The sequence below is a fragment of the Plectropomus leopardus genome, chromosome 14 (genome assembly GCF_008729295.1).
Source record: "Plectropomus leopardus isolate mb chromosome 14, YSFRI_Pleo_2.0, whole genome shotgun sequence".
In the NCBI taxonomy this organism is placed as follows: domain Eukaryota; kingdom Metazoa; phylum Chordata; class Actinopteri; order Perciformes; family Serranidae; genus Plectropomus; species Plectropomus leopardus.
In genome coordinates, this window is record NC_056476.1 from 7790059 (window position 1) to 8078416 (window position 288358).

A 288358-nucleotide genomic window follows, 5' to 3' on the forward strand; every position below is an offset into this window, starting at 1 on the left:
CAGTGGATTATCTTGAGTAACCAGGTCATGATTTTTGAAAAGAGACACTGCTGTTGAGTTTTTCAAATGTATTTTTTCGGCACTTTGAGCACCACAATCTGAGTGCCATCGGATTCCATTATTTTGGAGAGAAGGCAGACGTCAATATGGCTGATATCTCCAAAACTCTGCAATTCACACCAAAACTATCTAAAAAAAATAAATAGCACTACAGGTCAGAGGAAAAATATATAATTTTGATTTGGGGGTGAACTGCCCCTTTAAAAAGGCCTTATATCTGCTTTTTACTACATTATTATAGCGTGTCATATATCATATATTTATCTTTTATACACTATACATAAAATAAAGTGTAAACATAGAGAAGTGGATGTAAAAAAATGGAAACAATAAAGCACTTCAAAGCTGCACTCAAGTACAGAACTTGAGCAAATGCACTTTACACCTCTACAAACATATTTGTAAAAATTTGAATATTTTTTTACTTTTCACTCACTTCACCTCAGTCTGTAAATCCTTTCTCAGTGGCCCTGCGAATACATCTCACTTTATCACTCCACCCCCTCCTCCTCGTTTCACGACACCATCCCTGCCCCCGCCTTCAGCCGACTGCACCTGTCACCTGGGGGCCTCTTCCTACATTCAGGATCAATTTACATAACCTCATTTAGCAGTTCACAAATCAGAGCCATTAAGAGCTACTAACAGGAACCAAGGGTTCTAATTTAGCTTGCCTTTCACAGTGGGAAAATTGTTCAGTTCAGGCCTACAAATAAAGATTCAGGTCTTGGCTTTGATTGTTGATTGTGATGGTAAATGTACAGATGATTAGAACAGATTTTCCTCCCCTGTATTGATTTCCTGCCAAAACACAGCAGGCACTGGTCCTGCTCTGGGAAACCACTGGAGGAGGTGAGCACAAATGGAGTTTTTTGCTGATGTTGATATGTACATATGTATGTATATATATATATGTACATATGTTAAGGTATTTATCCAAATCACAAAAGTGGCAAGGTGCTGCAAAATATAAGACATTAAGGTGATCTATTTATCATTAATCATTGGCCATTGTTATTAAATATGCAGAAAATAAATGTTATCAAAACATTAAATTCTGCTGACTTAATAAATACTGAGGAATCGATAAAATATTTCAGAATTAATTCAATATAACAATTTATTTACAGTAAATTAACCCTGTGATCTTTGACTTCTCATTGCACATTAGTCTCCCTATGACAGCTATACAACCATTTGAAGTATTTTCTCGAGGCCTTTATTTACATTTGTGTGGCAATGTGACAGTAGCAAAACCAATTCAGGGAGCCGTGAATAGCTGAAGTCAAGAGCTGAAAAATTATTTTCAATCTGCATTCAATTTGGCAAAGATGGGGCTCATAGAATAAAGAGGCTGATTCAAATTTCCACTTGTTCGCCACTAAACTTGGTGGTACGGCATTGTGAACGTGTGCTTTTAGGGAGCATTTTTGGGGGAGCAATGTTTAATTAATCAACAAATCAGCGCTCTTCTCGCTGCCATTCCAGACGCATATGTTTGCACTTCAGCCTGTAGGATAAGGAGGACGCTCTGCATGAGATGCATCCAGCCGCCTACAGATTTTGTCTACTGCTGTTTCAAAAAAAAAAATGTGATTGCATAACATCAGTCATCAGCAGGCAGATAAGAGCTGCAATAACAGTAGGCCCATAGAGATGGCAAGGTTTAGAGGATATGCGCTGAAAGACCCAGACGCATGCATTCACTATATAAAAGCTTTGGGGGTCAAGTCACACAAAAATGAAAATGTTTATGAGGTGTGATTCAGTAAAGTGGCCCTGTCCAGCTCTGGTCCAGCTCGTTTTTAGTCGTTTCACTTGAGGATAATTTATTACAAGTGCGCAGAGCAGGTCCATGTGGGGGTTGGGATTTATCAGAATGGTGCTTGAAAATGCTATAGCAACCAACAAGAGGTTGTGGGCCTTTGGTAAAAGCAACTGTGATTGTGTAAAAAGGAGATAAGATAGCATACTGATCATGATGGTGGAACATGACATTTTAACACAACACTCAGTTAAACAACAGAGTGCAGGTTTTTTTATACGCAAGTAGGCAGTCTATAACAAATGAGTGTGGATACAAGTTGTATAAATTGCTTTATAATGATAAAAAAAGGACATCATGGAGTTTGTTTAAAATTGATTCAAATGTGACTTTAAGGTTATTTTGAGATAGATACAGACAGCTTAACAGATAAGCTCCAACTCCTCTTTACAGCAGCCCTGAAGGTCAAAACACTTCACTGTTTTACAAAATAATACAACATTTCACAAAACACTACTGCTTTATACAAAATACTACACAATTATATGAAATTTTATGAAGTGTTGTGTTTTGTGAAATGTTGTTACTTCCTAAAATGGCATGTTTTCTGAAAGATCATGTTTTGTGAAATGCCATTGTTTTGAGAAATATCATGTTTTCTAAAATGTTGTGTTTTGTGACATGTTGTGTGTTGTGAAATCTCGTGTCTTTTGAAATTATATCAGGTTTTGTGAAATCTTAGGGTCTCAGAAATGTTGTGTTTTGTGAAATGTCATGTTTTATGAAATGACATTGTCTTTTGTGAAGTGTCAGTTTTGTGAAATGTTATTGTGAAATGTGTTTTCTGAAATGTCATATTTTGTCAAATGTGTTTTCTGAAATGTTGCATTTTCTGAAATGTTACTGTGTTTTTTTTTCATAAAATGTTGTATTTTGTAAAATTTGCTTTCTGAAATGTTGCTGTGCTTTTTGAAATGTCACCGTGTTTTGTGACATGTCATGTCTTGTGAAATCCCGTGTTTTGTGAAATGTTATCAGGTCTGTAAAATGTTACGTTTTCAGAAATGTTGTGTTTTGTGACACGTCATGTATTGTGAAATGTTGTGTTTTGCGACATGTTGTCTTTTCTTAAATGTTAGTGGGGGGGTTTAAGAGTCGCTGTTTTGTAAAATGCTGTATTTGTAAAATGTTGTGCTTTCTGATATGTCTTTTCAAATGAAGCTGTGATTTGTGAAATGTCATGTTTTGTACAATGTAATTATGTATTGTCAAAATACCTTGTTTTGTGAAATATCAATGTGTTATGTGAAATGTTTTACTTTAGGAAATGTTGTTTTTTGACCCTCAGGGCCACCATACATCTTTCTCCAAAAAAGTCCCACACAGACTGAGATTAAATGCTAAAAAAAAGGGAGCTGGACCACAGCCAGTGTCTTGTCCATCACTTCTTAAAAAAGGACAAGGGGGGAGACAACTGTTGTTGTTGTGTAGCCTATACGAATTACTTTTAATGAACATGTAATTAATGGAAATAGACTCAACGGTTTCAAAGCAAACAACGATTCTAATTGATTTGCATTTCCCTTTTTTTGGGCCGCCCCGATTCCCCTTTGTCCAGCGTCTCTATTGATTACCCGCCTATGTGTATCGCCCCGCATGTGTTTTCCTTCATTAAGAGATAACGGGTTCCTGACTACTCCCATCCCCTGGGTTTAATGTTGCTTAATGTCTACTTTGTTCCCGTGTCATGTCGGAGGGCAGCGAGAATAATGAGAGAGTGGGTGGGCCGTGATTGGCCTGCAGTAAGGCAATAGTGTTTAGGACGCCGGCTGCAAGGGGATCAGTGGAGAGGTTAGAAAAGCAGAACCTTTTGGGGCTGGCTGAGACGCAGCATGTGGCCTCTGAGTCCGATTCACTCTCACTTATACGCTGCTGTTTTCTGTTAAACTGTCATTTTACTATCAACACCTGACACCCCTTCATTGAGCTGCCTGTCAGCCTCCCCTGAGATGCGTGTTACAGCTTTTTAATGGCGAGTGTTTAACATAAATGTGCCTTTATGCAGCACATATAGCTGCTCTTTGGGGATTAGGATATAAACCCTTATTCTGTCGATTTCCGTTCATTTAGCCTGTAAATTGACCAAGTAAGAAATCACATAGCCTATATCCTACTGAGCAATTCAGCATCCGGAATAAAATACAGTGACAATTGGCCTAAAAAGAGAACTACCGCGTTGTGAACAGAATTGCATGTTAGCTAATTGTTAATTTAAGCGGCTCGCAGTGGCTAATTATGTCGGCACAGCCAAGCCATTTGCATGATGGACCAGCCACCTGCCTGAAGGCGCTGCCAGGGCAAACTATGTAATTACTGAACAGCAGTGGGGCAATTTTTGACTGTCGCCCCTTTTGTGTCACATGAATTCCTCGTAATGACATATTTCATTACGGGGGCAAATATCACCCCTCCTCCTGGTTTCTGAACAAAACGTGGAAGTCTCAACAGGTCCTAATATACAGGACCCATTTACATCCACCTCCACCCTGTGTTTTTATTAACCTGTAGTTATGTGCGCCTTTACTGTGAGTTAAATGTGTCTTTTCTCAGCTCGGCTCATATATGTGTTGCTCGGGTTAAAATAGGCCTGGCCTTTTCTTAAAGTGATTGCAGCCTGAACTCATTAAGCTGTCAAATGTCTAGCCTTTGGGATCTTGATTGCTTATTGTGTAGCAACATTCAAGGAATTTTTTTTTTTTTTTTGGTTTGCAAAGAGACATACCCCTCTATTCAGTCTGACTGAGAATGGTCTGACTGGGGAGCCATTTAGGATGGTTTGCACAAGTTTCCCCACTTTACTGAGAGCATGTGTAAAGTTTTATTATTCACTTATTTCAGCAATAACTCAAATAAAAAATGATTTGGAATAATTTCATGTTCATCATGTAGCCTGTTATGCTCAGTGACGCCAACAAATAAAGAGAAGTAGCAATATGTAATTGATTTTTTCTATCGATGTTATAGTATCTTTTGGTACGGTTCACCAAAGCATGGTTCACAACAATATCAGTAGTGTTTTTATAATATTCTCTTAATCTTTATCCCGTAGTTGAATTCATTTCTACAAAGTGGTCACTTTTCTTCCTTGGTTCCATCAAGAATATAACAACAACAACAACAACAAAAAATAAGCAGCATCAATATAGCAAGAAAAAACAAAAAAAAAAGCCAAATATAAGAATCAGAAGTAAAACTACTTAACATACAAAAACACAGACAATATTAAAATAAAAACACACAAAACTGTCACCAATAAATAGCAGAATCAATAGGCAAATCAATTAAAATGTCATAAAAGAGCAATAACTAAAGTGACACATGCAAGATTCAACTTTTGTTTCTGTGACTTTTTTTTGTTTAATACCCTTTAATTTTATTTTAGTAACCTGCATGATTGACATGCCATACAGACAAACTGAGTGCAGCAGCAATAGCAACAACATTGCTAACACAAAAAACAACAGATTTAGCTTTGAAAATGTTCAGCACCAACTTGTTCAGTCTCGCTCTTTTAGAAATAATGTGTTAAACATGTAAATTCTTCCTCAACTCCACTGATGCTGGTGAGGCACAGACCAAAGTTGAAAGGTCCACATACATATCCTCATCTGCATTTCGTGTGCAGTTAATAATTCATATATTTTAAAGAAATATGAAAAACAGATGGGAACCCAAGAAACTACCCTGCGGAACACCATATGATGTTTTGTTGCTGTCAGAAAAACTGCCATGGTAAAACATTCATTGTTCCACCAGAGAGGTAACTCTTCATCTATGCAAGAGTTGACAGAGGAAATTCTACAACATTTAAGCTTGGAAATAAGAGGGTCAATGACAATAAAAGCTATAGCTGAGTCCAGTCACCCATACAGTATGCTTTCAGGCTCAGAAACGCCAAACCAACATTAAAGAATCAGTGGCGATGACTGTTGGGTCGCCTCACGCCGCCTGTGTCTCAGCCAAAAAGTTGCACCTGAACACAACGCAAAGCTACAGCTGGCATATAATCTGCACCTGTTTGAGAGGAACTAACTCTCCACACTATTAGGTGGTGGTCTGTATTCATCTTTCAAAAAGGGACACTTAAACATAAACAAGGTGGATTCAAGATGCTAGTTAGAATATTAGCGACAAAACCCAACGTTGAAAGAATAAATAATATTCACTGTACATTGCTAAAGATGATATTTATATTCAATAAGTAGGGCAACAGATGCTCACCAATGGCATGACATTGACTGACGACCGACTGTCGTTGAATGAGATAATGTTTAAGAAATCACACAATTGTCAACAGTACTTTTGATCTAGTAGTTAATCTGAACACAGTTACTGCCTACACTGAGTAAGAGCATTTTTAATTAAATGTTAAATTATTTAAGTAGAAATGGACACCATAAAAACAGAATCCTCACTGACCAGGGTGCTTGCTCCTGCCTTTTTAAATTTTTATTTAAATATTTTTTATCAGTGACAAAATGTAAAAGACTGAAGTAAAAGTAGTCATACAGAACAAATACACTTTGAGTATCATGTAAGATAATGTAAGTACTTTATTGTTGTAGTTGGTTAAGGTGGAGATCATTTTGACTACTTCATATAGTTTTTGGGTAGTTTAACCTGTAGTAATCCAATAAGGTTTATGTGTAAAATCTTACTGACTCCAATTGCCAAATATATGCTGCTCAAACGGTACATTTCCTTATGCAATGTAGTGAAGTAGAAGTATAAAGTAGTCAAAAATGGAAATACTTTGTGCATAAGTACTTGAGTAAATGTACTTGCTATTTTCCGCCACTGCTTTTAATATATTGCCTAACATACTTTTAGTGTTAAACTTTTCAAGGCCTATCACTCTAAAAAATATATATATTAAGTGCATATCTTAAGTGCCCTTGTGTTCATGAAATGCAAATTAATTCAAATTAACTTTAGGTCTTGCCATTTGAAAGGGATAGCCTTGAACTATTCACACCTCCATTAAATGGAGAAGTCATTGCTGCGGGCCTATAGAGCGAGCAGCGGGTACCCAGGTCGGTCTGGAGGGTTTGGTGTTAACGGGGTTAGTGATGGCTCGTTGGTTTCTAAAGGACTCCCGCTGGTACTGTACACAGACATGACAACTCAGCTTTAGTCTGGTCTCCTTTAATTGGCATGTTTAATGGGAGCATGCACACACACACACACACAGACACGTGCACAATCAGGCATACACACATTTTCTTGAATTTCTATCTTTGTGAGGACCGTCCATATAGTCCCATATTCAGGTTAAAAAAATTCAAGGTAGTCTGTAGTTATTCCTCTTACACAAAACTGCATCTACGCTAAGTATGCTCAGGTTTGTATTTCTTTTCTAGGATTAAATATGCTTTTGGAAGAATTTAGAACAGATGAATAAGGCTGTTTTTTGCAGATACAAAAGTTTGCACCCATTTAGGCCATTAAGGGGGAACATGAGATGGAAGCCCAGCTGTGTTTTTAGGTTGACAAAGATACATGAAAGCAGGCTTGCTGAAGGAAATTACCATTTTTTGTTGGATAAAGAAACAAATGGATCTTCGCTACTAATCTACTTTAGACTGTGCTTAAAAGGAGATTTTTGGGTATAACACCATATGAGGCAACTAATGTTGTTAAATAAATATTGGGTTTTTTATATTTGGACCTAAACCAAAACCCTTTTTTCTTCTTCTTCTTTTTTCTTCTTTTTTTAAAAACATTGACTCACTGACTATCATAAAATTACTTTTGATACTCAAGTATAGTAAAAATCAGATACTTTAAGACTTTTACTCAAGTAATATTCCAATAGTTGACATCTGCAAAAGTAATTTTCTGACAAGAAATCTGTACTTTTACTCAAGTCTGACTTTCAGGTCTTGTCTTGTAGTTAAACCCATGATTTGTAGCTGAGACTCCAATTTAAGACTTGGTTTGAGTCAGAATATCATCAAAGGTACACACGAGCTCTGTCAATCCATGTGTAAATCTGCACTAATATTTTTTCTGCCTGCCACATGATTTTAACACATGGATGTCAAAAATGAAAGTAAGGAGGTGGTTACTCTGTGTTAATTGGAAGAGTATTTTGTGCTATAGATGTTTGTTTTTCTTTCTTTTTAATGTTTTTACCAAGTGATCCTAAGACAATTCATCTTGAAAATAACTCCAACCAAATCTGTTTCACTCAGAAATACATCATGTTACCAAAGTTTAAGACACAAACTTTTCTTTCACTGTAACTTCAAATACTATGCAGACGATACTCTCCTTAAAACCTGATTGTCTTGACAAATTCATGACAACAAATCTAAAGGTCCCAAAGCAGATTGAACAACATGGTGGTATGTCAGCTGCAGAAAGAGTAATAAAACATAATTCTGTTACTTTGAAGTGATAAATACCAGTACATAAAAATCAGAGTAACATTCCTCAAAAGAATGACAGAGGCATTTTTGCCATTTTAGGCTGTCCGATTAAAATCATCAGGAGAAGTTAGGAAGTTAGGAACAGTTCAGTTTTATCAGATGTGTGAGCTGATTGCGTATGTAAACAGAATTTATGATGTCACATTGTGCAGTGGTGATTTTAAATGCTTAATATCTTCAAGGAACATTAACACAAAACACTTAAAGATCCATTTAAACAATTTAAAAATTAGTTCAGGGCTAGTGTATCCAAGTATTTGCTATAATATCTGATTTGGGTTTTTATTCTCCATAGCTTATTCTGTTCTTCTCCAGTTTTGTTTCACATTTGTAAATATCTTTTAAGTGTTGGTAGAAGACAAAATCTTTACAGATTTGCTTTTCTTTATTTATATATCAGTGAGTCTTGTGTGCTGCCACACAATTTTTAACATTTTTGTCTTTAGATCTTCATTAAATGAATGTCTCTTAAAATTTTGTGTTTTTTGTTTTTAACTTTTTTGTGTGTGCATAATTTGATGTTTTGCTTTTGTTTGCTCCAACAGTTTGTGATTTTAAAGCATGGATCAGAAATGATTAAGCAGGTATAGATAAATCACTTCAGCAGTTGTAACAGTTGAGGTAAAATTGAAGTTTTGGTGGATTTTCCACTTTTTTTAAACACTATTGTGAGTTTTGACTAAAGAAACCACTCAAAATCCAGACTGAGAAATGCAGGTTCAACCCCAGCAGTCTTCCTGAAGTGTCCCTGAGCAAGCCACTGAAATCCTGAAATCATTTAGTGAAGGACCTGTCATGTCAAACTGCTAAACACCTCTATTTACAAGTTTTCTGGCTTTTTAGGAGGGCTAAGCACGAAGTCCATTGTTAAGTGTTGAATTGAGAAATCTTGTGATTTGTGCCGTTTTTTTTCGCCCAAGCAGTATTATTGAAATGAAGATAAATTGCAGCCAGTCCCAGAGAAATTTTCCTCAAAAGAAACAAAGCCAAATGAACACCGAAGATGTATAAAATGCGCTTTGTTCATCAGAGGGAGGGAGACAGAAAGGACTCCACTCAGCCAGCTCTGAATGCTGCATTTCATGCCTGCAACAATTATGCTGAAAGGTCAAGTATTACAGCATCTTGTGCTCCGCTTTGCATGCAAAGTATTTCAGCTCACAAATGACCCTCGTTTGCGCTCTTTTAACAATGCCTTGAAGAACCAGATAAACGTGGGACAATTAAAGATTTTTGCTGCTAGCTGACAATAACATTTACCAAAGGGGGTGATTGCGGTTGCTGAGTAATTGTCCTATTTGTGATGCACATGAATGCCTTGGCCTGCTGCAATGAAATGTTTAGGAACTTAAGAAAGGGGAAGGAGAGTGGTTGTCATTTAAAAGAAGAAAATGCATTATTTTTATATTCTCTAAACAACGTTATTATGGAACTGCCTTAGGAGCAAAGCTCCATATGGGTATCTGATTATCAATAAAATATGTGACATGCTCGATAGATAAAATCAAGAAAAATCATGGTAAAACTAAAACACTGTATGTACATATTTTAGATAACATTGCTCGTCTTTTTGCTGTTTTTCTATTTACATCTATTTCAGCACCGTGGACAGCACCAAAGTCCGCCTAATATAGCTTAAACAGAAAAAAACAACACAAACACACAAAAAATTAAATTATTTAAAACTGTAAGAATTTCGCTGCAATCTGTTATTGGGGCGACTACTGAATGATAGCGCAGTGTTAATGCCACATACGTCTGCGTTATATGGTCAAATATTAATCAATAGTAACATATGTCAGAAAATAAAAATTGCTCATTTACTTAAAACCAATCAAAGAAATCAACGAAGACGCCTATGATTTTACCTATGTCTTATTCTTAATATTTAACTTTTGCTATTTTAACATTTTTTCAAGTTAGATTATGGATATATTCTTATTTTCAAGTGCAGCCTAAACTTTTATTCAGTCTTAAAAATTTAAGTTTATGTAGCCTGTAATAAAATCTTAATGGGAAAAAAAAGAGAGTTTCAGATCTGTGATCAATTATTGGGTCTGCAAAACGCCTAACACTGCAAAACTATTCACCCTCGAGTGATTTTATAATATAAAGTGTGTAATATCTTGTGCAGGGGGCATTAATTAATCTATACAATAACTCCCTAAAAGTGTACTATGGATATTGACAGCAAATTGGAGAATATTTGCATTAAAAACGCACAGAAAACAAATCTACAATTTTTAATTTTTGTTAAAATGAAATAAAAACAGAACTTAAATATTGGTTAAGACGGACATTTTTAAGAGTGTAGATTGCAAAATTCGTCAATTAAAAAATCTACTGTCATTCTTTAAAACAAAATAAGTTTGCTTTTTTGCATTTACTCTTTTTCACCATTTTACGATTTAAAATAATTTTCGTGAGACTTATTGCAGCCTCAACTTTAAGATGCACGCACGTTCGATATCCTCTTAAACTTTAAATTCAGTCTCAACACGCCACTGATACACGGAACAGCATTTCTGGATGCAACACATGCACCCAAAAGTGATACTGAAGCTAAACAGGCGAATAAAATTCAACAGCTAGTCACTAACTCAAATATGATTACCTTGAGATTAGGCACTAATTGCTTGGGGTTCATGGAGACCAGCCCACCATAAAGCCAGGAGGACTTGGGGAGTTGCACTGTGGGTTTCTACAAAAGAGAGCGATGAGAGCACACACGCTTCCAACAAGTCATTCTCAACAGCTACAAGCTGCACACAAAGACCACACACCGCGCCAAAGACATGTTAATGTAATCCCAAAGTTCTCACTTTTCTCCCGAACAAAACCAGCTCTGCAAAATACCTAATAGAAGATAGTTTCTGATGCTGCGAAGATTTCACTTAAAACTCTCCAAAAGGGTTTTTGGGGCTGCTGCCTGGTGGCCTAAAACTGGGTCTGCTGCCTTAAAGTGATACACGCAGAAGTTTGGTTTCCTATTTTAATGAAAATCACGGTTTCTTGATCATTTTTTGTGCAAAAATACTCTTTTTGGTCCAAAGTTGCATGCCAAACGATAAAGGTAAGTGTCGCCTGAAAAGATTCACTAAAAACAAAAATCACCTCAAATGCCTATCCTAGACTTAAAATATAGGAGCCTTATAAATAAATATGCTGCTGAGTCCCAGTCAAAGCATTTTAACACCAAGGTTTTTAAGGATTCCTTCAAAACATCAACACATATTTAAAGGTTGCATTACCATCAGTGTGAGGATAACCAGATAGGTCATATATTTTACAATATAATATTTCATAATTATGGATGAAAAGGCCAGAAAAGAGACGGGGTAATGGGCAAGAAATCCTTCAGTGATCCCATGTAAAAGTCATGCATTAGATGCGGAAACAGTAGTCAGGTGCACATTAGGCCTCGAGGGCTGATGCAGCTGCACGTGAGCGATTATCGACAGTACTTTTGGACAACATACGCTGGCATTATTTTATGATTTTTTGGGCAATAATTGGCTATAGGGCCAAATATGAGTGTTTTCGTTTTAATTCTAAGCCAGAATTTAGGCTACAATAACTCATAAAAAATACGTTATGGAGAAATCTGACATAAAGAAGGTGCAGGGTCACAAAGGCCACCTTGCTTACGAATAGCTCAGGCGTTTACAAAATTAGACTATACAGATATTATCATTTAGCTAAAAACAACAGATAATTAGCCAGATTTTTTTGTATTGAAAATATAGGCTTTAAATCTTTGTTAAACTATAAGCATTTGTTGTAACCAAAGACAAGATATTTATTTTAAAAAAATAAATAAAAATTGTAATCAATAAATAAAAAAGATATACTGCATCTTAGTCAGACCCAAACAATATGAATTATAGCTATTTATGAGGTGTCTTTTCATCCCTTTATATTTTTTCTATTTTACTACATTTTGAGTGATATTATAGGTACAGTAAAAGAATAAAATGGTGATATGTTAACATAAACAAACATTTACTTGTTTTGCTTTCACAAATAAAAAATAGTTGGAGAAAAAAACAATTTTAGCAATAGGAGCGATGACAACACTGGAGAGGAAACTACTCGTTTTCAGCCGTAAACGAAAATCACCTGTCGTTTCTCCGTCGCTTAGCAACCGCGCCGTTTACTGTTAATACCTATAACGCTATTAGGTGGAGGGAAAATAGTGTCTAATGATTATTATAGCTATTATTTACAGAGCCTACAATTTGGGAAAAATAAATGACCGGTTGTGTGTGTTCGTCATTGCCGCCGTTTAGAGAAAAAGCAGATCAAGCATAAAACGCTTCTTAATCTTTCAAGAAATGTTTGTTCTGGTTTCTTATTGACGCCGACCACAAACAGCATTTCTCCGTTTCTTTTCAATTCGCCCCCTGATTGATTATTGATAACGCAGGTGATACAGCCTCGCGCCCACAGTTCGGCTTCGCGAGTTATTTGAGGAGAACGCCGCGCTGTTTGGTCAGGGATTTCTCATCGATAAGCTTGTTCTTTGCGCAGCGTTTTGTGTTTGATGTTGTGAGCCGAAAGACCTCACCTTTCTGACTCACGCGGACAAACACACACAGAAAGCGAGAAGAAAAGCGCTCATGAAGGCGCCGTTTACTCTGCAGGGCACTACATGTGTGAGCTGCAGCCTTTCACGATAAGCCTGATCGCTGTGGGATTTGTTAGAGAATAAAACAGAAAAATAGGCTCCAGTATTTAATTGTCATGTCAGAATAAGAGCCTGAGTGTTGATTTAGTGTTTAGACTGGTTAGTTTGCCAAACATGTGGCTATTTGATGACATGGATGTCTGGTTCTTGATATTTCTACACACACTAAAACCTTAAATCAACATTTAAAAATCCATTAAAAATATAATGTAAGCCGTAGATCTAGTTCTTTTAAATATTTAAATTAGTAATAATAATAACAATGCACTGTTTATAATTGTTGCTCTATTGTTTGTTTTTTCAGAGTATTTGCGCCATTTTATACCGCATATGTTGACATATTTCACAAAAAAACCTTAACTGTCTTGTTTCCATAATTTATTAATAGGACTGTTTTGTAGTAAGTCAAATATCTATATAAGTTACAAAGAAATAAAACGTACAAATACCAATGAAACGACAACAAACCGGCAATAGCGTCAAAAACTTTGTACAACAGATAGCTAAAATTCAAACCTTTTACAGAAATATACAAGCTAGATCTACGGCTTACATTAAATTCTATTATAAATCAGTGTGTGTTTGTGGAGTCTCCGTGTTCAGGTTTTCCCAACTAATGCGGCCTATATGACTGCTGATTCTTCTTTTGTCTCGATATAATTTACATAAATAAATCCAAAGTCTTCCGCAGTTTCTGGTCAAGTTTTGAAGTTTTCCCCCCTTCCTTATGTTAGTCACATTTCCTTCCAAAAGGTGAAAATTCAAGAGGAGCTGTACCGATTTCACTTTGTTCAGATGCGCACATTTACAGTGAAACTTGTCGAGTCTTGAAAGAAAAAAAGGTATTTTTTTCTTTAAATATATAAGAGTTGGTTTTAAATAATAGCCGGCGCCTCTTGTCACCACGTCCTGCCGTATAACAGGGCCGAGCACTGCAGGGCCGAGCCGTACTCCGCGCCGGGGGAGTTGAGGTGAGACAGGCCGGCCACTTGGCTCTGCAGGGACGGCGGACTGGAGGAGTGCGGCGCCAAATCTGGAGAGTGACCTGTGCTTCCCACCTGCTGGCTCTGATGCTGCCCGAGGCCGGACGTGTTGTTGGACATGATCATGACGTTGCCTCCTTGCTGGTGGAGGCTCTGCGCGGAGGACGTGGGCGTGTGGCCGCTGCCTTGGCACGGCTTCCCGTCCTTCACCAGCACCGGCACGGCCACCCTCCGCGGGGACTGCTGCTGCTGCTGCTGGCACGAGCCGCTGTCCTGCTGCAGCTGCTGCTGGGACACTTTGTCTTTCGCCTGTCTCTTCATCTTATATCGGTGATTCTGAAACCAGATTTTCACCTGGGTCGGGGTGAGGTGGATCATGCTCGCCAGGTGTTCCCTCTCCGGCGCAGACAGGTATTTCTGCTGCTTGAAGCGTCGCTCCAGCTCGTAGACCTGCGCTTGGGAGAACAGCACGCGTCTCTTTCTCCTCGGGGTGCTGGACAGGGAGCCCATGCCTTTACCCACGTCTGCCAGGGAGCTTAGGCTGCCCATGCTGCCCATGTTCATGCCCGACGACGAGCCCATGAAGCGAGAAACTGTGAAAAACCCACAAAATTAATACAAAGAAATGCCTGATTTTATATGCAACAAGTGTTTAACTGTCTCTATAAATCCCTAGAAAAATAACTTTTAGGCCGATGATTATTTTTTACCCATGAAACTATGGCATACAGGGACAAGAGTTGAAAATTAGCAATAACTCTTTATGCATTTAATTATTGGAACTATTAAACTGCATAGTCCCCAGCAAATAAAATTCAAAATTGCAATTGCAGCCCTGATCGTTATTCCCATGAATTACCATACTCTGCATTTGACAAGCAGCTGCGTAAAAAGTAGTCCTAAAAAGCTTCCTAAACAGGTGCCCTTATCCATACAAGCAAACTTGAATTCGCGTAAAACTCTAGGCTATTTCATGCATTACCAGCTAAATCTCTGAGCACAAATCGCAGCAATAGTTTACGATTTACAGCATATTAGTATCCTATTAATGTGATACCCAACATTAAATTATCTTTAAAAACGCACAAAGCTTGGAGGACAGTTCGGGCACCCCTATATGGATACTTTCCCAGTATATATTTCGCATGGATTGAATGAAAGATTGTGTTTTATTTTTGTTCTCCCTCGTGATAACATTAAAAGCTAGCGGCTGAAATATAATCTGGAGAGGGTATGGAGAGTGCTTATGGCACACAGGAAGCTCCAAAAATACTCAAAGCATGCACATAAAACGACATTTTCACCCTTAACACAACTCAAAGCTGAAGTGAAAGTACAGGTGCAGTACTCACTGGTGGAGAAGCGCGGGTCCGGGTTGGCTCCGTACCAGCCGGTGGCCGTGGTGCTGCCCCTCATGCCGTCCTGGTACGACGGCAGGTCGCCCATGTTGCCCAGGTTGCCGTTACAGTAGCCCCCCATGGCCGTGTGTGACAGCTGAGAAACACCTGCCGCAGTCATGTGGTACGCCGCAGACACAGTCCCATTATGGCCCATGTGGTGCTGCTGCATCGCCGCCTGAGAGACCTGCGGCTGCCGGTAAGAAGTGAGAGGTGCCCCCAAGTTGTTATTCTCCATACTTACTTTCTTATAGCTCTCCTCAAGAGGACTCAAGATATCGGAAACAGAAAAAGGAGTCGTATGCTTAGGGCTCATCGACATTGTTCTGGGGCTGGAGAGGGAGAAATTAGAAGGCAAGGCAATCTCTCCTTCTCTCTCTTTTTTTTTTTTTTTTTTTTTTTTTTTTTGGCCAAAGCCCCTCTGGTTCCTGTTGTCTCAACGTCGATCCTGGTAGATGAACACGTAGGAGAGCGCCTCAAGTCCGCCTTAATTGGATTGAGTGGGAGCTCGGTGCTGGCTTTGGTTTGTTTTAGCTGGGTGCCAGGTTTAAGGCTACCATCAGAGGCGGGGCATCCGCAACAATACAAAAACAGCGCTAGCCTCCTTTCGCCCCGAGCGTAATTTCACTTACAAGACATGTGCTCCCCTCCCACTAACAATAACATAAGCGCTGTACATGATCATAAACGTGGGTCCCGGCGGCGGCGGCGCGCGCTGTCCGGGGCTCTGCTGCCGCTGTTTGGAGTTTGTGACTTGTTGCTGCCGCTGATAAACACGCCGCTGCACCTTGGGACTGCACTGACCACAATACACTTTATTAACTGTAGTGATGTTTACGAGGGCCTCTTGATGAAAGGAGGCCTATATGGACTTGAGAGTTGGAGAACCACTCCTCAGTTGAACTACTGACTTTTAATGGCCATGAGAGGCCTCCAGTGATTGCAGGATTGTTTGTGTTATGCCTTATCGTACTCAGACATGCAAAAGTGCACTTGCGGGGAGGGAAATTGACTGATACTGATAAGTAAATAAATACACATCCGCGTGTTAAGTGGCTGCGTAAATGATTAACCCCCCTCGTTTTATTTTTCTTTTGATATCATTGGACGCAAGCAGCGTGTTACCTACATTCAGATGCACACACTCGTCCTAAAAGACCCAGTAAAAAAAGAAGTAAAAAACGCACACACACACACACACACACACACAAAAAAAAACACAAAATAGAGTCTGGAGTAGGAGAGGCTCTCATGTGAAGTTAACGGCGTTCAAGTACTCTCCTGCAGCACAACGCCAGGTAGCCCTCAGTAGCATCTTGCCTTAATGCTCAAGGAGCCATAACAGTTTAACTCAATCATGTCTAATTTCTAAAATTTTACACATGAAGCATAAGAACAGATTTTGGCTGCACCCAACAGCTTTGAAGTCCAAAAAATAGGATTCTCTGCCCCATGCTTCTCAGCCAAAGTCCATGCGCTTTTACGCAAAGATTTTAGGACACTCTATCCAACCTGAAACAAGACTCATTTTTCACAAAAAATGTGCAAATTATTGTACTAATAAAGTCAGTATTATTATTATTATTACTACTACTACTCCTATTATTATCATTATTATTATCCAATATTTTTGTTTGAATTGGAATGCAACATATTTGTTTCTCTACCTTTTAAACACGTGCATACATCTATTTTAATGGGCCAGAATAGCATATTATTTTACATATTTGTCAATATTTTAATATAAAACAACAGCCTTAAGTACAAATCATAATTCGGCTACATATTTTTCCTGTTTGCTGCTTTTAAAATACGAAATTATTGACATACAACATTAAAAAATAACAGTGCAGCATTAAAATTAATAACTTCTAACTTACACAATCTGTGGATGTCAGGATCATACCGGAGCTGAAACTGTGGCTGTAAAAAATAATAAAGAATGCATTTTTTTTTTTTTTAATTAATAGCTAGATTTAAGTTTTTGTAAAGGTCTTGCCGTGAGGTCTAACGCCAGTCTTGCAGCAGCAGCAGCAGCAGATGCCACCAGCAGCTCTTAACAGATGAAGTCTGCGCCTGCAGGTTGAGCCGGTATGAGTATACAGGAATTAAAGAAACACAGCGTCTTCTGGTGGCAGACACAATCATGTGTAATATGTGATCAGTTATATTCCACTATGACTCTAAATCTGTGTTTCTCGTTCATTTTGTAACATAAAAGTTTTAGAATTATTTATTTATTTTTTAATTATTCAACTCAAATTTATGTTGATGCAACAAGCTGTTAGGCTGCAGGAGAGTAAAGTCCCATCACTGCAGTGACATGCAGATCACTGACAGTTTGTCATGCGCATCATCTGGCACACTTCTGTGTTTTAAAGGCTTCTGGCTCCACATTTTACGGTTGCCTGCATGTTACAGCATCATCATGTGTGCAATGTATTTGCAGCGCTGCACAAAGCTGCACAGCAATTTAAGCACATCATAACAATCCACATCCTCCCATCGCCTTATAATTATCTTTAATGAAGCAATATGATCATATAGTCCGAGGCTAAATATTACAGTTGCAATAAATTGTCTGAATGATAGCCGAGCTGCACGCGCAGGCCATATAATCGCAGGCAATTAAAATTACAGCATGTTTCTGCATCCAAGGTAAATCTTGCTTATGCCTGGCTTAATTACGGAATTTCGCAAGACATTCTTAATCATCTAAATCAGTACCTTTCCCCCTGTTCTGGCACACGGCTATTATGGCCAATTAGGGCTAATTAGTCCAAATGTTCCGGCTAATTCCTCAGAATAATGAGGACACTTTGAAGTGGCGGGTATGAGGCGACCGAGCCTTTGTTATCGAGGCTTCACGTTGTTATTTATGAACTGATTGGCGCGTGATATAATCCAGAGAGCAACTTCAGTAGAGACGGAAATAAGTTTGTGCAATGAAAACTTAAAAGGACGATACTTATTATTATTATTTCACATAAAACAATATTTTTTTGTAAAGGTGCAAAATTCATTGCAAATATTTATGCTGTATGAATATTTCACATGAAAAAGCTACAGCGACACATTGTGCGAAAATCATAACATGCATCTCAATGAGAAACAAAGTCTATCCATCAAGTGCACAAAAATGCAACCTTATACCCCCTAGAAACTGATCTCCAAAAAGTGTATGGAAAATATCCTTACGCATATCTATATTTTAAAGGCATATAAAATAATAAACTATAGGTGTAACTATGACAATTTGGGCTATTTTACATTAAAAACGTATAATATTTAGAATTTAATATTATATAAATATGTAAAATGACATCAGTTGTGTTGTGCAATAATATCAGGTCTGTATGATCCTAAAAGAGGGAACATTATATACTTAAAAACTTTTTTTCTGACTTTTCCCTAATTTTTCACACGTGGCAACTCTTACAACTCCAATTCTACCAGGAAATAAGCTGCAGAAAACAAAGAAGAGGACAGAAAATAAAGAAAAAAAAGCTTCACCATCATATGAGCCTTATTTCTTTCTATCTTTAAACTAACACTAATCCATCAGTTATCCCATCAGCTCATATTTCAAAGGGATGACAAAGTGAAGATTTATGGTGCAGACATTTTTAAATAAATATTAATCTGTTTCCTTGATCCTCCATCACAGCAAACTGTAGCTACACCACAAAGAGGGAGAAAGAGCCGCACTCATTAGAGGGCAAATACTTGAGCAAACACTGCATGACGTCACGCCAAGCAGCCGCATACGTCACTACGGCCATTTCTCTGCACCCAATCAGCAGCGGCGTAGTAAAGCGTGGCTTCAGAGAGTGTTCAGTGTGCTGGGGTTTTCTTTAGCGGAGCGCGCCCCCTGGTGGACCACAGGCTGCACTCAACCGGAGAAAAGGTGAGGAATGATACTGTGTGTTAGTGCGCCATCTAGTGGAGAGTTTGGGTCATAGACAAAGATCAGGTCACATTCAAGTATCACTAGAAGTAGGTTTTCAGGTTTCAAGTTTGCCTTTGTGTTGACATATTAAGAGGAAATGAAAATAAAGGCAAATAAGTCCAAAACATAAATGTAGTATAGAAAAAATACATTGAAACACAAAACACATAATGTAAAAAAAAATACTTTAGTAAATATGTGCTATATAACTTTTAGGAAAAGAGCTGTATGTTGGTTTTTTTGGGGGCAAAAACATTGATCAGGTAAATGCAAAAGTTCACAGTTGGCGGTACAGAATATGTGCAATGTACTTATTGCCCAAAGATAAGAAACATATCAGTATGTTAATGAAAATAACAGCTTGAATATCATATAGGTTAGACAAAGGGTTTACTAGAAATTATTAAAGAAATAATTTTATATATTAGATATTAGATATTACAAGATTTTATATTGTATGTAACAGGTATGTCATACAGTATACCTTATAACTACATTTCATCTTATACTACACATTTTATCTCATACAATATTGTACTATATTATGTTACAATGTTATATTGTTTAATTGACAAATGCTAATTATTAATGAACAATAATAATAATGATAACCTATTCTGATGCACGTCATGCTAACTTTGCTGCTACTAATCAGATCACTGTCACTTTACCTTATATTATAGTCTTTGTTGTTATTTCTGTTCTTATTTTAGTTTTATATAACTCTTATTGTTTATTTATTTGACCTCTCTTGATTTATTTGTGCTCGTTTCTGTCACTGTGCTGTTGCAACAATCAGATCTCCCCTTTGGTGACTATGAGATCTAAATGTTGTGGCATCATATAATGTTTTTGTTTGGTTTTGTAATGTAGACTCTTGTGTTTTGGTGCCATTAAAGCCACTTATGGGTTTTCAAAATGCAGCATTATAAGCTCCACTTGGTCTGACCTTTGACCTTTGCAAACACACACAAAAACTCTCAAAGTCTGTAACTTTTTAAAAATCACAAAGGTGTGTTTTCCAGAACACTGCCAGAAAAAGATACTGAATTAGGTCGTTGACTGTAAATAGCAGATCACACTTCATAGGTTTCGGATTTTATAATTTCTTGTGGACTTTTAAGATATTTCCACTAGGTGACTGAACCTTTTTGTAGAAATGAAGAAGTAAATGTTATCAAAGTATTTTTAAATGTATTAAAATGTTTGTTTGTGCAGTTTTCATGTTTAGTCTGAGATGTTACAAAACAGGGCGTTTAAAGTTTGAGATAAACAACCGTCAGTTTTCTTATTGACGCTGATAATGTTTATTTCTACCAGATTCACTTACTGTAGGTAAGAATTGCAAATGTCTAACTTTATTTAACTACTGCCTGCAGTGCGTAGGGCCTGATGAACATCATTAAAAGTTGTCGTTCTTCTAACATGATCCTCAATTATCTCTTTCAGCAGAGCTGCCCAACCCCGGAGCGTGACACCTGAAGGGACCAGATGGTAAATACGAGGCGTGTGTTGATATTTTCTCATTTTTGTTCAAAGTTTGAGATACCAGATACTTTTACCTCTTCTCTGCTTTAAAAGGTTTCAAATTAAATGCAAAAGAAAATTTTAAAAAATCACTGTTTGGTTAAGGTACACTCATTAAAATACATGTAAAATGTGACTACAAGGTGCAAGCAGAAAACTGCTCACAATGCAAAAATATTGGGAAAAAAGCTCACGGTAAAATCATATTCATAGACTTTTTCAAAGCTTGGGACATCAGCAACACAATTTAATAAAAAAAGAAAAATCAGGATAAATATCAGAAAAGAGGGAAACATCAGTGAGTATCATAAGAGACTTGCTTTTCAAGTTTTGTTCCATTTATCAAACAAAAGAGTTGCATTGAAATGCTGCAAAAACTGTTGCTTAAAAGTTGAGGAATGTGGATGTTTCTCTTAGCTGATTAATTCTGATTGTAGCATTAATCAGTAGTCCATCAGCGACTTCATCCAAACACATTTTGCAACCAAAACTGCTGTATTCTGTCTATAAAGTCAATCCTGTCCTTTCATTCAGCTCCAGCATCACACAGAGCTCCAAATCAAACCCTAAAGTTTCGCTTCATATAGCACAGGGCTCACTCACACTGGCTTACACAAGAAATACCACTAAATATCAAGAAGTTGTTATGCAACATAAAATTGCATAAGGACTTAAAATACCAAATGATTGCAGGCAAAGTAACTACAAGTATACATATTTGCTCTCTTGAAGCATCTTTTTGTAACTAATTCCAGTTTTGTGTTTGTAAAAAAGCCCGCAGGACAAAAATGTTGAGCGGTCTATTTTTAAATATATACTGTTATATTTGAACTCTGTATGCAACTGCAAGTTTTTGGAAAGCCATACTGATTCCAAGTGAGAAACTACAACAAACAAAGATCTCAAAGGCAAAACTTTGGGGAAACTGTTTAATATAACAGCAAAAAAAAAACAATAAATGACCTGTGCTAAAGTTTGAAAATACAATCTGCTTCTGTAACTCTGAGAGCCATTAAGACCTGATATGCATTTGCAGCAAGTTAACAAAACTCCTCCTGTGGCCTCGTTTATGTGGACCTTATAACTTTCCTAAAAGGGGCCCCGGCGCAGGCCAGTGAGTAAAACTATAGGATGGGCCGGCTAATACCAGCCCATCCTTTTCAGACAATTCCTCTGACCAACTTAAAAAACCAATGGCAACCTCTAAAAGCCTGTCTTTGTCACCCTTAAACCCCAAGATGCTCTAAAACACCATTGTGCAGTTAAACCTCATAAATTTGTCGCAGGGACTGATTAAACATCACGGGAATTGAAACACTAAAGATTTTGTCTCGGTCTCTTTTGGGCAAGGGACAATGGTCCATTCACGGGGAGACACGCAGACAAAAAGAGTGTTTAAGGGGAGATGCAGCAAGCTGAGGGTTTCGGCCAGTCCCCTCCATATGTGATACAAGGTGGCCCCAGCGAGGGGGACAAAGGACCAGGTGACAGGGACGATGGGCTGCAGGGTCACAGGACGAGCAAACAACATTATAGGGGGCGTGAAAGCAGAAGACCCCCCTCGTCACTGATGAAATACTGACATGATTTTAAACACTGAGGCATATTTTTCATCACGAAACACTGAAATGAGAGCAAAGATGGACCAGTCTGAAAGTATTTCTAACGTTGAGTGTGTGATGACCAACATTAGAGACAGATTTTCTTTACATTCGTGCTCACAGAAGGTGATTACACTGTTTTCAACAACTTAAATAACTGTCAATAAAATAATCACTCAATAACTTGGTAAAATCTGCTGCTTCTTGTACAAAACAGCCAAAAACAGCCACAAAAATGCCTATTTTCCTTGCATTTTCTGTGCTAAACATGCATCTTGCTCCTCAGCTGCAACTGTTCAAATATTATGGATTAGAGCTTGAAAAAAAGTTGATCATCTACCCCTATTCAAAGCCTGTTGCACTTAAAAAATAACCATATCCTCTTTAAACTTCCAGTAGCCTGAGTGTAACAGCCGTATTTATCCCACTTGCCTCAGAATAACAAAAGTTAATTGTGTAAAAGTGAGAAGCGGCCCAGACGACAACAGGGTGCTGCAGTGAAAGAGGCTGTAATGTTTACTGGGTATTCTTATGCTTATTAAAATCCAGTCCTTTTTTTAGAAGTGATGTTTGCTCAGCTTTTGGGTGCATAATTAGGTTCTTTTTTTAAACATTGTAAAAGCCTCCAGGCCCCTGTCATGACCTGCATTTTTCACATTCTGCAAATTAAATACATTTTAGACAAAATATCATTTGAAAAATTTTAGAGCCTTAATTGAATATATCTGGAGAGGATGAGAATGTAAACTTACTACATTTTCATTGATAAATATATAAGTAATATAAATATATAAGAATATATTAGTAATGTTTGTGCATCTGTAAACAGGTGCAGATTATACACTTTTTTAGGAGACTGATCTTGCAAAAGAAAGCACATTAAACAAGAAAATGTATCATACAAAATATGAGAAACTTTATTAATAAATTCGTTCACAAAAAGAAACAGTTTAAACAGTTAAAACCTTTAAAGAAAGTCTCCTTAAAGACAACAAATAACATTATTTTTTCCTTCAAACATTCAGGCTAATGGTGGCTTTATTGCCACTTCTATCACTGCCTAAAGCCTATCTTTCTTCAACAAAAGTTATTTATACAAATATTAACAGCTTCACATAATACATTATCTCACTGGATAATTAAAAATCTACAGGCTACACCAGTAAGCCCGTGTATGACAAAATATTTTAAAAATAGTAAAATATCAAAATAAAAATGTGCAAAATATTCCTTCAGTCTATAGTGAAAATCTAAATGTTTAAGTTGCTCGAAAATTTGCAAAACATTCAGAAAACATTTGATGCAATTCTAAATGAGTTTGTGCATTAAAATGAGGCTTTCACTTGAAAGAGTTAAAGTGGACCGAGTCGCTCCAAAAGTCTCTCCAGGCGAACCTGGAGGCCGCCGCGGAGGGAAAGTGCTGCTGGTACCGCGGAGGGAGAGTGATGGGGACCGGATGCTGCAGAGCCGGGTACGGTAAGGGAAAGGGGACCGTTTGATGAGGAGGTAAACAGGCTGCTTTCTCTGTGTCGATTAAACAGGTGTGAAAAGGTTTCCCGTCCCGGACCAGGATCGGAACGACGACCCGGCGCAGCACCGGAGGCTGCGGGATCTCCTCCTGCAGCGCGCCCTCCGCCCGGCCCCTCTTCATCTTGTAGCGGTGGTTCTGGAACCAGATCTTGACCTGGGTCGGGGTCAGGCTGAGCAGCCGGGCGAGCTGCTCCCTCTCCGGGCCGGACAGGTAGCGCTGCTGCCGGAAGCGCCTCTCCAGCTCCAGAGTCTGCGCTTTGGAGAACAACACTCGCCGCTTCTTGCTCTTCTTCGTCTTGTCGGGCTCAGAGTCCGGGGATGAGTCATCGGGTTTGGTGGAGTCCGGGGAGGCCTCGAGGCTGCCTTCGTCAGAAGCTGAGGGGATAAATAATGCAGATTAGACAAAATGCATACAGAAAAAAACATGATTTTAAGCATTTCCCCATGCTAACAGAAATTATGTGATTGTATATGCAATAGAAATAATGTGATTTTACGCATTTGAACTATTTCTATCTATCTATCTGATTCTGTTCTATCAAATTCTATTCTGCTGTTCTATCCATCTATCAAAATAAATATATTAAAATTTTAAAAAACAAAAAAACAAATCTAACTATGCAGATAAATGTTCCTCATGATTTCTAAATAAAGCTGTTAAAATAAATAAAAATAGCAATATTTCTTGGGTTGGTGGATAGATTAGAGGTATTTAGATAAACTGCATCCAACAAATTCAGCATCATCAACCTGCCACAGTTATAAAAGTGCACTCACACATGCAGGGACTCCGGTCGTCCATCCAGGAGCTGTACGGAGAGCTGGAGGAGCAGGAGGAGTAAAGTGGGGAGGACCGCGGCGCTGCCTCCACATCCTGCTCGGGCAAATCCAGGATGCTCCTGACAGAAAAACTGAACTTGGTCGGGGCGGCCATCGCGTGCAATCCGGAGGGTTTGTTATGCGTAAAGTAAGTATCCAAAGAGGAAGGAATAAACGCTGCGGATCCACTTTACGCGCTGTCCAAACAGCAGCTCAGTGCGCGCTGAGCTCAGTGTTTACACAAACAGCACTCCAAAAGATGCAAACACAAGGGCTGCTCCGCTTATAAAGCCTCCTCCTGCCGCTGAGTACCTGAATGGCTGGAGTGCTGTCACCCAATGACGGTAGGTGCGGCGAGTAAAGAAAAAAATCAACAATGAGCGAAGGAAACACTCGTCATCATTACAGATTCGTCGCGTATCGTCAAACTGGGGGACAGATAATGGTGATTGTTGGAGCTGAATCACGTCTTGGGTGGCAACTGACAACAGAGTCCGTCCCATCATCAAACTCCCCCCTCCTCCTCCCCGCCTCCCCCCTGTTCTCGCCCAAACAAACGTGTCCAACATTTGCATACAAAGTGAGCAATTAGCGTGATGGCTGCAAGTTGGTTTAACTAATACGGCCATTAGAGGCGCATTAATTGCAAGCGTGAGAAGTTTTATGGATGGTGGAGGAAATTCCTCTGACATATTTGGGGAAGGGGAAATTCTTTCCTCTTGAGTTTTCTGGGTGATTTATGATGATATGACACATTCAAAATGGACAAACTTAAACGTTTTCTTTTTTACTTTGAAACTCACGTTTTTAACTTAGTTCTTTGTTTCTGCTTATTTTATTTTTTAAATCTAACTTTTACTCTGATTTTATTATTATTATGCGTGAGACCACAATTAAGAATTTCATAGTGTGTTCACTGTGTTTTTACTGTGCATATGAAAACTTCTTTAATCTACTAAGGGACTGTACTTTATTTATCAGAGTTGTGGGGTTGCTGGGGTTTGACTTTGATTGATTGATTGATTTCATATATCATGACCCTCCTAGGAGTTAAAAATATTTTTACTTGCTTCCCTCAGTGACAGGGGCATGATATTTCGCAGTTTCTATCTGTCATAAATGGTATGACTGCGGAGATTTTTCAAGAAAACATACATTTAAAACCTACTCACCGCTTTGGGATTTCCGAGGGTATTTAAAATAAATACAAAATACAACAATTTAGAGTTGAATGTCACTCTAAATAAAGCCAAATAAACATTTCCCTCCCCAGAGCTTCCCCCTTTTCGACCACGCCCTCCCTACTTTTAAGTAATAAACAGTCCCTAAATGGTTTCTAAAAAAAATCATGTTGTTTTAAGTGTATGTATAAGTATACTAATGTGTATTCTTAGTGTTAATTACTGCATCTGTCATCAGCTTTGACCCCTTTTGTGGGAACCCAGAAGTGAGGCTGGTGTATAAACGCAATAACTAAACAAATAAATAAATAAATACAGAAATAAATAACAGATATTATATGATATTACAAAAAATAAAGCTGTAAAACTACATAATAATAATTTCATTATTAATGCAGAATAACAACGTGGAAAATAAAAAAATACCTTCATAGGATACTTTGTGATTATATTTGTGCTATAAATATTCATTAAAGGTGTATAAATGTTACATAAGGGTGTTAAAGTGAAGTGTTATAAAAACAAAATAATACTTGCTGCAGAGGAAAAGTAAATGCGCAATAAATACTTTTTTATGTCTAAACAAAACCCCCAAACATACAGCCTCTGATAAATTGGAACACTGACTGATGACTTCTGACGAGATTTTATTAATTGATAATCAAGATAAATGATCGATGATCCATCATGCTTCACGCGCAAAACTAAGAGGAAAGACTTTGGCTTCTAATTCATTGTTTATTATTGATTTTATCGCTTTAATTTGATTTTCAAACGTGCCTACAAGCTGATATTTGACTCTTTTTGTCGCGTATAAAACGCATTAAATGCAAAGCGTGAATCCAGCCTTATGTGGGGGGGCTTTCCCCCCAGTATTTGATATTGATATCGGCCCTTAGCCACTTGAGCGCGGTGCATGAGGCCGGGGATGAGAGTGGTGGTGGAGGTGGTGGTGGACATGCCTCCCCTGTCGTCCTGGGTGGTCGGACGAGAGGGAACACAAATACATGCCAACCAGAGGAGGGGAACAAAAGGGGAAAATGTAGCCCCGCGTCCGAGACCCGTTGGAAGCATTTGTTCCAGTCAAGATTTTGCATTTGTTCAGTCCCGCAATAATGCCTGATTGACGCCCCGGCACAATGTCCTTTAACTTTGCAGGATAAATCCGAGCTTGTTCCGTGTTGTCATGGTTTTGAATGGAGCTGAATAGGATCTGGGACACTATCTACTGCTACGCGTCCACTGCCGCCTAGTCTATAGTCCGCAGCAATATTACATGTGTGATTCAGGACGTATTAAATTCCTTTTAGGGTTTCAGAGTTCAGCAAAGTCGGTGACCTGTATTATCAGCCCAAAACGCTGCGAAATCAACATTTATCTCCCGTTTTTACGCACATTACGCACACGTTTCCTAGCAAAACAAACACTATTAAACAACTTTTAAGATGACATTTGCACCGAAAAGTGAGAGAACTGACTTCCGCCTCCAACATCATGTGTTTGTGTACACAGCAGCCTCCCAGCGGTTGACAAACAGCAGCGGATTACAGTACCACAGGGTTTGCTGGAGTGGATAGTTTACAGAAGCCACTCGATTGGAGAGCAAAAACACGCAAAGGCAAAGAGAAGTCATGTCCAAAGAGTGGGAATTTCTGTGTCCACAATGACACAGCAGCCACTTAATCTATTTAACACCCGCGGGCTTCAGCCAGAGAGGGTCCTCTGCAGCTCCAAGAGCTCTCCACTGCCAAATATTTACTCTGTTGTTCAGCTCTCCATCCCCAATCCCTTCCTCAGACAAATGGAGATTTTTCTCTCAGGGTTCTGGATTAAGCAGCTGAACTGATAGTTTTAACATTTTAGACCTCAGTGGGCATTTTGCAGACTGATCAACTACAAAACTGTAATTTAAGAGATTTACTCCAAAATTAAAATTATATATACAATCTTAGTTATTTAAGCCTCTCATCTCTCCAAAAATGTGTTTCGCTTATTGTTGGATGTTTGAGCTTCAGTGTGCAGAATAATGTACTTGTGCAGAGTTTATATTTGAGGGTTTTTTACACATTCATCAATAACAAGGAAAAGTTTTTCTGTGCTCATTAAATCTGAGATTAAGACTTATGTGTAGTGTTATGACTTTGTGACATCACAACTTATTTGATAGCCAATTCTGGTAAAAACTAATACTCCTGAAAGGCATCTGAAAGAAAAGTGATGTCGCTCCAGGGTTCAAAGGGTTAAAATTAGCAGAAAAGAAAAATTCAAGGCTTTAAGTGGTTACGAGGCTGGACTCAAGAAGTGCCGTCCTGCATAATAATAAAAATGACCAGCAGCTACAGGTATTGCACTCAGTATTTCTTCCCTCTCTCTAACTGTATCCAAATTTGCCAAAATTTCTTAGTAACTTACACAAGTGTGATGAGGAGGCTTGAAAGCATCAGTAAACACTGAGAATGGGTTTTTAATAAAGTAGGACACAACATGTGTCTAGAAAGAAGTTCAACTTTTTGAATGAAAAAAAAGTTTGGATATTTATTTTTCAATGATGGAGAAGGAGATTTAATGTTTAGAGCTTGAAAAAATGTATTTAAACTTAAACCTGAACTAAATCAGGAACACAGTATTATTCAGAGTATTTTTACACTGCATGTCCTCAAACATTACTCTTTAGCAACCAGGCAAAGCACTGTGACTGACGTGTCCACACATTAACTGAATGTCTCAAAACTATCCGCATCTTCACTGTCCTAGACGTCCCAAAATTCTTAATAATTCAACTTTTACTAGATCATTCTTTTCAATTGAGATATATTTTCAAACTTCTCAAGATCCACTTAAATTACTTTGCTTTTATAGCAGATTTTTTTTTGCACTTTTATATTTATATATTTTTTCTTAGCCCATAAAGCAAAAAGCACAGCATTTTTTCCAATGCATGACAGCATAAAAGACAAATACAGACCACTATAAAAAGGTTACATAACCTCCATTCATGATGAAGTTAAAAAAAACAATCAAAAAGAGTACTATAAACACACATCAAATGTGGTTGTAACATGACAGAGTTGTTTTATACAAACAAAGCTATAAAAATGTGTTTCAAGACAGGATTTAGACTGTTCCAAAGCCAAAGTGGCAGTGCAGCAAAAGCTAGATAAAACCTTGATGTTAGAGGGATAGTTCAATCCCTAAATCAAACGTACACACTTTTCCTTTTACCTGTCATGCCATTTTTATTACTGTAGATTGTTTTGATGTGAGTTGCTGATGTTGGAGATATCAGACATAGAGATGTCTGCCATCTCTCCAATATAATGGGACTATATCGGCTTGTGGTCCTCAAAGCACCAAACAAATACATTTGGAAAAACTCAACAGCAATTCCAGAAATCACAACCCGCTTACTGAAGATAACACACAGACCTTGATGTGAGCAGTTTTATGTGGGAACTATTTTCTTTCTACCAAATTACTCCACCAACCATATCACTGCCCAGATAAACCTGGCGCCTACGTTACCCACAATGCATGTTGACTACCAAAAGATCCCTTGGCTGTGTTCTAGTAGCAGCTAATGTAGCCTTGAGCCACTGCCTCAGGCAAAGATGAGACACACACAACATTAGTCTAATAAGCACACGTCTTTCTGACTCAACACCCCTAAATTTCATTCATGTTTCAAACTTGTCATCTTTGGCCTCAAGTGACATCACTTGAGGCTCCCTCTGAAGCCACAAAGGTCTTTACACAACTCTTCCAAATATACAGTAAAAGTCACCAACACATCTAAACAGACCAGAGGTGAAATAAATTTTCAGGTCTTTTGCTTTAGTATAAGTAGCAACAGCACAGAGTCAAAATACTCAATCGGAGTACTCGAGTAAATGTACTTATTGGTTTTCCACCACTGAAACAGACTTAGATGTGTAAAATTGGTGAATTTTCCTTTAAGACGAGTAAACAAAGTGTTACACTAGCAGTGAAAAAGCAAATATCTTCTTCTGTTCTGTTTGCTTAACTGCTTTTATTGTGAAGTATTGACTCAACTGTTTGAGAAGTGCTATATAAATAAACCATTCCATAATTTACATACTTAAAATCCAATATCAATTTCCTTTAACCAAACATGCACAACGTCACCACTGTGTCCATACGTGACATTTGTTATCCCGTTCTGGACACTATTTGTTGGCTCAAACTGTGAGCTTGCAGTTTTTAGACCAACCAAACACAAAGCTAAAGCGCAGGATGTTTATCTGATCTCCGTCTGACTGATTATCTGTCACCTAAACACCCACAATGACCCCTCTGTTACTCCTCGCTGCAGTTATGGAGGCTCAGTGTAGCATGAGATGCTCCAGCAGCTGCACCTGCCGCTGGTGTCCTCTCCCTTCAACAGTTCTGTAAATACCATTAGCATTTTGGAGAGGGGCTGCGGGGGGATAATTAGTTGGCAGCCACATCAGCCTCTCTGCAGTAAACTGGGCTCTTGTGACGCTGCTTGATCATGTGGCAGCTGTGTGTGTGCTGCTCAGAGAAAGTGTGTCAGAAAACGTCAGGTTTGTTTATACGGTGCTTTAAGACACAAAACGTAGTGTGTACTAACGGGATTTTCATAAAATGAGCCACAAAGGAGGAGGAGTGGGACATCAAAAGGAAAAGTTCGGACACGATGGAAATTAAACATGTTTTAGAGCAAAGTACTAAAAACCACATGTCACACACTGGTTAAGGCCACATCAACATAACCATTATTTTGGGACTTTGACGTTCAAATAATTTAATATTCTGGAGAACTATTCATCTGTTTTAGTGAAGTCAAAAGCTCAATTGGGTTTTTCTGTAAGGCGTTTGTTACATTTCAAACCTTGATTCTGTATTTTGTGTAATTTCAGATCAGTTTATCAAAAAAAAAAGACATTTTGAATGTCTTAGTTTTGAATTTAAGAGAAAAACCAAGGAAAATAAACTGATGTGAAAGTCACAAGTTTCTGCACATAATGAATAATAAATCCATTATGTATGTGATATTTTATCTTGATTGCATATAATAAAGTTAGCATTGATCGGCCATTGCTGCAATTAGACAGATAAAGTGTGATGAAATATCGACATTTACTTAAGGTGGAAAAAAACTGACGCAAAAGGTAAAGAGAGGCTCTCAAAATGATAAAAAAACGTCTTACTTTTGACTTTTGACCTGCCACCGTCGCAGCCCATCGGTGTTGTCAGAGGTCCCAGTTAGCTGATGATATCAGACTGATGTTGTTACCTTTGAAAGTAAAAAAAATGTCTTTATTGTCACAGTGGGAGACTTGTCTTGTACATAAAATATCAATGAAAATTTTACAGCTAAACAAACATTCATCCATCAACTGCAAATGCCCCAAATCACAGCAAAACAGTATAAAATAAACAAAACAAATACATTCATCCATTATCTGCGCATGCCCTTTTACATAAGTACAAGTGCACATATACTTGTAGAAAATTATATAAAAGCAGCATACACATAATTCAGGGCGCTCACAGAGTCTGATTGTTGAATATGTAGTGGAATTATCTTTCTTGTGCTGCATTCAGATGCCTTTCACAAGTATTGAAACCTCTTCTTCTTTATGCTGTCATGTATCTCTTTTTATCTCTCCATGACACACTTTTAGCTGCATTTCATGTATGAAAGGTGCAATATGAAGAGCATATTATTATATTATTATTATATTTCACTAACAATAATAAGTATACCTGAACTGGACCCAAGACCTTAAAATTTGACATTGACCCAGAACACAACAATAACATTAACATAAAGGAAAACAGGAGATTTTATTTAATTATAGTAACAGTTACACCCCCTTATCAAAGCTATTTCTAACATTATTATCATTATTATTCATATTATTATTATTATTATTATTGTTATTGATGACAAGACCAAAAAATAGAGTTCCAGACTGTATTAGTGACGCACTACACCTATGGTTTCAGCCAAAAAGAAGTCTCACTGTTCTCACTACTGTCTTTAATTTCAACATAACGCACTGAGGTAAAGAAATGTGAGCACACTTACATGCATCTTCAGAAGATCTGCAGCTCCCGAACCTCAGATGATCATCAGCGTTGAATTTCTACAACAGAGGTTTCATTTACTCATCAATCAATACAGTTTTTACAGAAACAACACGAGCAAGAAGACAAAACAGCATAATTACCTGTTTTTCTATCTGCAAACATTTAATAAGTAAGAAAAAGTAGATTTTTTGTGTGTTCTAATGCAGCCTTTCTCAAACTTCTCCTACTGTACCACTAGTCCTGAATGTTTGAATCTCTCATTGCTGCAACAGCTGACTGAAATGATTAAATCATTATGAACTGCTGAAGCTGCCTGCTGACAGCTGATAGTTTAATTCAGCTGTGCTGCAGCAGGCAGAGATCTGAAACATGCAGGACTACTGGTACTGAAGAGGTTTAGGACACGTGGTTCTAAAGCACTGAGAAAGCGTAAATGGAGAATAAAGAAACTCTTTCACCAACATTTTTGCTTTTCATACATTGCAGACTTTGACATGAGGCTGTATGGAGATAGGATAGTTTCTGATCAAAAAATAGTTTCTGTTCTCACCTGTTTCAGTCCTTTTCCAATCTGAGATGCACTGTGGAAACACAGGATGCAGGTATCAGTCTCTGTGATCATCATGGTGCCAACAGTCGCTGCACAAATCTTTCCTGAAACACGAAATAAAAAACCTTGTTGTTTCTTTCTGTCTGAGCACAAAACCTTTACTTCTGAGCACAAACTCCAGCTTGTTGGACATGTGTGATACTTGGTTGCCCTCTGCAGGACACACATTCAAACTGACAGACAGGCACCTCATATCAGCCCTCCTTCAGCCCTCTCCAGCCAACCACAAACTGTGGGTGGAGTTCACATCATCTCTGGCAAACACGTGTGAAAACTCCCCACAAGTGTCTGTCTGATCACTTGCTCTTCATTCTCAGCAGCCTGTTGTGTAACTGAGGGAAGAGCGGGAGAATATATCCTGAGAGGGTGAAACAGGGTCATTTATGTCTGTAGTGCTCAGCGGTTGTGTTCAGCATGTTACTTAAGGGCACTATAGATGCTGAGAGAAGAGAAAATGACCATCCAGACCTGCACATGAACATATAAGGCTCAATCTACAGGCAGCTCAATGTCAAATCAATCATTAGTGTGATTATCAGTAGAATCTTTCATTTCCAGTTGCCTTACAAGTGATCAATGGTGAAAGAGTTTTGACATAATTCATTTAAGTAAAAGTACCACAGTGTGACAAGTCAGTAAAAAGTCCTGGATTTTTGTTGAGTCCCTTTTTGGGGGCCTTCCTTGCACGGTACAAATCCAGCTCTCCATAAAAATGGCCTGAAAATGTATTTTTCTGTCATTTTACAATCTGGAAAAGATTTGATTTACAAATGAAGCAACACTGTGTGTTAATAGAAACCTACCCTGAAATTTTTTAAAATATCCCTTAATTATATTTACTTGATTAGATCAAGGTGTGTATGGTGAATGTTAGGGCATGAATTGTGAATCTTCTTTTTATTATAAATTGAAAAAAGTGGGTAAGATCTGATGAGCATTCATTTAATCCTACTGTACTTTCGAACATCACTAAATGTCTCCAATGGGCATTCAGGAGTTTTCTTGCTTATATTTTATTTTGTTCTCCTATTTTATTTGGCATTAGAGGGTTAATGCTATATACATATATATTTATATATATTGACTCTTTTTTGCTATTCTTGTTTTATTAACATGGTTGAAATAAACATATCAGTCGATCAATCAATTCAAGTACATTTTTTTTTAGTAGCAGTAATTGTGGTTAAATGTTGAATGTAGGAGTTGTATTTTCTAACGGATTATTGTGCTTCTCCTAGCTCTGCTAATAAGTGAATAATCCTGGAAAAAAACAAACTAGTTTTTCAGTGAAGACGAGTTGATTTCTAAACGTCCGCCAGATGGCGCCACTGTATTTTGTAATAAACATGCAGTCTGGTCAGAGTTGGTCTTGGCACCGACTCTGCAGCATCAATGACCCTCTGCAGACAGTCTGACCATCAGGGACACACAAGAAGACTCCAGGAAAAAAAGATAATGTGTCCTCCTAGTTATCTGCCAGAAAACAACTGAACATGTCTGATTTCTGGAGCATCTGTTGCTCAACAAGTACTGAATGTTCCCCCTTGTTATTATCATTCTTGGAGTAAAATCAACTCACTGTACCTGATTCTTCTGGCATCATGTGTTGCTTCAGTTAACATGTTATTAGATTTTGCAATAAAAAGCATCAGCCTCACCTCATTTCCAGGCTGGGAGTGTCATCGTGTTTGAGGAGGCCTCTGTGCTGCTTTAATCCTGTGAAACTGTTCATGAAGGAGAAAGAGTTACATCACACGCAACTAAAAAAGATGAAGAGTTGTTCTAATTTCTTTCAGTTTTATCTCCAATTCGCGTGCTCTCCTGGTGCGGCTAATTAAATAACAAACAATATCTCTGTGACACACTTCTCATTGACATTAAACATCTGACTCTGTGTTTGTTTATGAGGATATTGAACACTCAGTGCACTCTGTAATCTAATAACATTGTGTAAAAACCTGACGCTCGTAAGCCCAAAACTGACTAATTGCAGGAATGTTTCTGCGCTTATGCGGGGATCTTAATGGATGAGGAAATTTAATATAACTCCAATCCAGGTATGACTCAACGATTCCTCGAGTTTAGGGCATAGCGCGGCGGTGTGGTCTGTATCAACACCCCATTTGCACTTTTCTGCACAAAGGAAACGCCGCGTAAAAGCGCACTCAATGTACAAGTCTCCATTTTTTTGTCCTTGGTGCGGGACAAAGAGCGCTCCAAATTGGGGCGGAATGAAATATCTAATACTAATGGATGCCAGGTGCCAGACGAACAGATGTCAAAGTGATGTATGCTTAAAAGTGTCGTAAATATTGTTTCTTTGTGTCCCTCTCTGCTGAAGCCCGCGCCTGGCCTCTGAAACACGACTACATAGGTCGTTAACCCGCGTTCGTCCTCATTAAGGCCGCACTTAAGTTACCGGGAGAAGTGCTAACCTGCAGAAGGACTTTAATGGTGTCACCGCCGTCTGAGGGCTGCAAAGGTTAGAGTCATCAGTGCGCGGTGCTTTAAAGGCGCGCGAGTGGTGGCATTCTCCCTAAAACGCGCGCGTAAAAGCTCCAATTTAGTCTTATCTTATTTGTATCACACAATTTCTCTGCGCCCTTTGATACCCCGGATTAGTGGCGCTCTTTGGGTGACAAACTGCTGGGCCTCCTCCTTGAAAGCAACACACGCACGCACGCACGCACGCACGTACACACACACACACACACACACACACACACACACACACACACACACACACACACACACACACACACACACACACACACGTACGCACGCTATAACTCTCCGCACGTGTTGTATCTTATTGCAGATGTCAGTCCGTTTGGGGACAGTTAGTATGAGATGACAGACCTCCAACCCCTCCGCGAGACTAGAAATCACTGCACGTCCCCATAATAACCTATTAGTGGTGACTTGGATTTCCCGCGGATCATACTGGGAACATTAAACCAGGAACTGGGAACATTTTTTTGCAACGCTTTGCAGCTTTTCTCCACGGAGAATCTGAGCTGCACCAGCGGCTTAAGAAAATATGTCCTGCACTATTTTAAAAAAAAATGTATTTAGTTATTTATTCATTTTGGAACACGAGGAAGAAATCAGTTGACCAATTACAGCCAATCACTTTCCGTTAGCCTTTTCTCTCCTCTCGATAGTGTTTTGAAGTTTAGGCCCACTGATACAAAGTCATGCATGATATCAGGCTGCAATAAACGTAACGCGGATGGATCTGATTATGACAAAAAAATCACTGCATCGAAAATAGCCACTGCACCGCGGTGATGACAGCAACAAAAAAACAAAAATATAATAATAAATAATAATAATAATAATAATAATAAATATTTTTTGTGTGGGGGGAGTTTCCTTGATGTTGATGTGATTATTGTGTTCTGGGTCTATGTCAAATTCTTGGGCCAAACGCAGGTATACTTACTGTCGCGAAGCCTAACCGGACAACTCATGACAAGTCATGGCAGACTTTATTTTCTATGTTTGCTAAAATTATTATAAAAATGTATCACATAGTAATAATAATTATTATTATTATTATAATTATTATTATTATTATTAATAATAATAATAATAATAATAATAATAATAATAAATACAAATTATAACAATAACAGCTCAAATTGTCAGGGGTTCTTATACTTATTCTGAGACTCGTTTTAATGTATTTTGTTTCAATGCCCTTTGAATATATGCTTTGATGTCTTGTTCTGAATTGCTGACTTCCCGTTTCCATAACAAATTTAACCCTGGCTACAAATAAAGAAACCTTGAACCTTGAATTACTGATATTATATTATTTAGCACTTGAGCTGAACGGTGGTTTTCGTGCATCAAAAATGTCATTTTTCACGAACTGACATCTGAGAAACGTTTGAAAGTCCAGCTTTGTGACTGAACTGAAAAGCCAACGAAGTCTCGTTTATTTTATTTTATTTATTTATTTTACTTTTGTACATCATGTCGTTTGGGCCAGCTGATTTTTTTTTTTTTTTATTATTTTTGACGTTTTTCCCCTTTATTTGGTTTCACTCAATAGCAACAGTCACACAGTCATGTTTAGTTAGGTACTTTTAGTAAGTGAACTTTTTTTTATATACAATAAGGCCAGCATATATTATAACCCCAGAAACTGTTTTATTATTTATGACCTTTTATGCACTTTGATTGCATGATGATGGGGTAAGAACTGCAGGACTTGCTGGATTTGCTGTCAAGTGTGTCAGTTTATTTCTTCATGTCAGCCTCCTGCAGACGTGGAAGATGAAGATGAGGATGAGGATGTAATCTGACTGACAAAGAGACTGAAGCGCGAAAAGAAATGTTTATTTAAAACAAACTAATGAAGGAATAATATGTGTGACCTGCTTCTAATTAATCGAATCGCACGCGCGTTAAACTGCTTGTAAAACATTAAGATGGCTGATGGATGCTGGAGGAAGCGGAGTCCACATCATCATCATCATCATCATCATCATCATCATCATCATCATGCTGAATATAAACGCGCATCATAACAACAAATCAAATAAATATCCTCACAGTTTAAAGTTGTGATTCTGACACGATTCTTTCGCGTGAAATTATTTCGTTTTTTACAAACAGATGAGGAAGATTGGGACGCCATTATTCATCATTTTGAATGGTTCATTAATCCAGTATCTGGTGGTGTAGAAATGATTCAAGTCTCAGGGTTGAATGAAGAATATACGTCGATTATGAGACAGATTTTGGTTGAGATAAATTAAATGAGGTAGAAAAAAAAACTTGACGCTATCGGAAAAGATACAAGCTACTGATTTTCGTCTGATTTTAAAATTATTTTTAATAATTAATCTTTTTTTTTTATTTACTACAACATCAAAGATCATACTTCTCTCCACAGTGGAGAAAAGATCATATGGATCCGTTAAATATTTAGATATATACAGACTGTTCTTTTACACTTTTTCGATTAGATTTAATCGAAATCCTGCAGCCTGTTTCTTATCTTACATGATGTGGAAAAAGTCCCAGCCTCAGAAAACACAACAGGTAATATTAACTTCTTTTTTTTTCCATATCTAGAGCTGCACTGAAACAGTCTCATTGGTGACAACAAAAAAAGTTCTTCAAGTCTTCACTTGTTGGAAAATTTGGAAATTAAAAACAAAAGGTGGTTAAGATATTTTGCTGACACATGAAGAAGATAGTTGAGGTGGGAGTGGCGGTTTCATCACAGTTTATAGCTGTTTATAACTGTATGTAGATGGAAACAGAGTCACTTGGATGTTTTTGGCACAGTAACTTTGATCTAATCTGCGCAGAAACACAAACAGCTATATGATTTATAATCCTGGATATTTAGCAATGTGGCAGGACCAGACTGTGTTTTTTTAATTCTTAATAAAAAAGTTGGTTAACTCTGACATAAAAGAAAAGGTTATGAAGACAAAGTGCAAGAAAAAAGATGCATGTTTTAACAAATTATTTACATTTTAAAGATGTGTAGCTTTCATATTTACCTGCAGCCAGTCTGAAGTAATGATGGCTTCATCCTGTTTGTGTGCATCTTCTCAATCTCTCTATTATTTGGGACCAACAGCGCCTCAATGATAGAAATCTACAAGAAAAAAAAGCAACAAGAAAAAAAAAAAGCATAAAGATGTAGCACAAAAATATCTCAGGCCTTCACGCTTCCTCCATCATCTTGAGTCAATAAGGACCCTCTCTGCCCGTGAAATCAATTATGAGCAAAGCAAACACTTTCACATGAAAGAAGGCTGTGATTTATAAACAGGTACAGGATCGGTCAGCACAGTGTAACTGCGCGATCCAGCTGGAAGCAGAGCTGTTTGCTGAACGGATTCCACTAAGGGTAAATAAAGGAATACATCTGTAAACAACAGAGACGAATAACAAAACGAACATTTTATAATCAACAAATATTTTGTCATTATTAAAATAATTATGTTTAACATGATACAAATAATTTGCTATTTTTGATTCATACATATCCTATATTCACGCTTTTCATACTAGCGCATGCACATTCACTCATATGATTTATTACTCTGCACTGCACTGAGTTTTGCACTTCTGGTTAAATGCTAAACTGCATTTGGTTGTGCATACTGTGCAATGACAAATAAAGCTTAATTATCTAAACTAATCCAAAACACCTCGCATCTTGACGACTTTAATTGCATAAAATAAGTTAACAATTTCTTGTAATGCAATTTTAAATATGTAGTTTGACGTGTTTGTGCGCATAAAATGTGACTTTTTCGAGAAGAGATAAATTAAAAAGTAAAACCCTGATGTAGAAACGCGTGTTAGAGGCTATAGGTCACTTTGTTGCAAACAAACTGGAGAAAGTACAACAAACTCACGTTTCAGGATATGATATTATTTACAAAATATCCCTCATGCATTAAATTAGAGATCATGAAGGCACAGTGGGATTGTGTGATGTAGATCTGCGTTGCTATTTTTTGCACATAAAGCACCGGAAACACAAGTTCTACTATTCATGTTTGTACTACAAATCCGAGATCCATCACAGCCTACATCCTGCAGGATTTTGCCAAAGACGTACTTTCAAAATAAAAGTACAAATGCGGATTTTAATCTCATAACTTCTGCAGCAAATATGATTAGTATTATTATTTAAAGGCCCACAGCAGAATATGCACAGGAGGTTAAAGCTGCTGCCAAATCCACAGAAACAGTGTGAGATGTCGGCCTGTACTGTCTCCTGCAGAGAGCTTCAGTCGAAGCTTTGAGTCCATCGTTACACAATTTGTCTGTCAAGTGATGCGTTGCCTTCACAGACGGTTTGAACAATTCAATTCGACACGGGCGAGTTTGGGCTCGTGAGCTGTGCAGGCATGCGATAGCCATGTAGAGTCTGGATATCATTATTAACAAAGCATGGCGACGCGTTTTAAATGCTAACGCATAATAATAATAATAATAATAATAATAATAATAATAATAATAATTCTAGTGAGTGTAATAATTACATAATTAGTCTGATTTTTTTTTTTTTTTTTACAAAATGCAATTATTTTCTCAACCATATAAAGTTCATATTTTTCATTTGTTGTGTGTTCTCATTAATAAACGCGCATGAATCCCGGTAATGTGGCTGCAGCGCAGTGCGTCATCAGGTGGACTATCATCTATTATATCACGGGGGAAAAAAGAGGAAGTTCAGGTGTCCGTTTAGTCTAAAAAAAAAACTGAAGCTGTTTGCGGAGACCTTTGATCCCTCACCACTGACCTTTTGTTATTTCAGCCACCAGAGGAACCTCAATGGAAACAAGTTGAGCACGTTTCCCAACGTAAACATTATCCTTGACGCATTAGTGGCCTGGGAGCCGAGCAGGGTGGGCAAGTGGGGGCATAGGCGGTGGTGAATTTAAAAAAAAAATAGGACAGTAAACTAAGACACCCAGTGCAAATAACGCGTCATATAAACAAAAATATCTCCAAAAAATGCATAAAAATACGCATCCTTAAAAACCCAATCTGCTGACTTGTATTAGTATTCAAGCCGCACGCTGTAATCTGGACAGTTTCAGAGATTTATGCCACCCTGAAAAGGTGAGAAAACTAAACAAAAAATGTAGGCATATACGTCCACCCTCCAGTATCCAGCCCACATATACTGAGGACTACTTTGTGTACATTTTGGCCCCTCACAGCCGCTCCGGTGTTTAATGTCAGCAGAGGTTTTCAACAATATTCCTAATTGCGCGGCTGTACAGGAGCACCGTTTGATGTTTACATGCACGTTGATCCTTTTAGGTTGTGCGGAGATGAAGGTCAGTCATGCGCCGTGGCTTTTTTAAAATATTACACGAGAAAACCCAAAGCATGTGTCAAAACGGGGAGAGAGAGAGAGAGTGAAGGCGCAAAATTATGGCGTGTGTTTGTTTCTTGTGTCGGGGGGCAACAAATCTTTCTTATTGCTTGCAAGTGGTTTCTGTGCAGCGTGAGCTTGTATGCACAGGTAGTAAAGTTAGAAATAATCCTTTCAGAAAGCATTGGTGCGCAGACTTTTAGCCTGAGAGGTAATTATGTAAAGGTTAGGACATAAAAGGCAATTTCTTTATCATATAGGAGCACTAATGCTTTGACGCTTGCAGTGCGTAATTGGCAAAAGGGCACCGTTTGGCCTGTCCTGAGCAAAGCTTTAATGCAGATCAAATGGACTCACAGTTTGAAAAGGAAAAGTGAAAATTATTGAGTTAAAACAACACTGTAAAGCGTAATCTTCGTTTCACGCACGACCAAATTAATCATAGAATATTTCATTTAAAATTGGCACAAGAGACAAATCTGGTATGTTTCCAAACTGCATGACCAGGCAGATTCTGTCCAAAGGTTAAACATGTTCGCCTTTTGATCGCCTAACTTTAAAAAACCCCCAAAAAAATCATCCCGTGAAGGAATTGTTTTTGGCGTGTTTTACAAAGTGTAGCAGTCAGCGCTTGATGCGTAAAGGAAAGCAAAAACATGGGCGACAAATGAGGGAAAAAGTGTGATAATCCCCAAGCGCACGGAGATACAATTTACAAATATCACCCAGCCAATTACATTACTCAGAACCAATCATTCATTTCCTCCCATTTCCTTAATGATGCCATTTAAAAGGTGGAGATGAAGGGTGGTGTCGTGGAGCTGAAAAGCTACACAAAGTCAGGATTTCCACTTTTCTTGTTTTCATAACAGACCATTTTTTTAAATTATTATTTTGAAAGATTTAATCTTCGTTATAAAAACAAAAATAAAGGATTAAATTTAGATACGTTGCACTATTTTATTAATTGTAGAAACCTGTGTGTTTTTTATGAAATAATAATAACAATAATAATAATAAATAATAATAATCCTTATTATTATTATTATTATTAATGTGAAGATTCCTTGTCACCCGCTGGAACTTTTTACGCATGTTTTAATTCAGCGCCACATTCAAAATCTTGATATCGCTTTCTGCTCATCATATCTGTCTCAATAACAAACGCATTCATGGTGGCATATCCCCAGCTATGCTTTCTGACGGGAGAGAGCAAGACGAGGAGGAGGACAAGAGGTGGAGGGGGATCTCTGTGGACCTGTCATGTCAAACTTTTCCACCAATCGCAGCGCGGCTCTGAGCAATCTCCAAACTCCATTGGAGAGCCGAGCCAATCAGCGCGGGAGCAGCGCTGGAAGTCCAGCCTCCTAATTTCTCCAGATTGAAATGTAAGCCTGTCTCCAGCGCCGTCAGGAAACAGATCGAGAATTTTGTCCCTCTTGTTCCTTTATCGCGCAACAAGACTTTCTTGGACGCGGTTTTGGACAGTGGACACGCTGGACGCGGAGCAGGACCCACGCAGAAGGCACAAAGCGGACACCGTGTTTTTCGTTTGCGGCTTTAACACGATGGGTGAGTTCAGTGTTGGATCGGGTTGTTTTTTTTTCTTGTCAGGGATGCAGCGAACGGTCCAACGGGGTAAGGTGTGAAAATGAAGCGAGATATCGTCTGTTTGGGGTGTTTAATGCGCCAGTTTAGCTGTTAATCCAGTGGGAAGACACCAGTAGAGTGATTTGTAGGATGTGTCTGTTACGCACGAGTTTTGACATTCATGTGAAGTTTAGCTCGCGTGCACTACAGCTATCAGTCAGCTGTTGGTTGGTACTTTTCATCCACACATTATACGCAAGTCAAAGTGATACATTTGTATTTTAGAGTGCAAACTTTTCTGTTGAAACGGTTAAAGCGTAAAAATTGTGCATGTGCATAATTTTAAACCAGCTATTAAGACGAATATAAGTGTTTTGGATACATAGTTCTCTTAAAAATGATTAAAACGTGTTAGAAGTGGATCAAAAACACGGTTTAATAGTTAAATGTTTAAATATTTCATTTTAAAGGCCTACCATTATGTGTTTGGTAATATCAGGCCTCTTTAAAGCCGTCTGCGGTGGGCCGCTGTTACCTAATCGCTGTCTCATTGTTCTGCCCGTTTGTGTGTTTGTTTTTGACACCATCAGAGCCAGCCTTCGGTGAGGTGAACCAGCTCGGCGGAGTCTTCGTGAACGGCAGGCCGCTCCCCAACGCCATCCGGCTCCGGATAGTGGAGCTGGCCCAGCTCGGGATTCGACCCTGTGACATCAGCAGGCAGCTGCGCGTCTCCCACGGCTGCGTCAGCAAGATCCTGGCCCGCTACAACGAGACTGGCTCCATCCTCCCAGGGGCCATCGGAGGCAGCAAGCCGCGCGTCACCACACCCACCGTGGTCAAGCACATACGGACATACAAGCAGCGAGACCCGGGGATTTTTGCCTGGGAGATCCGGGACAGGCTACTCGCCGACGGGGTTTGCGACAAGTTCAATCTGCCCTCCGTCAGCTCCATCAGTCGGATCCTGCGCAACAAGATCGGGAATCTGTCCCAGCAGAGCCAGTACGAGTCGGGCAAGCAGGCGCCTCACCCACCGCCACAACCGACGATACCCTACAACCACTTATACTCATACCCGACGTCCAAAGTGCCCACTCCCCCTGGCATGCCCACTCTACCCGGACACATGGCCATGCACAGGATATGGCCCTCCTCGCACTCTGTGACAGATATTCTGGGGATACGGTCTATTACAGAGCAACAAAGTAAGCTGCATGGAGGGCGGTTGCATTTGTTTATTGCACTACATTTAAACAACTTTTGAAGAGGGTTTCGCGCGCAGTGTGTGTTGGAGAGAGAAAGTGGAGTATTTGTTTTTGTAGGCCTCCAAAATTGGGATGTTATACACTCACAGGCCTCCACACTGTAAAATCTGACAAGTTGATTTTATTTTTCTAAAAAAAATATAGGAAACCGTTTGTATATAACTATTAGTCTCCGTTTTGTTTACTTCATATCTAACTGTTAAGTTCACTTAAAATGTAGTTATATTTACCTAATTTTGTGAAGTTGTTGCAACTTAAAAACAACAAGTTTAATTAAATCAACCTCTCTGCGTTTTAGCAAGTTTTCTGTGCTGTATATCTGTTTTGTGCTGGTTGCAAATTAGGCGATCATAATTGTATTTTCTTAAATAGACTATATCTTATTGGTACGTCTACTCAAAATTTAGCTTTATTTACTTAATTTTGTGACATTGTTGCAACTTAAAAATAACAGGTGGAATTAACTTGTTCTCCCTAAGTGTTTGCAACTTTATTAAACCAAGTTATTCTGACCTAACTTGATCTGAGGATTTTGCTGAAGATGAGGTCAGGAGATCTGCAAGTATGTTTTGTTAACAGACAAATATGCAACAAGCAGAATACAGATTTATAGCACAGTAAACAGAAAGAACAAGGTAATTCCACCTGTCATTTTAAAGTTGCAACAACTTCATAAAATTCAGTCAATGTAGCTAAATGTTGAGGAAACTCAACAATTAGATATAAACATATTTTAAGATTAATAGTATTATTTATGCTCCTTTTTCATTCGGTTTCCAAGACTTTTTTAAGCGGGATCAACTTGTCAGATTTCACAGAGTGGAGAGAGCTTAAATGCCATTTGACCTGCCGGCTGATATTGATTTGAAAGGGAGGCAGGTCAGTCCAGAAACAGATGGTCCGGCTTGCAGTAATAATTAAGAGGCGGATGTGGAATATTAGAGGGACAGCGGAGGGGAGGGCGGTGAGATGAAGTGCATCAAAATGAGGTGTGCTGAATGTCTGCCACGACTTGGAGCCAGACATTTTGTGCACTGTAGATTCAGGCCCAAAAAGCGCCAAACAGCTCACTTTAGTGCGGTTTTTGTGCTGTTTGTCGTATATGTGTCACATGCAGGTAGGCCCAGATAGCGCTGGCGCGCACTCAACAAGACCACAACTGTTTTGGAAACAGTGAAACAGGATCCGGCATAAATCAGTGTTAATGGTCGGCTCGGTGTTGTGAAAGGGATTTTTTTTCTGAGGGCTTGTTTTCCAGTGGCAGGAAGGGAAGTGCTGTCAGTCCATTGCGAGCAGTCCTGCTGTCAGGATTCATGGCTGCCATGCACACAAAACACGCCCCGGCCAAGCGAAAACCCCAAAACTCGGGCAATCTAAACAAGAAAAACGCAACGCAGGTATCCGAGAGAAATCACTCGAGAGGAATGTGTTTTGAGAAGCTGCCTTTATAAACAATTTGTGCATTTTGAAATTCTTTGCACATGTTAGCAGCAGGTTTTTCAGCGTTTCAGTTTTAGTTTGGAGAGGTGAGAGCTCCTTTGCACCAATTTAAAAACGGATAAGAAATTTACATGAAATATCAGCTAAAAATCTAAACACTATGTGCAGGATTATTATTCCTAAACTATTGATTTTACTTAGCTCAAAGCTCTTTAATTTGGCGCGCATGCGGGCACACACTGATTTAAACGCACAGGCTGCAGAGTAAACTGCTGAGAGTTAAACATCAAAAATACAAATAGGCCTATGTATTTTTTAAAATCCCTTTATCGAGTTTGGTGGACTCGCTCTCTCCAGTGTAAACTTTGGGGACTGTGTATAATATAATATCCATCACGCACCAAAGGAGGGAGACGGTGAAGGTAAATCTAATTTGTCCCCCGACAGGAAGACGCTTTGGTGGGCTGAAATGTCCCTGACCCACCAGAGAGTCAACTCACTTCTGTCCATCTTCAGCTTTCTAGGATCAATTTCACTCAGTTTAAACACGTTTATTTTAAGAAAAGTGGAAAAAATATGAAGGATATTTTCATTTTTTTTCTCAAAGTGTAATGTTTTAGCCAAAATCTTGCAGAAAATGTTGAGGCCTGGTCACGCTTATTGATTAATGCTTTAAAATGACTAAAGAGAAAATATGTCATATTTTAAGATTTTAAATCACTTACAGATCATTAGAAAATGTTTCAGATGCAAATTTCCTGTTAAATACAAAACTGATATTTTTGTTTAGCTCTTCGAGAATAGAAACGTTTACGTACACTGAAAGTCAATTGGATATATGCGCTATCTGTGCGCATAATGCCAAATACTCGTGCTTTACTGCAAAATGTCACAAAGTTTTTGTTCTTATGCAACCTGCGCCTGATGGTGCATGAGTAGCAGCGGCCTGTGCGGGTCTATTTTTCCCTTAATCTTAAAAATCTCCTTTCTGACTTTCCTTCTCCTCTCTTCTCTATGTCTCTTTTGCCCCCCAGTTAGTGACAGTCCATCCTTTCCCAGCGCCAAACTAGAGGAATGGAGCGCTATAAACAGGACTAATTTCCCACCAGCAAGCTCTCCACTAATCAATGGCGTGGATAAACCGCATTTAGAACCTGACGCAAAATACACACAGGTAAAAAGAAAATGGACATCTCATTTTTGTATAACCTAAAATGCAACTTTAGTGAAGAATATATCCAAATTTATGGCAAACTGGCTTAACTGAACTCTTGAGTATTTCACAATATTTCAATAATTACGTGGGTTGGAAATTCCACATCTTTAATGCGCTCCTTCTGTTGGCTAGTTGGTAATGGTGCTTTTAATAACATCTTATTATTTTTTAATATTTCTGTACTTCCTGAAGGTCCTGCTGCTGGTCAGTGCTATTACGAATCACATGATTTAACATTTAAAGAGTTTTGGACAGCCTCCTCTTGATATGTTAGGTTTTTAAAATTAATTGTAGCGTCTTTAACACCCATAAAATAAGAGTCAGCAAACTAATATAGTCTGTTTTCAGTTTCCTGGGAAATTATTCTAACATAGGCCTACAGTATTTTAATGGATTTGTGTCACAGCTGCGGTTTGAGACAAAACATTGAACTGCAAAAAAAATATTAATTTATCTTTTGTTCAGTTTTTTGCGATAAAATGCAGCAGCTAATATTTGTCTAAAACAACTGTCGCGCAGGCCTAACATTCAGGCACATTATTTATTATTATGCCAAATGTTAAAGTCGATAAATAGACGTGAAATATCCATACCCAAAATAAAGCACGTCGAATTTCACATACATTTATGATAATTGAAAATACGTGATTTTCCCCTAATTTTAAAGAACTCGTCCTGCGACTTATTTGTATTAATTTAATTTATTATTTTAATTTAGGTTTTTATAATTTTCTTTTTTAATAAAAGAATAATTTGAGTATTCTATGTACTTTTATTAATTTATTTATTTTTTCTAGATAAAGTAATAAATGAAGGGCCATGAAGACCATGTGTGCGCGCATGCGTCCTTGTTCTGTTTTAGTTTGGCAGAGAGAAAAACCCCCAAAACAATTTCATGCCGCATCATTTATTTTGCCACTTTCTAACAGGGGGGAGTTTTCATGCTCGTTACGCAGAGCACAGGGCCGATCTGTGAGATTAGCAGAAGACAGAGCACTGAAGTGGACACACTGACTGTCTGAGCGGTTAAAACCGACTGTACAAAAACAGAAGTGAGCCATTAAAGGCAGAAAATAACAACTCTATAAATTACAGAGTTTATTGCAAGAAAAACAAAGCATGGTGAAGTGAGCAGTGTTCCACCATGAGACTGAAGGATTTAGCGAGTCTTTGTGCAGGCAGCTGCTGCAGCTCTGATCTAATGTTAAAGAGATCTGCGTTTGTGTTTGTGAGAGAAACTCAGTAAAAGATGAGAGGTGTCATGCAAGGAGCTGAAAACGCTCTCAGATTGAAGTCCATTTGGTTCCTATTTTCAAAACAAGGGGTCACGTTTTCCACATTTTTCTGACAACTAAAGGCCTAACTCTTAAATTCTCCTTAAGGCTGAGTGCCAATGCAAAGTTAATTCAAATTGAGCGACATCATTTGGGCCTGAATCACACACACTGATTTCTGTTTTAGGCCAGAGGCTGCACTTTCTAACATGTGGCCTATAGGCGCACTTTGCAGGGCAGATGCACCCGTGGGACGCTCAGGTTTTTCTCTAGAAGAAGAGGAGCATCATTAAAGTAGATTTAAGGTTAAGTCACCAGCTCAGTGCGCGCGGCGGCTCGGAGCTGGTTGAGTTCATCTTTCGATTAAAACTTTCAGTAAAATCTATTTTTCTTAATAATAAATAATTAGATAGATAATATTTAATACAGTTCCACGCCAGATTAACGCGATTTTAAATAGTCTTAATGATTTATTCGAAATATAAACAATGGGATCAGAGCGTGACAAAGTGAATCCTTTGAGTTATAATTATTTGGATGAATGGCGCCAATGCCTTTAGTCACTATTTAATCTTACCTGTTTTAAACAATATGATTTCAAAAAGGCATGAAAACATCCACACATGCGTCATTATTAAGCTATTTTTATCAACAAAAGGGAAATCGTTTTTAAATTATTATTTTAAAATTATTTAGTATAATTTATTATTAGATTTATTATTATTATTTAAATTATGCATTTTTTGTTTTTGTTGGACTGATAAATGTTATCGATATACAAGTATCAAATAAAACACACAACTCTAAGATATACCTATACAGTTTTTGAGAATACACAAGTATATTCTCTTAAATTGTGGACAAAATAACACCCAAAAGATGCAATCTGATGCAGTAAGACATAAACACACCCTTTGTAAACCCTATAATTTTTGTTCAATTTGTAACAGACAGGTGTTGCTTCAACTTTGTGGCCTTAGGCGTAGATTGTTTTGGGGGGTAGCAGTGGATGTGCATTTGTCCCCCACAATGAATAATAAAAGTAGTAGTAGGACTTTTATTTTGACAAATTAAAGACATTTCTTTCATGAATTGATGTAAAAGAGGAAAAAATGAATGAAACAATTTTTACTAAAATGAAGAAAATTAGATGTTTGACACTCAAAATTAGCCGGGGGAGGATGTCCAAATGCCCACTTTCCGTATGTGTACCCCCCAAAATGTTGCAACAACAGCTACGCCCTTGTCTGTGGTCATATCTGAGGCTGCAGTGCTCTTGCAGTGGATGTATTATACTGAAAGGTGTTTCCTGTTATTTTGTGGGCCCTATATATTGTATAGGTACTGTAGCTGTTGATGTGTTTTTCATTAGGGGAAGATGTGATCTTAAGTCTTAGTTAAACATTTTTCCAATTAATTTAAATGGCAAAACATCATTTTAAACACAGTTTGAAGCCTGTGTGGCTCTTTGTGAAATAAACCTTAGTGTCGTTGAGCCAAGTGAAGACACACAAACACCCAGACAGGCACCCACAAACACCAACAGACACCCACAGCCACCCGACACAGACCCACAGACACCCACAGAACGAGCTTTCTCTCTATAGTTATGTTTTATAATCCCCACAAATGTCAGCTTAGAGTGTAATTTTTTATATCTATTTTTAAAGAAGACTCGGCGACTCTGCCAGTCAGTAAAAACAAGTCACAGAAACAGAACAAAAAAAAAAAAGATCCCATTTTTAGAAATAATTCTCAGTAGTTGCAGACCACCCAGGAACAGAAATTCGGCCTCCCTGCTGAAATGCTTTGGTGAATTCCTCAAGTTAAGTCCTGTCACCGTGCCAGAAAGGCAAAGCCCATTCATGCTCCGAACCCTCGCCTCATTCTCTATCATATTTCCCCTCTTCCTGCCCTTTCACTCTCAATCTCTCGTGACATCTGTTTTGTGGCGCCCCCTCCCAACCACCCTGTCTCCCATCGTCTGACGTGGTATATCAACGCCCGCCGGAGCAAACGTCCACTCTCTGGGTAGAAAACAAGTCCCGCAGACAGACGGGCAATCACGCATGTATGGTTTTTATCCATGTTTAATATGTTCCAGGGGCATGAGAGCGCATAATTGATCATTCATACTTTCATCAAAATTGGGAAAATGGGTTTTTTATGTGGTGGCTGTGAAGTTTGAATGTAAGTTTCTGCTGTTTATAATTCAATCATTTCTCCTTCAGCTTTTTTCCATTAGAGCTCAGATGCTTGTGTGTGCCTACCTGAGCTGGGGGGTCACCTAATATAGCCAAAAAAAAAAAAAAGCTTTTCTTGAGCAGCAAATAGTTTCTTTTTTTTAAAATTCTGGGGAAAACCACAGAGTGAAAATCACCAAATATGATTTCTACACAGAGGAGGGGCCACAAAACAGACATCTAACATTGATTTTTATGTCTCTTTCGTCCCCAGACGCCGAATGGATTGCCCACAGTGAACAGCTATGTCACAGCACCCAGCATCCCTCCCTACCACCCTCCCACCACCCAAGTGTCACCCTACATGGGGTACAGCGCCACCACGTCGGCTTATGTGACCGGAGCCACATGGCAGCCGGCCAGTGGCAGTGCTCTATCTCCCCACAACTGTGACATCGCCACCCCTCTGGCCTTCAAGAGCATGACAGCCAACCGGGATGCCATCCACCCGGTCACCGCCTCGGCGCTGTGAAGTCAGACTGATGAGGAGGGAGAGGAGAGGAGCAGGGGAGTGAGTGAGAGACGGCGAGGACAGGAGACACCAAGTCTGTCCCCTGTGGCTTCGTTTCATTCCCACTGCCTCCTTTCTATGAAGGACTCGGCCCCAGGAGCCATCCCTCCTCCTGCGCCTCCTCACAGTCAGACCAAAGACACACGAGGAATAAAGGCGACTTTTAGCACAAACTTGTTGTCTGAAAGAACTTGCAGGACAGACAGGTGTACTGAAGGACTGATGTATGACTGCTCCTCCATCCATCAACACAATTCCTCTCAGATTCTTTACTGCACACTTCTGCAAATGTCTTTGGGCAAAATGGGGTAACGTATAACTTCATAAGCAAAGAAGAGGGGGAAAACTTTGCATTAGTGTTTCAGGGTGCTTAATAATTGCTTTTTTTTTTATATGTTTGTATGCCTTTTTGTGTTTATGTTTTGATAAAAGTCTTAATGGAGCATTGTTTTCCCACTTCTCTAAAAGTGTAGCCCCTGCAGGAGCTCCACAGAGAAGTTTATTTATTAGATTAAGGTACGTTGAATGAAGTGCAATTAGCCTAACAGACAGCATGGGGGTCTCCACGCACGTTTAGACAAATTGGCATTGGTCTGATGTTGGAGTCTAGAGCATAACAATTGACAAATGTTGCACAATGAAATTGAATGTATCTTATTAAATTGTTTGGCTGTTATTGGAGTTTGCAGGTTGTTTTGGGGGAGCCTAGTTTTTAATATGGGGATAAATATTTCCTCTTGCCTTCTGTTCGTGTAGCTAACTTGAGGTAAATCCGGGGTGTTATCGCCTGCCAGCCTGTTTTACATGAGCAGGAAACTGCTTTTCATAAAATATATGTGCTCGCTCACACACAGGCCTGTATTTTCTATTACCAAGCGTCGCGGCTCACTAGGAAGGTTCATCAGAAGCGTTTTGAGCGCACACACCACATAAAGCAAATTCTTTTAAAATTGTTTTAGTCATCAAAATAACCTCACGTCACTTAATAAAGCCCTTTCCATTTTCATAAACATTTATGCCTGAATATTTGCTCCCTACTAAAAAAATATACAGTTTAAATAAATTAAATGATGGATTTTTACATATATCTCGTCCTACAAAATACATATATAAATAAAATTTATTTTGCACAATTTCCTCAAATAAATTTAGGATATAAAGAAAGGGTCTTCAATGTTTTTGACACCTGAAAGACAGATAGAGCAGTGACCTCCATACGTATAACATCGGGCTGCATAGTAAACTGGGCCCACATTATTGTGTAGGGCACTGATACTCAATTTACAGCCTGCAGGCCAAATTTGAGCCCCGATGGGTGCCAGGTGGGTTCACAATCATTTTCTAATTCAAAATAAAAATAAGTGATTTTGTACTTTTAATGTAAATAAGGTGTCCTGGTGCACAAAAGTATCAAATTAGAGCTTTCTTTTAATCAAAAAATGTGGCAAGGGAGAAAATTGAATGTCCTCAAATCCTAAAAACATCCCTGCATACACTATACTTATTATGGGCTGCTGTGATTGGCTCCCCTGGACTTCTGGCATTTTGCATTAAGTGGCCCTCAGGCAAAGCAAGTAGAGAATCCCTGGTATAGGGCCTAAAATGCAACGTATAAACATACGTTTATACCAAGAGTCTTCAACAGGGGGTCCGTGACCCATAGGGGATCCTTAGAGCTAAAGCAGGGTGGCCACCAAATTTTATTTTTTAAAGTTCACATCTAAAAATACACCTAAACACGAACCCAACAGATTATCAGCAACAAGGAATTGGCCTATTCAAAAAAGAAAAAGAAAAATTTAATTTACAGAACACAATCTTAATGTTACCTATAAATCTGAATCAAATGAAGCAATGATGTAAAAATATATAAATCAGTCAGTAATTATTGTTTTTAATATCTTAGCATTGTATGCACTATATATTACTGTAAAAGACTATTTGTTTTAACATAAAAAAGTGTCCAGACTGCCTTACAATTTTAAGTTGCCTGAATTTGAGAAGACAAGTTGAGGTAATTTTGCAATAATTCATGAAAAGTTTATTTTCTGCAGTGTATAAAAGTATGTTTTTACATGGCACTTTGGGCCCTACATATTAATGTAACCCCTGTTTATTTTGCAACTCAGTATTATCTGTGTAGTAGAGTCCTGCTCCCTCTCTATTTCAGTTTAGGGCTCTGCAACCTGAAAAACACTGAAGACTCCTTCTTTATATGGTGCATAAAATACCAAGCGATTAAATTAATAATTACTGATAGATTCATATATTTATACATCATGAATTCATGGATAACATTTGGCCTATTATCAGTTTTGTGTACTGTAAATTAAATATTTGTTTTCATGAATAGGTTGATTTATCTTTGCCAATAATATGTATATTTTCAGACGTAAACTTAAAAAAAAAATTATCAAACAAAAAAGTGGTGGTCCCCCTGCATTAACTCCAAGAACCCACCCGGGGTCACGGACCCCTTGTTGAAGACCCATGGTATAAAGCATAAATTTTAAGTTGAAAATTAAGTTTTAAAAATATAAAATATTGTGGTATTACAGACATACAGAGACCTATTTTCCAATCTCAATCTTAAAATAAAAACAAAAAACAAAGTTGCCTTCAGTAGATATCTCATAAGGGAGTGGTGTGATTTTGGGAATCTCTGCTGTTCTTTATAAATCAAAGCAAAGGTCTAATGTCATGCATTATAATTGTAAGCCATAAAGAATTTTTTCAGCTGGATTTAGGCGTGTGTAAAACACAGTAAATTAGAAAATCGCTGTTGCATTAAAATTCAAGATCTGTGAGCCGAAGACTCCCAGACTCCCGGGGTGAGGTGGAGTCCGTCCATGTGCATTTTGGGAGCCACAAATAGGCTCATTGGCCTGCGGTCTCCAAGGTCATCAGACATGTGACCCAAACACGAACCTTCGGCAGCCACAAAAAGGCCCTAACAGGGCTTGTCAGGGCCGACTCAACGTGTTCATTACAAAAGAAAACGCGCACAGCCCGGCTGACAAATGACATGTTTGCAAAATGATGCAAAAATACTTTCTGAAAGTTTGGAGGGGGCAAAGTGTGGTGTAATAAATTGCGGCAAGCCCTGTCTAGCCCTGCAGAGATTTAAACAAACTCTGGCGTGGACATGAAGTTGTAGATTAATAACTTGATAAAGTTGTTCACCTGTTTTTTTTTATATAGCATTACCTGCTGCTGAGGCCCTGTGTTTCCAGTCCTCCTGTGTTATAAACAGTCCCTCCATGCGACAGTGTCAACAGTCCTTCCCATGCAGGGGCTGATTTGACTTGGAAAGCACTCTTCCCCGCATCCAGTGGTCACGGACCGTTGCTCAGGGATCGTAGTGTTTCTTTGACCGTATGTGAACCACATCACAGGGACGTGATGATCATACACTCGCTGTACCAGCCAGCCCTCACGGCCACCCCCTTTACCATCCACCATCCATCACGTACAGTAAATGATGGTTAACTCTCTGAGTGACATGAAAAAGTCGTTACATGCTCTTCTTTTGTTGTTTTTTTTCCTTCTCTACCTCAGCCTGCACATAACAAGACCAAACAACTTTTCCTTTCAACTCAGCTACATGAACCGAGCACAGCCTTGTTAGCCTCTGACTCATGCAACAAAATTAAAATGTGGTCGTCTTAATTGACACCAGTATTTAAAAAATAGGAACAGTGTGTTTTCTAGACAGGAGAAAAAGCTTCTCGAAAGTCTAATCATCCCCACTCTTGTACTCTAATGTTGGTCAGCTTTAAGGAGGCGAGGGTCTCAAAAGGCGCAGTTTTAAAAATAAGGGGCAGACACGTGTTTATAATTAATGAGTCTGACTTCAGTGTCATATGGTTATCTTTACTTCTCCACATGCAATCAGACACAAGACAGCCATTTGCAGGGTAACACAGAGCAGAGTTCTGGGTGAATATGGCGCTTCATGCGTGCTCCTGCTCAATGCACATTTCTAAAAGAGGTTGACAACAGCCAGAATGTTTTCTTAATGCCTTAAAACAGCAACGTCGAGCACACAGGTGAGTAAAACCTCTTGAAAAGAAAAACTGGGCTCGGAAAATCACAACATGTCTGGTTCCGTGTCTTTGGTATGTGCGAACGCGGCTCCAGTGTCCAATCACACGGACATGAATCACTGCTTTTTACATTCTAATTTATATTAATCATTAAACACACTGGGACAGACAGGTACGGCCATGTCCAAATCGCAGGCTTGTCAACGTGGAGCCACTGAATTGAAATGTTACTGTTGAAGGTGAGGAGCGTACATGAAAAGGGTGTAAAGAAAATTTTGGAGAGGGGGGACTTTGCTGCAGAAGATTTATGATCAGCGTTGTGTGCAGGGAATTCAGGTGAAGGGTGGCTCTGTTGCTTAGCTACCCAGCAATACACATGTTGCAAGCTGTCAAGTCTGAAACAAACATACAGCGCCCCATTACAAAAAAAGGACACGTTAAGCGCTTACAATTCCATCAGTCTGCAAGCCGCAGTTGTTAGTCTATCACCACGGGGCCCCTGGGCAAAGAACCAGGAGCCGTTCCATTTTGGCAGAGAGAAACTCCCACATTAATGATGACTGTCAAATGCCAACGTGGCTCAGTATAAGCTACTACCAGATGAGGTTGAGATGAGTCTCTTACAGAGCAGCCATTGCCCTGAAGGCTGTGCAACAGGTGTGTGTGTGTTTGCATGTGTGCGTGCATATTTGTGTAAAAGATAGACTGGCAGAGGGAGAGAATGAGTGCGGTGTAACCCCCCCAATTCCTGAAGCCACATTTGCATTTCTTGAGCTTGTTGTTTTAGCTCGCACTAACGCTGTGTGCTCAGGCCGCCACCGAGAGAGCGAGAGAGAAAAGACTGACACTCGGTTGGCTAATACAGCTGACAGGTTCTTAAACAACACAGTGCTCTGACGAGGAGGAGGGTGAAGAAGTGGGAAAGTGAAGGAAGGTGATACGCTTATATCAACGCCAAGCTCCCCGTGAGAGACGAACAGGCAACAACAAAAACTTACAGGAGACAGAAGTGCTTTAACCCAATCCAAACACACACACACACATGCACACACAGTGAGGCACCCAGTGAGAAGTTTAGTTTGTTTTTCTTTTATTTGTTACCAAGACATTTGAGTAACTTTTCACAAATTCTACATTAAGATAAAAGTCAAATTAACAAAATTTCTTACTAATAAAGCTTTCTAATTTAAAGGCGATACACAAATAATATCAGTCATGCAAAAAGATATTTTAAAAAAAGTTCTGCAATAGGCTGTAAAAATATCAGAGTAAAAGAAATTCTTACACACTTTAATTCTGTTTTAAGAATTATTTGGCACTATAGCGGCAATTTGGTTTTAGATGTAAAGTAAGGCTCAGTACGATGGGTGTGACCACAGTATATATTTCACAGATGCATTGTTGTATATAAAGATGTGTCCATAAAAAACTGTATGTATGTCTGCTGAATTGTGTGCACTGTAGCTGACTTCAAAATCTGCTCCTTAATGAGCAGCTTACGTGAAGATAAGAGTGATGTTTGATAGAGGCAGATGAGCCACTGCGTCCAGCAGAGCTGTGTTCTGTGCTGTGCAGCTATATAATCCTGACATATACTTGCATGCTCTACAGTGCGTGTAAAGCAGACTTTTTGTATCTTGCAAGTCCTTTCGTAAACATGCCTTCACACCATTGTTGTTTTATTTCATTTGAAACTGAACATTAAAGCAGGGGTAGGCCTTTTTGAGTTTGTGCTTGTGTATTTAGACCATGATAACCCTCCAGCATATTGTAATTCAAGTGGTCTGAGAAAGAACTGGACTTCTGCACCTCCTCGTGGCCCTGTTTTCAGGATTTAGAATATCTAGCCTGTGTTAGTATAGTCAAACAAGTTTGCCACCAGTAGGAAACTTTGAAAGAATCCTTTTTTTGATGGAGAGAAACAAAATGGCACAAGTGGCTCCAGCTGATCCACTTTTCTATATTTTGACATGATAAATGACATATTAGTCATTAATCAGACTATACTTGGCTGCATGTAGATAAGAGTATTAGTGAAAAATTCATTTTCATTTGCCATTAGTAGAAATTAGGAATTTATCTTTTTCAGAATAAGGGTAAAAACCAGAATATTTTGTGCATGTAAATGTAGTCAGTGAGTCATGAAGAAAAGAAATTCTCATTGAATTGCTGTTTATAACAGCATCAGGATCGCAGGCACGTCCAGGATGACTGAAATGAGTGACTAATACCTGTACAGGTAAATTTATGAAGTGTGTGCTTGTCTGGTTGGAGGAACTGAGGACAGAAAGGGGAGAGCTGCAGGGGGAGGGCTGGATTTTCAAATTCTGGCATTTATTTTGATTGTCTTTTCCAGAAAACTGCCTACCCCAGCTTTAAAGCCCCTGAAAACTTTGTTTCCAACATTCAGCACTATAACAAAGTATTTGTGACTAAATAAGCTACTTCATGATGAAATATTCTTCACTATTATTCTTTGAGAGTTTAACTCTCAAAAACTCACATAATTTGCTTCATCAGGACTGTGCTGGTGTAGTTTGCTCAGATTTCACTGACAATTCGAGCAACATGAGCAAACAATCCCACAACATTTCCAACTGAGCATTGCCCACTTCAAACTCAGTGAGAGGAGCACAGAATAAAAGTACTAAATGCATAAATGTCCCATGTGAAATAGCAAAAAACTGTTATCAATTTGACAGAAAATACTGTGTTCATTTTGGACCTCATTATTCATACTGAGAAGCAGATTGAAACAATAGGTTTTCAGGGCCTTTAAAATCTACTGATCCACTGTGAAAAACATGCTTTCTATTAGAAAAGTATTCCATTTTCAAATATTCCAGCTGTTTTTAATTCCTGAGAAAGTAACTTTGATGAAGATGTGTTTTTTTTCTTAGAAAGTTGCATTCTAAGATTGTAATACTAATTTGATATTCGTAGAGCAATATTGTGTTTTCAAGGTAAAAAAATAATCAAAAAACACTAATTTGGCTTGATGTCAGTGGAGTCAGCTAACAATAATGACATTGAGGTATGATCCATAAGGCACTCTCGTGGGTATTATTTCTGTGGTTTGTTTTGTTTTGTTACCAGTTCCTCTGCAGCCATCCTGACACATATTCATAGACCAGAAGCATCACCGCTCCACCTGTAACCCAACAGAAGAGAGAAAGAGATGCAGCAAAAAAATAAAAAACTCAGCTAGTTAATAAGCAGTGTGAGCTACCTAACCAATAGGAACCAAGAATATACTTTATCATAGATGGACATTACATGGATGGTGAATAGAGTGCTGCAGGGATGACGTTTATTTTTGGGACAGCCTGGAAGTTAGCATTGCCCTGGTTTCCACGACAGTAATTTAATGGGATTTTCCCATTGATTTGTGTATTATTACACAAATACTTACATGCATGGATGGATTACTGAACGGGCCTACCTTCAACTACAAAATGTCTCTCAAAGAGACATTTATATTAGATCATGAAGACATGCAAAATGACCATAAAGAAAAATTAAACAACAAAAAATCACAGGGAGATGTGTAATGACTACACAGAGATGCAAAACAATAACTAAAAGAGGCTAAATAGGTATAAAATCAGTTTCTTGTTCCTATGTAGGAGAGGTGGTGGGGCCCTTCTACAAGTCTGTGCCCAGGGGCTTGCTGTCTCATAATCCGCCCATGCTTACACAACATGTTCTGTAGCATAACCTTCACGAATGAACACCTCTTTTAAGATTTTTTTAGTGCAAATTCAATCATCAGAAGTAAAACATTAACATTAGGCTATAAAAAAACTACATCATGGTCGCATGACAGAACTTTATCACCACAACAAGGCCATAAAGCCGTGTTGAGCTTGATGACACTCTGCAGTCTCATTTAGCAACTTGTTCGCAACAGCCTTTTTTAAGACACTTAAAAGCGTCAAAATTCATGAATGGTGTATTTACCGACATATTTTATGCTGTAGAACAAAACATAGACATCTCTTAAGCTTGTGTTGACCACAAACTTTATTTGAGGTATCTAACCGAAAACCCATTCAAAAAAACGACTGACTTCAAGACCAAGGAACTAAAGGTGCTAAAATGTGAACTCATTTTTTGGTTTTGGGACTCATTCCTGCAGCACTGTATTAGGACAGAATACTTGGATAAGCAGTAAATGTAGCTCATTATATTACCATTAAAACATTGCATAGATATTAGAAATAACAACGTAAAATGATTTGATTCGGGTTATTGACAATGAGGCACAAAACAGTAAGAATTAATAAATCTAAGAGGGAAGTAGAGCTTGTTCACACATCATTTCACTAAAAACACTCATGCAAAGTTGAATTTAACACTAACATGATTTGGGAAGCACTGTCTAGATCAATAATATGAGAGTTCCTGAACATAAAAGAAAAATCAACATTGTTTTCTCAAAATGATTTAAAGATGATTTAAATGTGATATTAGACAATTTTAATATCGGTATGAAGAACTGTATATTGTTACCTGGTCCAAGCCTCATTATCTTGGGCACCAACCCCTTGTATAGTGCCAAGTACCTATGGAGAAAATTGAGATGTTAATAATGTGCAATTACAAATACCAAACATAAAACTCAATATATGTTCATTTCTTTTGATTTCTTCATGTGACTCAAGAACGTCATCACATGGTATGGAGCACAATCATGACACACATTAATAAAATATTGTTACTTAAATAAAGGAAGGACATTCCTCAAAAAAGCTCCTCGCTGACAAATACATTTTGGCTTATCTGATTATAACAACATTAAAGATGGGCAGTCTGAATAATACTTATTACATTTACATTCAAACAAAATATCTCACAAAGAAATTAATAATTATAATCCAATCAAAGAACTATTACTATTTTTTATCTATGTATGCCTTAAGTACAGTGATATTCAACTTACAGCCCGAGGTGCCCCCCCCCAGACTATTTTGTAATTCACTATAAAAATTAAGTGATTCACACTGAGAATTGTTTTTGTACTTTTAGTATAATTTAAGTCCCAGAGTGCATAAAACAGCATCAAAATCCTAAAATCCTAGAAACATGTAACGAGCTGCTGTGACTGGGTCCTGGCCTCCTGTCATTTTGCAAAAGTGGCCCCAAAGCAAAGCAAGTTGAGTATCCCTGCTTCAGTGTGTGTGTGTGTGTGTGTGTGTGTGTGTGTGAGTGTGGTGGTGAGTCCTTGCCTGTCTCTCTGTCTGCTTGGCTGCCTGTCTCTCTCACTCTCACCCCGTCAGGTACATAGTTGAGCTCTAACGGCCAGCGGTGGCGAGTACCTGCCTCTTAATGCATTCAAGGTGATCGGTGGCTGCCTGCCTCCGCCTCGTGCTCCCTGTCCCGCTCCCTGCCCCCGCCACTGATGGCGTTAATAAGGCTCGACCCACTTCCTCCCTGGCCCTCTGTCTGATTAGATTGACCCGTGGAGCGCCGTGCGGCTCGTTAGGGTCTGCTTAACGACGTCTCCCATAGGGACCACTAATTAGCTGGGACTGTGTTGTGTTAGAGCAGGGGACTGGATGTGGCGGAGGGGGCACCCTGCGTGCACCCCTGCGACGACAACGTTTCAGTGCCGTTCCTGCAGTCGCCCCCGAGGCTCCTGCGTCCACTAACTACAAACATCTCGCTCGGCCCTTGTCTTAGTGGAGCTGCATGGGGGAAAGTGGAAAGCCTGGGGCAATTGCTAACATAACATACATCTTTTCCTTGAAGCTTCCATTTAGAGCTGCCATTCTCCGAGGCTCGAAAATATGTTAACATTTACTGTACGTCTGACAGACTGCAGAGATGTATGATCACACACGTGGGGAATACGGCCCAGAATGTAACGTCACTATTTGGTTTCCATTCATCGGATCACAGCTTTGCATCAAGCTGTTCATGCACTTCCTCTGTAGTTAGAGCAGGAAACTCACACCGCACAATCAAACCCTGCTAACTCGTAGCTGCAGCTGCTACATTTGTCTTTCCTGACAGCCAGGTTGGCAGATAACCAACTGTCAACGGCTAACAAAGCAGACAAAGTGCCTCATTAATTCTTGGATTCATCGGTGCCAGTGTTTCAATTTTTAAAAAAAATTTGATCCCCAGTTAACCCCCCGTTGTTCATACCCCTCCTCCCGGTACACCAGTGCCATGGACTGGAAGCAGGTGCGATACTTGATCTCTCCAGGAACGGGCTGGGGGCCTTGGATGCGGCTCTTGGCTACGTCAAAGGGAATGTTCACGCAGGAGGAGATTGTCCCGGACACCAGGCCGATAGCAAACTTCCTCAAAAACTCCAGCATGGGGTCCTGGTAAAGAAGAGGTGACACAGGTTTTTTAAAAAGTGTGCAGGACTCTGTATGCATCACATATAATAACCTGCCCTCGAATAGGAAAATTTTCTTTTACTCTTTAAACATCCCATGACCACATACTTATTATATTTTTTTTCTGTGTTCTGTTGCTTATCTGTTTTTGTTTTTCTACTTCTTGTTCCTATAATGTAAAAAAAAGTTCATAAATAAAAAGCAATAAAATAAAGAAAAGAAAGGATTGCCGGACTGCCCGGGGCAAGTAAATTTTACAACTTACCAGCCTGATTGGAGAAAAGTTACAAAAATTAATTAAACACATTGTTTTGTTGGAGACATGATGATAGATTTAGCTACGGAGTGAGCCGTCTCGCTTCCTTCTCATCTCTGTTGAGAGTAACACGTGCAGGACTGATCAGGCACTCACGAGAAAATGGCAGCGAGTAACGACAAAGTTTATGAGCTGAAGCACAAGCAAATATTTCAATTATCTTGTAAGAGGAAGTTAGTTGGGTGGAGTTGGAGGATGTGGGCCAACGTTTGAAAGACGGTGGAATAAAAAGGTGGATAAAACAACAATTAAAGAACTATTTCACGCTGGGAAGATGGCCTTTTAATAAAACTTGGCCGTCAGTGCAGTATAACAATGCAAATACATTTGAAATTGCTTTATGACCAGAGAAAACAAGAGAAAGAGGACAACAATGCATTGCGCCACATCAGACAATAAATGCTCCTGCTGGTGAATGTGAATTCATCTGTTTGAAACAATAGTGGCCGGCAGGCAAGAAATGATCTCATATTACAGTTAAACTGTAAGCTAAGACATGTTTTCGAAAAGTTTAAAAGTTTTGAGGCTAAAAATCATGCGAATCAGCCACAGAAACTTGGTTTACATTTATATATCATAAGTGTATCAATGTCTGTGAAGTTTTCAAATAAATGGCAAACCGAAGACAAATTTCCACATAAGTGGACAATAACGATATCTATTCTTTTAGCGCTGCTTAGTTTTACCGTTGGATTTTTTCAACCTCCATTTTCACTGTGGAGGAAGCAGTATGGCGCCCACTTCCTGTTCACAAACTCTCGCTATGACAGCTAAACAGGACACTGAAATGTGTTTCTGAAAACATTTTAGGTGCAAGATAGGCAGTGGAGTAACACAATCTTTGTATTTCACTGGCACTGCCTGGTTTTACAGTTTGATTGGATTTCAGTCTAAGTTTGAGAGAGAGTGCGAGAGGGAGAGAGAGAGATGGGTGGGTTACTCTCTTCATCTGCTTCTATGCTTTTTGTGGCCACGGCGGCAGCGTGGGTGGCGGGCATACAAAAATGCAAAAGTACAGCCTTAAATTTGAGTACAGCCGCTAGAGCTAGCCAGACTACACAGAATGACGCCTTTTTGCATCAATTTAGGTCATCCTCTGAGTTTTGGGAGGGTACCTAGGCGCTGGTTAGATGGAGGGAGGTTTACCGCAGTTCATTACACATACTACTCACATTGTAAAGTATTCCTTTATCTTTAGCCTTTGTATTTTATTTTGTTGTTTGTGCAATGCTGCAATGTGCATATTGATTACTTTCTCCTGGTATGGCTGCTTTTATATGTTCATTTCCTATGTTTTTATTTAATCATGACTTTTATTTTATCTCCATCTAAAGCACTTTGGTCGACATTTGTTTTTTTTAAATGTGCTCTATAAATAAAATGTGACCTAACTTATTTGATAACTGCCAAAAGATAAAACACTTTGTTTCAGAGCAAGTAAAAACTGACTTCGGGCACGTAGCTATCTGACCCACTTGCCCAGTCTTGCCAGTTAGGCAAGTGAAAAAAAAAACCCTATAAACTTTGAACCCTGGTACGCATGTTCAACAAGCACCATTTTACTGGAAACATTTCAAAAGTGGGCACCAGGTGTTAAATATCATCCCACAAAACATTAGTAGTGAATATAACTTCAGCGAGAGAAAGTAGTGCCATGGAGTTGACTAAATAAATGGACAGACATTATGTATATGTGAGAGTGGGGGGAGAGCATGAGGAGGCTTGTGCATATGATTGCAAAGCTGGCATGAAAGCCCTGATCATTTTATGGTAGCGGGGGGCAGATTAGTGCTTCCTGACTGCGGTGCGGCGCTCTGATTGGCTGAGCAGAAGCACATGTTCTTTGGGGGAGCCAAGACGGAGGATTTATAAACAGGGTGCATGCAGGCAGACTGGGGAGGCATATGGGGACAATTTGGGTAATTGGGCTGTGACTCGGCACAGGGGTATTACTGTACCAAAGAAGCCCAGACTCAGAGAGCTCTGACAGCTAATTGGCCGGGATATTTTTACAAATGACAGCAGCCTCTCTGGTCCGGGCCTTTCTCAAGCGGCTGGACACCCTGAGAGCCGAGGTAAATCAACAGCTAATCCCACTTCTTCTGTTTTTTTCAAGTGGGATGTGGGGAAGGGGGCAACATACCCACGGCCTAAGTACACCCATCAACCCACTTCCTAACAGCCTTAAGCAAACATCTCCTCACACATTCGCTCGTGAATGATGGCAGTGTGCTATCTGCCTCCTCTGTACTATTAAAATAGAGACATGAGAGAAGCCCGAGCTCGGCCAGCTTCATTTGACTATGGACATGTTTGAGTTGCAAGCTCATTGCTCATGTTGCTGACAAAAGGGCTTTGGAGGAACGCCACTATCAGCTCAGCCTGTGAGCTGTCGGTGGCCGCAGTATTTATTCTTTTCTGCCTCAACAATAGCTGTCGTTAGCCTCCCACAAACAGGATCATTCCATCATCGCACATACCGATGGATCATTCCCAAAAGCGACGGCCACAATCTAAGAAGAGAGCTATTTGGGTCATCCAGCCACATAATTATCATTCAGAGGATGACCACTTGCTTCTCTGTACGCCATGCGTCACTGGAAAAATGTTGAAAATATAGCAGCGCTCGGGCTCCCACTGTAACCTTGAAAATAGTGCCGTTGTCTGCTTCCAATTAGTTCATCGGGGTTAATCTAATGCTCTGGTTTGTACATGTGGAGCTGGCGTATGGTAACGTTTCCATTAAACAAAATTAACTTTTGTTTGGGCCATCAGGCGCTGCCGGATGTGTAATCTGAGACTTTGAGGATGTTATGACGAGCAAACAGCGGAGGTATTAGCGGGGCTGATCTTACAAGCTCCTCTCTGATTTCTGCTTCCTCTCTGCCATGGCAGTCAGGATCACTAATCATACTGTCAAACACTTGCAATTCCCCACTGGCGAGGTGGCTGGGACATGTGCATATCATATAGCCTGAAGTAAGTAAAAAATTAGGTGTAGTCAAGGTTACAAACACCAAAGCAAAGCTGAAGTTGTGTGCGTCTGTCACTTGGCTCCAGTTGCATTTGTCCCGAAAACCAGAACAGCACTGGAGGTCGGAGTGTGATCATAGATTTTGATTGGCATATTACCGGGCTGGTGGGAATAGCATCCTTGACGTTGAAGTAGAAGCCAAAGTAGATCATGTTGAAAACTCCGTGGCGTCCCAGTGTCGATGTGAGTCCTTTATTCAGGCCTCTTAGCCCAAATCCGTCTGTCTTAATTATGCGCCTTGCTTGAGCGAATGAAGAGGGTTGCTGTATTGGAGAGAGTGAATATGAAGGAAATGTCACATGCTGACAAAAAAACACACTGGGCATCTAAAGAAAAGTGCACATTACAGGATTTTATTTCTATCAACCTCTTTGAAGGAGTCGCGGTTGGCCTGCAAACTGACTTTCACCACTTCGAACGGATTGACGACAACCGCTTCAGTCAAGCCTGCGCCGAGGCCTGCTACAGACAGCGCCTGCAGGGCAGATGGACATGATTTAGGAGTGAGAATGTGCAGATAATATTTGGGTATAAACAAAGCAGAACAGACAAACAGATGTAAACAATATGTTATTTAAATAGATCCCAAAAAAAATCACTAATAGTAAAAATAATAGCCCGATCAGAAGAATAAAGACGCCTCATTTAGGCACCTAAATTGGGAGACTGGTGTGATCTGGCCCGATCAGAAGGACCTTTCAATCTGGTTGAGGGGGATGTGTAAAGCGGCCTGCCACAATCAAAACATCTGCAGCCTGAATCCACATTTTTAGAGTTTGACGGTTTATTAGATGGGCTATTAAATATATATACAGTTCGATTATACATTCATTGCACATTTTCGGAACACAGAGTGTAATATGGGCACAGATGGAGGAGAACACCAGGTGCAGTGAAAGAAAAACCTGATCGTTAATTGTATCTAGTCTAAAGGTTTGCATTCACTTCCACTGCAGCAGCTGCTCCTCTCATCAGCTTTGACCAGATAAACCGATCAATTATCCGCCCTGCAACTCAAGCTTTAGAAACTGCTGCAGAGGAAAAAAGAATCCACATTCATGGACCCAATAAATTGTTTAAATTTGGAGAAGGGACATCCATTGTCAACCACCGGCACACATAGATCGCAATAGTAGCCTTATGTCATGTTGTTGCTACAGGAGCAGAGTTGCTGGACATAATAATCATGTATTGCCACCAGCAGCAGTCACCTGCATATGAAACATTTAGGGAACATTGGTAAATTGTAGCATCTACCAAAAGCCTGCATGTGAAGTGTTTTGGAGACATCTGTTATTTGTAGCTACAAATAATCTAGGTTACACTTCAGTTACTCACTATGAAATTTAATTAACAGGCAACACCACTTCTTCACGCTGAACATTCTCAATAAAGTTGGGGAGAAAAAAAAATCTTCTGTTATATTTCCAGCAGATTAGACGCTTCACAGTGCGCAAGTATAAAAAAAGTTATATTCTGATTAAATGCTTTGCATGTAAAGTTTACATTTTTTAGTTTATTTATCGTCTACGCAAACACACATTTTATTTATCATCCATGTCAACAGTTTAGTTGGAATCTCTAATCAGAGAGATTTCAATGAAGAAATATTGTCCTCGTAACTGCAGCTAATGAGGAAGACTGTCAACATGTCCGAGCTGCAGGAGCGTAATGCTCAATCCCAGTTTCGCTTTCAGAAACTTGTTCCACGGGTCCTTTTGTCTTGTTCAAGAAGGACATTTGTGTCTGTCATGTCTGTCATTGTTGTCATTTGACAAATGCTTGAAGACACACAAGACACCTGTGTGTGTTATCATTTGACAAAATGTTAGATGACAAAGGGGAGGGAGAGGAAGGTGAATGAGAGGAGAGAACTAGAAACGTGATTAAAGTAGCAAGATCCATCGATAAAAAGGTGGAAAATTTAGCTAAAAGAAGTAAATAAAACAGTTAATTATTTCCTAATGAGCAAAGCACTTTATTTTGTGCCGCTGGATGCAATATAAGAGGCAACAAGTCCACTATCTATTTATAAATGTATCACCCTGACATGTAATAAAGAGGGGATTTCTGCAAAACTGCGTGTATTTGCATGGGGCTGTATAAGTGTGTATGTGTGTGCATGTGTGCGTGCATGCTTGCTTGCAGAGAAGCGTAATGGGAACATGTCAAGAACGTGTCTATAGCTCATTACTCTTCCTGCCTCTTTATCCTGCTGTCAGGGCCCCAGGACCCATCCTCTCAGACATGCCTCACGATGTTTACACAGCCAGCCAGCCACGTTTTAATTCCTTATTTGTATTATTACTGTGTGTGTCCTCATTAATCAGAGTGAAGGCATTCAGCTGTACCATGCTGAATAGGAGAGAGAGAGAGAGAGAGCGCCATTCAGACCCAATGTGTAATTCACTCGCACTAATGATCTGATGTGATTACAGCACTTGATACGCGAGGGCCTCTGGGGGGAAATGGGGTTGGAGGCACTTGAAGAAGAGGAAGATGAAGAGATAGAGCAGGAGGTGGAGAGCATGATGGATGGGACAGGTAAGCATTTCTCCACCGATGGCTGTAAAAACAAGACGAGGATATGCGCCGTGCTGGGGCGGCCCCTGCGCTGAGTTACAGGTAAGCCATCCATCACGCCCGACACTTGGCTGCCACCTGAATAGGCGGAGTGTGGTGACCGCGCCCCTGCAACGCAGATCTGTCGAGCTTAAAACTCTGACTCAATGTAACAGAAACCAGACTGGTCAAAAAGGATGAAACCACTTGTAGATTCATGGCCTGAGGTGTAACCAGTCTGCAGAATTAATAACCGCCGAGTAAACACGCAGAAAAGGCTGTTTGTTGGGACAGAATAATGTATGTTATAATTTTGGCTTTACTCAGGCACACTGGATTTGAATGAAACAATGACTTTGAGGTTTAAGTGACGAACTTCAGCTTTAAGTGGTGTTTCGGTTGTTCTGTCCTAATTCATTTTGGATACTACTTATTTGTAAACGTACAATCCGTCAGATTAAAACTGGCTGACACTGTTAACCTCGACTAATTTTAGAAATGAGCCCACTACGCACCAAATCAGTTGCTGTTTGACTTGCAGTGTGAGAGAGAGTCACAACACCAAATTAACTCTCCTAAAGATCAGCGATCTGGCTGTCAGATGATCGGTTGGAAATCTGGCATGTCTGAAATTTTGGTTGGCTATCTTACAGTTTTAGCAGATCCACGGTCCAACATGGCTGTCGTCAAAGATGCGCTATAAACATAGACTAGAAAAGCTGCCGTGATGTCAATAATTGGTTTGTGGACTCCCGTTTTGAAACCATAAGTTTTGTATTTTGACCAATCTTGGAGTTTTTGGAGCCGAAAGTGACCATATTTGGAAGAGAGGCCGGAGCTGTGGAGGAGCGAGGTGTGGATCTGACTCACAGACAGCCTGTCAATCAAAGCAGTCCACTTAACAGGTGAGTTAGATAGAAATCCCCCGGGCTCAGTTTTCTTGAATGTTGAAATTAGCTATAGGGCATTTTTGTACCAGACTGTAAACATGTTTATTTCCGCTGTAAATCTGGGCATTTGACATAGGATCTACAGGGACTTAAAAGTTGCTTCTGGAGCCAGCTCTGGGAGTTGCAGCTTAGTTTTAAACTGTTGTCAGCATTTTTTTCTAATCTATCTGTAGTATTTTACATTTTGTAGCTAAAACTACATCTTGACTGAAACTGTGCTGTATGAATGCTGCAGGTTCTGGGAACACAGAAAAGCTGACTGAAATATTGTAACATGAACAAAATGTTCAAGATTAACAAAAACCCAGGATGTCTGCCCAGGTTTAAAGAAATACTTCACCCACAGTATGATCATTTGTGTATTAATTAATGTTGAATTTGTGAAGAAAACTTTGTTTTTCTTTCTTCCTCCTGCCTTCACGGTGAACGGAGAATCCAGAAAACTGAGAAAATTCTTCATGAATTTGACTAAACTGGGAAACAGGTTTAACAACAGCAAAACTGTTTGCAAACACACAAATTAGGCAATATGATCCAAGTTTCATTTATCTAGCTGTGTGCTCAAAACTTCACAAACACATGCATTTTCACCATAACCTTACCATTGAAATCATTTCCACATATTTCATTAAGCAGAGTTCAAATGCATGAGCTTGCCTAGGCACTATACTTATTTGTGCGTGAAGCTATTATGCAGAAGTGTTCTAAATACTAAGGTTTTAGCGAAAATGCATGTGTTTGGGAGGTACTGAGCATATGACTGTATAAATGAGACTTGGATTAATCTGCACAATTTCTGTGAGTTTGGCTGCTGTTAAATGCGGTTGCCTTTGACTTAACTTGATCAAGATGTTCAGCGTTTTATGATTCTTCGTTCACTGTGAAGGTGTGCAGGAATAAAGTTTGTCTTCACAAATTCAATATAACATGGTGACTAACTGATATACAAACGATCATTTTGCAGATTAAGTATTCTTTTGACACCTAACAGGAGTGTTATTATAGGCTCTTGCCACTTAATCCCCACTTCAGAGTTTTCATTCTGTCCAATGTGAGAAGACCTGTTCAGTCAGTAAGGCTGCCAGTATGTCAGTTTTGTATTTAACATTATAGTAAAGTCTCACAAAACCCTCTAACAAAAATGGAATGAACGTTTTTTTTAGGCCAGAAATAGTAGAAGCAGAAGACTTTTTTTAGAATGTAAAATGTGGAGTAAATTCTCCAAGCGTACTCATGCATCACTTGTATTTGTACTTGAAACATTATTGAAACTGCTTTTACAAATGTGCATTGATTTACATTAAGTTATTTAACCGGTAAAATTATTCTTGGCATTTGTCTTTGTTTTGCCAGCCTTTTGCAGGTGAGCTGAAAGGCCGATTTTTGACACTGGGTGTAACACTCTTCCTGGTCCTGTGAGTGTGTGTGTTTATTTTTCAGGTGAGAGTGTATTCAGGTGTTTCTGTTTGTAAAGACTCACCACACCAGGAGACAAAGGGGTCAAATTCAGCAACTTCTTGTACTGCTCAAAGGTGAAAAACTGCAGAGGGAAGATCAGGATGAACAAGCTGTCAGAAAGTCATGCTACATTCACAAAGTGACATCTCCATACACATACACACCTACATACACGCAAATTATTAAAAGCTGCAACCTTAAAAACACAGGAAAAGAACTTGGGTGCACATTATATCAACTCAACCAGCACATGAAAATTAAACTGTGCTATAAATCTTAAACCACAATCTGTGTGGGAAGAGAAAATTCTCCTGCACGCTCTGAAAAGGAGAAACATCCACTGATTTGTTTATCTGAGCAAAGGGCACAACGCCAGCAGAGGCGTTTTAATCGGACCTTTAATTTGCTTTAATCCTTCGCTCCAGACATTTCTCACCATCAGCCGGCTTTGTTCGCTCTAAGAGCGATTACCCCATCTTCTCAGTGTGAGCGCTTAGTTTTTACACAATTATGTCTCCAGTGTCTCATTATGGAGCAGCTCCATGCCAGGCATCAGGCCCTGTGCCCCTGTCACCCCCTAAAATGCTGTAAGCCTTCGTACAAACACATATCAAAAGACGGAGGCTCAGGGGAAGGCTTTAACTAAATGCTTGAAAGTCAATATTTTGTGGGCCAACAGTACAAATAGGAGTGGCTGAGGCGGCAGACATGGCACAGGGAAGTCGTGTGTTTAATCAAAATATGTGTGCCGTGTTGGAGTGACTGCGGCTGGAGTGTTTTCATACAGCAGTGGAGCACACAGTGAAACAGGAGCCCGAGCGCTGCATCAGTGCGGCTTTCTATGTGCCAACATGCACATCCTTTATCTCACCTTGACTGCTCTCTTTGGCGTCTCGGCCAGAATTGGAGGCAGGATTCCCTTATAGAAGCCAAAGACTCTGTAGAGACAAGAAAATAAAATGTTTATGCAGAGAGATGATGTAGGGCAGTGGTACCCAAAATAATGGAGAATAGTTGATTTTCACTAAAAAAGTGATCCTAATGTGAGCAAGAGTTATAAGAGTGACTGTTCTGATCATAGCATTAACTTCTTCCAGCTGTAGAAGAAAACTATACAATTCTGGTCTAAATCATAAACAACCAAAATCTTTTTAGACGGAGGTTCCTGAAGTGAAGTCTGGGGGTCTGTGACCTAAAGTGTATCGGTTTGGGGGTCTTTGTCAGAAAAAAAGATTGAAAACCACTGATACAGGATTCCTGCAGCAAAACATCTTTTATTCCATCCTCTGTCATCTTTCAAAACAAATGACATTTATTAGATATTCGTGACTGATGCTGTTTTTATGTCTCTTTAAATCTTGAATAAATTGTTAGTATTTTAGCTGTTATTTAAGAGACTTTTTTTAATTGTTATTGTTATGTATAATGATTTAGCACTTTCATTACAATTATTTGGCCCATTAGAATGCAATGTTAACATCTGCTTCAGCAGTGCATTAAAGGGTCAATTCAGTCAAAGTACAGCACACTACATATCATACTGTATGCATGCAGAGACATTTAGTTGTTTATTAGTTGTACTGTACGGATGAAGTCTAATACAACAGCCCTGAGCTGAATCTGAACTTCTTTAAAGTTATTATGCTCAAATCACTGACCATCCTAAACACAGACTGCCAGACTAATACAGAGCTCAGACACAGAGAGTATATTGCTGCTGTTTGGCAACATAACCACCGAGATATATTTTTAAGCCACAAACCCTGGCAAACAAGTTCTCCAGGAATCTGCGGAGGAAATGATTTAAGAGTTTATTTCAGACTTTGATATACTGGATGTTTCAAAAGACGGTAGCCGTATAATTTTAGTCAATTTGGTAGTTTGCCTTTACTCAATCATACGTCCAGCTGTGATTTAGAGAGTACTTTGAGGAAGGAAAAATAATAAAATGATACAGTGAGTTATGTATATAGAGATGGATGCCTACATTTTACACAGACTGTATTTTGTAAGCAATCCATTTTATGGAGTGTATTTACAGAGTAAATGGTCAGTCTGGTTACACTGTTAGTTTCATGTAAATTCCCTTTTTATACACTTGTTAGAGTGGACAGAAACGTGACCGGATGTTTCTGAAAAGCAAACAAATGTCTAAATGATCTTTAAATTATACAATGCACCTTAAACAAGGCTCTTTCTGGTATATTTCAGGCCACTGACCCCTTACCTGAAAGAGAGACAGAGCAGGGACCCCTTCTGCACAGACTGTATAAAACTGAGTCACACTAAAGAAAATTCTCTGAATATTTTTAGGTTTTCTCTCATTTGTAGCCTGTAGCTACAAAGTCAGCAACAGTTATAGTCTCAGTGCATCGGTCTTAACTTTACTTTTGCCGGTGGTTTCTGAGGTGAACAGTATGTCATAGTCTCTTGCTTGAAAAGTTACAAAACAATCCATCCCGGCTCACAAGAATGTCTGTACGCTCGAAATAAAAAATACAACTAACTGACCAATATGTTTATTTCACTTTCCTGTTGCGGATAGGTGCCGCACAGTGATTAAGAGTTAAATGACTGCACAAGGATTTATGGGAAACAACCTATCATTAATGTTGTGTTCTGTAAATTTGTTTTTTTGTTGATGTTGTTTTTTTAAACAAGCCAATTTATCTTTGCTAAAAAAAAAAAAATCATGTTTATGAGCATTTTGAGACTTAATTTTTTTGAAAAAACAAACACACAAACCAACCAACAAACAAACAAACCCACCCCCCAGGTGTCACAGGTCCCTTGTTGAAGACCCAGGATCTAAAAATAATGAATTAATCTAAAACTGAAATATTTTAAGCCTGCATTTTTTCCTATTTCAAAGTACTTTTATTCAGGTAGGAAAATCATGGTAATGTAATAACAGGAAGTCATTAATTGAACAACAGTAGTTGTTCACCTGAATGCCTGACCAGTCTTTGATGTGCACGTGTAAGAAGATAGTAGTATGCTTTCTGTTTTGCAAAGAGGGCATGAAGTGTGTTTGGTACACACTCAGAAGAGCAGACATGTGCATTTCTCTCGCTCCTCATTTTAGAGAAAACATGGGAGCGACAGTTCATCTGTTTGAGCTTGTGTGACGTTGACAGGGCCGGGCAGATGATGTCAGACAAGCTGTCAAATAAAAATTTACAGGCATTTTTTGATTGATTTTTCAAATATTTTATGTGCAAACTTTTTTTTTCAAATTTTTTTTTTAATCAAAGCCTTCTTTCTTAAATCTCAACTGTCTGACATTAATGAGCACCAATAAACTGTCTGTGTCTGAGGCCTCAGGTATGAAACACAGCACACCTGAAGCAGCAGATATCACTGAGTCATTAGCTGCTTTGTTGATAACAAACTGTCGCTGGCATCAGTGCACTACTTTTCTCATTCCTACATGTTGTTTTAAGGGGATTGCCTCAAAGTGAAACAGGTAAAACAGGTCTTAATCTTTAAACAAGAGTAAACACAACAGTATCTACATACATTTTGGAACTAATAAGAATATTCATGGCAATGAAAGGTTTAATTAAATAATTATCTTCACCCTTGAGTGTTTCGGTACATGATAAACCAAACAGGTGAGAATAGGTCAGCAGGGCTGTATAAAGAAAAGAACCACAACTACTACTGGGAGATAAATAATGCAGTGTGATAACATAAAATCATAATGTCAGTGTTAGTGTCACTTTGATTCAGGTCCAACTGTGAGTTCAGTCTGTAAACAACATGACAAAGAAGGTGTCAGTTTGTTTCTTGCAGAGCTTTGGGAGCAGGGAACCTAACCAGCGTGTTAACAACAAACAAACCTGCTGCCGTGCCAGATTTTTTTTTTTTTGTGCCGTCACCAGCTTTCAAAAGCGTTTCAGATTTCCACTTCCTTGTTTATATTCTTTTCACGGAATATACAAAACAAGTACGTTTTTAACAAGTTCACAGCCATTCAGAGCTGAGGTCAAACAAATAGTGTTCATTTTGTTTCATGGTGAAAATGAGGAAATGCTTTGAAGTCACGTTTCTCTTATATAATAAAGATAAGAACATAACCAGCCATGCCCTTGTTAAAGTCAGATTTAAGGATAGGGTCAGATAATCTTTTTTTTTCTTATCGTAAACAGCTCACATAAAAAAAACAACAAAAAAAAAACCCAATAAACTCATCAACTATCAAGTATTTTGATGAAGATTGGCACTGCAGCTCATTTTGAGTCGATTCAAAATAAATCATAACCACGCACTAAAGCAGCAAATGTGTATTAATTTGCAGCTAAAATAGTCCCCCCCAAAAACACCATTTACTCCTGTTTGAAGAATATTTGCTACAATCAGTGCCCAGGTGTTTTAGGAAATGTTTTAGCCTTTTTTAAAAAGCCACATCATGCATTTTTTTAACCTTAAAATAACAGCTTCAAAATAATTTTGATTGAATAGTGACGTGTGATAGAAAGAATTGTGCCTCATTCATTCCCACTCTGAAGCACTGAACACCTGCTCTTCCACTATGTAACTGTTGAGCGGGCAGGATCTCGCGGGAGAAGTGCGTAATGCATTATGGCATTGGCTAGCTCGCCTGTTTGGCACTGCTTTTTTAAATGCTTCATCAGTAAGTGTTTGATGTTTTCCTTTGATATTATGTATGGTGTTAGTTTGAAATAAAGACTTAAAATAAAAGCCAGCTTAGTACGTTCAGTTTGGACATTGTGATAGAAGTGAGAAGCCCAAAGGCAACCCTGTCTGAGGATTCAAATGAGTTAACTAACACACTAATGTAGGGTTGCAAACTGTTTATATTGTCCTGACATATGCTGTGGTGATCTGTCTCACAGCTAACGGGAAAACGACGATCTGACAGCAAAGTGTGCGTCACTGACAGCAGCTACGTTTACATGCACACACTTTTTCTAAATCTGATTGAAATCAATCGGATTATAGATTTCAGGTCAGTTGTTTAGATGAGATGTCTTCCAACATGATCAAGTGTTTACATGTGCCAACGCATGTAAACAGAGCAGCTGTGTGACATGAGCAAATATTATGCATATAGAAACTTGAGACGGCTGCCAAGTCTTGCAGTGATCATGAGACACGCTATTGAGACTTTTCACGCACTCTCACGCCACAAGTGCATTTTCTCAAAGTGAAAAATAAGAAAAGCATAACTTCTGACAGAAGGGCAGTGCTCTCTCCCTCTCTGCTCGGGCACCTGGGCAGGAGTGAGCGAGTTACTATGGTTACGGGGCTGCTCGAGCACTTGAGCGTCTTGTCTACAGCGTGATACCAACAGAAGTTGCCGTTTTCTGGAAGTGGAGAAACATACGTTGTCAGGTCCCCTTACGTAAGGACGCAGCCAGAGATGAATCAGCATAATCATTTACATAATACAAATGTCCTTTTAGTCGGTTTACAAAAAGGTTTATAATACCACTCTGCAACTGACTGAAATTTGAATTGGTTTTGGGCTGTTTAAGCATATTGAGGTGTTTCTATGGATCACATTTAACCTGTTTGGGCTTTTAAACTTATTCTAATCAGATTAGCGGGCTGCATGTTAACGTGCCTCGTGTCTATATTCCTGTAAAAACCTGTAATGGTAGTCCCCTCTGTCAGTCAACATGGTTCTCTGGCTTCTGATGTCATATTTGCAGGTTGCAAATCCTTTAGCTTGTCAGCAAAAGCACGTGTACAGCTTTCTATGAGACAGGGATGGCATCAGTGAGGTTATTATATAACACTGGCCGGGATAAACACTTTGCTGTTAGGAAACTGTATGGGCACCAAATGGCAAAAATGCCTGTTGTTGCATAATTCTGCTACTCTACCTGACTGTAAAATTACCCTTAATTCACCTAAAAAGCCCAAAGGTCATTGATTTAGATCGTCTGGACCTCTGCAAATGCACAAGGACAGTTTTTGTTGGAATATTACCAACCTGTGGATTATGATAAGGCCTAATAGGTGAGTTATGATTGTTTGTTTGCTGTTGTCTGACAGAAGTGTTTATTTTACCTGCTTTGATGGCTGTATCTTTAAATGGTCTGCATCAATCGAAGCACAAAGACTGTAGCTTCTAACAACATGTTATATGAGTAATCAACATTAACACAACAGGTGTTTACATATCATTATTACCTAATAACCCTTATGCTGGCCTGTAGGGCAAGAGGTTAAAATTCAAGTTTTTTTCATGACCTGTCTTTACTGTTTAATATTGCACACACTCATTGCTCTGCGCACAAAATGTGCTTTTCAAAATTAAGCTTTAAAAAATAATATACATTAATATTATTTTCTTCTTTTTTTAACTATTTTTTTCTATTTTTTTTAACCAGCATCAGTCCCAATCATAAATATCAAATCATCCTTAATTTTCTGAATTTTAACTCTCTGAATGCCAGGTTTTTGTCATGATGATGTCATTATGTTTTTAGATAAAAAAAAAAAGAATTATATTTAACATACGACATGCAAAGCAGATTTCTTTTATTATCACAGCCTGGGATATGTCACTAATTTGCAGCAACACTGACTGTGACAGTGCACCTGGTGGAATAGCATGTATTTTCTCCATATGTCAAATATGGTAAAAAAATGACATCATCAGGTGGAAAATAGTAAAAATTACAAATTCCAAGGCAAAATCCCAACTAACACCCAGAAATAATACAGTACATGTTTGTATGCTGTGGATCAAAAGTTGTAAATGAGTTTAATGGGTTTTCATGGTGCTTCTTTTGCACTTCACAGTATAAACGTGACAATTTTGTTTTAGACTTACTGTAGAAACTGACCTGGAAATTCCAAGATTTAACAAAAATACAAAATCTTGCCAAAATGTATGCCATATGCAGGAAACAAAGCCAAAATGATCAAAAAATGAAGAATGAAAAGCATGTAAAATGCACCAAACAGTCCCTACGGAAAGATGCACATCTTCACTGAGAATGAATGGGCTTGGGACTGAGAGCTACCGACAGTGTGTAGAAGCCAATATCATGTATACTGAATATGACCAGCCTTATCCTTTTTAAGTCATCAAACTAATTTAAAGCAGTGAACGTCAAGTGCAGAGTGGCAAAAAGCTGCTGGCAGGTCACAGGCAGAGAGAGAAAGTACAAGAAAGTTCATATTGATAGTGTACACAGCTCTGTGGACAAAGAGGACAACGTGGCGTGACCGACTGTATCTTGTGAACAAGAGGCACCAGTTCTGTTGTGGCAACATGAGCAACATCAGCAGAGATGATCCTGGTTGATTGGGTCCAAGTGTAAATATGTTTGCTGCCAGCTCACATTTCCACTGAATAGAACCTGAGAGGGAGGACAGGCTGTTACGGTGTGCACAGAGTCCACAGCAAGCGAGGCCGCCTCCCAAAAACAGCAGTGAACCACAACTAATTATCAAAACACTTGTGATCAGGTGACAGAGCCAACCAACACCTGAAGTTACACATGTGGCGCTGGCTGTGGGTAATCAAGCCATCATCATAATAATACCTGAGCGAGGGATTATGGATGAGACCTCGAAGCCAAAATGAATCCCTCGGATTGCTTGTGTAAACAAGTTATTTCAGTCGGACGGAAGACCTTCCTTTGCTCTTTTTGTCCATGCAAATGGTGGCCACAGATTCCCCGGGTGTGGTCAGTCTGTGGAGCCGCCAGGTGATGAAGAAGGAGTGAAATTTGTTACAGAGCAAATATGGCCTCTAGTGAGTAGCCATCATTTGAATCCTAATTTGACTTCCAATGTAAAATACACACTAAATCCCTTTTTGGCTTTCCTAAACAAATGGCCTCCTGATGGAGAGCAAGGAAAGATGCGGTGTGGATGGATACGTGTGCGTGTGTGTGTGTAAGTGTGTGTTTGTATGTGCTTGTGTGTATGATTTGTCTTTCATTTTCATAAACCTTTCCTTTTTTAACAGCCTCCATCCATCTAGAGATGAGCGTAGCACTGACAGGTCGGCACGGACACGAGCGATTAAATACACTGGCCGATAATAATCACAACACACAAATTCAGACTTTTTAACAGTTAAAATGTGTGAATGTATTAAGTAACAGATAATTTCCGTCAGCAGACTTGTCAATATTCACACCACTGCTCTGAGGAAATCCAACTCTGCGGGAAATATGAGCTGCCCCAGGGAACATTTTAACACATAAACAACCGGCATGCTTCATCTGCAAATATTTTCATTTTCCCAGCATCTAATGTAACCTTGACATTGCCAGAGTGACAGGAACAACACAGCAATTAGCAGTGAACAGGATTCACCACATAAAGGCTCAAAACTTCTTTGGTGTATCATGAACATCCTGAAGCAGAAATGATTTTTAATTCATATCCAAAGTGAGCACAGAAAAGTTAAAAAAAAAAAAAAAGTTTCACCCTTTGGGACTGTTTGGCACATTTTGTTCATGCATATGGCATAAATGTTGGCAAGATTGGGTCTTTTTGTTTTATCCTGGAATTTCCTGCGTAGTTCCTACAATAAGTCTAAAATACATTGTGTAAACTAAATTGTTATAATTATACTGCAATACAAGTATACTACATACAAATATGTAAGCGATTGTATGTAGTCTGTATGCATAAATATTACATACAATCACTTTGTTGTTGTCAGAAACTTTTGACTCCACTCTGTAGTGCCATCGATTGGCTGCATCTGCCTGAGAGACAACTGAACGCCCTAGACTGCCCATGTCAAATGCTCAATCTCAAAAATGTGGCAAAATTTAAACATATTAATGGGACATAATGTGGAATCTTTGGGTTCGTGACAATCCATGTTAAACCAAACTATCGGGACATTATTTTTCTTGCACCACTTGCCCATCGTTATACAAACATCAGATTCAAACTCTATTCGAACACAACACCAGCTAGCTGGTACACATGGCTGGAGAGATGGAAACCTGGGAAAAAAATGAATAAATGTACACGACAGTAAACAAATTGGAACGCACTGGTGTATATTAGAGCTAAGTCACGTCAACAGTTACAGCAAATAAATTTGCTGTAACAGTTTGTGGTAGGTTATCTAATGAAGATTACTGTAACATTTCATTACACATAATTCCATGATTTTTCCAAGAATATTTTTTCCAAGGACGGAGGCCAAAAATCAACATGCAATTCTTGGCAAACACCAATAAGTTTCCCAAAATGTTGAACTATTCCTTCAAATGATACACACATAACATGCCTGTTTAACTGTAGCAAAACATCTGCTATATAATCTGGTGGACACACTTATCTGCACTTCTTCACACTTTCATGTATGTATGTATGTATATTTTGGATGGGTGGTCCCAGCTGGAGCCGACCTCCCTGCCTTCAGCCCTGCACTGTTGGTTCCAGGCATTAGTCAGTGATCTACTGTACGCGTGCCAACGAGCTCTGCTGTAATGCGCGGACCTTTTTAATATTTCTGTGGCCGTGCTTTGGGTCCCGACCCAGTCTCTGGATACTACACTGGTAAAGAATGCTCGAGAATAGAGTCTTTTTGTTTCCCTCCAGACGGAAACACTTAACACATGCTCATGCCGCTGCACCCACATGCAACAGAAAAGGGAGTGTGGCCTGTAAGGCAATACACCGACCGAGTGTTAGTGAGCGTAGTTCACACTGTCACACACTTATGAGCAGGATTTCATGCTATATTTACTAGATTTAATGTATAATTTTGAGTTTTTAACAGAAATAATCCACACTACAACACGCATTTCCTGACTACAGGCACTCAAAATGTATCCTGCTGCTATAGAAAAAGTAAAAGTTGTGTCCAGGCTTCAGGCTGTCTTAGAGATGGTGTCATACATGAGCACATTTCCATGTCTTTCCTCAGTTTAATCACAGAGTTGGAGCCGCGAGCTCAAGTTTCCTCCCTCATCACCTCAGAGAGAGAGCGAGGCCTGGTGTTAGCCCAGTCCTGCCACCAGCTGACGGGAAATGTTTATTTTTAATAATAATTCTACAACAGTGAGGCCTAACACTATTTGTATAAATTATAACTAAGTGGTTTGGCCTGGAGGTAATCCGCGATGTGCTACTGGAGAGTGATTACAGCCTCTGCAAAAATATACTGTTAGTGATAATTGGTCGATGAGAAAGTGGATCTTCTGTCTGTGGGGACTCTCAGACACGTACGGCGGCTTTGTTGAGTGAGCTGACAGTCAAATAGCTGTCATAGTTGGTTGCTGTTGATGGCATGCAATTTGGCAACCATTTTATTGTGACAGAGAGTTATCTGGAAATTCATGTGGACCTACTCCCAGGGGACACACCCAAAAAGCATGCAGGCACAAAGGCATACAATTTCAGTGTGTGTGGGTGTGTGCATGTGTGTGTGTGGGTGTGTGGGGGGTGAAGAGGGCATAGCTACTGTACAAGGATAGCTGTGACTGTTGAACAACAGCCAACGTAGGATTTCCAACTGTCACTAGGCGGCCTCTCACCGTGCGCTCACTCACACCTCGCAGCAGATCAACTTTATATCCGCTGTAAAGCTGTCGACTCGCCGTAAACAGAGCGAGTGGCAACCACTTTCCCCTGCACCTGCACTGTCTCACAGTCCTGTCACAAGGCAGGCAGAGGAGGAGGGAGCGTGGCAGCACGACTGTCTTTAGTTAGTCAGCAAAGTTTTACATTTGTTTTATAACAGCTGCACTCTTCTCCAGTGTGAGGTGCAGTGTGTGATAAGACAGGTTCAGTGCTGCAGGATATTTCTGCAGGCTGCTGACAGACACAACGGCTGCTTTAAAAGCATCCAAACTTGTAACGCTTTCAGCTTTCCTGCCACCAGACCACCGTGCCAACAGACCAGTTTAAATAAACAGACATGACTCATATTGTTTCACTACAGATGCAGTTCACACCAGTGATGGGTGTAATCATATTACATTTGTCAGTCAAACATTTACCAGTATGTCGTTATTTATGTTACATATGTTCCTTAATTATCTGTAAAATGGGCAGATACAAAATGAGACGGACCGACAACATTAACGCCATCTAGCGCACCCGAGGAGAGGCTCTTCAGCCTGCGTAGTTCTGTGCCGACTGTCAGACAACTTGTTGCTCCAAAAATGATGTGAGGATCTCCTCCTCTTTAGATATACTAAGCACATCAGTTAGGCTGGACTAGTCTGCTAGAAAGCCATGGTTTGGTGAGCTAGTGACTAAAGTGTGTTAAATGCAGTTTTACGCCATTTAAACTTGTTTCTTTTTTCCTTTTAAGTATGTCATTATCTAATGGTGATTTTGTACTATGCAGTGTTAGAAAGGCCAACCTCTTTTATAGCCTACTTGTTTCTTCCTTTCCTTGTTTTGTGCTGATAGAAAGGCATATGTAAGGTAGTATGCTACATTATTGTTAACTGGCTACGATTTGTGATGATGTTGCAAAGTGACGTAAAAGTAATTTTTAAAAGTATCGAGTAATGTTCAATAAATAACTTTTTGAGAAACTAGCCTAACACTAGTTCCCACTTACATCTTTTCCTCAGCAGCTTTTTTGATGCCCTTAAGGGTTTAATATGCAGGATTGTCAGTTACTGTTGGTAAACATGCTTGTCAGTGATAGTGAAAGTAAAAGCCAACTGCAGTAATTTCGTTTGACATTTTACCACGCTACATTTGCATCTTTTTGGCACTGCATCTCTTTGAAGCCTGCTGCTTGGTACCTGGTCACTACATTTTCATAAAGCCCGACCTCACGTGAGTGCTGTGGCGGCGCATGCCTGCAAACATCCTGAACACAGAAAATAAGAATAAAATAAGAAAATAAAGGCAGAGGGCCAAGTCTCTCCAGAAAAATAAACTACCACACTCTTCTCGTGCATCATAGGTTATGACTGAGAGACATTACTTCTGTACGAGTTTATTCATTGTTCTTTAGGAAAATCCTACATGGTATTTCTGTAATGTACTGTCATATGGAAGCTACAAAAACAGCAAATACCAGTTAAATCAATTCAATGTAGTGCATAGTGCTGCATTTATAAATGCTCATGCACATTTTGACATGGTGGACCTTCGTGGTGTTGGACACTGTCAGCTGGTTATGGACTGGCGATTTGTGCATTTCAACTTTTTCTTTCCATCACCATATTTTGAGTTCTAAAATTATTCTTATATTTTTTAATTTAGTGGCATCTACCTGTAACATTGCAGAACAGTGCCACTTCCCGTGTGCCAAGCGTGTTGGAGAGCTATGGTGGCCCATGTGAATGACCCTGTCCCGACCCGGTGTCTGATTTGTCCATTCTTGGCTACTGTAGAAACATCCTGGCAGACTCTGTGGAAGAGTCTGCTCCTTGTGTAGATATAAATGGCTGATTCTAATATAGTGAAACACAATGATCCTTAATTTCAGGTGATTAGGAATTTAGGAAAACGTAGTTAAGAGTATAACGCACAATTTCTGCCAATAGATGCCCCTAAATCCGACACACTGGACCCTAATCACTCAGCTATCTGCCTCTGAGTGTAGACAGAGAAATGACTCTTTCCCTGCACTCAGCAAACAGGAAGTCTGACATCACTGGTGCTCTATAGAAAATGTATGACTAATTCAGGACCTTTTTCTTGTCCTGTAGTTGGAAGTGAATGTTATGGATAACCTACCCTTCATTGCGGAAGATGGTCCGGAAGCAATCACCCAGACTCTTGTAGCTGTTGGGGTCGCTGGTTCCCCTTTGGATCTGGAACCTGCAATGATGAAGTTCAGATTAAATGTAAATATCACAGCACCTAGTTACATGTTACTTTAATAATTCAGTTTTCTTTGTTTTTATTGTCCTTATTGCATGTGTAAATTACGTTGTGACACCTGTGTGTAAAAAAAACATTCAGAACCAAATTTGATGTTATCATAAATGAGCTCATTTCCCTCCTTATTTCCCTCCCTTCTCCCTTTCATCCGCTGTTTTTTTCTCCTCTGCTAAGATGAGAGGCTCCTGCCACCAGGTCCCCCCAGCGCAGGGGAGAACTCAAACATTTATTTAACCCAACCGATCCAATTAGCCACCCAACTCCCTGGGACCAGACCTTTTGCAGCGAGCTTTTCAGCTACTAACATGCTAGTAAGCCAATTGTAACAGCTTTTTAGTTACGTGTAAATTTTTAATATGATGGAGCCAGTCGCAGGACTTTTTGTTGTATAGCAAACACGCTGGTACCTCCCTAATAAAGGCTGGTGAGCTGTGTGTAAATCTTTTACACGAGAGACCAGTTGGGGGTGAGAGAATGAATATAAATGGTGCCTGTTACAGATGAAGAGATAAGAGGAGATCTCATTATATACTGCCACATGGCTTAGACGCCAAACTCACCAAAAATATTAAAAGAAATTAGATTACACAGCTATTTTAGACCCAATGATTAGAAAATTTAAGAAAACACAGCTTTGACTGGTGTCTTTGTCTCAAACATGTAAATATAACAAAAACAGCATTTATATGTTATACTGTAAATATGTAAGTTTATACTTACATATTTACAGTATATATATACACATACATACACAAATGCTTTTATCCTTAATTAACCAAGTAACGGAAAATACTGACCAACTGTTTTATCTTCTTTCGGTACATCTGATATAACAATGAACTAGAGCTTGGAAGAAAATGCGATAGATGATAACTGGATAACTTTAATAACTTTCCTACTAGTAAAGAACATCAGGGGCTCTGAGGGTACAAACAGGCAGAAGTGAAGAGGAGGAGGGAAGAGGACAAGAGAAAGATTCCCTCCTCATATGGCTTCAACTGCCAGGTCACAAGGTCAGCAGTAAGTCGTCCATGCGGGTGCCTGATGGGGCCATAAAGGGCCCCCAGGTTCCAGTGGTGGGGGGGTTTAGTGGGGTGAGCGGCCTTTCATATCGCTAACAGATTAACATCTTAGAGGGGTGTCCCTCAAATCCTATTTGGTTTTTCCCAAATAGCTTGTAACCCGGTCCTGAAAACCAGTTAAACCAGCATAATAAATAGATGTCTGACACCATATTAAAGAGAAGAAGAAAAAGAAGGACTGGAGGTATGAGGGGATGGTGGAATAAGGGGTACGGAAGAGGGGGCAAAGACCCGGAAGATTTAAGACTACTGGGGCTTGTAAACATATTCAAATCGGGCTTAATTAAAGGCACATGATGCCGGGGTCAAGGATGGAGGGGACCCTGTCCACAGTCGCCCCCCCATCTCCTCTGCTCTGGCAGCCTCGACCCGAACCGGCCCTGAGAGAGTGGGGTTGGCAGGGCCGTGGTCCGGTTCCAGCCCCCTGACTCCACTCGTGACCCCGGGGTCGCCTCATTTCCTTATGGCCCTCTCCTACCCTGCCATAAAAGCCAGGGACCAAACAGCAAGGCCAAGGGAGTGGGAGATAATGGGGAGGACCAGAAGACGTTGTGGCAGCAGGGGGACGGACAGGCCTCTGGCGAGGAAGCTGCTAATGTCGCTTTTCACAGCAACAAACACCAGAAAATAAGACTCGAAACTTCAGTCAGTATGTTTACATAATGTTAGAAAAAGTTAAATTATTGTGTTAGTCCGACTCAACCTGAACTTCTGAAACACATGTAAACATGTTAGTCCGATTGAAATTGCACTCAATCGGATTTCTCAAAGTCGGACAAACACACTGACATAATCAGTCGGGAATCGAGCTACTCTTTCAAGGATACACCTCAGTCTGACCTGAACTGGCCTAGGCATAATGCACGTTGCATTCAAAACATGTTCAAAGCTCAATATTGATTGTTTGAGCTACCTTTTGTTAAGACCGCAAGATTCCATTTTTCACACTAAATATTGACTTCAGTCTGAAGAAGCGATTGTGGTCTGACTTTTTTGGTGTTTTAAAGCATTATATATGTTCTCTGTATTCTTTCTTTGCATCTTAATAAAGAAACTGAGAAATAAATATATGTATATCCTCAGCACAACTTTGTTAAAACAATAAATCTATGATGGACTGAGACTTTCGCACAGTACTGTATGTACGTGATGTGCCGGTTGTCTACCCCAAAGTTATTGTAAATAAGCATTATGATTTATTCTGTAGCATTGACCATAAAATAATATAGGTCTATAGTAACCACCTGAAACAGGGCATATCGCCTCCTACTGAGTTGGACATACTTTTGTCAATAAATCGATTCTCCCCCAGTGCTTGTATACTGGGACAAGGACAGTGGTCCAATTAAAGTGGCCTAATCGAGCTCTAACTGTAGCTTGACTTCGCTGTGCATGTAAACGTACTGAGTGAGTCCTGGTTCTGCTTAAGCAGATTTGTACAGACAAAAAGCTCTACTTTCTGTTAATAAGGCCTTGGTGAGTAAGGAGATATACTTGTTGGCTGAAGAATAGCACAAGATATCCACCACAGCTCTGGCAGAGTCCCTCGGCCTTGGAGTCAGCCATGCGGATCGTAAACTTCGCAGACAGAGGACCCACAGAAAAACCCTGGGGCTTCTTTAAACACATCGCCCGGAGCATCTCCCGTCAATCATCAGCGTACGGTAGTGGAGGTACAGTACACTCAGAGGTGATGAGATCTGTGAGTTCATCAAGAGCAACCCCCCCTTTCCTTTCCTACTCTTTCTCCCCGTGTTTGTGCTTTACAGGCCCAGAGCTGCCCAGGTGAGGGTGAAGGCGAGGGCAGGTTGGCGCTCCTGTGAATGAGACAGGGGTAAATAATCCCGAGGACCTCGCCCACCTGACCTCCACCGCCTATAAAAGTGCAAATTCTAGGCATCCACAAAGAAGTCAAAAAGGTAAATGAGGGCGGAGCAGCACGCCAGAGCCCCATTCTTTGTATTTTTATGGTCAGGAGCGCGGCGTTTGAGGGTCTTACAAAGCCGTGTCCGCTCCCAGACCCCGGTGGTAATGGGCTCGAACCAGGGACCAACAAGACGGGCTGTCACCTCGCAGAGGACGAGATGTTGAGGTGAGGCTCATTAATGATGGTGTTAAAAAAACACGCCTATGGCAGAGGGGTAGGGGGGTTTGATCAAAAGGCAAAGGCTTGATGGGCGTACTTTTAAAGGGGCAGGCCGTGCTTTTTAGGAGATCTCTTAAAAGTACGCCCTATTAAATGAGGGCACTTCTCAATAACTTTCTCAGTTTAAAACTTTAAAATTTAGGATCTAATAATGGTGATATTAAATCACATTTATAGCTATTTAGATGGCTCGACATATACATTAACACCATATATAAAGAAGTAATGACCTAATCTACTGCAGGTAGTTATCTTATGTTATTACACTGTAATATTTCAAATTTCGCCCAGTATGAACTTTGTGATTTATGTGTGTTGCTGTGTATTTGAAACGGTTGCTACAGTGAGAGCCTCGATCTACTCATGCCTTCCCTCTAGGAATGCCAAGAGTTCTGACGAAAAAGAAAAAAAGGGGGGGGACACAAAATATATGATTGAAGAAAAAGAAGAAGTGAATCACCGAGGGGAAAGGATGAAAGTTCGGCTATTTCTCATGTTAGATCTGAAGTGCATAAGACAATCCAGAAGGCAACATAAAAAGGGGAAATCTATTTTTTACAGCCAGACAATTAATTTTAATGAGCGGGACCATAAAGATGGTAGAAGTCCATTGCATTGGTACATGAGGTTAAGAGCGCTTTTCCGACCTAAATGGTCCAACATGGCGAGTGCGGCCAAACGTGACTATAGCCATCCAATCTCTGCTTCGGAGTGAAACCAGAAATAAAAAGGGTTTCCTTTGGATCTGATAGCTGCTTGTCTGACACAGTGGTTGTCAGAGCTGAGTGACTCTCACCAAGTAAAAAGTGTGCTGGGCAAATAAAAAGAGTATAAAACAAGAAGTATGACACTTGATGTCTGAGTATTTCAACTGTAGCACTCAAAATGCTGTTGTTGTTTTATTAACCCTTTGAAACCCGGAATGACATTAGTTTTCTTGTGCTGCCCTCAGAAGCCTTTCACATGAACTTAATCATTTAAACCTTTGAAACCTGAAAAAAGGTTCGATTTCTTTTTGAAAACATGGCTAAAAAGGCAACTTGGCAAGAGATGTCCCAAAAATTGCAAGAAATGAATACATTAAAAATACCTGAAAAACCAAGCAAACAGAAAAAAATCTTGTTTTGGGGGGCTGATTTTTCCTTATTAGTTGTTCAAATGACATCAGACTATTTTTGAAAATCAGTCTTTCAATTTGATTACACCTTTGGTATCCCATTGCTGGAGGGCAGCATACAGGATCCAGCATACCTGGCAAAAATTCACAATTGTTTATTATTGGTGTAAATATGGAAGTTCATTTGAGCCTCCCTTCAAAACAGCGCATTGATTGCCATGTCTTCAGGGCACTGATTGTTATTTTGTTGGCACAATTACCTTTTACTTTCTTCAAATTCGTTAGAAATAGCACATGCTATAATCTACATCTTGATAATAATGTTTCAACATCCAGCCACACAGAGGAAGTGTCATTTTTTACCCTTTCAATATATAAACCTTAAAATAACCTGAAATTAGAAGACTATATTAATTAAATAGGGTAAAATGTCCATAAAACAATATTTACAATTATTATTACAATTCTTAAATATTTTATCTACATATTTATTTTTTAACCATTTTTTTGGCCTTATTTCATTTCCCATCTTGTTAAATTTCAGATAATTTTCTTGTAATTTGTAACTTCGGCTAAAAGGGAAAGGCCCAATTTTTGATGAGATCCAGCTCTTGCTCTGTATTTTGCACATATTGTATGATGTTTTGGAGAAAGCATCTGCCAAACAAATGTAATGTAATAATGCTGATTTCAGCTGAACTCCATCCTGCATAATAACATCAAATAAAACCAAATACTGATAGATTGATTTGATGACAAAACTGTTAAAGTGAAAAGTGTTTGAGCGTGGCAGGAGGAGGCTAATAAAGACAGAGCTTTGGAGAGCGGAATAGGAAAATAAAGTCCAGGGGAAGAAGATGCAACATGGGAGCAGAGGGGAAGTGATAAACCTTTGGCGCTCGTGACACTGCAGGCTGCCAGAGCTTGATCTGGACCAGGCCAGGTTGGGTTTCACCAGCACCATACTGGACCCTGGGACAACCCGGGTTACAAAGCAGGCTGCGGTGTGGTGTTGATAAGGGAGTAAAAGTTCCTCTGGCTGTAAAAAGTGCTACGACATCCCTCTGTCACTCTGGATTCTTTCTCTCTCCGATAAAACTGACTCCTCTGAATCCCTATGGTGTGTTGGGACCAGTTTGCCGGTCCAGATGTCTGCTCTTATACTGTGACCTCTGTGACCTGAGATCAGACTGTGTTAGCGTGGAGGAGGAGAAAAAGAGCTGCATAAAACAGCACGAAGACAGACTGAGACTCAGATGTTTTGAGCATTACAAACCTCTGCTTGACTGACAGGTCACCCTATATGTTAGAGAGTAAATTTAGAAAGCTGCTAATGAAGTGGGGCAGATAGCTGGAAAAAATGAGCAGTCTTGCTGACATTTCCAGTAAGTGGTTGCACAACAGAAGGGATTTCTTGGGTGTTTAAAATCCTGATTGATGGTAATATACCTCTATTAATTCAAATGTAAAATTTTACCCACTATAAAGCAATAATATACCTAATAATAGCCGAACAATCAGGCTTATTTACATAGCACTAAAATCAGGATAAATTAAGTAATTTGCGCTGTTGAGCTGACCTTAATCACTGCAAGAGAAATTCCTTCAATGCGACAGCCCTAATTTCAGTGTAAGAGAAAGATGCAAAACAGGGAAAAAAAAAAACGAAAAAAAAAAAATGACAGATGATGACAGGCCAGACAAGCTAGGTCAGGACTTCCTGGTGATAGTCTGGTCCAGGCCAGAGACAGTAACAGCCACTTTGATGTGCAGAGAGGCTGCAGGATTTTGGAGGCTCCCCTGACAGCAGGTAACCACTGGCTATAACACAGTGCGCTCCAGACAGAAGACAACTGCACTGCATGCTTCCAGAGAGAAACCCGAGGGTCACCAATAATACACTGCATCATCGTGTCTAAGACGCCTGTCACAAGAGGCCGAGACGCTGAATGCCGCTGTGGGCGCCACCAAGCATACAGACACTAAAAACATATGAGACTTTACAGAGGCCGTTATTGGGTGATTATGGGGGATTTCAGCTCCCTGTCATAATCTATGTAAACACTTGTAACTAGATGTGTTTAAGTGTTTGAAGACACTTATTTAGACTGGAGCTAGAGTTGGGGATTGCTCATTTTTATTAATATAGATACTAATTATCAAGACCCCTTAATGATTCAAGTCTTTATTATCACTATCGATGCTTTTCTTCATTATTTGGTGGAAAGACGAGGTGACACAGAACTGATTTTGCTTTTATTGCTTAACATGTGACTGTTTCTTTAATATTCCGGGGAAAACAAATTCCTCTCCCAAACAACGATATCATTCAAGTTTCTTGCCAAAACTTAAATTCTTTTTCTTGATGTTACATTTGAACACATCATGATGACGTTTTATTTACCTTTGCCTAATAGTCATTTTGCTTTGCTGACCTTGAACACACACAACGAAACCTTATGCAACTTCGTTTACTTGCTAACTAGCTCTTATCCTGCCGATTTCAACTCAAAAGCTCAAACATTATTGATTTCTGAGTTTTGAAAAAAGCGGAACCGGGTCCTCAATAGAATCTGGTTTGGATCCCCTTCCCTAACTGGATCAGTATGATATTCTGTAAAGCAGACTGATGAGCAGAACATAGAAAAAAAACACTGCCCAACTACTCGTGGATGAAAAGGGATCTCAGCGAAATGCTGCCACTAGTGTTATCTTTCTCTGTCTTCTTTCTCCATTTAGCTTCCCTTTCATCATTTATCTGACATACATCTTTCTCGGACAAAACTACCACTCTGTCCTCAACTGGTATTACAGAGTAAGAACTATGGATAAAGACTTCAAGGCCAGTTCAGACAGTAGCTACATTTACTGGACGCCAACCAGATCCTTTACCTTAGATACAGTCATTTTAAGTGCAGCATGAGTGACGTGAAATATTATGGATCCAGTCAGTAATGCAGCCCTTTGGAAGCTGAAACCATGCAAAGGTTTATAAACAAGCTTTAAGATGTACAAGAGTGGAGCTAGGACTCTGAGGCAAAGTTTGAGCATATATGGGAAAAGTATAGTGTTGGTCTTTGCAATTCTGCACATGCCAGCAAACCTCTGGCCTGCAAACCTGGCACACGCCTCTAAAAATGTGAATAGTCATGATCTGCAGCCACGCCGACTGTGTGAATCCTTGTAATGACTGGTTTGTTGGTCTGTGAAAACTCGGAGGCAATGACAATCTTTTCCTCTTTCTTTTAAAAAAAAAAAAACACACCGGCATCCAGACTGCCAAAGTATCTTTAAAGACACAAAGAATAAGGAATCAAGCAGACAGAAACAACAAACATGCTGAGCAATGGCCACGAGACCATTGTGAACATATGAACAAAAGAGATTTCACATACTGCAGTCTTCTTGTGTCTCTGCTGCAGGTTTGTCCACAGGGCCATGGCAATTTTCACAAGGACGAAAGCATGACATGTGTGAATATGTGACAAGCGGAAGGGGCTGAAAAATTAAGCCAATGCGAAGGTGCAAAAAACTGCAATTTCATGAATGGCCAATTGAGGCTGGCTTCAGAGGCGAATCTTTCCTCATAACCACTTCTTACACAGAGATTGCGCTATAGGGCTAATACAAAGTTTTTTACAAGGGCTGTCCCAAAAACCATTTCCTGGGCCCTGGAGCTTCAACATTAATAAACAATCGGAGCTTCAGTCGGTGGGAGCCGGGGTTGTTTAGGGAGGAGGGGAAACGCTTTTGTACGCTTCATGGCTTCACTGTCAGGTGGAGAGAGACCATGCGCCTAAGTGGTGAAAGGGGATGGAGGAGGTGAGGGAGAGATGAGATCCTGATCCCCAACAGTTTCAGCACATCAAATGAGAGAGAGAAACCATGCGCCACGGAGCTTCAGTGTTAGCTTATGTGTAAGCTTATGTCAGACACACAGTGAAATGTAACTAATTTAGAACACTGAACAAACTGTTCTCATTATGCAAGATATTTTCTGTCACCTGCTCTGTGCTGCAAGAAACAGCTCCATGTGGGCGGAGCTGCAGGGGTGCTCACCTCACGGGCAACTCCAGTGCTGCTCACACTGACATAGAGATGGTTACTACCTCCCGTGGCGGCTTAAAGACTAAACCACTCTTTCCCCCCATTCTGTGATTGTACCTTATATACAGAACAGTGAGGTGGCATAACGGTGCGATATTCCCGCCCTGAACAGGCAGTGTAAAAGGGGCTATAGACACCAAACTTTACAGCAGAGATAAACATGTTTACAGTCAGGTACAGGTAGTCAATTCCTCTGTTCATGACAACTGTTCGAGGTTTTAAACAACTCACCCATTTACATTTTATAAAGGCCCAAAGTTAAAAAATCATAGTTAAGGACGGAACCGCTTTGAGTGACAGGCTCTCTGGCTATACTGTCCTTGGGTTCTCAGTTACAGCTGTCCCCCCGCAATGGACTAAAGGTCAAACTCAAAGCTTGGGATTCAACAAAGCAGTGGATGACATTACGGTGGCTATGTCTATTATATATTTACAGTCTGTGATTTGTACACATTACTGTTTAGTGCAGGGACCACGCCGAGCCATTGCATGTCTGTTCAACACGTCAAGTACAGATTATTACAAACTGCATCAAAAAAGCAGAAGAAGATTGTGGCTGTGCTTCAGGCACAGTAGTTACAAAGCGAGCTCAGATGTTTAAAGTTTGAATTACTTAAAACCAGAGACGTGCCATCTGAAACTGCCAAGCAACTGTGATGCCTGCATCCACTGCAACTCAGCCATCTACCGTTCAAATACAAGTCCGACAGCAACAACAATTTTTGCCTTGTTTACAAGTGCCTTCCAGAGTGGGAAAAAAGCGGCTTACAATTGGCTGGAAAAGTGTTGATGTAGGCGGGACAAAGGACATACAGACATGCATGTGTGAATTCTGAAAGTCTAAAATAAAGAGAGAGATGGGGCAGCAGGGGGCCAGCGCTGTAGTTGCAGCACAGTCAGGGTCTAGTGAAATGAAAGCACATAATGTCTCCACTCTGTAATTAGTGTACTGGAATGTGAACCCCTTCACTGATAATGATTACAGGTGCTCCGGTACGACACACATACTGACATGCACATGTGCACTTTATGTGTACCTATCTATTTCTGAGAACCCTTATGTTGTCGTCCATTTGTGACTGATAGTTACATCATCTTGCAGCAACATCTGTCACAACATTAAAAGTAATGGGTAAGCCTTTAAAAGTTTATTTATCTGGCATTTTACTTTATTAGTTGACCGTAAAGGCTGAAAAAAAAATAAATAACGTAGCAATTGCATCATACGCATCATATACTGCTCAGACCACCAGGATGCTCCATTTTTAAATTCCAAATTTCACAATAGTCAAGAATTGCTAAATTATCAAGTGAATTTGAGCATGGGATGATTTTCTGTGATATTTGCAACCATTTCAAACCAATGATTTTATTTGTTTAATTAAAAACATTTTCAGCAGAAGAGAGAGGCAGGTAGATGTCTGGGATTTTTAGTAGTTTGTGATGGAAAGTTGTCATTGTTTGTTCATTTATTTTTATTTTTCTACTCTTTTGGGATGAGAACTGACATACCATAACTTCTGACATACCATAGATACATGCCATAATTTTTTACACCTATTTTCTGTTTTGTTTTTTCCACTTGATTTTGTGATTTTGCTTGCATTTAGTTACAAAAAATGAATGACAGTCAACAGTGTCATTCACTAATTGCAAATCTGTGCGATAAGATAAACTTACACCAGCATGATGATCTGTGTAATGGCAGCAACAGAAAGTTTACTGATCCAATGGGGAGTTTGCACAGGCTGAATCCGAGTTGCTGTTTGAGCTCTTGAAAGTCCATGTGCTTGGCCATTTTTCTCAATTTTGCTTTGGGTTTCTTGATATAGATATGTCATGTTAGACAACCACAAAAAATAGTGGCTGCTTTCCACCTCTGCATTTGAATTGTATTGATTCAAGCATTAAAAAAAAACATTAAAAAAAAAAAAAGCGATACTTATGTGAATCATTTTTTTCCCCAGCCCTTATCTCATCAGACAAATAATTTAGTTGAGCCACATATTTCACACAGATGACTGGTATGAATAGAATGCCAATGGGTCTTTTCTTAATCCTGCTAAATATGCTGTTCTACTGGGCTCTACTCAGGCTTTACCTTTTGCACTGGACTCACCCCTGCTCGCATCATGCACTGACACGATGCACAGACTGAGCTCGGTTCATCCTGCATGCACGCTGCATGTGTTTTTGGCTTTACACTGTGAGTAAAGTCCTGCCCTGAAGCCTCACAGCGCCGGAGGGATTAGGAGCCGGCTTGACGACCACTGACCTGCCTGCTCCTTTACAAGGCAAGATCAGCTATCAGGCTGCCGCTGCTTTGTGCCCTGCTGTTTGAGGGTTGTGTCAGGGATTCCTCCAGAAGTGCACTGGGGTTCACCGAGCAGTTGGGGGCAAACAGAGGTGGGAGGGAGTGAAGCCTCTGGGCCATCCTCGGCGCTGTCACACGCCCCCCCCCCCCCAAAAAAAGGACTGGACGTCATCTGTCAAAGCCCTCATCAAAGATCACTTTCAAGCCCCCCGAGTGGGGCACACTTTCATGCGTGCTGTGACCAAATGGAGGTAGTGTTGCCATGGATACTGCCGCGAGCGAGGGCCAGTACCAGGTTTTTCTAATCAGGCTTGAAACCAGGCTACTGGCAGGCTTAGTGGTTTGCAATGACTCTGACAGCCATGTCATACAATACAATTTACAGAATTGCATAATTCAATACAAATCTCCTAAAACACATGTACAACAGGGATTTAAAACAAAACATTACATAATCGCTCAACAAACTACAAACTCAGAGGGAATGATGGAAGTTTAAACAATGCATTCGACATGATGCTGTTATATAATATGGTTTATATTACCTAAAGTAGTGGCTGATTCAACAACACGCTAACTGAGACGGTTGCTGAAAAGCTAAAACCACAGAGGACAGAACAGTAGAAACAGTTCATTTTCAAGAGGAGGAGTTAAAAAAGTTGATATCCAAGATGGAGAGAAAAAATACAACGAGCAGGAGGAAAAGGAGGAATCACAATGTTTAAGGGAGAAAGAAAGCATTGGTGCAGAGGGAGAAAAGAGGCAAAGGAGGCGTGTCTCTTGCACAAATACATATTTGGGGCAAATGCATCAGATCATGTGCACGCTGTAGAAACTGCAAGAAGTTCACAATGACAGGAAAAGCTGCAAACACGAGGAAGGAGGAGTTTCACTCTCTGGGCGGAAGTATAAGGGGTGATGGGAAGCTGCTTTCAGAAGAGTATGTTGCATGTGTATAAGGGTGGAGCTCCATGTAACAGGATCTCGACATGAAGGGAAACGCAGACTCAGTGCAGCTCTCTAATGAGAGGGAGAACCTGATCAGAGTCAGATGGGGTGCCCCGAGCGCACAGCCCCCTGCAGAAAGTGCCGCCCGACACCCTTTGTTACCTCCAAGTGAGCTGAGACCAGCCCATGAACCATGTAACTAGGTGGTTTCCAGGTTAATGAAAAGCTGTAACTCCGGTCCCACTGTCTCTCTCTGCTAAACTGACGACTGCCCTCCCTCCCCGCACCGTATCGCACCCTCCGTCTGCACCCCCACATTCCTGCCCCTTACCATGGAGCAGGGAGAAGGGAGGGTCAGGGGCTATTAACGGTTTACTTTGTGTGAAGTATGCTACATTTACATTTTGGGCTGATTATTGTCCAGAGTGACTCACAATAGGAAAAATGTTTCATTTTCTGGATTAACTAGTTTTTGGAACGGGTGTATTAAAAGCAACAAAGAACAAGAAACAGAACTGTCACAGACATGAGATTACAGTAGCTGTCCTCAACTTTAAACAGTTCATAAAAACTAATCATGGTGAACAGTTTCTCTCCAACCTAACATGCTTTATTTCACAATTTTAGCTATTTTAACTTTATCTTAGGGCTGGGTGTATGGAGAAAAAAACAAATACCACAATATTTTTGACCAAATACAATACTGATAATGTTACGATACTGTAGGATTGACTATTGGTGCTTTCACAAAATATTTACACGACTACATTTTTGATGAATTATCATCAGTAATGTGGTTATAATGACAAAGATGGTAAAGGGAAATTATAGAAGAGCTAGAACTGTCTGATAAGTTCGGAAAATTACATCACTTTACTGTAATGCAGTCTTTAAAACCACGAAAAGAAAACACAACATCCAAAATCTAAGACAACATCTGGTCTAATATCCTGATATCAATATTATATCAGTATTATTGGTACTGCCCATATATCAGTATCGTCCAACCCTAATTCATCCTACCTGAAGTGTTCTTCGTTCGCTGTGAGTTTGGACTGCACTTGAGCCCTGCAGACCTGCTTTTTTAATATTCAGTTTCTGCTGGATTTCTGACTATTACAACTAACTCCTATATTGTGTGTTCTACTCCCATCCACTGACGCATTGTGTGTCTGCTGATAGGACAGCTAGCTGGACAGAAAAGGTGGGAAAGAGATGGGGGATGACATGAAGCACAGGCTTCAAGTCGGAATCGAAGATACAGTTATTTATTTAAAGACTTTCCCAATGATATCTGGCTAAAGTGATTAAATTCGCATAGTAAAACACTACTACAGCCACAACACTAACAACACAGAAGGCTACAGTGGAGCCAATGACATTAGCACAAGTTTACCTAACTTGGCTGGGCTTGGCCAGTGAGCCCGCGCACGAGAAGGCCGTCAAGAGATTTTTTTTCCAGCATACCTCAGTTTCTGTCTGGATGCTTCCTCCTGTAAGAGTTGTTGGGTCCCTACTGAATCCCAATCCTAAGTTTTCTGAACCTCAGTGTATGTGCAAAAAACCCTTATATAATCAAAACACTCCTCTCTTTTTAATAATTGCAAATAGAATACTTTTGGGTTCAAGTTTGTAATTTCGGGTAAAACAAGGACTTGAGATGGAAATAGTTCACTATTTCCTAAAATTGCTTGATTTATATGAAAATACTCAATAGTTGCAGTTTTACTGATGCTATCACTAGTCATTTCACCAGTAAAGCAAGACGCTGAACCTCTACCGGCTTGTTTGTTGCATTCATGTGCTTATTTCAAAATGTCCAATATAATTTTGTACAGCTCTTTCACAACGATGAAAGGGGTAGTAAGTCACACTGATGGAAGGTGGACTCTGCAGGAGTCCCTCAGATGTAAGATAGATGTACTTGTTAGCAAAGGTGAGTAACCGGGGTCATGGCTTGACTGGTCAGCGAGCACGCAACGGGGAGTAAATGTGCAACAACAAAGGCAAAAAGTGAGTCATCTGACAAGACTTTCACTTTTACGTCCCATATCTTAAGCAATGTCTAGACCAGTGTGATCCCCTTAAGTACTTTCTATCATTCCCCAAAGTGTTTACCAATCAGTATTATTAGTAGATAATCTGAGCTAATAATATCGTCATAATAGCCTATCTTTCCTTCTTGGCTTTAAAAGTACCTCATAAGAAGCCAGGTTTTTGTGTGATCAATCATGTTGGAAGTTAAATGTCGCTATTCATTTATCTTCCGAACAGTCATCTTGGAGGGGGAATCAGTATTTGTTTAAAGGAAAAAGCTGCCAAATGCTCCTGGCATTTGTTTGATTCATAACAGCACAGTATTTGGCCACTGGTGGAGTTCTTCTACACCGACTGCTGCAGCTAATCCTAAATCTCCTCCCCCCTCGGAGAAAGATAAAGCCTCATTTGGAAAATAGGTAAACATCGGCTCCCAGGCAGGTACACATTTAGTCCAGTTTACCTTGCAAAATAAGGGGGAGAATGAAAGGAGGAAAAAAAATCCCTTTGATTCTGAGTTGGTGGAAAAAAGTAAATTTACTCCAGTTGCCGTTCAATTTGGACCGGTGGACATTAAAGCAGGAGTCGGTGCCTAATAAGAGCCATGCCTGAGCGAGAGAGAGGGAGAGAGAGACCCAGTGGAGGTGTGTCTGTGTCTGACTCTCGGCTCCAAGGCTCCTGCTAATAGATTTCAGCTCCCTCAGTGTCCCAATTAGCTGGTATGTATGCTTGGTTTATGAATTCATGTGTGGATGCTAAGTGTGTGAACATGCATGTACAGTAAGCATAAGTACGTGTGTATGGGTTGTTATTGTGTGCCATTCAAAAGACTCAACAACCTCCTACTAAGCATCATCCAAAACTCACTTTTCGAAAAAAAAAAGCTTTTGCGTTTTTTTCATTTAGCAAAAAAAGCAAAAAAACAAACCCCGAGCCAAGACCAAAAGGAATCAATTTAGCCATTCTCAGCAACAGAACGCCTATCAACGCAAACACATGGCGACACAAACAGAAAACAAACAGATAAACCTGTCCAGTTTTAGAGCAGCTTTTACCACTTTTTAAGGAAGAGCATTACAAAGAAAATAGTGAGTGCACTTTTAACCCTGACCCCGCGTGAGGACGGACAGGCAGAGCTCAAGTCTTACCTGTAATAAACCCCCATAGCTTCTACACGTGACCGTAAATCACACTGTGTGCCTTCAAAGTATCAAATATCGACTAATACAACACCGCTCACCCCGGGCTTTTATCCCTGCGTTTCCTCCTCTGTGTTCTGGTGGTGGCACAGCCTTCAAAGTGCAACCATCTCACTTTTTTAAAAGGCACGCCGAGCAATTTATTTACCAAGAAACTGCTGCCGTAAATGACAGAAAAAGCAGCACAATTTACTGACAAGTAGTGAATAGGGGCAGGGGGGCTCGGAGCGAAGCCAGAGGTCTTGGCTGGGCCTGTGAAAGACTATAAAGCTTTAGTAGTAGCCCACGACCTGTTTATGGCCGGCTGAAACACTGTGGTGTGAGGCTCCTGATCACTCAACAGCTCGGGACTGCTGCCACTCTTGCGTAACACGCAAACAGGAGACAGAATCGAAAAAACAAGCTATTAGACACAGCGAGTGCATTTAGTGGTATTTGATTAATCCTGCAGGTCTCCGACTTTCTCAAGAACTGCAGGCCGCACAAAAAAAAGAGAAAAATCTGATTCTTTATACTTAAATTATGTAATAAGGTAAAAATGTGAGTGATTTGCAAACATCAAACGCTAACATTGTGTGTGGAATGAATGGGTAAATGACGCATTTCATTTTCCATAAAATGTCTCTTGGCATTGGTGGCTGCCTGTGTGGAGCATGAGCGCAGAGCTGGCCAGCTGGAGTTAAAAAAATAAAATAAAAAAAAAAAAGCTGGTATGCTTGGCACTTCACTACACAGACCCAAATACCAACCAAGAGGATTCAAGGCAGATGTGGACTAAAAATGGCTGTCTGGTAAGTGGCTCATATGTTAGCTAAAGTTACACAAAATATGAGTTCATGTATGAGTAATTTAGGTTGAATGAGGGGCTTACCTTGTCTTCACTACATCGAGGGGATGCATCAAACAGATCTCCACCAGACCTGAAAGGCAGAGACAGTCAGGATAAGTGACTTAAATAGACACAGACATTTAAGTGAATGCTGTTTTTTATGTTTCAGACCCATATATGACATAATGAAGTCATATATATATATATATATATATATATATATATATATATATATATATATATATATATATATATATATATGTTCTTGAAATTAATAAAATTATATTTAATATTTATTAAATATTTTGTATTGTCACCAAGAATACTGTTATTGCAAAAATACCCTAAAATATCTATAAATAAATAAATAAATAATAATAAATAATAAATACTATTTTGGAACCATATCGCCAATTGTCACAAATGGTTAAGAAAACTTATTTCTTAACCATTTGTGACAAAATAACTGAAAAAATAACTACAAATTACAAATTACTCAACAGTATATTGGGGGAAAAAAAAGCATTGCTGTTTATTAGACATTTCTTTTTTTCAGTTGTTAATTAACACTATTTCACATAAGCCATAGATCACGTTCATGTTACCACAGAAAAGACGTGTTTGAGAGATCGCGCTGAGTTTAGACATGTCTGTAATAACAGCAGGACAGAGGGGCCGAGCAGTGTAGAGGATTCAACTCAGGATCTGTGTTCTGAGATCTAAAAGATTTAAGATAGCAGAAAAAAACAAAGAAATACTTTAAAAGACAGCTTTAGTGAATTTTATGGATTTTTATGATGATGTACACCTAGTTTTTTCTTTTCTCACTACATAATATTTGCCCAAATTCCCATTCCCGGGGTTATGGTTAGTTTTTTAGTTAGGTGGTGAAAGAAATACTGAATGAGAGACTGGATCAAGTTAGAGAAGCTACTGATAAGAGACTGCAGTCTGTTGATTGGTCACACAATGGCAAACTGTAACTACAAAAATGAAAGGATGTTTTCTGCCTTTTCATCTTTGAGTTAACAGTTAGCAGCTATAGTGCAGTTTTATGAGGCCTCTTCTTGGATGCATGCTGCGTACAGTCTGGCAGCTGGTCACTACTTTTGAATCCCATCCTCACTTGTCTTCTTGCCTAGTAACATCCTGAACACAACAAAATAAAAGCAGAGTCTCGGCTGATGAAGACACCGCCAAACACTTCCAGTTGGTCCTTAGTTATGATTGAGAGGAACCTTTGTATAAGTTATTACATTGCTTACCTTTAAGTGAAAATCTTTGGATTTTGGACTGTTGGTCAATACAATGATGTGTCTTTTGACAATAAACAACATATTTTAAGTTTTATACAAACAATGAAAATTTGCTAGATCAATCAATGATGAAAATTATCATTTGCAGCTACAGCGGTCTCATTGGTCTGTTGTGTTAAAAAATGTCTGTTACATGGTTCTTTTTAAAATTTGCTGCACACCAGTCAAATTGCCCAAGTTGACCCCATGTGAACTTGTCATACTGAACTGTACATATCTGTTCAAGCCCCGCAGGATCAAATAGCAACATGAATCTGATATTTTATGTCAAGTGTGACAGTTAAACTTAATGAACTGATAAGAAAGGTTGCCTGACTGACGACTGGGGCAGATGTCAGTGGATTATTCATGTGATTTCTTTGCCTTCATTTTGAAGCAGGTTTTTTTTAAAGTAAAAGTGTTGTTTGTGCACTTACCATTGCTTGCTACTAAACAGTTTTGACAGACAACCAGCGCCAGCGCCCGCCAATGTTCAACCAAAACCTTATCATCACGCTGATTATCACTCTGCCTAATTTAAATGCCAACTACCTCAGTAAGTCTTGGTGTTTTGAGCCTTGTATCTCCAGCAAGAACATGGGTCTGAATGAGTGATCCAATGAGACGTCTTTCCAAAATTCCTGCGAGTGACTGTAATTCTCAGCATTTTGAAGGGCTAAAGCCACCAACCATATCATCCATGCAAACCATCAGCAATGTGCCAGCAGCTGGAGAATCAATGCAGCCGGGTTGATCAGCGAAGGACTCTGAGGTTTCACACACACGCTAACTATGTGCATCTGTGTTGAAAAGCCACTGCTTTGGCACGGAGGCCTTCTGACTCAATCAAGTTTTTTTAAACTCACAATTCTCACTGCATCCCTTTCCTGGTGCCGTGCAGATTCCTCTGTGTGTGTACACAGCTGCTGTGCAATATGGACTCTTTCTAATTTGCTCAATTAAACATATTGTCTATAAAATAGTGTGTCTTCTGGGGTTTTTCCAGGGAAGTAATTATCGGTAAAATACCAGAGAAAAAACTTACTATGTCTACAGTTGCATCGTAATGTACGAATGGGAAGAACTATTGAACCGAGCTACCGGCAGTCAAACAAAATTCCATCTGTCAAGGCTCAGTTGACCTGGCTGTGGTTGTTAATGATACTGCACTGAAAAGGTAAATACAGGACTGCTTTGGACACGACATGTTCTGGCCCTGCTATTAATAGGCCTGCAGTGAACATGAGGTGCATCAGATCTTTCAGCAGGTAATCAGATTACACGATGAAACCAAACCCCTTCCACCAGGCTGTGCAAACACAAAGATGCAGGGAAGTGACCGAACATGCTCCAACAGGTGATTCAGTGGTGGAAGAGCAATGTCTGGGAAAAAGGGAGAGCTTCTATAATCTTGTGCAAACAGAACACCTGGACGCCAAGTGGGAAGCAAAAACAAAGAGAAGACCCAAAAAACCCCTTCTAAAATTCTGCAGATCTCCAAGATGCTCCTGCAAACTTCAGCAGAAAAACAAGGATCTTGCGCTGCATGTCATGCTTTGCTGCGTACAGGATTTTTAGATGGAGTCTTTGGGAGCTAAGATTATTATTGACAAATAGCCAGTAGTGGAGGAAATGTTTGGGCCTTGATCTTTTACTAACATGAAAGGTGCAACAACTACTAAAAAAAATACTCGGTTGAGGTAAAAGTTCTGCAATCTAAATACATTTTAAAGTGTAGTTCTCCTAAACACTTGGCACTCCGGCGAGATTTTAGTTCTGCAACCGCTGAAAGACCTTAAATCTTATAAACTACACCTTTAAGTAAAAGTACAAAAACATCTGCAAAAAAAGTACTTAAGTATTCCCTAGGCAGTACCATGGTCCCTGTCATTGTAATAGTAATGTATGATATAATAAATTACCTGATTGTTATAACAATACCATTAAAAGTAATAATTTAGCCGATTGAGGTGAGGTTAATTTCAACTAACATAGGCCTTTTTAATACGTTAAAGTGTTTCAATACCGACAACAATATTAAACAACATATCACTTTAGAAACTCACTGTAGGTTTTCTGTGTAAACGTTTAACATTTAAAGTCACTCAATGTGTACTGAAGTGTACTAATTTCTTTGAGAAATGCAGTACTTGCTTAAAATGGAAATATTCAATTAAAGTACATTAAAATCTTATGTATGTCAATTTCATTACATGTAAGCACAGTACTTTCCACCACTGCAAATGGTGATTTGCAAAAACCTGATGTTACTGTTAATGTTAATGTTAGTATTCGTGATTCATTGTAGTAGAATTCATCTGTCTACATTTTCATCTTCAGCAAGTTATAAACTAAATTAAATATTATTTTCATTAATAACAAAAGGAGCACACTGCTAATGTTTACTTGTACCTGCAGGTGACCAGAGCAGCTGAGCACATCTGGATACTTCAGTTAAAATGATTCACACTAGATTTTGGGCCTCATCGTAAACCTCAGATTACAGGAACTCTTAAGGATACAGGTTACCAAATGCTTCATTAACTTAAGACGGTAACAGTAGTTAACACTTTTTGCTAATTAACAGTCCGGCCCCACTGTGCCGTTCAGATACAGTGATTAGTTCAGTGTGTTCAGTTCAGTTCTCAGGCCGTCAGTTTTTCGGTGTCTAAGTGCCCTATGGTCCAGTACCTTTAGATGTGAGGTTAACGTCAGTTACTAATGCATGTGGTATCCCCATGATGTCAGGTGCAGAGGGATGAAGCGATGACAAGCATGAATGCAAAATTAGGTTGTGTTTTTTTAAGTATCTGCCTAACGACCTTGCAGACGGGACACCTGAAGAACAAGGTGATGGCAGATGGGGTGACAGACTGTTGGTGTTCGAAGAAAAACTAAAAGGAGAGAAAGTGAGCGACTATAATCGTGAAGTGACCTTTGTATGACATGTAGTACAGCTCTTCTCTCACCCAAAAAAATATTGTTTATTTTTCTGTTGCCAAGCAGCAGGTTTGCCACATAAAGACTGACCATAGCTAAAAGATTTTGAAAATGAGAGAGACCCAACTCACAGGGACATGTAATGATTTGGAAAAAAGTCCTAACTCTCAAAGCAGGCGGTCTAAAAAAAAAGTCTTACAGCTCTTTTAGACTTCCCAAATATTACTGAACTGGATGGCTAAATCTATAAAGTGAAACGAGTTGTTTTGTGAGGATTTTGACTCTCGCAAAAAAATATTTACTTATTTACAGACATCTCTTTCCAGATATAGGTCAAAGGGGAAAAGTCTCTCTGGGCCAGTGGGCATCACGTGACTGATCTGGACAGTGTAATTCCACTTTTGGCCACTATGTAAAATTTGCATCAGAGCCTGCCGTTCTTCCTTGGGGCTTGGTTGATATACGATAATGGTTTTAGTTAGCTAGAGGCACATTGTTAGTGCTTCAGCCCTTGTTTGCATTTTTTGGCACCAATGGTTTCCCCCCGGTGGGCATGGCTGTCAGAGTTTGATGTGTTGTGTTCTGTCTCTATTAATGAGTTCCAGAAATGCTCTGAGAATAAATATCTACGATGTAGTCTGCTTCCTAACTGACTGCTGATACTAACCAAGGAAATCTAGCAACAGTGAAATTATTCTTAGATATTGTAATAAATGTGTCATTTTGTCATGAAGTATAATTTTTTATGCCCTGATTCTACTTAATTTAATGGTTTCCATTACCTCCAAGAACGTTTTCTGACAACTTCCATCACAAAGGCTCTCTGTGCTGTACATGCAGAGGTGACAAGAGCAACACTGAAAGTTTTTCCAGTCATGAAAAAATGAAAGCAAAAACAGAAGAAATGCTTTTGTGTACCTCGTCAATCAAACTAAAAAAAAAGCTGCAGAGGCAGGTGGACGACAGATCCACAAAAGATGCAACCTGACACTGCAATGCATTTTGATCTAGTGAGGCTATTCTTGGTGAAGCTGGTAATTACTGATATTTAAGGGGAGCTAATTTTTTTTTTTTTTACTCTCCAGCTCTGCAGGAAGTATTTGGACTGGTAGAAACACTTCACCGTCTCCGCATCAAGGCCTTAAGACACCAAATATGTAATTTCCTCGACACCACTGAGAGGCAGCTTCTCCCTCCACTGTGCCCCAGTGCATCATGCTCGTCTACTCCAGCTGTCAGCACATACTACTGTTTAATCATAGAGCGCGGCAGCAGTGAACCCACACACTCTCGGGAGCACTTCACACTCCTCTATAGCCTCTGATGCACAGTTGCAAAGCATGGTGAGGGCAAATGATGCTACTAAGTTGCTTAGCTCAGCCTTTCCTTCACTCCAGGCACCCACCTCTTCCAGCTGCAAGAGAGTGTGTAATATTACAGTGACCTGCCATCTGGTTGACGTTTATGGCTTTGCTACGCATCAGTGAGTGACATATTGGGAGATTCCATTATTTGAAGGTTTCCTTTGTTCCTGAACCACAATGGTAGTGACAGGGCTCGTCATCCAGCGCCTTGCAGACACACAGAAACACTCAGGCACAAGTGCTAATGGCAAAGGAGTGTCTGGAGCACTGCCATTAAGACACAGTCTTATATACACACTACACAGCTGCTATTTGCCACAAAAGCAATCTGCGCCAAGACTAAAGTCATGCAGTGGAAACAAAAGTGTTGCAGGGATACTGGGAGATTTTATACAGCAAGAACATATAGTTTTAATTCATCGCCTGGTTTTCTTATTGCACAGAGGTGATGTCACATGCAGCGCTTTAACAGCCGTGGAATTTGGCTTTTGTTTCGGGTATTTGATAAGAACACCATATGACAGAAACAATGGAACTCGGTGTTAAAAAGTGCTGCATCATCCCCTTTTCTGCTGTACGTCGGCCCAACAAGTAGCCCCACTGGTAGCACGAGTCCTGCCGCCACCACCACCGACATATTGGTAAGACATTCCAGCTCGCCCGATAACGTGTCTTCCAAAGAGAGAAGATCATACATCATGCAGATGAGATGATTATCTGAGTTGGTTTTGGCTCGGGAATGCACACAGTTTGCTCCCACGCAAAAGTGAGAAAGAAAAACAATAGTGCACCGGGGAGCGATTGCTCAACGGTTGCAGGTGTCATCCATCATGCTGAGACACACACTGAATGACTGTAATTCCCAGCAGCCACAGGGAGAAGGTCACTGCCACAGGAAGCGCAGCTCCCCCAGTTAAATGGACTAATACATGGGAGACATACTGGCCGCTCATTTCACACGCTTACTTGACCCGGTAAATGCTACAGTCTCTAATGATAGCTTACATGCTACTTTCTTAAATATGTTAATAAGTTAATAATAAGTAATAATAATAAGTTAATATATAATATATAACTATTTCTTAATGACTCCAATAAATAATTGGAGAATTTCCATTAAAACATGACATCAAGAGTTGGGAGAAATAGCATAATGATATGTACTTTTTGTCCTTTGACTGATAAAACCAACAATATAAAAACATAAATTAGATCACAAACAACTTGTTAAATTGATGCATTTTAGGAAAGAACATTGCTAATTGTTTTAAAAACATCTTCCGACATGATACATTTTTCGGTTCATTGAGAGCCAAAGCAGAAAATCACAGCTCGTCCTGCTGTTTCAAGGCGTGAGATGAGGCATAAGAGTGTCATGATGACAGAGCTTCACCTCACAGGCCCGCTCGCGTTTTGACAAGAGCTCCTGACTGAACCTGCAGGTGATATGTCATGCCTCCATGTCCTCCATTAATACTTTTCAAAACACATCAGACCTGGAATGCTAAACAAACCCTGTGAGCTGCTGCTCCCTGGCAATTTGTCATCTGTGGTAACAAAGCCAACGTGATATCCATCAGCGGCTGGGCCGGGCGCTGTGATATCGAAACTCTGATTAATCTCAAGCTCTTTTAAAGCTCAGGCACAAACAGAGGTGAAATAATGAAGAATGGCATGCCAATAAATGGAGCAATGAATCAAAAGAGTTACTATATAGCAGGGATACAGCTTACTTGGCTGGGGGGGCAAATTTACAAAATGACAGGAGGCGAGGGCCAGTCGCAGCAGCCCCATACGTGTTTCTGGGATTTTAGGACAATTCCTGAATTTCAGAACATTTTTCAGTATTTTAGGACATTTCAAGGATTTTAGATAATTTCTCAGATTTCAGGACGTTTCTAGGATTTTAGGACATTTCTAGGATTATAGGACAACTCTCGAGTTTCAGGACATTTTTTTTAAGGATTTTAGGGCATTTCTAGGATTTTAGGTATTCAGGACATTTCTCAGTTTTTAGGGTGTTTCTGGGATTTTAGGACATTTCTTGGATTTCAGGATGTTTCTAGGATTTTAGGACAATTCAAGCATTTTTGGTTATTTCTTGGGTTTTAGGATGTTTCTAGGATTTAGAAAACATCCCTAGGATTTTAGGGTATTGGGACCTTAGCTGGGACCTCTGTCGGGAGAGGATCCCCCATTGGCACTTTTTTTAAATAAAAAAGTTCTATTTTTGTTATATGAAACATAAAAGCACAAAAAACACTAAAAGCACAAAACAATTCTCATTAGGAATCACTTATTTGAATTGTGAATTAGAAAATGGTTGGGGGGGTCATCCAGTTTTTTATCAGAGGCCAGATTTGACCAACGACAGTAGGTTGAGAATCATTATCACAGAGACACCCAAACAGAGGACAACAATAAATAAATATGTTTTAGGTGACTGCAAAGATCATATTAACCCCTCCACACGTGTATCTCTTTTTTTATAAAGCTGAACTGCTACTACTCACACATTTAAGTAGGTTGTGTTTATTTTAGCCATGTTTATCTTTCTTAGCAAACAATTAAAGGCAGCTGACTACATTTTTATGGCATATTTGGGTGTTAGTTTATTCAAGTTAACCTATTGTGACGGATTCTAATAAATCCAAACTACATTTGTAAGAAAACACTTGCGGTTGGCACAAACAGGACAAATCAGGGAAGTGGGTGAAAAGAATGTCACATAAAAAGGTGCCCAAATAACATGAGACCTGTCTGCTAATAGGTGAGGCCAATAAACCATAGTTACTACCGTGTGAGGCAAGCTATAGTATTGAAATACGGTCTTGGAGCCAAACCTGTTTTTAAAGCAAACAGGCAGTGTAACACTTCCAAACTGATCACATTAAAACTGAAATGGAGTATAAACCATTTTGATATAATAATGGCACGAGTAATTCGTCATAAGAACATATAATCACCTCGTGGGGAGATGGAGGGGGGTTGTAGCAACAGAAATGCTTGTAAGGCTTGTATATTAAAAAGGCAGTTAAAGGTATACCGAGCAGGATTGTCTGTTACTGTTTGTAAACACGCTCATCAATAAAAATGAAACTAAAAGCCGACCTCAGATGCACTCAGTTGGCATTTCGCCTCACTATATTTGCATTTTCTTTAGCGCTGTATCTCTTGTGGTGGAATATAAGAAAGTACAGTGCTTACGTACAAATTTGAAGAACTCTTACATTACTTGAGTCTGTTCTTTTTATGACTTTCTGAACTTCTATTCCACTACATTTAAGAGAGAGATATTGTACTTTTACTTTACTGTAGGGGTGGGCGATAAATCGAATATACTTCATGTATCCACCATAAATTGTCTTGTTTTTTTCTCCACCGGCATGAGACTCACTTCAGCGTTTCATTTTGTCCTCTCTCTCCTACGGCTCTCTGCTTCTCATAGATACACACACAAAAAACAGGGCTTTTGCAGAGCTCCAGGCCGTGAATATTTAGTCACATTTTGCGACCATGGAGCACCACTATGACCTGAGAATACTACTAATACATGAACTGGAGAACTGTTAGTTTGTTTCTAGCTTACAAAGAATAAATCATCACATCTACCGGCGCCGCAGTAACAGTCTAACTTCGTGATTAGTAATGGCGGTAGTGTGAGCAGTTGAGGTTTTGTGTTTTTCTACTGCAGTGCTCAGATCGCGACTATTTAGTCACATTTTGCAACCACAGAGCACCAGTGAATCTTGGAAATCTTTGCAATATATGAACTGGAGAGCTGTTAGTTTGTTTCCAGCTTGCAATGGATGAATCCTCATACTTCGGTTACAGTTAAACTGTCTGCTCACGCTAACATCCAACTGTCAACCGGAAGCTTCAAGCCCACAGCAAAAACCTCAACACTTATGGCCGAGATGAGCCGGTTCATTCACAATAAAAGCACTATGAGTTCTGCCTTGATTTAATTGTTACAATATTTTGTTTCACTTTACTATAACAGTATTTTATCTAACTTTATACTTTACTTTAACATTATAACAGGATTTTATTATATATTATGTAACTACATTTTATAGCAGTAGGTACGTTATTTATGACTGTAAATTTTGTATTTTAGCAGTTTACTGTAGTTTAGAGGAGATTTCAAAATATCGAGATGCCTGGAAAAAAATGTCATCAATGCGGAAGCAGGCAACCATTACTGAAAGTAATTTATGCTTCCAATCTAACTCTGCTCTACACTCTGTTCTCAGCAAATTAGTGCAGAAAAAATAACAATATCTCCAAAACCAAACACTATGAGGAGGAACTAATTATGTAGGAATTTACATACTTAAAATAAATAAAAAAACACTGGCTCAAGCAAGACATCTGGGGTGAGAGAGGGAGGAGGGTGCAATTAATCACAGATATCACCAGTCATGCTTCCTGTCTCAGGAGCGCAAAAGTGTCCCGGGTAACTCCCCAAACAGTCCCTAATTCTGCACTTGAAAAAGCTCAAAGGGTGCTTAGAAAAACAAGCGAGGCCATCTCCAATGACGGCAGGGGATTTTTAAAAACTGAGGGCCCCTGATGTGAAGTGTAAGAATCCAGGCTTTCAGTGCCGGGTCTTGTCTGCTACTGCTGCTGCTGCTTCATCTGTTATCAGCTCCAAGAGTGCACAGTGTGGATATCCCCTCAATATAAGCAGTTAGAAGTTGAATCATTAAATCTCTAACTGAGTCTGGATTGTTTTCTTGATTTTTAATATGTTGAAACCCAAATTAAATGAGATATTTTATACATCTATTCAATGTTGTTTTTCTCTTTTTGAAAATGGAATTGTCTTTTTTAAATTTAACTCATATTTAAGCAGATAAGTCCAGCTGAGATCAACTATCTCTTTTTCAAGGGAGACTAACTTAACAGACCCTCACAACTCCTATTCCCACTAGAGCAAAAACATAATGCCGCTCATTTGGTATCCAACAAAAAGGATACTTTTATATGTCAAAGATTTGAGGTTTCCACTGCTGACCCACCACCTTGCCAAAACAATGAAAATAAATGGAATTTCGTTTGTGGTGCTTAGAAAAACTGCCACAACAAAGTGCTGCTCAATAATAAAAGTAGTCTTCTACTGTGGAAACTTGTTATTGGGACTCTGTTTCTATAAAGGAACGTTGTGTACTTTTAAAGTCTCTTAAAACAGTTGAATGAAGGTGGACACAAATGCAATTTCGCAATCATAGAAAGCTTTTTTGGCCCTCCTCTGCTGAACTGAACAACATCTCAACAATAAGGACACACTATATCCTGCAGAGCGTCCTGTTAACAAGTGAATGCACGTCAATGTACGAGTTAAGATGTAAAGAGGGAAACAAAAAGAGGAGGAGGAGAGGATCTATTGTTTTACTTCACTTCATACTTTTACCTTTTTTGCATAACAGTTGGCCAACACCCTCACATATCAAACATGTCCCTCATCTCAAATAACCTACATAAACAGAAGCTGTACTAAGTACATTCCACTTGTAAGCATCTATTGATTTTTCAGTTGAGCGTGCCATTTTCAGTTTAGATTTATCGCCATGCGTCATGGAGCATTTTGCCCACTGGCTAGCCGCAGAGACAGCTCGGGTATGTCCCTGACTGTCAAACTTGAGATGAACTCTGTGATATTGATGGAAGTGTAAAGGTGTGTGTGTGTGTGCTGTTGACTGGGTCAGGGCCCGAGCTGTCTGCTGACGGGCTAATGATAAGTTAGTGACAGCTTGACAGACAGACCGTGGCGGCAGTGCAGCGCTGTCAGTGTGGGAGCCTCCCTTCTTCCATTACTGTCACTGTTTTCTTGACACCTGTGGTCACATTATTTTTTCCACACACGACCATGTGATGCAAATACACGCGCCAGCAGCGGAAGCGGGTGACAGGGGGAGAAGAAAAGGGGACAAAATGGATGCAAAACCTGGTGTAACTGATGTTTGAGAGGAAGTGCTCCGTGTCACCTTGGCCTGATTGTTTCACGAGGATTGCTTTTTAAACAAATTGTCTCCAACTCCTGCAGGACACCTGTCACCAACTAAATAAACAATATAATCCTCTAACAAATAATATGAGCGCAACATGCAGCTAGAAACCCTTCAGGGTATTTTAATAGTAGTTGTTCACTATAAACCAGTGGTTCCTAAGCTGGCAGTCTGAGGCCTTCAATCTCTTCAAAATCTGATTCTGAACTTAAAAAGAAATTACCCAAAATAGCATTAGCAAAATGCTACAAGAAAATGATCTGAAAATTAGCAAAAAATAAATTTAAAAAATAAATATATGAAAACAACAAACTAAGAAGGAAATGTCCTTAAATTCAGCCAGTTTCTCTGGCACTTTTCCCTATTTTTAAAAAATAATTTCCAATATTTTTTTCTCTTTCTCTATTTCTATACAACTAATTTTCAGTTCACTTTCTTGCAATTTGTGAGACATCCCCTGCCAAGTTGCTTGTTGCCTTTACAGCCATTTTTTCAAAGGAAACATACCAATTTGCTCATGTTTCAAAAATGCTTGTGAAAGCCATCCAAATGTTGCACAAGATAACTGATGTCGATCCAGGTTTAAAAGGGTCATAACATGTATTTAAAAGCATCACACGATAATTACTTGGGTGTAAAAAACACCCTCACTAATCTTTGGTTCTTTCTTTTAACATACTGTGAGATTAGACCTCTAACATCGTTCAAATCAAATATTAACTCTTCAGCTGAACTGCTCAGAAATCACGTAATCAATGTGAGGTGATGCAAACTTTCTTCACATTTGGGGGACTATCGCAAAAGGCCAGAAACTTGTAACATTGTCAAAAGAATATGACATTTGACGACTGCCTCTACAAGCCCATCATAACATTTGCTTAATCAGCAGCTGAAAAACCATTCATCCTTTAATTCAAATGTAAAAATCAAAAAGACTGGCACAAAACGTTTTCACCTGACAACACTGCAGTGCTTAATTTTTTCACTCTCCTTGCCAGAGCAGTTTTGTGTACTTTCCCTAGGACTCACCTGTCTGCGTCATTTCATCAACCCTCTACACATGCCTACAGGTCAAATCAGGCCTGGAAACCACACAAGTGCTTCTTGGCTATTGGCACCAATGCTTTGATTACCAGGCTGTAATTACATGAATTTTACAAAAGAAAATAAATGGCCCTTTTGAATCATTATTAAACTGTGAATTAACTATGACAAAGATGTGTTTTTTTAAAAACTGGAACTACAACATAAATATCAGTCAGTGGAGAAGACAGTTTTCGCTTTAAATCTATTTCAGTGGAGTCCTTGATATAGAGATTACAGGTAACCAAAACAGGGAGGAAAACAGAAATAATCCATCCCCACACCAAACTCTTCTCTACTACCATGAATCAAAGCGCTCTGATAGACAGTACCTGAGAAACAGAGATGTTTACTTTCCCGCATCACAGTTTATGTTAACACTGAATTTCAACTGAAGAAACAGGTGTCAACACTGATGTGGAAAACACTCAAGGTGTTTCATGATTTCTCATCAGTCGTGTAATGTCATCTATTCATCAGAACTCAATTGTTGTTTTTCTTATGGGCTGATGTGTGTGTGTGCATGTGTACGTGCAACCAGGCCGGTTTGAATGCACATTATTAAGGTCATTATACATCATTTGTGGTTACTGTCTCATACTCTTCTAGTTTGCACATGTTTGACAATTACATAAGACAACTGTCCTCTACTGTTCCAGGAAGGAAAAACAAATAGGGAACACTACTACCAAGGTAATATTAGGCAAGCTGTATGGCACTGATTGCCAAACAGGAGGTACTTGTACATTTGCCAGGGGTTATGTGGAAAGAGTGTGGAGTATCCCGTTTAAAAAATAAAAAAGGTGTCAGGTTAACCTTTAGCAGATTACTGTCACAGCAATCAATTCACTACCAGCAACATTATGCCCACTACAAAGAACACACAACACCCTGAGTTAGTTTTAGCACCGAACTACCACCTACTGCTGTTAGAGCTGTTTGAGTAGGTGACAAATAAAAGCAATTGATTGAAAGCAAGTCTAAACACGTTGGTTAAAGGGCTAATAGCCAGGGCGCCCAGTGGCTCAGTAGGTAGAGCGGGTGCCCCATGTACAGAGGATATGTCCTTGTAGCAGCAGCCGGCAGTTCGATTCCAGCCAAGGCCCTTTGCTGCATGTCATCCCCCCTCGCTCTCCTCCTTTCACACTTAAGCTGTCCTGTCAGAGTAATGACAGGTAATGGCAAAAAAGTCCCCATCAAAAAAAAAAAAAAAAAAAAAAAAGGCAAATTGCTGTTTTGTCGCTGAACCAGGTGCCACTGGCCCTGGAAGGAATGTCCAATTGTCCTAAAAAATGTTCCTGTTGACAATGTTACTTGACACTTTGTGCTTCTGTGTTTTTAATGGGCATGAAACTTTGCTGGATAAATCAATAAATGTCTATTTCTTTGATTAAAAAAAAAGGTACAATCCTATAATAATTATAACTCCAAATGAACTAAGTCACATTTATCTACCATCTTTTTGTAACTAATCACACTGAGACAAGCCCTCGGTGGGCCTTTATTTTGTGCAGCTGCATGTTCCTTTAACATTTGTGTGTGTGTGTGTGTGTGTGTGTGTGTGTGTGTGTGTGTTCATACATATGTCTATGTGTTCATTTTATTTTACTGTGTTCCTTCTGCTAAGTACTCAATGCAGAAAAAAATAAAAAAAATCAATAATCAAAACAATCAACAGAATTTAAAGGGAAAGCAGCAAATCACCATATTTGAGAAGCTGTAACCATTAAATATTTGTGGATGAAAAATGACTGAAAAAGGATGAAAATGATTATCAAAATACCAATTTTGATACCGAAACCAATCATACTAAAAAACAAGAGATTAAACTTAAACACCAACACGTGAAGAATCAGTGTTTTGCAGAATATTCTAATATAAATTTTATATACTGTATTTAATAGTTAAATAACACTGCAGTTCTACTACCACTACTACTACTGCTGCGGCTGCAACTACTGCTACAACATCTAAACAATAAAAAAAGAAAGTTTCTATGTTCTATGATACTTTTTTTGGGCTTTCCCAGAGCGCATTGACCAGGCCATTATGGTGAGCCTTTATATGCTGCTGAGTGATGTGAAGCAGAATAGTAAATGGGTAGTAAGTGGACTTCCCACTGTAAGCACCACCATCATTAACTTCACCACCACGTCGCCACATCACTACAACATGACCACCGCTGCTGACACACCCACCCAGTCCATAACCTCCATAGTCTTCAGCCAATTCACCTTGTGTAAACAAAGATTACACCTTGTCTCATCCCCCAACCCCCAGAGGGGAGAGCTGTGTCGTTACTGTCACCTAGTGGACGGCGGGGAGACAGAGATTGATTAATACACAAAGAGGTGAGACCGAGAGGGAGAGAGATGGAAAGCACATGTGGGAACCACACAAAAAGACAGATCTCTGCCTGACGGAGAAGAAAAGCAGCTGCAGGAGCATATTCCATTTAATGTAACAAGTAAAATACATATGCAACTTATCAATCAGTGTGGTGACACTTTGGAAATGATAATCTGTCTTTATGTCAAAAATTCCACAGATTCTAGCCTCCGAGCTTCATGGCTTTTATTTAAAATTGTGTTATTTTAAAGAGGGATGGAGTTGACCACTCAGCCAAAACAAGCACAACTCTCTGCGGAAGCTCACCTGAGTCCATAAAAGCTGATAATAGAGCCAATAATTGGGAGGGAACAGCAATAATGGAGTTTTAGTGAGGCAGTAAATTCTTTAATTAGTTGTTAACACCCTGTGTCTATATGGACAGGTTGAAGCTTCCCCCATTGCAGACTGCTGTCTAGAGAAGTCTGGATGGACATTCAGGCAGAAGGCCAGGGACTCATCTTTTTAAAAGAGCATCACCTTCACTGTTAACAGGCCTCTGAGCACCTGTATGTCATAATTATAGTCTGCTGGGAGAGTTTAAAACTACAAAAAGCTGTCATGTCTGAGATAAGTTGTAACTTTGCAGCTCAGGAGCAGAACAGACAGGGTAAAGGATCTTCTGTGGGTGCGGGAAGAAAACCCGCATTGGCTGACATTTCGGGATGCATCACGGTAGGGACATTCTCCAAACATACAATCTTTGTGGGCAAAGAAAAAGGCTGCAAGGTAGATAAATGCAAATGATGCAGGGATTGAAAAACCAGCGGACATTCCTGAAGAGTGATACGATCTTTCAGTCCACAAACTATCCATGGCATGAGTGATACAGTAGAGGAGAGAGTGAATAATCTGACAGGGTGGTCCGTCCGTTTTGTAAAACGTTGGCTGGCGGGGGGAAAAGGAGAGGAGCTGCGAGGCTGCAGTAGAAGTAGCAGAGGCAGGACTCGCAGCAGTAGCAAAAGGGAAGTACCCGTATGGTTCACTCTTGTCCTAAGCCAGGAGAGTTAAAGGCAGGAAGCCATTACCAAAGTGTAAATGCACTCAGCCATCACTGCTTAAACACAGTCGAAATATGTTCCAGCACTAAAAAAAAGTAGGGTGTGGGAGGAGGTCTGTCCCCTTCACACACAACAAGGCTCTCTTGTCCCTGTTAAATAAAAGACTCTAGGACAGGTACACTTAACTTGCTTTGCTTGAGGGAAACTTGCAAAATGTCAGGAGCCAGGGCCCAGATGCAGTAGCCACATAAATGTTTCTGGGTTTTAGGACATTTCTCGGATTTTAGAAAATGTCAAGGATTTTTTAACATTTCTAGGATGTTAGGACATTTCTAGGACTGTAGGATGTTTCTAGGATGTCATGACATGTCTAAGATTTTCGGAAATTTCTCTGATTTAAGGATGTGTCCAAGACGTTTGTAGGACAATTTTGGGACATTTCTCTGATTTTAGGACATTTCTAGGCTTCTATGACCTTTTGAAGGACTTGGGGATGTTTCTAGGATTTATTTATTTATCTGATTTTTGGTAATTTCTCAGACATTTATAGTAGGACATTTCTAGGATTTTAGCTCATTTGTAGGATTTTTGGACATATCTAGGAGTTTAGGACATTTTTAGGATTTTAGGAAATTTCTACGATTTTAGGTTCTTTCTAGGATCTCAAGACATTAGGGGCTTAGTTAGGACCTCTGTCAGCGGGTGAAGGGAATCCTCCACTGGAAATTTTTTGTTTTACTAAACAAGCTCTATTTTGATGCTGTTTTAGGCACTTTGGCAACTTATGTATACTTAAAGTACAAAAACAATTTCCAATGTGAATCATTTTTTAAAAAACACCACTAAAAAAAAAAACACTTGGCACCCTACCGTGGGCCTAAGTTGAATATCACTAGGACAAGTTAAGGTCCTACACAAGCCCAACCGCCTCACACATATTGTTAGCAAGCCCGCTGCATCTTTTTTCCAAACATTGCATAACGCCGCCCCAGATGCACGTCGGTGGTTTGAGCCTGATGAGAGACCGTGATTATGTTACATACGCCGGTGGTTTGATGCAATAATTATGCAATCAGCAGCACAGCTTTGTGTTATGTCTATGATTTATCAACATTATTTGAATTGGGGTAATTAATTGTCGCAGGCGGGCAGGCAGGCTAGCGGGGCTTAATGTTTCACCATGTGACAGGGCATCTCTGACGGCTTTTGTTTTGGCAGATGGCCCTGTGCCACATCGCTCACCAAACACCAGGGAAATCATACTCAGGCTTAATCACAATACAGGCCTGTGCCTATCAGTGCTTTCTAAGTCATACACAAACAGACTAGAGATCTGCAGATAGGGGAACAGATGCAGAGAGGCCGAGAAAGAGACACAGAAACTGGTTTTTCATGTGCTGTTTGAGTAAAATACGGCAACGAAAAAAAGGTCAAACTCGGGAAATCCAACATAAACCAGAGCAAACATGGCATTATTCCTGCAATCTTAGACAGTTAAGTGCAGATTTGTATACATGATCGCATGTCACTCAAGCTGGAAATGAGAGGCGAGGCTCTCTAGTTGTTGTCATTAAAGAGACAAACGCTGGAGCTGCTCCATTGGCACTGAATGACAGACAGACTTTCTGGGCCGACTCGGTGTCCGAGGTGATGCGGAGAAAGGTCAAGCAAACATTCTTTGAGTCCATAAGTCTGCGATTCATTGTCAATGGAGCAGATCTGCGTTTTGTCCCGTGGAGGCATCAGATTATAGCCTCGGTTCTCTGGTTTCTGGCTTTGTGTGAGAGTTGTTGCAGAAGGTAGCGGAAGGAAGCAAAGATCACAGAGAGATGTACTCAGCTGCATTTAGAAGAAAATGTTTGGAAAATCTTTGTCAGACAAAAGGTTGCACATTTTAAGGCACTAAACAAGAGCTTCACTGAGCTCATTTCACATGTGTGGATGCAAAACTGTTAATGAAATTCAGCAACACGCAAAAGAAACAGCTCCATCATCCTGTAATTGAGGGGTCAAGATCTCCTCGTTGGACAAACTCCAAGTGAACCGTGCGCGGATGTGGTGGTCGCTTTTATCCTGCTCTGTGTCAGAAAAGCTGAAATAACTCTAAACTGTCAGCAGAGAATTATGAATGAGAACCAGTTTTTGGAAAGAAAAAAAAGGGAAAGAAAGTCACACAGTAACCAAACTAATAAAATCAGAAGGTGTCTGGGGATTCCAAAACATACAACATAACGCACATCATTTGAAAACATCTGATAAGTAAAAAGATTAGGAGAATTAAACTTCAACTTTATGGAGTGAGGTTTTAAGTTATTTCATTTAATAACAAGGTAGTAAATCTTCAAAAAATGAAATTAAACATGCTGATATATTGATTTATGAATTTCAGGGATCATTTTTATTTTGGCGTCAAATGGAAATACAGTATTTTCATTTGGATTTGGATATGTAAAGGTCCATAAAACTAACAGATGACACCTTGGCTCTGTCTGACTCACTGCTATGTGTGGGGGCTCTCACGCAGGAGCCAATCGGTTTCTGGGACAGATCCTAACACGTCCTAAAAGGATCCGTCAGTTTGCTTATGTTTAGCCATCTCTGAGGCCAGTTTGGCGACAGTAGTTGCGTGGCCTGTGTACATTTGAAGCAAGAGCGAGGCGCTGCGGTGTGAGAGCGGCAAATGCTTTTTGGGCGCTGCCTTTGCTATGACAGATGCTGACGATGAACTCTTGACACTGGCCCGACCGGTTTATGTTCAACATGTGTGTCTCCGTTACTGTCTCTGGTTTCCAGGAGGCTGCCCTGGCTGGTTCAGTGTGGACGTAGGTGTGTGTGTGTGTGTGTGTGTGTGTGTGTGTGTGTGTGAGGCCAGGCAGAGATGAGAGGAGCAGCAGGATCTGTAGCTATCTGGGAGGTTGAGCATAATGACACACCGGGGACAGATTAGGTTCCTGTCCATCAGGGTTCCATCAGGAAGACTCTGATTTACAGCCATGCTGACCAGCCAGCCTGCCCTCCACCCAAAGCAAACACACACGGAAAACACCACCGCCTCTGTGTGGTGGCAGCTGGTGGGCTCCAACACATGTTGCATTTGGCTACTTCGTACGCCAGTCAGTTTTTTGACTCCAACATCAGTGCAGAAGTTCGCGTGGCGGTGCTTTGAGAGCAAAAAGACAACCTTGAAATTACACTTAATTCAGTTTTGATATTAATTTCTTCAAGCGTGTGCATGCGCATACTGGAATACATAATGCTATACACGCTGCTTATTGCCTACCTCCCCAGAACAGTGAAAGAAGAGAGATGGACAGATCCATTAAACAAGATGTCACCCCCAAACACAACAATGATTAATCACATGCTGCAAATTATAAGCACCTGTATGAATGAACGGCGAAGCAAAAGCCCACTCCCACTGTCTGACTGCATGCTTTCACTCTCTCAGACAGCCGCCCCGCCGCCTCGGCCCCCACAACCCCCCTGGCCCCTTCTCTCCTCGCTGACCCTCTGCCCCCCCTTGCATGCACCAAGAGGAAGTCTGCCTGAAAAGAAATAACTCACCACGTACACAAAAGGCCATTTTGACTTAAACTCTGCATGAAATGATAGATTTTGAAGTTCTACACTGAGCCGACCTACAGGAGCTGTGAAGAAAAGCTACACGGAAAGCAAATACGTGACACCTGGATATGGCGTGATTTTATATCAAAGTTGTGGAAATCAATAAAGGCAGTTGATTATTTTTTTTTAGCTTTTTAGATTAAGTCTAAAAGAAACAGAACTGGAAAATTCAGTTTTTAACATACATGAAGTAGTGAAAACTTAAGTTCTTGATTTATTCATTGCCCAACATACTGAATTCACTTCCCCAAGACTGTGGCCCTCTGTGTGAAACCACCTGAATTCATTATGCTAACAAGCTAGCTCTGCTGATAGGCACACGGGCTGATGCGAGGAAATGTGAGTTTGATTAATGTGGGCAAAATTGAGCTGTGCAGACCGCTCCCCAGCCCCAGTTAAAGGAGTCGCCTGCACTCAGGCTCAAAAAGGCTGCAGCAGGGCTCTCCGGCCAGCACGGCTGCAGCAGACCTTCCTTCGCCTGCCACACAAAACAAAAGTGGCCCCGGCCTGGACCTGAATAAATCTAGCTGGCACACAGAACCCCGAAATGAAAACCATATTTGTGATAGCTTACACAACGAAGGAGATGTGCTTTGTGTTCATGTATATATCAAATGGACCTGGGCTGGCTTGTCTCTGTCTGTGATCCTCCAGTGCTCTTAAACTAGCCAGACCACAGCAGACTCTCTCTCGAGAGCCAGTCCCGGGAGACGAACCATCTCACGGAGCCTAGCCGACCAGCCGGCTCTATCCAAAAGCAGCAACCCTGGCAATCTGTGGCCCTTAGGGGAGCGTGGCCCACCACCAAGCATGAAGAAGGCATAGAGGTGGAGAGGTAGAGCTGGGGGAGAAGGGAATGGGGAGAGAGAAAGAGAGTGGGAGGGAGGAAGGGGGAGGCTGAGCAACTAACAGAGCCCCCAGGTACCTGCCTGTACAGTCGCCTCTCTCCAAATGTTTACTTTGGACCAGACTGGCGGCCAACTGGTTGCAATTGACCCTCTACCAGGACGAGTTAGAGAGTGAACATGAGACTTTTCCTTCTGGGAAAAAGATGGAGGAAAGCCACACACGTGCACAGCCTTTAAAGCACACACTCGCACACAAATGCATATCAACAGATGAAAAGCAAACACAAAAATCACTTTAGTAGTACAAAAATTACGGATGTCCGATCGGAAGGATCGATATCGGGCCCAAGCAATGCATTTTTAACTGACTGGGATCGGTTATTTTGAGGACGTGTCCTGCCTGATGCTTCGTTTACGTCAGCTGCCATACAGGTGTCATAAACAGAAAGCACGATGTTCGGCAGATATTCCGGTTTTATTTAAATGTTGCTTCTCCAATAAGTAGAAACTGTTTTTTTTTCATGTTTGATTTAAGCTGCCACACCACTTTAAATGGTGTGCTGTAATGAGCAGAATTGTGACCGAATTTTTATTTGTCGTGACTGGGAGTGTTTACGTTTAGCTATAACACTACTTAGAGGTGGAACTGGGATTATATTACTCATGTACCTTTATTACAATACTACTCTAAGTGGATTTGGGAGTGATTTCTGAAGACCCATTATAGTTTGTTTACTTTGTTTTTTTGTTGAAAAAACAAATGCTGCAGGAAATGGAATTTTGATTAGAGCTATCAACATAGTTTTAGTTTGTTTTAAACTGAAGTGCCCTAAGGAACTATTTGTGTGTGGATATTTTTTTCTTGTATTGCACTGCAGAGCTATTAAACTCTCTTTAGCTTTAAAGTACTTAAAAAGAGCATTGCAACCAACAGATGCATCAAGAGTAAAAAATGAGGACAAAAAATAATAAAACTAAGCTGAAATGAGGCCATAAGTCAACAGCAGACCCAAAACTTACATAAGTCCACCTGCCACAGGTGTTAAAGCTCAGGCCTGCTGACTCGCAGTCTGGTACAAAACAGAGTAGCTGTGCAAAGTCAGACTCTGTCACCACTAAAAACACTATTCAACAGACTCAAAGCCTCCTATGCCATCCCAGAACTGGCTGGTCATCCAGCACACAGCAGGGAGAGGCTTGGACGTGATGGAGGAGGGTTGCAGAGAGGACGCCCGCTGGCCTCATAGACTAAATAAAACCTCTTAATCCTCATAAACTGCTCCATATGAGTATTACATCCCTAACTCCGCACAGGACTTTCCAAGGGAATGGAATTCATTTCGTGGCTAAAACATTACCAGGATTCCTCCTGTTGCTGCCATAATAGGTTCCGTGTTCTGCTGAGGAGCCGCTCGGATGCGAACCCTCAGTTTCCCCCTGTAAATATCGATGACAGAACGCGCTTATGATGAAAAATGCCCCGGAAAATGTAAATGAGGGGCCTGGCTGAGATGAAATGATTGCTGCCTGTGAGTAAGCATGTGTGTTCGGACAGGAGAAGCATGTTGCACGACAAGGATACAAACTATGTGCTCAGGTCCTTTAGGGACTCGCTGCACCGCGAAGAGAAAAAAATAGCAAAGCCAACATGCCACCCAGTTGCTAAACGTGATCGTACAGGCCAGCCTGAGTTGATATGATTCATCAATAAAAATCACATTCAAAATAAACACAGCCATGTAATCATTTCCCTTGTCAGACGACCTATTCATGCTCAACACGCCAACCCTCTGAGCGCACACCTGAGCAGTGTAAGCGTGCAACGGCCCGGGCAGGAAACAAGCGGGGGAGGGGGCAGGTTGGCATTTCACTCCAGGCCAGTCATTTGTCACAATTGTCACAGAATGCACAAACACAAATTACTGAATTATAACTGCGGATGTGCGTGTCCTGCCTTGGCTAAATCAAGACAGCGCTGGGAGCTGTCATAACAGGGGGGTGGTGTCTAGGCCACCATGGGGGTGGAGGAGGTGGCCTAAGACAGTTTTTCGGACTCCCGTGTTAGCCTTGAGGTATATATTTGGGTAAATACAATGTGAATGCAAGACTGACTGACATGGGAGAGGAGAGGATGAATAGAACATAATCAAATAGAGAGGTAGAGAGATATAAAGTTGGAGAAGCAAGACAGAATTAAATGTATAGTGTTTTCTGTCAACATGGCTATATTTACATGGACAATAAAAATACTGCTGCATATTTAAAGTGCTACAATTACCATTCAAAAAGCAATACTTTATTGTCACTTTGTGATATATCACTCATTGACTATGTTTTCATTCACACAAATATTCAACTATTCTTCAGAATATGACAATATTTTGTATTTGATGCATGTCAAGTCAACAGCATATTCTGGTTGAAATTAGGCCTTTTTCCAAATGACACGTTTTGCAATAAAGACGTGTAGGATATATTGATTTCTGGCGTTTTAGTAACCCCAGAGTTAGTTCTTTGGACATGCATACAGCGCTTTCAGAATACTCGTCTCAGTGGGGGTTTTTACCACCGTTTGTGACACTGGGCCTGTTAATCGTCAGCTCTGTGCATTGTACACAAACCAACTAGCCAAGAGTTTGCAAGGCCAAGGGAGAGATGCATGCCAAAAATAAAAGCCCACATTCTGGCCAAAAAGACAAACACACCTACTTTTAAATGTTATGGAAGACTCGGACACCAACAGGTTTTTGAATATACGCAAATACTGTAATACCAACCTTTTCAAGAAGGTGTTTGAAAGAATGAAAGATGGAGAATCTGTTTGCACGGTCGAATAAGTCCACCACCAAGTATCATCGTCCATTTTATACCAGAGAATACGGTTTCATCCTATACTGCTGCAATCCTAGTAACTGTAATATATTAACGTAATTATTGTAAACAAATCAACTCATAATATATGAATGCTTGGAAGTTAGAAGACATGCACCCTCTTACTATTTTATACAAAAAAGGATCCCATAAAATTATTTTGGCATGCAAGATCAAGTGGAAAGGCTGCCCATCCTCCCAGCAATGTAACCACAACTACAAGCTACTATTTTTCAAAACAAAAGATTTTCTGCTGAAATGCTACAAAGCAATAAAACAACAATAACCAAATTCGTTCTGCACAGGACAAGATGTCTAATCTGTATCCATCCTGCACAAACTAAATCTTCAGTGTTACTAAAAGAGGTCCTGGAATGCGCCTGACTCACTCTGTTGTACAGCGAGTGTGTGTCGAGGTGAACCACACAGGTACGGTGGGCCAGACACAGGAAACGTATTAACATGGACCACCGTTTACTCTCCTAACCACACTGTGTCCCACAGGGACATGGATAAAAAGCTCAAGCCAAAGCCTCTTCTCACACACACACACACACACACACACACACACACACACACACACACGTATACAAACACATAAATTCAAATATACTAGACAGTCACACAGACAGATACACAATAATTTTTGCAAAAATTGAGACATACTCACACACATAAACGCAGATGCAGAAACAAATTAAGCCACTGAGTAATTCAAACATGAATTAAAATATCTAAACATACAAACATACACAGATTTATGCATGCACACACAAACACACAAACACACACACACACACACACACACACACACACACACACACACACACACACACACACACACAGACAGAGACAGCCATCGCTTTCTCCACCTCTCCATGTTAACACCTGTCCACACAGACATTCACACATGATCCATTAACACCTACATAAAACACCTACAGGCACCCGTATTCTATTAGAGGTCAGCGCCCAGCTCCTCAATTTCATGGCCCATGTATGAGGGCGACAGAGGTGAGTGTGATGACAGAGGGGCAGGCGAGCTGCACTGCTGCACACGGACTATCACTCACTAATATGCGCACTGAAAAGGCAACAAACTGCCTTGTGTACCAGAGGTGGGGGGAAAAACTGATATGGAATTGTATTGTGATATCATGGCGTGTCAATATTGTATCGCTACATGGACATGGACATGGATTAATAATATGAATTGGACATGGACATGGATTTATTATATAAATTATCAGAGGAACTTTCACTTTGTAAAACCTCAGGCAGAGGTTTTGGTTAAAAATGTATCAAAGGCATTTAAACAAAGTGTTTTGCTGGAGTTTGTTATACTCTAAACTCTAAATATTGACAGACATCGGTTCCAAATATGGATTATCGGTCTAACTAACTACTAGTAATCAGTATCGGTATGGGCCCTGAAAAACCAATATTGGTCGACACCAACATAAAACAAGATATCTATCAAATTGGCTCTGAAGCACGACAGAGACAGACAAAAACCTCAATGTGCAGAAAAAAAAAAAAAACTTATTTTGATGCTAAATGGTCTAAATGATTCATCAACCAGTTTTTATTCTTTAGATGCAATCTCTGCTTTCCATTTCCCTCTCTTTTTACTTACTCTGCTCTCTCTCAGAGGTATTGAGTTGTTCTCTTTGGCTATCTGACTCTATAAGCTCTCCTCTTCTCCCCCTCCCTCTCACTCAGGAACTACGTCTCTTCCATGGCTGGGAGGTTGTAATTTGTTACAGGCGGCTGGGCAGGCAGAGAGGTCTCCTTCTTATCTGGACAGGGGATCACCAGGAAAATCATATCAGAGGGAAGGCGTGTTTAAATATAGCCGTAATTGCAGCAATCATTTCTTGCTGTCTCTTCAACCCCCACCTCCCACTTTAAAAAAAAAAAGAAAGGCCCCACCCTCTGTTTCGCTAACTTTCTCCATCAGTCCTCCATCCACCCCCCCTGCGATTCCCCTGCGTTTTTTCCCTGGCTTTTCAGAACAACCTCCCTCTTCCCCAGTGTTTCCTCCTCTAGTATCCAGTTAATCCTGGCTCGTGGTGTGGGCTTGGGGGCTGACAGTTGCATGACAAGGAATGTTTCCCTTTGTAAGAGCCTACTTCCTCCTCGCGCAGTTTTAGCCTAATTGAAATGTTTCCTATTGAGCTCAATCAAGGGGGCAATTACCTAATTATTCGCTTATGCCTAACTCGACCCTGCAGAGAGAGACGGGGAGCTGGAGAGAGGGGAGACGGATGGAAAGAGGGGAGAAAGGAGGATGTGGAGGAGGATGTGGAGGAGGAATGACGCAGAAATATTAAGATATAGGCTGCAAAATTGTGAGAAGAAACACATAAATAAAGGAACAAAATCTAAGACTTATAGCATTTTTCTTTGACTCAAGGGGAGAGATTCTTAAACAGTACATAAACAGTTTTATCAGTAAGCGTATAACAAAAAAGGCTCAACTGTGGCACACTGTGAGAACTGTCCATTTTAACCAGCTATTTTATACACGTGAAATTGTAAAATTTTAGTTTGCTGAACACTAATTAGGAAAATGCAAAATTTCAGCAGAAAACCCAAATTACTCTACAAATTTATTTATTTAGAGTGATATTATTTTGGCATTAGTTGGAGTGATTTGCTTGCCTGATATAAGACAGAATTGTCAACTTGTTAAACTTTGTTTCTATCTTCCATCCAACACTGCCTCCAAACTGATTTCTTCTGGGGAGGGTATTCGATTTTTTCAAAGCCATCACTAGAGACCAATGTATCCACCTCTGTATAAAGGAATTTTAAAGGTCCCATATAGTTATACCCATCTTCAGGTTCATACTATTTTGGGTTTCTACTATAACATATTTACATGCTTTAATGTTTAAAAAACAAATTATTTTTACTCATACTGTCTGCCTGAATACACCTGTATTCACCCTCCGTCCGAAACACTCTGTTTTAGCGCCCGTCTCTCTAAGAACCTCTCCCAGAAAATCCCAGTCTTCTCTGATTGGTCAGCGTTTCTGTGTCTTCAAAATCTGCGCTCATGGCGCCTTTCCATCATTATTGCAACCACGGGAATGACTGTAACGGCTCTGTCTATCTTTAGCAATCATTTCTTTGGAATTGCATTGCCAGGCAACAACTGGAGCTTCCCGTTTTCTGTCCGCTGATGTCATTCACAAACACTGCAAAACCTTCCAACAGGAAATAGAGAGCAACCCATTTACAAAGGTTATGTTGTCAAGTCTTGAATGGTCTAAGTAGTTTAGTTGTAACAGCACAACTTCACAGAAGCTGTGATGGCTCATTTAAGGTAAAGTTTCTGGATACATACTGTGCGCATTTCTCTGTGGATTGAGCTTTCTGAAACTCTTGCAGTTTTTATGTAACACCTATAACTGGTATAAATTAAAAATAAAAAAAACTCATCTGGAAATCTTTTTACAATATAGGCCTTCTAAGTCAACACTGATGTCTATGCTGTGCTAGGGCTGCACAATATGAAAAACAATCAAACAATACACACACCAAGCAGGACTTTTGCAGAGCTTCAGACTGACTACTTAGTCACATTTTGTGACCACAAAGCACCAGTGCGACTTGCAAATATTAGTAATATATGAACTGGAGAGCTGTTTGTTTGTTGCCCACTCACAGTGAATGAATCCTCATGGTTAAAGACGCTGCAGTAACTTTAACTGTATGCTAACGCTAACATCCAACTGTTGACTGGACGCTTCAAGTCCACAGCAAAAACACTGACACTTCCGGTCTGAGACAAGCCAGGTCCTTTTGAATAGAAGCACCATGGGTCCTGCTCTGACTTATTTAATTACAATAACATATAATACATTAAGTTAAAGGGCATTTAAAAATATCAAGATATACCTTGAATTGTGATAGGACCATAAAATATTGCGATATTACTTTAAAGCCATATCGTCCGGGCGTATGTGACAACTTCTTTTTCGCTCTCTGTGATCTGGATATTGCACTTGGTTATATTGCAATTTCAATATTTTTTCAATTCATCGTGCAGCCCAAAACCATGCCAACATACTGGTGAAGCCTGGGAAGCCTAGAGGGAAGTGCAGTGAAGTTAAAACAAATTACAATTTCAGTCTCTATAGCACCTTCTATATAGTCTATAGTGGTCACAATTTTATTATTAATCCTCACTGGTTGTGGCGCACAGCTTGACAAGGACGTTGACAATGTTGTTAGTCCCATCTGTGGTACTGACTGGCTAATCGTTAGTCTCCCCGTGGCACTCATTGGATCAATATTTTTTCAACTGAGAAACCACTATTTAATTTCACGATGTCAAACAAATCAGTCCACCAGGTGGAGTGGGCAGATTCAAAGTTGGATCCAGGCAAAAAATTTGCTTCATTCCAAGATATTGCCACTTTTTCAAGTAAATCTCAGGTGAAATTTCTCTACAAACAACTGAAACTACTCCTTAAAATCCTTCGTTTTACTCTCTTCATTGAAAATTATAAATGACATTTTAACGCTACCTTAAGATGCACATTTTTTTTTAGAGTGCACACGGAGGAAAAAGGTGGTTCTCTGAGAAAGCGTCTGGTTTTATGGGCTCATAAGGAAAAGTATTATCAAAGAGAGGAGTGAGGGGGACGGGGGAGACGAGAGGGAGACATTAAAGGAGCTGGAATGTTTTGTCCCAGCTCAGCCGGCCTCCAACACATTTAATAATGAGACAGGTAATAAAACACACTGGCACACGCACCCTCATACACACACACATATAACACATATCCCAGCAAATGGGAGGACGTGTTTTCATACGTTTTCTTTCAGCCTTTCCTGACATTAAAATAGATTGCCTATGTCATGTTCTAAACCATAATAAACAAAATTTTATAGCTCATTTGAAAATGGAGTATGTTAAAAAGCAATCAGTACATCGTTAAAAGTATCCATCTTGTGCAAAGCAAAGCTTTACTTGTGAATAATTTACTTCAGCTCGGTGAATAATGTCCCTCGGCGGCGCGATGGATGGCGTAAATATCACTACCTGTGTGAGAGAGGCTGTGTATGCTCTGATCTGAATTCTGTCCTTCTTCTCTCTCATCTCTGTGAGCCCGCCTCTATCCACAGCTTCAACAAGTGTTGGCTGGGCGACTCTTAAATCAATCATTTAAATATATGGATAAATCAGCGAGCCGTCTGGGTTTAAGCACACATGCCGTAGCTTAATTCACCCGAGCAAACGAGCACAGCAGCCATATTTCAGCCAACATGTGCACCACTGTTGTCTAAACAAGCGCTGCGAGGCAGGCCGCAGAGGAGGGTCCTGGCTGGAGGTCATGGAAAGCAGTTATAATGCGCACACAAACACATACACACACACACACAAATATATATACACACACGCAGGCCGTGAAGGGAGTGAAGGCCCTGGCTTGAGGTCATGGAAATCAGTTATAATGCCGCCTTTCACCAGGGAAAATGAGAGGAGCAGGGGATCACAGACAGAAGTTACTTTCCTGTGACACATGTGAGCACACACACTTGTACATGTACATGCACACACACATGCACTGTAGCCTTAAAAACACACAAAATAGGCAGGCAAACATATGACAGTCTGATATGCTCATACACACACAGTCACACTGACCTCTACGGTCCGCAGAGAGAAGAAAAATGGAAGCCCACTCTCTCACAGGCTGGGTGGGCTGGTCAGCTGGACTTAGCGGGGCAGTGCAACTGGGAATTCTGCTAAAACGCTTTACACACGCACGCAAATACACACTTTGGCTTCACTATTTTCACAATTTTATAGAAACTTGGTAATGGTTGTTCCACTTCCTAAAAGTGCTGATCAAAAAAAATATATATGAAAAACACAAAAATCTACTTTTTCAACGTAAAGTTAAAACTCTAAGCTGTGGGAGCAGGGCAAAAGTACAAAAAGAGGAAAAATAAGGACAGAGTGGATCTGTGGATCGTCCAGGTGGTCCCTACCCCTGGAGCCTGCATGGGCACTACACTGACTTGAAGGGCAAAACCTGAAACCCATGCAAATGTGATCACCAGAGCTGGCCTTGATTGGGACGGCCGCATATGATTAAATATAATTGCAAAGAACCTTTTCCAAATGCTTTGGTGGTTTTGAAAAAGTAGGAAGGAAGGATTTAAAAACAATTCCCAGCTCCTTCAGAGAAATCAGAGAGAAAGGAGGTGTGTGTGAGAAAAAAAGTGGACTTTGCAAGACAGTGAGACCGAAAGACAGAGATAAAAATGCGATTTCTTCGTTCTTTCACTTCTTTCAAATCAGGGCTGGTTTTTACATGCACACACTGAGCAGGGAGGCTTTGCTGGCAGATAAAGTACTCTGGGGTTCAGGGGCAGAGCCGTCACACTCGGATGATTGATGGCTCAGTCTGAATGCTTAAGTCAACAAAGCGTGAGCACGTCTCAGCAGCTCGGCCTAGGCCCTCCACTCAGCACCTATTTAAGGGTCAGGTGCTTCAGAACACACTCACTGTGCAACTGCTCCCATTATCTTATCAAAGCACGCACTGAGAAGTAAAAAAAATTAAGCAATCCCCCCTTTAGGTCTAAAGACTGTGACATACATGACATTATTGCAAAGTAGCACATTTGACCTCTTGATGACAATAATAGAATTTGGTAATTTTTAATTAGGATTAAAGGGTTATTCACATATTTCCAAGTCCATCTTAAACAATAGTCACATGCCCATATGTACACTGTTAGTTGCTTTATTTTTTCCTCTAAGCAGATTAGATTTCCCCTTAAATCACTTTAAATATAAATGATGAACAACAAAATTCTTATATGTGTGCACAAATGTATTCCAAATGTATTCAGCAGTCTGAGTCTTGAAAAATCAAGTGGATATTTTCCAAAATTGGTGTTTTTAGTGCAGTATAGCATGACATTTTCCCTGCATATACTATATGGGCATGCGAATATTGTATGGAGACAGATGCTCTTCAGCGATCAGTTAGGGGTTGATAAATCATAATGCCACTTCTTAATCTAAATAAACACTTGAAAAATACAATAATAATAGTGCATTTCCTGAAATGTCAAACGATTCCTTTAACTTGTGAAAAATGTTTTAAATGGCGATGTCCTAACAGTCGCTGTGTTCGGCGTAGCATACTTTTTCAGTATGTACTGCTGCAATGAGTATGCATACAGTTGAGACATACTACTTTGTCATAACATTGCGTTGTGAAATTTGACCATCTTGCTGATTCAGCAATGCTATATCTGAAGGCAAGTTGGATTTAAACCTTGTCTTTCTAGTCTTTCTAAATGCCACTTGGAATTAAATTTATGACCAATTCTGAAATTTCCAAAAAGGAGGAAAAACGCATTGACCGAAATCAGTTATTTAGAAAGGGGCTTCTTTTGCCAAAATATCTACTGTAATACAAAACTTTTTTTTTTTGTCTTGTGGCAGAGGCGAGGGTAGAGCACAACTGGAAAATACCTGCTGTCGGTTTCGTGAGTTTTATTTGCGACTCTGTGTGCCTCATTCTGCATGCAGGATTACACTGCTTTGATTCCAGTGGTGACGCGTTTGAGCCTCATCTTCCTAACATTAAAGTAAGGCTTTTTTTTTTTTAAAATAATGTTACCAATTTTTGAGAATTTACAATGGATCATCAGAAAAAGATTTCAAAAAAACCCTACTTCCTTACCATTTTTAAGAGTTTTGAAAGACTAATTTAATGCATTTTAATACCAGTTAAGGATGATGAATGAATTAAATGCCTTCTAAGACTTTTTAAGGATCCGTGGGAACCCTGTCATATATCTGCCGCAGCGTCAGCTGTCTGCGGCTCAGTCGATGTGACATGTCTTCCACTGTGCAGATGATTGTGGGTCAGAATAGCCAGAAACGCCTGCTTGCTTGCATTCTACAAAATGTGACCGGATGTAGACCTGGTATTTTTGGCAGACTGCATTTGACATACTATGTATATGGACATACTACTTTTTTCTAGCAAACTACAGTGTGGTAGTATGGGAAGACCGAGGCACAATACGTCTAAGTTGGGCTGCAACTAACAAATATTTTCAAATTACATTAATATACAGATCATTTTTTAATTGATTCATTCTTTTGCCAATAAAATGTTCAAAAATAGATGTCTTCAAATAAATTATAATTGCCAAAGCTTTAAAATCCTCAAAAGTAAATTCTAAAATTTTAGAAGGTAAAACTAAGAATATTTGACATTTGTACTGTGGCTTTAATGATTAACTAATTATTTAATGTGTTTGTTTTTTTTGGTTGATCATCCAATAAGATTTTCCGCCTAAGTTTGCTGTTACATCGCAGTTGTATTATTTCAGACTTTGACATTGACACTGACTCGAAACCACACTTTTATGACGTGGAACACTGCATGAGTGTGTGCATTGATTAGAGCGTGAGTATTTGGGAAATCTGTGCAAGCGCAGTGAGAAAACATTTTGTACGAATGTGCATGCATGATCCTATGAATGTGCATGTGTGTGTATATATATATATATATAAAACCCTTCATTGTGTGAGGAAGGATTTAGACGGTTCTGGGTCACTTGTTGCAGGGGGCAGGTGTCCACTCTGCTGATCTGTGGGCTGTTCCACTTCAACACCTTGTCACCAAACCCCCCAAAGCCTCCTCCAAACTTTCCGCCCACTTCCCACTCCATCATGTCATGAAAGAATCCAGGTGAGAAATATGCCTCTTTTCGCTATGAATTTACAGTACTTCAACTCCCACGTCTCACTAGGTTGTAATTAGAAATGTGGATTTCCTCATGGACATCTGGGGGAGATGAATGTGTTTACAGTTCACCAGGAGGGCTCCCATTGTTTTAAGGAAAACCTGGGTCTTGTTTTTGGCCATCTTATGACAACATTTTGCTCACCAGACACAATTTACAACAGAGTGCATTAAGCAAAGTAACAGGAGTGGACAGACCAACAGATGATAATTTGGTTTGGATAATATAGTTAAACTGGGGATTTGTTTACAACCTGTCTGAACATCTGACCACTTGTGATCTTCGCCCTAATGGACTCCTTCTTTAAAGTATGTTTAGGTTGAATCTGAGACCCCCCAGACATGAAGAAAAAGAGTAGATTTATGTGGAATAACGAGAGGAATGATTGTCAAAAATATATAAATAAGACCCACGCTATAAACTTAAATATGAACTATTGAGGGGATTGAACCTGTCTTTTTCCAACTGCATCCCAATCCTTCAACTACCAGGCCACCCTGTCAGAATCATAATGTGCCAAATATTTAAACGGTAAAAGTTATTGAACATTTTGGAGATGACGAAAAGAGTTCTGGAAAGTTGCTGATAAATGCCTCAAAGTTGCATTATGATCGTTACCCCTCGAGTTTTCCACATGTCAAACCTACAAAAATCAAACACAGATGCACTACAAACACACTCATACATCTGAGTCTTCAGCGGGGTTTCGGTGCAGATTGGCGACATTGCCGAGGCAGCACTGAGAGTGTGTTTAAACAAAGTAAAATTCAATTGTGGAGATGTAGCTGGAGTTTGAAATTTGGTCCATGTGCTGTGCAAACATATGTTTAAAATGCTGCAGATATGTACATATACAATCTAGTGGGAATGCCTGTTTGCTACTTTTTTAACCCCCCAGAAAGAGAAAAGAAACAGAAAGAGAGACGGTGAAAGAAGCAGAAATAGAGGAGGTTAAGAGACAAATCCAGACAGAAAAGGTCCTGTGGTCTGAGTCATTTTCATCAGCGTGTTTGTCTTCCACTCTAAATGAATGGCAGATGCTACAAGGTGGGCTACTAACAACAGCAAGGCCGCTACAACAAATAGCACACACACACTCATCACCACACAGTTCAGATTTATCTGTGATAGAGTGCTGCTGCAATCTACGTCTGATTAGGAGCAGGCCATAGTCAGCTGCGAGGAGATAAGCTTTGAGGGGCGGAAGGACGAGGAAACTGAGACAGCTTTGACGTGCTGTAGGTCTTGGCTGGAGCGAAGCCCAATAAATCGCCTGGATTTCAGGCTCTGTCATGGTTCCACCCAGCCCTGTATGTACGCATGTGTGTGTGTGCATGTCTGGGCCTATTTGCAGATGTCTCCCCAATAGGCGTACAACTCTGACAGGACCTACACACCCCTGCATATGTGAGCGTACTGTATGTGTGCCCCAAAGTGTCTCTGTGTGTGTCTTCCTGTGGGGCCTGCAGCTGTGACAGGACCTACATCACAACACAAACATCAGGAAAATAGCTCAGAACACAATCACTGGATCACACAAGATCAGATTCAGTGACTCAGCAGGGGCCTGGGGAGCACTAACGAAACAATCACATGTAGACAAAACACACAGACGACGTGCACACACACACGCACGGCAGGAACCGCATTTAACCTTCACTCTGCAGGGGGAGTCTCATCTCTGATTTCCCCAATTTCCCCCCGTTGATTCGCTCCCTGTCGGAGCCAGATGAGGAGGAAGATGGCACAACAAAGGCTGGCGCTCTTGATCTTCCTTCTGGTCATCAGTGTCCACGTCGTCATCCCCGACCGATCCCCCCGCCTTTGCGCTCACCCACCCATTCACCCGCTGCCACCCCTCGCCCCCATGGGTTGGGTGCCTCCCAGCTGCAGCCTGGCTCGTCCTGATTGCGCCTGATTTGGGTTAAGTGATTATTACCCTGCTGCGGTTTGGGTAGGGACTCTCCCACAGGCTGGAAACAAGGAAGGAGGGAGACCTCTCCCTCCTGGCGCACACACACACACCCACACACACAACACACACACACACACACACACAGACACACACACACACACACACACACACACACACACACACACACACACATACACATACACATACACACCCCTGTCTGTTTAGGTGTGTATCTAAGAGAGGACAGAAACAGAGAGACTGCCTGAAGGGAAAAGATGAGTGTAAACACACATGACAAGAAGACAGACATCAGAGAAACGTGTGTGTGAGCGAGAGAGTAAGAGAGAGAGAGAGAGAGAAAGGGGGAGAAAGAGAGTCTATCAAAATTTAGTACAAATTTCAACCAAATTTCCAGAATATTTGCACAAGAAAAAGTAAATGAATGTGCATTTCCATTCACTACTATTATAAAATTATCAGGAGTTGGGGCATTTTTTTTTTAAGTGATCTTATTGCATTGTGAATATGTTGTGTATGGTACTTCTATGTGTCTTTTATATCTTTTGTATGTATTGTCTTGCTCTTATCTGGACCGTTGAGTCTGTAATTAAGTTTATTATTATGTTTATTATCATTGACACTGAGACAGTTGGTGGTGCTAATTCTTATTTGATGCTATTAAACCATTTCAGAATGGAAAACATGCAGTTATGGTATATTTCATGTTTTATTTGAGGGACGCAGCATTCTCCTCTTTGCTCCACACAGTTTTGATATTTTCATCTGCTGCTATTTTCCTTCTCTTTAATGAAGAGGAAGCTTGAGTGACAAATAGGGTTGGGTAACAACCTTGGTATTTTTAAGGGTACTGACCAAATTACGTAAGTACTACAAAGTGCCGATTTACATTAATATGCCGTATATATTGGTGGCAAATTTTGGTTCCCAAGAGCATGTGTGGATGAGAACGCAGGGTTTACACAAGAGGCAGAAGTGCAGTGAAGAGCCCCAAAGTCTGCAAGCCAGCAAAGAAGTTCTGTGCTGTGTTCAACTTCAGACAGGAGGCGGATGCGCCTCAAAGTCAGCTTCTCAGGCCGCTCTGTCAGCTTTTCAATAAGCCGAAACTATCACTGCTGCACAGATCTGCCGCGATAGTTTCAGCATCTGGTCTATTTTCCTTTCTATTGTATTTTAGTAATTGACAGTTTAAAAGTTGACACCATAAACATTCTAAATGGGTCCTTTTGTATTTCCTGTTGGAATGTTTTACAGTGTATGTAAATGCCATCAACTGACACAAACTAAACAGGGAACCAGTCGGTTGCCAATGCAATTCCAGTGAAACGGTCTATAGCCTAGTGACAGTGTTAGACAAGCAGACACAGAAATAACAATAAAAAAAAACAGAGGAGCAGAACTGCTTTTTAGTCTTCTCCATCACCCCTCAAAATGACATTTTTTGTTACTACAGAGAAATTAAATGTAAATGATAACGAGTGACGAATAACTTGTTTCATGCCAACTTGTTTTTTTTCAAGTATGTGTCCATTGAACTCTGCTGCACTCTAATTAAAGAAAAATAGATACAGCAACTTTTCCATCTCAGCCAAATGTAAACATTTTTTTGCAACATTTCTAGTTTTTTTATGCACATATTTTAAAACTGTTTAAAAGCAGGAAGATGAAAAAACACTTAGTGTGAGAAATAAAAAAAAACAAAAAAAATAGAGCCAGAGTTGTTGTCTGAGAGGGCAAATTCATCTTGGAACAGTGCTAGAAATCTGTTGCTTCACATAAAAATCATTGCAAATATACTAAAACTATATACTATTAAACATATTGACCAGAAAAGTTACAAATGTCTCGACAAACTATAGCTCCCGCCCCCCAACACACACACACACACACACACACACACACACACACTAAAGACTTCATATAGCAGAGTAACAGGGACGTTACAGGAGAAGCGTGGAGGGAGGGGAAAAAGTGAAAATGTTCCAAACACATATTTACGACCCGGAGTTAAACTGTCTCTCACTCTGTAATTCTCAGAGCTTTTTACTGCAGGCTGGGGGTGAACAAAGTGCACGTTCTGTTATTCTACCGTCCGTCTCGTCTTACATCCACCCATCAGATTTAGGGCTGAGGTTTCAGGGCCTCCGCTGCAGAGACTCAGGGCCTTCGCTGCATTAGGAACACCCTGAAAATTGGGTAGCGTTCAGGATGGGTTGCTATTCATATTCTCTTCCTTTCTGATTTGCTATTCCTGGAGAGACAGCACAGTTTCCATCGCCAAATTCTGTCTACGCTTTTGCTAAAATGTCATTTTCTGACAAATATTTGGTTGAATAATGAAACATTGTGACTGTTGGTTATTGTTCCCTCAAAGGGTGAAATGACCTTTCAGAAGTCAAAATGTTGAAGTACCCAAGGAAATCTATGAATATCATGAATACTTAAACTGAAATGTTTTTGTTTTCCAGGCCTGAAATAAAGCGAGCATACCGTATGGCTCATATTACACTTTGATATCGAATCACAATGAGCCAACAGGACAGTAGTTTTTATGCAACATTTTCAGGCAGCAGTAAGAATCTTTTCCTGTTTATCTGTGGTTTTTGTGCCGTGCCACTTGTAGAATCTCAAAACATTTCCCTATCTCCTTCTGCGAATCAGGAGCAGATTTCTTTGTCAATATACCCGTCCTATCAGATGTTCCTATCATTATGAATTCAAGGTGTCCTGAGTTCACATTGAAGATAATGAGTGAACAGCTGCAGTCCAGCTTTGGCTCCCTGAACGCAGCCTATTTCAGGCCGTACAGCTCCCAGCTAAGACACTCGGCCCAGCAGCACATGAAAAGAGAAACAGCAACGAGTTCAAAATGAATCCACACAGAACCTCAGAACGGCGGGGAGCCAAAAAACACACCATAATCTAAAACATACCAATTTAATCATGGTGGGAAAGATTCGACAAGGCATGCACACCTGCTCCACGGAGCATTTCCACACGGGAGGGATATTTCACAAGTCCAACTATGAATATTAATCATGTGGCTGCAGTGGACAGAATACAAAGTAACTGACAAAGCCAAAAATAGTTTCATCTATGGAAATATGTATGCATTACCGCAATGATCTTAAACACAGCTGAGTGGCATAACAGATGGTGTTATTACACTACAGATCTCTGGAAGAAACTGAATACAGAATGTTAGGCTTCACGCTACTATGTTACACTTCTGCTACTTCACAGTAACATAAAGCACACGGCTCAACTTTTTTTTTTTAAATCAATATTTCTTTTTGGTTAAACATTTTGAATGCAAACAAATTTTGACAGTTTAGGCCTGTACCAATCCAGAGAAACAAAAACTAAATTCAAAGTTTGAAAACACAAACAGTAGAGTGTAAATTTCAACACAAGTCAAACAAAATGAAGATGCACAACTCTTCAAAATACCATGTGCTATCCCCAAAACATATTAAACTACTTTGATGTTTTACCGCCAAATTTACACTTCTTGTAATGTATTTCCAAGATATACAAACTGCACAGGAGAAGAGTTGTGCAAATTATTTAATTTTTATGAAAAACAAAAACAAACTGTCATTTAGTATGTATGTGGTATTTTTTACACATTAATATGTATAGCTGCCGTGTTTTTACTGTCATGTCCTGATTTCACCACAAAGCAGTTCTTAAAGCTATTAAAAAAGACAGTATGTTGAAGATTATTTTGAAAATTTACTTTAAAAGTGTCTTCTTTCCTGCCTGTAGACAGGTGTGGTTAAAAAATGTTTTAAATAAATATGTATTGGAGAACAAAGTCAAAACTTTGGATGTAATTTTTCATTATTCATGTTAAATTATCTTTTACTTCCACAAATTATCTTTTACAATCCATAAACTGTGAGACTGCAGAACTATGTACTTGAACACCACAAGCCTGGGTAACAGTCAAATATCGCTTTTCTATTGTTTTTCTATTGTTTGGTCATATATTTTTGACCAAACACCTTAATATCAACATTGCAGCTGTTGTAGTGTTGACTATTGGTGCTTTCACAAAATATTTACAAAAAATATTAAAAAATATAATTTTTGATAAATAATCACCGGTGATGTGGATATAATGTCCAAGTGGGTAAAGGCAAATAATAGAGCAGCTAGAATAGACTGGTGTTTTTCGAAAAAGTGCATCACTTTATTGTAATGCAGCCTTTAAAAACAGGAAAAGACAACACTCTCATGATATTGTGATATCTAAAATATAAGCCATATTTAGTCCACCAGGATGCCTCTATCAGATAATTAGCCTATTCACATTAGCCTCATCCTCCTTCATCACTCCTACTTCAGCAGCTTAAACTTTCACATTCAAACAAACCTTCCTATCATCAGACCACAAAACTCAAAAAAATCACTTTTTACCTAGCATTAAATCTGTGGCATTTGCACTGACATTGTTCCTCATTACATAGAAATATTTTCACACATAGCAGCTAAAAAGTATGAGAAGATTAGCCTCACTGATACTTTAAGTGCAGTAGTGTAATGGAACAACATACCATAAGACGGTAATGAGTGGGATGGGGATGCATGAGATGACTCTCAGCCCTGTGGAGCCCGGGCACAGATCCTGAGGCCCAATTACACACACCAAAAACATGGTGTGAAGTTTTTTGGGAAGCAAATTGGTCTGCTTTTAATTATGTAGAGAAGCAGTTGGACATTAAGGCTGGAATGCAGGGTGTGAAGAGATTCTTCAGCAGCAACTAATCTCAGATGTTTACCACGCATGAGCTGTTTTAAAAGTTGAAAATGGTGCACCAAAGTGGAAAACATAACACTGAACATTATGGTTTTTTGGGGGAGATTAAGATGGATTATTATGTATTATATTTGACACTGATCGCAGGGCATATGGCTGTTATACACATACATATAGCCACTGTTCTGAAATACACTCTCTTTTTACGTGTGTTACTGTACCATCATCAGACAGCAGGACCAAAATCATGACAGGCTGCAGATGTACAGTATAAAAATATATATATTTATGTAGATGTTTAACTTGGATCATCTATATGGAAAGAAGTGTGTGCATTGCTAGATTAGTGTGTGTTTTTATGACTCACCCCACCGCTCTGGTGTATCTACAGAGACCTGTGACAGCATGAAATTAGGGTGAATTTACACCAGTGCATCGTGAATATACAGTAGTGTATTCTCTAGCAAAGCAAACTACGAGACCCGGCCACTGGGGAAATCGCACAACACGGCACGCTGTTGTCCAAACAAGGGCAGAGGAGAGAGAAAACATCAACTGAGAAGGGGGGAACCCAGACCACCAGGGTTATCCCCCCCTCCATATTTACTTAAACTTTCACGGTTTGGCTCTGGTCCTACAGGGCCATCTTTCACCCCACGTTTTCCCCTCCTTCACACCCAAAAACAGCAGGCAGCGCGAGAGGTTTCCTGTCACAGCTGTCTGACTAACATGTACATCCTAATCAGGCCAGCACATGCATGTGTGTACACACACACACACACACACAAACATACACACACACACAAGAATGGAGTTGAATAACCTGCCTTGGTCAGTCTGACCTGTTGGTAAGGTCAAGCAAATGGGAATGTTCACCTTCGAGGGCGTCATACACTGAAGCAGCTTGACCATCGCACCTTAGTGGATCTAAAAGGTCTGATGTTTGAAGTGGAGCTTACTAGCTTATGCTTATGTCAAGTTACTGTTGCCATGGAAACAAAACCCACGCACGGCATGCTAAGATAAGAGCGCTCTATGATGACGTGCTGGGATTAAGCGCTCCCCAGCGACCTGCCAAAGATTTTCCACCAAATAAAAACGCTTGATGGACACAAAAGCCTTGCTTTGTTGTCGGTCCATTTGTCTGTTGTTTACATCGCTAACAAGTTTTTTTAAATGGTGGTTGACAGTGCTGCAGTGGCTGTGTTTTACCAATTAATGTACACTTTAAGACATCTGGACCATCCACCATAGACTTTGAATTCATGGTTCCTCATGTGCTGGAAGAGAGCCTTCTCTGACACAGAAGCTAAAAAAGTCACTTAATGTGGCATTCTGCAAACGACGATCGCTCCTGGTCGTGCTTTGCAAACACAACAAAGGGCGGATATTACTGGTTAAAAATGTCTATTAATAACCACTTCATGCCTCCCTCTATGATGGAGTGTTGCTATTCTGACAGTTATAAACACTTTGTCCCTTAGATGTGGTTGAAGGACAATTCATAAAAAAATAGTTTATTTCCAGCGTAACTGCCTTTATCTTAAAATAAGCAAATAAAAGCACATTTTAATCAGGTTTTAAAGAAGACAACAGCAAAAAGCGTTTTGCATCTATATGCACAAGAAAAGGGCTTTTGGAGGGCAGGAAGATGGACAGCCTACCTGTCTAACTGGTGAGGCAGTTTACTGCTGGGGGAGGAATGCTGCGTGCTCCCCCCTCCCAGGGGACCTGAGACAGAAACGTTTGATTGTTGTTGTACAGTCCCCTGAGATTCCCCTCGCTTCCTATCACAGCACCAAAACCACTAAAATCAGTAAAATGTTTTCATGGCATCACGTCAGAAACCAGCAGTCTGTGTGTTTTCTTGTGGTGTGTGGAGGTGCTTTACAGTCTCAAGTAAGACCTCCTTGTCCGAGTGTGTGTCTACGTGTGCACATCTTCGCTCTTCTGAACGATGCAGACTTCCCACAGAGGTCTTGTGCTTTGACAGGGAAGGTGAACGGGGGGGGGAGTTTTTTTTCCAAGCTGTGGAAAATGGAGGCGAGTTTTATGACCCATGTTCCCTGTCCTCCTGTAAAAATCACACCAGTCGTTTTCCAGCGTTGCAGCATCATCGGCTGTGCAGCCAATGAAAACAATGGAGCGTGTGGAGAAGAAACAAGGCAAACAAAGAGGACAAAAAAGCCTCTTGGAAGGAAATACCTGCAGGTCTACTTTATACATATACATCATCCTTTTCCCTTCCCATCAGACGCTGAAGGTAGACCCCTTACCTACTCACACACATGTAGAAATCTTTAAGACTCGCAGCCCTCCATAAGTTCTCATGGGTTTTCAGTGGCAATCCAAACTGGCAATCTTCCAAAGCTCTCTGCAGGCACTTTGTTTTGCGGAGGGGGGTCTTTTGGGTCAAACCCAACAAAGATGCATCACTGCATGAGCCCACCACGTGTGGGTGGATAACTGGGCACAGTTTTGTAATTCCATATTACTGAAGGAAAGCTGCCAGGCTACTCTGCCTGCGCCCTAATTGTGATTGTCAAACTCTCTATTGAATTATGCGACGAGAGGGGGAATGCATGTCTCTACTAAGCCTTGAAGATGAGAGAGCAGGAAATGCCAAAGTGGCTGTCCTGTGAGGTCCTGTCTGTAGAGGTCGGATGAAGACATGCATTGTGTGTATGATTCATGTGCCACATTGTGTTAGCGTACAACAAGGGCTGAGACGAGGCAGATTGGCTTGGAACGCTAGAGGAGAGGGACAAGGCATTTGTACTCTCCTATGCTGGTAATACATGGTAACAAGGGTGATTTGCACAGCCAAATCAAAACCAAGTGATGGTGACATTGAAGTCCGATGCATGTTAAAATGATGAAGCTCCTCGGTGTGTTTCCCATCGAAGCCCACTGCAAGCCATTTGCTTCTCAGGAGACTCAGTCACTCGAGGTAACATGACGAGTTAGTTAACCTGTGAGAGCGTGCTTGAACCCTAATGCGCTGCAGATGTCGCCATCTTAGAAGTCACACGTTTTATGGAAAACTCGCCGCGCTGCTGCTGCGTTGCTTCTCTGTCCCCTTAAAGGAAATGTTTACAGAATGAGAATTGCATCTATTTATCTGGGGGATGTAAAGAATGAAGCTGCAAACACTTTGATCAAGACACACACGTTTTGCGTTAAGACGACATGGCTGTTTGGTTATTTAAGCGCATTTAAAGGGATATTTCACCAATTTTCAACCAGCTTTGTACAGGGTTGGGTATCACTTGGGATTTTTGCAATGCCAGTGCCAAAATGATACTTTTAAAACATTAATGGTGCCTTAAGGCTGCCTGAACCGACACTTTTTTTTCTTTCCAAAATAAAGCACTAATTACATTGTTGCACAATTACAACAGCAAATTTAAACTTGGAATTTAATGTATTACCTCTTTAAAGAACACATATATAAATATGGATTAATACAAAACATATCACCGAATTACACTACAGTCACATCGCCACCGCTACAAGGCTGTAAAGCTGTGTTTAGCACAGTTCAGTGTGATGATGTCCCGTAGTTTCATGTAGCCATTTGTTAGCAGCCGGCTTTTTTAAGACACATCAAAGCAAGCAAAACAAAAAGTGAAAGTCTCTTAAGCTTGTGTTAAGACCTTATATGATGCATCTGATCAAAAACCCTTTAAAAAACCCACTGACTTTGAGACGAGGGATCCGGAGGTGCTGAAATGCTCACAGATTTCCGGGTTTTAGGACTCATTCCTGGTTCTCTGTATCGGTGAAATACTTCTTTAAGAAAGAACAGGCCACTAAAGCTGCACTAATGCAGGATAGGTGCAAGATGGATGCATGATAGGGGACTTCTGTTACGGCTTCCAATGGACATGCCTGCCAGGCAGCCACATTACTCATGTAGTTGGAAGGTCTATTATAAAATTGGCTATGCATTACAGGGGCCTAATGTGGGCTCATGGCAGTCCTGTACACTGCCTGCGGTGAGGCTATCTAACACAGTCAGTGGGATTTATCTGCTGTTATGATCAGACCCACAGCAGACCTGCCTAAACACAGCTTATCTGTCCCCTGCATCCCAGATCGCATCCAGCCCACGGGAAAGCTTTGAAAGAACGCTCAAGATGTGCGAACAAGTCCCAATCAGATGATTCAACCAGAAATCACAAGAAAAAGCAAAATCTAGGTCTGACAAGCACCTCTAATTCTTCATTTCTTCATCAAACACCCCCCCCCCCCCAGGCGCCTCCTCCCCCCCCCCCCCCCTCGCTCAGACCCCCTACCCTCCCCTCCCTCGCTGGCTCCATTGCTCCAGGAGATCCTATCATTTCTCCCGCAGACTAGATTTCTTGGGTGACTTCAAAGCTTGTTCACTAAGTGTTTAGAAGAATGCAATGGAAACAGGAAAATAATGTTCTGATTTCTGTAAACTTTATAACATCTGCTTTTGCTTAGTGCTGGTGCAGTGTGAAGCAGGGGCTCCATACTGTGTTCAGTGTGGGACATTTTTTTCCCACAGTTTAAACGGCATCTTGCACACTGTGCACGATGGGAAGCATAAAACAAAAATCTTGCTTTAAAGAATGTATTCTTAATGGTAGCAAAAATGGCATTAATGAAGCTTTGGTAAGAGCAAGAGCTTGTTTTAATGGCAGGCGGTTTCATTTGTTCCCACTTTCAGTCATGTCACAGACCATTTGAAAAGCAGGTGAGGATGAATCCCACAAGAAAGGTAATAGTTTAACCCTCTAAGACCTAATTTCCATCACTGTTTGTATAACCTTCATCTTCTGAGAATTCAGAGGATGCAATGAGTATATTTCCACTGAGAGGGAAAGGAACCAGGCGAGGCTTTGCTTGTGTCCCAAAAGGCCTGTGAGTAATGTTGCTGGCACCGTGCAAGCATACACACAGACTAACGCTACCTCCTTGTGTATACACAAGATGACAAGCCGTTTTTAGGGCCAGGCCAGATAACTCCATCACAATCTCCCCATGCTAACAGGGCAGCATGACAAGAGCGCCGTGTATACACACACAGCATCCGACTGGCAGCCCCGGGGCTCCTGTCTCCTTTCCCCTAACTCAATCATGCTCGGGTTTCACTCTCGCCCATCCGAGGCTAACTCGCTTCCTCTCTCTATCCCCTCACACTACCCCCCATCCTTAAAATCCTTAACCCACATCCCACCCATACAGTATCAGCTCCGAGTCCAATATACATGCATGTTGGAAAAAGGCAAGGCTTATAGGAAATGCTTTTTCAGATAGTTCATGTGAGAAATAGCCAAATTTTTAAAATATAATTTAAATTATCTTAGGGATAGGGACGAGCCTATGTAGCTTTCAATACAGTGATACTCATCTTACAGACCCCAGGCCAAACCTGGCCTCCGAAAGGCTGCTGGGTGGCCTTCCTAACTATTTTCCAGTAAAAATAAAGTGATTCACACTGGGAACTGTTTTTGTACTTTTAGTATACATAAGGCGTAAGAGTGAACAAAACAGCATTAAAGTAGAGGTTGTTTATCAATAAAAATGACAGTGGAGGATCCCCAAAACCCCCTGACCTAATGTTCTCAAATCCTAGAATCACCCTGAAATCCTAGAAACCTCCTAAAAACCTTGAGACGTCCTAAATTCCCAGAAATGTCCTAAAAACGTAGAAATGTTCTAAAATCCTAGAAACATCCTTCAATCCTTGAAACCTCTGAAAATCCAAGAAACGTCCCAAAATCCTAAAAATGTCCTAAAATCCTAGAAACATCCTCAAATCAGAGTAATGTCCTGAAATCTTAGATACATCACTAAATCCTAGAAATGTCCAGAAATCCTAGTAACATGTATGGGGCTGCTGTGTCTGGCATCTGGCCTTCTTTCATTTGGCCAAAATGAATTTGCAAAAATGGCCCCAAAGAAAAAGCAAGCTGCATTTCTTCTCACTGTAGAAAATGAAAGCAGAAGCAGAGGAGAGAAACTTTTGGCAGGATTAAGTCCGAGGCCAATGAGGACAGACAAGTGGCCTCAGAGACAGCAGCTCTAAACACTGATTTCTCCATGAACACGGTTAAAAAGGAAAAATCCTCCCTAAATCACTGTGACACTGCTAAAGAAAAATAAGCATTGGCAATACACCTTGCACTTCTCCATTTCATTGTTTGGTTGTATATTTTCCATATTCCAGTGAAAGTGCCAAAATACCAAATACATTAAGTCACGTCGAGCTATTTCCAGTGCAGCTACAAAAGACATTTGCCAAGTCTGCAAGGAAACGGCTCCACTATTTAAAACATCACATGTCAGATTTTGGTGTTGGTTCCTCACAATTAAAAAGCCGGAGCATCTTCCTGGAGGCCTCATTTTGCTTGGATATATAACAATCTAACAGGGAGGATGGGAATAACCATATCCGTGCTGACAGCAGCCTCAATAAACCACAATGCATTGCAGCCAAAAGAGACACAGACTTGTCTTCGTAACAGGCCAGGAAAACACAGACTCCCTGAGCTGACAGTTTTGGCATCCAGACACACAGAAGTCTTTTTCTCAGTCAACAGTACTTTCTAAAGCTGTCCCGAATATCAATTTTTGGGCATCGAAGCTATACGGAGAAATATTCGTGATTAATCAAAGCTTCGGCGCACTTGCGTTCTTTGCAAGATTGCTAAGCTGTCACTTAGAGCTTTCAGCTGATCTTGCCGAGCTGGTTGTAAATTTGTGATATGCCATTTTCATTTGGCATATCTGGCACTTAACTTTTTGGAGTCATCTTTGCTAATTTTAAGACTCTTCCAGATGCTTCACTTTGTTGACATCTTACTAGCGTGTCACGTGTGGTCAAACTGTCCAAGTTTTAGTAGCAGAGTTCCCACATCTAGCTTGGCATCCAGCTTGCAACCATCTAAAGTTCTCCCTGCTAGAATTCCTTCAGTTTTCAGTTTTCCTCTCCAAAACAAACAAACCAGGCGATTAAAACAACTATAAACACTGAATAAGGCAGTTTCACGTTACCAATTTGAGAATCTCCAAAGTGGTTTGGCATCTCAGGGATGGGATGCTCACCCACAATATGCTCACTCACTTTTCTTTTGTAAGTTAATTTGTGCTCATCTTATTCTGATCCAGACGTTCATGAGGTTTTTACTGTTGGACAAATTATCTGTCGATGTCACTTTCTTTGTGTCTTCCTTTCGCCGAATTTAGAGCCAGTGTTTGGTTTGACCTTTGTGGGCTACTGTAGAAACATTGCATAGAAGCTCATTCGAAGGTACAAATCTTATTTTCATGTGATTATTCACTAAAGAAAACACTTAATTCATGTTCCATTTGTCAATATATTCCCCTAAATCTTACACACTGGACCTTTAAATTTTACGGTATACTTCAATAATCCTTTGCGTCCAGACCACACCACTTTACTCAGAGGTTAACTCAAGCTGAACTAGGCCACAAGTGGGGGGGACCAAATTCTGTCAGGCCTGTGTGAGGTTGAACATGTGCTGGGTCCACCCTGCTCGACCCTGCTCTGTTCTCTGTTAGCTGAGACTTCACACGTTCACTTGTAGTACTGTGACAATGCCATTTTGTTTACGGCATTGTTGTACTGCACGTGTTGAAGGGTTAATGACTTGCAGATGCAGTGTCAGGTTTGTTTCTGGGATGAGGAACTAACAGGGTGAGGGTGTTAAACACAGGACATGTTTGGAGGGTCAAGTATGTTGTGTTGTCAGACTCGGTGCAACATGCCAGGCGCTGAGTACGAGGTCCAATGTGGGATATACACACGTGTTCACTTGGCTCTGAATCTCAGTCACCTGCATGTATAACTGTGTAAGTTTCATACAGCATGTGCACTGGTCAAGGCGAGCACCAGAGCATAGCTGGCAGGCTTTACAGGCATACCTGCTTCTTAAACTAATTTCCTAAACTACTTTTTCTCTTTTTCAAAATATCCCTGCAGCAGGAAAAACAGCAAATGAGGAAAAATAAACTCGGGGAGGAGAGGCAAAAACAAATTACCATGAGCGACACACTAACACTGCATTTCCACGGCATGGTACGGCACGGCTTTACTCGCTCTACTCACTCTTTTTTGGTTTTCAATTGGTAAAAGTTGAAAATAGTGTTTAGTACTATTTTTGGTACCATTTTGGTTGAGGTTCCAAGCTAAGCCAATACTACAAGTTGGCATTAAAACACTGTAGACCGTGCCTGGTGGCTCTGTGGATAGAGTGGCACCCCATATACAGAGATTATATCCTCACTGCAGCGGCTGCGGGTTCGATTTCGGCCTTGGACCTTTGCTGCATTTTGCTCCTTCTCTCTCTCCCCCCTTCACGCTCATACTGCCCTGTCCATTGAAGACAATAAAAGCCCAAAAAATAATCTAAAAAAAACAAAAAAACACTGCATACAACTGAGTGTTCAGAGACAATCGTCACTAACGGGACACAGGACATTCTGCACAAACCCACATTTTTTTTTAAAAGCAAAGGTACTGTCAACACTGACAGCAATTTATTTATGCGATTGGCCCACATTTTTATAGCATGGCAGCATGAAAAACTGTGCCGTAGAACTGACAAAGTGTGTTCCTCTGTTTGAAACTGTTTCAAACTAGAGACAAGAACCTGGTGACAAAAGTGAGTCGTGTCGAGCTGAATCATGCAGTGGAAATGAGGTATAAGTACTGACCTAAGTACCACAGGTGATTTGGGATTGCTTGTTGTGTATGACTTGATTTTGAGTTAGAATTGAATTATAATTATGGTAGCACTCCACCAATTTTAAACCCGGAGTTCAGTTTACTCGTCATGAAGAGTACCACTCCCCCTGAGAAAACTGTATAAAGTTGACTGTGGCTTTGGAGGGAGAGCTTAAAGTCAGACAAAATTACCCTGATAATGTCAGAGACTATTAAAACTACAAGCTTACAGACAAACTGGGGGTCTGGAATTTAAAAAAGAGGACATTTACTAGACAGAGACGGCTGAATGCCACGTTCATGTCATATCGGAGTTACTGTAATTATAAGTTTCTGACTTGTAAGTAGTGTCCACGTCAAAATCCGATTTGTAATTGCAACTGGGAATCAAAATTTTTCTGAAAGCTCCAATATATCCGACAACTATGGATGCCTTACATCAGACAAATACCAGTGTCATATCATACCATTCCAATATGTAATTTAACCCCCCAATTTATTTTTGTTTTACACCTAATCTACAATCCTCTTTCAACCAATTCAGAGATCTTACAACCAGTTTATCAATATGATAGGGGTGAGGGATACAAAGATGATGCTGGATGCAACGCTGCTTTTTTTTTTTTAAACTAAGGGTGTATAAAATGACTATGTCGCGAACATCAAGTATTGTGATGTCACTTTTAAAGCCACCAGCAAGAGACTGGCTTTGGTGTTTTCGATCTTACTGCCTCTCACTGACACAAAAAGGAAAAAAAGAGACTGACAAACATGATATGGCACACGCATTCCCCATCCATCCAGATCACTCTCCTGAATACAGTGTGAGTGGGTGAGGTGTGTTTTTGTATCTGAAAGGCTCCAGACCGTAACCATTTGTTGCATTTGTGACCATGGAGCACCACTGCAACTTGCAAATAGTATCAATCTATGAACTGGAGAACGTTAGTTTTCCCACAAGGAATAAAGCCTCAAGTTTATTGGCACCGTTGTAATGGTTTAACTCTCTGCTAACTGCTAACTGTTGACTGTATGCTTCAAGTTCACAACAAAAACATTAATACTATAAGCCTGAGATGAGCCATGCTCTTCAAAATAAAAGCACAAGGGACTCCAGTTTTATTTATTTCATTAAAACAATACTTAAACTTAATTTCAACAGCACTTTTTTTTTTTTTTTTTTTTTAAAAAAACTTATTGTAACAGTTTTTTTTTTTTTAGTTATTTAGTTGTCTTATGCAGCTTAGAGGAGATTTATCTAGAGACTGATTTCAGCCTAAAAATATCCAAATATTATTTATAGGCCATATAGCTTAGCCCTAATGGCAGTCTTTACTAGACTACCATCCATCCCATATGATGTAAAGGCTTGTAAAGAGCCCCAACTTTATATAAGTACAATGCTCAATCATTAGAGTGAACATTTGAACTTTTATCTCATGCGCATGTCTCTATATGTTTTTGTTGTTGTTTTTTTTAAGAATTAACTAGTATTATTACTCCTATTAATAAATGTGGCTTTTAAATCTTTTCAGGAAAACCTTGTAGATTTGCATGATTACATGGGAAAAAACATGACCATATTACTGTATTGACGACAGCTCAGATTTTTTTATACCATATTGTATTTAAAAACAATGTTAATGTTTAGAAGATATCAGCTAAAATTTCAGTAAAAACAATGTTAATGTTTACAGATATCAGCAGAATACTCCTTTAATCACAGTAATACTGAATGAAAAGTCCATAACTGAATTAAAGTGAAATCTGTAACATAAGGGAGAGAAGAGAGAGAGCATGACGCGGTTCTAGGGGGAAGCACATGCAGTGACACTTTCCCTAATGGCCGTCTTTTTTGCAGTTGACCATGTCTGTCAGGCTGCAGGGGAGGAGTTTAAGAGCCGCTAATCTTCCTGGTCAAGACTCGCTGGGTAAACATTAATTTCATGGCCAGTTGGACTCAGGTTGTGTCTGTTCTAATTTGCCTGGAGGGGAAAAAAACGTGACATCTTCCTTCACCAGCGGCCCGCTCTCCCTCTGTCACCCACAGTTCCTCTCCCCAAACCTCTCCATCCAGGTCCAGCCATTTGTTTCCTGCCCTAGACGCCGTCCACCATGATGAATGGGCCAAAGCTCCATTCAATTACGCCCAAAGTGCGAAGACGCAGGAACAATGGAAACTGGCCTCAGCCGTGCGGTGCAGACCCTCAGCATTCTTCGCAACAATTTAGTCTAATTAGCATCAACTCCTGCCCCATCCATCATACTCCTCAAGAAACATAAACAAACTGTCAGCTCTAGCGTAACAAACAGATCGCCCAGCTACTTAGCACAAATTATTCTTACATGAAACGCAGCTTCTCAGGCAACCTTCCCCCCCTTCAGGCCATCTGGGGGAATGGAGAGCTATTAAAATTGAAGACATATGTTTCAGTCAAGTTCAACTCTCCAGAGTGCCACGGTGGACACAGTGACAGTTTCCTCTGCTGGCTCGGCTCTGATGGGCTGGGGCTACAGGACTAACTGAGTGGGTGTGGTGACCAGGAGCAGTGTGTAAAGGGATGTGTGTGTATGGGCAGACATGCTGCATTTGTGTGTGTTTGTATAAGATGTATATACATATGGGCACATTTGAAACACTATTTGGGCTTGTCCTTGCGTTATAAAGATGACTCCATGTTTTTGCCATGTGATAGACAATCCTTTGACATGATTTTATGACACAAAAGATGTACTGGATTATTCCATACTTTATGTTAATTACTATATAAACATTAGCAGGTGAGCAATAATGCACCAAAAACAAAAACAAATTGCCGATTTTTAAGTTTTTGAAAAAATAATCTTTTAACTTAAACTTCAAGATTTAGCCCAGATAAAAGATTTATTCCTGTTAAACAGACGGCAAAACTATATACTGAGTATTTTCATTTCACTTGAGTCACACACAATGCCGATGCACTGCAAACATAGAGAGCAAGGGCTTATCTAGGGTTGCCTTTCACTTTCACTTGGCTGGCGATATGGTTTAAATGTGGTAGCAAACAGTTCCTGCATAGTTTACCTTTAAAATGTGCTGAAAAAATCCAAAAGGAAGTGAAACACACTGAAATAAATTCACCAAGTGTTACACTGAAAACCACAAATACATTCAGCAGCACTATGCACTTTTTCTGCACAAACAGAATAATAACATAGCCAATACCTTATGAAAACATATCAAATGTGCAGCAACATTAAGTATAGCCTGTGTTTGAAAGGCTTGCTCCAGTTTCTGTGTCTGCTGATGGTGATAAGGGACCAGTAGCATCACTGGGTTTCCCTGCTGCCCGCCCACTCTGTAAACATGGGAACAGCAGAACAAACCCACCGTTTATTGTGACTGTTGCTAACTCTGGTTGATGTTGGACAGTATTTCTGGTGAGTTTTTTAAAGAACAGTAATCAAACATGGTTTTAATGACAATCCAAATTTGATACTCTGATATCTGATATCAGAATTTTTACTATGGTTTATTGTGAAACCAATAACCATCTCATCCCTACAGTCATGTCACATAAAAAGTTTCCAGCTCTCTGGCTTTAATATTACTGAGTAACGCTTGAAAAAATATGTCATGGACACAATCTTTGAAAATCGGGATCCCTTTAAATGCCAAATGCAATACATGCTCCTGATTTTCCTCCATTCAGCGAGAACAATCATTACGAAGGAGCTAATAATGAGAATGTAAATTGCCTGGCACTCTTCGTAGGCACAGACTACACAAACGAATAGTTTAAACAATCAACACTTAACAAAAACTAAACACTTTTTGATCACATTTCAGTCTTCGCGTTTGATTGTGTTTTAAGAGCCTGTCTGACCCACCCAGGAAATGCGGTAACCAGATTTAAAAACATTCTTTCTGCCCTAAACATCCCATTCAAGACATGCTGTGGCTGCATTAAAATACAATTAAGCACATTCCTCTCACACTTATCTCGGTGCTTATAATCAGTTATATGAGGTCTCTATGATAAACAACTGTAAATAAAGTAGCTAATGCATTCAGAATAAAAAATGTCTTTTAAGAATGAAAACAGAGCATTAAAAAAGCCACAGCTCCTCTGATTGGTGTAAATTGGACTACATTACACAGCAAGCTTGTTTTAGAGTGACCATGTGCTGTACTGGAGCTCCACCAACTCTCCACTCCAGAAAAAACCCTCCCGCTCTACACGGACCATGCTTAATTTGTCAATTTTCCATTTCCTTTTTGATGTTCTGCAGAGTGTGAAATGCTTCACTAATTATCTAGGAAGTTTGGCAGGCGAGGCTTGTTGTTTTTAGAGAGCTGATGGCAAGCCTCACTCATCCCGGCAAAGAAGGAACTGTGCAAACTCACAATGACAAATAAGCCAGACCTCCCCCTGCCTCTCTGTTAACAGCTAAAAATGTTCAACAAAATAACAAAATCGAGCTAAACGAAACGTCAGCACCAGCGTTCATTTTTCTTTCCTCCTTAAATGTACTTATTCCACATTAAACACGCCACAGTGTGGGGGGAACCCTCTCAAACCAAAACCATAGGAGCTGACGGAGGCTTTGACTGGCAGATTGCAGAGGAGTTGGATGCCTGAGCCAAGGTGAGAGTGGAGGGTTATTCTAATCAAGCTAATTCCCTCCAAACCTCAAAATGATGTCATCCAGTGTTTGCTCATTAGAGGTTCTTGTCAGGAGGCCAAGACTAATTCTCAGTCGCTCGTGAATGCTTCTTCTTCTCTCTCTTTTCACAAGACAAATTTAAGGATCTACACTGTATGAAATTATGGGAGGGAGGGAATTGGCTTCACTAGAATGACCAATAAATGGATTGCATTTGTCATATAGTCAGCTCACTGCACCTCAGCTGAAATGGCGCTTGATTCACCTACATGCAAAAACGCCCTTTTCCACGCTCGCTTTCCCACAAAGCTCAATTTTTCATGTAGGGGTTTTAATGTGGAGCTTTCTGCCCCGTTTCTCTCCTGATGGGCATCACTCACAAGCCGTTAAGCTTCTGAACTGCTCTCTGGCCCCAACTGTCAGTACTGTGACTCAGCTCGCAGAGTGATCCTCAGATCGAATGCACCAGTGGATCAGAAGGAGGGCCGGACAATGCCAGAGCTCCCTCTCTATCCCTCTCTCTCCCTCTATTTTTCTTTTCTGTTGCCACTCCCAAATCTCTCTGCTCTCTGTTTTTTCATCTTCTCTCCTTTGCTTGTCTTTTATACGCACTTTTTTCGATGACCACATTGATTTGTCTGCTCATAAATCCTGTGTCTGCCTTGCGATAAAGAATATATGTTTGTGCACTCGCTGACATCGTAACAATCCCAAATAGGGCTGCCACTAATGATTATTTTAATTAATTGAGTAGTCTTTCAACAGGTTTAATGATTAATTGTTCGGTCTTAGGCTGGGTAGTAAAACAATAACAATAATTATCTCAATATAATTTTTTCCGATAGAGATATAAAAAAAAAATTGATAAATCCTCCATATGATTAAACCACCAATATGCCCATAGAGGGGGGGTGGTAATGCACCTTAAACGCCAGTTATCACCCGCCATTAACTAAAGGAAGATAGAATAGCAGCCATAGAAGACAAAGACCGGAAGCAATATCATCTAGCCCTACTTTGGTCTAACATGTCTAACAGACCAAGACCCCAAAAGATTCACTTTACTGGGAGACAAAGACAACAAGCACATATTCACTTTTTTTGGATAATAATCACATTCAGGCTGAAACCATTAAGTCCAGTGATCATCAAATTGATTAATCAACTTAGCTCTAATCACAACTATGATTTCAGCTGCTTTCTGAATTTCTACTATCCATATTTGGCATCATAATAAAAACAAACTTCTCTTTCCTTAGAAGCTCACATGTGTCTGGCACATGGGAAGACAACATTCCATAGTTAGTATTATTCTAATTTGCCTAATATAATTTTTTTTTACCCTTTTAAGTATAAAGCCATACAACTCAGTGTATAATATCAATAACAAAGCCTCTGACTATCTTAGAGATAATGAGGCCAAAAACAAAGAAGACACCCATTCCTTTAGTTATATGGTACCAGGAATTGGAATAAATTACCTTTGTACAAATATTAAGTAACAACTACAAGTTTAAAAAATGAGTAAAATTATTATTCTCAGTTAAGTGATTAATTTAGTCTATAAAACGTCACAAAACAGCAAAGAATACCAAAAAATTATAAAGAACCAAGGTCAAAAGTAATTTACCATTACAAAACATCAAAATATCACATTTTTTAGAAGCTGTAACAAGATAATGCTTGGTGTAGGTGATTAAAAAATTACTTAAAAAATAAATGCCAATTTATTTTTTTGTTGATCCAATAATTGATTATTCAACAGATGGCTGCAGCCTTATGACTGCTTATAGTTCATTTTGGAGTTTTGACTTGGAGTGATTTTAACTAATGATGTTATTATTGTGTGGGTTTGCTAGTAGTGCGATGTCATCATGCCACCTAGACTCCTGCATCCAAACCACAGTCAAGGACTACAATGGAAACAAAGCTGTGTTCAAAATCACATACTATGCACTATACTCAATGTGTATACAACATAGTTGTATTTTGGTCTCTTTTAGGACACACTGATCTATAATAACCATGTCACTCCTTGAGAGCCTCCTTACCAGTTGGAGACACATCACCATGGTAACCCGTGACAACCTCAGCTTTACTGGCAGTTTAAAAATAGCTTTAAACGTATATTATGCCTATCAAAGTCAACATTATAAAACCATTTTGGTCTCTTTCCGCCATTGTCTGTTATGAACTTGATCTACCTCATTGCATTGTGGAATAGGGGTGGCGATATGGCACTTTAATATTATTCGGTATTTTAGGGTATTTTTGGCGATAATGATACTCTTCAGGAAATGACAAAATACTGAAATATATTTTAAAAAATTCAAGAGCATATAATTGCAACAAAATAAGTATAAGGGTTTTACATGTCAATATAAACATAAAAGTTTGCCTTCAAATATTAAGTTAAAAAAAGAAACAAAAATGATCTCGTTTCTTTAGTTTGTGAATAATAACAGTAACTGGGAGCAATTTCATCCTCAGCCACACTTGTTGCTGCTGTGTGTAACGGTATGGCTTCACTTTGTCAACAATTTGGAATATTGCCATCATCACAAAATGATTTTTCTTATCATATTGAGTATTATACCAGTATTATTGTGATTGATATGATATGGCACACCTTTATTATGGGATGTTTATGCTGCTGTAGTGTAGCGTTTGCATATTGTAATATTTTACTGGAAATAGCATGCACTTCATGCGCTAGTGGTTTAAAACAACAACAAAAAAATCTTACACACTGTTTTAGTGTATCGCATGTTAGTATGGAATTTTGGATGCAGCCCAAGTCTTGAACTTTATTGAGTGCACATTAACACATTTGTAGTTGTTCTAACTCTCCTAAATGTCGACTAAACTAAAAACTATACAACAATTCTTCTGTGTTTCTGAGATTGGCACTCTACACTGTCCTTGTGTAAAGGACAAATGAAAAATTGTTTGAATGGTGGTGAACGTGATGGGCAAATCGCCTTGGATGTAAACTCGAAATTAAAAATGCAATATTACAGATTACAGTCCAGGTCAATGATTTGTGTATATAAAATAAAGCCACAGGAACCACATTTGCTTTTCACATTCACATGTCCTCATTAAGGTTGCAATTTTTTGTATACTGCCAGCTTATTGCCAGCAATATTATGTGGGCTGTGCGTGTTTATAGGTCCACACAAACATTTTCAAGCCGCCTTAAAGAGACGGCTGAAACGTAACATTTGGGGCCTCAACCACCAAAAAGCTCCCTCCTCCCTGATCCACTGTGTTGCTTACAGTGTGATGAAGCTGACTAAAGGATTTCATGCACATGAGCACGCCCAGCCAACTCCGGTAAATCACTCCCTCTACTGATGGTGGTGGGAGAGCTGCTCCTGCGTTTCAGGTGCTGTTCATCTGGCAGAAGTTTCAGAGGCCTTCCCTCAGAGAAAGAAAACAAACCCTGATCCGCTTCCCCATGAACGGCTCCCCACGAGCCAGCCAGCGGCCTCCAGGAGGCTGTCCAGCCGCTGCAGCCCCTCGGACCAGGATGTTTGGGTTAGAAAATGACTTTCCTACTCCCTCAGCCCCTTTCTCTAATTGCCCCAAGGGTAATTACCTTGTCTCCTTTCCACTTAAGAAAAACCAAGAGCTGTAGTGTTATTGTATCAAGTAGAAAGTAAAGTTTGCTAAAAATTAACATGAATAATATTTTTACAATAATTATTACAGAAACAATAATAAATGTATTAAATCAAACAGTGTAGGTGATGTAACCATCAATGAACTATTAAAATAAAGTGTACCAACATCTTGTGGTCTACTAACGGATGAATTCTATTGTTTATCCAGCAGCTCACTAAATGTCTGAAGAACTACTATAAAATAATCCTACAGAACAAAACATTTCCTCAAGTAATCACAATAAAAACAACATCTGCAAAACCACAAAAGCCTGAGTATGATCACTCATGACGTTTCCTTCATGGAAAAAAAACAACATACCATCAATTTAAAGCAAATTCTGAATATGATGGGGGGCCATAATCGCAGAGGCCTGAGTGTGTCATTCTGCCTTCCTCCGGCTGGGGACTGATAGATCGGTGCAGAGTGCAGATTCTCCCCTGGGTGCGATATATCAGGCTGCAACGGTCCAAGTACCATTATGAAACACACCCGAGAGTACTGCAATTCAGGAAAAGACCAGAACACCAATGGAGCTCTCAAAAGATTTCTTCTTGTGCGGTAAAGGCAAAGACAGAGGAAAATTTTTTGACTGATAAATCCCCTCTAGCCGTTACAGACCACGTGCAAACCTGGAAAACACAAACTCACACTCAGTAAAAAAAAAAAAAAAAAAAAAAGTCTGAATGCAAATCGTGAAAAAAAAGTTCACCTGCTCTGATACATTTGCACCAGACTGGAGGCGGATTTGTGCCATGCCTTGAAAAGAGACATGCTCTGCTACAGTTATTGTTGGATTCATGTTCTCCTTTTGAAGACGTTCACATCAATGCCTCACTATGGAAACAGCTGGCTGCCTGTGTGTTCCTCCACAGCTTCTGGGGGATTCTTCCAATCGAGAAAGCATCTGTCAGGACCTCTGATTACAGAGCTGCCCAGCTGAGCGCTCGCCCTGTCAGACCACTGATAACTTAACCCTCCTCCGTCCCGCTTCCCGGCCGCCGCTCTCCCCCCTAGTTGTACCTGCTTCAAACGCTGCGGAGCTGCTGGGCCGGCGCCCTGTGTGGTCTCCGTTCTACTAAACGCATCTCAGCGTGGACTCTTGTTTCAAAATTCGCACAGGCCATAGAAAATACAGCCTGTGTCCTATCTGAGTCATGATTTGGATCTTGGTGTTGGGTGAAATTTCAAGAATCAGTGTGCTGAAAGAAAGCTTGGAGGTCTTTCAGGATAAATACGTACTGGTAATATTAACATTTCCAATGATACCTGCAGCAAACTAAACACAGATGTGAGCGGATTATCTCATATTTTCAGAGCTGTATGTCGCGGTTAAGTGAAATCATTTGCGCATACATGTGAACGGATCAGCAAAGTTATCCATCTTTATATTACCTTAAAATCCATGAACTTCACTGCTAAAAGTGCAGCTGGGAACAGTACAGACCTTTCACTCAATACATTACTGAGGCAGATTAAAAAGCGCCAATATGGCTCTCTTCTGCCCTCTAGTCACTCTGTCTGAGTCATCATATTCACAAAATATTTGGATCAGATTCTCCTCTTAAGGCAAACACTTTAATCCTCATTAAATAGCTGTGCAGAAAATTAAAGCCAAACCAGATACATTTAGGACAAATTGCATCATACTCAGGATCGCAGCCTCACAAAGAGATGAACATTAACACACTAACACACTGCTCCTTTCTGCAGCCTGGCAGCTCCCTTCACATCTCCATGATCCCTCGCTTCTAATTTCAAACAAACTTAAAAAGAGGGCTGGTGCATTACCTCTCGCTGTTCTGTGTAAGCTCTTTCCAGACTGTGACATTTGTGTCTGCTTTGATTTCACTGCAGCACTCTTTGATTTCAAAATGATAATGAAATGGTAAACAAATTCCTAACGTGACCTTTCATTCAGTTTTGTTTCTCATTATCAAATTTTTCCTTGTCCCCTGCCAGCGTCCTTCTCTTAAAGTATGTCATCCTCCAACCACTCAGGATCAGAAATAATACAAAGTGTCTATAAATTTGAACTTCCCTAATTAAAGCCTTGCCCGGGGACATGCTCTCCCATGGCCACCAGGCACGGGATATTTCCTCTCAAACGACACAAATTGGCCCGCGAGCACAACAAATTACATTATGATTACTGCACTGGCCCAAATGCTGTTCATCTTGATAGAGTTAACCCAAAGTGGGCAGGCTCGTCTCCCAACTACAGAGCTAAAAAGGGGAGAAAGAATTACAGTTTTTGGCCGGGGCTTACTGTAAAAACCTGTGTTGTAAATTTCCAGCTCATCCAGAGAATCACAGGGCAGACGCACACAATGCACACATCCATACACACACACACACACACACACACACACACACACACACACACACACACACAGATACAGCCATGTAATTCGGGGTTTTTAGTTTGTCCGGTTTTGTTTTTGTTTTTTTGACAGTACTTATTATGTTTATTTATATTTCAGCGCTTACAGCAGGAGCACGGAGGGTTTGTAATTACTGTATCTGAACTCTTGAATCGTGTATCATATTCTGTTGAAATAACATGAGGTTTGACTTGGCCTTGACTCTTTTGTGAAGATTTCCTGAAACAAAACAAAAACTATTAAACAAGAGATCAAAAACCGGTGAGCCTGAAAAATCAGCATTAGGACAGCATCCAGTGGTTCCTTCCACCACAGTGCAGCAGACACAAATGTCTGACCTACTACCAACTGTGGCTCTGAGCTACAGGGCAGGAGGTTAAATGCCCAATTCGAGACTTTTCAACACACATGTCAGTGCTCATGAGGAACAAGGTGAAAGAGGATAAACAGAGGGAATGTTGCAGCTCTTGAGAAGTTAATTTTTTTTTTTTTTTGCTCTACAGTGCGAGCAATTCAATTGCAATTGCACTTAAAAATTGAAACTTGCGAACTGGAAAAATAATTTAAGGGCACAATGTGCAAGTAACAGAAATGCCTTTTTTAAACAATAGGGATTTTAATTTGAAATGATGCATACAGGAAGTGGCGACACTAACTTTAGAAACAGTAACTTTATCAAACATTTATGGACAGACGACTTTCACTTGCAAAAACTATTGGTAACAACACACTAGCTGACATCGTGGCTAAAAATGAGGCCCGTTAATTAGGGATGCACAATAATATTGGCACGTCATCAGTATCAGCAAATATATAGGCTTTAAAATGAAATATCGGAATCAGCCAACGTGCTGATATCTGCCGATTTTTCTTATTTCGCACAATGAATAAATATTACATACATTGAAAAGCATTGTATTTCATGTCTCCATCTGTTGGTGAGCCATCATGATCAGAGAATGCATAATATGACATATATTCCACTTCAGGAGAGACTTGATGATCACTAAATTTAGGTGGGTAAAAAAGTGGATATATTGATATTGGTATCGTTATCAGATAACTGAGTTGTTTTCATATCAGCATATTGAATATCGGCAAATAATCCAATATTGTGCATCCCTATCATTCATTTTTATTTTCAGCAAAGAGAGGAGGAGGACGAGGAGGAGGAGGAAGGCAGGAAGGCAAGGAGGCACTACTAGTTCTGCTGCACTGTTTACTGAACCGGGCATCAGCTCATCGAACTATTACTTGCTGCTGGTCTGCTGCTAGTGAGTGCTGCACACATATTCATAAAGGCCATGAAATAATAACACGGAGGCCCCATAGTTTGAACCAAGACTGCAAACCTGGGTCCACCTCCTCCACTTTTGCCTTTCACAATAAAAGCCCTACACAAGTACACTGCATCGCTGCTTACCACAGTAAACATATTTACAATCTGAGGCTGTGGAGATGAGTTAATATCTTTTAATAATTTTGTTTCAGATTTTTCTCTGGCCTCTTTTTTTTTTTTTAAAGTTTTCCATCAATATAATACACTATTGTCTCACTTAATTTGCACTGTAACATATGTATGAAACAAAAAAGGCAAATTATCATTTTGGCCGGAAAAAAATTATGCTTGACCAGAAGATTATTTAATTTACCGGCCTCCTTACTCACAGAGTGAGAAAAAGAACTGTATTGCATAACCAACAGAGTAAATATGTATTCAATTATTGGTTTAATAAACTCCATGCTGGAACATTTTGAACTGGACTCCTAATTTTCTTTGTGTGCTCCTTTTTTCTTTCTTTTTTTTTTTTTAGTTTAGGAGCACATGTACTCATTCTAAAAAAAAAAGTTAGCAAAGATCCCTGTTTACGGTTATTTTAAAACAATGAATGCAACAACATCCCATCAAAGATTTACAAAATCACACAGTGGGATAATAAGTCTGCAGGGATGACAGACAGTAGCTCTCAAGAGGAAGAGACTTGTTCCTCCTGTGACTTAATTGGGAGGTTGAAGACAGAGCCAGGCTCAAAAATACACACTGAAAACATAATCCAGACGCATGCATGACACACACGCGCTTAAAATATATCTATTTCCTCGGATGCATGTGCACGCATGTCTCGCACAAACACACGCAATTATATCCAATTTCCCGGCACAAATTTCTCACTCAGATGCACACACACGCAAAACAAACAAACAAACACGTACACATGACCATATCGTGGCAGGGAAACACAGCTGAGGCACGCACACGCAGCCATTTTCTTTTGCACGAGTACATAAGCCAGATGCATGCAAAAAACACACACACACACACACACACACACACACACACACACACACACACACACACACACACACACACACACACACACACACAGAGTGGAGGCGGTCCATTCTCACAACTGTAAACTTTCAGTTTCTTACAGGGTCACTCTCTCTTTGCTCCTTGACTACTTAGTCTAAGTGCTCAATTAAGCATAGCTTGTTTAGCTGATTTCCCTCCCAGTTTTATTATTGTTGCCATGTGCTTGACTTTGTATGCCTTCACTTTTCGACTTTCATGGAATTTCTCAGTGATCTCAGTGCTTACTTTACATCTGTCCCTTTCCCTGTTTAGTTTTTGTGCTGATTATACTCCTCTACACACACATAATAATGACTCGTACTACTGTGCTGCTGACTGATAAAGTGTTATGTGGAGAAAAGGTGTAGAAGACCTTTGTGATCATCTTGTTTGTAGTACGAAATCATGCCACGATGTGATGAAATACGCTCTAAAAATCAGCTACACTGTGCTTCCTACAGCGCAGTGTCCTGGTTTTAATAATTGGTACTTTTAAATAGGAGGCAATGATCCAGAGAAAGCCTCCCATGTTGAGCAATCATAATTATCTGACTGAATCCGCTCTTACCATAACAGTATAATTATTATTATTATTTTAAGAACTCCCATGTATGATAAATGTCCTGTGTGTGTTGCCATGCGTGACAATGATATTCACCAATCGGTTGCTAGAAAAACAAAGTAAGTTCTTAGCTCTGACCGGCTAAGACAACTGTAAACGACTATTAAAAACCCTGCTTATATTAACGCACTAAACCATCATCAAATCATCAGTCTTACACACTAAAACCAGCTATAATTAAATTATTTGAGAGCCCACAAATCATTCTTCTACAAACAATTTCAAGTTAGCTATTTATTGACTTGAGTATACTGGTTCCTTAACTTTTGCAAGATCTATTACTGTGATTACTCCAAATAGGCATCATTGAGACTCTTGACTGCTGACATAATGTCACCTTACAAGCATTATAAGTAACACGTGTAATAAAGTTTGTTTTTGTTTTTTTTAATGGGACAAATACTTTTCATGTTCCTTGTTTTAAACGGTACTTCTACTCTTTCGTTAAGTATATTTCAGCAAGTAATGCACTTTAACTTGACAACATTTATATAACTACACCTCTACAGCAGATACCAAGATGCCAGCTGCCTGGAGGAAAAAGAAGCACCTGTCTTTTGACCATGATGTGATGATGACAGAGCAAAACCCAAAACAAAAGGCAGCTTCCAGCGACAATTCCTGACTACATGTGCCACACTTTTTATATCAAAATCTTAAAACATTTACATGATGATATGCTTACTGTGAGTCCTGAAAACACTGAGATCTTCTCTTTTAAAAAACTCCTTTTTCACTTTTATTTGAGTACAGATTTTTGGTACTCTAGCCACCGCTGACCTCACACCATCACTCCTGGGACGACTCAATTTGTACAATTTGTGACATCCCACCAAACCATCATACACACCACATTTTTAAGACTGACTGAGTGTTCTTTTCCACAATTAGTGGATCATATTTTTTAATGTCAATCGATGTGACAGAGTTTTTATAACTACTGTTTGCTTGGTGGAAAAATAGTATTAAACTATCAAAAAAGCCCAATTATTATCGATTAAAATCAAAAATTTATTGAACATTTGTAGCCTATTAGCTTTTTAATGGCATTAGCTTTAATTATGAATGCAATAATGTAACATTATATGTTATGCTATAATGCCATCATGTCATTAATGGTGCAGTGGTGCATCACCCAAAACCCAATAACCCACCGGACACGCTCGCTGACTAACAGCAGCTGATTCAGAAGTCTCTGCAGTAGTGCATGCGGCCTCTCTTGGCTCGTTGCAGAAAAACAGCCATGCACATGCTCGAGCAAAAAGTACAATTCAGTAACTTCATGTTGCGTCTTGGCTGGACTCATTTCACACACAGGCCGCCTCTGCGGTAACAGCGTAGTCCTCCTCCCCAACAACTGGCCTCCTCCGGTCCCCCAACCTCTGCCAGTGAACCGTTTTCATAAATCATGTCATTAAGATAACGTCATGAGCTCGACTGCGGCTCATACATCACATCACAGGCCCTCACTGGACTGAGACACATTTTTATTTCAGTCCAGACTTTCAGTGCATCAGTGTATCTAATTATAGCCTGCAGAGTACCTGCATTAAAACAGGTCATCGTCTTTAAAACAACATTACTAGAATACAAGCTTGCTCTGTTTTGCTTTGACCTGACATGTCACAAACAGATGATTTAAAAACCCAAATGGCTCTTTTGGGATCATTTATTCAGTTCATTTTAGTTGTCAGGCATGTTTTAGACTTTTTACACCTTACAGAATATTTTGGCTACAATGCTTCAGCGTTTATTTGAGGATACAGTTCTCTCTGTTACATCCAACATTTGACAGAGACAGATCTCAGTCCGGGGCAGATGTAAATTCAGAGAAAATTGATGGCACTTGTCAAATAAGGATGATTCATATGCAGCCTAAAGCCTGTAAAAGGCCTCACCTGTGGACACAGCTGAAACTAAAAGTCATACAAGTTCCTCCTGCATATTTTTAATTTGCAGCTGGCATTACATATTGGATTTAATCGATAAATCAAGTCATAATATGCAGTCTTGATTTCTACTGCAATGGTCTTGCTGTAAACAAAAATGTTTCAATTTATTTTTTTTATTAAGTAACCCTGAAACAGTTTTTGGAACTTCGACAGGGGTTTTAACAGACATTGCTAATTTAAGAAGCAGCCATTAGGGACTTCTTGTTTGACTTTATCCGACCTGGATGACTGAGAATCTTCGTAGGCATATTGCTGTCACAACGCAGCCATTAGCTACGCTGATTGTAGCGCAGGAAGTCGGCCAAATGGCACATTACTGAAGTCTTTTAAAGCAAAAGCTACGAACAAAAATTAGCCATAAATACTCCCCTGGGCTTGGTGATAATGTTTGTTTAGCACCAGAGGTAAAAGAAGTACTCAGATGTTTTACTGAAATAAAAAGCAGCATCACAGTATAGAACAATTCTATACTGTAATAATTATTACAATTATTATTAATTTAATAATTCAAAGATTAAAATTCTCACTATGCAAAATGGCTTATTTCAGAATAATGTATATTACTGGATTATTAACATTGATGTATTCATGTGTGCATCACTTTATTGTTGCAGCTGATAAGGCTGGAGCTAATTTGAATTATTTTATAAACTGCAGAGTAGTTTCATCTGTCATCATTAGTTTATTATAGTTTGATTTAATCATCTGACTCTGCAAAGTAACGCTTTCAAATAAATGCAGTGAAAAATAAGGTGCTGTGTCCCTGTGAAATATAGTTGAATAGAAGTATAAAATGGCAAAAAATGGAAAGTATTTACTCAAGTACAAGTACCTCGGACTCTACTTGAGTACCATGCTTGATTAAATGTACTATTTGATGCAAATTAACAGTGACCAACTGCAGCCATTTTTGCTTCTGAATATGTTAGAGCTGATTGTTTTGCAAGAATATTTTTTAAATTATATATTTGTCACTCAATTAAAATACCTAACCAAAGGCACCAAAATTGTGTCTGTTCATTATTTTATCATCTGCATTGTAATGCCAGTTAACCTTCTGGGTTTATACAATCTATTTTAAGATGCTAGAAATTTGCAGTGCAATAATTAAACTCCCATTAGACTCAATGCCTGTGTGCATTCAACTAATTTCTTCTGACATTGTGATCATTCACATTTGCTGAGGACGGTAATTAGTTGCCGGAGATTATAAATCTTTTGTGTTTGTTTTAGGAATGTTGGTGTGTTGTCATTTCTCCATATTAAATGAGGGGTTACTTTCATTATAACCTGTACACCCTGCAGCATGCAATTTATTCATGAAGCAGAAATTCACTCAAATTAATGTCTCAGATCACTTCTATTATGTATCATGTTTACAAGCTTGTCAGAAATGCTGCCTTCATGGTAAATCCTGGCGTTGTTCTGAAACCGACACGTATATGGAGAAGCATTACGAACAAAAGACAGATGTGTCCGGTTAAGTAGCCATCCTTCAGCACTATCATGGCTCATTTTAACCAAGCCATCCACGACCCCCATGCATGGACATCTGTCTGTCAAGGATGGAACAAAAAATGTAAATGAGTGCTATTTAATGCGAGCCAAAGCGCACATTAAAATATGAAGGACGTGAGTCTCCGCATGCCCTCCCAGACTGAGGGGGGGAAAAAAAGCGAGGCAGAGGGAGCTGATTTAGAGGAACAGTCCAAGAAGCACCCCATCCAGAATCAACATTACTTCAAACATGAGGTCATCTAAACATCTGTCTACAACATGTCCACCGGGAGTTCAATCAAAGCCCCGCTGAAACATGTACAATTGTTTCTGGAAATAAATATTAGGCCTAATTCGCCTGTGATTGGTGCAGCCACTCGGGAATCGCTCATTGCTAACTGCAGTGTCTGTCAATGGCACAAGCGCGCACACAAACACACACACACACACACACACACACACACACACACACACTCAGTGTTTGACTTTATTTATTTGATTCCTCCCTCTCCTCTTTTCTTCCTTTCCTTCATTTAGGCTAAGTGGCTTTATTTGTTCTTTCCCGACTGATTTCAGGTTCACTGTTTAAAACCAATTAAACTGGGAGAGCTGCAGTGCAGTTTGAGCGAGGCTCTGACAGTCTGGAGGGAGAGCTGCAGTAATCACACGCGGGGCGTCTGTCTCATGTCGTCACAGTCCATTTGCTGGAGACGGATCGATTTACTCATGGAGTTTTAAAAAATGCATCCACCAAGGAAATAACAAAGGAGTTAGAGAAAACATTACAGCAATGTGCATGTAACTAGAGAGATTTCCAGTTTCGACTTTTAAAACTTGCTTTACTGTGTATTTAATCATGATGACATTGTTATTTTAATGACGTTTCTCTGCCTCTACTTCCATCTTTAAATAGACTTTTTCCCCAATAATAGAACATAAATTTGATTGAGAATTCTTTTACAAACACTCTTGCTGCTTTTCTCTGCAGAGGACACATACATCACTTCTGCCCCCCTTTATCCAAAAGTCATGACTAAACCTAACCACAAAAAAGTTGTAACATCCCTTTAGTATGATAAGCGATACAGTGTGCAACTACTACCACCTTGTGGACAAACTGAGAATGGACATTTGCGCTGCAGAGTGAAATGTTACTCATTACAACCCACTCATGCAAAGTCTTGAATACACTGTAATTAACTACAGCAAACACAGAAGTCACATTAAAACAATTAATCAACAATAATTTGACTCAATACTTTTTTTCTAAGTCAATATTCTCCATTTAAAGCTTCTTATTGTGAATATTTTCTAGTTTTTTTTCTCTCTATCACAGTAAACTCTTTGAAAATCTTTGGATTGTGGACAAACAAGACATTTGAGGACATCAACTTGGGCTTTGGGAAACAACAAAATAAATGTTATTACCATTTTATGACATTTTATAGACCAAACAACTACGTGCTTTATCAAGAAAATAGTTGACAGATTAATCGACAGTGAAATTAATCTTAAATTTCAGCCCGACATACAAGGGCTGCAACTAAGAGTTATCTTTATTATCAGTTAATTTGCTGATTATTTTCACAATTAATTGATTGGGATTACGACTATACAATATGAAAATAACACAAATATCGAATATCGCTAAGACAATTTCCTAAAGCCCTGGATGATGCAGTCAAAGAGTTTGGTTTTAGTCTAACCAACACTACTAAAAATGTTCACCTTACTAAAAGCAGTGTCTATGCGACCCCTCATCAAAAATGTCACAGGTATACAAGTTAGACATTTCAACGTTTAATTTCTTATAGTGTCATTTTAATACAGTTAATAAGCCTGCCAAAAGCTTAAACTACCAAATGTTTGGCAAAAAAGAAAATATCTTAAAAAAGGCTGCAAATTTGTGAAGTAGAAATTCTCTCACTTTGTAATCTATCACATTAAGCATCATGTTAACCCCTCGGGTTTATCCTTGTCCCCAGGTTGGGAATCACTGCCCAAGACTAGAGACCATCTTACCATGGGATTGCTACAGCTGCAATAAAGTGATCCAAGAATTAGAACAAATGTGGGCCAAGGGCGTTTTGTGACTGCATCTTGCACGGCTGCAACATTATCTTGATCCACAGACGGACATACAGACACACATAGTACACCTGGCAAAACAGCTTCTATGACAGTTCCCACTAAAATAGGTATCACTAGGACCACATTATGACATGACGACACACACACAGACTCACAAGGTGGAAACAATACCAGCCCTGTAGTTGCTGCTGGTAATAAAGGCAAACTGTCACAATTAAGAAACTGGAACCAGCGAATGCTTGCCATTTTTGCTTATAAAGCTTATTGCTTATAAGTTGCTATTGCTTATTGCTTATAAGTCAATGAGTCGTTTCAGCTATAAAACACACAAAAATGTGTACCAGTTTCACAGAATCAGCACACTGTATTACACCAGCACTCAACATAGAGGTAAAACTGACTGGTGCAAGTTCGCACCACAGAACACCAAACTGTGCATTAAAAGCAGCTTTTTCTCCTTAACTCACATCTTATTTATAGGCTCTACGTCTGGCTTGCACATAAATTAACAGCAGTCTGTCTCCATCCTCATCGACAGAATCAGAAACTAAAAAGGGGGGTAGAGCGAAGGTGAGGAGAAACACTGAGGTCATTCTGCTCAGGGTGAAAACGTCTGTCCAATCATTCTGGGTGAGGACAGACGAGAGCCTCAGCCTCTGGTTGGAGGTTCAGGACAGCAGTTTGTCAGACCCCTCATGAGCCCCTCATGAGGGGTACACAAGATAGGACAAGCAACAAAGCTGGAGTACGCCGACACATCATTTCTCTCAAAAACGTCACCTGAGACAAGTCACATCCAGAGTACTTAATGACTGATTCACAGCATGAAAAGAGGTGTTCGTTACTAATTTAAATTACATTACGCACTATTTCCAAGTCGACTTAAGTTTATTTGACCAACAGACCCAGAGTTAAACAGCTGATCAGAGTCCTCACTGTATACTAATGATGGTAATGTGGCCATCTTTGCCAAGCTCCCAAAATAAGACATGAAAGTATAAAAGGTGCCAAACGAAAAGCCAGAGCACTGCATTTACTACTGCTGGAAGCCACTGTTGGTTCATTCTAAAATAAACCATTGTATGAGAGCAAAGCGTTGGCCTAAATTGGGTAAATATTGGACTTTTGGAACCAAAATCATTCCGCTGTAAAACACCTGGAATAAACTGCACAAGCTGTTTAGAGAAGCTTTTGAAATTGTGTGATTTTCTGGTGCCGTAAAAAGATTACACCATTAACTGTAACAGCATGAGAGAGGACGGAGTGGCAACTTAGCGCCGGGTGTCATACACATTTCTACTGGCTCTGACACAGATTAGAAGTAGATAATGACACTTAAAGAGTGAATTATTCATTGAGGCATTACAGGACCTCTACCAACCTCTGTCAGTAACCACTGGAACTGCAACAACAATGACATCTGAAACACCTCTTTAACCCCTTAAGAGCAGACTGCAACACATAGAAACATTTTCACATTTTCACAGCAGACACAAGTGAGCAAGCTAAAGAGAGCAGAGCTCCATGATAAATGCAGTAGAGGCAGTATAAGAAACAGAGTACATGATTTGGGATTCACAACTGAAGATCTGTTGGTATATGGAGGGAGAGGAACATAGCTTTGGCTATAAGCCAAGCTGGGAAAGAGATATTTTAAGCATTAGTTGAGTCACTTAAATCGGTTATAGTCATTTTGTGCAATAGTAATATACAATTCCCATTCTACTGTTTGTATAGAGAAATTTTAAATATGAAAAATGTAACTATATCACCAGCAATGCTCCTCTACTCAAAGAGGCCCACATGCACATGTAAACATTTGATGAAATATTAATAAAAGTACATTTTTGGCATCTCTAAAAGTAAAGATTTAAATTTCAAATTACATACTTTTTCTTTTTACTTACTGCAGCTGCCCTTAAAACATTTGTACTGTTTCACGCAATATGTACACAATCACGACATACTACTTCTTCATAGCACTGTACTCTGAACTTTGACCCTCTCGCTCATCAATCTGTTACCTTGGATATAAAACAAAATGCCATTCGCCAAGCTCGCCAGAGACGGAGCTCAAACCAGAGAGTTTTGCTGTTATTAATTTACAATGTATGTAGCTTTAACTTGTAAGTTATAAATGCATATATCTTAATTTTAATTTGTTAAATATGCAATGATAAAACTGCATATGCATTTCTCCGTCACTGTTATTCTTATTGTTATATCTTTTGTTTCTGACTATCTATTATTTGTTTACATAAAGAATGAATATTCCTTTTTAACTGTTTGGTCATCAGTAAGTTAATAGTAATAGTAAGTTAATGCGCTGTCGCCTGTCACTGCAGCTTCTAACGTGCAGTCATCTGATTGTGGATCAGTAGATGTGATGCATCTCCTGCTAGAGGACTGTGAGTCAGAATAGAAAAGCATGCTGGCTTACGTACTGCAAAATGTGACCGGATGCAGTAGAACATCCTGGTATTTCCGGCACCCCACATTTGACATACTTTGTATTGGGACATACTAATTTGTTTTTTGTGGTACCAAATAATATGGTAGAATGGGTACTGCAATGCACAGATTGTATAATTGTGATTTCTGAATATGAAAACTACTGATCATGAGGCTAGAGAGCCTTTGTTAAAAACTTTGCACACTGTGGACAGAAAGACAGAAAACACCCTTCAGTGTTGATGATCGACGTGGTGAGTGAGCACAGCAACAACACCAGGAAAAAAAACATGAGGAAAGAGTTTTGTGGTCCTTATTGTTTGCAGCTGTTGGGTTGTTCGGATGGAGAGGAAGAAAAAAAACTAACACCATAAATAGACAGTCTATACACTGTCAGTCACTACACAGTCTTGCTTGTTTGATAACTTTGTAATACTTGTTCACAACTCGGTAAAAAAAGGAAATCATTTTGCACATCATAGTTTCTTCTCTGAACAATTAGCGCTTGACTGCAAAGCTGGCTCTCCACAAACGAGCATCAGCAGCTAAGTGATGAATAACAAAATGATAAGTCCATAAAATACAACTTGGTGTATGAAATAAGAACGTAAAGAATATTAAATCATGTATAAGATGTAAAATTTACATTAAGGACCACAAATTGATGACACAATTGTCACAAAAGCAGTGAGAGGCTTTTATAAATTAAACAAACTTGTAAAAATTGTTTCTACTAGCGTGATTTTGTATCCTGTACGTTGTGTAACATTTATGCAATGACCGGTTTTCACTGAGCAGCCGCAAAATGTCACTGCGTCACATTCATTCCACAAATACATACAACCACAGTCCTGGACTGCTGGTGGCTAAACTGCACATGTAGAGCAAGCGAGAACTGACACTTCATTTCACGGTAGCTGTTTATGTAGCGTCAATGATTACTCGTTCACCGTCACTGATTCACTGTCCATGAAAAGGCTTAAACCATGACACCTGCAACACCAATAACAGCAGCAGTGCTATATTTTTCAAAATACACCGCTTCCAGAGACTTCTTTTTGCACAACCTGGCTCAAAGATTTGAGTAAGGTAAAATGATTAGCTACCAACCTTGACTTTGGTTTTTCCTTTACATAATGTGCATGACAAAAGACACACAAAGGAGAATTCATTATGTTTTCATGCAATTGGACCTCCTCCTGCTGTTGCCATTTTCTGATTCTTAAATAATAAATCCTTAATACAAGGCCCACAGAAAAGAGCCAAAAGAATAATGCAACAATGATTCAGTGCGCACTATTTCTCAAATTACATATCAGTCCACTATCAGTTTAATCTACAGATAGTTTACCTGTTTGTTTCTTTCCACATATTTATTTTTTCACTAAAGCCATGTTTTGGCTCAGTGATCTGGTAATCATTGGGGCATGATAGGTGTGATCATTTGGGTGTGTGTTATGCATGTTATATAGTAATCATATGGGTTACATAGCGGGTACAGCCGAAGAAGAGGTCAACTTTTGGCACTGCAACAAAAACGTCATTCTAAATCAGTTCATTCGTGTTTTTTCACCTCTAGCATTCAACTCACGTGACTTCCACGAGTCTCATTTTGAAAGCCAGTAAGTTATAGTTAACATAAGATGAAGACGTTTGGGGGGTTTCCTCCTAAACTGCAGCTCATACCAAGACTAACTGTCAAAATACTCTCTCACCAGCTGTCTCTACTTTGCCCCACAGCAAACACGAGTTGGCGACGTGTCCGTCGTGTTACGCAATATTACGTCACTACAGACAGTGTGAGGCACAGCGGATGGTTTTTTGTGAAGGTTAAAAGAGAAAAGAAAAGCAAAGAGTCGAGAGGGTTAACTTCAGCTCACTTCCTGGTTGGACAGGACGTGTGCTCTGTCTGGGACAGTCTGTACTCTTGTTAAATTTCTGCTCACGCAATTCATGACTCAGCACTCCGCATGACAGTCCGTGACTTCTATTCAATCTTTTTTTCACGGCACACATTTTGAGATGTCATCGTGGGAAAAGCACGAGTGTTTTCAATTTCTTTAATGACAGCTGCATTCCACTTAGAGGAGACCTTGGTATTGGGCAAACAGCCTTACTTGAATAACTTACTGTGACACTTATTGGAACTGAGTCATCGTCAATGCTTTCTTTTTCTTTTTCTTTGCAAACATGCCAAATAAAATGGTAGAATGAAAATAAAATATAGGCCTAAATAAGAAAAACAAAACCAGAATATCATTACACCCATTCAGTTAACAACATAAGTAGTTCATGCTCTAGAGGGAGTATGAGGAAGTAAATACTTATCAAATCCTATCCCCCCTTTTTTATAAATTTTTAAATAAATAATAATAATAATAAAAATACTAATAATAATAATTAAATAACAACAACAATTTATCAGTTTCACCTGTGCTTTCCTGACTATGACAAGTCACAGTGTCTGCTGTGAAAAAGGTCAATTTTATATCTCTGGTGGTAATAATAATAATAATAATAATAATAATAATAATAATAATAATGCATTGGGCTAGTAGGATATAGGAAAAAAAAAAAACATGAAAAAAAAAATATTATGAAGACACTAAAATAAAACTAAATAAAAAAATAAACGGAATATATGGAGATTTGAGGTCACAAAGGAAGCACCTTCACTATAAAAGGTTTTGGTTAGGCATTTTTAGGTCAACACCAAACCTGAGCTAAAGTGCAGCTAAAGTGCAGCACGATAATGGCCATCAAGCCTTACGTTACGAAAATGCCACAAAATGTGTGCATTATGTTGATTTGACACGTTACAGTAGTAATTTTATCATGAAAATAAGACAAATCAACATACTGCCAAGTATAGGACTACAAACATCGGAAATCTTAAAGCCAACACAGGTGAAAATGTTCTGATTATGCTTGTTCATCATGATAGCAAACAGCGGCTCATCTGTCAACATTTCAGACACTCGGCTGTCAATAAAAGACGTCAGGGGATGAATATTTAAAGCACTAACTAACAAGGTACTAGACAACATTTTGGCAGCTTATGAGGAAGAAACTTGCAAACTACACTCCCAACGCCATGTCTGTAAAAACAGCGATTACATAAGAGGCCCAAAACTGCGGCCATATCTCATATCCAAGTTGGTTTTATTTTGCGGATTTATTTTCTACTAAAACATTTATCACATATAGTGTGATGTTTGCTATCAAGCCTATGAAAGTGCCACTATATTGGACACAGTGCGGTAATACCTTTACCGTGAAAAATGCGTCACAAGTCCGATATCCTGCCAGATTTATGTCTGAAATTGTTGGAAAACTCAAAGCTAACACAGGAGAAAATGTTGTTCTCATTAGGCTAATTTATGACCGTTAGCATGCAGCGAGTCCTCTTCCAACATTTCACTCACTCAGTCGTTAAACGTTATAGGCAATATATATCTGTAAAACTAGCTACAGCTTATATCCTGGTCACTAAACACCCTTCACAGTGGAAAACGGCTAACGAACAAGTTCAATTGTGATGGCGATGGAAAAAGTTAGAGTGGACACATTATAGCTACACATTTATAATGACAGATAGTTCAATATACAAGATAGGGGAAATGTAAAAGCCAACACATGTGAATAATAAGCTAATTTATATATATAGTTAGGATACACCGGCTCCTCTTTCAACATTCAGTTATTCAGCCATTAAACGTTAATGTATATTTCTGTAGAATGAATCACTAACGTAACAAGGCAATCACAAAACTGAAGCCACAGCTTACATCCGAGTTACTATCCATCTTTCACACGGAAAGCTTTTAGGCCATATTTTTCCAGCACCAATATAAACGGCTAACAACCAAGTTATGACGATGGCGAGCGAGCCCATGGAAATACCACAACAATATTTACAAATTTAGACTGGACACATTTCAGCAGTACATTTGTCATGAAAGATATGTCACAAATCCAATATCCTGCAGATATACGACTACAATCAGCGGAAATCTCAAAGCTAACAAAAACGTTGTCATTAAACTCGTTTATAACCGTTAGCATGTAGCATTTCAGTCAGCCGTTGATATTAAACGTTAGGAGAAGAATATTTAAAGTGCAGACTCACCAGGTATGAGGCAACATTTTGGTGACTTGTAAGGAGTAAAAAAACGATGTCAGGCAGGTTTAAAATCACACAAAAACACGACAATCCGACAGCAGAGGTTTGACTTCCGACGCTTCAAATCGAAGTGTAAACAAACCAAACAAACCAACAAACTACCAAATAAGGCGCCGAATTTCTTCTTCATGTATTGACCGGAGCTGTTCAGCAGCTGCCGGGCTGAGTGCTGCTGCCGGTGGCCAGAATTGGAATTGCACCAACAGTGTGCTATATGATATAATATAACATAATATAATTTATGTGAATCACACTATTGTATATTATACATACGGCAAAAAGCAGAGAATTACCAGTAAAATTCTAAAGATTTAGAATTATGCATTTTACAGACTACATTAAAGCAGGTGTGGTCTTCCTATTTATTAGTATTATTATTGTTATCCTACATTTTAATTGGAATGCCAATAGGCTACACATTTGTTTTTCTACCTTTTAAACATGTGCGTACATTTACTTTAATGAGCAAAAAATAGCACATTATTTTACACATTTGTCAATATTTCATTATAAAGCAGCAGCCTTAAGTACAAGTCATGATTAGACTACTAATTTGCCCTGTTTGCTGCTTTTAAAATACAAAATTATTGACATACAACATTGAAAAAAAAGCAGTGCAGCATTTATTATTATAAGTAGTAGTATTATTGTTGTTGTTGTTGTTGTTACTGTGTTGTGGTTCAGAGGGAAATGTGGCAGTTTTTATTCCACTGCATTAATTTAATGCCCTTAGTTTTTTTGCAGATTCAGATTAAAAACAGAAATATACTCTTACTTATATTTATTACTTCCTTACTTAAGTAAACGCTACTTGAAAAATGCCTTGGATTATAAAATTACCTTAACTCAATGTACCAGTGCACTGGTTGTATGTAAGTTGTCATAACTCAAAAATATTGATGCAAACTTTTTTGTTTTGTTTTGTTTTTAGCCAACTAATATGTTTTTAAGAGTACAATTAAAGCCTGGAGTTAAAACTACAATAATCAGCAGTAAGGGCCCTGAATTTGTACTGAAGTAGCCGACAGTACGTGAGTAAATGTAGTCACTACGCATGCGCAAACTTCCTGCTTCAGTGTCTCTTCCGTGAACACTGCAGTTATCCAGCATGTGAACTATCTTGCTTACATATTTAATCTTTGACCGAGTCGCTCTTAAGAACTTATTCGGTCGTTGATTATCTACGCATGTGCGATTAAACATCCACAAACATGTCGTGCAGCTCCGCCGCACGCGTGGGAAGGCGACTGAGACCGACGTCACTGCACTTTTTTTTGTTTAACTGGTATCATTGTTACTATGCTACTTAGCAGCGTGCGCGCTCCATAAACGGTTGCGTAATCTGAATCGGGTTGTGTGAAGAAGTTGAAGTGAAAGAAGTGTTTGGATTTACCTGCGGATCCACCGGCTATAATCTGATGAGAGGCTTCTCGGAGCATGCTCTGCGGCTTTTTGGCTGTCATGGTTAAAGCGTCCTACCAAAGTAAACACAGACTGTGTGTGAGAAACCCGTTACAAGTTTTCTATACTTCTATATCATGTCACAAGTCTCTGTAACAGTGAGCTCCAGGTGAACACGCACCTTTACCGTCCTGATCCTGCTCTGCGGTGCGGCGGTCTGAGGCGTGCTGTCCCGCAGTCTTGTGTGAAGTTTCCTGAGCTCCTGTAGCTGCAGCCCACGCTGGAGAAAGCGCAACAGTGATATCTCTCCGAGTGCTCTCAGGCTAGGCTAGGCTAATATGGAATCAATTACCAGCTCCCCAAAAAAAAAAAAAGACTGGGCCCTCATTAAATTGTGGAATTAAAAAAATTGTCAGAATAGTGGAAAACTATTATTTCAATCACATTACAGTTTTTTATTTGTATTCTCCTAGTTGTCCTTGAGAAATAGTGATCATGAACCCTCCCACCCAAAACACAAAAATGGTTTGGCCCAGATCAAACTTTGATGTTGTTATTAATTTGAAGTTGAGAAGGCGCGCGGGTCTACAATCAAAATGTCTGGTAAGCACAAGTCCGGTGCCCAGAAAAGGAAAGAAAAGGGGAAAAAGAGAAGAGGAAAACAAAGGGCTGAGAAATGCTCTAAAAATATTTTAAAAAATGTGCCGACAGTGAAGCTGGGACGAGTGGAATAGAGCAAGGTAAGTAGTGCAGCCAACCTTATAAAGCAGCCTAACTGACCAGCTCTAATGTTAACGGCCATTAGCCTAGCTTGTACAAAAGCCTGACAAAACACGTTATCTTTGACAGAAACAGAGAGGAGGGAGAGCGAGCAGCAGTCAGGTGTCAGGAGTCAGGCTACGGGTGACGGAGAAGAGAGAGGGGGGTTGTGTCACGGTGGAGCGGAGGGGCAGAATGAGGCTACCGGTGACAGAGAAGAGACAGAGGGGCTGTGTGACTCTGGACCGAGTCCGGGGCAGCAGAGTGAGGCTACCGGTGACAGAGAAGAGAGAGGGGGCTGTGTGACTCTGGACCGAGTCCGGGAGCAGCAGAGTGAGGCTACCGGTGACAGAGAAGAGAGAGAGGGGGTGTGTCACGGTGGAGCGGAGGAGCAGAGTCAGGCTGCAGGTGACAGAGAAGAGAGAGGGAGAGAGCGGGAGCTGTCCGCTGAGCAGGGATCAGAGACTGATTATCAGGCACAAAATTTCAGCGATCCTGCATTATGGCCAACTGTGACTGTGGCTGGAGGTGAGCGGGCCTTCAGTAAAATGAAGACTATAAAAAACTACTTACGCTCTAACATGTCCCAGGAGAGGCTGAACGGTTTGGCAATGCTCTCCATAGAGCGTCAACTTGCCAAGAAACTGGACTTTCAAGACATTATAGATGATTTTGCCACAAGGAAAGCTAGGCGCATAGCATTTAGAGTTTAAATCTAAAAATGATGTGAGAAGAGGAGAGGAGAGGAGAGAAGAGGGAGACAGAGGAGAGGAAGACAGAGGAGAGGAAGAGCAGATGAGAAGAGAGGAAGAACAGATGAGAGAGGAAAACTGGAGAGGTGAGGAGATGATGACAGAGGAGAGGAAGAGCAGATGAGAAGAGAAGAGAGGAAGACAGCAGAGGTGAGGAGATGAAGACAGGAGAGGAAGAGCACATGAGAAGAGAGGAAGACAAGAGAGAGAGGTGAGGAGAGGAAGACAGAGGAGAAGAGAGGAACTAATGTCAGTTATGAGATGTTCATTTGGTTTTGAAGTTAGAGAACTGACAATTCTAGCATGACGTTGAACTGATAAAGTTTTCATTTAAAGTTTGATATACATGCTTATTTACTGTATTATCAGTTGACAGAGAGAGAAAATTCTTAAAATTAAAATGCCTAATTTATTTCTTCCCTGGTCTATTTTTCCTGCATGTATAAGGATTAGAAAATGTGTATGCATAACTCTTAATAATATTAGCAGGTCCTTTGTGACAAGTATATAAATGTCATATTTAACTAAAATCTCAGCTGCCATGGAGAGCTAAGATTTTCCCCTCGTATACAATACCTTATTTATTGCATTATCACAATATATCAAACATAACTGGTGATGTTTAGTGACAAAAAAACCCGGCGGTGGTGGAGGGGAGGGCCCATCTAACATTATCTGTCCCGGGCCCAGACAAGACTGTCAGCTGGCCAAAACCTATTCTCACTCACTCCTCAGGGCTTCTGTAACACCCAGTTCCCCCAGGAGAAATTTTAGAAAGTTAACAGCTAAACTGACCATTTCAAACATTTTGAAACAAAAATCTTAGATCATGAGATATTTGGCCTTCACTAGATCAACTCAGTTATATCAAATCCTCTGACAAAAGTTTAAATATCATCCACCGCCCTTCCTTTACTTTTTTCCCGCTTTCATTTTCATGTATTTTATTTGAATTCCCCTACTTTCCCTCTGTTTCTTAACTAACCTAGTTTTATGCCATAGCATGTAATAATAATGTATAAATACATTATAACTGTTATTGTACATTATATGTGTATATGTGTGTAGAGGTTTGTATGCAGGTCTGCTGTACACATTACTGTAAAACAATAAATACATTTGTAAAAAATATTCTTGCATCAGGCATTCTCAAAGTTGTGATGACTAAGCGCCATTTTAAGGTGTGTGTGTGTGGGTGTCTGCACACTAAAAACGCCCTTGCGCTAGTATCCATCTCTAAATGCAGCTATATCCTGCTGAAACACCAACGTACACTCGTACACTGCCACATCTTTACTCAAGAAAGGGACATCAAGTTTCCAAAAGAAAGGGAAAGAAAGAAAACTAACTGTTTATAAAAAATAAAATGTGTGTGAGAGACACATGAATCAAATGGGGAGGGGGACCACAGAGACTGATTAGGGGTGCAGACCACCTCAGGCTGTGCAGGAAAACTGCATACACTGACCTTTTTTTAAATAACAATTTTAAAAAACACACTAACTTTTCAAAAAATAGAGCAATTGACAATGATAAAGTCTAAAACACTCACATTAAAAATTACATTTTAAAGTTATGAAATAGAAGACAGTGTTTAACATTACCTGTATGTAGACGCAGCAGTCGAGTGATAGGCCCCTCTGTTGGGGTACGGCAACACCGCTAGGACAAACCACACGCAGATCTGCAGTACAGGGCTAAACTACAATCAGTAGTAATAACAGTGGATTTTAGTGAAGATGATTTATGATTACGATCAGGGCCGTAGCACCAAATTCTGCGCCCTATGATCAGTCTCTGTGGGGCCCCCCTGTTTCCTCTCTGGATGATTTTGTCTCTCACAAATGACATTTTATTGAAATATTTTTTACAAAGTCAGTTTTTTTACAACAGTGCAGCTGGGGCTCCTTTAGCGTGAGCACTCACTCACTCGGCTCAAGCGGCATTTGCAGACGAGTGCAGGGGCGGACTAAAAAAATATTGAGCCTTTAAGGGGGTGAGAGAGGCCTCAGAGAGCTTCCAATGTTTATTTATTTTTTTAAATACTAAATTCAGAGCAGTATGTCCCCCAAAATTTATATTTTCATACTGCCTAGGTACAATTTGACAGCACAAACTTGGATTATTCCTGCAGGTTCCAGCAAGTTACACATTATGATTCATCAAATGAAACTTCCTTTCTTTGTTTCATTTCAACATGTAACTCCACCCAAAATGTATTCCTGAGAATTAAAGTTTTCAGGTCTCGATTAAGGATTATTTTACCTATTGATGAATGTTTCAATAAATCAGTTAATTATTTAGTCTATAAAATGTCAGAAAATAGTGCAAAGTGCCTCAGAGTCCAAGGTTGTGAAATTGATAATTTTGTCTGACTAAGAGCTCAAAACCCAAAGACATCCTGATTACAATCAAACAAAAGAAACTCAGCAGATTCTCATTTTTTAAAAACTTGAACCAGCAGATATTTTGAAATTTTCTTGTGAAATGACTGCTATCAAAATCAGTGACGATTAATCAACTAATCAGTTCATTCTTTTGGATTAATGTGGCTGTCATCAACTTCAGCAACAGTTCCCCCACAAACATTTTACAGCCACATTTCAATCCTGCTGGAGCTAAAATGTTTGATAGATTTTGGCTGGAGTAGCCTTTTAAAAAAGGCCTGAATTTAAAGCAACTTTCAACTTGAAATATATCAGTTATAAGGAGACAATGGAGCTCTGATAGTACACGTCTTTAACTGATAATACAGAGAAATTACAGTCATCTGAATGATGACTGTCATGTAACTGGTATTTTCCTTTGAGCAAAATCTCTAAAAGTGGCTCAGAGGGTCGGCACGTTTCATAAGAGACATGTACAGTATGAGGCCTCTTACATAAACCACATGTGAACGTTGTCCCCCGGCTAACCCCACATTATGTAAGAAGAATCTCATGTTTTAAACGTGTTATAGATTGTTGTTAATTTAGTATTAAATCAGCGACTTATGAAGTTGGAGTGTCATTCTTTTAGGTTTTGTGGCATGACTCAGCAGGTTCAAATCATGTCCTAAAACACATCAGTACACGCTGTACTACTCTGACATGTCAGATCACATACTTGTTACATAAAAGTGATATTTGAGTAGCTTTTTTAGTTGTTTAACCTGAATGGGTAACTGAGACTGAGTACACAACAGGAACTGGAACAAGCAGTTAACAGGATAAATAAAGGGACACTTTACCTGCAGAAACACATTACAAGACATTTTTTGGCTCCCCTCCACCCTTCCACATAAAACTGAAAATGAAAAATAAAATAAAATAAAAGTAATACCAGTAACAACAATAATAAATAAATAAATGACCATTCAGTTTCAAGATAGTAGTTAAGTCAATTAATTTTCTCCAGATTTAAGAACATCATGAGGTCTTTGAGCCACAGAGATGCTTAACGAGCAAATTGCGACATTTTGACTTAATTTTCTTCCACATGTTAATTGGAATACAAAGACAAAACTGTCCTAACAGATTGTATGTATTGAAATGTATTTATCTATATAACAGGTTCAATGTATAACAACAAACATTAAAGGCTCTTTTTTTTCTTCTTCTTCTCTGAGATAATAAAAATAATAATAATAAATATATCAGACATAATAACAACAACAATAATTTAAAAATAAAATAAAGAGGAGCTGCAATGTTGAAACATTTACTTACTTTTCTGTTTTCTTGGCTATTACACTGAATGTCTTTAGATGTTGGACGAGCAATAAAAAATTGCGCCTTGAAAAAGTTGTAATAGATATTTTTCCATATTTTCTGAAAAGATTGTATTAATTATAAGAAAATAATTGGCATGTTAATCAATAATAAAATTATTTGCTAGTTGCGCTCTGAAGTAGGTATACATACAACCATATGGAGGAAGCAATCGCATGCTTACAAGAATAAACACTTTTTACGAGTTAAGGCTTTAAATTATGCGCACACACTCCTCTATATTCTGGATAAATACATTTTTTAAAAACTCAAGTCTTTTTCATAATTCATATAACTTACATAATGCTACAGTCAGCCAGTAAAACACTGTTAATGATTTACACTAAGGGCAACAAAATGCCCATCCATCCAACAACACTGGAATCTTTTACTTTAAATTAAATTTGATTTAAACTCTTATAAAGCCTGTTGCCTAAGCCTCAGTGCTCCACAGAAAAATTAGACGAGTTATTTTCTTTTTTGATGAGCGATGAAGGCACGCAGAAATTCAGCAGTGAGGCCTATAACGAGCATTTCATTTTGTATAAGCGCAGCTTTGGAACAACAAGAGCTTTAGACAAGCCATAAAACTGTGGGATTTACAGCATATATTTGGCAGGAAAATGCCATTACCACTTTGACCCTCTTGGATAAGAGAAAGCAGAACAGCTTCCACCCCGACAGCCTCGACTCCAGTAAAACATGTCGACTGGGCAGGCTGAGTACAACCAGCACGGAGGGTGAGTATATAGTTTATGGATGTGTTGGATGAGAGAACAGGCCTTTTAATGACACAAAAACAGTATTTGTACTTTCCAAGAGAGGAGCTTTGACTAAAATATGAATTCTGGTATTACTGCATGAACCCTGTTTCCTAAATAGATTATACCAAACTAGCAAAATGTGTTTAGTGAAGGAAAACCAATGAAAGGTTTTGCTCCAGCGCAAGAAAATGATTGATGTATTCAAGATGACATTTCTTTTTGTTGAGATTTTTAAGATTTGATTGTAAGTACTGAATGTTGCAACACAATTTGAAATGACAGAGAAGCACGCACATCAAAACTAGAATTACTGCCTCGCAGTTGTATGCCTCTGCAAGCCAACCAAGTTGCAATCCAAGTAGAAGTTTGTGCCAAATTTGAAAGAAATTCCCGTAAGGTGTTTCTGAGATATCATACTCACAAAAATGAGATAGATGAGGTTACAGTGACCTTGACCTCTGATCTACGACCACAAAATGTAAATCAGTTCCTCCTTGAGTCCAAGTGGATGTTTGTGTCAAATTTGAAGAAATTCCCTCAAGGTATTGTTGATATCACGTTCATGGGAATCAAACAGATGCAAGGTCACAGTGACCTCAAAGTTGATGTTTGTGCCAAATTTCAAGAGAATCCCTGAAGGTGTTCTTGGGATATTGCATTCATGAAATTGCAGGGTCACAGTGACCTTGACCTTTGACCACCAAAAACTGGTCAAGTCCAAGTGGACATTTGTGCCAAATATGAAGAAATTCTCTCAAAGGGTTCTTGAGATATCACGTTCACGAGAATGGGACAAACAGGCAGACAACACAAAAACACCAGATATTGCCAGCACACGACAAAAAAATTAAGACAATCAGTTAAACCACCTGGATTTTCATGAGAATTTTTCTTGCTCAAAATACTGTGGATTACATTACGATGTAGGGAAACACAGAGGGACACAGGACTGGACCGTTTATTTTAGTAACACACACACAAACATAACGACACCAACTTTCAAACATTTGTAACACAATCTAGTACAGAAACAGTAACCAAACATACTCTGCTCTTAAATTACTCTGCTACATAAAGAAAACTCTACATTTTCCAAAATAAATGTGACAGTTGTGGAAAACATTACCGTTTTTAAGCAAAAGCCCCCCTAAAAATGTTGAAAATAAAATAAATAACTAATATGGGCACGAGACAGTGGTTTGATCCAAACAGTTCAAGTCATTAAAATATTGTGGTAGCTCCTTTTTAATTTATCTATTTATTTTGTCCTCTCTTTTTGTTTGTTGATTATTAAAACACTGAGTAACCAGATTATGAAAATGCTAGAAAAACGAACATAGAAATGTTGCACTGCTAAGAGTTCACAGATGCTTTATACACACAGTATATCACTGTTTATTATGTACCTCAGTAACATTACATCAATAGCAGATCATGTACTTCACTTTTATTGGGCCTACTTTATGCTAGCTAAATGAGTTATATGTGAACTTTCTCCTTAAAACCTATATAAAATGTTTTAAGAAGGTTCCTTAAATAGGGACTAAAATTGACTGGGGAAAAAGCTATCTTTTTTGAAAAAAAAAAAGAAAAATCTAAATGTTTTGGGGTACAGTTGAAAAGATAAGTTGATAAATTCATTAGTTATTAATCTGCAACTATTTTGATTTATCATTTCAGTCAATTTTCAGCACAATTCAGTGCTTTCCAGCAGCTAAAATATGAATATTTGCTGTCTTGTTTAATGACTCTATGATATTAAACTTGAAGTCCCCCTCCACTCAAAAATGTGTTTATCTTTTGTTTCTGTCCCCATAAAAAATCTCACCTAATATGCTGACTTGTATCTGTGCAACCTGTTTCGAGAAAAGTGTTCGACATTCCTCTACTGAAGCAGGAAAATCAAGCAAACCCTGGACAAGCTAGATTAAGTACTAATATGACTTATATCACTAATTTGAAAGCCAATTGCTAATACAGGAAACCAGTACTGATGGAGGAACAGACGCCAACACAACACCAGCAAAGAAACCTGAAACCACCGGCGCAGAGCAGATTCGTCAGCGTTAGCATAGTGAAAGTTTTGACAGAAAACATGGTAGAGTGTGCTGTTTTTGGATATAACCAAACCCTGGAGTCTCCTTCCAATATCTACCAAAAACCAGCCGTACCAGATATTATTGTGTGTTTCACTAACACGGCCAGTTAGCTTACTAGCTAACAATCAACACAAATAAAAGATGCTAGCTACACTTACTATTCTGATACATCCAGTCATCAGTTTTGTCACGATTTTGGTGCACTACTGACTTTTTTCACCAATGCTAATGCTAGTCATCTTAATGCATACTGCCTTTCCACTGGGCAACCAAGAGCGAGCTACACTGGAGAAGGCGGAAAATAGAAAGTGAAATTACTTTACTTACTGCAATTTGTTCGTTTTTTTAATAATAATGTAGGAAAATCCTGTTTAATTAGATTTTACTACAAGTACTTTAACACCTGGATCAATATCAGTTTTATTGTGCTGCGTTTAGACACATTTCATAAACCTGATTTTGAGGAAATTGGTTTTAATTCTTTCAAAAACAGTGAGAAAAAAACCCAACAATACAAAATAGTAAAAGGTGACCAAAATATTATTATATATTATTTAAAAAATCAGAAAAAAATGTCCAGAAAACTATATTCATCATTCTTACAATTACATGTTAGTTTATTTTTAGCACTTTCTTAGGGTCATTTACTTAATTTAAATTAAAAAAAACTTATTTTCATTTAATTTTCTTGCAACTTTTTTTTTTTTTTTTTTTTTTTTTACAAATTTCTTGATAATTTTTGGGCCATTTCTCTTTTAGTTGCTTGTTGCCTTCTTCCCATGTTTCTGACAGAAATCAAGCCAATTTGCTTAAGTTTTAAAGGGTTAAAATGTATCTGGAGGGGGACTTTAATATCATTGGTTTTGGACTGTTGGGCAATTTATCAATTTTTGACATTTTATGGACCAAGCACATAAAAAAAATCACCAAATTAATGCACCATGTAAAATAATTGAGTAAATATCAAAATTCAGATATAAAAACTACAAAACTGAAGTATCACATGCCATATCCGTCCCTTTCTAATTGCACAGTACCTCCATGAATGAATTTAACCTATCGTTCATTGTCAAGTACGTGTGATCATTCATGGTAAATACACAGTGAAGCACAACACTGTATTCCAGTCAAACCAGCTCTCAGAAGGCAACAGCTTATGACAGAAAGAGTCTGAGGTCTGACAGACTGGAAAAAGGTCAGAGTTAAGGCAAACATGAGCGAGGCCGGCGACTAAAAGGATCACGCTGCGGGTGGAAAAGTGTCCTCAGACTGTGTCTGTTTTTCAAAAATAATCCCGAGCATTACATCTAAAATAAAGCAGAGCTGAAACACTCTTTTGTTGTAGAAATAAATAGTCTAAGAAGACTGATCTTGACATTTCTAAATCTAAAACATAAAAAAAAACCTATCTAAAATGCGGACATGCAACCCATCGCACTCCGTATGAATGCGCACTAAAGGTTAACTGTCATCATCACGCCTCCCTGTAGTCAAACAGTCATTGTTGCTTACACAATTCACAGTAATGTGGGGCCCTTGGTGGTGTAGTTCATGGCGGGGAAGTGCCTGCTGTCCACGTCCCAGTGTCCGAGCTGCTGGTGGGAGGCAGGCGGGAGGCTGGGGTTCCAGTGGTTAATGTAGCTGGCCATGAGCAGCGTCAGCTCCAGTATCTGTGACGAGAGCAGCGACAGGTCGTAGCACATCAGACCGTGGGATTAATGGCTTTAACATTTAGATATGATGTTTCATTTGATTCCAGGGAGCAGAGAGGACGCAAGAAACCGGAGAAACCCAAATGATCTGTTATCAAGAGTGGAGTTCATTAGCTTCGCCCACAGCTGTAATGTGACTCTGCGTTAAAGCTCTTTTGAGATTCTGCACATAAATTAAAAGCAACTGTTTTGTCCATCAGCTCTCGGTGGCGAGAGGATTAAGAAACAGGTGAATATGAGTCGCGGCTCGCCGTTTCCTCCCTTATCTTCAGAGCTCCTTTACACGACTTCAGCACCTTCAACACTCAGTCCATCTAACCCACGTTTCCTTTACGCCTGACTGCGTTCACCCAGAGTCCATCAGATGAACTCAACCACCGTCCATCAACTCTACCTGACAGGTCCACTGTAGACTAGATGTTATTTGACACTTTGTTACGATATGTTTGACAAAAGCTGTCAATGTTTAGGTTGGTTTAAGGCATTTTCATTTGAAAATCTTACATGGTAACGAGCTTATACTAGTAGCTGATTTTAGCTGATCTAAAACAGTCTTAAATGGTCCAAACCCAGTTCTTGCTGGTCTTTTTTTTTTTACCTTTTGCCTTTATTCTGAAAGGACAGTTTAAATGTCAAAGAGTGAGAGAAAGTGGAGGACATGCAGCAGCCGCAGATTGGAGTGAATCTGCCCTCTCATGACACTGTTTTTTATCCATACTCAAGGACATTGCTTTGGTTTCAATTCTACAGGAACTTAAATGGATAAACCAGCCTTAACCATCTTAAACTGGTCAAGCTGGTTTTTCAGCAGGAATGTATTTCAACTCTTACCTATATTTTCCTGCAATTTTTTTCTTTCCACCAATCGAATCATTGCACAGAAGCAATCGTGCATCTTTTTATGGAAAAGAGGCTCCTGCTGGCACAAGATGAGATGGCGGCCTCCTCGTCTGAGCGGCAACGTTTCAGTGCACCCTTTCTTCTGCACAGTGATATATGTGGCGGTTTATTTCAGGATAGAGAAAATAGTTCCTCAATGAAACTGCTCACAACAAGGTCTGTGAATTATCTTTAGTTTAGTTTAGATTATCTTGAGTGACCGGGTCACGATTTCTGCAAAGAAAAATGTATTTTTTGGCGCTTTGAGAACCACAAGAGTGTCATTACATTAAAGAAGGCAGACATCTCTACCACTGATATCTCAGCAACTCACATAAAAACAATCATCAGGAGACTTTCTGTTCATTTGCTAAGTAATTTTCACACATTCTCAATCACAAGTCCACATCAGATTACAGCGACTCAACATGGTACTAAACATACGTATATCTTCTTGTCATATTGTGATTTTTTCAATTTAGTTGAGCGACTAGTAAATATTTACACAATACCTTTGTGCAAAAAGAGCAACACCTGGTTGGGAACTGTAAGGGGAAAGTTTGTTTAATCATGCTGAATCCTGTATAATGTAATCTTTGAGCGCGTCAACTCTGGCCTGATAGTCTGAACTGAAAAATTCCTGCCCAGGATCCTGATGAGCCCTTTGTCTTGAAAACAAAGGCATGTGAGATGTCCAGAGGGCAGGGTTGGGAATACAAATAACGGAGTGACATGATTTAAAATGCAAAATATGAAAAACTGTATTTCATTACAGTTACAGTTTAAATTGATGTTTTCAGAGTACAGTTATTGTCTTTATAATTAGATTACTTGAAGGGATTACTTAATTGGTTTTGTTTTATTCGCTTTAAGCCTATATTTTAACTGAATAGTTTACATTGCTATTGATGCTGCACTTTTGTCTCTCTGTATGAATTGTTTGGGTTTTTTTTTCCTTTCCTTTCTTTATTTCTATTGCCTGTTACCTGCCAAACGACTACGGATGTAAATCAGCAGTCCTGCTTACTCCGGCATATTTACATTTGTATTTTATACCGACGTTCATTAATATCCTGTGTCCCTTTGAAGTTGACATGAAAATGTCAGAAGATAATTGTATTTTGGGAAATGGTATTTAAGGAGCAAAAGCAAATACTTGGATTTGAGGTCCCTAATAAGTTTTTGGTGCTTTATTTATGTAAATTCTCAAAAGAAAATGTTCCTGTCAGTTATAGATATTTGATCAAAATACTGTGAGTGGCAAACAAGAAAGCGAACATTAGAAACTGGGACCAATGGCTCACAACTGATGGAAAAACTGACACACAAACTGAGGCTACAAGAGGCACAACTAGAAAGAAAAACAGACTCTATACAAGACTCAAAAGGCGAGACTGGACTGGATCAATAATCAACAGATTAATCTTCAAGGATGTAAAAATGTATCCAACCAGTCTTTGTTTTGTCAACTTTTGTCTTTGATATTCTCTCATAACTGACATGTCAATGTCACAAATATTTGTGTTAATAAAGAGTTAAAAAAAAAAAAACACGTGGAGGCAGTGGAAATGTGTCAATCATCAGGCTGAACGTGTGCAGACGTGCTCGTGACTCTCACCTTTGGTTTCGCCATCACAAACACCATCTTCTCCACGCTCTTCTTCCCGACTCCAGGCTCCCTCTGCTGGCTCGTGACCACCATGAAATCGTCGCGACAGCCACCAAAAGTAATCACAGACTGGTAGGAGTACGTGACCAGCGTGTGCTGAAGGATGAGAGCAGTGCCAGTGTGACATGTTCAGCGATATAAACAGCGAGCATGTTTACATTTTTATTGCTGATCTCAAAATAGAGCGTGGAATGCTTTTGGGAAATGATTTTTGTTTTTCTGCTTTGGCAAATTGAGCGTGAAGGAGCGTGACATAACTTCCAGCGACTTCTTGTGATTTTTTACTTTGTTTTTCTCTCTGGCTTTCTCGACAGAACACGAGCATCGCCGCCCGCCAGACCAAGAATGAAATGGATCTACATGGGCTGCTGAAAATTACAGAGTTCAAGCTAACGTTGTTTACATGTTGGAACGTCTGTCTGTCAGGGTCGGGGATGTTAAATCGGAGGCTGGTCATTTTATTTTCCTGTGGATTTCTGGTGTTTAAAATGCCAGAGAATAAAAAATAATCCCAGAGCAGTGGGTTGACAGCTGTGGCCCCGACAGCTGAGCGCCGCAGTCGTTAAGAGGAATCAGCACTTTTTGAGCATTTCTCTCCTTTAATGTAAAAACAGGATAGAGGCGGCGCGGATGGAGCTATTTTTTTTAAACTCACCATCGTATAGTCCAGCACACACAATCCATCCTCATTGACTGCCAGCCACACCTGGCTCTGCTCAACAAGAGAGGGCGGGACCGGCTGTGGACAGGGGAAACAGAGGCGTCATGTCACAGGTGAAATCAATCCTGGTAAACATTACGGCTTCCTCTCTTCGTGGTCTCAAACTGGTCCAGCCTCAGAGCTTGATGCATGGCCCGTGTCATGGTTCAAGTCACATGAGAGGTGGATGTTTACTTTGGATGACTCGGATGCTTGTTTTCTAACAAAGACTTCAAATGAAGGACTGAATCTAAGAGAAAAGAGCCAACATTAAAGAAGCTATAAGGAGTTTTAACCCCTAAACACCTGGATGGGCATTCATTTTCTGTGTCTAAATTACCTTTACCATGATTTATATAGATTCAAAATGGATCTTGTATTGGTTCTTGTAATATGTCTATTTTATTTATGAAATAAATTGCAAGATGTGTTTTTTCATGACATGTGGCTTCATATTGGTGGCTTACTTTGTTTTACAGCATTATATCACAGTTATCAATCTTACATAGCCACAAACAGACCCATTATCTCGTTGCTTTGCATCCTGCAAACAGCTGTGATTAAAGAAGAAAAACAGTATAAATATAATATATAAGTGGTGGTGCTCATGTAAACACTGCTGCTTTTGTTCACAGTGGCCACAGAAGTCTCGTAGTTGCTTTAAGGCATATGCCCCTATTTAACCACAAACAATTTCCATAGCAACCAGGGACCTTTTAAGGAACTGACTGAACTCAGTGTGTTTTCAACAAAGGTCTAAACAAAGTTTCAGAGACATTTGACGCCTCAAAAAGTACCTGCTCGGGGGTAATTCTTTCTGAAAGCACAGGCAGTCACGGGTTGTGTTTCCAGGGAAAACCATCAGATATGTAATTGCTTAACCACACACAGCACAGCTGCTTCAACTCAGCTTGCCAATTCATTTTTAAATAGAGATAGAGATATTGTGAATGAGAAAAATAAAATGTTATTTTCTGAATATTTCAGTGCAGTTTTGTTCTAAAGAACAAATAAATAACCATCAAACACTCAACAGATGTTTTAATGGGAGACGGATGCTTTAAGTTTCACTTTCCTTCTCTACATTTAATTTTTTAATGCATATGTAATGATTTGCAGCGGTACATACGGGACTTTGCAGGAATAAATGTCATGACAGTGACGTGTTTTTTGAATGAAACGGGCGGACACACTGAGCTGCAGACTCCAGAGTGTGCTCATCCCTGTGACTACCAGCAGCCCTCATCTTGTCCTGCTGATTATGCATTTTCATAAGTCAGCAATGATTATTTTTCCTAATCTTCCCGGGTTCTTGGGCCACCATCGAAATGCAGACATCAACAAGCTGAAGGAACTTTAAAGTAAAATAGTCCTGGGACACAAACAAGGGGAAAGGTGGACTTTCTGTCTTACCTTTGCACTGAACAGTTTGGCTCCAAACAGGGGCCATTTCCGAGCCACAGTTAGGTATATTCTCACACACTCGGGTGCACTGCACCCACGTAGCAAAGACCACTTAGTGGCCAAACGCTCAGTAAGATCTCTGAAAGGACAAAAGAAACATTTGTGAGATATTAAGTCTTATCTTTAGCAAAAAGAACATCCTGCAGTATTTGTGTGATCAATTCATGACAAAGTGGACCCGCAGTGTTTGTGTTTTTGTTGCAAGAGGATATTGCAAAATACATTAAACAAGTCTGTACGAGGACATTAGGTTCGCTGCTTCTAGTTTCAATAATTAATTTGGACAACAGCAGTGTTTGTTTTACCTGAGCTGCTCTGAGCTGCAGTCCTGTTTGTAGCGTTTGGGGTAAAAGCGCTCTAAGGCCTGCAGGAGAATCAGCTGAGATTTTGGCTGAGGAGAGCTGGTGGGAGACGAGGCAGCTGGTCTCTCCAAGTCACCATGTTCAACCTGGAAGAAGACAGATGAAAGAAGAGAGAAAGTTAGAAAATGGTTTTAAAAATTCTTTCTGACAGTACAAAGTGTTCATAAATTAAGAAAAATATTTTTGGTCTAATTCTTGACATTATGTTTACACACCTGAGCCATGAGGGCGGCCACCTCCAGAGCCAGCTCTTTGTTCACAGGGAAGTGGCCTTGCTGAACTTCATCATTCACCTGATACGCTAGCAGGAGGCGCTCCCGCTCCGTCTCTCCTTTCACCTGAGCTCTGAAACACAACCTGTGCATGCACAAAGAAGACTAACTTGTCATAAAACTCATTTTCCTGGTTGAGGCTGCAGTTACGTTGACTTTGCATGAAATCTGAACCTGACAATTGAAATTCCTGAGAAAAGCGTGAATGGCCAAACAGAAATCACACCACCATCGATTATTGTGTGGTCCAAGTTAAGTTTTAAAAGGCATTTAGAAAAATGCTCATGACCATATAATGAAAGCTGCTGATGTAAGGCCCAGATGTGACAACAGAAATCCCACCTGCTCTTGTATGTCAGACGCACAATCCGTGTCCCCTCATTTTTCCCAGGATGCAGTTCTTTAAGAGCCTGTTCCCACTTGGAAATGACATCACAAATCTGGCAAAAGAGAAACAAGAAAGTCTCCAGTTGAACATGCAGGAGATTTTACTTTATTTCCGGTTCTGTCAGCAGGTGGCAGCAGCTAAAATGACAGCATAATGTACGCCAGAGTTAGAAATGTAGTCTATTTGATGTCTTTGGAGGGTCTGTTAACCCTTTGAAACCTGAGAAAATTGGCTTGGCTTCTTTTAAAACTCATGGGAAGAGGGCAAAAAGCAACTTAATAATAAATGGCCCAAAAAATTAACAATAAATCATTAACAGTTACAAGAAAATCACCAGGGGAACAAAAAGAAAATAAAAAGCAAACAAAAAAAGACAAAAAAAATTTAAAAAAAATTATCTAAAGAAAATGTTAAAAACATTTTTCTGTAACATAATTTTAAATGAAATATGAGAAGATTTATAAATATATTTTTCTGGACATTCTTCCTTCCTTTTTTGATTATATCTAATAATCCCCCCCAGCCAATTTTTAGATAACTTTCTTGCCACCTTTTAGTGATTTTTTTTGCCAAGTTGCTCATTATATTTTTTGTGTTTTTGAAGGGATTCAAACCAATTTTTACAGGTTTAAATTCTGGTAAAGGAGTGTAAATGCAGCACGAGAAAACTGATGTCAATCAAGGTGTTAAAGGGTTAAACACAATGGAACAGTTTCAGTAAGCAAATTGAAAATGGGACTAAAGGCACCACTTTTTATCACGATTATGTGGGATTAAATTATAGTCAGGCTTTGGTATGCAGGAATATGACTGCAGTTAGAAACCAAAAAGTCACAAAAAAAGTTTTGACAGCCTTTATTTGTCAAAACAGTCTTTAAATACCCACTGCTGCTGCTCTGAAATATGAAGTAACAAATGACTTGAATAAATGCACCACAGAGGCCTCGTGGGGTTTGGTGTTCAGTGAGCCGCACTGTTACCTTGGCAGACGGCTGCAGGCAGTGCTCCAGGTCTTTGCCAGACGGATCATCAGTGAAGAGGGCAAACCCCGACACCTGAGGCTTCCTCACGCAGATCCTCTGGTTCAGCGTGTTGAGGAACTCTTCCACTGTGGTGGAGCCGTCGAAACCCACCACCTGCATGAGCAAAAACAAAAGACACTTCACATTTTCACAGATGAGAAGCATCGGGACCAGACCAACAACATCCTGCAGTTTCAGTCCAAACTGCACCACCTAAACGTAACAGCAGCTGCAGATTAGAACTGCAGATGTACTGTATACTGCTGCTGTGAGAGGGAGTTAAGACCAAAAACAGTCCTGAATTTAGAAAAATGCAAGAGTTGTGTTGTTTCAGGTACCAGTGAGATTATAAAATATGATCCAGGAAGTCCAGTTTGAGTAACTGATCCGTGAGTTTGAAGCCTTATCAGTGCCAAAATATTTATGAAACAGTATTTTACAACTCTGGAGGGTTATCGTGACGGCAGTGATTTTATTGTCTGTCAGGACAATCTCAAAATAAGCACTAAGAAATACAGCCTTCAAGTTATAAAGTAATATTCCATAAATGTCTGCTTCCACATATTTGATTGGCAAATGTAGCGTCTTTCCAGATAACGATGAAGAGCACTGCAGTAAAAATATTTGGTGCTTCTGCATCGGCAACATTAAATATTGAAGCAGCAGTTACTTTATTTGCCTGTAGGTGGCAGCATCCACACGCCTTTTCACATCTGCAGGTATAAACTGATGCTGATGTTGCTTTTTGCCTTGAGGCAGTGCTGCTTCGAATGTACCCACCATGGACCATTTTGGGGTTTTTTTAGGGGGGACAGGGGATCTTTAGGAGGAGATTGCAGGTCAACAGTATATACCTCATAAAAGTGGTACACATCATCTGAAAACAGGGAACCTGCTGATTAATTTGAGCACTTATTTTAACTCAGCACGGTGTGCCAAGTTTGTCATTATGTTTTAGATAGGCTGTTTAGGGACTCAGAATGGAGAATATTCAAATACAATAGGTGAAAATAACACATTTATACTACAGGTTAATTAAAAACTGCTATTAACATGATAGATTTGCAAGCCAATTATGTGAAGTAATTTACCTCTAAAAAGAAGACGGTGTGGTTGCATTTTAAAGATATTAATAAGACTTTAAGACTTTAAGGTTTTAAGTTAGATATAGCTTGTGTTTGCATTTTAAGACAGCAAGATGGTCACCATAAAGACAGTGACAGCGTGTTTCTGTGTTACCTGGTAGGTGTTGTTCATGAAGTGGACTGGGATGCTGAATGGCAGTGAGTGGTGGTAGGGGTTCCTCAGCAGGATGGAGACGATCTCCATACGTGAAGGTTTGGCCTCTCGCTCTCCATTCTGCAGCGTTCGCTCCACAGACCTCTGACAGTACACCGCATACTTCCCCACCTCACTCCTAAGTAGCAACAAAAAGAGACAGAGATGTAGATTAAAAACTGACACAGAACTGCTTTTAGTTACTTAGGAGATCACAGTTTAAGGAGGCTTAAGACACCTCACCTCGGGTCGGCGTTGCGTTGCAGGTACTGTCTCAGGTACCAAAGAAAATGTTGTTGAGGAAGGAACAATGCCACGCACAGAGACAACAGCTGCCAGCACTAGAGGAAGAGGCGGAACAAGAAAAAAACTTTTAATTACAGGGTTACTGAAAATGTCCTTTTTCATGCGAGCATTTTTCAAACTTTTGCAGCAGCACTCAGCGTAACTGTCTGAGTTAACTACAATGGTATTCTTAATGTGTAAATGATTAAAGTGAAGATAAAACAACACATTTTCTGCTGTCATTTTTTCTGTTTTGTCTTCCCTGCATCCACCACACTGACCTGTGTGAGGGAGTAGTTGTGTGGCGTTCGGCGGTTGGTCTGCTTGATAAGCTGACAGTACATTTCATTCTGCAGCTCCGGGTGGGTCAGGCACACCTGCAAAGCATTCTGGGCCAGCGAGGTGTGGTAGTCGACAGACGGAGACTCAACCAGCACATTGATGAAGAGCTGACAGCTCTGCAGAGACACAGACTTCATATTTAAAATCTGACACTTTAGTGCACTGCACCACCAGCAGGTGGAAGCAAACACTCACCAGAGACTCAAAACGTAAATGCATCTTAGAGGGGTCTTACAATGCTCATTTTCAGGTTTGCACTTGTATTTTGGGTTTCTAGTAGAGCATGTTAACATGCTGTAATGGGATAAAACACTTAATTTTCTTCATACACCTATATTCACCCTCTATCTGACAGAGTCTGGTTTTTTTATCCCCCGCCCAAAAAAAAAAAAACCTGTCAATTTTGATTGATCAGCGTTTCCAGGTCTTCTGCATCTAACAATCTCGGCCCCTTCTTGTCAGGCAGGAGAATGACTGCTCTGATGTCGAAAAATGTTCTGTTGTATGTGATCGATGCGTCTTTTTGATACTGAATACAATTAGTTAAAGAAATAAAAATAGCATAACTTCAGGTGCTAAAATTCAGGTCAAATGAAAACAACATTAATACATGTCATGAGGCCAGTGAGAGCCCAAATGTGTGGGTTTTTTTTTTAGATAACTTTTGTTCTCATCCGCAGGGACAGATGGAGACAAAAGAACCAATTAAAAGGTTTTCATCAGTCTTGTCAGATTCATTAATACTTCAAAGGCATGAAGCAGAGCGTCACTTCCATTCATCCTGTTTCTTTTTGTGTGTTTGGGATGTTTTTTAAGGCTGGCTGGTCAAAGAGAGAGCCGATCCATTTAGCTTTCAATCCCCATAGTGTAGCGACTGTAGTGGACGGGCTGAGGAGCAGAGAGGGGGGGATTTCTGGGTGGGCGCACTGAGTTGAAAAGAGAGGAAAGGGATCTGCCATCTTCCTATAAGGTCCCCATTCTGCTCTGATCCCCTTTCTCCGCCCCCATCCTGTTGCGTCCATATCCATTGCTGCCGCTCTCTGAAGGCCCTGACCTCCCATGTCTCCTCTTTAAAGGGGCGCCTTTCACCCCGGCTGTAAACCCGAGGAACGGTTAGCCTCAATCAGAGCAGATAATCAAGGCCATTATCTCTCTTCCACGCTTTTAATGAGCGGGGGCCCTCGTACTGGAGCCTTTGATCTGGTTTAAAGGCAGGAGGGAAGAGAGGAAGAGGGAGCACGTCCAGGAGTAGGAGGGGATACTGAAGTGGGACGGATGATGCCTTGAACAGACCCTCGCAGTGAGACAGAAAAGCAGAAGCTCGGAGAAAGGGATGAAAGTAAGCGGAAGAACAACAGAGAGAGAGAGCGAGGGGTGAGAGGTGGAGAGACTGACCTTGAAAAGCTTGAGAGCTTCTGTCTGCAGAGCTTCAGAGGGCAGAGTGGTGAGAGGCGAGCGCAGACCCTCCTTACAGAAACTCAAGGCCGCGCTCCTCCACAAGGCAGACTCTGGGAAAAGAAAACACACACACACACACACACGCAGGCAGGCAAGCCCACGCAAACACATGCAGACAAACATAAAGATTGAGTTTCAAAGCCGTAATGACTCAACAGCTGACAAAAATTCACACACAGCTCCAGCCGTAAACACAGTCTGCAGTGTGGATTAAAGCCGTCAGACACGGCAGATCAAAATAACATGTAGCATGCTACTGAGTAAATTTGTATCCACTTATAGAGACTTTGCAAGCCTTAAAGATCAAGTCAGCAACTCTGGAGAAGGATTGTTGATATTTGAACTCAGCACCCAAACAAACATACCAGATTTACCATCCGTCCCGCGCCAACTGCCTCTCTTTATATACATCTACGGCCTTTCACTCGTCCTGTGCACCACAGTGAATGCTGCATTAATGATTGGCTGAAATAGTGTTGTGAGGCTCGGTGTTTGTTTCACATTTACAGAGCCAGATCTGTTTATGGACACCAGATTTTTTTCAGAGCACACACAGAACAAACAGCCAGCAGACCACGAGGAGACAGTTAGAATCGCTGACTTCACCTTTATGCTTTTTTGGTTAATTATGCATCTACGGTGAGTGTATATCTCCACTAATGTCGACGAAAAATATCCAGATCAAATGTTTTTGAGTTCTTTGCAATACTCTGTAACACGAATTTCTCCTCATCTTTAGCTATTGCTGATGTAGCTCATGTTATAAGGTTTTTTGTGAATTTGCTACATTTAAGGCTGATTTCAGTAAGTCACACCTTGTTTACTTAAACTACTTTTAGGCAAAGAAAATACAACTTACTAAAGAAGTAGAGCTGCTTATTGATATTGGTGCACATATAATACCTTGCTCTGGACAAAATGACTATATTTTATCCTTTTATTTTTCATTTATTAATATAAATCAAACAGCTCAATTCATCAGTGTTAAAAACATGCAGAAAAAAGACTAAATAAAATACAGTAAAACTAAATTAAAGTTTTATGATTCAAATGAGAAAACATTTGAGCAAATATACCAAATATTTCTATCAGGTTTAAATACTTAAAAAAACGTAGATTTTGAATGCTACAGACCCATTTTCGCTGATACTCAGAATATGTGGAGGCTAAGTACTGATCTATATAAAGGACTCAGTTGTCCACTTAAATTTCGTTCCAGGAAGATCGCAGAAGGCTTTAAAACAGCATTTACACCTTTATGTTGGAAAATAAAATGTATTATTATTTTTATTTTTTTAGAGTGTAACCAGTTACATTTTATTTCAAGTGTGCAAAGTAAATTTGAAGACAAATAATTTTTCACCTCTTCCAATAAACCGCTTACACTGGACAACAATGCAGTCAGTAGTGATGCTTTTTTGATTTCCTCACCTGGTTCTCCGTCTGCATCAAGGAGTTTCCCAATGAGCTGCTCGTACTCTGTTCCAACTTTAAAGGTCGCACTGCTGCCTGCTGCCACAGTCAGGTGATACAGCCACGTGTCCTGTGCAGGAAACAAAAAATAAATGAATCTTGACTCTACAGATAGAATAATTACAGCTCCACATTTATTAAGGCATTTCCTATTCCAGTACCTTCTCCTGCTTGGTGCCGATTAGCAGGTATGTCGGACTCTGGTCTCTCGGTTGGACCACTAAGGTGCAGTGAGACGAGAGGAAACCTCGACTGCCTGCCTCATAGTCCTCGTCTGAATCACAGGAGCGATCCACTTCCTGTACCGAGGCCTCCCGCATCTGCAGCTGACCCAGAGGCAGCTGAGACAGAAAAGGTCAATCAGAGTCAAAGCAATCAAACACAAGATGGTAATTAGTGTTAGACTGACAGATTGAAGTATCTTAAATATAATAGACAAACTAGCTAAACTTAATGTATATACAGTAATATTTAATAAAAGACAACATTAAAAGCAGGTGAAGGGAGTTTTGTGAACCTTGTCTTCTTGATTACGATAGTAGCAGAAGAATTTCCCAACCAAAGAACACCACACCAGCTTAGAGTGTCCATGTTTGACCTGAAACAAGAGGACAGCGGCTCATAGAGTATGAGAACATTTTCCAGACAAGTCCCAAGACTATCTGCATTTTTTTAAACAACAGAAAATATGAGATTATACTTTTTTTTGTATTCTTTGAAACTCAGACTAAAGAAGTTAAAAAAAGCTTGACAGATGTTATTCAGGGGATTCCCCCATCTGACCGGCAGATGTGTGCAGGTAAGAGTGCAAATTACTATTTAGATTTTTTTTGTTTGTTTCCAAAGCAAAGTGAGGACTAACTTCTGCCAAACTGCCAAATGTAAACAGTCCGCCCAGGCCAGCTGACAGTCTTGTCTGGGCCCGGGACAAGATAATGTTAGATGGGCCCTCCCCTCCACCACCGCCGGGTTTTTTTGTCACTAAACATCACCAGTTATGTTTGATATATTGTGATAATGCAATAAATAAGGTATTGTATACGAGGGGAAAATCTTAGCTCTCCATGGCAGCTGAGATTTTAGTTAAATATGACATTTATATACTTGTCACAAAGGACCTGCTAATATTATTAAGAGTTATGCATACACATTTTCTAATCCTTATACATGCAGGAAAAATAGACCAGGGAAGAATAAATTAGGCATTTTAATTTTAAGAATTTTCTCTCTGTCAACTGATAATACAGTAAATAAGCATGTATATCAAACTTTAAATGAAAACTTTATCAGTTCAACGTCATGCTAGAATTGTCAGTTCTCTAACTTCAAAACCAAATGAACATCTCATAACTGACATTAGTTCCTCTCTTCTCCTCTGTCTTCCTCTCCTCACCTCTCTCTCTTGTCTTCCTCTCTTCTCATGTGCTCTTCCTCTCCTGTCTTCATCTCCTCACCTCTGCTGTCTTCCTCTCTTCTCTTCTCATCTGCTCTTCCTCTCCTCTGTCATCATCTCCTCACCTCTCCAGTTTTCCTCTCTCATCTGTTCTTCCTCTCTTCTCATCTGCTCTTCCTCTCCTCTGTCTTCCTCTCCTCTGTCTCCCTCTTCTCTCCTCTCCTCTCCTCTTCTCACATCATTTTTAGATTTAAACTCTAAATGCTATGCGCCTAGCTTTCCTTGTGGCAAAATCATCTATAATGTCTTGAAAGTCCAGTTTCTTGGCAAGTTGACGCTCTATGGAGAGCATTGCCAAACCGTTCAGCCTCTCCTGGGACATGTTAGAGCGTAAGTAGTTTTTTATAGTCTTCATTTTACTGAAGGCCCGCTCACCTCCAGCCACAGTCACAGTTGGCCATAATGCAGGATCGCTGAAATTTTGTGCCTGATAATCAGTCTCTGATCCCTGCTCAGCGGACAGCTCCCGCTCTCTCCCTCTCTCTTCTCTGTCACCTGCAGCCTGACTCTGCTCCTCCGCTCCACCGTGACACAGCCCCCCTCTCTCTTCTCTGTCACCGGTAGCCTCACTCTGCTGCTCCGGACTCGGTCCAGAGTCACACAGCCCCCCTCTCTCTCTTCTCTGTCACCGGTAGCCTCACTCTGCTGCTCCGGACTCGGTCCAGAGTGACACAGCCCCCCTCTCTCTTCTCTGTCACCGGTAGCCTCACTCTGCTGCTCCGGACTCGGTCCAGAGTGACACAGCCCCCCTCTCTCTTCTCTGTCACCGGTAGCCTCACTCTGCTGCTCCGGACTCGGTCCAGAGTCACACAGCCCCTCTCTCTCTTCTCTGTCACCGGTAGCCTCATTCTGCCCCTCCGCTCCACCGTGACACAACCCCCCTCTCTCTTCTCCGTCACCCGTAGCCTGACTCCTGACACCTGACTGCTGCTCGCTCTCCCTCCTCTCTGTTTCTGTCAAAGATAACGTGTTTTGTCAGGCTTTTGTACAAGCTAGGCTAATGGCCGTTAACATTAGAGCTGGTCAGTTAGGCTGCTTTATAAGGTTGGCTGCACTACTTACCTTGCTCTATTCCACTCGTCCCAGCTTCACTGTCGGCACATTTTTTAAAATATTTGTTTAGAGCATTTCTCAGCCCTTTGTTTTCCTCTTCTCTTTTTCCCCTTTCTTTCCTTTTCTGGGCACCGGACTTGTGCTTACCAGACATTTTGATTGTAGACCCGCGCGCCTTCTCAACTTCAAATTAATAACAACATCAAAGTTTGATCTGGGCCAAACCATTTTTGTGTTTGGGGTGGGAGGGTTCATGATTACTATTTCTCAAGGACAACTAGGAGAATACAAATAAAAAACTGTAATGTGATTGAAATAATAGTTTTCCACTATTCTGACAATTTTTTTAATTCCACAATTTAATGAGGGCCCAGTTGTGGGCCCCCCTCTCCCTGGGCCCGGGACAGCAGACCCGTTTGTCCCCCCCTATCGGCGGGCCTGAGTCCGCCCACGCTCCAACTCTGCATTCAGTTTCATTTTAACCAGGAACACAGCTGCTGCTGATAACTACACATATCTTTGAGGACGTCTCTCAGAGAGCTCTGGAAATATGAATGGAGCGATGATGTCACTGGAGGACAATATCAGCACAAAGCCAGCTGTGCATCCCTCAAAAAGGGGGTCACGGGGTTAACGGCGCCGAGAGGCAGAGCTGTCTGGACTGAGATCACGTCATGAGCAGCGGATCAAAGACGACTTTCAGGAAGGGATTTGGGGTTTGGTGAGAGGACGTTGGCTGTCAGTCAGCTGTCAGAGACCCGTCACACACACCCGTCAGATGTTTAAGTGTCGTCCCTTTACCAACAGACAGACCTTGGCTCAGGAGAGGAGGGCGAAGGAGGAGGTGAACGGACGGAGATCTCGAGCATTCCAGCAGCTCGGGCCTTTCAGCCGTGTCCCAACGTGAAGGAGGGTTTCAAGAATCTGCTTCAAGTGCTCCGTCAAACCCCCCGCCCCAGTGACAGACACTATCTGTCTGAAAGAGGACGTTACGCCCGAAAACAAGTTATTTCTGGTATCCTCTTCAGGCAGAAACTTTGGCTAATCTACACCTCTGAAAGTGGGGGACAGAAGTAGCGATTCTTCACCTCGAATCAGTCCTTCCAGGATGTTGTTTAGACAACTTCCATGAATATTTACTATCATACTGAAATATTTTGTTTCCTTGCTGAAAGATAGATGAGAAGATTAATCCCTAAATGTCTCAAATAGTAGCCTCAAATTTTACTTACAGACACTCGCTGAGCAAGACAGCGAATAACTAGAAGTAAAGTTTCCAGGGGCTTTGTATATATATCTATATATATATATATTATGACCTCTGTCTCCTGACCTTTGTAAGCCAGCCCGTCACAGTAGGCTTGGCGGTGGTCTCCACGGTAACCGGGCTGCTGGCCTGCACTTTGAGTATGTTCTGCAGCACCCGTATCCACTCCTCCAGGATGTTGGGTGAATCCGCGGTCAGATAGAAAGTCTTCTTCTCTGTAATCAACTAAAGAGATGAAAAAAGGAGAAAATATGGGAAAAATGCTGAGCTGAGCCCGACTGAGATAGCATCATGGTGTCAGAGGAGATCAGGATCAGCTTCCGAGAGCCGGGAAAACATTCCAGTCCAACGCTACACCTGATGTCATTTTAAGCTGCTTCTCTGGTATGCGGCTGTAAAGCTCCGCTGTGATGCAGCACTATAATAAGAGTGCTGGTGTGTGTGTGGAGCTGCATGTGCCCTCCAACAACTGTCTTTGTTTAAGTTTTATATTTTTCTATTTCATGCATCAGTCTTTTGAACTGGAGATCTATAAAAAGTTTAACTGCCATTTCAATTCTTTGGATAGCCAGTAATCATAGTGTGCAGCGTAAATCATACTCTCCTTGTCTTGAAGCAATCCTGCAAAAACTTAAGCACTATTGGGAACTTCTGAAGGATTTAAGATGTTTTGCACTTACTTGAAATGTTTTGTGCTCCTTCTCCACGAACTATACGGCACGATGAGTTCAGCTCGATCTGACCCTGAGGTTTCCTGATCACGTCACTCTGAAAACAAATACACAAACAACAGTCTTAATTTCTGTCCAAAATTACAGTTACAAAGTCTATCATAAAGTCAGTAACTGCAGTAACTTTCACCTTTTTTTTAATCAGCACCAGTCACGTTCAAATTCCAGAGTCTTAAAATATACTATATGATGAACACAATATTGATTAATCAAGCAAGATCATGTTGCTTTTTTTTCCCATTAACCTCACAATGACGGGACGCCTGCACAGTTTTGTAGACATGCACCAAGTCGAAGCTAAACAAGCTAATGAACACCAGATATTTTTGGCATTTTTTCGACAGTGAGAGCTTCAGCTTTCAAGAGCGGTGGAAAGTTGAATACTTTCTCACTTCAAGTTGAAACTGTGATGTCCCCTTTTTGCCTTTAGTTTATCTTTTAATTTTATCTTTTAATTTATTTTTTAACTTGACTTTTTATTCTGTCTTATATCTGCTTAATTATTATAATTATTATTAATGTTCTGTTGTTTACTGCCTTTATTTTGTTAAACATATCTAACATGTTTCTGCCTCTAATCTCCTGCTTAATTCTACCTTAGCTCTTGTCTGGCCTTTGTTCAGTATTATTGACTAACTTCTATTGTTTTATCGCCTCAAGGGTTTATTGCCTCTGCAATGCTTTGTTTGTCAAAGCACTTTGTAAACTGTGTTTTTAAAGGTGCTTTATAAATAATTTTATTATTATTATAATTATTTGTATGTGTTTTTTTTTTTTAAATAACCCAAATTATGCTAAAAGCAGCTGGCCCCAGATATTTTCACATGATCTAATCTGCCCCCCATTCAAAACAGTGTGGACACCCCTGATCTACACTGACAAGAACACATGTGATGAGTTGTAAGGATGGTGCTTGAGCCTTCTGCTGCAGCCTTCTTGCACGCAAACGCACAAAATTTTAAAATATTCGTGCAATGTTTTCTGTGCAGACAGCAAAACCTTAGAAGGAAGCAGGCAGGCTCACACTCACAGGAGATTTGTAGTAGAGGATCTCTCCATTCCTGAGGATGAACCAGCGACGCTTCCAGGCTTTTACCTGACTGCCCATCTTCAGCAGGTACCCAGACTTCTCCAGCATCTCCTGCACTCACAAACAGCAAGGGAATTATTCAAATACGTCTTACTTATTTAACTGTATTTGACTAAATAAAATGACCAAGGACTGCACTTACAGGCCCAGTGCTCTCACAGGAATAGGAGGAGGTTCGCTGGACTTTATGCTCCGGTTCGGAGTAGTCACTGTCCAGGGAGTAGGCATCAGGAGGAATAGCATAATCACTCTCTGAGCTGATAGACGACATGGACACACCTGGGAAAACAGAACATGCATAAAAAGATACAGAAAGTAAGAAAGACAGTAGAAGGTTAGAGGGAGAAGAACACAGAGAATAAATTATACACGTCTTGACTCAGAGCCAGCAAACAGCAGGAGGTTCAAGACAGAACGTTCTTAAATGGAAAATCCAGACTGTGAGATCACTGAGATATCGTCAGTACGTGATGCTCGATGCATTCCAGCACTTATTCTGCATTGAGTTTAAGAGCCGAATACCTATAGCGACGGCACTTTCCATACAAACAATACAACTTCTACAGCAGACAAACCACTGTTTATTCTATGTGGGATTTGTTGGTGTGCTTTGACAACCATGCATCTTGGTCTTGTCATGTTTTGTGGTTAAACTGAAAAATTACATGCTGTGAGTCGGAGAGGTCTCTGTTGGCTTTGTACGTGTTTTTGTAATCCACTGATACATTTCATTTGTGCATCTTATATCAGCGTTTCTTAGGTGATATGTATATAAGCTGACTTTGTTTTCGGGAGGTGGACGCCTGCCAAGCTGCAGACCACTTTTTAAGAGTGTATATGGGAAGATTTACTCTCATAGTAATGTCCTTGTCTTTAAATATTTTTTAAAATTTGATGGATAATTATTATTGTTGATATTTCTTGTAGTTGCTACCTGGAGAATGCCATTTTTCAAGGGCAATTCTCCTTCACATTTTTTCTTAATATGTACTGTATATTCTTAATGCTTATATGTGGAAATAAAGTAGTAAAAATAAAACAAAAAATGAAACTACAAAAACGGTTTTCTAACGAAACATCGGCAGCATTTCCAGCAGATTGGAGAGAGGATCGGCTCTGTGCTTTAAGATCAGCTGTTTCTGAAGAAGCCACTCATGAGCTATCTCCCTGTAAAGACTCGCTGTCTCATCCTGGAAATCCTCATTATGGAAAAATGATACTGGAAACTCTCACTTGGACTGAGGCACGCTACAGGGGACATTGCCAGAGGACCGCGGACCTGAGGATTTTTTCTGTTACTGTCTGGACTGATCATCTATGGCTTTTTTCCTGTTAGTGTGGATGTTGTACATTGTCGTACCTGTTTTTTTATGTGTGAAAAATTAATATAACTGTTGTTGAAAAAAACTATTAATGCTTTGCAGAAAAGTACAACGCCAACATTTATTCTGAAGATTGTGTTGCTTACCTTCTGGCTAATTCGACACTAGATCCAAATTCATGTGTCATTTTAAATTTACATTAAAGACAGACTTACATGGACTCCATTGTCCTGTCTGCACTTTAATGTGCACTCCACACGTCTCATTACGGTTCGTGGGCTTCCTGGGACGCTGCCTTTCCTGTCCGGGCACAGGATGGAGGTCCGTAAACTGGCCAGAGAGCTGCTGTCATCCTCGGACCCAGAGTCATCATCGGGTAGAGGTACACTGCTGATCTGAGTGGCTTTCTAAACAAATAATTCAAAGAGTAAAGGAAGGTAAAAAACAAAATTCATGTAATTTTGGTAAAGATAAAAATAGTCTGAGGTTTAAAATACAAAAGTAGCCAATAATCTGCCTCAAAAGTAATGATCAGCTACACTGTAACCCTTTAATAATAAAAAATTAAACCTCACTCACCCCTTTCAGTGTGGTGTAGACTGGTACGTTGATATTTTTGTAGATCAACTGAGTGAACGGACCTGCTGCCGGATATTGGGGTAAGTTGGACCCTGCAACAAGAAGGAAGACATTTATTCAGAATGTATTTGATTTTCTGTGTATTTGTTAAGGACACATACATATCATGCCAACACCATATAATACAGCACTTAAAGCTTTAAGTGAGACATTTCACTTTTGCTAAAGGGCTTCAAATGTGGCCACAAATGGCAATTAGAGGAAAAATGGTTAACTCCAAAAATTGGCATAATGGTCATGAACCAACCAACCAAATTATTTAAAAAAAACCACATGGTCTCTAATTTAGAAAATTTGGTAAACTTAAACAACTACTAAAAAATATATGATGCTTCCAGACTGTATTCATTTTTCCTTATTAGAGCAAGTTATACAAGAGATATACAAGACTAAACAGTCTATTTTTGGAATACTTTTGAAAATAAGATAAAAAATTGTAATACACATAGTAGACTAAAATAAAAAATAAAAATAGATGATTAACAAATATAAAGTACTTGTGTATTATTTTTTGAGACTTTTGACTTTTTTTGGTCAACAAAACTTAATTCTGTTTATCACTGCTTCAAAAATAATGACTCATTATATTCTGGGCTTTTTTCTTGTGTGTATTTGAGTTGTATAAGTAGGAAAATGGCCAAAATAAACTAAGCTTAACTAAAACCAAACAGTAACAATAGAAGTGAAGAGAAATAAAGTCGGTACTGACTTTTATATCAGTTTAACAGTAAACAGTAAAAATTGATATGGTAATTCCTACAAGAGCCTGTGTACTTGCAAAGAGTAAAAAGAGGGCACTCGTAATCATGATAAAGATATACAATTCAAAAATTCAATCTTAAATAGTCTTGAATTAAAACAAAATCAAACTGGTCCATGATATTGGTTTAGAGATCTAAATGCTCAACAACTGATGCAGCTTGAGGCACAAACATGAGAGGACGCTGAATAAGATGAGCGAGCTGTGACTGAATCCAAAACAGCCGCTTGGCAGTCCGCTGCATGTACCTGGCAGTCAGGAAACTCAATAGTCGGAGTGCTGTCAAACCTCGCTGTCTGCATCCTGACAAAATGCATGATGTCGAGACAGACAGCACAGCAGTAATTACACCCAGACCACGTCCTTTCATCGCAGCTGATTAAAAAGCAGCCTCTCCCCTCTGCTCCTCTAAACCCCCGCCCCTCTTATTCTCTTCCTCGGCTCTTTAAAAGAAAGAAAAAGAGCCTCCTGAAGAGGAGCCCACACCTGTGCAGGTGTGTGCAGCCTCGAGCCAGAGGAAGTGACATCAAAGGCCGCAATGACAGATCCAAACCAACCACACACCTCCACAGCAGCTTCATCATCAGCTGAACGACAGGTCACCTCACAGCACTGACTCATCTCACACACCACCCAGGCTCACACAGACAGACGAGGACACACACACACACACACACACACACACACACACACACACACACACACGCACACACACACACGCTTACACATTTGAGATCTACTGCTAAATTGTCAAAGACAACCGTCATTTAAAATAAAAATGATTTTTAAAAAAGAACTTCTCAGAAAAGTCCGGCAATAAAAAGTTTCACAAAATCTTCATTTAAAAACCGAATCTTTTCCCTGTTTCACAAAAGAAAAACAGCGGACTTCTGATTCTGGTTTCTAGTTTGGGGGGACTCACCTCGTCCAGGGCCTCTGGCTCCAGGACTGGCCTCTGATACTCTCATTCCTGACTTGGCCACAGCGTAGATCCGACTCTCCTGCAGACATCAGCAAAGTCAGGAATATTCCCCTTCACTTCACTTCAACTTTCACTAAAAATATTTATATAATGTTTATTTCTTTATGATTTAAATACATATTACTGTCTGTCTCTTAAATATGTTGGACGCACTGTTGGTGTTTTCATGAGTGGACTTGTAAGTAACCCCACCTGAAGGCTTTCTTTGTGATACTGCCAAATGAGCACGCTCAAGATTGGCGTCTGGCCCAAAACATCCGTGTGGCAATAAACAATGTTATAAGTGTGCAGTCCTGATCCTGACTGCATTATAAATACCTTCACATAGTACAACACTCACACACACAAATTTGTCATTTTATAGAAGCTTTTATAGAAGGCAGCCACAGGTGTGAATGTGGCGTGAATGGTTGTCTGTCTCTGTATGTCGGCCTTGCAATAGTATTAGAGTTTTCTCCTAATAAAGTGCAACCCGCCTCTCGCCCAATGTCAGCTGGGATATATAGCCCCCCCGTGGCCCTAAAGAGGATAAGCATTTATGGCGAAAGAATGAATGAATGAACTATCCCTTTGATATGGTTATCATTTCCATGTGACAAGGGATGTAATGGAGGCGAGATATTTTACAGTTTTGCAATAAATCTATAATTTATAAATATAAGATATTCAGTATGTTTTTCTGCATAATGCTCTGCTAAATATTTACTTTTGATATTGGACAACACATAAGATGATACCAATATGTCAGCAGATAAAATCGTCCAACCGACATACCAGTCCTCTAATTTTAACTGTTTTAAATAATAATAAAGGAAGGGGGGGGTGTAGATAATACTGATCTCTCATACCCATGATGGGAAGCGGTGCAAAGGAGGCGTTGGCGGTGGATCCAGCTGCTCCAGCTCTTCTGGAAGTCCCACAAAGGAGACTCCGTCCCGGAACAGCTCCTCTGATCCAGACCCCTCCACCACCCCGTCCATACTGTCAGGAAGCCCGTCGTCAATGTCCGTTTCTTCCACAACCTGCGAGAAGTGCGAGGTGGCGGTGCCTGTGCTCTTGAGGGTGGAGGAGGTGGAGGATGGGGTCATGATGTCGATGTTAACGTTGAGGTGGTGGAGTCGGTCCAGGCTGGGCTGCGGCTGGCTGTAGTGCTTCTTCACCAGCTGGATGCTGTCTCTGGGGGTGAGCGGAGTCCGGACTTTGGGGAGCGTCATGCTGGTGCCCGACTGGTGAACTGGGGGATTCGGGAAGGGGTTGTTGGTGGAGGGGGAGCGCGACAGGAGCGGGCTTTTGGGGGTTATTCTGAGGGGCGACTCTGGGGAGCTCGGTCCATGGGCCATCTCGTAGGCTGAGGACGAAGATGATGATGAGGAGGAAGAGTGAAGGCACTGAGAGCGGAACTTGCTGTTGAGTTCATCAGAGGAGTTGTCTCTGTCGGAGCCCCCCGCCTGACCCTCTGGGCCCACTGGGAGCTCTGGTCCGCTGATGGAAACAGGGCTGCTGGGACCCTCCCTGCTCCGAGCATCATGGGCTGCAAGGTCTCCGAGACAAATCCCTTTACTGGACTGATCAGGATTCCTTTTCACATCTGAGGAGACGCATCAATAAAATATTGACTAATGTGGCCAAAATACAATTAAGGCAGAAGCAATTAGTCACTGTAAACAAATTAAAATGTAATCAATTACTATACATCCATATAATAATAAACACACGATGCATCGCATCATTTGGAGATAACTTTTGCAGACTGGATTTTGGTGAGACCACCAGTCTGTCCACCACTGCCGGTTCTGTTCATGTGATCATGTGATCAGCCAGACATGAATTAAAGAACAGGCTCATTGCTTCAAAGGCTTCCTGCTTCCCTTACCAACATAACATAAATTAAGAGCAGCACACCTGTCAACGAGGTCTTGATATTAGCCGTGGCCCCTCGGGGACCTGCTTGTCTCCAGCTGTCATCTTGGGCAGGTGGTGTGCCGGGGCAGCTGGGAGGAAACAGCGGACTGCTGGGCACCAGGTGGGTATCCATTACAGGGGAGGTGGCAGGAGATCCAGAGAACGCAGGTTTCTCCAAGAGAGCTGGAGAAGAAAACGAACACCAGAAACTTAATCTCTTTCCTACTGGAGCTCTGGGAATATCTTCTAACAGACACATCAGTTCTCCACTTATCTACACGAACTTTTACTAATGCTAAAAAAAAACTGACGATATTTACAATATTATAAGAAAGAAATATTAAGGAGTGAAATACCCAAATATAGTTTGCATACATTTTAGATTACGTAATTCAAACTAAAGCATTAACATTACTTTATGACATCTAATCTGATGCTGACCTTCATAAAAATTCTCTCTTAAGAGATCCGTCTTCCGCTAAACTGTCTTACAGAGACAAAGCACATTCATTTGGTCAGTAATGACTTCACTTTTCTGTTTTACAATTACAAATTATATACATTTAAACTCTGTGAAAACAGCTTTTTAATTAATGTGATTCATTTAATATATTTGAGCTATAGACTGTAACAGTTTATTGTCTTAAACTAGATTAAATGGACGAGTAAGCTGAGAAAACACATTATTTTTAGATGCAGCTCTGTGTGACAATCATCCAAAGAAAGAGTACAATACTTCCTTTTTTAAGGTATTGTGTACTGTTGCAATCATTTTTTGGAGGATAAAATAATCAGCCAGTAGTGACATAAAGTGAAGGCAGTTCAAGATGTATTTTTTTCTAATTTTCACTGCTCTCGCTCTTTATTGAGCAGCACAGTTTATGGTGCAGTTGTCCAAAACAGAATAATCACCTTGTAGTTTGTCCTGCAGCAACATTATCTGTTCAGTCTGCTTCAGGTTGGCCATTTTCAGCTGCTGGTTCTCCTGCTCCATCTGCAACAAATCACATATACAGAATATATTAAATAATAACTTTCAGCAGCCATATACTACACAACTGTTGTAGTGAAATCAAGAGCTACGCCTTTGAAACTGCTAACATTAAAGGAAACCTCAGTATTTTAAACAAGGACCCTATTTTCCTGTGCTTTTTGTGTCTAAGTATTGAGATAATACACCTTTACTCAGAGGCATCTCTCGTTGCTACAGATGACGTCGACTGACTCGACTGAAGCGTCTCTCTACATGCGTGATCTTACCTCTCTGAGCTTTAGGGTGACCCAGTCTTTAATCTTGGCAGCCTTCTCCTCAATAATCTTTGCCTCCTGGGCTCTGACTAAAATCTGCAGTCAGACACAAAAACAGCGTTTGTAGATTATTTTAACTGGCATTTTATGAACATAAATGGACATTTCTGCTCTTTATCTGATGGCTCCGTCCATACCTGTTTTTCCAGCTGCACCTCTAATCTCTTTATCACAGTATCTTTTTCCTGAACCTGATTGGTCAGGTCTTGGTACTTCCTGTACAATGAGCTCTCTGATTCGCTGGTTTGTATGTTTGCAGACTTCAGCTTTTCTTCCATGACATGGATCTGAAAAAGGAAATAATTAGACGAGTAAATTCACAAGCACGGCCAAGAGAGAGATCAAATTAGCGTGAGTCATCTAGTTTTGATGGGCACCAGACAAAGCCAAAAGAAAAACACTACAGATACTTTTTTTTAACCATCTCTGACGAGGAAACGCTTCCTAAGCCCTCAGGTATTTCTTGTTTTTAAAGAAAGGGCACCATTAAATTACTACCTACAGAAAAACACCTGGAACAGCCAGTAATGACAGCAAATGGGAGATTAAACACAACAGCGAGAGAGACAGAGTATGTGTGACGTACTGAGAGAGGTTTCCTATCAAAGGTTGACCCTTTTAAAAGTTTGGAGTTCAACAACAAAACAAAATCCAACCGACTGTGTGAATTTATGGGTCCCAATTTTAGGATTTCTTCTCACTTCTGTCAGGGCTTGTAAGTGTTGTGCTGTCTTAACATATTTTCCAGAGTTTTCAACCACAAATTAGAGCCTTTTTTAGGCAGATGAAGTTTTTGTTCAAATACAAAAAGGAGAAAATTCTAATCGCTGAGAAAGACTATGAGATGCAGTTAATAACACTGGGTCTTACTTCTACAGTTTTGGCCAATGTCTCTTTTAGTTATGATAACAACATAAAAAGTAATCTGTAATCTAATCTTGACGAAGCTGTGATGACAAATTCAAACGTGGCAAAGAACACAAGCAGTAAGATCAAAGGTTGTAAAACGACAATTATTTAACCACTTTTTGATGGTAAAAGCAAAAGAAATAATCCTGTGTGAGGCACGACTTACAAAGCTTACAAAACTTAAAAGCGACTTCCAGAAGATGCATTTAAACTCAAAAAGGAACAGGAGCTGTGTCACCAAATATATATATATATATATATATATATATATATATATATATATATATATATATATATATACATATAATAGAAGTGCAAGCCTCCCAACAACCTTTGCTGCAAGTGCTTTCAAAGTTAAACCAGGTAGATAATCTTTAAAAATACAGTTTACGGTAATTTGACAGTAGGTCTTCATATTTTTTCTCCAAGTACATTAAGTTTAGCTAACTTTGGAGTTTGTTTAAAACCTGTGTGAATATATGACAGCTCGTCTTTTTTTGGCCAGGTCGGACTGCTCTTTGCAGATATAGTGGAATATCTTTAAGGATAAGAAGTACCTGTTTCTCGGCACTCTCAGCCCGCTGGTCAGCCTCTGTCACCCTCTGCTCCCAGCTCCTGCATCTAAAAATAGAGACGAAAAAGTTACATTCATTTATTCATTCATTCATTCATTCATTCATTCATTCATTGGCCGTAATTGCCAGCTGTTATTGGGCGAGAGCTGGAATACAACCTGGACAGATCGCCAGATTATCGTAGGGCTGAAACTGAGAGACAGACAACAGTTCACGCTCACATTCACACCTACAGTCACAAATCAACCTAAACTGCATGTCTTTGGACTGTGGGAGAAACCGGGGAACCTTGAGAAAACCCACGCTGACACGCGGAGAACAAGCAAACACCACACAGAGGGGCCCCCCAAGATCCAAAACCTCACCCCAACCCAAACCTGGGACTTTTTTGCTGTGAGGAAACAGTGCTAATGATGGTTTGAAATCATCATATAAAAATCAGCCAGTCTTCAAGAGTTACATCTACAACCCAGAACAACCGGTCCTGGCAGGACACATCCCATAACCTGCCATAAAAGACCTGATTAGACAGAAAGACCACCAAGCCTGAAATCTAGCACACACACACCAACACATGCATGATACTAAATCCTTCCTGATCACTGATACCATACGGAGACATTTACAAGATTAATGAGCTTTCACATATCAACTGTGTTAGGAACATGTCTAATAAAGAAAATCTCTGTAATACAAAATCAGTTGAGAAAGCAGCACAAAAAGAATAATCTGTAAAAAAAAAAAAAAAAAAAAAATCAAAAAATGGCCTGTTTATTGAGGAGTGGTACTTTATTCAGAAGGGCTCCAGCAGCTGAGAGGCCCTCAGAGGAGACTCAACATCTTTCTACCGCTGCTCAAACAGTGTGAAGAAGAATGCTACTATGTGTGTGCACAAGCTTGCGTCACCTTTTGTGCAAGCATGCATGCTCATGCTTTCAAAGGCAAACATGGTCCATCCTGCACACATCTGCAAGCACCCTCTTTATCTCTGCAACACAAGTTCAACACAGGACTCCCTCTCTGCTGCGCTCAGTGACCCAGGTGAAGGAGAACAAACACGCTAATGGATTCACTCTGCTTGAGAGATGCATCTGAATTCCTCCCGTCATCTTTGTTTCCCTTCCCTTTGTTTCTTTTCTGTCTTTTTTTCTCCCCTCTCGTCACCTCCATAAAAGGCCTCCTGATTCCCAGAATCCACCACTCGCACAACGTCTGACCGCTTCCTCGCAGCCAGATTAACGCTTGCGAAAGCCAGAGCGCATGTTGACGGTTAGTGGTTGGATGACTCCTCACCTCAAGGTCAAAAGCCTTCGTCATGAGTCAAAGGCTTTACCGAGCCTGAGCCAAAGAGCAAACAGCACTTTGTCCTCTGTTCAAAAAACAATAAATAGAAGAGGCGAGCACTTAAGACGAATAAAGAAAGTAAGAACACACAATGTGGAACAGATGTGAGAGGTCGTCATCAGAGGACGCCATCAGACGGCCTAAAAAACTGCCACATCCAGTTAGAGGTCAGGAAGAGGAGGAGGTTGGACCTGGACTGGGAAACCACAAACTGTTTATGCAGAAAAGAGCTTTAGCATCACAACTGGAGTTCATTGAATTCCTTTTGGGCATTTTTTTGTTGGGAGAAAGAGGAGACCATTACTTATATATCAGAGGTTCCATTTGATTCATTTTAAGACAGAAAACAATTATTTTTCTGTGCAATCATTACAATGTTATACATTCTTACAATATCTTTGTTCTGTTTTGTATTTGATCTTCTAATGACAGAAGTTCCCATCATTTATAAGTTACTTTTAGCTATTTCATAAGATAATCAGATGCTTCAAGCTATCGTAGAGGGATAGTTCTAAAGTAATCCAAGTGTCCTGAAGCCCCGACATGCCAAGTTGTTTTGAAAAACATCACTGGCATCATGTTTTTAGCCTTGTGTTAGCCTCCCCCACACATAGTAGTTTTATAGCCAACAAACAAAGGGACTTGGTGCTAATTTCAGAAGTCTGTGTGTGTGTATGTGTGTGTGTGTGTGTGGGTGTGTGTGTGGGGGGGGTTATTCCTTTACCGCTCGCAGACAATTTTTCATCCATTACTCCCAGCTTATGACTTAAACTTTAAAACATCACTTTCGAGCTATATGTCACAGTTCATCCAGTACATTCTACCCCTATTATTTTAACTATTTATCCATTACTTTAAGCAAACTGTTTTTATCCATTACTTTCAAGTACCAGTTTAGACTTCTCTGCTCGCTTTTTTAAAGAAAAATTATTTTAAAGAACTCTCAGTATTATAAAGTTTTGTTCAGGTTACAGTTGGCACAACAGGCGCATAGTATGTATAGTTTATTAACAAATCGGATTTTCTATGCTTTCAAATGAGTTAAGCTACTTCAAAATATTTCCATGTCCTCCCTGGTAACTGCAGCAGTACCCCGGGTTGAGAATCACTGATACACATCATCTGTGTCCGAGCGATCACATGAGTGACCTGACGGTAACAAAGTGGCCTCTGCAGCCTTGAGGTGATCAGATATGGACACAGACTGTGTAAGCTACTGCTGTCAGTTTATCTCTCTGTCTCTTTAGTTACTGCAGAGTCCAACTGTTGAAGCCTGAGGCGCTGAGCAGGCGTGAGACAAATATGCCTGCAATCTAGCATCTGTCAGGCCGCAGTGCAACACAGTAGCTCCTGCTGCTGAGGAGGCTGAAAATGGATGAGGTGGGAGTCATGTTTCGTTACGCGTTGTGTTAGCAGTCTGAGTTGCATTTTGTATCTCTGGAATTTAAGGATAAGTCTCAGGATATTTTGTATGTTTCCTACTGTCAACTATGAAAAGACTTAAAACAATAGGGTGATCTGAACATGTTCCTGCACTACGTCTAAAGTCAAATTTTTTTATCTTGTAAATGTCTTGATTCGTCCTCCTTAAAATTATTATGTTGTGTTTATTGCCTTTTTATTAATCATATCAATTTATTTTTTCATCTCTCTTTTTCATAATCATTGGTCTTTTTTCTGATACGTTTTTTCATCTGATCTTTTGTTTAATTTGACCTTAATTTCTCTCTTTCCCTCGTTCAGCATTACTGCTTGCCAAAGTACTTTGTAAACTCTGTTTTAAGAGCTGCTCTACAAATTAAAGTTACTAAATTACCATGAGCATCAGCAATGCAGTTCAGCTGATGTCAACCCCACATACATGTCCTTCGACTGCCGTGAATAATTTACATAGTTCCAAATCCAACACGGTGTTAAGAGTCACAGACATCCTTAACAATAGTCAGACAAAAAGTCAGTGGTTTTTGCTCTTTTTATGGGATTTCATAACAATAACAAAACATACAGAATATCTCCAGCCTCATCCTTTACTACATGTATCTTAGCTGAAAATACTATTGAAAATTTTCCTTTTTTTTATATGAAGTTTTGCAGAATAATCTTGAGAGTGTTGGCCATCTCTGTCTCAGTATGGATTCCAGAGGGACTGATAGTATCCAGCGGGGTCGAGATAAGATGAGAGGGGTCTACAGACACCAGATCATCTGCTTCTCACACAGCTAACAGATCTGTCACAGCTAATAACTGTTTACTGTTACTGACAAAGATTTGAGATCTGATCCCAACTGCATTTTCCTCACTTTACCCTCAATTTTGTTACACAGTTCATGTGATCAGGATGTGAAAATCTGACAATAACAACACTGGTCACAAAGGACATTAATTTAAACATTAGAGGATGGTTCAACTGTGAAATATCTGTTCACTGAGTGCTCCACCTGCCTCTCAGCTTTAATCATTAACTCACAGCTGATGGTTAGTTATGACTCCAGCTTTATCATTACATGTTAAAATAAAACCTGTACAAAAGAAGGGAGGGAGAGAGGACTGATAGAGAAAGAGTAATAAGGCACCAGTGGAGAAAGAGTGAAATAAAGGCATCACAGTGTGAATACTATGTGGGACATCAGGTCTTAGATACTGTAGTCCAACACACAGCAACTCAATTTACGAGACTTCACAACAAGACTTTTCATTGAGCAAAACTTGGCTGGATGCAATAAAAAAACAGAGTGGATGAAGTGAAAGGCAGAAAAACATGTCATTTATCTGTAAGATCCTTTGCATGGTGTTATCAGACACTTAAAATAACAATCTGAGCCTGTTAGTCGCAAGAACTTTAAGTGGACGTACAGCGACAAGGACAAGCGGTTACAGACAATGAATGAACGTTGACGGTGGTTTCAGTGCAGTAAACATGGCAGTACTCTCGCTCATAAATCGGCTGATTTCAGAAATTGTTGCTCCCCTGAGTCACTGAAGGCCCAGACACGCCAAACCAACAAAGAAGAACTAGCAGCCACAAAGGCCAAGTGTTGCTTTGCTTCATGTCGTCTGCGTCTCGGTCAATAAGTTTCACTTGACCACCCTGCAGAGACCATTGCCAGCTAGCATGTTCATTTTGCGTCTGCATGAATAACTCTCCATACCAGCAGGGGGCGGTAGTATTTATGTATTAGGCATTCAAAAAGGGAACCTGGAAGACCGACAGGATGGATTCAAGACGCTAGTTAGCTCATGAGCACATTAGCAGTACAACCTGATGTTGAAGGAACAAATGATATTTACTGTGCACCAGCGAACAAGAAGGCCAACAATTACAAATTGTATCTACTAAAGACCTCAATGGATAAAAAATGTAATTTTACCCAATATAAAAAGTTAGTTTCTATCTCACGCCCTCTTGAGTTTAGTCATTTGTTTTCTTTTCTTACTTTCGTTTCTCTTCTCGTGCTGAGCTGAACCGCAAATCAGAGTGATTTCATTCACAGACGGGCTCCGGCGTCTCTGACACAATTTTACATGCTGAATCAGCCAGAAAAAAAGTGCCAACAGTGTGGGACACACTGCAAAAACAAGAGCAACAGATGCTCAGTGATGGCCAAACATTGACCAATGGCCGACCATCTGCGTGGAAAATCCAGGTTGGAAAATCCCGAAGTTTCGTTTTGAATCCACTTTAATCATTAAATAGATATGGAGACAAATAAGAGGGCATTTTATTTAGTGAGAGAGCTGATAAAGTGCTCAAACAAAGACGGGTTTAACACAACCTAAAAACATAAAACGCCAAAAAAAGGCTGCTCTTAACCTGTGATCCCTCAGGGGTTCAACATGTGCTACAAATAAGATAACCAACCTTACCATGAAAAACAGACTGTAGCAGTTGAACTATCAGAAAAGCTGCTGATCCAAACAAACCCTCTCATGAAAATAAATGTTTACACGCACATGTGAACCCGGTGACCTCTCTGCAGTCGTCCTCTCTGACTGATACCACCGAGTCTGAGTCAAACAACTGTGTTTTGCTCCTCGAGCCACGTGTAGCGTATGGAGGAGATTAATTTAATTTGGCCAGAATTAGATTATCCAAGTAATGAAGGGAAACCTTAAAGTGGAAATACCACCCTATTTAAAATTCCCTCTAAATAAGGTATTTCTATATTGTGTTACAGCCTAAAGACATTCGACATGCTTATATTTCCTCAGCGCTTCTTCTCTTAGTTAATCCATTTTTTCTTGGATTCTGGTTTTGTTATGTAGCAAAAAATCTTTAGTATTGTGATTGTAATGTTTTGCTTTATTTGGGCCAAAGTATTTATTCTTAATCATCAAGTTGTGTCATTTCTGCACCGGAGAACATACTTTATTTTCTCCAAATCTCTTCCAGTTCCTTCTGTATGGAGAAGATTCTGTTTTCATGATCCACCAGCTGACAGCTGTCCATTGCACTTTTCCTAATCCACTATAAAAACTCAAACAGAGAACTCCTCCAGTTAAACTCCTCACAAGGCAAATGGGGCATCTCCTCCTCTCTCACTCTCTCCTCCCTCACTCTGGGGATAAATGCCATGTCACAGGCAACCACGTCAACTTTTTTTTTTTTCATGTTTTTCCATACCAAAGTGGGTCAATGCGTAAAACACTCCTAACTTGGCAAAAGAGGAGATGAAGAGCGTGAAGCAGACTTTCCAAACAGTAATAACATGACGGCATGGTAGTCACTCAGCACCCTCCCTCCCCTGAAAAAAAAAAAAAATCAGAAAAACACACTCAGCAGCACGGGCCTCCACTTAAACCCCCCTCAGTGTGTGCACATGTGTGTGTATGTTTATGAGAGGAGTCAAAGAAAAAGTGAGATTCATTAGCCTTTTATTTTGGCAACATGCCCAAAAGAACATTAACAATACATACTGTGCGTGCTGCGTATTAACAGGGCAGTAATTAGTCCATTTTCAGAGAGCTTGAACTCCCTTTTATTCTTGGCATCAGGGCTAACATGTACAAACAGTGCATTAGACAAGTGTGGGACTGAGGTTACCACTTCTTTAAAAGGCAAAGCGAGCTTCAGCTAATGGCTGAAATGATTCTATATTTTTCTTATTGTCAGAAAAATCCCTTGAAAAGAGCAGAACCAACAAACGTGAATCAATCCACCTCCAAGCACATGCTGACTTCCACACTCTGTCTGTCTCCATCCTTCTGATAAACTTCTATAATAAACGTCTGTGGCATATAAGCCCCAAACCCATTTTGTCCTACTGGAGACGTAAATCTTTGCAGACAGCTCACAAATACAAACTTTCAATAATAAAAAAACGCTGAGTAAGCTTGCTGCTAGATTTAATTGTTACTCAAAAAGTTCGGGGCTACTGTCCTCTTCCCTGTAGTGCTATCTATAAGTCCAGATTTTTTTTGGTATGAGTTGCAGAGTGTTAGAGATATTATCCATAGAGATGTCTGCCTTCTCTTCAATATAATGGAACTAGATGTCACTCGGCTTGTGGTGCTCAAAGCACCAAAAATACATTTGTAAAACTCAACAGCAATGTGCAATGCAATGTGGTTACTCAAGATAATCCACAGACCTTGTTGTGTTTCAAGTCTGAACTATTTTCTTTCTACCAAACTACACCTGCCAATCATATCATCATGCAGAAGATGATTAAAATGAGAAAATTACTTTTAATACCTAAGTACATGGCACAAGGCACAAGGTAGATTTATTTGTCATTTTTCTTAAACGTGGTTTAAGAAGAAATGAAATTAAAGTTGAACCTAAATCCTGCTACAGTAAATATCAGATACTTTAAGACTTTTACTATGGACACAGACTGTGTAAGTGACTTCAAATTCTACCAGAGTCATTTTCTGGTACTTTTATTCAAGTATGGCTTTCAGGAACGTCTTTCACCACTGGAGTTAGTCTTTAACCCTTTCAGAAGCTTTCACAAGTATTTAGACCTTCAAACTGTGAGTAACTTGGCTTGAAAACATAGGGAAAAAGGCAATAAGTAACTTGGCAAGAAGTGTTCCACATACTGCAAAAAAAGGTAGGTAGGTGTTTAGATTAAAAAAAAAAAAAAGGGAAATATGCCCAAAAAGGTATATTTGTAATCATTTTTGCTAATTTCTGGGTCATGCCTGTGTTGCTCATAACCTTCTTTCCATGTTTTTGAAAGAAATCAAGCCAACATGCTCATGTTTTAGGAGGTTACACAGGAGTGTTAACAATAAAAAAAAGTATACATCATCAGAAGATGTATCTTTAAGAGAAGAAGTTTTACTTTGTCAACTTGTGAAAAAAATCTTTAGCTGGTGTAGATCCTCCTCTAAGATTATTGTGATGGAAGAGCCCTTCATTAATGACCTTCTCACAGTGTGTGTGTGTGTGTGTGTGTGTGTGTGTGTGTGTGTGTGTGTGTGTGTGTGTGTGTGAGTGTGAGACGAGCTGGAGGTCTGACAGAATCTGACAGCAGACACAGCAGGGAGTCGTCCTGCTCTTATCAGACTCATGGGTTATGTTTGGACTGTAAACATCCTGCTGACCGATTGAATAAATCACTCTCGCACTCCAGAATTAGAGATGATACAGAGAGCGAACCACTGCGACACTCCAAACAAAGGCAGCTCCGAGCTATCCGAGTCTATACAGAACGGCCACTTGTAAAGCTACAAAGAAAACCAACTGAAAACTGAAGGAAAGTCAAGACAGGAGAACAGTTTTCCTGCTACTCCTTCTCCCTATAATCCAAACACTTCCACTCTTTTACTAACAAATCTTCAGGACAGAGCTGAACCTCCTGATGACAGCTGATTGCTTTCCAAAGTGTCTGGTAGTCGAGCTTAACAACCGCCACAATTTAACAAGCATTTGGCCAGCCGCTGGCGGTTATTTCGCCCCGACTTGAGGGGAGGCTCCACAAGTGATGAGTTAAATGTTAAATATTCATTTTGGCTGAAACTGTAGCCAACCTCTGATGATACAGCATGAGTGGAGCGAATGTTTACCAAATAAGCTGAGTAATCCCATCTGTCTTTACGCACACACATAAACACATAGTCATCCGCACCTGTATTTCTTACTGATTCACATGCTGTAATTGTCTCCACATGAACAAAACACTTCAAAACACTCCATAAGAAGAAGAAGAAGATGAGGCAGCGAGATCTGCACAGTGTTTGGTCAAAATATCTGGTGGCATGGCCTAATTTGCAGACGAGAGGGGTATGACTAATTTCTACAGTAATATGGAACCTTAAACAGCCACATGTTCAGTTAATTTTACATGATTTATGCCAAATCAGTCAGGGTCAAATCCTCAGGTCAAATGTGATCTGATTTCCAGTTAACTCTTTCCCTTCTGTCCTTATAAAAGTGTTTCTGAACCTCGTGCCCCATAAAACTTATTGTTTTATGATAAACCTGCCACTTTCACTTACACGCCCTGCTTTTTTGGCTCTTTAGGTTGATCAGTATTTTGTTTTGTTCCCATAGTAACAAAGACAAAGCTTTACATTTATAGGTCAAACTTTGTTCTGACACTCAGCGAGAGTCTCCACATCTTGGTAGAGAGGCAAAGGATGAGATCAGGAGCACAATTTATGTTTCTCTGACTCGCGGCTGAGCTCAGGTTGTTAGAAGTTCAGCAAACCGGATTCAGTACGCTTTGGACAAACTACATTTCCCATCTGTCTCGGGAATGCCGTGTTCCCTGAGGAGGAGTTGGAGGTAGTTTCTGAGGAAAATGACATCTGCTCTTTTTGTACTCAGACTTTAGAGTTTTTGAGGGAAGTCATAAACTTCTCTCATCAGGATTTGTTTGCTACAGCTATTCGTGAATTTACTTAAGTTTTAAACTGGTCATCAGCTATTAACAGTAATTAAAGGGTTAAGACTGACTATGAACTGCAACAACCCCCTTGAGTCTGGCTGGGGACCTTTGCTGCATTTTTCTCCTTCATTACCTGTCATCTCTCTACGATTGCTTTCTCTCTACGATTGCTTTCCCCAAAAAATTACCAATAAAAAGCAACTTTGTAAACATAAGCATAAGCTGTAACATTACCTCAATAAAATAACAGTTTTAGGACAAACGTTAAATTTAACTTAACTGATGATGCATTTCAAACGTTGGCATGATGCATGTGTATACATGGAGAAATACATATGTTTTACAGTTGGTAGTATGAAAGGAAATATCAGATTACCTTAATTGTGTTATTTTTGTAAAATACACACACATATATATAAATAACGCAGGTTTACATTATCGTTACACAGTTTTCTGATCAAGTTTTAGGCCAAATATATTCTCCATATTCCACGTGACTTCTTTTGAGGCCTTTTAACACCGTGTTTTTTTGTCTTGCGCTTTAATTTGGATGTTGGTATATTCTTTGCAAACAATTGCTTTTGTCAGGAGAACTTTCGTACATAAAAATATTTAGCGGTTAATTTTACAGAGCTTTCGCACAAATAAAGGCATCAATGAGTCAGACAGTGCGGGACGGACATCACGTCACAACGTCACAAAAAAGGTCGACCTGTTGATCATTTATGTATCACAGCACCATGAATTACATGACAAAGGACACCAAAACTCGTAAGACAACATGTGGAGTAGCACCGCTGAACAAGTACTGTAGGCTCTTTAGTCTGAACCAAAATGCAAATTTTTACTACACTTCGTAACTGTGACAAAAGCAGGACATACCAGATCTACTGCTTCAGTTCTTACCTTTCATAATAAAAGGCCTAGACATATAAACTGCCTAACTGCTTACCAGAGGTATGACTAATTTTAATATTAAATATTTGCATGCGAGTATTTTGCATTTTTATGTTGTTTATTCATGACATCCCCGTGTGTAAAGGCCTCTCCTCTTCATCCTTTGTGGGTCATACTGTATATTAGCAAGCTGGCGTTACTTTTGTCAGCTAAGCCAGCTCATTTACTTTGCTACACAACAGTTATGCCTGGCAGCTTCTGGATATAAATATTTAGTGTAACTGAATTTGAACTTATGAGGAGCTGGTGCACTGGCTCCTACAATGCAGAGCTTCTGCTTGCTCCAGTAACAGTGCAGGCTGATTATTTCTCTTACCTTCTCTGCCAGCAGCTCCCTTATTTTCCCCGCCTGGAGCCGGAACCTCAGCAGCTGCATCTCCAGAGCGATGCAGCGTTTCTGCCAATCCACGCTGGCCACTCTGACGGCTCCTGACCCGCCGCCGCTCTCTAGCACGTCAGCCATGGCGAGGATTCAGAGCTCTGGACTCAGACTGAACTGAAAGACAGAAGAGAAAACTTAACTTGTATATGGTTTGTCTGATTTGAGTTTGCTGTCAAGAGTGTGCTGTATAAACTATCCCATCCTTAGTGACACATCATGTTTAACTTGGATCAAAATCTTTCTTTTCTTAAGGCATGAAATGTACCAACCCACACAGGATACACACGTACTCCTAAAAGAGTCCAGCTTCTGTTTTCATTTACAGCACAAGAGCAGAAAAAAAAGTGATTCAACCTCTTTAAATGCCCTTCGTTGACCGCACTTCCCATGATTCACTGCGGAAATGTGAGTGACGAAACAATAAGTCCACAATGGCACGAGTTTAATGAAGTGCTTCCTCTCACTTTCTGTGTTGCACTGTGACATGTAACCACAAATAAACATACATACATCCACATGATCTGCAACATTTCTCTCTAGAGAGATCGCAGCCTGAATCTTTCTTTCCTCTGCGTCCACTGACTCTCCACATGCCCACACACACTGAACAAAATCTCAGCAGGGAGGCTCTGTGTCAGTGGGGGAGTCGGGTTCATGCGTGCCGGCTCCCAGGCCTGCCAGCTACAAAGCAGGTCAGCGCTCTGCTTTTTAGCCAAATTACCTACTAACCCAATCCCCTGGTCTCTACCCCCCTACATTCCCCACCCACAACTCCCTCGCCGTGCAATCCCTTCTTAATTACAAGGCAAGAGTGAAACGGGATCCTGCGCAGCACAATGGTGTCTTTCTGCATGACAGTCCCATCACAGCGAGAGAGGGGGGCCGTCAGCTCGCCTCGGCAAAGAAAGGAGGAAAGAATGTGTGAGAATGAATGGGCCGAGGGCTGAATGTGGGAAACCGGGACACTGAGGTTATTTTTACCTGAGGAGGATTGACTAGTGGCTATTTTTCTCTGGACGGACTCTCATTCACAAAGGTTAAGGCCCAACTGTGAGAACTCAATAAAAGTCTGATTATTTTGAGATAATAATCAGCTCTGAGGTTTTAAACTCACACGAACCCAGTGTATGTGAGATTTTGCATTTCATTGACCAAAATGAAACCAAAGTTACAGCAGAACTACAGCCATTTTCAAAATTCATACGTTATTCCTATTGTCTAAGACAGTCCCAAAATATTAGAAAACATGACCGAATCTCTCCCCTTAATCCAAACACTAGAGTGCTTAAATTAAAATGTTTTATGTCATCAAGTAATAAGTCTGGAACTGCTCCATAACCAATGAATTGTGAACAATGTTTGAGATCATTGGTTCACTACTGGTGGGTCGTGGTCCAAAAGTGTGTCAAGTTTGTAAAAAAAACACTTTATTTTGAAGCACAGTGAATTTCAAGAGCAGAGCTTTTATTTTGAAGTGCTGTTTATGTTGTTTTCTTGCCATATGTTTTGTTTGCATTCTAAGCCAATGTGTTGTTTACATTTTGTGAAATAAAATTGGATTTTTGATCATTTATCTAATGTGTGGACTTTAAACTAATGACTGAGGAGAAATTTGGACGGCCTGGCTCGTTGGTAGCCTGTGCAAAGCTCAGCTCTACCGGTGATGCACTGCTAGAGTTTGGGGGTTTTTACCACCTCTGCACGAAAATCGTACATTGCATTACACGGGCAAAGGTCCAGAGGCCTAAAGTTTCAGTGGTCCCCCAAAGGCCTGTCACTCAAATGAACACAAACAAACCATGAAGAGACTCAAAATGACCACAAAGATATGCAAACAATCTGCAAAGAGATGTAAAATAACTACAAGAAGGGTCAAAACGACCACAAGGAGACACAAAACCATCACAAAGAGACACAAAATGACTGCAGACAGAAATAACCACAGAGAGGTTAAAAAAAACATAAAATTACCTCAACAAGACACAAAAGTACCCCAAAGACACCCAATCCACGACAAAATGACAAAAGAGACACAAAACAACGAAAAAGAGGCCCAAAAGTACCACAAACTAAACCTCGAAAAGATTACAAACGACTACAAAGAGACTAAAAAACACCACGAAGTCTGTGTGTCTTGTTTCTAAGTAGGAGAGATTGTGGGGCCCTTTATACATCTGTGCCCAGGGGCCCACTGCCTCATAATCCACTCATGATTACATTAACTGTTAAAAAATGCAAACCGCAGACAAACTCGTGTTACGTGATGTCACAGGCATCTTTGTCACCAGATAATGCTCAAATTAGCTAATTGCTAACATAAGCATGCTATTAGGCTGATGTTTAGAACGTCTAATGTGTACATGTGTACCATATCACGCCATCCAAATACTTTTGAGATATTCCAGCCTTGATAAAAATGGTGGATTGACCAACCAACATCCCTGGAGCTACATGGCTAACAAAAAACCCAAACCCTGTTGTACCCAAAACAAAGCTCAATAATTATGACATCCATCTGTAACGGTATCTCTACCACAAAATTTCATATAGTGTTTCCTAAATTGCACACCAGGCAGCAGACACATGACCACAGTTATTCACTTTGAGAGGTATTTATTACTTACTGACGTTATAGTGCTGCCTCGTCGCCGTCTGTTCTCAACTATGTTGCATTTAGTGATATTTATGCAGGCATATTGTCCAGTGTTTGCATATTTTTACCAGAACTAATATAAAATTCACATACTAATGGTTTCAGACAAACTAAAACATCTCCCAAACATTCTCCGGGTCCACAAAATCAATGTCCCACTCATTGTCTACAGACTTTATACTTGATGACATCACAAGTTTGAGACTCTTAATTTGTGGCTTTGAGACTGAGTTGCTCATGTTCACAAATATTGATTGAACTTTCCTCGACAATGGAAATAACATATTGGACTTCTATATGTAGGTGGTGTTGCCCTTTAAGTAAGTTGAAAGTAAGTTTGAAGTTAAAAATTTAAGCAGGATTCACACAGACAGACTCAAAGTGCAGCCAGACACCGTCAGCAGAACAGCAGACGTTCAAAGTCCAGCAACTATAACTGCACCATGGCACTCCCTACAATTAGCATGCTCATAAATACAGGCTTAGCAAACAAATTACAGAAGTCATGCATGCGGAGGTTTCGCCAGCCGACCGCTGTACCCAGTCAAGGTTCAGCTACCGACGTCTCCCACTCTCTCTCCGGGACAGACCGGAGGGGATGAAGGTCAAGAAAAGCCGGACATCGGCGTGGGGAAAAGGGGAAATAAGGCCACTTAAATAAACCCTGCTGGGTCACGTTGGGGCAAGCCAGGACAGACGAGTCCAGGCGTTCCTCCAGGAGCTAAAACAGCTGGGTGCAAACAAGCCATTTGATGGTTAAACACTCGGCGCTGCCATGCTAATTCTCCCCGGAACAACTCCTTTAGCTTGTTGGATATAAAGAGGGTTGTTTCAGTTTATGCCAATTGGTGCCAGGAAGTCAACTGCAAAATAGACAAGTGTAAACTTTTTACTGAGCAGGATGAGGAAAGGACCAGAGGTAACAAGAGGTCACAATGTCTCTCTGCATCAGTGTGCACAAGAATTAAGTCGACTGCACATCACCAGCCTGTCAAAAATGAGGTCATTTTCACATGCCCTTTTTATCGTGCTATAGAGAAATGAAATGAGTTAGCATTTTGCTAACTTTTGCTCTGTTTTTTTGCAGGAGTTTTTGGTTAGATAACTGAAATAAGGTCTGTGGTTCAAAAATCCAAAATCCAATGGAAACATCCTGTTGGGCTTTTTCACGAGGGAACCAGCGTACAGCCAACTTCTGCATCCCTTCTTTATCCCCCCTTTGCATTCTTAAACAGAAAAAAACACCCCACTCCAGTGTGTGATTTTAGGTAACATGCCAGCATGGCAGAACCAAAAAAGGATTGACAGGCGCTTTGTTTAACACAACAGCATCAGCTGCTAGTGTGACGTATATGTTCTGTTGATACAGACGCTGTTTCTGTGCTGTTACTACCTCCCGTTGTGGCTTAAAGGCAAGACCACTCTGTCTCCCCATACCACAATCACACCTTATATACAGAAAGACAAGGTGGCATAACAATGCAATACTCCCGCCTTTAATAGACAGTGTAAAAAGGGCTGCTGTGTATGTGTGTGTTGCATTAACATAACCCTCCATTGTGCGATGGTTTATAGAAAAGCAGAAGACAACTTTCCATCGAGTCAACTCTTATATAGGATCTAATGAATACTGTTCTCTGCTGCAGCATCTCCTAAGTCTGACATATTATGCCAACACTGGAAACACTCAGGTGGGAGGGAGAAAAAAAACAGCCAAGACAACAAAAACAAGCTTTCCAGGATCTACATGTTTGGTAACACTCGGGCCACCCAGAGAGTGAGGTGTATGCTGGAGCCCAGAACGGTGACTCCTCTCCTGGCTACAGACAGACACCAAGGCCCTGGAGCTTCTTCCATCCAGTTGCGAGAACTTGCACGTAGCCGTGTCCAGAGCAAACACTGGGGAGGACGACTGAATGGAAATGCTACCGCAACCGTCCCAGCAGGCTCGTTTCTACATCTGCCATCGCCGACAACTGCTTTCCATTGACTGCACTGACAGTTATACTGCATTATTCCTCAGACTGAGTGAGATTTGATATCCAGGGAGGAGAGTTTTTATTAAAAATGTGGAAGCTATCACAGACTGTTATGAAATTGTTTGGACGGGCCGGTGTGCAGTGTTTTTGTCTGTCGGGCTGCTACAAAAGTGGATTGTTTGACTGCACCTTTACTCAGAGGATGCAAGGAGCACAAGTGCAAGTCTCAAGTCAGCCCTTTCACTGACTACAACCTCCTTAATCACTACATATTCAAACACACACTCCCCGGCCGGTCGTAACTCTTCAGCGCTGGCTTACCGGAGCTCAGACAGACACAGATGGAGATACACACTGAAATAGATTGGAAACAGACACACACACACACACACACACACACACACACACACACACACACACACACACACACACACACACACACTGCTGAGCATGCAGCTGCGGTGATGTAAGTGATTAGGTGGTTCAGTGATATCATCCCCGCCAGACATTTCAAATCCCCGCTGTTGTTGTCTCTGCCGAGGTCCAACTTGGCTTCCCCACGTTTCAGCGACCCGCCCCCCTCCCCTCCAATCTCCACGCTGTCAAATAAAAAAAGACTCCCATCAAACAGCACAGGAGCATGCGTGTAAATCTGGGTCAGTCACTGCAGAATCGTGTCAGCGTGGCAGATCTCTGTGTGTACAAAAGCAGACAAAGACGAATTATCTGAGAGCACCAGGAGTCAAGTGTGTTAAATATTGCCTTATCTTCTCCTCGGCGGCCCTGGGTGTTTAACAAAGGGGACCTCTGTCGATTCCCGCTCAGTCAAGTAGGCCTCACACTTTTGTTTAAATTAGTGCCTCACTATTTTGGTACAGCTGGGATGCATTCCTATATATAAAGGAAGGGGGAGTCTCCGATGCAGCTACATGTTTCTTAACCTTTGACCCTCTTCCTTTAAAACTTGGAGGTTGATATGCTTTAAAGGTCCCATATTATGCTAATTTTTAGGTTCATAATTGTATTTGGGGTCTCTATTAGAACAAGTTTACGTGCTTTAATTTTCAAAAAAACATTATTACAGTAACATACACACCAGTATTCCACTATTATTCAGAATATTGTTATATTCTGAATTTGACACGGTCATATAAACTGCATATTCCATATAAATACTCCGAATCTGGCCATTTCCAAATGTAGTATTTCCCATTAAGACATGGAATATGCTGGTATTATTCGGGTTTTAGGAGCAATATTTGAACTCTCGCCTGTTTATGGTCAGAGCTGTACGTTGTCATGGATACGTTGTACACAAACCAATCAGCAATACAATTTGCAAAGCTGTAAGGTAGAGATGCATGCAAAAGAAAATCACACATTTCTGGTTGGAAGGAGAAACACACCTGCTTTTAAACTTTACAAAAGATGTGGATATCAACATGATTTGGGATACATGCAAATATCACATCGCTGACCTTTTGAAGAAGGTGAATGAAGACTGCTGGGAAACTTCTACTTCTCCATATTGTGAAGTGATAAAGGACATGTTAAAGAACGCTAACTGGAGTATGCATAACTGCATGTAAACGGTAGTGTAAGTGAAAGACTGATTTTCTTCACAGATGTGAACAGCTTAGCAGCTATTGTCGTTTTTGGAATAAGGGCAAAAAACAGAATATTTTGTGCATGAAAATTTACTCACCGTCTGCCTGAGTATACATGTATTCACCCTCTATCTGAAATGCTCAGTTTTAGCACCTGTCGCTTTACATATCTTTGTTTTTCTTCTTTGGAGAGGTGATCAAAACATTTGTGTCTTGAAACAAATTGAAAATCGACAGGTTTGTGCAGCAGATCAATGGAGTTTACACTGATGGTTAAGTGTTGGAACATTATTTTGCTTTCCAGGACTCCCACCAGTCAGGTGACTGAATATTAGGAATTTGTCAGTGCTGCTGTAGTCTTTCACATCTGCGTTTTTAGGATCTTTGCAATTCAACCAGGAATGACTATACTGGCACTGTAGCAGCAGTTTCTAGGATTATATAGGAAAGTTGTGACATCACAAATTCACTGAAGACCTGATGGCTCATTTAAAGTCACAGTTTCTAAATATGGCGTGTGCATTCCTCTGTGGATTGAAGGTTTTGATAGTTTGACATATTTACGTAGCGCCTGTATCTGCTCTAAAGTGGAAAAAGGCATGAAAATCTGACTCATATATAATACGGGACCTTTAAAACTCATGTTTGCCCTACTTTTTATTGTTATCTTGAAATTATTCTGATTTAAAAGGCCATTTTAACAGAGCAATTACTCATATTAGACATTTATAGCACTGCAGAGGCCAATGCATGTCTTCAGCCTACTTTTTAAATCACAAATACACCTCGTATTCATTCCTCTGCCATTTATCACCTTATCTATCTCCTCCTCCTCTCTCTATCTGCCTCATCTCTCCTCCTCCAACACCTCTCACTTTCTAACGTCCTGTGCTCCTTCCCTCTCCTCCTGCAGCACCTTTCCCACCCTCATCTTTCCCTCCCTTCCTCCACATCCTCTTCTCCTACATTTGCCAGCAAGCAGCTCTCTCCCAGCTCAGGTTAATGACAGGCCTCAGCAAACTGACCACACTCATTATCAGTCTCAGCCTTAAATACAGGCCCTGACATTCTTCTGTTCTGAGGTGTAAACATCTACCTCTGCAGATCTCCTGTCCTGCACACACATTTAACAGTCTCAACTCCCGTGCAGCACTGCAGGCTGCAGCACTGCAGGGCATGGAGAAAGGCTTTGCTTGCATGAGATATAGCAGTGATTCTCAACTTATGGCCTGCAGGCAAATCTGGCCCCAGATAGGGCAATTTGCTAATTCACAATAAAATTAGCTTTTAGTATACATAAGGTGCAAGAGTGACTAAAACAACATAAAAATTGTTTATCAAAAAAAGTGCCAATGAAGGATCCACTGACAGAGGTCCCAGCTAAGCCCCTAATATCCTAAAGTTCTAGAAATGTCCTAAAATCCTAGAAGTATTCTGAAATCTTAGAAACACCCTAAAATCCTATAGAAATGTCCTAAAATCCTTAACACGTACCGAAATCCGAGAAATGTCCCCAAATCCTAAAAATGTTTGAAAATCCTAGAAATGTGCTAAAGTCCGAGGAAATGTCTAAAACTCTGAGAAAGGTTCCAAAATCTGAGAAATGTCCCAAAATCCCAAAAACTTATAAAAATACCAAAAACGTCCCAAAATCCTGGGAGCATGCTAAAATCTTAGCAAACGCCTTAAAATTCTAGAAAGGTCCTGAAATCTGAGAAATGTCCTAAAAATCGAGAAACATCCTAAAATTCTAGATATGTCCTAAAATCCTAAAAACCATCCTTAAATTCTAGAAATGTCCTAGAATCCTAGAAACGCCCTAAAATCCAAGAAGCGTTCTAAAATCCTAGAAACGTCCTAACATTCAAGAAATGTCCTTAAATTCTAAATGTCCCAAAGTCCAAGAAACATCCTAAGAGCCGAGAAACATCCTGAAACACGTATGGGGCTGCTGTGACTGGCCCCTGGTCTCCTGTTATTTAGTGAAAGTGGCCCCAAAGCAAAGCAAGATGTGTATGACTAAGATGTAGAAAGAGCCAGCCCTTAAACCATGCATCGGGAGATAGAATATATGTCTTGAGTTCAGGTATTAGTTTGGGAAAGGTGGTCAGTAACAGATTTGGCGGCTGCTGCTGCTGCTGGAGGGGTCAGATGGATGTATGGAGCAGTGTGATTTCTCCAGATGCACATAAGGATGAGCAGAGGTAAAGGGTGCACAGTTTCCTCTAAAGTTTTCTGCATTCACATATAGACTTAATATAGCATGAATATGTTTTTGGAGCTACCCCAAGGGCAAGTAGTGGCCAAGATTTTGTCCAAAAAAAGGCCACAAGGAACAGGTGTGCCAGACGCGCAAGGATTAGTAAAATAGTAGCAACCGTAAAACCGTCGGTCAGCAAAAAAAAGCTCAAACAGGCTTTAGAAATCTCCCAAAATAATCAGCTGCAGCTGCGGCTTTTGCCCCACAAAACCTCCCGCGTCCTGGTTAAATTTATCCTCTGGTTACAGCATTAAAACCAGTGCTCGATATGGAAGAAGCAAACAGATAAATCGTTTCTACAGCGGAGTCCTCCAAAGCTACTTTACCTTGTGACTTTGTTGTCTCTCCCCCTTCAGTCGGCTTCCTCCGCTCACGGACACCTTCCCCGGTAACTCGTCGCACTTCGGCTCATAACTTCTTCTTTTTCTTCACTCCGTCGACTTTCTCTCATTCCTCATTCATTTCTTTTTTTCAGTGTTTCATGTCTTGTGTGGACTCCCGGTCCCACTGCTGCTCGTCCTTCGCGTCTCTGTGCAGCGCAGAGACTTCAGTGGGACTTCACTCTGAGCTCCATTCAACAGACTCATCCCATATTCCTTTAAAGGGCCCAAACAGGATCAAATTTCTCCAGGAGTCAGGCCCCCCTTGTGTGCACGAGCTGCTGCTCAGGATATTGCATTAAGGCTGGCTCGGGTTTATTTTTTTCTGTTAGGATGTAAACACAATTTGAGGATTTCTTTGAGTTGAAGGAAAAAGTCTGCTGCTCTAAATCCTGAAAAAAAAAAAAATAAATACAAAACCACAGTTCATTTTATATTGTATATTATTGTACTTTATACTTCTTATTGTGAATGTTTGCACATTTATTGTCAATATTTTTGCACAATGCTATACCTCTCTTCCATTTTAAAAACACATTTTTTATGTATTTAACTTTGGCAATTATTTATTGACAAATTACTAATATGTGCAAATCTTCATGGCAATACTAATTTTATACTGCTAATTTTAAAAAGTTAAATTAACTTGTTAACAAGCCTACAGAAGTGTGACCAGATTCCAGAAACAAAAACTGGGGAAACCCCCACAAAAAAAGAAAAATATGATTTAAAACAAACATCCTGCATTTCTACAGCACCTGCACTAGTCTAGATTAATATTATTGAGGGTGCAGAGAACAACATAACAATTGGTTGGACCCCAAAGCTCTTTTAAAAACAAAACAAAACAAAAAAAGCAACTGTATAGCCTACTAGCCTACTCTAGAGAAAAACATTGCACCACCACATTTACTTGAGAGATAAATTTTACTAATTATGGTTCAGATTCAGATTTTTATTCATAAAATATAACAAAGTCAGACACAACACGCTCACTCAGGATTAAACTTTTTTAGACTGGGTGCTGAATCCTCAGGGTAAGTAACAATGAGGTAAAGATCAGAACAGCACAACAACAAGCTCACAAATAAATATAACAGATAAAATATTATGTAATATCATTAATTAAACTATCCAGCATTTCATAAGAATTAAAAGTTCCATCTGGAGCAAACTTTAAGTATATTTAAGTACATTTTACTGATAATTAGACTACGTGTTCTGACAGCAGGACTCTGACTGTAACTTTTGCCATGTTTTATTAATATTTTTACTTAAGAAGAAAGTTTTGAGTACTTGTTCTGCAGCTGCCAACAGCCTGCCAACATTCCCAATGAGAGAATGGATGAAAATAAAGCATGGCAGTTTGTCTGGGGTCCCAGGCCACCAAATCACTGAATCCACGTGGCTGGATGAAAGGAGAGACACTGGGAAATGCAAGCTCGTATTTATAAATAATTCCATCCAAAGTCTAACTTTGCCCTGCTGAGCATTTGACTGTTTGTTAGTACAGACATATTGGCGCTGTGATGAAAAACTCAGTGTTTGTCTGGTTCTCTCACCGCTGTTAGACTGCTCAGATCAAAGGATCTGCTGTGTGATCAGCCATCACAAACATACATTTATATCATGAGAGTTATTGGGATACATTGTCTCAATGATGAGGGTCTGTACAACTTTTCATATCAATCCAGTAGTTGTTGACATACTATTTCTGTTTGAACCAAAGTTAGTATCTCACTATCATGGCTAAAAATGGTTAAAAACACATATTTCTCCCTGAGTAGAAAAATACAGAATCTATGAACATGCAAGAGAAGTAACAACACTTTTTTTCAGTCAGTCATTTGACACAGTCTGTGTGCTACCTCTGATTAGAAATCAAGACCACCATGAGGGTGCAACGAGAGGTCCAACTTTTAGGTTTTAAGTAGCCTAATTACAGCATGTTTGTTTATTGGCAGGGCTTGCAGGCTGGGCTTTACTGGAATCAAAAGTTGTTAAACCACTGCGTGGAGCTTTGCAACTGTAATGATTCATTATCTGGGTGGTAAAAGAATTGTGAGGGGGTAATTTGGGAAGGTTTGAGACCACAGCAACAAAATATAAGTGTGCTATTGGTCTCAGAGCCCTAGCCTCCATTCAATAAATCTCACAAGGATTCCCTCAAATGTCAGAAATAGTTCCCAGTCAAGCTGTTTTAATCAACGGTGTAGTTTAGAAACAAATGGGGCCTAATCAAAAAGGCAGACTTGTGGCCCTGGTGGGAAGATCGGTTTCCCCTCTGCAGCCTTTGCACATCTCCATCTGGAGTATTTTATAACCTCTGTCTGAACATTTGAATTGTTGCACCCACATAAATAATTATTTTACATTCACATAGCATCACATACTAAGTCATAAAAGTACAGAAGAGTGTCTCAGTAGAGTAACAAGAAAAGAACATTGCAAATGTAATTATAATATAGCCTGAGATGGAACCATGGCATGATTTTTTGGCATGTTAATGTAACAAACATGCAGTGGTGTGACACGCCCTGCTGCGTCCACTGACTGAAGTTGTGTTACACAAATACAGAGAGCATGCATGAAGACAGAATCAGACACAGAGAGCACACACAAATAACCGCAAGTATTCCTGTCAGCTGCCGCTGTGTGCAAAACATGGACCAGGAGGCTGTGTGACATTGAAATAAGATCACATGTTCACATAAAAACACTTTACCAATACAAATACTCTTAACTGTTAACATAATACTGTTCAACTTGCTCCAAAGGGCATCTGTGTATTTCTATAGTAAACAGACATGTACCACAATGTTCTTATTCGGAAAGCCACTCTGTTATTAGTATGACAGCGTACAGAATACAGTAATTTACAGTAACAACTCGTAGAATGTACTGTACTGTATTGTAAAAAGGGTAGGTACAATAAGTTACAGTGTCAGCCTACACCTGTTTCAGACTACAGAAATCCTTATGTTGATGATGTTGTATTGTTTACTATGGTATTTGAGTAAGTGCCTGTCTTTGATTTTTTTTTTTACCTATATATAGTTTCTGGCCTTATTATCGCCATTATTGATTGCAGACCACAATAAATTTTAAGTTTCGCTGGGTAGTTTTATAACATGTATGGATGCTGACAAGAGTCCACAGCCTTGCTAGAGCCTTTGCTAATGTCAACGTGCAACATGCTCACAATGATAATGCTAACATGCAGATGTTTAGCAGTTACAATGTTTACCATGTACACTATATATGTTGAGCAAGTCATCATACTAATGTTTGTCTATCAGCACTTAATAAACAGTGCCACTATTTGGCAGGCAGTATAAAGACAACTGGATACAGTGTTGGATGTGGGGCCCGTTAATTCCTCTGAAAGTTTTTCAGCAGCACAAAAAGCCAACAGAAGTTGATTTCTGTGGTAAAACAAAATTAGCCAGATGTTCTTCATCGAAGGGCCCATAGAGCAAGGTGGCTGAGCAGTTAATTTCCACTGGCCAAGTGGATAGACTTTCAAAATGTTATAGGAACAAATTAATAAAATTACAATAGAGAAAAAAGCCATTTCACAGGGGTTGTACCCTCACAGAAAGGTTTCCACTGATTTAGAGATGTCTCTTTCACAATGTAATTCTGGAAAAGTCTTTTTGGGCTCAATGGCATCATATGAGGGACACAGAAGTTTGACTTCAAAAAAATTGACTTCAAAGCCTACACTTTTTCTGGGAGCCTCACTGAAGTCACTTTTACAGTCACCAAACCGTACAACTACAACTTCCAGGTCCATCACATGATGCCATTTGACCCTAAAATACCTTTTCCCATCGACTCAGATTGGGAAAGACACTTCTGTATATTACAGGATCCTTTTTAACATCACAACCATGACAAAATGACTCCTTTCACTATCAAGGATTTGATCCATTTAATCCGATAACAATGTGAAAATGTAGCAAGCCTCACAATCAAATAATCTTTATCCCCATTCAAGTTAGCTGAGCACAAAACCAGAAGTTAACCACTCGCCCAGCAAAGCCTTTTGTGGGTTATTTTATACTCCAGAAGTTTAACCTCTTTGGCTCTGTAAACATCGACCATTTTCTTAGGAATGAACAGAAGCCCGCCTTCAACGCTGTATTCAGTTCTCATTATACATCCATAGCATGGATGCTAACAAGAGTCTTCAGCTTCGTAGCGCCTCTGCTAACCTAATGCTCACAATGACAATGCTAACATGCTAGTGTTTAGCAGGTCTAATGCTAACCATGTACACCATATAAGTTTAGCTTTTCAGAATTCAAATATTTGCTCATCAGCATTAAACTAGATATACTGCCATGCAGTTGTATACCTCCATGCACCAAGCAAATTTCATTTACATTTTACATCTATGTCTGTGAAATCATGGACGCTTAACACACATCGTCCAACCAGCAGCAAACAAGATTTATACAATCAGCACAGTGTCAAGGTGGACACCCAAGGTTCTTGAGTTATGGTCAAAAACATGTTGTATGAGGTCGCCATGACCTTGATCTTTGACTTTCGACCACCAGATTCAAATCATTTCGTTTTTGAGTACAAGTGGACATTTTTGTCAAATTTGAGGAAACTCCGTCAGGGCCATCTCACAAAAATGAGACGAATGCAACGTCACTGAGACCTCGAGCTGTGAACACCAAACTTTGACTAGTTCATCACTGAGTCCAAGTGAATGTTTGTTTCAGATTTGAAGAAATTATTCCTCCAAGGTGTTCTTGAGATATTAATTACACAAGAATGTGCTGGACGGACGGACAAACTGAAAACATACTGCCTCCGGCCTTGGCTATTGCCAGTGCAGAGGCATAATAAAACAGTGCAGCTATTGTCAGAATAATCATGTCATTTTGATGTCAGTAGCATAGCTAAAATGTTGGCTTTTTTGACCCACATTTTGGTCAAGCTGTATTTGAATATCACTCATAGCCCTGATTATTCCCCCGCTAAGACATTATTTGAAGTGCCACTTAGTTTATACAACTTGAGTGCCTATTTAAGACCATTTATTGGCTTTTTTTTACTATTGTCTTTTATGTGAAAATGTAGGTGTTATTTAAGTGGTGTTTGGAGTGTTTGTACATTCGCAGCACTGATACGGCTCTGGTTGCCTGCTCAAAACTATCAGAAGAACCAACTGACTGTAAAGGGTGTGGATTTCATGGGAACACTGTAACAATGCTGAGAAATACACTCTCCGCTGTGTGTATCAAAATTTTCTGATATGATTAACCGTACCTTTCAGGATAAAAAATGCTCCCAAATTCCATTCTGGAAAGGTCCATTTTGGAAGTGGGAGGGGTACAGCAGGGATTTCATCGTTATAGCTTATGAGTGTAAAGGCTCTGCCTTGTGTTGCACAATATTAGTCAGTGCCTCAGTGCTCTCAGTCAAAACAACTGGTGTCAGACCTACATGGTTTACATGCCAATTCTTGGGCACGGCTGCCAGCACAGCGAGGGGGAGGCAGGACAGTAGAGAGGGAGCTTAAGGCCAGTTTTGCCAAGTGCTTGCAGATTAATGTGAGTTCTTACAGCTATTTAACCTCCAGAGCTGTGTGATGACCCAGACTGTGACCGGGCCTCTGAGCAGGGATAGGTGACCCAGCTGACCCCAGTCGTAAACCATAGGCACAGCTGAACTGAAGTACTGGATGACAGTGTATTTAGACATCAGTTTGAGAAAATTACAAGAAAGAAAAGATGATATCTGATGATGTTCTCTATTCTTTTTGTCAATAAATCCTGTGAAAACACCTAAACCAATGCTGAATTGATTCTGCAAGTATCTTCTGTATATCCAAAGCCTGATACAGCTTATTTCCCTCCTTCATTATTTATTAAAACTATTGTAAACTCATCGTTGAGTTAAGTTTTAGCCTCATAGCACGCAGAATAGCTCTTATGAAGTGGAAACTAAACTAAAATAACTAAACAATGGTCTCCACTTATTGATCATGTAAAGGACTGATTCTTTGATACGCTATGCCATGTCACTGGTGATCTCTTCTTGTGTAGGCATTGCCACTATAATTAATACGAATATACATAAGCATTTGTTTTTAGGCTTATCTTGCTTTTTCCGCCCTTGTATTTGTTACAGATTAAAATACGAGACTATAATATAAATATTTAATCTGCATATCTGTGAAATCAGAAATCTCAGGTGATAGACTGTACCATTATAACACAAATTCAGAGAATAAGTCTATTTCCTAGACAGTGGGAGGGTACACACTGACATAGATTTGTCAGGACCGTTTAGCCTTCAAAGTTTGCATAAACCACAATAAAACAGGGAAAATCTGCTTTCAGTTTTCAATCACATCCAAATGGAGCAGACTGCAGGAAAATCTCAAGACACACTCACACATTCCACTTGCATTTAAAGCCATAATTTTAGCAAACACAGCAGTTGAAAGAGCTTGTTTTTATGATGACTTTGCATGCATGTTTTATTTGACCGAAGCTGCTTTTATTTGAGTTATGTTCTTCTGGTTTTTAATGTGTTTATTTTCTTGTATTGTGCATATTTTCAGTAAATGACCTTGTACATAAAAAGAAGCCTCCCACAATATAAATAAAGACGAGTGAACTCAGATGTCAAAGGTTGGTTGACTGACTATCCACTCTCCTACGTAGACACTAGTTAGATACTCCTGTGCTGCTGTTGTTCGGCCACTTGTCTTACCCCTCTCAAAAGCTCTAAAGCTCCTTTTTTCTCACATGTTGACTACTTATTTAACTACTTGAGATTTTGTTAGGCCAACAAATAGGTCTCCTTTTCCCTCTCTGATGTCCTTTGAGCATTTTATTGCCATTTGGCCAGCCGCGCTGGAACCACAGAGGGAGTGGAGCATGATGGAAACTCCATATAAAAAGAAAATAAACCAAACTCACTTTAACAGCAAGATTGTGAGAGAGGACAGCAGCCGAGGATGAGAGATGCAAAGGATAACATGTTTGACACCAAGGGGAGGCGGTGAACATACGTTTTGAGTCTTTATGGCGGAAAAAACTACTCACCATTTCATTTTTCACCCTCTGTGATAACAAGACCGTTAACTCCTCTCCCCTTTGCCTCTTTATCCTCTCTATTTCTTTTGCAACAGTGCGCTTCCTCCTCGCTCCGTGTGTGGTCTGCTTGATGAGCTGCAGTGTGGCTTCAAGTTAACTAATGCTAGTGTTGCAGGTAGAGGTCATTTTGTGTTTGGCCACTGTGGTGAAAGGAAATAGTAGAAACTCCTTCCAGATTTTACACTCTAACGCCATACTGAATATCTGGCTCTTTAGCTGCTAAATGCTCCACTTTGTTCTCAAGCTATGTAGTCTCTAAAGGTGTCTGTTGTTTGCTGCTTAGCAGGTAGTGTGCAGTGGGTTTTTAGAGCTTTTTCTCAGACAACAGCTACCTACTGGGAGTGAAGCATACAGTAACATTGTGGCTAGACAGCTAAACAATAAGCTGAAACTCAGTGTAAAGCTCCAAAAGGTAAGAGGAGCTGTCATTTTAAATGTTAATTCTCTATAGGTTTATACAAAAGATCCCCTTTCACATTGTCTCATTATTTCACAATGTTATTTGTTATATTGTTATTATGAAAATATTAATCACAGACGCTTTAAAGGAGCTTTATGCAACATTACGACATTAAGAAAGAGCAAACGGCTATTTGCTATGTAAAGTTATAGTTGAGTAATGGCGTCCTGAACAGAGAATGATGTCAGTTTTCCTCTGTGTGTGTTCTAATTAGCGTCTCTGTCCAAAAATGCTCTGTCCGGCCACGGGTGCATGTTAGTCCCCAAAGACTTACATTGTGACAGAGATGCTTGTAAATCGGTGGATATATTTTTTGAGCATCACAACGTCCAGTGAAATGGGATGCTACTGGTATTTGATCCATTCGGTCCAATAAAGTTTTGAAAGAGTTACACGAACAAATAATTTTTATCATCATTCAAGTGAGCAGAGTGCTAAACCAGAACTTCGACTCTGCCACCGTTAGTTTCTAGTTTGCTTGCTCTGCGTCCCACAATGTAGAAGATACTGTAGAAATCGAGTTTTTTTCACTTTGTGTGCCACTGAGCAACTTTCATAGGAGTGACTTGGGCCAGACCTCCAATGCTGTTTCCAGTTCGCTGCATACAGCTTCTTTAACCTTGTTCGGTCTAACACTGGGCCAAAATAATCATATATTTGTTTAGCAGTGATATAAAAAATAACAATGTCCCATTGCTGTTTTGTAAAGTGAACACAGTATTGTGTCTGTGTTAGACTGAGTCAAACTGGGTCCGTTTTTAACCTAGTGATTTTTCAGTGTGCTCACTTAGTGACTTAATACTTTTCATGTGTAATAGACATTAAAGCAGGGGTCTGTGCTCGCATTGTGCAAACTGTCAACATCATCGCCACTTGGGAGCTATCGGAAAATCTGCCTGGTGGGCAAGATGCAAAGCAGCGAGCCTAGTGACAGTGGCTTTGGAGGCAGACAGTGTGAGTGTGGTCAGACAGTGAGCCTTAAATCACAGGTCCAGAGAGTGATGACTGTTTAGCCACTTCACAATAACACTCATTTTATAAAGCTGCACGTGGGACTGCGTGAGTGTGTGTGTATCTCTAAAAGACATAACTGTGTCTGCAATGCGTAAACAATAAGCATGTGCGTCTGTGCTCAGGATATAGTCCCGTAAAGATCTAAATTACACTGCAGGATCCCGTGGTCATGCATCGCAGCGATTTACCACAGGTGATCCAGCCAGAGTGTTTGCAGCCAATCCACAGACCGCGATTGTTGAATATAGTTTTCCACTCTGACTGAAGCTGTGAAACTAGCCACGTTCACATCCTGTGGTCAAAAATTCACAACTAGAGTCACAAAAGATTTCACTCTGACAAGCCCCCAGTGTCATATCTGGTACTTTAAAAGCTCTTTCTGCTTATTGGATTATGCAACAGGGAGTTTGACTTTCCTTTAAGAAAACATAACGGTGCACCAGAGGAAGGAGTTTAGCGTCGATGCTGGAGAACAATTAGAGTCAACCTTCAGCTCGGGTGGTCTCATTTACAACAGACTATCCTAAAAACATCTTAATGTATGCAGCTGTTATAGGGCGGGATGCTTAAAGGAACAGTTCAACATTTTGGGAACTACGTTTATCCGGTTTGAGGAAGGGTGTAGAGCGACTGATAGCACTCCCATACCTGCACTCTCAACATGAAGCTGCAGCCAGCAGCAGGTTAGCTTAGCTTAGCATGACAACTGACAACAACTCACTTGGCTGAGTCTAAAGGGAACAAAATCAGCCTAATATAGCACCTCTACAGCTCAGGAATCAACATGTTATGTTCGGTTTTGTAGCATAGGGTTATGTAATTATTTTTTGGCCAGGACCTGAAGTGCTGTTTGGTACCTTGTAAAATGCCCAACTGTTGCTTTCACACTTTGGTTTTTAACTGGATTCCCAACATAAAAGCAAATAAGTTTATATCCTAAAATATCAAACTAGTCATACTTGCTCAATAGTGGCCCTTAAAATCAAACCAATTTGCTTAGGTTTCATAGTTTTTGAAAGGTGTCTCAATGCAGCACAAGAAATTTGATGTCAATCAAAGGGTAAGGTGTCCTCAAAAACTGTACTGATTTAAATGTGGAGACAAAAATGTCAAAATGTGAGTGGCTGAGCTTACAGGCTGCCAGAAGCTTCTTCATGGTACAAAAAAGTGATGAACCTTTTCCAAAATGTCAAACTGTTCTTTTTAATGTTTAGACGCCTCAACAGGATGTGCAGGGAGACCTTTGACTCCTTGGAAGACTTAACCTGTGGACAAAAACATCAAATCTTTTGAAGAAAAGAAACAGATTCTATATAAATGTGTCCCTACAGTTATTTGAAGGGGAAGAAGAGCAGGAGTAACACACCAAACCAAACACCATTGTTGTTTGTAGGATTGTCAAAACAAAGCAAGGGAGAGTGAGTGGAAACGTCCGCTTGCACACACCGCAGGCATCGAGGGGATCTCAATCTATCATGGTGATTCCCACAGACAAAACAGTCAACACCGAGGACAGACAAGATCTGTCCAGGCACAATACACTCTGTTTACAGAGAGAAATCATGAAGCGAGTGAGACCGAAAGCACAGAGAAGAGGAACGATGGAGTGAGAGATAGACTAAGAGCGCATTGCCAGATAGCGTGCACAATATGTGTTTAAAAATTTGGAAAGAACACAGTAAAACAGGGTGGAGGAAGAAAAGCAGGGCGTTCTGCAAACAGAGGATGAGGCAATGTCACATGATCGTTTGAAGCCCAACGGATGGGGAGTTGTGAAAGCTCAGGGACAATGGAGAGTATGAGAGCATGAAATGGAGAAAACCCAGCATTGTAAACTGTGACTCTGCAGCCTGAAGGCTTCGCTCCTCTCGGGAGATTTTGGCCGCGGTCCTGCCCTGCGACTGGCACGCTGTCAGCCGCCACAGGCTGAGAGCGTTCTGCATGAAGAGATGATAAGATCCCGCTTTGATAAGCGTTGACACAAGCAGACAGGATGTGAGGTTCGGGTGCCATCGTATTAAAGATAAAAGAATTCAAAGTTGACAAAATTTGAAACAATAATGACCTTTCATCCCTTTCCAACATCAAAGTTTACATGAGACCAGAGGTGGGAGAGGTACTCAGATCTTTCATGCAAGTAAAAGTATTAAAACAAGAATGTAACAATGCACTATTACAACTTCAATCCTCCATTCAAACAAGTAAAAGTATCATCAACAAACTATACCAAACGTATTAACCCTTTCAAACCTGAGCAAATTGGTTTGGTTTCTTTCACAAATATAGGGGGAAAACATCTTAAAAAGACATGGCCCAAAAATTAGCAAAAAGAAAGAAAAAAGTAAAGTTTTAAGAAAATTACCTGAAAATAAGCACAAAAAGTAAAAAAACAAACCAGAAAATGACCAACAAAAAGTGCTGAAAATAAAAAACACATGTATTTGTAATTTCTCTATATTTTATTATTTTTTTCTGTAACATAATTTTAAATATATAATAATTATAATTAGAAATATAGTTTTATAGTTAATAATATATTAATATATAGTTATATAATTTTTTTCTTCCTATTTTTAGATTATTTTTTAATAACCCCCTCTTCTTTACCCCTTTTTTAAAAACTAAATTTTAGGCAAAAATGTCTCGCCAGCTGGTCATTGCCTTTTTACCCACATTAAAAAAAAAAAAAATCAACCTTTTTGCTCTGTTTTCAAGCTTGTGAAAGACGTCTAAATGCAGCGCAACAACACTTACGTCGATTCAGGTTTAACAGTTAAAATAAAGAAACTTGTACCACAGAAAAATGGCTCATGTCAGTATTACACTATTTTTAAATGGAAAAGATTGTTAAAATCAATACATCAATGCAGAGCACTTTCTCTTTAAAGAAAAAGTTAGATATTTTGAGCAATGAGCTTATTGTTGTCTGATAGAGAGAGTGAGTTTAGAAGAGATGCGCTTTCAATATAAAGCTTTAGCCAACAGAGCTTTATCTTAGCTTAACATAAAGGCTGGAAACAGGGGGGAAAAGTTAGTCTTGCTCTGTCCTACGGCAACAAAATCCACTTACAAGTATCTCTAAACATCCCAGATTAACACATTATATCTTGTTTGTTTATACTGGGAAAAAAATGAAGAGTAAGTATGACAATTTGTTGGTTTATGGGGGCTTACGTGCCTGAGTATTTGATGGCCAGACACAGTAACCTCCTGGAGGCTCCGTTTGTTTCATTGCAAATGTATAAAAACAACCCTGTACATCACCCTCTAAAAACAGCAATTTTCATTTTCACACTTCAAACAAAGAGATGCAAAACAGACATGTTTTGTTTTTTCCCCAACTCCACTTCCTGTTGCGGACTCTCTGGGGATGCCTGTGTGAACATGTGAGTGCATCTGTTGTTGTTGGCGCTGAGCGGCGCTGAGTGAGAGGTGAGCTCAAAGAGAAGGTGTGAGGCCCACACACACCTCCGTCCAACCCGTGAACACACTGCACTGTCAGTGTGTGTTCCACCTGTTGAAAACGCGACGTCTTCTAACCCCAAGAAAAAGAAACAGAAGAGTGTGGATGCCCCACAAAGACATTAGCACCAACACATCCTTGTTTTCTCAAAGGACACCAAACATACCACACACATAATAACACTAACAAAGCCCTCATTTGGCAAGCAAGTACACACACTCATCTAGCCGAGAGGAGTTTGGTAACAACCTTTGCCGTACATTCCCAGATGCTGCAGACTGGTCATCGTCACCGGCGGTTTGACGTGTTGACAGAGCAGAAAACAGCTAAAAATGACCTCCCGAAGGGAAACTGTTAAGCACATCCCCAAACCAGACGTTTATGAAGCTATAAATCCTCTCGGTCAGTCAGCGCTGAGAGGTGTTTGTTATCTGTCAGCCAGCTACTGCAGAGGAGGAGAGGAGACACTGAGGGCGGCTTTCTGTAAACACATACCAAACCGGCTTTGTTGTTGAAGAGACCTACCAGAGGTCCACACAGGGCTTCAAGGGACAACAGGACAGACAGAGACAGAGCTGTGACCGGCCTGTGAGGCTAAAACCAACCACTAAAACCACACACTTGGGCACAGCAGCATATGTGAACTGATGTCTAAATACAGTTTTTGATGTTTTGTGATCACTAAGGATCAGATCTCAAGACACATACACAGTTAGTACATTCACACCTGTCCTTAAAGCTGTCCACAAATGATCCAATCATCGAGGACGCATGTTAATACCAGGTGTAAACAGGGTCTGTGATGCTGATCATCACTGATAAGGGTCACTTAACGGTGTGATTACAGTCAAATCGGCTGCCATCACAGTGTTTTCATTGATGAAGAAATGGCTTCCTTTCTAGATCCCCAAAAAGGATCAGGAGTCCATTAAAAATCAGATCAGATTCAACAGCAAATTTGAGCTCATGATAGAAACAAGAAGGGACATTTAATCTGACCACACACATCATTTAACTGCCGCGTAAAAGTAAAAAAAAATGAAATTGTGCCTACGAATACAAACTGTATGAATGAATAAAATAATGAAGTCGTGATTTGTGGAGGCCCGCATGAATGGAGCTGAGTGCTTATACTGCTGTGGAAAAGCTAATGTAAAAACCATGAGCTCTGTATCCGTACAGTGTTGCATCTTCTTCAGCAGAGAAAAAATGTGAGAAATATGAATTAGGTTCGGTGATCCAAAAACACACACCCACACATTGGCCTCATCCCACCTGGCCTTTCATTTCACATGTCGGCCGCTTTTATCTCAGTGAGCGGGGAGCTGATGTCATCCGCATGTAGTCAATGACTCTGACAGCATTTGGTCGCAGAGAGAGGAAAGAAAAAAAGGATTTGGAGGTGAAGAATGAAGAGAGAAGTGGAGGAGTGGGAGGAGGTGGCAAAGGAAGACAGATGAGTGAGGAGAAAGGACAGAGGGAGGCAGGAAGGCCGTTTTCATGGAAGGAGCAGAAACAGAGGGTGTAGGTTAGAGGGGGGCAGAGTGATGGGTTTAGCAGACTCAGGCTGAAGCAGACAGCAGTATAGAAAAGAGGAGAGGAAAAACAGCTCTCTGCTACACAAATCTGCAGCCAGGCCATACGGTCTGTTTGGCTGCCTGTGTGGTATTGTCTGTGCGAGTGCAACTTTAGCAAAACTGACAGTGACAGAGACGATGGAGGAGTAAAGAGAGGGATGAAAGGGAGGGAGGGGAAGAGCGACTGAGAGAAAGACAGAGAGGAGCTGAAGGTGGACAGCTCAAACTTTACTGTTTCAGTGACATACTGTCCTCTGCTGGACAGTAAAGGCACTGTCCTCTATGTTCGTCTTTTTTAAAAATATTTTCACCACAAGGGACCGCCAGAACTACAGCCGCTCTTATTCCAGCTGCCACCAGGCTGGTGAGCAAGCTGGAGAAAAACTGCATGCAGTTGCACGAGTCATTTCAAAGCCTGTATTCACGATTTGTCTATTCATAGTTTTTTTTAAGTGGTTTTAGGAGTTTTTGTTGGTATTTATTACATTTTTAACATTCTGAATAGCACTGCTACACGTCGATGTTGTATCTTGTCATATTTGTTGTCTGTGGTGTCTGAAACTGTGTCAATGGATGCCTTACATTTTATACTGCAAACCAAATTTACTTGAACCTGAAAAAAAAGACTAATTTGTATCACAAGTTCAGGAAAAAATCAGGTCACAGATAATAAAACTGTGATTTTGAGTAGAAAAGTCAATGGTTCAATTTCTCTGCCCTGTTGCTCATAAAAAATATTAAATTAATGAAGCGATTTAACTAGTTTTTAGTGAGTTCCTTCCCGTCCAGAGGACCTATGCTGATAAAACCTTCGAATCCTCAGAAAATTGGCTTGTTTTCTTTTTAAAAACATTGGAAATAATACAATGAACAACATGGCAAGAAGTTTTCCACAAATTCACAAATTGTAGGAAATCAGTAGAGTTAGTAATTTATTTCAAAAGAAAAGCCAGGGAACATTTTCAAAACAAAAAAAAAAGTATTCACAATTATCCCAATTATATATTCATAAATATTTACAGAGCTATTATAGTTTTTAAGCATTTTTTCCCAGGTAATTTCCCTTTTTCTTTGTTTTTTTTTTTTTTACTTTTTTCCTTTGTTTTAATTTATTTATTTATTTATTGCTAATTTGTAGGTATATTTCTTGTACTTTTAATATTTGTATTTACTTTATTTTTCATTGTTGTTGTTGCTAATTTTGGGTTAATTTCTCCCTAGATTATACATTGCCTTCTTCCCATGTTTTTGGAAGAATTAAAGCCAATTTGCTCAGGTTTTCAAGGGTTAAGAGGAATAATCCACTGCCTCCGACATATGGAAATTAGCTTAAAGATTGTCTCCGTCTAAAGCACTTTGGTCAGCGTTTTACTCCAACACAATTCAGATGCCATTATTGTACTTTTTACTCCGCTACATTTATTTTATAACTTTATTAACTGTAGATTAAGATTATTAATACAAAATTTAAACAACAAATAAATGTGTCATTATGGTAAGACGAGATAAGTATGTTACTGATGATTATAAACATTACTCTAAAATGCAGAATAATCCAGGTTTCATTTATCTGGTCATATGCTCAGTACTTCTCAAACATGTATATTTGCCAAAAAACCCCTTAGTATTAGAGTCTAGGTTTGAATAGAGTATATATTACATTAAATACTAAGGTTTTAATGAAAATGCATTTGTTTGGAGAGTACGCCACATTTGACTGGATAAATGAGTCTTGAATTGTGCTGCACGAGCTGCGTAAGAGTTTGTGAAGAGATGTTTTGGTATAGTTTTGCTGTTGTTGAATGTGATCCCTCGGTTTATCAATAAATTAATATGTTTGCTGTTTTCCGTGGAGGCATGTAAGAAAAGTTCTCTTTACCAATTCAAGATAATACTGCATGATTGATTGATTGATCTAAGAGTGGTAATTTTGTGGGGGAAGAATTTAATTTAAGTAAAAATGTTATGGCCTTGGCTTGTAACAGAGTATCTCTACACTGCGGTATTGCTACATTACTTTTCAGATTCATGATTTATTGTTCTCTTCAGAGGAAATTTGTTTCACAGTCTGAATGTACATTCAGAACATGTAACCAGGGACACTACAGCTTAAGACTACATTTAAGACTTTTTAAGACTTTTTTTAATACCACTTGAAATGAAATTTATGACCAATTTTAAGACAACCAAAACAGATTGATTGCTTAGGGCACAATTTTTCCCAAACATTTATTGTAACATAAAACATATTTTTTGGTGGAATTTGACAGATATAATGATAATAAAGTTTGTAGTTTGGTAAAGTGGTGCATTTTTTTCTCATTTTGTTCTCATACTTCCAAACAGAACCACAGAGGACATTAAACAGTTGTTTTAAGGCAAACTGCCATGACTGAAAAACTGATCTTGATGTGTAAACTCTGTGGAGCTCTCTTTTAATAGATATCATAAATATGCTGAATATACATCTATACATGTACATACTGACCGTAATCATATAGTCCATGTATATTCATTCATTTTTTATTTCTTTTCCACTATTTATAAGATTTATAACTTCCAGAAACACCTGGATTGTATGTTTTATTGTATTGTTGTTTTAGATTTTGTATTATTTTATTGTATCATTTTATAATTGAACGTACTTTATATATATTTATATATGCGTACAACTATTTTTCAAGTACTTATGTATAAAGCAGTCCTGTCTATTATTTACCCTTTATACGTTCAGCTGTCAGTGGCCCTTGTTTTAGCTGTTATATTTATTTCTCTGGTGAAAAAAAAGTCAAATTCCTTGTAATACAGACTTGGCCAATAAAAGTGATTATGCTTAATACTCTAAGCACATTGCCTAAGCCTTGACTCCAGGCACTTAGTAATAAATTTGTTTATCAAAAAATTTTACCAGATTCAGATGCATTTGATGTCACTTCCCACCACTGTTGTTTGTTTGCTTGATTCATGTTTAATCAATTTTAGATTCAAATGCAGAACTGTTTTTGTCTTGGACTCTGTAACGCAGTGAAACATGAGTGTTGTCATATTACTGAGTTTGATGTTATTTTTGTCTTCCTCCCTGCCGACCACTAACCAGATTAATTTGTCACTTTTGTCAGGACCTCACATATTTGAAAAATTGCTATAATTGGATTTTCTTTCGTCTTTTGAAAAAAAGAATAATTTGCCAATTGGTAACATGCTGCATCATGTTTTCCACATGCCGCATATCTTGTGTTGGGAAAGAGTTTGTGTTTTTCCTCAGTTTACATGAGTACATGGAAAAGATTAAGCACCGTCTCAGTGCGTCTTACACAGACTGCAGATGCTTTTTTGGTGCTTTATGCAGCACATCCAAGCAAGCAAATATGTTATACAGCTGTCAAACACAACAGTTCAGTTAATGACCAAATGTTGTGCTCTTTGATGGCTTTGGCTGAACACACATAACAATAGAGTAAATAACACCAGACTCTTGAAACAAACAGCTCCCCCTCTGCCGCAAACCCCTCCTCTGTTTCCCAGAAAACATTCATGGTCGTTTTTTAAAAAACCATCACCACACTTGCAGCAACAGATGCTGCTATAACTAAAACACACTGACACAGTCAATTTGCCTTTTGTCCACTTTTTGTCTTTAATCTACTCAAAAAAAAAAAAAAAAAAAAAAAGCATCAGAACCCCCCAGCCAACGCCTCAACCTCCTCCTGAAAGACACGGGGTGGAAAGAAGTTGTGTAAAACAGAGTGGATACGTTTCTGAGAAGGGGGTTGTTGAGCAGTTACATGTGACAGAAAGCGTCCTTCAAGTATGAGCCCCGACGCTGCAGAGGAAAGGGGGGCAGAAGGTCACGACCTCGGTATCGGCTTCTTGGTGGGGGTGTGCATCCGAAAAAGAAAGGGACAAGACAATTGAGCACTCTCTCCCTGCGCTCGGCCTCTCCTCCCGCCGCTCCACACCCCCAGCAACGCCACGTCCCATTGAATAACGGACACTCTGATCAAAGGGGAATTCCTGCTCTCCGTCTCTCGCCGTCCCTATCTACGTCTACGCACTCAGTCAACTGGAGCGGAGGATGGAGATGGAGGACATACTGGTTATTCAGCTCCTGGTATACTGATTAGGACACAATGGAGCCTCATGCTGTGTCAGTTATGTGTGTGTGTGTGTGTGTGTTAAAGCATCCTCGTCTATACGCACACACACACAGTACACATCACTGTATGAACATGACCCTATAGCATCTGTTTGCGGCCAGCTGTGGAGACGACAGCCAACGGCAGGGACTGCCTAAAGAAATGGTGCTGAGGAGGACAAAAGTTTAACTGGGAGGGGGACTGGTGGACTGGTGTGCATCGTCATGGGACAGGGAGAAAGAGAAACACAGGGAAGACTAATGCAGAGTCAGAAGGAGATCATAGAGGCTGAGAAACATAAATGAAGACTACAAGGACCGAGCTGAGGCTGGAAAAGAGAAACTAACTTTGGGGTCAAAGGTTTAAAGCGACGGAAGCCCTAAATGGCCATACATTCATACTGTTATTTGGTATATTTGTTTAAACATTATTGAAATATTTATGGTACTTTAATTTGGGAATACTGAAGAGAATTTGAAGTGAATTCAAGATTTACTTTCTTTGTTAAATAAACGAGTAATCGAAGAAACCCTTGTTTCATGGTGGTTTGTAGCTGCAGTCCGAACTTTAACCTCAACACATACATTTTTTTCTGTTTTCAATAAATAACAGGATAATATTATCGATATCTCGAGATAGATAAAACAGTGCTTTCCCGAGATGACGACATAATTAATTTGAGATCTCAAATAAAAGGCTATTCATCGAAATAATTAATTTGAAACATCATACAGTGTAGCAATGTCAGAGGAGCAAGACGATATCGATCGCCGCATCATATGGGGGTGGGGGGCGATGTGGCTGTTTGTGTCCAGTTTTGACAAATTGAGTGAGACGAGCAGACTGTTAGGCATCGTGGGGTCCTGAGCCATCAAGTTAGCTCAACAGACAGCTGCTGTAACATTAAAATTCACTCATTCATTTCTTTAAAAATATTTTAGTGAAGAAAATAACAGCTTATCTGCATTAGTGTTCAGGACATCTGTCAGTCAGCATGACATGATATGTCACCTGATGGAAATCTCAGAACTGTCACATTTAATCTATTATCTCCAGATTAATATTAATTAACATAAATATGTTGTTATTTTGGGAAAATTATCTCGTTATTTTGGGAAAACAAAGGGAAAAAATCATGAATGTATGACCTCTTAGGGCTTCCATATAAAGCACATGGTAAGGAAATAAAGATAAACTAGATCTCTGGTGTAATGATCCAAGAGTTTGCTTCTACTTTTGTGTCTGTTTACCCCTTACCATCATGTAACTCACTAGTGTATTTTTATGACATCTTCCTTGCCTTTTCTGGTAATTACCCTCGTATTTCAAGGTCCCAGTTTGCAACTACCCATAACTAGAAAACTGATTTTGATGGGTGAAATCTGTGGAGTTTCCCGGGGGCCTTTTTGATGGAATGAAGAGGAACTTCTACAAAAACAGTACTGTTACTGTATTATTAAATTATATTTATTATTATTATATCTTGCTGTGAAAAGAGCCATTTCTTTACTCCCTGCACTGTGGCTGTCATCAAACCCCAATTCAGCTATAAAATGCCACAATGCTGTACACACAGTCACATATTTTCTACCACTCCTTCATTATTACACAACCACAGAATCATATTATCATGTTATATATTCATGTTGATCTGACCTCCTGTATGAGATTTGAGCCATCTGAAGGGTTGCTGTGCAACTTTCGTGCTGCATGAACCGCACATTTTCCACACCAACCAAGACTGATACAAGAACAGAGGGAGCTAAACAGTGATGGTGCTCCATGTTCATGGGGATTTAAGGATGCAATTGATTAATTAGTCATGACCCAAATCTTAAATGTGCTGGAAAGTTTTGATTTATAGAGGAAAATATGTTGTCTTTTAAATTCTGATTAGTTTTGAAACAGATTACTCTTCAACTTTGGTCTTATTTTCATAATTTTGGACATCAGTGGTAGGAATATGGCACAACAGTTAGCCAGATTTTCTATCAAGGTAAAATTAAAAGTGAATGCGGCCAAATTTCAAATTAATAACACATTTGAGAGGAAAAGTGTGTGCATGCACCATAGGTGCTGAAAAACAAAGGTGGCCATGAAAGTGTGATGGACTTTTCTATGTGGACATTTGGGCTGTTATTTTGTGTTTTTTAGAGAATGAGTTTGACTACTCATGTTTCTTGCCCTCTCTTAAATATTTTGAGTGATTTCATCACATTTCCAGATCTCAGAAAATAATGTGGTGACTATAATGTTTTTTATTAGTGATAGGAACAATGACCAAACATATGAAAATAAGCACAAAATAAACACATTCTCATGCCTAATCAATAACATAGGGAGATTTTTAGTGACTCCCAAAATTCAAATTATGACTGTTGGAGAGCACAAGCGACACGTCCACATATTTATCACAGTTTTAAACATGTACTTAAGATTGTGAAATGTCACAGTTTGGTTAGATTTAGCACCAAAACTAGGTTAGGTTTAGGGAAATATCATGGTTTGGATTGAAATGAGTAGTTTAAGTAAGTTTGTTACATAGATTAAAAGTTTTGTGTGTGGGATTCAATGAGATATATTGGCAAAAATGAAATGTAATGTAATAAGTATGTCTTCTTTAGTGTATAATCACCTGAAAATAAAGTTGCATGTTTCTACAGTAGCTAAGAACTGACAAACCAAACACTGATCATTCTCATTTACACATCGGCCAACTTCACAACGAGCCAAACAGTGTCAAACAAACACTGATTTGTAACGTGAAACTGCTTTATTCAGTGTTTTACCTGTTTAAATACCCTGTTGTGTTTGTTTTGGAGAGGAAGAGACATCTGTGGATAATTTGGCTCCTGGTTAAAACCTCTTGAATAATGAACAGTTAAGGTTAATTCTAACCAGGAGTTCATGCTGAGCACACGAAGGAGAGGTTTTAGTTGCAATCTGCAATCCACACCATTAGATACCACTAAATCCAACACACTGCTTCTTTAAATTATGTATGTGAGTTAACTAACAAAACATAAGTCAAAATGCCAATGTTGACTTTCGTCTTCATACAGTGCACAAACAGCGCTCTCCTGGGTGAAAGTCCTGTGTGTGTTTGACCATCTATCCCAGTGACCTCTTCCCTATGCAGTTGCTGATTATAGTGTTGCCTGAATCCCTCCTTTGCTTTACAGCCACAAGAGGTTGCCATCTAATAATAAAAAAATAAATATGGGTAATTATAAGCTGCTTTCACAGATAACATATACTGTATTTTCTTTGGTAAGATGGTCAGAAATTGACTCAGTGTAAAAAACTGTTTTTTGAAAGAACATTTTTCCAATATAAAAATCGATTAACTTGCATTTGCTTCTCACAACTTGTCCGAGAAAAACTTCAGTCGAGTAAAGGCCTTCAGGTACTTTTTTTGTTCTGTAGCTCAAAGACTAAAAATATCTTTTTGGGGGGGGTTTATGAATTCTGAGTCCACCAGACCTCAGCTCATGTGTTAGGCAGATTCAGTTCATTATAGACCATCCACATCAGATGTGACAGATGTGGGAGCAGAGGAGAGTTACGCTGGGAAGATTTTGTTATGTAGTGCTGGACCCCCACACAGGGCAGCCAGTGTCTCCCTCCTGCTGCGGCCAGAGTTTCCTCTCACCACCTGATTCAGCACCCAACATCTGCCCCGAATTAGCATGCTAACATGTCGTACCCAAACCCCTGGAGCCAGCCAACAAGGGGCCGAGGCAAACAGATCCCCATGACACACAGACTAATGCAGCCAGACGGACGGCCCACAGGAACGCCTCACATGTTCCACAGAGGGAATGCAAAACATCCTGCGCTCAGCAGCACCTCCGAGTACAGCGCACATCTGGGGCGCAGATGTACCATCAGCAGAAAAAGAGGTGATAGGCTGCTGTACGATTCTGCATGGTGTGTATGAGCGGCTGTGTGTCCAAATCCACAGCAGACACTTGTTTTTTTTTTTTCAACACAGAGGCCGTGCACACGTGTGTCTATATATATAACCAAATGGGCCGTGGCAGAAGCAGCAGTTCTGAGGGTGGAGGGAGAGAAGGTCAGAGGCGTGACTTCACAGGAGGAGATACAATCAGCCATTGAGAGCTGGATTGTGTTTGGAAAGGCGTGGAGGCTCGACATGTATGAAGGAAGAGGAGCTGTTCCAGGTCAGTGGAAGACAAACACACAGATGGATGCAGATGTTCTGACCACTGTGTACACTCAAAACAAAAAAAGGGAAGAAAAATGGAGAAATTAATAGAAAAACCTACAAATAAACATCAGATAAAAAAGTAGGCCCACCCTTTGCCTTCACATTGTAACAGCAAGTATTAAAATGTGCATGATGTCATATTGGACTGATCTTCAAGAAGGAAAGCCTCCAATTCTAGGAAAAGCTGCTGCGAAAGGAGGCCATTGAGGGCATCTTACTTCATCCTGGTGTTCATGGAACAAGACTCAAATTTTGCAATTATTTCACTGAGAGCAGAGCATGAGTTAGCAGCATCAGATCCATCTGGAGAGCCTGTTATATGACTGTGGAGAGTAACAGGATCTAGTAACTCATGACTCATCTCATGACTGAAGATGGCTGTCAGAAGCATCATGATTGTGTTTCGGAGCTGACATGAGATGTTATCACTCATCTCCACTCTTTAAATGTAACCTCATTATTGCGTAAGAAAAGAGGTTAGCGAGGGCCAATCAAACCTGATTATGTTCTTGTGTTTGTTCCTAACATTTGGTTATGTAAGTGTCATCATTTCTGTATGGCAGCTTTTCCACATATGGCCACTATATTTGTTAAACTTGCAATATGGGATTATGCCATAAAATGGTTAATAATCTGTGATTATTTCTGTTTTATTTGTTGCAGCTGGTGCTTTGACTTGATGAAACAGTTTGATATTTTGGGAAATACACTTATTTGCTTGCTTGCAGAAAGAAAAAAAAGAAATGAAAGTTTGTCTTGGCTTAGCATTAAAGTCTGGAAACAAGGGGAAACAGCCAGCATGGGTCTGTCCAAAACTACCAACCTTGTTTTAAAGCAGCGGAATAAAATAAAAACAACCGCCATATACACAAGTAGTTTGGCACAGCTTTTATCACTGGACATATTAATACCCCTAATCAAATGTGTATTCAGGTACGCTGTGCATGCACGTGCTGTTGAAAACAGAGCAAATATAACAAATCCTCAGAGTTTTCAAACTAAAGTGGGGTCAACAGCCTTTTCAAACGTCTCCATTTTACATTTTAGGGTATCGAAACTGCCAGAGTAGTGGTTTTAGGCTGAGTCCTATGTCGCTTTCGGGGTTCGATTCCAGCTCGCAGCTGCATGTCCCATCCCCCAATTGTCCTGTCTGTCTGTGGCTGTCCTGTCATTACAGCCACCCCTCTCACACCACACACACACAAAAAGTGTAGACACCAATACTTAGGTGTTTTAAGCAAAACAACCCTTTCTCACTCTGAACTCGTCACATAGTGACTCTTGGCCCACAAAAAAAGACTTTCGTGCAGTAGTCTAGAGTTTGCTTCCCTGTAGATGTGTGTGTGGGTGTGTGGGTGTGTGTGTGTTTTCTACACTTTACCATGTGCCTCTTTTGCCTAAACTTAAACATCCCTGACTTTGGTGCCTAATCCCAACCACCCTGACAGTCCGCGCTGTTGTGTGAACACAGAGACCATGACACTACATCCCACCAGACATGCATTTGTTGACATCACCGTAGCGGCATCCCGGAGGGTAAATAGCTCAGGCACAAGGATACCTAAAATGTCATAAGCTGACGTGAAAGGTCACTGACCGAGCGTCATGAGTTTGGAGTGAAAACGTGTTGAACAAAACTGTATTATTGTGGATGTGACCTAAAACTCTCAAACAAGCCAGGGAAGCTGCTTCCACTAAGCTAAGCTAACGAGCTGCTGGCTACAGTTTATATTTAACTATATATAACAGTGTCAGTCTTCTCATCTTAATCTCAGCCATCCAAAGTGTGAAAGTATCTTTTAACTCTTTCTTAGGACAGTTTGCCCTTGATATTTTGAAATTTATTTGAAATTTTATCTTGTTTTGCTTTGTGTTGGTGCTAAAAACATAAACATATTCATTTACTTTCTACAAAGCTATAACCATATCTAAAACTTTGTTTATGCATAACCTTTTAAAGCATTGTTTCAAAGTGCTTTACAACCACCCTGGACAAGTAAAAAAGTTCAATAAAAACATGTAAAGTAAGAGCTATTCCTCTGCTCATGTCTCATCAAGTCAGTTAGATGAAAAACAAGGCCTTCAACAGCCTTTTCTCTGTGAGTGACAGTACTGCTGCTGTCCACTAGGTGCCACTTGTGCTCCGTCTTTGTGCTGGTTGAGTAGAGATTCACTCAGCCTTTGCAGATTTTTAAATCCTGTGCTCTGTGAAAAATCAGATTTCTGCCTGAGACTGAGACTCATGACCTCCAGTAACATGCATATGAAATGGAGGCAAACACCAAAACACAACCAAGCACCGTGTGCTTTTTCTCTGTGATGACACTGAATAACAATCTAAGTAGAAATGTTACAGAGAAGTCTTGTTTTCTTTCTGGCTCCAATTTTTCACAGAACAAACCCGACACACAGTACATATAATGCCTGATACACCCATGCATATACATATACTCAGTATCACATGTGTTATGTACTTTCCTATGCATTTACAGTATCATATTTCTGAATGAATGCTATAGCGTGCCCCGAGGTGTATTTCCTGGCACAGATCAAACACCTGTAGGTCTCCTGAGTGACTGGAAACACCTTCATCTGAAGCCACAGCAGAATGTGGCCCGTTACATGAACTTTCCAGGCATTGTTGTTGCTGTCCTCAGATCACATTAAGCTACTGTCTCCCTCCTTCTCTCCAGCACATTTGTTTCCCCAGAGGGACACCCAGGGCAGTGTTTAGGAAGTCCTGAGGGACTCAGGAGATGAGAGCAAGGTAAACACATCGAGGAGCGGCTGTAAAAAGACAAGAGGCTGGAAGCTGCGGTCACAAAGTGAGTCAACTTACTTAAGAAAATATTCCACAAACAGACGCAGAAATACTTCAGTGCCCAAAATCAGTCTTGTAAAAGTGATTGAGGTAAGAGATTTTTAAAACCAAACTAAAACTTAGTTTGGTCAGTTGTGTGTTTGGGGTACAAAAAAGAGTGTATTGTAATATCTTACATTTGATGATTAGAAATGAACACTCTAATCTTGTTTTTCACTTGAAGGAGGAGCTCAAGATCTTAGGATATGCTTGTTTTTTTTTTTTTTTGTCGAGAGTTACATGTGTAGATTGATAGCACTCTTATATCCAAAAAGACAAAAATAAATTAGTCTTTTAAGAAAAAAAGTGTTATTAATATCCCAGCCAAAATCAACTGATTAAATAAATCACCAAGTATGTAAAATCAGGTTTCAATATCATGAACTAATCAACATTCTGTGCTCTGTGATGCTGGAAGAGCTGAAACAAAGAACAAGCCACTGCGAAGCGACTCTTGTTAGCAGCTAACCCAGAAGCACACACAGTCTATGATAGCACAACACACACCTGCCGAACCGAGGAATGACAGAGTCGCTGCACAGCGACAGACTCAGATAATCCAGTGGCAGAAGCGGAATGCCAGCCCTCAGGTTAACACTGTTACCTCTGTCAGCACTGTTGCTGTTGTGAGCACCATTTGTGCTGTTAGCACCAATAACTGCAAACCTGGCCTAGACTCATCATAGATTTGCTCTTTATTTCCTTGCAGAGAGTTTGGTGCAAAGATCAATACCATTCTTAAATCTGTCTGTTGAATATAAAGCAAGATCCAGCTGGTCAGTTTAGGTTAGCAAATAGACATAAATCCGGGGAAACTGGCACAAAAGACCAGATTAAACAAATGAGATATAATGAGATGCTGATATGCAAATTTTGGCACCATTGGACAGCGCTAGAGTTTTCTCCCTTTTCCAGTCATTGTGCGAAAATTAGATAACTGTTGACTGTAGCTTCATATTTAAAGTCCAGATTACATGATATTTTGGGAGTATTGACTGTCAGTATCCAGACGTATTTCTGAGTAGCACAGGATAGGCAGGTAGGATGTGATGTTGGGAGGAATTTGATGTGATTGTTGGCCTTTTGGGCCTCACAGTGATGACGCCCCAAAGGTGCACACTGATGAGACAGTAATATCCGTCAGGGAGAGAGAGAAGTACATCGTATGTTCTGTGTAGCCCAGCGACAGTTGCTGAAGCAGTTCACTTTAAAATGTCACACCTTACCTTCCTTAAAGTGAATAAATTCTTGCCAGTGGGCCACTAACCATGTTTTTTTGGGGGAAATGAAGATAAACTGACATAGCATGCTGTTGCTGGCTAGCTAACTTAAGCTTAGCTATGCACAGTTAAAAGCTGTAGATTGACTGATGGGTGCATGTCATTATATTATTTGAAATAGTTTGGTACTACTGTCCCTTTTATATAAACTAAACCTGAACCTAAACCTTCCTTCTGTAAACACCAGCATATTATGTTTTACAAGGAGAAAAAGTTAGTATTTTTTAATTTTTTTCCCAAATATATTGTTAAATAGGTACACAATATGGCTGGGGATTTTATCTAAAAGGGTCAATAAGGCATTTTACACGAAACCTTGAAACCTGAAACCAGCTATAAACATCACTCACATATCATTTCACATGTTTTGAGTTTATACGGCTAAGCTAATAGCAAACAGTCTCTTATTAACACATGTAGGAGATATAATTTGGGTTGTGTTCCTGGCCACCTGGTGAGTCTCAAGCTCCTTTTAGCTCTGTATGTGTCTGTCTGAAATATCTGCATTTTTAGCTGCTTGATGACCCATTATGTTCACCAGCTAGGTGCTAACTTTGTGCTTTTGTTAGTTGGTAGAGTACTTTTGGTTTATCAGAGCTTTTTTGAAAACATCTGCCTGCTACACTATGAAAGCAATAAGAGTGAACCAACAAGGTAAAATAATGAAAAATAATAAGCTAAAAGGAGCTATAAAGCTTCTAATGTTAATATGATCCACTGTTATTTAAAAAAATACATAGATTACAGCTGCTTTCTTTTCATCATATCTCAGCAAGAAAACAAAGTTGAACTATTCCTTTAAGCTGTCCCATTGGAGACGTAAGGACAAAAACAACAAAGTTAGAAATGTTTATCTTCCAGTCAAACACCGTTCTGCTCCGGAGGTATAATGAGTGAAGCGAGGTGGGGAGGGACGGCATGACTCAGTGCAGGGAGGGAAAATAAATGCTGTGATGAAGACACTTAGACAGGCCTCTAATAGCTCATTTCATTTACTGACACAAACCGCATCACTCTGACTGATTAGGGAACCCCCGCAGTGTGTGTTATGTGTGTTCCTCTCTGTTAATGTGTTTATGTGTGTTCATCCGAAGAAAGAAACGGGACGAGTTATCTCCCAGCGTGTGGTAAACACTTCTGCGGGCAAGTTTAAGCTCTCCTCTCCCTCTTTTCTTTTCTCCTCTCCTCCTGCTGAATGAAAGAGTAAGTGGGCTCAGGTTGTAATTACAGTAATGAATGATTTTGCTCTACCTTTCCGCCCATGTAACATGCTTTCTGATCCCCCCTCCTCTTTTCTGAAGCCCCTTTCACCCCTCCCTGTTCCGCTGGATGTGGGTTGGCTGCTCAGGCCTCTTTGTTTTTGGTAAGGAGATCCCCTGTTTATGTGGAGGTGGGTGTCCCTGGGTGTTCTTTTTTAACTACATCTTCTTTGATCTGCTCCTCCTACTCTTGCCTCGGGTGTGCAGGAGAGTGAGCGTGTGCACGTAGGTCTGATAAGCCTAAAAAAATGACATCTTTATGTGTGCACAAACATGTGGTTTTACTGTGTCTGTGCTTGTGTGTGCTCACATCTGGTGTCTTTTAATGTACGTGCAGTATGTGAGTACAGTGGTGTAATAAAGTAATGTCTGGGAGTATCTGTGCTTTACTCGAATTTTTTTTATTTGCCTGTCAACTGTCACTTTTACTCCACTACATTTCCCTACACATCTTCAGTACTGACTACAAATGAGGAAAGAAAGGGAGGAGAGGACGGGTGGATGAATGGATGATGGACGCTTCTCTATTCCTTTTGTTTGTTTGTGTTAATTAAAAAAAAAAAGAACCAGAGTGTACGTTTTCACTTCACGTCAATCCATTACCACCCCTTAACGTGTTCTTTTTCTAAAAGACTATTCCCTATTTCCAAATTTACAGAAAGATTTTGAAATGAAAAAAACAGAGCAATCAGTAATCCCAGAATAAAGAGCAAAAACTGAAAGGAAAAAAAATGATTTAAATTCTTTAAGATGTAAACATCTCTATAGACATCTCTACAGCTCATATCTCCAACACTTGGCAACTCACATCCAAAAGATCTAGACTGATATATAGCACTACTTTGGATTTTGAGGTGAACTGACCCTTTATCATCTTTCAGCTCATTGTTTTGGTTTTCAGGTTGTAACAGTGTTGTTTTAGTTGAGTCAAATCAATCTCATTTGCAGCATATTTGGCTGCTGCTTTTTGACTTTTGACTTTTTGAAAGCCAAGTACTGCAGGTTCAGAGTATGTTAAAATCATCTTATTCCACTCTGTCACACACTTTATTTTCTGTCTGATTGTTTTAGCACATCAATAAGCAATATAATATTTATCCTGAGTGAAATATTTAAACCTTTTGCATGCACAGTGCTGTCAATTTACAATATAATAGATATATTTTATGTGTCTGTATGCACGTATAAATCATTTAATACACATTTCCCCTGAATTCAGATTGACATATCATTTTTTTGGGAGATTTTTCACTAGAATTAAAAAAAAAAAGTTTTATAGGCTTGAACAACATTTGGCTGCACAGTATGAGTTTGCAATGACATCTGCAAACAGATACTTGTTAAGGGGTTAAAACAATGTCCTCTCCAACTTCTCTGTTTTTGATTTCACACCAGATACCACACTAAAAAACACTACTAATTCATCTGATTCAGCAAATTAAAACACTGCTATTAGCACAACACTTACTTTGCACTTGAGGGAAGTAAAACTACACATTTAGCAAGTTTATACCACAAACGCAATCAAAACTTCCCTAGCAGAGTCCACGACTCGATTCTTTTGATAGAGGAAGGAAGACAGAAATTGCACCGTTGGAGAAAGAAAAGGAAATCATGTGCAAAAAACAAATAACGCACTGAGTGTTTGGCTCATCAGTGAACATCTGCTGCACCAACATAGATAATTTATGTTTTCATTTTTCCCACATCCTTGGACTAATTTGTAAAATCTAAAACATGTGCCAAATGAGTTTAAATGGAGTGAGTAGGGCCGAGGTCTAATGCTTTACACCTATCTCCTGTCTGCCCTTTCGCCCTCACACCTCCTCCCTCTCTGGGTCACAGCTGGGCCACTCAGACAGGCGTGTTGAGCGTTACCTGTCACACGGAGCGAGCAGCCAAAATTCTCCTAAGCTCTGCTGGGATCAGGAGCTGAGAGCCTTCCTGCCTCCCCCTCCAGTCCTCCTTAACTCACCCCCAGCAAAAACAGCAGAGGAGTGGGAGGGGAAAAATGATACGAAACCCAGAGTCACTGACCCCTGGTTCCACAAGCAGTTCACAGAGAGTTGAGTCAGAGGTGCAGGACAGCTAGTTAATTCCTCTCTTCCTCAGTGGGCTCCAGTGTGAGCTTGCATACAGTATTATCCTCTACTATTACAGTACATGAATTAGAACTGCAGGAAAAGAGGAAATCCTGTTTAAATTAGAGTTTGAGTTGACTTTTGGATACAAAACGGGCCACTGTCACTGTTCCAAGGCATTATATATAAGCTCTCATGTATGCCTTAAAGGAATACTTGATGCAGCATTTAAATCTCAAAGATTTTCATTTAAATTAATGTCTGTTAAGTCACTATCTATTGTGGAACAAGGTAACACAATGGTGACTGAGCCTTTGGTCCTCTGATAAAAGCCTTTGCATTTGCAGTATCACAAACTGGTTGTCTGTGGTAACATTCCTGCGAAAAATCACAAGCGGCACAAACTTTTCCAGCAGTGGTTGGTCCGACAGAGAGGACAGGTTAACCTTATGCAACAAATTTGCTCTGCAACTCCCTTGTGTGTGAAATGGCATACTCTTTTTTTCTGGTGTTTGCTTGTATTGTAAGTAAACGATTACTATGACTGAGCAAACAAAGAAAAGAGCAATGACTACAGATGATGAAATTTCAAAAACAAGTGCAAATCCAAATACACTGTATGGATCTCTGGGAAGTAAGATCCCCCCCCAAAAAACTTACAAAAATTAAAGCTGCAAGCAGCTATGAATGGGCCCTTGCAACTTTGTGCACGTTAGGGATAACAGACTTGTGTTTACATGTCTGGGAAAATGTTCCAATTCCTTGTTGAATAACAATGTGATTCATTTTCACAAGAAATCAGAGGTTTTTAATCCTTAATTTCACTTCCTTAAAGAGTGTCGTTGTGGCTGTTTGGAAATTGTTCAGCGGTATGGTCACCTTTATTGGCAATCACATCACATCTTTGTTGGTTGATGTACCCTTCCAGGAATTCATACCACAGATTAAAATGAGATTATCTGGCTCCTAGCAAGAAATAAGATGTTGTGGGTGGTAAACCCACTGATGTATTATGAGAACTGGATACCAGACTAGATACCACTAAAATGGCACCCGTTACTTCCAGTAAAAGTTGCTCATCCAGCGCTTCTGCCTGATTTGCTTCTGTATTGTGTAGTCCACTGAACATGAACATTTTGTCCTTGCTTTAGACCCTTAGCACATAGTCTTAACAGTCATTTTACTAGGCTCTGGGAAAGTTTTACAAATCTATAACCTTTATAACCTTTTAATTCACGACACAAATAGAAATCAGTCTTGTCTGTAGTTAGAGATACCCTGTCAACAGTTTCACAGACGTCTGTTTTAATGGTGGTCTATGAGAAAAATGCTTTCTGGGCTCCAGGGGGGATATTTTTCTTAGTTGCAGGACTGTGGTTAGCCACTGAGGCAAATTGGCAGCAAGGATGACTTGGTTTCTTAAAGGGCCACTCCAATGATTTAGTACTTAGGGATTTAGTACTTAATTTAGGGAATAAAAAAGAGACAGATTTAAAAAAAACAGAAAAAAAGAAGAAGAAATCTCGACTTTAAGTCAATACTAGCAGCATCATCAAAAAACATCCCAATTCTGATCGTAAATTTCCCTTATTGCTAATGGCAGTGCATTTCTCCATCTTCTTCTCTGCACCCTTAATGCCGAGTCAAACGCCCCACTTTCAGTTTGTAACTCAGGATTTTGGTTTAATAACGGCTGCTCTGTTTAAAGCCCAATCCAAGGTGATGTAAACAGAATTTATGCATAAAATTGGTGGAGTGCCCCTTCAAAACATGGATGGATGGACTAAATTTGAGCTGTAAAATGTTCCTCAGGAATGGCATTACAGATTCTTTGTCCACATTTTTGTCTTTTTTTTGGTTTTGCAACATTTCTCAAAAACCCAGAGTTGCCATCAGTGTTAGTCAGCGGTGTGGACATGATTTGGACACAAGTCACAAATTTGGTGACTCAATCCACGTAGCCAAAATGACCTGGCCCAGCATTAGCCTGAACTAGGCACACTGGAAGAAATAAGTTGGGATGAATGAGGCCCCAGAATCGGGCCAAAAAAACAGGCCAAATACCAGCTGCCAACATTGCCATCACTGGGTAGACTTAATTTGACAAAATCAAAAACGGCTTGCAACTTAACATTAACGCTATTCATTCGCAGCATTAGGTAAGTGCCTTTATAACTCACTTGTTTTGACATACAAAGTCATGATTTCTGTAAATTGTATATATAATTACTCTGTTGTTAAATTAGCATTACATTTGGTAAAGAGTTCATTGTGACTTCTTTAGCACTCGAAACTCAAGCTTCAAACTTAAGACTTGCCTGCCTTGACTTGGGACTTGAGTGCAAAAACTTGCTAGTGACTTGCAAAATAATGACTTGGTTCCACCTGTGTTTGTAGGTAATGCTGCAGCTGGCAGAACAGTTGGCACCAGACATTGATAAAAAGAGAAATAGTTTTTCTTAGAATAAGTGACAGAATAATGACTTAAATTAAATAATGTCTTGTAGCTATATTGCCTTCAAGTCTAACAAAAGTACCATCAGCAGAGAAACTGGCACTGTTTCATACTGTGATGAATTTCTGTCAGCCGGATTACTGAAAATGTTTCAAAATGTATATAATAAGGCTCTTGTGCCTTGACTGCAAGGTTAAAAAAAACCCTGACATTTACAGCTGATGATTTGGATACATGAAAAATTCTTTGTTATGAAACCTATATTTTAAATACAGTATCTCAGCATGACCACACATTGTCTCTGCTTTGCCACATATCAAAGAGATCGAAAAGAAAGCTGCTTTCAAACAAAAGTACGTCACAACTTGCACCACACTGTGGTTTTGCCTCATCTTTACTGTAATATAAAGCCTGAGTTGCGTATGACATCTTACTAGAAGCACCTGTGTTTGCGTACATGTCTTTTCATGTTTTTGTGTCTCCACATGTGAGCGTACAACACATCACGTTACTGCTTACATAAAACCAGATCATGTTAAACAATTACATAACCATTCGCCGTATGTCACCACAGAGGACGCAGGCTGTGAGAGCAGGGATCCATCAACTCACACCAAGCCTGTCAATAACAATGGCGGGGTTTAAAATGAAACACCCCGCTTAATGGAGGGAGTGTTTCTCATTAGGATGGTGAGCTTGTAGGCCCTGAATGCTCCACATGAAGCTGCAGGCCTGATTTTTAAGCAGCAAAATAAAGGACAAGAGAGTGGACTCTATGTGAATCTCTCTTTCTATATCCTGCCTCTGTCCCGTCCCTTCAGCCTACTTATCCCATTCTCAGCTCCCCTAGCCGAGCTTCACAGCAGCCCGAAGGAGAGGCATGTAAATCTGGCCCCCTTTGAGTGAGCAACAGGCTCCGGAGAAAATAAATCTGCCGAGGTTCACGGTGAGTTCAGCCAAGCCGCAGCTCGAGGCTTTCTCTCCCTTATTCCCTCTCTCCCTCTGAAGCTGCTCCTGTCTCTCTCAATGCATCCTTCTTTCCATCTCCGTCTTTCAGTCTCATTCCCTTCATCGCTCCTCAGCTCTTTTCCCCCTCGAGTCCTCGCCACAGATTCGGTAATGTCACAGACTGACAACACTACAGTGATGTCATTGTTCTGATCGTGACCTCGGGGAGGAAGAGGGACAGTCCCATCGCATGTGTTGTGTCTGGTCTGTTTTGGTTTGAGTGTCTGAGTCAATCTAGTTCATTCTAGTTTGGATCTAGTTTGATGCACCACCGTAGGCCTCGGCTTCCCGAACTTTGGGGTTGAAACCAAGAAGGTTCTCTATAGCTAGAGCCACATGACAGGAGTAGTCATGTTTCAGAGAGTGGCTCGCAAGAGAATAAAGTTTGCATTTAGTGGGCTTTGTGGACTGCTTTGACGTTAGCAAAAAATAAGATCTGTAAGTGATCTGATTTCCACAGCAGCTGTTTTGAACTTGTATGTTTAAGTTAGGATCAGAAATCCAAAGTAGCAACTGCTCAAAACTCTTTGTGATGGATTCATATCAAAGAATACTTTTAGTGAACTCATGCAAGATGGATCAAGGCTTTTAGCCCGAAGGAATAGTTTGACATTTTGGGAAATATTATTTTTCTTGCTTCCTTACTGTGAATTAGATGAGAGTAGCAACATTACTCTTATATCTGCCCATTTAAAATGAAGCTACAGAAAGCTCGGAAGCTATGGATAGCTAAGCTTGGTATAAAGACTGGAAACAGGGAAAAGGAGCTCGCCTGGCTGCGTCTATTGCTCTTAAATGAAACTACGTAAACATTTGCATGACGTAAGCAGACTGCCAGAAGTCAGGGCCTGATAATTGGCGGCACTGAAAGAGACAGTTGCTAGCTAAGTAAGGCATCTATGGATGTAACCCACTGTCCTTGCATCTCATATATGTTTATATAAATTCTTAAAATTTGCTATCTTTCATTCACTTGTTGTGCATTGCTATCACAGCTTTATTTTATTTTTGCATAACTGCATAATTGCAGCATTGAACACTGTTGATCTGCACACACTGCCCACAGTGCTCCTCTTGACTTTTAAGCCAGCAACTGTTTGTAAAAACACTTACAAATTCTGGTTCTAAAAAGAGAGGTGAGAGGCAGTGGTTCCTCGGTGTTTTTTATTGCAAGGGTTGTGTTCAAAGACACATGAACTCAAGCTTTGCTGTTTCTCAGTGGGTTGGGAAAACATAAAAGCAGGTCCAAAAAGGTAAAAGTAAAAAAGACCAAAAAAAAGCAAAATTAGAGAAAAGTCTAAATAACTAATGATTTAGTGTAGCACTTGGAATGTAGACATTTTATTTTTACTAACTACATTTTTTAAAGATAATATTTATTTTTCATGCTGACCTGTGGTCATATGCCCCCTATTTTTACTACTAATGCTGCTAATTTGTGTCTCAAATATTCTCGAATAGTTCTGATTTGCAGTGTCTCACTTTTATTGTATTCATGATATCCATACTGATACAAAATTGAAATACACCTGCTCTTGCTCTTTAAAGAAGAATTACTGCTGAGTTATTGCAATGATTCTCTTGTTGTTTCTGTGAAATATGCTCTTCAATTGGCAGCGTGACCATTCCTTTATCTCAGGATTGCATGCATAATAAACATATGGATGAAAAAGCAGATGTTACAAAAGATGGAGCCAAAAATGTATACTGTTTCCAGACGTGTGTGTCTGATGCAGGGAAGCATTTACACAAGGTTTTCTTTTTGTAAAATATGTTTAACTGCAAGAGACAGAGAAAAGGGAGGTCGTAAAAGTTTGTTATGTGTAAAAGATTCAATTTTCCTCAGCTATGCTAATTTTCCATTGCAAATTGTTGTCTTATGTGAAATAAAGTACAAGATTTGCAGTTTGTGTCTCTTAAGGGAGCGCTGTTTTAACTTTATATGTACACTGTTGGTATTTAACTGACTATTTTATCCACAGTGATGTATAAAAAGTGAGCAGGCGGGGTTGGACACTTAATTTCCAGGCTTAAACAAGGCTGACATCTGCATCTGTCTCTAATTGTTTAAGTACTGCATCATCTAAATGTGTTTCAAAGCAAAAATAAACTAATTACTAATGAAAATGTGAATAGATTAAATCTTTTTTCCACCACAGAGCAAAGAGCATTTCAGAGCGAGTAAGTGTTGTTTGCTGCAGCGCACTGGTGGATCATGTCAGGCCTCTGTGTGTTGACACTGCTAAGCCCCATCTTCTGATGCAGCTGTTTATCAGAAATGGACAGATAGTTTTAAATAAGAAAGAAGAAGAGGAGGTCTGCTCAGTGAGTACTTCCAGACCTCTAATGAAGACGGATGTGAGGACACAGTGTCCATCCGACCCTAACCCTGTAAACTTTGACCTATGACACAGCATAGCACTGAGGTCTATAGCTAAAAAAATGAGTTTGGCAGAAGGAAGACAGCTTCATTTGCTCTGGATCATTACGTGACATGCATCCAACACAAATGCAGTTTCACTATCCCACTGGAAGAAACGTTTTCGCACCATAAACCAGCCCAAATTGTTGGAAAATATCAGCTTGCAAGTAAACAAGCAGGAAAACAAAGGCGTCATTGTTGCTCCGAGGCAGATATATGAAGAGAGTCTCTAACCACGCATGTGCACAATGTGTCCGCATTACGCTGATATACAATACTGTTCATTATTTCAAATCGCTGCCTCTCTATTTAAGCCCACACGACAAATTGTGTGAGTAATTGTAGGTAACCCCTTTTTGTCTGTCATTAACTGGCTCGGCTCCTTATCTTTGGGTCTTAGACAAACTCCAATCCTCTGATATTATTGATGTCTCCCTGACAAGTGTCTCAGAGTAATGAGCAGCTCATTCAGCAAGGCCTCGTTTCTAATCCCGGCCTGGAGGAGGGAGGACTCTCCGTTTATACAGGGAGTGGTGGGAGTATTAGATTACACTAAGACTGTAATTATAAGGCCTTAAGACTGATAGAAAGAGAGGCAAATGCTAACACATTAATGCATTGATGTGCACAATCATGCACACACATGCATGTATTCAGGCAGACATGCAGTGCTGTAGGTAGCCCAAAAGCACCACACGTCCTACCTTTAAAGAAATACTTTACCCACAAGATAATCAATTGTCTCTCAGTTGTTCATTCGATGTTACGTTGAAACTGCAAAGAAAAAAACTTCCAACAACCTCAAAGTTGAATGAAGAATTTTTTTTAGTTTTTTCTTGTTTTGGTTTGTTTGTTCATTTGCTTTTTCTCTATATACCAATTTTGTTTTATATGAATTAACTACATATAATTCTCTCATAATTTATTTTCGCAGCTTAAAGTGTTGAAGTTTGTAACCTACAGGAAGGATTAGGAATGAGGGTACGTGGGATTTATTGATGCGGGAGATGAGGGAACGAGTTAACATAATTGGTTCGTCTCATGTTCTTGTATATCTTATGTCAATAAGAGACAAGTCTATTTTGACATTTCAGTTACGCTCCTACTCAATGTCTTAATACTGGTGCAAAATCAATGAAAAAATTTGAAAAGAAAGTTGAATGAAGAAACCAAAAACTGAGAAAATTCTTGATCATTTGACATAAATGGGGACCATTTCAGTAACATCAAAGCTATACCAAAACATCTGTTATCCTTCAATTCGTGTAGTATTCGTGTATAATGAGTCTCATTTATCCGGTTATATGCCCAGTATTTCCCAAACACATGCATTTTTGATAAAACCTTAATATTATAAACACTCTCTTCCCAAATTCAACGTAATACAAGATGAGTAATTGATATACAACTGTATCAATTAGGTTTCGCCAGAGTTTGCTCAGCTGTTATTGGAGCACAGAGCAGACTTAGCCTGCCGAATTTTGCCCTGTTCTCCAATAACAGTTGAGCATGCTCAACTTTGAGCATGCTAATTAGGCAGCACATTAATATTGGTAGGGACATGGACCAAAATATATGATACCTATAGTCGGTATTCATAAAATCACTGAAACCCGCACGTAACCTTAATGGCTGCAAAAAGAAAATGAGAGAGAGCAATTACACGCACATCATGTAGGAGCAAGGCTATCAAAAAAAAGGAGCACATGAGGAAAGAAGTAAAACCTGCACATTTACTCCATGCCATACATGTTTAATGAAGACAATGTTTCAATCCCACTTGGACTGTCGTCACGTCAAAATGTTTGAAAAAGGGTGTGGTTTCATCATTTTGACCTAAAGAATATACAAAAAGAAAAAGGCCACGCAAGCTTTAAATAAGCCTGACAAAGCAAAAAGACAAAGTGAAAGGGCTCTATGATGTCCATTAGTGAAAATCAAAGAGTGCCGTCAGAGACAACACTGATCTGAGCGCTGCAGCATCACCAAAGCCACAGGGGCTGGAGCTGACATAACAAACACGACCAAACGGGCTTGATCCGATCCTCTTCAAACAACCACTAATTTCATGTTGCATCTTCGAGCATGAATGCCCAACTGTGTTTGCTCTGCGTGCACTCTGACCCCCCCGTCCCTCATCCTCATAACCCCCTCCTCACCCTGCCGAGCTCAGCCGGGCTTAGTCCGGCCCACTCAACAGGACAAACTGCAGGCCCCCTAATCAGCTCATTTGAAGCAGATCAATGGCACTGATGACAAGAGCCTAAGCGGAGACTGCAGACCAAATGAAGGCCGAACAAAACACCCCTCTTAAACGATGGCCTCGGAGCAAATAACCCGAGGGCGAGGGGGTCAGGAGGTTGGTGACCTGGGTGGGTGCGGCGGTGGAGGTGTCTGACCGGGCCTGAGAAGGGGGTTTTGAGTCCCTGGTGTCCCCGCTGGTGGGCCAGCTGAACAAACAGCTGGGAACAAGGCCTGGCTTCAGCGTGCAGAGACACAGAGCTCCAGCCATGCAGGCCCGGACTCAGACTAGGCCGGGCCAGACTTCAGACCAGAGGTGTCCAAACTTTTTTGAATGGGGGCCAGATTAGATAATGTGAAAATACCCAGAGGCCAGCTGCTTCTAACATCATATGGGTTATTTCTTTGAAAGTGAGGGGCATTATTTCTGCTTTAGTTCCTACATGGTGCATGTCTGAAAATTGTGTGATAGTCCTGCCTTTGTGAGGTGAATGGAAAAAATGCAAGGTCATCTTGCTTGGTTAACCAATAATTTTTGGGGCCATATGTAGTATATTTATGGACCACGATTGGCCCCTGGGCTGGACTTTGGACATGCCTGCTTTAGACCCAGGACAGCATTAGGACAGTGAGCTGCTTTCTTCCTCAGAGAGAAGACCACGTCTGATCAACACACACATCAAAATGGACACATACGCATGCAATTGAACCCACGCACATGAACACACATCCTCATTCACACATAACGTGTTTGCACGCCTGCATTCTTGCAGGGACACAGTATCTCATCATGCACACTCCATGAATTCACACTGCCTCAGCCTCTCTCTCATCTGTAACACAAAAGCCCTGTGTCTATCTGGCTTCAGCTCAAAATAACACTCCTCTATCTCCAAGCTATTGATCTTTACTCGTCTGTTCCTCCACAGGACGTCCACTGTTTCTGCTCACTTTACTGCTCTCCGGCAACTCCTAAAAATCTGGCCCTGCTGACATCAGCCCAAGGGGAGTCACATTCCAGAAACTATTCCATATCTGCTCAACATTTTTCAAGATGTTTTTTGCAACGTCGATTATGTAAAAGCTGGGTGCACAGACAGCTGGAAATAACTGGGGAGATGCTGTGGTTATTAAAGGCTTGGGAAAGTGAGAGAAAAACGACAGCGAGTCATCGAGGTTGTCCAGATAAAACAGACATCGTTTGCCATTCCTCCTGACCTTCTCTGATGCCAAACAAAACACATTTGAGCCGCGATCAGCTCGGGTCAACCTGAGTCGGATTCCCGATTGTATGCGCTCCAGTTCTGGCAAAACAGGGTCACTGGAAGATCTAACAAACAGTCGCACACACACAGACAGCCTTGTTTGGGCCAGCGGGGGGCACAAGCTCTGATAATGAGTGGCACACATGAAAGGGTGGCTCCTCACCAGAAAACAAACTTCACTAGTGGAGCCGTTGTTAGCAGGCTGACCTCTGAGTGCGCACATTGTGCCCCGATGGATCCCCTCTGACAGCCCGTCACTCAATTCAACCGTCGCCATCAGCCAATCAGGGCCCAGCCCCGGCCACCGTCTGGCAATACACTGCCCGCTGAGGGGGCTTAAGTATTTGGTGTGAAGCCATGTTTAGACGGCAGTGGAAAAATGCTGCTCTGTGGCTTTTAGTGAAGTGCAATCATAAGACTGATGACCCTTTGCAATAAAAATAACGTAATATAAACAAATTCAGTCAGTGAACTAATTTTAGGATGAAGCTATGATTTACATTGTGTAACTAAAAATACCTTCTGTGGGACATTAAAGGGTCAGTTCATGCATATTGCCAAAAACTAAGTTACTTCCTGTGTTTCTGGCCAACTAACACAATTCTGAGAAATCCATCTCTGGGATTTCTCCACTCCTATTGGGATGGAAGAAAATGTGTTTGTAGTGCCAAAAGCTATGAAATATGACTTTAGGATGTTAGAATTGGATAAATTAACACCAACATTTTAATAGACACAATAGACTGAATTACAATCTTTGTTTATAATAACTTCTGAAATCCAGACAGACAGCTCTGGACTAAGCTTCTAAAAGGGAGGCGAACTGTGACAAACCGATGGTTTGTGTCAGTTAAAGTTAAATTAGGTTGTCAAGTTAGTTGAATCAGAGATACAATGATTTGATTTGTGGTTTAAAGTGTTACTAAGCTTTGTACACACCATGAGCAACGCATTTACAAAACGGCAACACGATGCATAAAATAAGCACAGCAGAAACATCAGATAGGTCAAACTATCTGCGTTAAACAATATACTTTTAAATGCTACTTTTACGTCTCAAAATGACGACAGAAACAAACAAGTTTGCCGGTTTCAAACATATCTGAAATTCATATCAACTGCCAGCAGTCTACTGAGGAGTGATTGCTGTTAATGTGACATCACACTAGGCGGGTTTCAATTACAGATTTGTGCAAAACTTAAACAATTTTTTTTAAAATATCGATAAAAAACACATGTGAGATGGCTGCGTTTCTATTGAGTGATTTTATGCAACTTCTCTCATGATAACATCTCATGAAGAATGGCAATGGATGTTCAAAACATCAGCAGGTTTATTTCTACTGCACTAGCCGTCATTATTTCCAGTCGAAGGCAACGCAGTCGTGTTATGTGAGCATTAATGGAAAGGCAAGCCCCTTATACATAGGAGCGGCCACGTGTGAGGGATTTCTGGGAGGTGATAGTCCATGATTTCACAAAGGAATTGTGAATTAAAAACTCCTGAATGATGTGCTCAACTTTAAAAGAGTGTCATCTTTATCTTGTTTTGTAACATACTGTCAGTGTTTAAAGGAACACACTTAAAAAGGTTGATTTGCACTGGCAACTGGTTAAAATAAACCTTTTTCAGTTTCAGTTTACAAGTTTCAAACCTGCAACGAGTGATTTTGCTGCCACCTGGGGGCAATGCAGGATGCTGTAAACACAACACCAAAATATCATCACCTTATAAAGATGATTAACAGTGAATGTGTTAGCAGACGGTCATATCAGCAAACGTGGAGCAGCGCTGGCATTAACTTATGATGTATTACAGGAAGTTAAACAAAAAGAGGTTAAATGCAGGCACATCTCCAAAAGCTCCAGTCTCTCCCTGAGGAGCTGTGCGAGGAATCTGTTCACTGTTCGCTTACTGTACTGCTCCACATTGTGAAGAGACAAAGGGCAGAGAGTTAGGATGACAGGGTGGAGGTTCACTCCTGCTGACTGCGTCTCCAGTTTCAGGTCCTCTGAGGGCGGCCGTAGGCGCACGGCGTAGGAGGAGATGGAGGTTGCGGGAAAGCGTGTGCGGCTTGAGGACTGCAAGTAGGATTTTCACGTGTCACAAGCACCGTTTCGAAAATCTGTGTGGATCACATGGTACGTGGCGCCCTCATCCCCTTCCTCCCTAACACACTCATCTCCTCTTTCGCCTGTCATCACCTCGATGCCTCAGGGATGGATGAGAGATCTGTCTGTGCTGCTGAGTGGATCAGGAAGATTTCAGCTTCTTTTTACAAAATTACTTTAAGAGAAGAGTCAAATGACAACGGGAAAACAATGTGAACGGTTTTGCCCATAATAATGAACAGATAACTGTTTAGCTATCTGTAAGGCAACTTTACTGATTGGGTTCACTTTAATCGCTCTAATAACAGCAGGCAGCTGTTTTCAGTTAATAAGTTCTGATAATAATAAATCAAGCAGCAGACACACACAGATGGAGACAAACCTACCAACTACCTGCTAAACATGGTGTTGCATTTAGCAGCTAAACAGACAGATATTTCTCTTAGGAGTTGGTAGAGACCAAAATCTGGGCAAAAAGTGATTGAATATTGGACTAACATTCATCTGGGTGACAGAAACACAACTCTAATTGAATGATAACATTGCTCTGTGACTGCTGCATGTTTAAAAAAAAAAAAAGCTAGCAAAGCTCATCATACTATCCTTTTTATTTTTTTTTTACAAAAATGAATTTCTCCTTATTCTTATAATCAAAATCCAATCATATTTTCTTCCTGTAAAAAAAAACAACATTCTGACATACATAGCTAGCAGCAACTACATCACCGAGTCTTCATTACCCTAAAATACCATGGTTACAGTCACTTTAAGGAAAGTGGTTACTGTACCTGCTCTATATCATGCACAATGCTTTTTACAGTGAACTGATTCAGCAACTAACGTTACATGGAGGATACAGTGTACTGTGTCTCAGTTTTATACAAATAATTTGAGAACTATCAAAAAAATAACATTAATAACGAAATAGGGAAAATGTCCAGAAAATTATGTTTATAGCGATTATAATTATAGATTTTAAAGTATGTTATGCAATATAAGGTACATTTGTCACGTCATTTCCTTGTTTTTTTTTGTTGTTATTTTTTGGCTAATTTTCAGGAAATATTTTTGTAACTTTCTTTTTGTTTTTGCTAATTTTGGGGGTAATTTTAATGTTAAGTTGCTCATTGCCTTCTATGTTCTTGACTGAAATCGGGCCACCTTGCTCAGGTTTCAAAGGGCTAATATTCATATATGTCATTTTATTTATCATAAGGCACAAATTCAACACATATGATCTCAGCGTAGCCTCAATGGCTTGGCCAGAGCTAAAATATGAAAGGCCTTCTTATGTTGAAACCCACACCAGAGGGGAGTGATGGTGAACCAGATGCATGTAGATAACAGCTATATTTTATCATTTCAGCTCTGTGTACACTGTCTGTATATCAGAGCAGTTTATAGCTTCCAGACTGGGAGTGTTAAATGAAGTCTTTTACTCTCCTTGATTGATTACATCTGTGTGGACTGCTGCTTTAACTGTTTCCATGCACACTTCTCCTCTTTCCACACAAACTGTTGCATTCTAAAAGATGAAATCAACCACTAAAAACCAAAATGTGTGTTTTAAATCTTAAAAATCACAAAAAGACCAGAGGAGTTTTCATGTTAAGACTACAGTGAGTACTGAACAGCTGCTGATTGTGAAATGGGATGACACGGACAACTGCCTCGTCTGTCCCACAAGCAAGCTCTAAATGACCCCGAACTTCCCGTTCCATAAGTGGGAACTTCCTTCATTTCACAATAACTCCTCTTGTGTCTGACTCCTCTGTCTTCAATCAGTGCACCAAAACATGTCCTCCTTGAGAGCCGCTAACATCTGATTCAGCTGTGTGAGAGCAGCTAATCTGCGCCGCATGGATGAGAATACTGAGAGGATTAAAGGGGAAATAATTTTCTCCATGGCTGCTGAAACCAAAGTGGGTTTTACTGCGGTGGGGAGCCGGCCCTCTAAGCGCTGATGGTAGATAGAGGCTTTTTGTGTCTGCCTCCCATTGTCTTGTTACCTTATAAATCTTCCACGCCGACACCTGATACCTGATATCGTGGCCCATTTGTCACCTTTGTTTACGTCTGGGATGTAGAGTGCTGTTGGGATGGGATGCTCCCCTCCCGTGCGGGCCCTGAAGGGTGTGGGTGCCGCTGGGACAGGCGACACTGAGTGAGTGAGCTGGGGGGTCAACTTCAGGGTGGAGGAGTGGAGGGATAGAGCCGAGAAGTTAGGCTGACTCCCCTGAGTCGCCCTCAGGAAATACAGGTCTTATCATGTCCCGCAGAGAGAGGAAAAAGAGTTAATGAGCGACTGAAATAGTGAGTGAGTCACAATAAGTGAGGAAAACTAAGCTTTGAAGGGACTCTTTACCAATATAAGAGACTTTTGTGGTATTTATCAGCATGCAAATAGGTGTGATATCTTCATTCGTTGCAATTCGATGCGTGGAAATTTATTTTCTGTGCTAAATGGACTGAAAAATTTAAAGAATTCAACATCGGCGTCTCTCTCTCCAGAAACAGTGCTTGTCAGGTTGCCAACAGCGTCCGATGTCAGGATTGGCATATCATTTTTCTGATACCCACATTCCCAACAAGCACAGCCAAGTCATCGTGTGCTTGTTGCCAGGTGTATGAAGGTGAGAAAGTATGTAGGAACGTTGTCAGTCCCCCTTCACAAAAAAAATACATCCAAACACTATAAAACCTCATGAAAGACTTTGAGGAGAGACTGTTCAAAAGTGTGAGTCCTTATCCTTGGACTGATAAAATGAAAAACTATGTTGACCGATATAAGCATTATCTGATCCGACATCTCTGCTAGTGGACAATATTGTTTGTTGGGGCCCTCCAAAATCACCACACATCAAGTTTACTGTCAATAGGACAGGGATCAGCAGCCTCCCCAAATAAGACATTTACTGACCCATCCTCTATCACAATGTCTATTGTTAAAGGTGCATTTGTAACTTTGGTTTGAAACATTAAAAAAATGAACTAATCCTACCAACAGTGTGAAGAAGTAACACCTTTGACATTATGTCCAAGATGCCCAAGTACTGAATTGCAACATTACGCAGCAAAGAAAAGAAGTGACGTAAAAAGAAGCAAAACTAGAGTAAATATTGGTGAGGCTTTCCAACACTGGAGACAGCTCGAGGAGAGTAAAAGGATGAACTAGCATCGTTTCTTTTAGACGGGTAAGTAGCATCTAATGTTGAGTATTTACTGAAACATATTAATGTAACTAATGACAACACTAACTGTAGGCTTACAGTCATTTAAAGCATGAAATGCTGCCCCCCATTCAGTTGGACTGAGTGGCTGGACCTTACAAAATACACCTTAAATGTAGTATTATGTGGATAAAAACTGCACACTGTATCACTGAAGCTGATTTTTTTCAGCTAAGCTGTGCGCACCAGTCTGTCTCACCACAGCACTGATGAGAAAACGTCTGACATACTGGACACAGAAGTAAACATTGCGGTGAAGGATGTCAAATGGGACTTAACTTTACTAATGTTAAATATCTCTGAAATGCTGCATGTGAGAGACTTACTATGATAACAATCTCAGCCCAGAGGCTAATCTTCTTGCTGCTCCAGACTGACTGCATCTCCTTCAAAAACTTTGTAAACCTGCCTTGAACTGCAGTGTCTTTTTGGAGACATTGTAAAATAACTCCAGAATGATAAATTCAATACTGAATATTTTTCCATGTTGATAATAGTAACTGAGTTAACCTTGTGTTGAGTCTGTCAACCAGTCAGAGGCTGTATTCCTGACTGTGAAACCATTCCAGACCATTTTGGAGAGTAGGTTTGGCTATTGGCAAGTAAAACGTTTAATGTCAAGCCCTTTAGTTGTATAGCAGGCCAAAAAGGCTTTTGACGCATTTATTTAATAGAAAAGAAATTTTCATGTGACAGAGGTTTATATTAAAGGTACTTTCATAAATATGAATGATTGAATCAGTCAAAGATAATGTAATGAAGTGCTAACTGCTTTCACTAGATAAGCTGAAGACATCGCGTTCATTAGTTGTCATGGGGAGCATTTCTTTAGTCGAGTAGCTCCAATGAAAATGAAAAAAAGTGATGTCTGGGGAGCACACAGAGAGCAGCGGGGATGTGATTCTGGAGAGATGTTGCAGTGGAAGTTTGGCTAGTGGCAGAAATCTCAGAGATGAGTATCTCAGAACCAGAGAAATAGTACCTGCATGAGTGGATACCACTGCTGTTAAGTGACAGGGCAAGCCAACCTTTCACTTACATAACTACAAAGAAGTGACCATATCTCAGATCTCTGCTGTACAATATGCCTGTCCTTGTTTATTCAGCAGCCTCAGCACCACCCCTCCACTCCGCCTTCTGCCCTCCATCCAGCCTCAAACACAATAAACCCTCAATGCCAGTGCATCAGTAAATACTCGCAGGCTCTCTGGCATAAAGAAAATAGCTGAGCAGGGAGAAGAAAAGGAAGAATGGAGGAGGGAGGGGAGCAAGAAAAGAAGCGGGGCAAAGAAAAAAGATTAGGCTCTGGTGAAGTACAACTTTTCCAAAGCTGGCTCGGCTCTTGGCATAAGGCCAGGGAGGGGAGACAATGCAACGCTGTGCGGATCCAGGAATCTATAGACGCCCACTGGAGCATTGGGCTATTGGAAGCAGGGTTAGGGAGAGGGAGGGGGGTGGCTAAGCGCTCTGTTTTCCAAAGCCAAGCACAGAAGACATTATGGGGCACTGTGGTGGCTGAAGCCGGTAGGGGAGCGCGGTTGAATTGATGCAGCAGAATTAACAGTGCAGTCAAAACGTATTGAAAATATTGATCTGACAGACTCCATCGGGTGATGTATAGAACTCTTACTGTCCTGCTCGCCCCCCCGCCAAACTCCCATCCCTCAGCCCTTATGGAAATCCCTCCCATCACTGAGCCCCCCCCAGCTCAAGTCTCACCCTGGCAGCACCTGCTCAGTGTCAGCAGAGAGATGAGGGGCCTGAACAATATACCACAAACAATCTGTCAAAGGGCCATCTCAGTACGTCCCCCGGGCCTTTTAATAAAAACAGACAAGAAGAATATAACAACTGATTTTTGTTTTCCCCTCCTCGCTTCCCTCCAGACGTCTCTTCACTTCATTATATTTTCATTCATCTCAACCAGTGTTTCATTTCCTTTTTCTCCTCTCGACCCTCTTGGCGGTTCGTGGAGGGTGAAGGCTAATGCTGGAGGAAAAGTGAAAGAAAGAGGACGGAGGAGGAGGATGAGCAAGAGAGAGAGGAGTGGTGCACCCCTCTAAGATCAAAGGCTCATCCCCATTGTGAGGACTGTACAATAGAGTACTGCATGGAATATGCTCAGACAAAACCTCCGCAGCTCTGGACCCCCCCGCAGGCCAACTGACAACAGAGCAGAGAGGGGGCATCAGGGGTAATTGGAGGAATGAGTGGAGCTGTGTACAGTAAAGTGCAGTTGTTTCAGATAGGCCACACACACACACACACACACACACACACACACACACACACACACACACCGGGATCACAAAAATTCAGGTCAACAATGCACAAAAAAACTAAAAAGGTAAAAAAAAAAAGATCAACCAAGCATATTTTTTGCAGATGATGGTGCTCTTGTTGTTTTGGTGAAGTTGTAAAATGTTTATGCATGATTACTATTGCCTGTTGGCCTCTGTAGCTTATGGTCAAATGCAACTAACATGCAGCTGTAAAACCATTTTGCAGAAAGAAGTGTTTATATTACTGCCAATGCAAAATGCTCACATTGAACATCTGTGTGTGACCGAGACTGTGTCTTTGATCATTTGATCTAAAAGCTTAATTAGTAGAGGTTAAAAAAAGAATGTACTGAGCCGTGACATGATGAGTTTCATATCTGATAACTATTACTTCAATGCTGTGTCATGTCACGCTGATCATAGTTGTGAAAAGTTGTTTCTTGTATGATGTTTGTGAGCACAGATTGGTGAGCTCTTGTGTGTTTCATTGAAGAGAACAGTGGTGAGAAATAAACTGCATCAAAGACTAGAAGTGGCAGGTGAGCGCATCAAGTAGTAGCCTGTCTGGGCAGCCCCTTAGTGGCTTTAAGTTTAGGCTTAACTGCTGTAGAGGGTATAAGCTGGCATACAGGGTGTACCCACCACTTTTTGTGATTGTTTACGGTGTACCCACCTATCAGCCAAAAAGCCAGTGGAATAAATGGAGAACACACAACTTCCTTCTTGGTAAACTACCCATTTACCAAGCAGTAAACCCACCTCATCAACTACAACTACACCACTGCTTCATCCATTAAAAGGCATTTTGTATATCAATTACTCACCCTGTGTTGAGGTGAGTTCAGGAAGACACCATTTTTCTTGAATGAAGAATCCAAAAGCAGACAAGTCTTGATGAACTAAAGGCAAGGGGACTGCTAAAACAACAGCAAAACTGTATCCAAACACCTGATTACAAACTCTCAAACAGTTGAGAGTAAAGTGTAATCCAAGTCTCATTTATCCAGCCATATGCTTAAAACTTCCCAAACAGACAGCCCTTTCCAACAGGAAACTGAATAGAGATTGAAGCTTATCTATGGTTTCTTCTAAGCCAGACACCATTCACAAAAACAGTAATTTTACCTCGCTGAACACAAGAGCTGCTGGTCTACTGCTGCCTCAAACAGTTTGTTTGTGGTATTGTGTGACTTTTGGGTTTAAAAGGGTTAGTTTGGATTAACCAAAGTCACACAATAACACAAACAATGAAAGTAATGGAGGCAGCGGCATATCAGCAGCTCCAGTGTTCAGTGAGGTGAATATTATTGTTTTTGTCAGTGGAGTCTGGCTTTGAAGATGGCAGCGATAGGTTTCACTTTACGTTCAGTTCCCCATCAGAAAGGGCGGTCCATTTGGGGAGCACTGAGCTGTTGTTACACACTAACCCCCGTGACTTCAATTCATCAAGAACTATTTTCTGTTTTTGAAGTCCGCATTTATACTGGAGGCAATTACAATATCTTTTTCATAAATCCAATATAAAACAGGGTGAGTAATTGATATAAAAGTGTTCTTTTGTGAGTAAAGTAGTCCCTGAAACCTATGACCTTATATTAATCAAGCATTTCACTAGTTTTCCCCCCTTTAAAGACGTAAGACACAGGACGGGATCTCCAGTCTTTTGTGTCTTAAGTTCTGTTTCTAATGTACACGAAACCATATATATAAATTAAGCAGAAGAATATCACATTTCCTGGAACCAAAATGTATTCACTAAAGCAAATCTGTAGCATATAAACACACACTGCCAGGGGATCCTACCAAGTGCTTTAGTGGGAACCTGAAGCAGAAAAAATATATTGTTTCTACTCTGTTTATGTTTAAATGGTATGTTAGGCTTAAAAATACCAGAAATAATACTGTTTTAAATGACAACAAATAAATTAAAATATGACTTATGAAACAAAAACTGAAAACAGCCATAACTGGGAAAACACAGCTCTGTAAAAACCCACAGGCACTATTAGTACATAATGTAATTAAATACTGTCTTTTAAGATAAGACTCGTACAGGGGTTCATATCTTTTTATTTCTCTCTCACTGTCGCATGACTTGTGGCGAGAGTGTAACCACAATCTAAAGCGCTGCAGTGACATGACATACAATATCCTGCCTCAACACGAGCTGCATACAAAGTGGTGGGTGCTGCCCCCTCGAATCTGAGATGCATTGACAGATAAACCACAGTGTCAAGGTTTGCATACGCTTTATATTAAAAAAAAGAGAAAAGAAAAAGTCCCCAAAGATCCCCCACAGAGGAGAGCAGTTGGGGTTGTGCTCTTACAGCTATAACCAGTGAATGACCTCGAGGCAGAGTTTTGCATCCATACAATGGGACAAAACAAAAAGTTCTTAGTGCCTTAAAAGGTCTTAAAGCTTTTAGATGTTCCCCTCTTTTCTCTTTAGAGTTTCAAGTGCTCAAGTGCACTTGTGATTATTGCCCTCTTGTTAGTTCCTCTTTTCTGAGTTAACTCCTTTTTCTACCTTTTGCTTCCCTCCTTCCTCCCCCTTCCTCCCCTCCCTCTCTAAGCCTGCGGGGCTTATCTGCGGGGATGAGGGAGAGAGGAGAATGGGGAAGACAGGCACTTTCATGGCTGAGTTGGGAGCCATTAGCCCCCTGTGTGCTCGGCCCTGTTCTACCTCCTCTCAGTATTAATCTGCAGTGACAGCTTCACTGTTTACCAAATCCACCCAGGATCCTGGGGGATGACCGGCCGGCGCCACTCTGCTCCATTAACCTCTGACCTCCAGCGTTACGGCACCAGAGCCAGGCCCGGGGCCCGGGGTTAGCCGGCCTGAGCAACCGGTCGGACACCTGTCTGATGTCCAAGACTCCTGTCACTCAGAGACAATCTGTGCTCAAAGATGCATCTCAGCTGGACTTTGAAGGGCAGTGCCATTTATTCTTAGAGCACATCTAACTGAGCAAACTGACATATCTATACTATGGTTTTTGTACAAATTACTCTTAAGTGGGTTTCCATTACAGATTTGCACAAAAATTAAGCAATATTTTCAAAATGCCAATGAAACACAATTGCGAGATGACAGCGTTTCCATTGAGTGATTTTATGTGACTTCTCTCGCGATAAAATTCCAAGACACATGGCGATGGATGTTCAAAATATTAGCAGGTTTATTTGTATTGCAGCCACCAAACTAGCCGTCATTATTTCCAATTTAAGCTGACTGTCGACTGTGGGCCAGTGTTGGGCTTTTGGTGAGTGTCTGTTGCCTTGCTTTTTGAAGTTATTTTGGAAATGATCCTGCACAGGTTCACCGCCAGAAACCTTGTAACGACTTGTACTTCTTAAGATAGACAAGTTAAATAGTCTTCTCGGTGCTTGTTGACTGTTTTTCTGCAGATTCAGCATTTTGAATAGGAATTTGAGGCGACAGAGCATGCAGCTCAGTGCACAAGAAGAGAAATGGAAGTAAGGAAAGCAGACAAACGGCTAAAGTCAAGAGGCTGTGAGATCGAAACAAACTTGTAAACAATAGTTGACATTATTTTTTTATCCACTGAGTGCTTTAGCAGATGCACTTCCGAATGGTTGGTAATTTGTAGTCCTTTGTTCTTTCAATATCAGGTTGTGTTGTTATGTGCTAACTGGCTAACTAACATCTTCAGGTTTCCCTTTTTAAATGACAATTACAGACTACTGACACATCCTGGTATGAAAAGTAATTTCGTCTCACGTAGGTGCAGACAATAGGTGTTATTTAGCTGTTGGCTGTTAGTTTTGTGGTGTGTTCAAGTGCAACTTTCTGACTGAGATACAGGCAATATTAGGTGACAACCAGTTGGCCTTTTGTCACCACTTATTCTTTGATGTCAGTTTGGTGTGTCTGGGCATGTAGGGGTGCTGACAGGCTGATTTTGTTACCATTGCAGAGAGCAATTCTAGCCATTTGCTCCTGTTTCCAGTCTTAGTGCTAGGCTAAGCCAACCAGCTGCTACAAATTTACTCTAAAGGCATGATGGTGGTATCTATGTTCTCATCAAACCCTTAAAAGAAAGTAAATAACGGCATTTCCTGAAATTATCAAACTGCTCTTTTTATCTTTACTGATGGATAAGCTCAAGTGTTTTAGCTCATTTTGTTTTCTGAATGGCAGAAAATGGCCTCATATGGGAGAAGAAACATGACGGATCACATCAGGACACCAGCAGGTAGGATTTAAATAATGTAGTGACCAAAGAGCCCAAAATAATGAAAGAAAATGTAATCAAATGTGATCTCAACTATCAGTTCAAAGAATTACAGCACTAAAATCCACCTTTGTTAAATGCTGCAGCTGAAAATCATTGTAAAACTTTTTACTTGGACCAACCAGAAATCTAAAAAAGAAAAGAAAAAGGAAACAGTCTGCATGGAGACTCTTCTGATTACATCCATCCACAGGCTTCTGATCAGTTTCCCAGGCCGATCACTGCGTGCGTGAAGTTCTCCTCCTTTGAAGTATCTGTTACTATCAATCGCTTTAAAGATCAATCTTCAGTGCTTAAAAACACTTGTGCTAAAGGCTTTTCTTCACTACAGACTACATAGCTTCTATCAGTACCTATAAAAAACACACAACACTGGAGTTTTGGCGCTACAGTGTTACACGGTCTACGAAAAGCTTGTGGTGGGTGATGTTAGCTCCTGCTTGCTAAATTTAGATAGACACTGCTGTGCACCTGACATAACCAAGTGTGTTTGCTGTGTCTTCGACTGTTACTCCACATTTTATCCTGCCGCACATCAACGCTTCAGTGGTTTTTATCATAAAAGTAAAACAAGAAGTAAACACGATGAGCCAGTTGTGCCGAGCAACTGTCATTTAGATGAGAAAACCACACACACACACACACACACACACACAGACACACACACACACACACACACTACATGACGTACCCCTCATTACTACTCAACCTGACAGCTGAACAGCATTACTTTTATAGATGCCCTTTTTCATATGAAGCAGATTAGCTAGTGTAGCTTAGTGTTTCTGAGTGTAAACAAAATACTTTGGATACCTTGTTGTAGATTTTGTCATGAACATATACTGTTATGGAGAAATTCGGTATTCACTCTTTACGACATTCAGGCTGCACTGCAATCTTGTGCTAGTGAGGTCATGCGGAGCCAGAGTCTGCTCAGAGGCGATCTCCATGGTGGAGAATTTCCCACCAAAACAACCAAATCGCGAGCAGCCCCACTGAATGCGAACACACAGATTGGCTGTCACAGCTGTCAATCATAGCGGAAAATCCCCTTTTTGTAGAATTGAACAACTCAGTAAAACTGAACTTATCATAAAAATGATCACTTGAACAAACAGTAGGGTGATGAAACGACCTTCAAAAACCATGTATGGCAAATATTTATTTGGCGTGCACGTTAATATTTTGGTCTAAGTCCCATTCCCTAACACAGCGGGGCAGGCTTTGTGACCTACACTGCAGTCAGACACGAGGGGGCGGTGGAGATGTTTTGGCTTCACATTGGGGGAACTGTCATGTTGTCCGTTTTTCAAAGTCACAGTCTTTAATTTTAATCCAAAACATGATCTTTTATCTTAACCTAACCAAGTAATTTTTTTATGATTGTGTCCTGCGCAGCCATATGTGAGACAATTCATCAGACCGACTTGAGCAAATAGCTGTTTGCTGTGATATTAATGCTCTGAATAATGTAAAGCACTCCTGAAATGATCATGGAACCTCGTTTTCATGATCTTTAAAGGAATATTCACCTCATTGTTATTTACAATGAGCAGCCGACTGGAATTAAAATGTAGCTGTTCACTGTATGCACAAGACTTTGGCTTTGCGATCAGGTTAAGTTTAGGTAAACATCCAAAACAATCATATTCATTATCAATACGGTTGTCTCTCCTGACATGGAAATCCTTGCCTTAAAATGGACTCTGGATTTAAGACAGATTGTTGAAATCTTGTTTAAGCATCAACATTAGTTATGCAAGACTCACCATAAACCCAACTTCACCAACAGAGAGAGCTCTGCAGAGCTGCACCTTCATTTAACTTAAAGCCTGATGACACTTTAACACAGATAACAATGTGTTTTTCCTTCACCACTTGCTCTTGTAAAGCTCTGACTAAGCCTCTCTGGTTGATCTTATGATGTTTACCTTGTGGTTTTACATGGTTCACTCTGGGCCAAACAAGGTCTCCGGACAACTGACTAAGCAGTAGTTTAACAGCGTCACACCACAATGTAACTGCAACGTAATGATGTTGCTGCCGGTGTGAATCTAGAGCATATGTGCTCAGCAAAGTGAGAGATCAAGGTCAAGGTTCAGTTTATGGAGAAAAAAAAAGTGCAGTAAAATGACATCAACAAAGTTCACAAATTCTATTGTAAGCAAAGGAGGTTTCTGACAAAATCATTAATTTTTAGCACATACTATTTTATAACTTTGCTGTTTTTCATAATATTCTACAGATGAAATATGAATTTTATAATGAGTTTTATGATGGTGAATTAGGTTGAAGACAAGTTAACAAACTTTAGGGATGACTTTTGAAATGTGTGCATTCATTTCACTGTCTAAGACACAACAGGGTGTGTTCAGAAACTTCCAAAAATAATGTGATGAACTAACTAAATTTAAGAAACTGGCGTTAGACCAAACATGAACGCTGATGTTGCAAATCTGTGAGTGAGCACGAAGTCACACTGTACAGTCATAACACACACACACAAACTTCCCAGCAGTATGTTGGCCTGCTGCAAAGAAACACGAGCACTCACACACACACATACTTCGAGCCAGGCCAAACACACTCAGTCTTCCGACCAGACACGAGGAGTGACAAAGCACCACGTCCCTCCATCAGCAGCCTGCACACTCACTCCCCCTCCCCATGTGACCTCCAACCTCGATGACAACACGCTGTCATCACCGTCACTCCTGTTAGGTAAACACAGCGTCCTACAAAAACTAGCAGACAAACAGAACGGTGTCCTGACACTGTGTGTGACCGAGACTGTGTGTTTTTGTGTTAATGTATACTCACTTTTACGTCCTTTTTAACCCTTTGAAACCTGGAATGACATCAGTTTTCTTGTGCTGCGCTCAGACGCTTTTCACATGCATTTAACCCACTGGAACCGGAGCAAATTGGTTTGATTTCTTTTGAAAACATGGCTAAAAATGCACAAAGCAACTTGGCAAGAGATGTCCCACAAATTGCAAGAAATTTGGAAAAGAAAAAGACCTTAAAAAATAGTTTTAACCCTTTGAAACCTGGAGCAACATAACTTTTCATGCGCTGCTTTCAGACTCCTTTGGCAAGATTTTAAACCTTCAATCCCCAAGCAAATTGAGGCGATTTTTTTCAAATACATGGAAATTGGTAAGAAAAGTTCCACAAATTATAAGAGATGACTAGATTTGGAAAATTATTAAAAAAATAAAAACAACTGGGAAATGTCTAGGTAAAAACTATATGTATAATTATCATAATTACATACTTCCATAATCATGTTACAAAATAATTATAATTATTAAAAGCTTTTTCCAAGCCCTGTTTGCCTTTTTTAAAATTACTGGTTTATTTATTTCATTTTTGTTTGTTTTTGTTTTGATTTACTAATTTTCAGGTAATTTTCTTTTCCTTTTTTTAAAAATTAATTTCTTGCTAATTTTTGGGTTATTTCTTCTCTTGTTGCTTATTGCTTTTCCCCATGTTTTTGAAAGCAATCAAGCCACAAACAATCGGGAAAGGTGTCAAGAAAACTCTATAACTATTATTACTATAAATATTTTAAAATATTTTATCGATATATTGATTTATTATTTTGTTTGTTGTTGGGTTTTATTGTTTTGTTTTTTACTTGTTTCATTTCTTTTTGTGTGTGCTAAATTTCAGGTAATTTTCTTGTAACTCATACCCTCTTTTTGTGTTTTTAAGAGAAATCGACCCAATTTGTTCAGGTTTCAAAGGGTTAAACATTTGGTTTGTTATTAAACCGTCATGTGCTCTGGTTTTATCTCTACCCTTTAAATAACCAATTCCTAAATCCAGCCCACCTGTAGCCATGACCCAAAGCTCAGTTTGAGCTCTCTTCGATTTTTCTGCTGAATGTTCAGGAAAAAGCGAGGTTTGGAGAGCACAACTTGCCAAAAGAGAAATATTTACCCAAGTTGACGAAAGCAGTGCCCTGCTATTGAACTGCTCTCAGCTATATTTAGTTCCTCACCACCAGACCAAAGTGCTGCACTCATCAAGATAACATGAAAGACATAAAGTGAGTGTCTCTAAGCGCATACACCCCTTTAAACCCCCTTAAGTTAACCCTCTCAGCAGTTGCGTCACCAAACACATGTTGACGACCAAATAATTGCTCCATGCTAACTTGCCTCTATAGCTCAGCGTGTCATTGCAGACATCAGACACAATCAGCATGTGAAACTTTGACTACAAAAATACACAGCCGTCCCGCTCGCACACTCCCGTCAGACGCTTTCCACAAATCATACACAAATGTTTATGGGTTTTTCCACAAATTAAACAAATAAAGAGGGGGGTGGGGTTAGGTCAGGGGAGTGGGAGTGGAGGAGGGGGCTCTTGGATGGTGTGCAAGTCAGAGCCTCGAGCCAGCTGAGTGCTCCTCCTCTCCCTCCTCTCCCAGGAGAACCGCCACACCACGGCCAGCTGGAAACCATTGACAGGAGTTTGGGGTTAGTGAGCAAGAGAGGAGAGGGGCTTGACGGAGGAGATCATGGGGCCCCTGCCTGTCTTGATGAATCCGCTTTCCGCAACCAAAGTAAGACCAGAAACCAAGGAGGAGAAGGACAAGTATGTGTCATATATCTGTGTCATATATTTTTCATGCTGGGAGTGAGAGAGAGACGGAGAGAGAGACGGAGAGAGAGAGAGAGAGAGAGCTGTGTTTGAAAATCATGAATCATCAGCTGCATTTCCCGAAAGAGGCCTAAAGAAAAACTCAAAAGAAAAAAAAAGTGGATTTTCTCCAAATGGGATGTATTGGTCATTCATGAAAATCTAAAGTTTACACAACTTTATGAGAAAATAAGAAAAAATATGTTCAAGCGTTTAAACCACTTTTCATTAAACTACTTCAGCACAAACTAAACTAAAAACAACCTCTGCAGACATGCAGGAAGGAGACATTATGCTGATCTGAGTCATCCAGCACTTTGACACTTTGGCGCAATGTACGAGCAGCTCGGGCCTGTGTTGAATTAATGCCATTTTTGCAAAGAAAAGAAAAAAAAATGGGGAAGTGGTTTCTGAACTTTCTCAATACTCAATTCTTGATGGCTGCAAGACGTGCGTGGGTGCATGCTGATGTTTTGAGTTTATCTTTGACATTTTTAAGGTTTGAATCCAGAAAACCACTTGATGTCGCATTTTGTCTCAGACTTTTTAGAAGAGGTGTAGAGAATTAAAGTACGGAGCAGAGAGAGTGAGGCAGACACCAGACATGTTAAACCAAACCATGAAGACATGAGGTTTTACACAAAACACGACACAAACATCTTCCATCTGCACCACTTCAAACCAGCAACACAGCAGGACACAACAAACTGAGCAGCGTGCAGCTTTATCTAGTCAACTCTGTGATTACTACATAAACAAGGAGTAAACTGCACATCTTCTTCCATGACGTCAGGCACCTACAACAATACCCTACACTTAAACATGCAAATCTAATGAGTGAGTCACCAGTTTCATGAGAAATAATTCTGAGATTGGCTTGACTTAATTCGTGTGAGAAGGAAAAAAGCATTCCTAAAATGACAAAAATCTGTGTTGGAGTGAAGTAAATACAATCTCTAAATGAAAAATCATAACTGATTTAGAAGTTCCTCCTCGAGTCCCAGCTTGTACTCTGGGTGTTCAAGGTGCAGACATAAATACGTCAATCTCAATAAAACTTTCAATATACCGATTGCTAAATTTAAACATGAGGTATTTCATTTTCTCCTTAATCCCCCCTCCACCTCCAGACCTCGTGTGCACATGTGGAGAGTCTATTTTTACTGGTTTACCTGCACCTGAACCATGTGGACAGCTGGTTTCCATTTCCACTGGTCAAAAGGAGAAGAAGAACATGGCTTCCCTGCTGCAGGATACGAGTAGGCTATGTTATACCACCTAATAACAGCCAGAAATCTTGAAATAGTCTCTGCTCTACCGAAGTTAATCGTGAACTAAGTAAGAGATTTGGGGAGGATTTTTGAAGCCTAAATGCAATTGCTAGAAGTAAAAAGCTAATGTTAGGCTATAAATAAACTACATCACGGTCACATTGAAAAAAAACAACTAGACTGTAAAGGCTGTGTTCTGTTAAGCTTGTGTTAACCACAAACCTTATTTCAGGCTTCTAACCAAAAACCCCTTCAAAAAAGACCCACTGACTTTAAGACGAGGAAACTGGAGGTGCTGAAATGCTAATGAATTTCCAGGTTTTAGGACTCATTATTGGGGTTCTCTATAGCATCTTGAGATGGACGTAGAAGTTGTAATTCCACGTTTGGCCACTACAAAAATTGTCATCAAAGCAGAGTGCTGTTTCTGGGAGCTTCATCAACACAGCACATTTACAGTCTATGATTAATTGTGATTAAAGAAAAAATCTATTTACCAGAAAAACTGAGCATCAAACTCCGTAGAAGATCTTTTAGTACGGCCAAATGCTGAACAAGACTTTTTTTAGTAAGCTAAAACATAACAATTAACTTAAATGGGGCATCGAGTATCTCAGTTGGTGGAGTGGGCGCCCCATGTAAGGAGGCTATGCGGTCGCTGCAGCAGCTGTGCGCTCGATTCTAACCTCGGCCCTGTGCTGCATTTCACACCTTTGACATACTTTGACACGCTTCTGGAGTCAGCCTCAAATGGCTATTCAAGGAATAGCTTCATTTTTCAGCCCCGGAAGCTGCTGCTTGAGTGCAAAAGCATACAGTGTATAATACATTAACCACAGGTGGTAAAGTTAACGTGTCAATGAGCTATTTAGATTCTGCTCTGATTTCTTTAACTTTAAGGTGGTGGATTGAAAGTGGTGGATTGAAAGGGGGGGGGGGGGGGGGGGGGGGTACAGTACATCTGTTAGTGAAGTTGAATTACAGTAAAATACATGCTGTCTCCATCCATCCTTCTTCTTGTTTGAGAAAATATTCAAATCTTGTGTTCTCAAGACACGCTAATCCCACAGCAAAGCACACAGCTAACAAATGATTACAAGAATATGATCACAGTGTTTGGGTTTCCTACAGTCGTGCCTCTGGGACAGTGGTCACAGCTTGGTGGGAGTCGAGTCATGTTTTTATTCCAGTTGGCTTCCTCTCTTCGAGCTGATTAGAAAGTCTGTTGTCCATTACAGATGTTTTTTTGAGGGGGAAACAAAGTAATCCCCCAACTGACTATTTTTGGTTTTCCACACGACTGCAAAACAACACAAAGATATAACTCATCTCTTCATGTCATGTCACAGTGTAGGTGCACGTGTGCGGTTGCATGTGCACCTGAAACTTGATATATGGTTATTCGGTGTGAGTGGAAAAATACCCAGCAGCTATGGTATCAAAAGGAAGTGCACGAGGAAGCTTGTAATGTTTCTTTTTTTCAGATGTATTGCCCCAGAACGTCAAACCGCTGTTTCACCATTGTCTATTCAGAGCCGCACGTCGTTTTGTAAAGATTAGACAAGCTCACCTCTATGACGTCATGAGTAATCACAAAAGGTGATTACCGAGGGAGGTCAGAAAAAGTTGTAAGAAATCCGGAGTTACTGTTACACAAAGCTGACAGAAGTCATGTCATGTCAATTCTTTTGCTCAAGGTAAAGTAGCAATACCACACTGTAGAGATACTCTGGAACAGTCCTGCATTAAAAATAATACTTCAGAAGAAGTACAACCTACCTAAAGCTGGTGAAGGGAGAAATCTAGAAAAGGCAAAAAGAACAACAAAAACAAAAATGTCAGACATTAAAAAACACACCCTTGTTCTGCAGGTCTCCCCTCTCTGTCCTAAGCCCCTCCACCTGACAGCCAGGGGCATACACACACATTTCATATAGTAGCCCAGTGTTTCCATTCTTGATTTGTTTAGTCCTGTTTTATAGTACATTTACGCACAATTTGCTCCATCTTGTCCTGCTCTCCCTCTCTGTTCATTGATTGAGACAACAATCAGCTAGCCAGCCACCTCACTCTGCCGTGGACTGCTTTTTGGGGAGGAGAGTAGGCAACAGCTTGGAAGACAGACCTTTTGTCGGTGGCTATGGGGGCTCAAATTCAGCCTGCGCGAAGCCCCAGCAACAGGAGTCACAGCGTGCTGGTGGAGAGTGGCAACACGGAGTCTTACCTGTGTAACGGCAGCAACTGAAAGTCTGCTGCTCTTGCAGGGAGTCGGGTCTGTCCGTTCTCCGGAGCTGCAGTTTGCACTGGTTGGATTCGGGTTGCTGCAGTCACTGACTGGGGCTCCATCCCTCGAGCTGCCGCCTGCTCTCCTCCTGGCGAGGTGGTCTGTAGAGGTGGAAAGTGAGGCAGAGGACACACTGTGATTCGAAGCTCGAGTTATCAACATAAAAGTGAACTTGAAGCAGCAACTGTAACTGGAACAATTTTCCCCAGTCCATCAGATTTGCAGAGTCCTTTGATTTGTTAAGCGTCTACTAAAAGCCAACTATATAGGCAAGCCTACCACCATATGTTATGTTTTTATTTGTTTGTTTTGTTTCCATATAGTAGTTTTAAAAAGTGCTATATAAATAAAGCTTTACTGACTCACTAACTAAGCCTTTGGCTCCGGGTAGCAGAAGACTCAACTGTTAAGGATATTTTCCTCCATCTCTAAAAGGCTTCAGTGATATTGACATTGATTGTTTTAATGTGTTTATTGACAGACACATTTTAAGGCTCTCTCTTTGATAAGTCTGTTTGCCTTTTTTTGGTTGCTTTACAGTGTAGGAGACTGTCACCCATGCTGAAATAGCAACTTTTTGTGCCATTGAATCAGGTCTTGAGTGACGTGCACACAAATCTACATTTGTAGATCAGCCAATAGGAACGCTCTCCCTCTGAAGTGACCTGTGATTGGCCCGAGTATTGCATAATGAGCTGTATTTTCTAAAGCCAGAAACTGAGCTAATAGGAGGAACAGAAGTCAAGTTTTCTCTAAACCACCTGAATTACAATAAGATCAAAGTTTATTGTGGGATTTTAGCCCAGTGACACCAAAATAAAAGTGCCTACCCCAGTTTTAAAGCACCAAAAGTAAAACTACCCATCATGCAGTACAGCCTATTTCAGAATAATGTTTGTTATAATATTGTATCATAATTATTGATATAATAATATGTACATTATTGTAATGTTGCAGCTGATAAAGGTGGGGGTAATTCTGTTCTGTTTCAATAATCTAAATGTGCAATGTGACTAAAGCTGTCAAATAAATGTGATGGAGTAATAAGTACAAGATTTGCCTCCTAAATGTAGTGGAGCAGAAACATAAAGTGGCAGAAAATGGAAATACTCAAGTTCAGCAACTGAGTAAATGTACTTATTTACTTTCCACTATGACAGTCACATCATAAATATTAAGGATATCATCAGAGTCAGAGCTGCCCCCTCGGTGCAGCAGATAATGACACCGGGGAGGGACCTCTTGGACTTTCCTTTGCCTAACTTGGTCATGGAGACCAGCTCCACCAGCAGCCCTGCATGTGCAGCTCTCAGAGGGCTAAAGACGACTAACACACCTCAGCAGCCAGAAAAACATCTGGGCCAGGGTGTCCACGTCCTGCACTCCTTCCCACAATGCCCTCATTCCCTTTCTATAATCATTAAATCACTGACGGATGTGAGAGAGGAGCAGCAGGGGGCTGAGAAAGAGAAGAGAGGAAGATGAAGATAGAAAAAGAAATAAACAGGAAGGTGCAAGGTGTTTTTCTGGCACCAAAGGCTTCATATGTCAGTAAGCACGAGTCAGACCTGCAGATAATGACGTGAGGCGCTGTAAAAGGCAGATGTTGCTTTAACATTGCAAATATGGACTGTTATGACTGTGTCTGCATGTGTTTGTGCTTCGTAATTAAAACATTTACGGACTGTGAGAGCTGTGCTTCGAATTCAACGTCATCCCTTCCAAAAATTACTCATCTAGCACTTGTTTAGAGCATGAAAGAAATATTCTAACGCTAAAGGGATTTGAATGTCTGGAGGTGATTGTTCTTGACAAAGGCAAACATGAGTTACGTGTTTTGCTCGCAGTCAAAAATTCTGACTGTGATTCATTTATTTGTTGAGGAAAGAAAAGCATTTTTTATCACCACAATCACATCATTAAATACACTCAAACCAAAAAACACTGTTTCAGTTTGATGCTGGTTGAGAAATAACTCTGTCACAGCATTAACAACCCACCATTTATAAAAAAAAACAAAAAAAACTGTCAACTTCTTAAAATGATGCTTGTGTATTTTTGAGCCTTGACAGACATAAAATTTCTGTCAATCTGTCCACCTGTCCGTCCATCCATGTCATCCATGTCATAACTCTTTTTAACCCTTTGGAACCTGAGCAAATTGGCTTGGTTTCTTTCAAAAACACAGAAAAAAAGCAAAGAGCAACTGAAAAAGAAATTAACAAAAATTAACAAGACATAAGTAAAAAGTACAAGAAAATTAATTTTGAAAAAAATTAAGAAAAAAGAAAAAGAAAGTATAAACAAACAAACA

General features: G+C 40.0%; 5 protein-coding genes across 5 annotated transcripts; 1 reads left to right on the top strand and 4 right to left on the bottom strand.

Moving 5' to 3' along the window:
- Window positions 1–13902: 13902 nt before the first annotated feature.
- nkx2.1 (NK2 homeobox 1) lies at window positions 13903–15705 on the bottom strand. Its single transcript, XM_042501331.1, has 2 exons — window positions 15339–15705; window positions 13903–14579 (listed from the first exon to the last, which is right to left on the bottom strand). The coding sequence occupies exons 1-2, from the start codon at window positions 15703–15705 to the stop codon at window positions 13903–13905; spliced, it is 1044 nt and encodes a 347-aa protein (XP_042357265.1).
- Window positions 15706–23799: 8094 nt separating this feature from the next.
- On the bottom strand, window positions 23800–24924 carry nkx2.9 (NK2 transcription factor related, locus 9 (Drosophila)). The gene is made up of 2 exons (XM_042501502.1): window positions 24768–24924; window positions 23800–24365 (listed from the first exon to the last, which is right to left on the bottom strand). The coding sequence occupies exons 1-2, from the start codon at window positions 24922–24924 to the stop codon at window positions 23800–23802; spliced, it is 723 nt and encodes a 240-aa protein (XP_042357436.1).
- Window positions 24925–41960: 17036 nt separating this feature from the next.
- On the top strand, window positions 41961–51105 carry pax9 (paired box 9). The gene is made up of 4 exons (XM_042501455.1): window positions 41961–42114; window positions 42723–43337; window positions 45872–46011; window positions 49785–51105. Exons 1-4 carry the CDS (start codon window positions 42111–42113, stop codon window positions 50040–50042), a joined length of 1017 nt encoding a protein of 338 aa, XP_042357389.1. The 5' UTR covers window positions 41961–42110; the 3' UTR covers window positions 50043–51105.
- A 4114-nt stretch (window positions 51106–55219) lies between these two features.
- slc25a21 (solute carrier family 25 member 21) lies at window positions 55220–172600 on the bottom strand. The gene is made up of 11 exons (XM_042501311.1): window positions 172450–172600; window positions 172261–172342; window positions 97429–97477; window positions 81461–81544; window positions 69669–69735; window positions 68820–68879; window positions 64195–64302; window positions 63926–64090; window positions 60278–60459; window positions 58640–58692; window positions 55220–57278 (listed from the first exon to the last, which is right to left on the bottom strand). Exons 2-11 carry the CDS (start codon window positions 172328–172330, stop codon window positions 57217–57219), a joined length of 900 nt encoding a protein of 299 aa, XP_042357245.1. The 5' UTR covers window positions 172331–172342; window positions 172450–172600; the 3' UTR covers window positions 55220–57216.
- Window positions 172601–181147: 8547 nt separating this feature from the next.
- On the bottom strand, window positions 181148–227270 carry plekhh1 (pleckstrin homology domain containing, family H (with MyTH4 domain) member 1). Its single transcript, XM_042501450.1, is given in 31 exon segments — window positions 181148–182061; window positions 184601–184747; window positions 185307–185390; window positions 186765–186894; window positions 187121–187263; window positions 187393–187534; window positions 187792–187889; window positions 188818–188973; window positions 190099–190276; window positions 190381–190478; window positions 190704–190880; window positions 192160–192272; window positions 193654–193765; window positions 193857–194036; window positions 194213–194293; window positions 197535–197693; window positions 198149–198157; window positions 198159–198236; window positions 199230–199340; window positions 199432–199568; window positions 200871–201018; window positions 201191–201282; window positions 202933–203011; window positions 203841–204580; window positions 204895–205077; window positions 205807–205888; window positions 206155–206238; window positions 206340–206489; window positions 207669–207723; window positions 218119–218318; window positions 227030–227270. Coding segments are annotated over 30 exon segments (4266 nt in total). The 5' UTR covers window positions 218286–218318; window positions 227030–227270; the 3' UTR covers window positions 181148–181908.
- Window positions 227271–288358: the final 61088 nt, after the last annotated feature.

Excerpts from the sequence above, each read along its gene's own strand:
- nkx2.1 (XM_042501331.1), bottom strand. The coding sequence starts at position 15,705 with ATGTCGATGAGCCCTAAGCATACGACTCCTTTTTCTGTTTCCGATATC. Across the intron at positions 14,580-15,338 it reads GGACCCGCGCTTCTCCACCA|TTTCTCGCTTCATGGGCTCG; the intron begins GTGAGTACTGCA and ends GGTTTTTCACAG.
- nkx2.9 (XM_042501502.1), bottom strand. The coding sequence starts at position 24,924 with ATGGCCGCCCCGACCAAGTTCAGTTTTTCTGTCAGGAGCATCCTGGAT. Across the intron at positions 24,366-24,767 it reads CGACCGGAGTCCCTGCATGT|CTTCTGACGAAGGCAGCCTC; the intron begins GTGAGTGCACTT and ends TTATCCCCTCAG.
- pax9 (XM_042501455.1), top strand. Across the intron at positions 43,338-45,871 it reads GTCTATTACAGAGCAACAAA|TTAGTGACAGTCCATCCTTT; the intron begins GTAAGCTGCATG and ends TTTGCCCCCCAG. Across the intron at positions 46,012-49,784 it reads CTGACGCAAAATACACACAG|ACGCCGAATGGATTGCCCAC; the intron begins GTAAAAAGAAAA and ends TTTCGTCCCCAG.
- slc25a21 (XM_042501311.1), bottom strand. The coding sequence starts at position 172,330 with ATGACAGCCAAAAAGCCGCAGAGCATGCTCCGAGAAGCCTCTCATCAG. Across the intron at positions 81,545-97,428 it reads CTCGATGTAGTGAAGACAAG|GTTCCAGATCCAAAGGGGAA; the intron begins GTAAGCCCCTCA and ends TCATCATTGCAG. Across the intron at positions 58,693-60,277 it reads CTGGTGTACCGGGAGGAGGG|GTACTTGGCACTATACAAGG; the intron begins GTATGAACAACG and ends TTTTCTCCATAG.